General features: G+C 41.0%; 1 protein-coding gene and 1 non-coding gene across 2 annotated transcripts; one reads left to right on the top strand and one right to left on the bottom strand.

Annotated features, from left to right (window-relative positions):
- Positions 1-137,810: 137,810 nt before the first annotated feature.
- On the bottom strand, positions 137,811-255,998 carry MARCH11 (membrane associated ring-CH-type finger 11). Its single transcript, XM_027520372.1, has 4 exons — positions 255,260-255,998; positions 253,917-254,072; positions 163,038-163,230; positions 137,811-138,297 (listed from the first exon to the last, which is right to left on the bottom strand). Exons 1-4 carry the CDS (start codon positions 255,788-255,790, stop codon positions 137,975-137,977), a joined length of 1,203 nt encoding a protein of 400 aa, XP_027376173.1. The 5' UTR covers positions 255,791-255,998; the 3' UTR covers positions 137,811-137,974.
- Positions 238,249-238,320, top strand: TRNAC-ACA. The gene has a single exon. It is a non-coding gene; the product is annotated as a tRNA-Cys (tRNA).
- Positions 255,999-288,358: the final 32,360 nt, after the last annotated feature.

Genomic DNA, 288,358 nt, shown 5'->3' with positions numbered 1-288,358 from the left:
CTTGTTCTATTTCCACTGTTTTCATGTCCAAAACCAAAATGAGGAGCTGGGACTCACTATGTGCTGGGAATTTGTGAGGCCGTGGAGCAGATGGTACAGTCAAGGGCTTAAAGAACTTTTCTTCACTTTCTGTGAAGTGTTAGCTGTAAGATCTTCTGAGATCACAGGGAGAAAGAATATCTCATTCTCTGGATGGCAAAGTGAAAATCCCCTGGTGTTCACGCGACTTGGAGAGGAAGTGACTGTTGGCTTCACGACGTGGAGAAGCACGTAGGGCAGGGACACAGAGCCCTGAGCCTGCCTTCCATCACATTGCCCACAGAGAAGGGACACAGACATGCCAGAGACAGTCTCTATTGGATGCAGATGTCTCCCAAAGAGCGAGTTTATCCTGTTAAATGGCCACCGCCACAGCAACTGCTTATGAAATCAGGGGGAGAGTGAGGTGAGGAGGGTCACATGTTCAGACACATAGTGAAAATCATTTTACAAACCTCATTAGGGCTAAAGCAGAGCATGATGAAAATAGCCTGCGTATAAATCCAGACTCGCCAATTAGGCCAACCATCCCCCAACCCCTGGGACCCTATTTCGGCAAAATACAGTTACTAGGAGAATTGAAGCCATTACCCAGATGTCCAACAAAAGCACTCTTTGATTCAATCAAGGGCCTGCCTTAGCAGGCAGACATAACTGCTACAAATGGAATTGAATCTCATCCCCTTTTCACACAGGATGGGTTCAGCCTTCGTGTTTTAAGATGACATCTGGCTAACAGTTCCTGAAGAATGCTCTCCCAGCTTCCTCTAACGTTTTGCTTCACTTTCTGATTTTTCTGGCTGAAAATCCATTCATCACCAATCAAATAGTTAAGTAACAATGATGCATACAGCTCTGAAAAGAAGAACCGACAGGCAAATGTTTCCAGGATTTGAGGCATTTCCAGTGATTATAAAACTGATGGAAATGTGCATACTTTCTGCTGCTGGCTCAGAAAGATAAGGATGGTACCAGTCAGAGGATTGGACCACAGCCTCTCATCTCCATGGAAATGCCAATCGAAGCACTGCATGTGATTCTGAAAATGTGGTAGTACCTTTATGCTTAAATTCATTGGAGAATGAAATGCCCAGGAAACTTCAAACAAGAAGAATGAAGCTTGGAGGAGAATATCTTGGGAGGGGAGGTAACCCAGGTTAAATACTCTGGATGCAACCACAGAAACAGTCCCAGTCGTGCAGTGATTATTCTCCTAAGATCTGTCTCTTTAAAACACTGTAAAGCCAAGGAGAAAGACGTGGAAGGTTAGTATAAACATACAGTAGATGGATCCACTGCCCACAGTCATACCAGCTTCACACAGGCAATTCTGGTGTCCGTTAATCTTCCAATTATCCTTTCCATTCACCTGAATGGCCGTTCATAACTTCCTTCTCAACTTGGAGCTGGTTTCCCCACAGAAGCCTCCCAAAGCCCAAAATAAGGGAAAGTGCACCCCAGCCCCTCTCTGAGCCCACCATCATATTCACTATATTTTATTGCAGTTTTTAGATTTCTCAGATATCTGAAAGTTCCATGAAGGCAGGGGCCACAGTTTCTCTTTCTGATGTCGGGTGTAATAGCTAATTCAGAGGAGTACAAAAGAATTTGCTGAGAGAAGTAATGAAGGAATGGAAGCTTAGGTGTGAACTTCAGACCACTCTCATAGTTACAAAGGCCTTCACAGCGGTCAAGGTTGCCACAGAAATCAGATGCTTGTGCTCATGCTAAGTCGCTTCAGTTGTATCCCACTCTTTGTGACCCCACGGACTGTAGCCCGCCAGGGTCTTCTGTGCATGGAATTCTCCAGGCAAGAATACTGGAGTGTATTGCTATGCCCTCTTCCAGGGGATCTTCCCATCCCAGAGTTCGAACCCATATCTCTCTTTTACATCTCTCAAATTAGAATAATTTGAGTATGTATATGTCTGTCAGAGTTCTCTGTAGTAACAAAACAAGTTGGAGAGACAGATGGACAGATAGATAAAGAGATAGATCTTTTGAGAGAGAAAAAGAGAAAATGATTTTAAAGAACTGGTTGAACAAGACTGTGAGGACTTGCAAGTCTGAAACCTGTAGGGAAGTCCCATAGGCTGATAACTCAGGCAGATTATCTATGTTACCATTCTGAAACAATTTCTCCTTCTCTGGGAAATGTCCATGTTTATTCCTAAGGCTTTCAGCTGGTTAGACAAGGCCCACTGATACCATGGAAGAGAATCTGAATGTAAAAGTTAATTGATTGTAATTGTTAATCACATCTACCAAATGCCTTCACAGCAAGTTCTAAACCAGTTTGATGCCATACTAGTGGGCACCATAACCTCACCAAGTTGACACATGGAATTAATGTGTCATTGATGCATTTCAGAAAGAACTGTTCATAAATGTAAGGGAAATAAACATTGAGAGGAGAGTACCCTGGAGTTAAAAACAAGAGGGCTGTGATTACCCTCAAGCATGAAATGACAGGGGGAGGGGAAGGCGGAACAGTTGCCAGAATCTAGATATAGAGAACTTTGAGGAACGGATGCCTTAGTTGGGCCTGTAACCTTAAATCAAGTGACCAGCGACCTCAGGAAGGAGCCAGAGAAATAAATACCACCTCACTCTCTCCCTCCCTCCATTCTCCTGCTGTAGGTTCCTATTGCCTGAACACAACTGAAAACCACAGGCCAAGGGAGCCTTGTGAGCTTCAAAGCAGCCCTTTTTTTTTTTTTTTTTTTTTTGCTGTTGTTCAGTTGCTAAGTCATGTCTGACTCTTTGTGACCCCATGGACTGCAACAAGCCAGGCTTCCCTGTCCTTCACTATCTCCCAGAGTTTGCTCAAACTCATATCCCTAGAGTCAGTGATGCCACCCAACTATCCCATCCTCTGTCACCCCCTTCTCCTCCTGCCCTCAATCTTTCCCAGCATCAGGGTTTTTCCAATGTCAGTTCTTTGAATCAGGTGGCCAAAGTATTGGAGCTTCAGCATCAGTCTTCCAAAAAATATTCAGGGTTGATTTCAGTTAAGACTGACTGGTTTGATCTCCTTGTAGTTTAAGGGACCTTCAAGAGTCTTCTCCAGCAGCACAGTTCGAAAACATCAATTCTTCAGCACTCAGCCTTCTTTATGGTCCAAAGCAGCCCATGGGCAACAGAAAATATCAGCAAGGTCTTGTTCAGAAAGCACAGTGACAGAGCCAGAAAATAATCTATACCCATTGCGTAAATTAACAAGGAGTCTGATTATATCTCACATCACTGGAGCATGTGTGAACATTAAATACAACAGACTTAGGTAAAGGGAACCCCATCCTGAAGACTTAGACAGAAGAAAAAGTTCTTTAAAACCATTTCACACCAGTCAGAATGGCTGCGATCCAAAAGTCTACAAATAATAAATGCTGGAGAGGGTGTGGAGAAAAGGGAACCCTCTTACACTCTTGGTGGGAATGCAAACTAGTACAGCCACTATGGAGAACAGTGTGGAGATTCCTTAAAAAACTGGAAATAGACCTGCCTTATGATCCAGCAATCCCACTGCTGGGCATACACACTGAGGAAACCAGAAGGGAAAGAGACAGGTGTACCCCAATGGTCATCGCAGCACTGTTTATAATAGCCAGGACTTGGAAGCAACCTAGATGTCCATCAGCAGATGAATGGATAAGAAAGCTGTGGTACATATACACAATGGAGTATTACTCAGCCATTAAAAAGAATACATTTAAATCAATTCTAATGAGGTGGATGATACTGGAGCCTATTATACAGAGTGAAGTAAGCCAGAAGGAAAAACACCAATACAGTATACTAACGCATATATATGGAATTTAGAAAGATGATAACAATAACCCTGTGTACGAGACAGCAAAAGAGACACTGATGTATAGAACAGTCTTATGGACTCTGTGGGAGAGGGAGAGGGTGGGAAGATTTGGGAGAATGGCATTGAAACATGTAAAATATCATGTATGAAACTAGATGCCAGTCCAGGTTCGATGCACGATACTGGATGCTTGGGGCTGGTGCACTGGGACGACCCAGAGGGATGGTATGGGGAGGTAGGAGGGTTCAGAATCGGGAACACATGTATACCTGTGGCGGATTCATTTTGATATTTGGCAAAACTAATACAATATTGTAAAGTTTAAAAATAAAATAAAATTAATTAAAAAAAAACATATTTACTGTAAGTGCTGCAAGATAATTCTGAAAATCTGACATCAACTAATTGAAGTATGAAAATGAAGAAAAGGTCAGAAGGAGAGAGAAGACTGATGAGAAAGGAGTATGAAGACATGAAGAGCAGGTAAATGTAACAGGGAATTATTCCAAGGGAGTTTGCAATAGAATCACAAGGTTAAACTTTCTACTGGAGGCAGCAAAATACAGAATTGACGATGTTAAAGATAAAAATTTATATGTAAGAGACCTTGGGGAAGCGCTACAGAAGCAATAATCAACGGCATATTTGAGAAAAACAGCTTTCATGTTCATACACTTTGTTGAGGTTGAACTTTAAAATGTGAGGCTACAAATTTAAGTTTTACTATGTTCTAGGAAAAATCCACACCAAGAGACACCTACATCCTGACAGAAGTTGTGAATTTCAAAAGTGAAGAAAAATTTGTTAAGCCTATGGAGTAGGTCAGCAGTTGTCTGCTAACCTGAATAAATGAATAGCCGTTGTCTTTGGTAATTAATCTCTGCAACTCTAACTGCAGTTGAGAAGATCATCTATACTGTAAGAAGACAATTGAGTCCTGTGCACAAAGGAAGATATATAGCCTGTGCATGTTACCTTGTCAAGTTGTCCAAGAGAAAGATTTAAACATTCAGTTGCTCAGAAAATGACCCTGGCATTTTGAATAATTTCAGTTAGATGAGAGATGAATCAAAATGTAATTCTAACACACCCATATATATAGTCTACTTAGCATAACTTATGTTAACATAAGATACCTAAAAACAAAACTGTATTGCTTTCTCTAAAGTAACTCAGATTACGTCTGTCTCATCTTTTTATCTCATCCTTTATAGACAACTGGTGGTGGTGGTTTAGTCGCTAAGCCGTTGTCCGACTCTTACAACCTTGTGGACTGTAGCCTTCCAGTCTCCTCTGTCCATGGGATTTCCCAGGCAAGAATACTGGAGTGGGTTGCCATTTCCTTCTCCAGGTGATCTTCCTGACCCAGAGGTCAAACACGTGTCTCCTGCATTGGCAGGCAGATTCCTTACCCCTAAGCCACCAGGGAAGCCCTTATAGACAACTAAGAATGGCATAAATGATTTATTAAGGTTTCCCTTCCTCTGTGTTCATCCCAAGCCTAGAATTGAGAAGGTTCACATGTTATCAGAATGATCTGCAATTTGGGGGTAAAACTTGACCCTGGAGTGCTTCCTTTGGATTTAAGTCACTTAGTAACAGACAGTATGTTTTATAATCAGCCATAGCCCTGGTTGAAGACACCAGAAGTAAAAATTGTTTTTATTTTGTGTCTTCCCTTGCCAACTGTGGCTAAATACTGAAGTATTTGATAGGACAAAAAGTTTGTTTGGGTTTTTCCATAACATTGCATCAAAAACCCTAATGAACTTTTTGGCCAACCCAATATTTGGGACACAGAGCTATGAGTAGGATTAAAGTTTTATTTGTTTCCTTTATTCAAAAGATTAAAGGTGCCTAAACAATATAATGCCCAATTGCATTGCAAGTTACTTGAGTAATGGTTTTTGGCTTCTTTAAAATTTATGTGGAAGATAGCAGCAATTGGAGATTTTTAATTAGAAAACCTAATAAATCCACTCAGGGATTGATATTAGCTGTTACTGAATAATTCTTTACCAATGACTCATATAGGATCTATAAACGTCTCTTTGTTCATGCTTAAAATCAGTGTGCACAGTATGGTGTCCACTATGTTTCTTTAAAAGCATAGATTAAGGTTACAAGAAAATACACCCACAATACTAACTAACAAATGTACACTTTCAGAGTTTCAGGTAAGCATTCTGTAAGCATTTATAATTTTTCTACCTTGGACATCTATAATTTTTAAGTCAGAAAATGTTAACAAAAACCTCAGCATATATAATACAATATGTTATATATTTTTGGAGAAGGAAATGGCAACCCACTCCAGTATTCTTGCCAGGGAAATCCCGTGGACAAAGGATCCTGGAGGGCTACAGTCCATGGGGTCCCAAAGAGTTGGACACGACTAAGCGACTAAGCACAGCACAGCATGTTATATACTTTAGCATAACTACATAAAAAGATGGAAAGGAAATAAAATGTTAACAATATGTAGCTTTAAGATGTAGAAATACAGGAAAATTATTTTCTTCATATTTGTAATATTTTAGACATTCTGGAAATAACCATGTTTTAAATCCATAGGGACTAAAGTAATGAAACAGAGAAGCACTTGAACAATGATTTCTCTTTCTCTGGGGAATAACTGTGTGAGTTTCACCAAATAGTTTTATCACCCAGCAATAATTTTAAAAATCATCCTCAACATAAAGAAGTAATATTTATATAAAGATTATTATATGTCAATCTCTATCTAGGCATTTACATTCTTTGTCTTACTTTAGCTCTAAAACCATCTTAGGAGAAGTATTGCCATTATGATAATCATTTTACAGATGAGAACACTAAGGCTAAGAAAAGTAAAAGGGAGTTTGTCCAACAGCTAGCAAAGAATGAAGTCAGCATTAAGACTAAAATCTCTGGTCCAAAAGTGAAAAAATAAAGATGAAAATGGAATCCCTCCCACCCAGGTCAGGATACGCTCTATGCATCATGCAGAATCTTAATTCCCCAACTGGGGTTAGAACCCGGGTCCCCTCCAGTAGGAGCTCAGAGTCCAAAGTACTCACCTGCCAGGGAAGTCCCCAGGATCCTTTACTTACACCAGATTAAGTTCTAGAAGGGCCCTCTTCCAGCCTAGGCATACCCCAAATCACTAACCACTAAATTATTGCACTTTCATGTGGGCTTTACCTGCACACCGACTCCTCACATGAATGACCTGCACACTCGGCCACTCGGGCAGATCCCTTTCCTATCAGTGTAATGTTCACCTGGAAGAGAGGAGAGGGAAGGCGAGAAGGAGGAGGAGAAGGAGAGAGCACCCATGACAGCAGAGCAGTCAGCAGCCTCCTTTGACCTCTTAATGGAGCTCAGTCATCCCATGAAGAGTGATCTGCTCTGTGGACCCCTTCTTCTTAGCTGTACTCATCCTTGTAAGTTTACATGTATTTGCGAGATTATGTTTAAATTATGTCTTTCTGACTTGACTTACAACCAAGACAACCACAGTGTTTCATCTATATCCTGATTTGTTTAGCACAGCCTCAGTTTATGCTTTTTTTTTTCTGGTATATATATTTTAATATTATGCATTTAAAATGTTTTAACTTATTATTGCTGGTATTGCTATTATCATTATTGGCACTTTTATTATTTATTATTATTTTTGGCATTCTTGCACTGTGTGGCATGCAGGATCCTAGTTCCCCGACCGGGGATTGAACCCCTGCCCCTGCATTGGGAGCATGGAATCCCAACCACTAGTCAGCCAGGGAAGTCCCTGGTGTATTTGCATTGTAGGCAGATGCTTTACCGTCTGATCCACCAGAGAAGTCTGCCTATTTAATAGTCCCCTGTTCACTCTCAAACAGAGCTGGTTTGGACAAAGAATTGGGTGATATGCCTATTTTAGTTTAACTGCATCCTCACTGCAAGAATGTCTAGCACATTTTGAGAGCTTTCTAGATATGTGTTGAATGAATGAATGAACAAATACCACTACATTCTGGAAACCCAAGTTGTAATTTCTTATTTTCCCGGAGCTAAGCAAGAGCTTTCCCTTGGGAGGCTCTGTGGGGTTAGTACTCATGATGGCAAGTTGAAGAGATACATCTGGTGCCCTTGTCACTTCTCATGTCAGTCACGGCCCATCCAGGGAGCTAGAAACACTCAAGTTACATGACTCTAGGAATTTGACCTTACACAGTCGTGGGAGGACCAGGGAAGTTCAAGTCCGGGAGGGGAGATACATAGGGAAGGGAGTCACCAATGGTCATTCTTGGAGGCCAAGGGTGTTTAGTCATTAATGTGGATCTACAGAGTGGATCATGAGAAATGCTGGGCTGGATGAAGCACAAGCTGAAATCAAGAATGCTGGGATAGAAATATCAATAACAGATATGCAGATGACACCACCCTCAGTTCAGAAAGTGAAGAAAAACTAAAGAGCCTCTTGTTCAAAGTGAAAGAAAAGAGTGAAGAAGTTGGCTTAAAGCTTAACATTCAAAAAACTAAGATCATGGCATCCGGTCCCATCACTTCATGGCAAATAGATGCGTAAACAGTGGAAACAGTGGCTGACTTTATTTGGGGGGGCTCCAAAATCACTGCATATGGTGACTGCAGCCATGAAATTAAGATGCTTACTCCTTGGAAGGAAAGTTATGACCAACCTAGACAGCATATTAAAAAACAGAGACATTACTTTACCAACAAAGGTCCATTTCATCAAGGCTATGGTTTTTTTCAGTAGTCATGTATGGATGTGAGAGTTGGACTATAAAGAAAACTGAGTGCCGAAGAATTGATGCTTTTAAACTGTGGTGTTGGAGAAGACTCTTGAAGAGTCCCTTGGACAGCAAGGAGATCCAACCAATCCATCCTAAAGGAGATCAGTCCTGAATGTTCATTGGAAGGACTGATATTGAAGCTGAAACTCAAATACTTTGGCCACCTGATGGAAAGAGCTGACTCATTTGAAAAGACCCTGATGCTGGGAAGGATTGTAGGTGGGAGGAGAAGGGGACAACAGAGGATGAGATGGTTGGATGACATCACCAACTCAATGGAGATGAGTGTGAGTAAACTCCGGGAGTTGGTGATAGACAGGGAGGCCTGGAGTGCTGCAGTCCATGAGGTTGCAAAGAGTCGGGCACAACTGAGTGACTAAACTGAACTGAACAGAGTAGAAGGAAATTCTGGGATCATGACAACATCAGAGCATGATGGCTGACTATCACCGCTGCCCTCCATCACTTCCTTCATTTTTGCCTGAGTACGACTCATGATCATGTAGGGAGTGGAAATCTGGGTAAATACAGGTTTTGACTAACCAAGTTGACAAAGCCCAAACCAGCATGCTTTTCTCTGGCCCTTCTGATCACACACTTGCACTATTCTTTTTACCTGAAGCATTCACAGGCTCTATAGTATACTACAGACTTTTCCAGTGATCCTGCATTTTCTTCCTGGGAGGAAATGCCTAAGCCAACTTACCAGAATTCAGGGCTTTTTTCTAAAAATTAAAGAAATATTTCTTCCAGTCCTCTGTGTACTGATTACTGGTATTGCTTTATATTACAAGGCTTTATTGAGGAATGGACTGAAACTTAGAAGAGCAAAACTTTTCTTGGAAAAAAAAATACTGACTTATGATTTTTGTTGTTGTTCAGACATGTAGTCATGTCCGACTCTTTGGACCCATGGACTGCAGCACTCCAGGCTTCCCTATCATTCACCATCTCCCAGAGCTTGCTCAAACTCATGTCCATTGAGTTGGTGATGCCATCCAACCATCTCATCTTCTGTCATCCCCTTCTTCTCCTGTCTTCAATCTTTCCCAGCATCAGGGTCTTTCTAATGATTCAGCTCATCCAATCAGGTGGCCAAAGTATTGGAATTTCAGCTTCAATATCAGTCCTTCCAATGAACATTCAGGACTGATCTCCTTTAGGATGGATTGGTTGGATCTCTTGCAGTCCAAGGGACTCTCAAGAGTCTTCTCCAACACCACAGATCAGAGCATCAATCTTTTGGTGCTCAGCCTTCTTTATGGTCCAACTCTCACAACCATACATGACCACTGGAAAAACCATAGCCTTAACTAGACAGACCTTTGTTGGCAAAGTAATGTTTCTGCTTTTTAATATGCTGTCTAGGTTGGTCAGAACTTTTCTTCCAAGGAGCAAGTGTCTTTAAATTTCATGACTGCAGTTACCACCTGCAGTGATTTTGTAGCCCAAGAAAATAAAATCTGTCACTGTTTCCATTGTTTTTCCATCTATTTGCCATGAAGTGATGGAACCAGATGCCATGATCTTAGTTTTCTAAATGTCGAGTTTTTCACTCTCCTCTTTCACTTTCATCAAGAGGCTCTTTAGTTCTTCTTCACTTTCTGCCATAAGGATGGTGTCATCTGCATATCTGAGGTTATTGATATTTCTCCCAGCAATCTTGATTCCAGCTTGTGCTTCATCCAACCCAGCATTTCTCATGATGTACTCTGCATATAAGTTAAATAAGCACAGTGACAATATACAGCCTTGAAGTACTCCTTTCCCAATTTGAATCAGTCCATTTTTCCATATCTGGTTCTGTTACTTCTTGATCTCATGCAGGTTTCTCAGGAGGCAGGTAAAGTGGTCTAGTAGTCCCATCTCTTTCAGAATTTTCCGCAGTTTTTTGTGATCCACACAGTCAAAGCCTTTAGCATAGTCAATGAAGCAGAAGTAGATGTTTTTCTGAATTTTCTTGCTCTTTCTATGATCCAACTGTTGGAGTTTTCTCTCCGGGATTTGGAAATGGCAAACCTGAAAGAACAACACTTGGACAGTCTCTGCAAGGACTGACAATTTTATTTCTGCAGTCGAGCCTTTTTATAGGAGTGAGGAACAAAGAGCTTAGAGCATACAGCTAGCAGGGCATGTACAAGGCTAAGACATAATCAGTAAAAGATATTTCAAGGAACAGCGCGTTCTTAATGACCCATGTGTTTATCCCATGACCCATTTTCTCAAGCAACATCTTTAATATTTAATTGTTAAATCTTGGCGCCGAGCATAGCCAAAGGCAGGAGATGTTTTTCAGCTATCAGTACACAATGCCTAGGTACTTCTGGCCCTTCACCATTTCCCTGAGGACCTTCTCCTTCAAGGCTATTTTGCACTGTGCCTCCCAACACCAATGGATGTTGGCAATTTGATCTCTTGTTCCTCTGCCTTTTCTAAATGTGGCTTGAACATATATCTTGAAGTTCTCAGTTCACATACTATTGAAGCCTCACTTGGAGAATTTTGAGCATTACTTTGCTCGTGTGTGAAATGAGAGCAATTGTGTGGTAGTTGGAACATTCTTTGGCATTGCCTTTCCTTGGGATTGGAATGAAACTGACCTTTTCCAGTCCTGTGGCCACTGCTGAGTTTTCCAAATTGAGTGCAGTACTTTAACAGCATCATCTTTTAGGATTTGAGATAGCTCAGCCGGAATTCCATTACTTCAACTAGTTTTGTTCATAGTGATGCTTCTTAAGGCCCACTTGACTTTGCACTCCAAGATGCCTGGCTCCAGGTGAGTAATCACAACATCATGGTTTTCTGGGTCATTAATATCTTTTTTGTATAGTTCTTCTGTATATTCTTGCCACCTCTTCTTAATATCTTCTGCTTTTGTTAGGTCATACTGTTTCTGTCCTTTATTGTGCCCATCTTTGCATGAACTGTTCCCTTGGTATTTCTAATTTTCTTGAAGAGATCTCTAGCCTCTCCCATTCTATTGTTTTTTTCTGTTTCTTTGCATTGTTCACTTAGGAAGGCTTTCTTATCTCTCCTTGCTATTCTTTGGAACTCTGTATTCAGATGGGCATATCTTTCCTTTTCTCCATTGCCTTTCACTTCTTTTCTTTTCTCAGCTGTTTATAAGGCCTCCTCAGACATAACCTCAGATATGCAGATAACACCACCCTTATGGCAGAAAGTGTGGAAGAACTAAAGAACCTCTTGATGAAAGTGAAAAGGGAGGGTGAAAAAGTTGGCTTAAAGCTCAACATTCAGAAAACTAAGATTATGGCATCTGGTCCCATCACTTCATGGCAAATAGATGGGGAAACAGTGGAAACTCAATGGACATGAGTTTGGGTAAACTCCAGAAGTTAGTAATGAACAGGGAGGCCTGGCATGCTGCTGTCCATGGGGTCACAAAGTGTCAGACACAACTGAGCGACTGAACTGAGACAACCATTTTGCTTTTCACATTTCTTTTTCTTGGGATGATTTTTATCACCACCTCCTGTACAATGTTATGAACCTCCATCTATAATTCTTCAGGCACTCTGCCTAAAGATATTGATATTTCAGATCTAATCCCTTAAATCTATTTGTCACTTTCACTTTATAATCATAAGTGATCTGATTTAGGTCACACCAGAATGGCGTAGTGGTTTTCCATACGTTCTTCAATTTAAGTCTGAATTTTGCAATAAGGAGTTCATTATCTGAGCCATAGTCAGCACCCTGTCTTGTTTTTGCTGACTGTATAGAGCTTCTCCATCTTTGGCTCCAAAGAATATAATTAGTCTTATTTCTGACCATCTGGATGGTGGGGTTAAATATTATGCTTATACCGAGATTTCTATGTGTTTCTGTGAGCTTCCCTGGGGTGGGGGGGAGCATAATCATCTATATTGTTGTCTTTATCAATAGGAAGTAAAAAGAGTCCCTGACTTTTAAAATCAGTTTCTAAGTGAACTCAAAGCGCTTAGCTATTTTCTTTTTAAGGATGATCCAGTTCTGGTTTCCCTGGTGACTCAGACGATAAAGAATCTGTCTGCAATGCAGGAGACTTGGGTTTGATCCCTGGGTTGGGAAGGTCCCCTGGAGAAGGGAAATGCTACCCACTCCAGTATTCTTGCCTGGAGAACTCTATGGACAGAGGAAACTGGTGGGCTATAGTCCATTGGGTTGCAAAGAGTAAGACACCATTGAGAGACTAACATGTTCACACTTTCACAGTTCAGGTTGAAGCTGCCATGCCTCAGAGTATCAGATCATGAAGAATGTCCACACATGGCTGTGCTGCTAGATATCAAGCTAGAACTGGGAGAGAGACCTAGCACCTCTCATTTACTTGGCAGGCTTGAGTGAGATCCAGATAGCACAGCACTGAGGTCCATTTGATGGGCAAGTTTATTATTAAGAGTGTGTTGATGGTGACTGCAGTCATGAAATTAAAAGACGCTTCCTCCTTGGAAGAAAAGCTCTGACTAACCTAGACAGCATAGTAAAAAGCAGAGACATTACTTTGCCAGCAAATGTCCATCTAGTCAAAGCTATGATTTTTCCAGTAGTCATGTATGGATGTGAGAGTTGGACTATAAAGAAAACTGAGCACTGAAGAATTGATGCTTTTGAACTGTGGTGTTGGAGAAGACTCTTGAGAGTCCCTTGGACAGCAAGGAGATCCAATCAGTCCATCCTAAAGTAAATCAGTCCTGAATGTTTGTTGGAAGGACTGATGCTGAAGCTGAAACTCCAATACTTTGGCCACCTGATGGGAAGAACTGACTCATTTGAAAAGACCCTGATGCTGGGAAAGATTGAGGGCAGGAGGAGAAGGGGACAACAGAGGATGAGATGGTTGGATGGTACCACCGACTCAATGGACATGAGTTTGAGTAAGCTCTGGGAGTTGGTGATGGACAGAGAGGCCTGGCCTGCTGCAGTCTATGAGGTTGCAAAGAGTCAGACACGACTGAGTGACTGAACTGAACAGAACTGAGCCATGGGTTCATACTCAGAATCATAGAGGCAAGAAGACTTCAAAGATCAGTTAAGGAAGAGGGAGAATTTCCCTGGTGGTACAGTGGACAAGAATCCACCTGCCAATGTTGGGGACATGGATTTGAGCCCTGGTCTGGGAAGCAACTGGGGATGCTGGGGAGCAACTAAGCCCAAGCAGCACAACTACTGAGCCTGTGTGCTGCAACTACCGAAACCTGCACATCTAGAGCCCATGCTCTGCAACAGGAGAAACCACTGTTATGAGAAGCCTGCACACCACAGCTGGAGAGTAACCCCCACTCACCACAACTACACAAAGCCCACATGCAGCAACAAAGACCTAGCAGAGCCGAAATAAATTTTTTTTTTAATTTTAAAAGAGAAAGAGGGAGCTATCAAAAACATGGGTATAAATGAGAAAGGTGTAGGAGTCACAATCGAGGCAGAGTGGTCTGGATTTCTTTTGCACTGATACTGTCCTGAATCCCTAGAACTCATTATTGTGATCATGATCCCTCTCTGTCTCTGTCTTTCTGTTTTTGTCTCTCTCTTTTTCTCTTACATGTGCGCACACACACACACACAATCATTTGCATACTTCTGCAAAGTCTGAGAACAGAGTAAGATATTTAAAAAACACAGACCATACCAAGAATTAGCCAATCTCAATGTTGTTGTTCAGTCACTTAGTCACTAAGTCATGTCCAACCCTTTGCGACCCAAAGGACAGCAGCATGCCAGGCTTCCCTATCCTTCACTATCTCCTGCAGTTTGCTCAGACTCACGTCCATTGAGTTGGTGATGCCATCCAACCATCTCATCCTCTGTTGGGCCTTCTCCTCCTGCCTTCAATCTTTCCCAGCATCAGGGTCTAAATGCTGGCCACCTGTAAAAGCCATTTGAGAATGCTCTGCCTTTATAAGGCCACTGATGACACTTTGGTTTACTACACTGTGTCTGTGTGGACCACTGTATGCCAGCCAGTTCGATTGTCTTAACAGACTCACCCTTGGTTAACCCAAATTCGGGGTGACTATATTTCCAAATGTAGGGATTCAGTGTAGGAGGTAGACTGAGACAGTGTCAAGAACATGACTCTTGGTGAATCCGCTACACATCTCTGCCCTCTGTCTTACAGAAACCTTATCTGCTCTTCCCTTATCGTGTCCAGTCTTTGCTATTGTATGTTATAATAATCTATGTCACATCTCTCTCTACTAGGACATAAAATTCCTTTAGCTCAGAATTTGTATCAGGTTTTTTTTTTTTTTTTCAATTTCTATCATATGTGTCTCGTTGTGCATGAATGCTAGGTCGCTTCAGTCACGTCCAACTCTTTACAACCCTATGGACTCTAGCCCTCCAGGCTCCTCTGTCCATGGGATTCTCCAGGCAAGAATTCTGGAGTGGGTTGCCATGCCCTCCTCCAGGGGATCTTCCCCACCCAGGGCTCAAACCCATATCTCTTAAGTATGCCTAAATAAACAACAAGTTTTAGGACCTTGATGGGACTTGACAAAGTTCAATTTCATTGCTGTTTCTGGCCACTTGTGTCATGTTTGCCCTGTTAGTTTGTGGTTTTCTTATATTTAATGGCAATTTTCAGTAATGGAGTACTTAAGGACGAGTGTCTTTCCTGTTCAGTTGCAGGAGAATACTGTTGATGTCCAGATGTATTACTTTATCACGTGGGTAAAGTCACTGAGTTGCCCGTGAGGATTTAGGTGCACAGTAAGTCAAGGAGGATAAAGTATTGCCACTGAGTCAGACAGGCATGGCTTTAAAAAGCTGCCATTTCCTGAATGTGTGACTCTGGGCTGTGTCCTCACTTGCAAAGTGTAGATGATCATGCCCATCTTTTGGGTTGACCATGGAGGAAAAATAAGATATATGTTAAAAACTCATCACACACAGTTCACTCTCAGTGTATGGTGGCTTTAGAAAATTTTCTAAATTTCAGAGTCAAGAGAGTAACTTTCAAAATCCCAGAGCTCCATAAGTTGTAAATGTGTGTAAATGACTAAATGTGTTAATAAGCATCATGGGAGCACATTTCACTCTAAGATCTAAGACATTAAGTTGGATGGGTTCCAGAAAACAAAGGATGCTTGTGGTAGGTATATTTCTAACTTTCTAATGATGACATCAAGAAAGCACAACTGTGTCCTCTCACAGCGTGCAAAGGGCACATGTGGCCAAGAGTCAGCAGTGGCCACCTTGGAGTGGCCCCTTGAGTTTTCTAAGGCAACAGAGAGCCAAGATGGTGACTTTACATCCATCCCTCCACCCAGGGCGTACCCTCTTCAAGTGCTTGCTGCAGCTTCCTGCGAACACACCACCAGAGAGATGAGTAGAATAGATGCCATTTGTTGAGTATCCAGGAGGCCAAGAATTCAAGGAGTGTGAGTATAGATAACAGGCAGTAAAATTCCAGATGAAAACTAAAGGTCTTAGTCACATGTCCTTTGTCAGCTCTCTGGGGCTCCTGCAAATATAGGGCTGAGTCATAGCAGAGTGTGGAAAAGAGGAGAGGTCTAGAATGAGGCTTATTGTTCATGAATAAGCCTTACTGTCCGTATGTCCATCTTTTCTGTATGGGATCATGATGGCACCTAAGGATATAAAATAAAAAAGAGTCTCTCTACCATATGGCTCACTGTGCCTCACAGGGGTGGCTGTCTTCCCAAAGCCCCCTCCCATTGGCTCATGCATGAATCTTTACTTTACCCTTCACCCCTTCCTCCATGTTATAGCTTTGTGACATGTCGACTTGGCTGGGCTCAACTGCTACCTCTGGAATTCCCTTTCTAGAATGTTTGTTGGAGTTCAAGGGAGATTTCTCATAAGAATTGGAGCATGGATGAAAAGCAGTGGCCATTTTGTAGCATACACACATGTTCTTTGCAGTGTTCAACCAAACACTGCTCTAAGTGCTCTATGAAGGGATTTTTTTTTCCTGTTAATTATGTTCTCAATCAGCTGACTTTATGATAATCAAAAGGGAGATGATCCTGGGAGGGTCTGCCTTAAACAGTTTGAGGTCTTTCATGAGACCTGAGGCTGCAAACAGCAGCAGAGTCTGCAATTAATTATTCCCCTTCCACCTGGACCTTCTCTTTTAACTGTCTGCCTGTGAGCAATAAGCTCTAACCTCTGCTCTGGGGGTTCCTTCCTGCTCCTGATCTTTCCTCCCTGACTTCCTTTCCAGTGGTCCTTGGGCTCATTTAACCTAGCTGCACAGCTGCAAATGCAATCCCAAATATGAAATCCATATAGAAAAACCATACATCCTACTGGTTCTGCTTCCATGATTGAACACTGACCAGTACACTCCTTCTCAACCCTCATCATCTGGTCATTCACCAAATCTTGTCAATTCAGTTCTTCATTCTAACTTTTACTTTAATGTCACTGAAGATGACACTGCCATCTGGGGAAGCCACTTCCAAGTTTTCACTTCTTCCAGTGCTAATGGAGGGTCATTTGTTTCTGTTTTCCCACGGCCGCTACCAAGTCCAGAATATTGTCAGCTTTTATCTGAATGACTAGAACAGCTTCACGATCTGCTACTCAGCCAATCACTCTTATCCAACCTATTTTCTCCAGCAAAACCAGGGTAAACATCCATGAATACAAATATGAAAATGTCAGCCCTATTTAACACCCTCCTGTGGTTTCCCAGTGGGTGAAGTCCCAGATGCTTGACTTGTCTTTAAAGCATCTCTATGCTACCGGCTCCTTCCCACCACTCTGCTCTCCCTACATGCCACACTACATGTTCACTACCACCCAGTGGCCTGAAATGTCCTGCTAACATTCCCTACGTAGTGGGCAAACTAATAGTCTCCCCAAGATGTGACCTTCTAAGCCCCAGGACCTCAGAGTATGCCATGTCACATGGGAAAGTGGAGTTAAGGTAGCTGACCTTAGGTCAGGTGGGGTGATCATCCTGCATCATCACAAGTATTCTTATTGTTGAATGAGGGAAGCATCAGGGTCAGAGTTTGAGAGAGATTGAAGAGGTTATAGTGCTGGCTTAGAAGATGGAGGAAGGAGCCATGACGAAAGAACAAGGGTTTTCAACAAACAATAAAAAATTCTAAAATTGAATGAAATTCTGTTAATTTTTAATTTTTTAATCAAAATGATTACCATCTACTATACCTTTATTTTCATTAGTGAAAGGACTTTTTAATGTATTGTTTTGAAAACTATCAAGCTTACCAAAAACTTCCAAGAGGAATCAAGGAACTCCCATTTACACTTCATCCAATTCATCAATATTTAATAAATTTCTTATATTTTCTTCTTCAGTCATTGTGTGTGACTCCTTGTGACCCCATAGACTACAGCACATCAGGCTTCCCATCCTTCACATCTCCCAGAGTTTGCTCAAATTCATTTCCAATGGGTCAGTGATGTTATCTAACCATCTCATCCTCTGCTGTCCCCTCCTCCTTTTGTCTTCACTCTTTCCCCACATCAGGGTCTTTTCCAAAGAGTCAGCTCTTCGTAGCAGATGGCCAAAGGATTGGAGTCTGTCCAGTGAATATTCAGGGTTAATTTCCTTTATGATTAACTGGTTCGATCTCCTTTTAGTCCACAGGACTCTCAAGCATGTTCTCTAGCACCACAATTTGAAATCATCAATTCTTTGGTGCTCAGCCTTCTTTACGGTCTAACACTCACATCTGTACATGATTACTTGAAAAGCCATAGCTTTGACTATATGGACACACAAAATGCAAATAGTTATTATTTAATACTACAGATAAAAAATGTTAACACAAAAAATTAGAAGGAACACAAGCTCAGGATAAAGCAAAATCTCTTACATCCAATAACTTCACAATATCATCCTTATCTTTTCCTTGTTTTACCTTGGAAAAGTATTACGGAGCAGTACTGGTCAAGCACATGATTGTAAAATCCTACTTATACGTCTTTATGCTTACTTTTAAACGCTTAATTTTCACAGAAGCATTATATCCTGCACTAGAGTTAATTTATTAATTTTGGTTCCTCTTGAAACCTGAACTTCTTAGTGTCCCCCATAACGTTTGCGTCCATGCCCATCATACCTGCTAGACCATAAGCTCTTTGAGGACAAGAGCCATTGTCTCATCTACCACATCGTCTGCTTAGGTGATAATCTGGATAGAAGACATACTCTTCAAAAACATCTATTGATCATGTTAAAGAAATGGCAAGAAAACAGATTGAAAGATAGAATATAAAGTTCATTAAAAAAAAAAAAAAAACCTCTCTTTGTGTGAATCCTAAATACAGAAGCCAAACTCAAAAGGCAACAAATAAAGCTGCTATGAACACTCATGTACAAGTCTTCACATGCACATATCATTTCATTAAGTTCAGTTCAGTCACTCAGTCGTGTCCGACTCTTTGCGACCTCATGAATAGCAGCATGCCAGGCCTCCCTGTCCATCACCAACTCCCGGAGTTCACTCAGACTCATGTCCATCGAGTCAGTGATGCCATCCAGCCATCTCATCTTCTGTCGTCCCCTTCTCCTCCTACCCTCAATCCCGCCCAGCATCAGAGTCTTTTCCAATGAGTCAACTCTTCGCATGAGGTAGTCAAAGTACTGGAGTTTCAGCTTTAGCATCATTCCTTCCAAAGAAATCCCAGGGCTGATCTCCTTCAGAATGGACTGGTTGGATCTCCTTGCAGTCCAAGGGACTCTCAAGAGTCTTCTCCAACACCACACTTTAAAAGTTATCAATTCTTCAGCGCTCAGCCTTCTTCACAGTCCAACTCACATCCATACATGACGACAGGAAAAACCATAGCCTTGACTAGACGGACCTTTGTTGGCAAAGTAATGTCTCTGCTTTTCAATATGCTATCTAGGTTGGTCATAACTTTCCTTCCAAGGAGTAAGCGTCTTTTAATTTCATGGCTGCAGTCACCGTCTGTAGTGATTTTAGAGCCCCAAAAAATAAAGTCTGACACTGTTTCTACTGTTTCCCCATCTATTTCCCATGAAGTGTTGGGACCAGATGCCATGATCTTAGTTTTCCAAATATTGAGTGAATAAGAGCACTCTCCTCTTTCACTTTCATCAAGAGGCTTTTGAGTTCCTCTTCACTTTCTGCCATAAGGGTGGTGTCATCTGCGTGTCTGAGGTTATTGATGTTTCTCCTGGCAGTCTTGATTCCAGCTTGTGTTTCTTCCAGTCCAGCATTTCTCATGATATACTCTGCATATAAGTTAAATAAGCAGGGTGACAGTATACATCCTTGACGTACCCCTTTTCCTATTTGGAACCATTCTGTTGTTCCATGTCCAGTTCTAACTGTTGCTTCCTGACCTGCATACAGATTTCTCAAGAGGCAGGTCAGGTGGTCTGGTATTCCCATCTCTTTCAGAATTTCCCACAGTTTATTTGATCCACACAGTCAAAGGCTTTGGCATAGTCAATAAAGCAGAAATAGATGTTTTTCTGGAACTCTCTTGCTTTTTCCATGATCCAGCAGGTGTTGGCAATTTGGTCTCTGGTTCCTCTGCCTTTTCTAAAACCAGCTTGAACATCAGGAAGTTCACGGTTCACATATTGCTGAAGCCTGGCTTGGAGAATTTTGAGCATTACTTTACTAGCATGTGAGATGAGTGCAATTGTGTGGTAGTTTGAGCATTCTTTGGCATTGCCTTTCTTTGGGATTGGAATGAAAACTGACCTTTTCCAGTCCTGTGGCCACTGCTGAGTTTTCCAAATTTGCTGGCATATTGAGTGCAGCACTTTCACAGCATCATCTTTCAGGATTTGAAATAGCTCAACTGGAATTCCATCACCTCCACTAGCTTTGTTTGCAGTGATGCTTTCTAAGGCCCACTTGACTTCACATTCCAGGATGTCTGGCTCTAGGTCAGTGATCACACCATTGTGATTATCTGGGTTGTGAAGATCTTTTTTGTACAGTTCTTCTGTGTATTCTTGCCACCTCTTCTTGATATCTTCTGCTTCTGTTAGGTCCATACCATTTCTGTCCTTTATCGAGCCCATCTTTGCATGAAATTTCCCTTGGTATCTCTAATTTTCTTCAAGAAATCTCTAGTCTTTCCCATTCTGTTGTTTTCCTCTATTTCTTTGCATTGATCACTGAGGAAGGCTTTCTTATCTCTTCCTCCTGTTCTTTGGAACTCTGCATTCAGATGCTTATATCTTTCCTTTTCTCCTTTGCTTTTCACTTCTCTTCTTTTCACAGCTCTTTGTAAGGCCTCCCCAGACAGCCATTTTGCTTTTTTGCATTTCTTTTCCATGGGGATGGTCTTGATCCCTGTCTCATTACTCTTGTGTAAATGCTGAGAAATTAGAATGGCAGAATGAGTACATGTTTTCACAGTGGCTGTAACATTTTCAGTTCCCACAAACAGTACACAGAGGTTTCAGATCCTCCTCATTCTAGTGGACACTTGACATGGTCCATCTGTTTTAGCTAATTCAACATGTGTATAGCCGTAGTGTTTTCTCATTATGATTTTAATCTTTATTACTCTAATGACAAATGACAGCACACTTGTTTGCCATTCATATATATTCTTTGGTGAAATATTTGTTAAACCTTTTTACCATTTTTATTGATATTTTAAATTTACTTTTGAATTTTGAAAGTTCTTATATTTCAGACACAAGACCTTATCAGATCTATGCTTTGTAAATACCTTTTCCCAATCTATGAGCAGCAGTTGAGGCAGGAATTGATTACAAAATAAACCTTTTGGAAATGATAGGATTGTTATGTTCCAATGGCAGTGGTTCGTGACTGTATGCATTTGTGAAAATGTGTAGATCTATACACCTTAAGCGCTAAATGTTAATAATATATAAAGTTATATATATTGATATAAACTGATATATATATCTCAGTTAAAAAAATACTATCCTTGTATCAAAAACTATAAGCCAAAGAATTCTAGGAAAATAGAGTAGGAAGTACCAGCAATCTGAGTCCCCACCTAGAAATAAATTTCACTGGCAGAGACTCCTGATATAAATACTTTGGAACTGGGGAGCTATTGAAGTTTTGCAATTTAAAGGGAAAGTCTTAGATGATACACTGTGATTAATTTCAATCAATTTCAACTCTTAGCTTTGCACAACCAACCCATCCTGCACTTCCCATGTATTTCTGAATCAAATTCATACACATCTTGCAGAAGGCAGGGTGGGTGAGGATGACTCTGTCCTCTAAATATCAGGGATCTGTGTCTGATTCCTGATTCCCAGTTCTAATCATATATGTGCAGAAAAACGGAGGGCAGCCATTGCTGCAAGACCTCCCCCTGCAATTAAAATGTCTTCTGAGGGAGTTAAGGGACCAAAATCTTTACCCTACTCTTCATATTTCTCTGTTCCACCTTTGGGAATCAGACATTAAAGACAAGAACATTCAAAAGCAATATATAGGAGAAATTAGAAAGTCACTGGGCATATGCAGGAAAAGGCATAGATCCTGAGAACACCTGAACAACCTTAAGTTTCTACCTCATGACTATCCTCAGGACAGTGGCAGTCTAAAACAACTGTTTAATAGGAGAGAAACAAAACCTAGCAAATTCTAGGGGAGGAGAACTAACAAAGCAAGAGAAACTGTCAACTCCACTCCTAAGCATATATCCAAAGAAAATTCTACTTTGAAAAGATACATACACTTCAATATTCATAGCTGCACTATTTACAATAGCCAATACATAGAAGCAACCTAGAGTTTCAATGACAGATGAATAGATAAAGATGTGGTATATGTATGTACACAGTGGAATACTACTCGGCCATCAAAAAGGATGAAATAATGCCATTTGCAACAACATGAATGGACCTAGATGTTATACTAAATGAAGTAGGTCAGACAAAGAAAAATATCATATGATATCACTTACCGTAGAATCTTAAAAAATGACACAAAGGAACTTATTTATTAAACAGAAAATGGCACAGACATAGAAATCAAACTTTTGGTTACCAAAAAGGAAGTGATGGGAATAAATTAAGGTGTTTATTATTAGCAGATACAAACTACTATATATAAAATAGAGTATTAACAAGGTCCTTCTGTATTGTACAGGGAACTACATTCAGTATCTTGTAATAAACTATAACAGGAAAGAATCTAAGAAAGAATATATATGGATCACTTTGCTATATACCAGAAAGTAACACAATATTGTAAATAAGCTATACTTCAATTTAATAGATATATATACATATATATTCAATTTAATACATATACACATATGTAACAGAGAAGGCAATGGCACCCCACTCCAGTATTCTTGCCTGAAAAATCCCATGGATGGAGGAGCCTAGAAGGCTGCAGTCCATGGGGTCGCTGAGGGTCAGACATGACTGAGCGACTTCACTTTAACTTTTCACTTTCATGCATGGGAGAAGGAAATGGCAACCCACTCCAGTGTTCTTGCCTGGAGAATCCCAGGGATGGGGAAGCCTGGTGGGCTGCAGTCTATGGGGTCACACAGAGTTGGACACGAGTGAAGTGACTTAGCAATTAGCAATTAGCAATACATATGTAAATATTATATAACAGATGTATATAACATGTGTATGTAACATACATAAGTATATAAATGTATTAAATTGAATAGATGTTATAATATATATTTTTTCTAGACCAAACTGTCTAGCAGCTAAAATCAGGACATATCTACCACACCACAATATAATTTACTTCATCAGAAACTTTTCTACAAAGCCATCATGGGGAATATGGACTTCTAGAAGTGAATATATTAGTTTATCCCTTAGTAATGTTTAAGAGTTAAAATTTTCTGAGTCACCTATGCCCTTATATGACTATTTTCTAAACCACCAAAGGGACCTACTTATATTCTCCCCACCAAGCATCATTCGAACTTGTGTATGAGATGAAGTTAAAAGATGTTGGTGAACACATTAATTTTTTAAAATCTCAAAAGCAAGAACAGGTTTTAAAAGGTCATATGCTAGTCTTCCTTGGTCTCTAAACCACAGTGTACGCACTGGGAATGATTATTCCAAAGTCCCTATGATACATAAAATCCAAGGTACTTCCACAAGTAATGAATTTATGATGGAAAAATAATTTTAGTCATTTGTTTTCTTATCTTAGGTTTTTTCCATCCAAAAAAATATGTGGGGGTGGATATGAAAAAGAAAAGAAACAGGAGGCATACTTGCAATGTTTACAAAGCAAAAAAGAAACGTTATGTTTCCGTAAATGAAGAATGTTTTTACAGTATTTCAGACTTGGCAGGACATCTGGTGTGGATGTTATCAAGAGCTTTAGAAGCAAATAGATAAATTCTGCTATCAGTTCCCTTACTCTGCTACCATATGGAAATCTTTTTCTTCTTTCCTTTCTTATATTCATTATTGACTTGGGAGAGACAAAATCAAATTAAAAATTACTTTGTGAACTGTTTCCTACCCAACTTTTTGATTGCCTAACATTATGGTCTGTTTTTAGTATGGAGACTCACTTCCTGAGTGTCCTTAAATAGGTTTCCATACATTGGGCTGAATCTTGTATAGAAATCAGAGATTTAAAAGATAAGGATCTGGAAGACTCCATATTGTTGTCAAACCACTCTAATCTAATCTGTGCAAACCAAATAAAAATCTTATCAAGTTGTTTTGTAGATAACAGTACTTCTGATTCTAATATTTACATGTGAAGAAGGAACTAATAACCAAAACGAATTTGAAAATGAACAAAGTTATAACCCTCACACTACACAACGTCAAGGCTTATTATTAAGCCACATTAACCAATACAGCATGGTATTGGTAAAGGCATGAACCACTGATGGAGTCTAGAATCAGTGACATCCCAGTAATAACGAAGTCACCTGCAGCATAGATCTTTGTCTCTAAATGCTGTTTTTAAGTAGTGAAAGCCAGAACTTTTTGTAGAAGTAGCTTATTTTGAGGGTGAGGAAGGGAAAATATAAGATGAGTTTGAAGCATCTTTTGGTCCAGAAGTGAGGAAGTGCTCAAAAAATGATTGGAGCCTGTCAAAAGGTCACAAGAGCCAACCTAAAAGAGCTTCCAGTATCTATAAGTGGAAGAAGTTGAGTAACAAAGTAAATAATGATGCATTGAATTATAATCAGTAGAATACACTAAACATCCATGAGTCCAGAATAACAGAGATAAATAGCTGAATCAATAAATGAGAGAGTATAGCTCTTCCAAGTAACAAATACAGAAGAGGTAATGAGACTAGAAGAAATACACCAGAGTAAACACTGTTGAAGGCAAGATCTGAGAACAATTGTTAAAATTAATGGGCAAAAGCTTGTCGAAAAACCATTATTTTCTTAGTCTCAAATTATCTCCCCTAAAATCTTCAATAGTTACAGAAGGAAAAACAGTCATTATAAAATACAGAAACCTGGCAGACAACACCTTAGCCAGTGACCAAGCTTAGCAGCAGTGATAAGAAGACATATTTTCATCATTTACTGCCTGGTACAATACACTAAGAAGAGTGCATCTTCTTTGCTCTACTCTTGTAAAAAAATTCCCAAACTTAATCCGTTTATGAAAAGACACTAGATTAATCCAAATTGTGGGATATTCTGCAAAATGTATGTCCCATATGCTTCACAAGTGCAAGATCCTGGAAGACACAGAGAGGGGAACTCTCACAGACTATGAAAATGTGGACACATGATTACTAAATGCAGCGTGGAATCCTGGATTAAGTTATGAGCCAGCAAAGAACATGAGTGAGGAGACTGATGAAATCCAGTTAAGTCTGTAGTTCAGTTTAAAAAAAAAAAAAAAAGTAAGAGTTCAGTATGTGTGTGTGTATGTGTGTGTATCTGTGTGTGTATCTGTGTGCGTTCAATCATGTCCAATTCTTTGCAACCCTATAGACTGCCTGGAGAACCCCCATGGACAGAGGAGCCTGGTGGGCTACAGTCCATGGGGTCACAAAGAGTTGGACACAACTGAAGCAAATTAATATGCATGGACGCAGGCTGTAGCCCACCAGGCTCCTTTTTCCATGGGATTTCCCAGACAAGAATACTGGAGTGGGTTGCCATTTCCTTCTCCAGGGGAACTTCCCAGCCCAGGGATCAAATCCACATCTCTTGTGTCTCCTACACTGGCAGGAGGATTCTTCACCACTCTCCCACTTGGGAAGCCCAGCACGGGATCTTTAATAAAATTTCCCTATTTATCATAATGCAAACCTAAAAAATAGCATCCCCCACCCTTAGTGGGCTACTGTGAATATTCACTGCATTTAGGAATAAAGAATAAATAAGCATGTGTGAATAGATGCTAATAAATTAAAGCTTCAGAAAGTGTTGCTAATACACTCTCAGCCCAAAGAGGCAGCATCAAGTAACCAAAGTACTTCCACACTTCATCACCTATTGACTTGTTCTCTACTCTCACTGTCTCTAAATCTGTTGTTCTCAGTCTCCTCCTCCCATCTGCTCTGTTTTTTCCTCTTCCCTTTCCTCTCCCTGAGCCTTCTGCATTATGTTAAGGCATAGTACAAAAGTGAAGTATATTTTTAAGTAACTCATATTATCAAGTTTTATAGCTTCTCTACTTAAGCTTTTAAAAAGTTTCTCTCTTTCAAAATAAAAAGCTAAAGCTGTGTTAAGGTGATTGTTCTTCCATGTAAACCTTAAATTGATTTAGCATGTGTGAGGTTATTGGCTCTTGATAGAAAATGTTTTCCTATCTCTGGCAAAAAGCTTAGAAGTCCATTCAGAATGATGTTGTCAGAATATCTTTTTATGAGATACTTTGCATGCATGCGTACTCAGTTGTATCTGACTCACTGCAACCCCATGGACTGTGGCCTGCTAGGCTTCTCTGTCCATGGGATTATCCAGGCAAGAATACTGGAATGGGTTGCCATTTCTTCCTCCAAGGGATCTTCCCAACCCAGGAATCGAACACATGTTTCCTGTGTCTCCTGTATTGGCAGGCAGGTTCTTTACCACTAAGCCACCTGAGAAGCCCATGAGACACTTTAAGTAGACAAAAAAGAGCACACAAAGATTTTATTCTTTACCATCATGAATCAACCCAGTTTTTACCTTCTTATTCTTAAAGTATTAGTCACTGAGTTGTGTCTGACTCTTTGTGACCCCATGGACTATAGCCCACCAGGCTCCTCTGTCCATGGAATTCTCTAGGCAAGAACCCTGGAGTGGGTTGACATTTCCTTCTCCAAAGGATCTTCCTGACCCAGGGATTGAAGCTAGATCTCCTTCATTGCAGGCAGATTCTTTACTGTCTGAGCCATCAGGGAAGTCCCTCTTATTCATAATCATTCTGCAACTGAACACAGTAAATAAATGGTCAGATTAAATTTCATAAGTAATTTCAAAATGTGATGTTTCTTTTTTAAATAGAAAAGCCCTAGTTTTTACTTCCAAAAAAGAGTTAATCTAATTCTGCTACGTTTGCTTTTCTATCAATACTACATTTTTAAGTGTTTTTCTAAAAATTATATTGAGTGCTGATATGTAGAAATTAAGTAGATGAGAGGTGCTCTACATTAGCTACCCTATAATTTATACCAAAATTAATTTCAAGTGGGGCTCAAGCACTTTCAGAATCTGGCTGTCATCCTAAATGCCTTCACTGGGGGATGGAAATGTTATTACGTTTTTTTTTTTTTCCAATTTGCTGCTGATATCCTAAGTCAAATTACTTCTAATTTAGCTCTGAAAGAGTTTGATCAAAAGAGATCCCAAGATCCAGGAGGATATCAATCTATGTTCTGAAAGTGAAATCAAATATAGCATTTCTCAAATATATTAGTATTAGGTTTCCTAAATCTATTCTTTCTTCACTCTCCAATCCTGCCTACATCTGGCCCTGGTCTGAAATAAATGCCAAATACAGGAAAAGAGAATGAACTCCAGGTGTGTGTGTATAAGAATAGTGTGCTAGATCCAGGAGCTGGAGCAATAGGCGGTGGACGGCCAGGATAGTTTTCTATATTTAGAATAGCCTGCTGATTGAAATTCCCCAGCTATGTGCCCAGCTCCCAACCTTATTCTTATTGTGAGACAACCAAAATAACCAGACGTTTGGGGGAAATCTGGAACAAGAAAGAGAAGGGTCAGGATACAAAATTCTGACCCATGGATGATTCAAGTAACTAAAGGACAAATCTAAAAAAATTTCCATTATTGTTGTTCAACCTCTAAGTCATGTCCAGCTCTTTCCAACCTCAGGGACTGCATGCAGCATGCCAGTCTACGCTGTGCTTCACTGTTCCCTGAAGTTTGCTCAGGCTCATGTCCACTGAGTCAGTGATGCTACCTATCTTGTCCTCGGGTGCTGTCGTCTTCTCCTCCTGCCTTCAATCTTTTCCAGCATCAGGGTCTTTTCCAATGAGTTGGCTCTTCGCATCAGGTGGCCAAAGAATTGGAGCTTCAGCTTCAGCAATGGCTTTCCCATGAGTACTCAAGGTTGATTTCCTTTGGGATTGACTGGTTTGATCTCCTTGCTGTCCAAGGGACTCTCAAGAGTCTTCTCCAGCACCACAATTTGAAAGCATCAGTTCTTCAGTTCTTAGTTTTCTTTATGGTCCAACTCTCACATCCATACACGACTACTGAAAAAAATGAATTCAGAGTTTCTTTCCCATGCAATTTTTCTTAGAAGCTGGGTCAGAATGTACTCAAGCAAAAGAGTATTAAACTAAGGAAGAAGTCAGCATGGATGAAAATATTAATCTAACCCAGAAAAGTAGTGAATAATAGCCTGTCTGCTGCAGAGCTATCGGTTCAGGTTAAAGCACATAAATGCAAGATAATGAAAAGCTCCAGGGAGGAAGATAATTGTAGAACAAATACAAATTGGAATATAAAGCCAGTAAGTTTCAAAAAAAAATTAATGAGTATTTAGTGGAGAGTTATGACATATTAGGACCATAGTAAGGAGGGTATATATTTTTCACTCTGCAAAGAAAGAAAGGCAACCAGAACTCTGGGAAAATTTAAAAACCAAAACCTTGTATAAGAAAGAAATGAATCATATATAAAGTTGACTCAAATGCATAATTAGCAATTGTAAAGAATAAGAAACAGAATCTATTTTGACATGCTTCCTTCATTAACCGGAAGATAGTAGTATTACAACTGCAGTACTAATACACAATGATACCATAAGCAATATTAATGTCATCAAATAATATAAATATCTATTTTTTAAATTTAATTTTATTTTTAAACTTTACATAATTGTATTAGTTTTGCCAAATATCAAAATGAATCTGCCACAGGTATACATGTGTTCCCCATCCTGAACCCTCCTCCCTCCTCCCTCCCCATACCATCCCTCTGGGTCGTCCCAGTGCACTAGCCCCAAGCATCCAGTATCGTGTATTGAACCTGGACTGGCAACTCGTTTCTTACATGATATTTTACATGTTTCAATATCATTCTCCCAAATCTTCCCACCCTCTCCCTTTTAATTTTCAGATGCAACCTTTGAATTAATCATGGAATGCTTATCAATGGTTACAGAACAGAATGTAAGCCTTATCAATCTTGAGCATGGTAAGTGCAGCTGAGAGAAATGGGAAGGTAGAAGAGGGAAGAGAAAAGAATGAAAAAATAGTACAGCTGATACCCTCACTTTATAAAGCAGAGAGCTGAGAGATACTGTCTAAGGAAGCTGGTGGTGTGGGAAGGGCGTAGAACCTGGAGTCAGATTGCCAGAGTTCTGGTCCAGCTTCATCTCTACTGAAGACAGGCATCTCTGCAACCTGTCTGAATGTTGATGTTCACAAATGTTTGAGAATCAAATGAGGAATGTGGCAGATCCTCAGTAAAGATGACACCCAGTTCTTATATGACACCCAGTAAGTATGTCCACTGCAGCCTGGGACTGTCTTAAGAATGATATATCTAACTCTTACAACAAGGAACTAGAAAGAGAGATTATTAAATAGTTTGGAACAGAAAAAAGGAAATAGCTCAGGAACAAATTTCATCTTGTCCCTGGGATACAAGCCAAACCTCTCAGACTGATACCCAGCTTTGGCAGAAGCTGAGTCTCTGAGTCATCTGTGACTACAGGTTACACCTTCCTTGTAAACTGAGAAGTTGATTACCAATTAGATTAAAGCTGATCTTCCTCCCACCTCCCGCACTTACCTTGTGGAATTTCAGCCTCATGAGAACTTCAAGTAAAAAATTAAAAACTTGCTAAACTCAAGTAAATGTGTTATTTACACTAATGAAAAATTTTATGAATTTTTTTTTCAAAATGTGGACAGTCCTGGTTTGGTTGGGGGCTTCCCTGTGGCTCAAATGGTAAAGAACTTGCCTGCAATGCAGCAGATCTGGGTTTGATCCCTGGGTCAGGAAGATCTCATGGAGAAGGGAATGGTTACCCACTCCAATAGTCTTGCCTGGAGAATCCCACGGATGGAGGAGCCTGGAGAGCTACAGTCCATGGGGTCACAAAGAGTCAAACACCACTGAGCGACTAACACTTTCACTTTTCATGGTTTGGTTTAGGAGAAATCATCTGTTATGCTGCTGGTCTTTGTTTTAGAGTCTATGACAAAGCTGTAGCTGGAACTTGAAATGACCTGCTAAATACCTGTTCCCAGGAACAAGCGTGTGCAAGAGATGGGTGCTCTTGGGGGCTATTATCTTTTTGGTGATAACTGTGAAAAAGTTGGTTTTCCTTAGAAATTTCAGAGTTTACTTAGGGAAAGCATAGTTTCTTAAATCATAAATGAAATCAGGAAACAATCCACTAAGGGTATAGAGGGGAGAAACTGTTCTGAGTCTTCAGTATAAAAGAATAAAGGAAAGAAACAGAGATGCAGGAAGAGATTGTACAAGTTTACCAATGATGAGGAACCCAAAAATGAACAACGAAGCTCAGACTCTTCTCCTGCTTTCTATGGCTCAGAGCCATCTGCATGAAATGGACTAAAACCATCATGAAGTAAAGAAGACATCAAGGGAAAGAGGACTTCCAAGTGGAAACTCTCAAAGGAAACTTATGCTTGCATAGTAACCTCTGATGTTTTTACAATGCTCTGCTTTGTTTATTAGAACAATCTTTTGCATCCTTATCCACTACCAAGTTCTGGGAATGTGGCAAGGGACTTAATTTCTCAGATACCCAATCTGTGAAATTGTTTGTACCACTGAATATTTTTGTAAGGATAACACGAGGACAAAATTAAGAAATTCATGTGAAACATTTAGCAATGCAATGATCAGTTGGTAAATGTTAAAGTTAAGGAGAAGAGTGAAAAAGTTGGCTTAAAGCTCAAGATTCAGAAAACAGTGGGGCTGGTGCTCTGGGACAGCCCAGAGGGAGGGTATGGGGAGGGAGGAGGGTGGAGGGTTCAGGATGGGGAGCACGGGTATACCTGTGGCGGATTCATTTCTATGTTGGGCAAAACTAATACAATATTGTAAAGTTTAAAAATAAAATAAAATTAAAAAAAAAGAAAACAGTGTCAGACTTTACTTTTGGGGGCTCCAAAATCACTGAAGATGGTGATTGCAGCCATGAAATTAAAAGATGCTTACTCCTTGGAAGGAAAGTTATGACCAACCTAGACAGCATATATTTAAAAGTAGAGACATTACTTGGCCAACAAAGGCCCATCTTGTCAAGGCTATGGTTTCTCCAGTGGTCATGTATGGATGTGAGAGTTGGACAGTGAAGAAAGTAGAGTGCTGAAGAATTGATGCTTTTGAACTGTGGTGTTGGAGAAGACTCTTGAGAGTCCCTTGGACTGCAAGAAGATCCAACCAATCCATCCTAAAGGAGATCAGTCCTGGGTGTTCATTGGAAGGACTGATGTTGAAGCTGAAACTCCAATACTTTGGCCACCTCATGTGAAGAGTTGACTCATTGGAAAAGACCCTGATGCTGGGAAAGATTGATGGCAGAAGGAAAAGGGGACGACAGAAGGGACATGAGTTTGGGTAGACTCCGGGAGTTGGTGATGGACAGGGAGGCCTGGCATGCTGCGATTCACAAAAAGTCAGACACAACTGAGCGACTGAACCGAACTGAAAAATATTTATGTCCTTATTATTATGTCTTTATTCTGTCCTTATTATTTTTCTTCAGCTTATACCCTGGTGGCATTGTTGCCTTCTCAATTTAGATAAGTACACTGATGATAAAAAAGGTTAACTTGATCAAAATCACACAGCGTCCAAAGAGAACCCGAATGTGGGTTTCCTAATTGTGAGCTCCATGTTTGTTTATCTCTTCCTCTACTACACCAAGGCTATTTTTCAAAGAAAGAGTACGATTTTTTAAAAAAATTCAAATAAATGGATATAAACAGTTGTCAACTTTATCCAGCTGATAGTTAAAAATGTTTTCTCAATTATACATATATTATTTTGTGTCATAAATAAGATAATGAAGTAACAAAGACATCGAATTAATGTTTTTTCTACCTTTAACAGGTCTGTCAGCCATTCTTCCCCTAAATTATTAGAGGATTTTTGTTTTGGTAATAATGTTTTTAATTTAGACTTTATGTAGTATCTTAATACTGTATACATACTTAGGTACTCTTAGTACATTACTTATATGTTTCATTTTTTTCAGTAGTAAAAGGTTATTCTCTATATAGTCTTCCCTGGTGGCTCAGAAGGTAAAGCGTCTTCCTGCAATATATGAGACCTGGGTTCGATCCCTGGATAGGGAAGATCCCCTGGAAAAGGAAATGGCAACCCACTCCAGTACTCTAGCCTGGTAAATTCCATGGACAGAGGAGCCTGGTAGGCTACAGTCCATGGGGTCGCAAAGGCTAAGACATAACTGGGCGACTTCACTTTATTCTCTGTATTGTGCTAATTTTTTAGAAGGGACAGAATTTACCTCCTCATCTCAGACCACAGACTGAATAAAATAAATTCATAATGGTCAAAAAGCAAAATATGAATATAAAGGATTAAACCATTTTTTTTAAAAAAAGCAAAAATTAGTAAATAGTACCAGTCTTAGAAAAGTAAATACTTTCTAAACTTAAAGCAAAAGAAGAAATTGCAAAGCAAAGCTCATTCATCTAAAAAAAATTGTTTTTTTTCTCGATTCATTTTTATATATGAAATTTATAATATCAATGTCAAAAAGACAAAATGAATAGGTAAAACACAAACTAAGAAAAATATTGGCAATATGATGATACAATGCATTGAGTTTCTGCAAACCAATAAGCAAGTGACAAAGATTACAATAGGAAAAATGTGTAAGGGAAATCATTGGCAGGTGGATTCTTTACCATTAGCACCACCTGGGAAGCCTCACCTATATATACATGTTTACATATATAAACATATGTTATACATATAAACATATGTGCATATACATATATAACTATGTGTATATATATGTGGTGGAGAAGGCAATGGCACCCCACTCCAGTACTCTTGCCTGGAAAATCCCACGGACAGAGGAGCCTGGTGGGCTGCAGTCCATGGGGTTGCTGGGAGTCGGACACGACTGAGCGACTTCACTTTCACTTTTCACTTTCATGCATTGGAGAAGGAAATGGCAACCCACTCCAGTGTTCTTGCCTGGAGAATCCCAGGGAAGGGGGAGCCTGGTGGGCTGCAGTCTATGGGGTCGCACAGAGTTGGACACGACTGAAGCGACTTAGCAGCAGCAGCAGCATATATATGTGTGTAATTATATGATTTGCTTACCATTTCTTCCTCCATTGCCTTACTCTAGTTCCCCCATCTGGGAGTGTGTTCCCTGCCCCACTGACTCTGACTGGTCACGTAAGTAGCTTTAGTTTAGTGAACTCCTGCAAGGTGTGATGTGAGCAGACAATTTAAATAAGCTTGCATGGTTGAACTCACCTCTCTGCTTCTGCCCACTACAGAGAGAGGAAGAGACACTGGGCATTCACCCAACCCAGAATGAGATCTGAACTTACCTCCTTTCTAGAGCCAAGGCAGGTGAAACCAGCTGAGCCTAGGAAGAGAAATTCCAGCCAAATTATTAATCTATACCTTCATGATGAAGAGAAAATAAATGTCTGTTGTAGTCTGTTTTGTTAAGGAGTATTATTACTGTAACAACTGACTTGTACAACATGCCTTAAAAATACTTCAATGATAATCACCTCTAGGTAGCAGAATTACAAATGATTTTTATTATCTTCTTTTTTGACTTTTTATTCTATATTGGAACATACCTGATTAACAATGTTGTAACAATTTTCAGTGGACAGCAAAGTGACTCAGTCTTATATATATATTAATACATGTATCTATTCTCCCCGAAGGGCTTCCCAGGTAGCACTAGTGGTAAAGAATTTGCCTGACAATGCTAATACTTTGGCCACCTGATGTAAAGAGCTGAGTCATTGGAAAAGACCATGATGTGGGGAAAGATTGAAGGTGAGAGGAGAAGACAGAGGATGAGATGGTGGGATGGCATCACCTACTCAATGGACTTGAGTTTGAGCAAACTCCTGGAGATGGTGAAGGACAGTGAAGCCTGGCGTGCTGCAATATATGGGGTCACAAAGAGTCAAACACAATTTAGCAACTGAACAACAACAGCAATTCTCCCCCCAAATTCCCTCCCACTCAGGGATCTACATGTACTTACCACTATGTTTAAAATGGATAACAATCAAGGTCCTACTGTAGAGCACAGAGAACTCTGCTCAATATTACGTGGCAGCCTGCCTTTATTCTCTTCTTTATAGTTGTTAAATGACTTTAAAACTAGTGTGCTTTACTTTATTCCCATTTTTAAACATTTATTTAGATAAAGCAAATGTTTCACATTTATGTTACATGTTTGTATTTACATACATACTTGTCTTAAAATCGTTTTGATTTGGAACTTTTGATATCATATATTAATCAATGTTTACTCAGACTTAATTTTAAATTCAATATGTTCCATACCTTAAAATGTCAGAAGTTAAATAATTTTCTGGCCCAGAGAGTCACTTAGATTTTTTTGAAAAGCAAATTGAGGAAATCAGTGAATTGCAGAATACCTTCTTGAGGATGTGTGAATTTCTTCAATATGTCATAAGGCTGGCATGATAAGTTGCTCATGGAGATCCAGTTGTTAGAGCCATGGCCTTACAGAAGACTCACTCTTCTTTTATTTTAATTTATCTAGAATCCTGAACTTTAATTTATAAAGGATTGGAATATACCAGTAGATACGTTTGTTGAGCTGTGATAAATCATGGCGACCTTTGAGAACACTGGTGCAGCCTTTGATGAAGCAGCTCAAGAAAGATAGTTCATCAACAAGATAGTATTAAGCAACTGTCCAGAATCCAAATTTATTCTTCATGTTGCTTCTGAGTTACTGTCCCAAAGTCCCATGAGCAAGAAAGGCCAAGGCCAATTACCTTGACATACGGGAAGATCAAGACTTAGCTTCCTCTCTGCCATTTAGCCTTTTCCTTTCATCTTGCTTTCCTGGGTGACGTGGACCTAAGACAAACATTTAGGGTGGTCCTATAAAGAAGACTTATAAAAACATAAAATCCATCCTTCTAGCATTACAAAAGTTTTTTCATGTTGACCTCTCCAGCAAGACTCCGAGAACCACTAAAGGATCTTAGGTAAAAGGAGAAGAAAGACCCTGAGTCTTTTGAATCATTTAAGTGTTAATGATAATTCCAATTTTTTCTTATTGTCATCATTTTCCAGTGCCTTATTTCATCACAAATAACCCTGGGCTAAAATAAGGTACATAAGTCAAAATTCTGCAACACTTTGCCTGCTTTGGCTCCGCCTGGACTCAACATTCTCCCCTTAGAGGGCTGCTTAAAAGTAGATAATATTGTGAATTACAGAAGAGCTGGTAGGGTAGCAATAGTGTCTTGCTGCTCGTTGAGAGAACACTTCAATGGCTTTTCCTGAAACACAAGTAGCTCAAACTGCAGATTGCCTCATGCATATTTGAAGGCTCTGAGAGAAGGTAACGTCTCAACTAAAGAATCAAAACTGTATTCACCTTACCGATTTTAAGAAGACCATTAATTACTTAGAAATTATTTTTAAAAATATAGAGTTTAATTAACTTTCTCACTGAAAGTATTTCTTTGGCTACTGTATGTCTGATAGTTCCTTTGTACCTTTTTGCTTATCTTTTTTTCTCTTTCTGTTCATCCTTCTCTATTTCAATCTTCTTCATTAGCCTTTTCCTGACTTTCTTAGACAAGTTCCAATAACATGGTTCTCTTAAAAACTCAAATGTTGTTTTAAAAAAAGGAAGAAGAAAGGAAAGGAAAGGTAGGATAAAAGAAGGAAGGAAAAGAGGAAGGAATTTTTTCTATTATCTGCCCATATTCATTTCAATATCTAAAATACTCCTAGTATCACAAATCTCAGTTGACTCTCATATTTCGATATGCAAAGTGGAAACCCATTCTGTCGAGAGAAGAGATTTATAAGTTGCTATTTTAAGCCTCCTTTAGCAGTACCTCCTCCTCATTATTGATGTACATTAAATTGGTATGAAAGCTAAATATCATAGCCACCTCAGGCACCATTTTGTAAACTATGCTCATTTTGTCATTTATCCAGATGCTCCTATGACCTCTTTGTGGAATTAGGAGCTTATGAACAGAAGCAATTTGATGTAGGCTGATGTCTTTGAAACTCAAAGGGTGGTTCCTGTAGGACTGGTGAGCTGGTAAATATTTAACGGCTAGCTGTCTGTTTAAAAAGCGCTAATCTCGATGTTTGCCCATTTCCAAGGTAGAAGTGTCCCCACTATGGCCACTTCAAGATGCTAATATAATGTCATTGAACTCAGTGCTGGGGACAAATGCACATGGTGGGACTCATGAGCAGGTAAGAGGCAGCTCCAGCATCCTTCCTGCTTTGCTGTTGTTCGGTCATTCAATCATGTCTGACTCATGTCCAACTCTTTGCAACCCTATGGACTGCAGCATGCCCAGATCCTCCATCCATCATCTCCTGGAGTTTGCTCAAACTCATGTCCATTGAATTGATGATGCTGTCCAACCATCTCATTCTCTATATCCTCCTTCTCCTCCTTCCCTTAATGTTTCTCAGCATCAGGGTCTTTTCCAACAAGTCAGCTCTTCGAATTGAGTGGCCAAAGTATTGAAGCTCAGCTTCAGCATCAGTCCTTCCAATGAATATTCAGCATTGATTTCCTTGAGGATTGACTGGTTGGATCTCCTTGCAGTCCAAGGGACTCTCAAGAGTCTTCTCCAGCACCGAAGTTCAGAAGCATCAATTGTTTGGTGCTCAGCTTTCTTTATGGTTCAACTTTCATATCGTATATGACTACTGGAAAACCATAGCTTTGACTATATGAATGTTTGTTGGAAAGTTCTTCAGGGGATCTTCCTGACCCAGGGGTTGAACTGGGGTCTCCTGCATTGCAGACAGATTCTTTACTGTCTGAGCCACCAGGGAAGCCTGCTCTGTGCTTATTGGATGGATTTATTATTAACCCTCTACCACTTGTGGATGCCCTGGGTCAACCATCTCAAGTTGCACTTCTAATATCCACTCTCTCAGCATCCCGCAGTTCTATCTACCCTGTTACTCCCTCTGCTTTCCTTGTCTTCCTACTTCTTAGGGAATGTATTGAGGCGATCTGAAAGCATTCCATCAAACTGCTGCCCTTGCACATATATCAGCATCTACCTTCACAGTCTCTTTCCATCCTCTGAGCAGAAGGGCATTCTCCCTTTAATCTTGCATTCAGGAACCCATCTCCTCAAGTCCCTTTGCAGTTATTCTCACCTTCTTGGATGTTTAATCCCTTTTCTGTATCCTTTCTGTCTTCTCAGCATACAAATAGGCTCAAGGCTTGCTCTTGACCATGATTTTAGAAAGAATCATTTAATCCCACTTCCTTCTAGATTATTCTTCCCAGTAGTTTTCTATTCTCAGCCAAGCTTCTTGACAGTACTGTGGTAGGCAGAAATCTAAGATGGCTCCTAAATTTCCCAACTGCTGGTGTGCGCACCCTGTATGATCACCAGGATTTGTGAGTGTGACGAATCTCATTTCCAGGGTTAGGTCATCTTACACAGCACAATTGAATTTACAAATAGGAAGTATCCAGGTGGACCCTTCCTAATCACAGGAGCTCTTCAAATCTGAGTCTAGAGGCCACAGAAATTGAAGTCAGTGATTTGAAGCATAAGAAGGATTTGATATACTATTGTTAGCTCGAAAATGGAAGAGGCCACTTGGAAAGAAATGTGGTGGCCTTTAAGAGCTCAGCATGGTCTTCAGTCTGTTCAGTTCAGTTCAGTTGCTCAGTTGTGTCTGATTCTTTGGAACCCCATGGACTGCAGCACACCAGGCTTCCCTGTCCATCACCAACTCCTGGAGCTTTCTTAAAACTCATGTCCTTACAGTCAGTGATGCCATCCAACCATCTCATCCTCTGTTGTCCCCTTCTCCTCCTGCCCTCAATCTTTCCCACCATCAGGGTCTTTTCCAATGAGTCAGTTCTTTGTATCCGGTGGCCAAAGTGTTGGAGTTTCAGCTTCAGCATCAGTACTTCCAATGAATATTCAGGTCTTCAGTCAACAGCCAGCAAGGAAACAGTGGCTTCAGTCCTGTGATCCTGGGAACTGAATTCTGCCATCAATAGGAATAAGGTTGGCAGTGACCTCCAGACGAAAACTGCAGCCTCCAGACAACAATTCATCCTGGCAAACACCTTAATTTTTGCCCCAGTGAGCATGGAAGCTTCCTTGATATTGTACAAGGTCTTGCTATCGATTCCCCAAGAGCCAGTCATTTAAAATTTTATGACATTTGAACTATAGGATTAACATTTATACTCTATTATATATAAAATAAGTAACTAATAAGGACCTACCTTATGGCGCAGGAAACTATGCTCAATAATCTGTGATAGCCTATAAGGGAAAAGAATCTGAAAAAGAAGATGCATACATATAACTATGCATATGTGTATATACACACACATATATAAAACTGAATTACTTTGCTGTACACCTGAAACTAACACAACATTGCAAATCAACTATACCTCAATGAAAAATTTTAATTTAATTTAATTAAAAATTTTATGACACATGAATGAAAACTAATTCAACTAATTTTTGTATAATTTTTTTCATTATATACATGATGGATTTCTATTTTCTTATGTTATTTTAAAATATAAACATAAACCCATGCCTCCATATGGATCTGTCAATATTACAGTCCCAACATTGAGCTTAGCACTGTTTGGACAGTGGGATCTTGCCTTTAAGGAGTTTATAGTCTAGTCGGAAAAATTAGCATTTGTACCCAAATAACTACCATGTGAGGAAAAGGTGATGTGTCACTGCAAATGGAAATAAATTTCTATATTTCAGAAACAATTGTAGATACACATATCAGAGAAAGGAGTCATAATTTCTTGCTGGAATAACCACAGGAAGTCTTTCTCAACAGGGTGGTACATGATCCTTGGTCTAATGGGCAGAGTGACATAAGCAGCATTTTTGTACCACCCAAGTAGAAAAACCAGGATATCACTTTCTGTTCCTAAAATTGTAGTTCCCTCGCAGAGCACCTTGGATCAGTTCAGTCCAGAAAAGACTTCTTTGGAAATTAGTTACTATTCTCAAAGAAAAAAAAAAAAAAAATGTTCTGCGGGTTTAACCTTATTCAGTTTCTTGGATTAACCAGTCCCTGCAATGTAGAGAGGACTCACTGTTTTCTGGTGGTAGGATCTAGCCTCCTGGGGTGAGGGAACATGGGTGGAACGGCCACTCACACAGGCCAATCCCAGGAAGAACAATAACTCACTCTTGGAGGTTAGTTGAGGGGCTTCCAAGAGAAGAACACGTTTTTCCAAAACCTTTCACCCATCTCCCCTCAGGAAATATACTTTAGATATTTTGCTCCCAATCACTCCTCCTTGAAAAGTGAAAGTGAAGTCCCTCAGTTGTATCCAACTCTTTGCGACCCCATGGACTGTAGCCTACCAGGCTCCTCCATCCATGGAATTTTCCAAGCAAGTGTATTGCAGTGGGTTGCCATTTCCTCCTCCAGGGGATCTTCCTGACCCAGCGATTGAACCCGGTCTCCTACATTGCAGGCAGATGCTTTACCATCTGAGCCACCACCGGGGAAAATATGCCATTACTATGTCACCTGTAGAGCATTTCATGGCTCCTCAGCTGTCACTGCAGACTTCAAGGAACCAGAGTCTTACACAACAGGGCATAGAATAGAGCAAGTCTTGTGGAGGAGGAGAGAGGTGGACTCAGGAATAGATCAGACCCCCAGGATATGCATGAATGTGGATTGTAGGGGGCAGAGACAGCAGGCTTCTTTAGGAGAGAAGCAATTGGAGAGGAGGATACAGGAAGCAGCATCTTGCATCTGAATGGGACCTTTGACAGCTGAGCCATAGAAGCTTAGAAAGGTACTGAATTCCTCCAAGGTCCCACTGTGACAAATTTTGGGCTGTGAGTTCAAATTAGGTTCTTTCTCTCTCTCTCTTGCTTCCCTCTGACTATATGAGGTCTGCCGAAACAATATTTCTTTCTGGGGTTGTAAGCTTCCAAATCATGAGAAAGGATTCAGTCTTACCTTATGGTCCTTGACAGCCCATGGCATGTAGGAGGTGTTAATAGATGTTTGTGGTGCAGAATTTGTTTTTTCCTAATCACAAACATTCTACTCCTGTTTATGCAACTCTACAAAACCTGTCCTGCCTATGTTCACACACACTCTCTCTCTCCCAGAATCCAGAAGAAATGTTTGACTTTTGATTCCTTATGCACAAAGAACCAACCCAATTTGACCTTCTTTTTAGTGACCCTTTCTGCCTTTTTGATTGCTGGTGTAGAGTATCTCTACATGAAAGTAACAGAATTTGCATCGTATGTGTGAGTGCATGCTAAGTTGCTTCAGTCTTACTCTCAGTCTGTAAGACTCTCAGTCTGACTGTCTGCAACCCTGTAGCCCACCATGGTCCATCTGTCCATGAGATTCTCCAGGCAAGAATACTGTAGTGGATTGCCGTTTCCTCTTCCAGGGGGCCTTCCCAACCCAGGGATTGAACCCAAGTCTCCTACATCTCCTGCATTGGCAGGCGGGTTCTTTACCTCTGCACCACCTGGGGAAGCCCAGAATTTGAGTCAGTGGTCCCATATTGATCTACGCACTAGAATACATTGAGGAGCTAAAAACTATAAATGCCAGCACTCTAGCTTACAGAGTCATTTTTAATTGGTCTGCAATGGGGTTCAGACATCAAGAAACAAAAAAATTTCCCCTACTCCAGATGATTTTAATGTACAGCCAAGATGGAGAACCACTGACGTAAATTTTATTAATTTTCCAAGAAGAAATACACCTTCAAACTAATGAAAGAATCACAGGGATGGGGCCCAGGCAGCAGCATTTTTTAAACTTTCCCCCGTGATCATAACGTGCGGCCAGGGTTAAGAATCTCTGCATCAAAACAGTAGTTCTAGGCCAGTAAAACATAGAAGAAACATGCAGAGCAATTTTTAAGAATGCAGATCCAAATAGCACCCTCAGCCTACATCAGGTTCTTTGGTTTGCAGAGCTAATCACTTCTGTCACCACTCGTGACAGAGAACCAATTGAATGGGACCAGACCACGTGTGACTTGCTTTCTTGAATTCCTCACGCCCAATTAAAGGTGGAACATCCCACCACACAGAGTTACTACTACAGTAGACAACGGGAAAAAGTCTCCAGAGAGGCTCTTGAAAAGGAGACTGTGGAGTGTTGACAAGCAGACGTGGCCAGGATTGCATACTAGATGGGCTTCTGTGCTTCCTGTTGGGGCTATGCTTAGTGTTGGGGTCTGGGAGTGACATCACTGCCTTTAGCAGACCCAAGTTTATATCTGCACATAGTCAATCCTCAAAAGCACTTGTTGAATTAATAAAACCAATGAAAGTTCCCTGTGAGCCTGAATCTCTGCTTCTTGGATGTTCATCTAGCAACAGGCGTCCTTATGGAATTTGTTCAAAAGAGTTTACTGTTTCAATTTCCGTGCTTGTGATGGGTCTGTTAAGATTTTCTATTTCTTCCTGGTCCAGTTTTGGAAAGTTGTACTTTTCTAAGAATTTGTCCATTTCTTCCACTTTGTCCATTTTATTGGCATATAGTTGTTGATAGTAGTCTCTTATGATCCTTTGTATTTCTGTGTTGTCTGTTGTGATCTCTCCATTTTCATTTCTAATTTTATTGATTTGATTTTTCTCCCTTTGTTTCTTGATGAGTCTGGCTAATGGTTTGCCAATTTTATTTATCCTTTCAAAGAACCAGCTTTTGGCTTTGTTGATTTTTGCTATGGTCTCTTTTGTTTCTTTTGCATTTATTTCTGCCCTAATTTTTTCCTTCTACTAACCCTGGGGTTCTTCATTTCTTCCGTTTCTAGTTGCTTTAGGTGTAGGGTTAGGTTATTTATTTGACTTTTTTCTTGTTTCTTGAGGTATGCCTGTATTGCCATGAACTTTCCTCTTAGGACTGCTTTTAAAGTGTCCCACAGGTTTTGAGTTGTTGTGTTTTCATTTTCATTAGTTTCTATGCAAATTTTGATTTCTTTTTTGATTTCTTCTGTGATTTGTTGGTTATTCAGCAGGGTGATCAAAAATCTTCCAGCAAACAAAAGTCCAGGTCCAGACGGCTTCACAGCTGAATTCTACCAAAAATTTAGAGAAGAGCTAACACCTATCCTGCTCAAACTCTTCCAGAAAATTTCAGAGGAAGGTAAACTTCCAAACTCATTCTATGAGGCCACCATCACCCTAATACCAAAACCTGACAAAGATCCCACAAAAAAAGAAAACTACAGGCCAATATCACTGATGAACATAGATGCAAAAATCCTTAACAAAATTCTAGCAATCAGAATCCAACAACACATTAAAAAGATCATACACCGTGACCAAGTGGGGTTTATCCCAGAGATGCAAGGATTCTTCAATATCCGCAAATCAATCAATGTTATACACCACATTAACAAATTGAAAAACAAAAACCATATGATTATCTCAATAGATGCAGAGAAAGCCTTTGACAAAATTCAACATCCATTTATGATAAGAACTCTCCAGAAAGCAGGAATAGAAGGAACATACCTCAACATAATAAAAGCTATATATGACAAACCCACAGCAAACATTATCCTCAATGGGGAAAAATTGAAAGCATTTCCTCTAAAGTCAGGAACAAGACAAGGGTGCCCACTTTCACCATTACTATTCAACATAGTTTTGGAAGTTTTGGCCACAGCAATCAGAGCAGAAAAAGAAATAAAAGGAATCCAAATTGGAAAAGAAGAAGTAAAACTCTCACTGTTTGCAGATGACATGATCCTTTACATAGAAAACCCTAAAGACTCCACCAGAAAATTACTAGAACTAATCAATGATTATAGTAAAGTTGCAGGATATAAAATCAACACACAGAAATCCCTTGCATTCCTATACACTAATAATGAGAAAACTGAAAGAGAAATTAAGGAAACAATTCTATTCACCATTGCAACAGAAAGAATAAAATACTTAGGAATATATCTACCTAAAGAAACTAAAGACCTATATATAGAAAACTATAAAACACTGGTGAAAGAAATCAAAGAGGACACTAATAGATGGAGAAATATACCATGTTCGTGGATTGGAAGAATCAATATAGTGAAAATGAGTATACTACCCAAAGCAATTTATAGATTCAGTGCAATCCCTATCAAGCTACCAACGGTATTCTTCACAGAGCTAGAACAAATAATTTCACAATTTGTATGGAAATACAAAACACCTTGAATAGCCAAAGCTATCTTGAGAAAGAAGAATGGAACTGGAGGAATCAACCTACCTGACTTCAGGCTCTATTACAAAGCCACAGTTATAAAGGCAGTATGGTACTGGCACAAAGACAGAAATATTGATCAATGGAATAAAATAGAAAGCCCAGAGATAAATCCACACACATATGGACACCTTATCTTTGACAAAGGAGGCAAGAATATACAATGGATTAAAGACAATCTCTTTAACAAGTGGTGCTGGGAAATCTGGTCAACCACTTGTAAAAGAATGAAACTAGAACACTTTCTAACACCATACACAAAAATAAACTCAAAATGGATTAAAAATCTCAACTTAAGACCAGAAACTATAAAACTCCTAGAGGAGAACATAGGCAAAACACTCTCCAACATACATCACAGCAGGATCCTCTATGACCCACCTCCCAGAATATTGGAAATAAAAGCAAAAATAAACAAATGGGACCTAATTAAACTTAAAAGCTTCTGCACAACAAAGGAAACTATTAGCAAGGTGAAAAGGCAGCCTTCAGAATGGGAGAAAATAATAGCAAATGAAGCAACGGACAAACAACTAATCTCAAAAATATACAAGCAACTCCTACAGCTCAACTCCAGAAAAATAAATGACCCATTCAAAAAATGCGCCAAAGAACTAAATAGACATTTCTCCACAGAAGACATACAGATGGCTAACAAACACATGAAAAGATGCTCAACATCACTCATTATCAGAGAAATGCAAATCAAAACCACTATGAGGTACCATTTCACACCAGTCAGAATGGCTGCGATCCATAAGTCTACAAGCAATAAATGCTGGAGAGGGTGTGGAGAAAAGGGAACCCTCTTACACTCTTGGTGGGAATGCAAACTAGTACAGCCACTACGGAGAACAGTGTGGAGATTCCTTAAAAAACTGGAAATAGAACTGCCTTATGATCCAGCAATCCCACTGCTGGGCATACACACTGAGGAAACCAGAAGGGAAAGAGACACGTGTACCCCAATGTTCATCGCAGCACTGTTTATAATAGCCAGGACATGGAAGCAACCTAGATGCCCATCAGCAGATGAATGGATAAGCAAGCTGTGGTACATATACACAATGGAGTATTACTCAGCCATTAAAAAGAATACATTTGAATCAGTTCTAATGGGATGGATGAAACTGGAACCTATTATACAGAGTGAAGTAAGCCAGAAAGAAAAACACCAATACAGTATACTAACGCATATATATGGAATTTAGAAAGATGGTAACAATAACCCTGTGTACGAGACAGCAAAAGAGACACCGATGTATAGATCAGTCTTATGGACTCTGTGGGAGAGGGAGAGGGTGGGGAGATTTGGGAGAATAGCAGTGAAACATGTATAATATCATGTATGAAACGAGTCGCCAGTCCAGGTTCGATGCACGGTACTGGATGCTTGGGGCTGGTGCACTGGGACGACCCAGAGGGAGGGTAGGGGAGGGAGGAGGGAGGAGGGTTCAGGATGGGGAATGCGGGTATACCTGTGGCGGATTCATTTTGATATTTGGCAAAACTAATACAATATTTTAAAGTTTAAAAATAAAATAAAAAAAAGGAAAGATAAAAATAAATAAATAAAATATGTTAACAATAAAAAAAAAAAAAAAAGAGTTTACTGGTAATAAACAGACCCAGTCAACAGCTCCTGGCTACGATGAATCTTGATCCCGACTTTGGACAACGTCTGCTGCTAGTGACAAATGAAGAGGATGTCAGCTCTCAGTGTCTATTGTATCCTGAAACTGTAAACCCACTCATGTCACAGGTGGAAAAGAAAAGCATTAAACCTGCAACATACATCCGCTTGGAAGAAGCATCACTGTTACTTTTCAGTAGCCTGACCTTGCCCTGAGCTGGTGAATGAGAACTGCAATTTGTCTAATGCATAACTAGTTCCTGTGGGGGCTGCCAAGGTGGCTCTAGTGGTAAATAATCTGCCTGCCAATAGAGGTGATGTAAGAGACACAGGTTCAATCCCTAGGTAGGAAAGAGCCCCTGGAGGAGGGCATAGTAACCCACTCCAGTATTCTTGCCTGGACAATCCCATGGATAGAGGAGACTGGTGGGCTACAATCCATAGGGTTGCAAAGAGTTGGACATGACAGAAGTGATTTAGCACACGCGAGTAATCTCAGCAAAATGTCAAGGGGAGTTTTGAGGCTTTGTTAGCATCGTGGGTGCATGATCAGTCATGTCCAACTCTTTGCAACCCTATGGACTCTAGTGTTCCAGGCTCCTCTGTCCATGGAATTTTTCAGGCAAGAATACTGGAGTGGATTGCTTTTTCTTACTCCAGGGAATCTTCCCTATCCAGGGATCAAACCCACATCCTCTGTCTTTCCTGAATGGGCTGGCAAATTCTTTACCACTGTGCCACTTTGCATCACTTTGGTGATTAAACAATATTCTCACTTTGGGTAATAAAACATTTTATGAGGCTAGTTGCCTCTTACCTTAGGGAAATGTATTCCAACCTTCTGCCTCCTCTCCCTAACATAATGTTGACTCCTTGGATAAAAATACAAGGAACTTCTGTTGAATGAGCTAACTGCTGGAAATATTATGGCTGCAAGCTGAAAGAAATGAGGTGCGTACCACAGACCACATAAAACAATGAAAGCAATTTAAAGACAAAATGTGCAGAGTAACTAGGAACAATTTTGCAATATCAAAAGCATATGAGTGACTGCTGCTTTGGGTGACTCTCTATAAACCTTGGTGTTTGCCCAGCCTAGCCTGGGAGCCCTTCTGGATGAGGCTCAGACAGCTAGCACCTTCCATTGTCAAAATCAGCCTTCCTGGCCAGCCCATAGAGGGTCAAGGCAACCATCAGGAATGTGGTCCATTTCCTGCTGATTCAGAAGAGGGGCAAAAGCAAAGACAATTTGCAGCTGATTCAGTGGCCTGTGATCTGTACTTTTCCTTCTGGTTAGGTTCCCTGTTGTGGCTTCCCTGGTGACTCAGACAGTAAGGAATCTGCCTGCAATGTGGGAGACCTGGGTTTGATTCCTGAGTTGGGAAGATCTCCTTCCTGGAGAAGGGAATGGCTACCAATTCCTGTATTCTTGCCTGGAGAATTCCATGGACAGTGGAGCCTGGCAGGCCACAGCCCATGGGGTCGCAAAGAGTGGGACCCAACTTGAGCAAGCAACACTTTCCACTTTTCAGATTCCCTACAGCTCTTTTAATGAAACACTTTGTTGAGCAAGTGCGCCATCTATGGGAGAAAACAGTTGTACTGATTCTACCCTTAACATCGCCAAGATTATAATTTACACGAGACAGTGATCTTCATGTCGGGGTAATTTTGCTCCCCTGGGAACATTTTTGGCAAAGACTGGAGACATTTTTTGTTGTCATAACTGAGGTTGCAACTGGCATGTAATGATTAGAGAGCAGGGATACTGCTAAACTTTCTGCAATTCACAGGATACCCACCTCCATAACAAAAATTTTTGCACCTTTTCCCCTAAGGACAAGATGGAGAATTCTGCTTGAGAATAAGAGAATCTGTGAAATTTATGCTTACAGATGGGTTCCCCAGGCCAAAAAAAAAAAAAAAGATTAGTCTTTGATTTAAATCTTTTCATATTCCCCACCACTGCTTTAAGTTTTACATCTCCCCACTTTGCTATGAGCCATGATTTTTCAAACTCTTTCACACTAAGGTGTTAATGACTTAATATATTAATCTACATCTAGGCTATTTGAGAAAGGGAATTAGAGAGAGAGGACAATACTCCAGACAAAGAAATGAATTTCTAACAGTAAAGTTTTAGGGCCCACTCTTTGGGACCCCATGGACTGCGGCCCTCCAGGTTCCTCTGTCCATGGAATTCTCCACGCAAGAATACAGGGACTAATACTTTGGGTTCAACTTACCTTTGTGGCTGATTAAGTATATATAAAATTTATCAATTTGTGTTCAAACTATTGTAGTGGCATTATCACTGTAAATGTCCTCATGGTATGAACACAATGCTGAGAAAGATTTCAGCTTTCTTGGCTTCTTCCCTCAACCCATGCAATTCAGTAGGTCACCGTTCAGTTTACTAAGTGGAGCTTTGCAGAACTAAAGACTTAGAGTCAGCTTCATAGAGATTTTCCTTCTGTCCTCAGAAAAGAACATGTTCCCCTAGAGTTTAGGATAGAGCAGATTTTTATAAAAATATAGCCTTGGATCAGACTTTCCTGTCCTTTGAGGACTCTGCCTTGTGGACTATGAATAAAATTTTGCAGCTTCATGCTTCAGGATTGTCATAACCTCAAGTGCTTTGAAACACCCCTGCATCATTGGGAGGACGCTGTACCACCTGCAGATCCTTCTGCTATCCCACTCGAGGGATACCCTACTCTAGCTATATTAGCACATTAAAAGAAAGGATAAGCCCATTAGCCTAAAAAGATGAGCGCCCCTCTTCATCAGTGTGGGTTTGTCTCTATTCTCCCTTCTCAAATAACCCAGGATTAAATTCACCAACCAGTGAGCACCTGCAGCAGACAGCACGGGAATGCAGAGATGAATATGAGAGTCCCACTCAAAGAGATGTCTGAGCAAGTGCATTGTTCCTGCATTGCCTGCCTCCAGAACATTCTTCCTTTATGGCATGTGACCCTGGTTGTTGCAGTTCAAGGAAAACAGGCTTCTTTGAAAGTTACCTGCCCATCTGTTTGGTCATTAGCAACCTGTGTGTGCATGCTTAGCTGTTAAGTCGAATCCAACTCTTTATGACCCCAGGGACAGTAGCCCACCAGGCTCCTGTGTCCATGGGATTTTTCGGTCAAGAATGCTGGAATGGGTGGCCATTTCCTTTTCCAGGGGATCTTCCCCACCCAGGGATTGAACTCATTGGCAGGCAAGTTCTTTACCACTGAGCCCCCTGGGAAGCCTCATTAGCAACAGCAGACTAAGTATTAATGCCGGAAAATCACCAAGATCTTGCCTAGGTTTTTCCACTCAATATCTAGATTTCTATACTATGACCACACCAGAGTATGCAGTGAGAAATAGTAGTGCATCCTAAAAATATCTGTTAAATGAGTAATGATTTAATAACTTTCTTCTTCAAGTGCCATCAGTAAGAAATTTTACAGTTTTATGGGAAACCTTGATTTATTGGTACTGAAGATTGCCTTGGCGCAGCCAGTTTGCCTCATAATTTGTGGGAAAGAAACAAGATTAAAAAAAAATTTTGAAGGGAAAAAATGAGTTAAGAAAAATTGGCAACAGGGCTTGTGCAATATTAATCATAACTGAGCAAAGAACATCCATGCTGGATCTAGGGCACCTTTATATACTCTGTGCCCTAATAAAACTAGTGTCTTCCAAGTATCTGATGTCTGATCATTGTCTTTAGTCAAATGGATCCGATGGGTAGTGAATGTTAAAATGATATTCTCAGTAATTATAAGAAAATAAGATACAGAAAATCATGGTGCAACACCTATAAACAACATAAACTGAGAAAGGGGCCGGGTTGTTCTCTTCTCAAGTAGGACTTGGTGAGATGGTTGGAGGAGTGCGGGGTGATGCGGGGAAGTGAATATAAGTGATGCGTAAATAAAGTAAAATCCTGAAGCATTTCATCAGCTTAGTTCCAAAAACAAAGACTTTCCAGGGTATTGAACACTTATTATAGGATCTAAATACAGAGAACAGGGACTCCGCTGATGGTGCAGAGGTTACAACTCAGCGCTTCCAATGCCGGGGGCATGGATTTGATCCCTGGTGGGGAAACTAAGATCCCATATTCCAGGGACAAAAATAAATAAATATAGTGAAGAAAACAGCTGACTAGGACTCTACTCCTAAAAGATCAATTTACAGTAGTTCAACCTGGGCTTCCCTGGTGACTTAGTGGTAAAGAATCCACCTGCCAATGCAGGAGACTCGAGTTTGATCCCTGGGTCGGCAAGATCTCCTGGAGAAGGAAATGGCAGCCCACTCTAATATTCTTGCCTGGGAAATGCCATGGACCTAGGAGACTGGGGCTACAGTCCACGGGATCTCAAATGAGTCAGACACAACTTAGCGACTAAATAACAGCAGTAGTTCAACCTAGGATTATAGAGTTTCAAAAAGATGCCACCTCTAAGCTATATGCTCAATAGTAGTTATGTGTAACAATGTTATTTGCTACTTAAAATGCTCCTACATTTTGATGTGCTTGAAAAATAGTTTGCTTCTTTTTGCTGTGCAGAAAAAATGTGTCCTAACATTATTAATACTATATCTGCAGAAGGCCTATATTACTAAGAATATGTAATTGCTTTTGTTACCAATAAATCAAGGTTAATAGTTAGGCAGTTTGGGGCAATTGCTTAGATTTCTCATGTTCCATTTGAAAGCAAAGTTATTAAATCATCACACGTTTGTTATGAATTTATAAAGTCCTACAGTTTCAGTGACATACAGTGTGTACTTCAAACACAAAAGGCCAAATTTTCTACTCAGGCTCTTTCAAGAGCCATGTGTATAGTCAAGGATCTAAGAAACTGTGGGCAATATTTCTAAAGGTTTTACAATTATTTTGAGGTTAGAGAAAGGCAAAGATCATCTGGCCAGCCCTCACAAGATCAAGGCAGCCACAAGGAGCCAGACTCTCTAGAGCTGTCCATTTCCTGCAGGTCTAAGCACTGTGCCGTTTCTTAATTATGTTTACTCTAATGCACCCACTAAGAGTTTTCTGAAGATTTGAAGGCTTGCTGTTGCTCTTCAGTCACTAAACCTTGTCCAACTCTTTTGGACCCCATGGACTGCAGCATCTCCTGGAGTTTACTCAAACTCATGTCCATTGAGTTGGTGATGCCATCCAACCATCTCATCCTCTGTTACCCTTCTCCTGCCCTCTATCTTTTCCAGCATCAGGGTCTTTTCCAATGAGTTGGCTCCTCACATCAGGTGGCCAAAGTACTAGAGCTTCAGCTTCAGCATCTGTCTTTCCAATGAATATTCAGGGTTGATTTCCTTTAGGATTGATTGGTTTGATCTCCTTGCTGTCCAAGGGACTCTCAAGAATCCTCCAGCACCACAACTGTCCATTCTCTTTGGGGACAGATTTAACTGTTTAAAAACAAAAAAGTTTTTTTTTTTTTTTCGTATTTATCTCAAATGTTTCTACTCCAGTCATTATAAATATCAACACTGATCCTAAACTACAGTGTAAGGCCAAATTTTAAAATATGCATGTGGGTGGGTATGTGTGTGGCAATACTCGCTTCTTCAGAGGCAACCCTTGCAATAACTGTAGACAGTAGGGAACTGTCTTTGCACATGTCACCACTCTTTACCTTGCAGCTTTTCTCTATGAGTTAAACGATTGCATTTTTTTCCATCACATAGAATCAAATCTCTTCTGTAGCTTACAGTTAACTTTAATAACAGGTTGGTTCCTCTGTTCTCAACATAACTTCATTTTGCTCAAATGCATTCAAAGCTTGACATTCAGGATAACAGCAATAACCCAGTGGTTTCTGATTTAGTAAGTGGAGACCTCCTCTTTAATTCATATTTTTAATTAAACAAGATTTTCTTGGACAACTTCTATGTTCTGGACACTGTGCACTGTATTGAAGGTACAATAATGAGCCACAACATATAGCCTCTGCTGTGGTGAGACAACGTTAGATGAAAATGCACCAATAGACGTCAATTACTACTTGTGGTAAGTGAAGCAAAAACAAAAAAAACATTAGGTGCTTTAAATAAGAATAATAAGGAGGGATCTGATTTAAATTTTTGAAGTCAGGAAAGTTTTCTCTAAAGATAGGACATTGAATCTGAGACAAGAAAAAGGAATAAGATCATTGTTGCCATTATGTCAGTTAATAGATCATACAGGCAAATTAATTTTGAAAGCAGCTATATCAACATGTGGACTCATTTTGACCTTATATACTCATACGTCACTTATGGGTGACCTAAGTAAATGTCACCCATTTACTTATTCTTCAAAAAATATTTATTGAGTGCCATCACCTTACAATAAATAAATACAAAGATACAAAGATACATATTTTAAACATACGTGCTAAACCCATATGGGACTCCCTCTGTCTGGATGGGTATATAGGCTAATGTAATTCCTGCTCTTGACTTTTCAAAAAGTTCTTCAGAGAAGCAGGGCAGTAGAAGATAAATTATTCCCTTAATAAGCCTTTCCAGGAATCTCGCCCATGAAGGAAGTCAATCTCACTGGCTGCTAGTTGTCAAAATCTTCCTTACTCATCTTTTTGCAAATCACATTAATATTTCTCTCCTCTTAATCTCCTCACACTCATTCCTTCATTGGTTTATTTCACTTTTGATCTTGGAACTCTAGATTGAGGCAACTTTTCTCTAAGTTAGGATGTTTCCACTTCCAGACAAAAGGGCTGCAAAGGTCTGGTGGACCAGGTAGAAAAGAGCAACCCCTCCTGAGGGCTGTCACAGTCCCACTGCAGGAATGACAGCCTGCCCACCAGCATAGAGTTGGTTATATTTCAGCCCTTGCTAAACACTCTCCTTCTACTGCCCTTGTGCTTGGCTCTCACCCTGAGGAGCACGGTTCATTTTCCTCCCTGTACCACAAAGATCACAGAAAATGATTTACCATTTTCATTTGCAAGCTCTTTCTGTATAGCAGTCTGGAACACTGGCTTTGTCTTAAGTTTAATTTTTGCCCCTTGGAACAGGTCATCTGATCATTTCAAATCTGACTTCTAGTGTATGTATAATGGGGATATTAATGAATACTTACTCCAAAAGAATGTCTGTAAAGATTACATGAGATCATTCATATAAAGCACTTAGCACAATGCCTGGAACTTTGTAAGAATCCAATAAATCATAGCTGTTATTACTTCTGGTCCCTGGAAGGCAACCGTCTGAGCCAAGAAAGCAGAACAGCCAAAGTTTCACTTTCATTTATTCATACATCTTATGCTTTACTCCCAACCTACTGACGAGGGTTTTCCATGTTTAAAGTACAAATAAACTGGAAAGAAAATAGCCACTGAGGATTGTGACACGTTTGTCATGAGTGCTCAGTCATGTCCGACTCTTTGCAACCTCGTGGACTGTAGCCCACCAGGGTCCTCTGCCCATGGGATTCTCCAGACGAGAATACTAGAGTGGGTTGCCATTTCCTACTCCAGGGGATCTTCCTGACCAAGGGATTGAACCTGTGTCTCCCACATCTCCTGAATTGCAGGTGGGTTCTTTCACCACTGAGCCACTGGGAAAGTCCATATTATGTCACCCAGTAATATAATGTTATTATACCAAGAATGCTCAAACTAGAAATTCATCCCTTCTATGATTATTCTCTTCTAAAGAGAGTTAAGACAGCCACTGTTCCTTAGTGCATTCAGGCCACCATAACAAAAGTATCATAGACAGAGTGGATTACAAACAACAGAAATCTATTTCTCACAGTTCTGGAAGTGGGGAAGTCCAAGATCAAGACACCAGCAGATCTGTAGACCAAGTCCTGATTCATAGAAGTCGCCTTCTCTCTGTTCACACACGGCAGAAGGGGCAAGGGACCTCTCTGGAGACCCTTTTATAAGGGCATTAATCTCGTTCATGAGGGCTCTGCCTTCATGACTTAATCATCTTCCAAAGGATCCAACCTCCAAATACCATCATGTTTAGGATTAGATGTTAACACTTTAAGAATTTAGTGTAAGTGACATGTTCAGTCTATAGTAACAATTTTAGTCCTATTGGCACAATTTCTAATTCTTGGGAATATAACCTTACTTCCTCTGTATTTCCTTCCATCTTGGGGCTACATGCTCAAAATTTGAGTTTTAGGAGTTACCCAATCCTCTTCTGGAGAAAGAAATGGCAACCCACTCCAGTATTCTTGCCTGGAGATTTTCACGGACAGAGGAGCCTGGCAGGCTGCAGTCCATGGGGTCAAAAAGAGTCAGACACGACTGAGTGACTTTCACTCACTCACTCACTCACTCACTCAACCCTCTTGAGCCCTTTCCCATCCAATTCTTGTAACATGAATGTATCCATTTCCTTAATTCTACATCCCACACATGCCAGCCTTTCCCCCTCAATCTTTTAAAAATCTTCCAAAGCAATATAGACATGTTCTTCAATGATTCACCTGACTTCCTCCCCTGCAACTAAATCCTGCTGGTTCTTCAGAATTGAGGTGATAGCAGCAATTCTCCAACTTCTCCTCTTTGGAAAAATAAAAAAATTTTGTAAAAAAATCTGGTCAAGAATGTATCAAGATATTTTACTTGCAGCCCAATGATACTCCAGCAGATGATCATGGGACTGAATCCCAACAAAGAATCTTTCTTTGGCCCCAGTTTAGTGGCCTGTGTTTATGAAGAAACATCTTCCTTCCATCTAGTCAAGCTAATATAGTTTGCTGCAATAATAATAATTGAATTACTCTCTCCCTTTACCCACTCCCATGCATTTTTTGACATGCTTCAATTTTTGGTCTTATAGATCTCTGAAGAATTATATATTCTTAATTGTCTTAGACATGATTGTTTTAGTAGAATTTGAACTAGGTTTTTGTGCCCATCTTTGCCTAAAGATGGGTAAAATAAAGGACAGAAACAGTAGAGACCTAGTAAACACGGAAGAGATCAAGAAGAGATAGAAAGAATACACAGAAGAACTGTACAAAAAAGATCTAAATGAACCAGATTACTGTGATGGTGTTGTCAGTCACCCAGAGCCAGACATTCTGAAGCGTGAAGTGGGCCTTAGGAAGCACTGCTGTTAATAAAGCTAGTGGATGCAATGGAATTCCAGTAGAGTTATTAAAAACCCTGAAGGATGATGGCACCAAGGTGTTACATTCAATATGTCAGCAAATCTGGAAGACCCAGCAATGGCCACAGGACTGGAAAAAGTCAATCCTCACCTCACTTCTCAAGAAGAGTAATACCAAAGAAAGTGCTAACCATCGGACAATTGCATTCATCTCCCTTGCTAGTAAGATCATACTTAAAATCTTGCATGCTAGGCTTTAGCATTACATGAACCAAGAACTTCCAGATGTCCAAGATGGGTTTAGAAAGGGCAGAGGAACTAGAGATCAAATTACATGCTGGATCATAAAGATAGGGAATTCCAAAAAAACATCTACTTCTGTTTCATCAACTACGCTGAAGCCTTTGTGTGGATCATAACAAACTGTGGAAAGCTCTTAAAGAAGTGAGAATACCAGACTATTTTACCTGTCTCCTGAGAAACCTGTAGGTGGATCAAGAAACAACAATTAGAACCCTGTGTGGAACAACTGATTGGTTCAAGATTGAGAAAGGAGTTCAATAGGGCTGTCTGCTGTCACCCTGTTTGCTTAACCTATACGCTGAGCATATCATGAGAAATGTCAGGCTGATGAGTTACAAGCGGGAATCAAGATAGGTGGGAGAAACATTAACAACCTCAGATGTGCGGATGATATCACTCTAATGGCAGGAAGCTAAGAGGAACTAAAGAGCCTCTTGATAAGGGTGAAAGAGCCTGTTTAAAACTAAATGTTAAAAAAAAACAAACAAACAAAACTAAGATCATGGCATACAGCCCCATTCAGTTCAGTTCAGTTGCTCAGTCGTGTCCAGCTCTTTGCAACCCCATGAATCACAGCATGCCAGGCCTCCCTGTCCATCACCAACTCCGGGAGTTCACTCAAACTCATGTCCATCAAGTCGGTGATACCATCAAGCCATCTCATCTTCTGTTGTCCCCTTTTCCTCCTACCTCCAATTCCCATCAGGGTCTTTTCCAATGAGTCAACTCTTCACATGAGGTGGCCAAAGTACTGGAGTTTCAGCTTCAGCATCAGTCCTTCCAATGCACATCCAGGACTGGTCTCCTTTAGGATGGACTGGTTGGATCTCCTTGCAATCCAAGGGACTCTCAAGAGTCTTCTCTAACACTACAGTTCAAAAGCATCAATTCTTCAGTGCTCAGCTTTCTTTATAGTCGAACTCTCACATCCATACATGACCACTGGAAAAACCATAGCCTTGACTAGACAGACCTTTGTTGACAAAGTAATGTCTCTGCTTTTGAATATGCTATCTAGGTTGGTCATAACTTTCCTTCCAAGGAGTAAGCGTCTTTTAATTTTATGGCTACAATCACCATCTGCAGTGATTTTGAAGCCCAAAAAAATAAAGTCAGCCACTGTTTCCACTGTTTCTCCATCCATTTGCCATGAAGTGATGGGACCAGATGCCATGATCTTCGTTTTCTGAATGTTGAGCTTTAGGCCAACTTTTTCACTCTCCTCTTCCACTTTCATCAAGGAGCTCTTTAGTTCCACTTCACTTTCTGCCATAAGGTAGTGTCATCTGCATATCTGAGTTATTGATATTTCTCCCGGCAATCTTGATTCCAGCTTGTGCTTTTTCCAGCCCCATTACTTCATGGCAAATAGAAGAGGAAAAATGGAAGTAGTGACAGATTTCTTCTTCTTGGGCTCTAAATTTGCTGTGGATGGTGACTGCAGCCATGAAATCAGAACATGATTGCTTCTTAGCAGGAAAGCAATGGCAGACCTAGACAGTCTATTGAAAAGCAGAGACATTACTCTGTCAACAAAGGTCTGTATAGTCAAGGCTATGGTCTTCCCACTGGTCATGTATGGTTGTAAAGAAGGCAGAGTGCCAAAGAATTGATGTTTTTGAACTGTGCACTGGAGAAGACTCCTAAAAGTCCCTAACACAGCAAGGAGATCAAACCAGTCAATATTAAGGGAACTAAACCCTGAATACTCATTGGAAGGACTGATGCTGAAGCTGAAGCTCCAGTATTTTGGTCACCCGATGTGAACAGCCAGCTCACTGGAAAAGTCCCTGATGCTGGGAAAGATTGAGGCCCGAAGGAGAAGAGGACATCAGAGGATGAAATGGCTGGATGGCATCACTGATGCAATGGACATGAACTTGGGCAAACTTTGGAAGATGGTGAGGGACAGGGAGGCCTGGCATGCTGCAGTCCATGGTGTGTAAAGTGTCACACATAATTAGGCAACTGAATAACAAAAACAGCAATGCTAATGGTAAAGAACCCATCTGCCACTGCAGGAGACATAAGAGACAGGGGTTCAATTCCTGGGCTGGGAAGATCCCCTGGAGGAGGTCATGGCAACCCACTCCAGCATTCTTGCCTGGAGAATCCCATGGGTGGAGGAGTCTGGAGAACTACAGTCTATGGACTGGCAAAGAGTCAGATATGACTAAAACAACTTAGCATGCACAGATATGAAAAAGAGCCTAATGGGCTTTTGTAAGCAAACCATAGAAAGTACAAGAGTGCATGGAATTAAGAGTTCCACATGTCCACAGAACTCTCTGGGTTTCACCTCTTACTCTTTCAGAAGTGCTGGCATTCTGTAGTAAATTCTTTGACTTACTTCTTCTGGGACTAAAATCCTTATTTGCCAGTTGCCTTTAACTGTCAGCCATCTTCAGGAATTGCCTTGTACCTAACACAAGTTCATGCCCACTTTACAGGGAAGCCCACATCCAGTGACTGATCTGTGCAGTAGTATAAAGGCTTGATCTCTTATACTACTTCAGGATAACTTTGAAGATCAAGCCTCCTTTCAGAGCTCACCATGTGGCCCGCCAAGTCCTTCACTGAGGGTTTATTTCAGCTCAACATTCCCACTGCTCAATTCTGCTTCTTTTCTTTTTCCCCCATTATTGACCCCAAGAGTACTTCCTAAAAAAACTACAGCCAGAGAATCTCTCTCTCAGTATCCACCCTTCAATAGCTTTCCATCTTTGACATCTTTGAGGAGAAGGACTTCTATTTGCTAACTCTGTTGTAACAAATCTTGAAAAAGACTCTTGTTGACCTTTAATGTTGTTCAGTTGTGTGGCCTGGACTGCCCCCTTTGCCCCAGGCTACCATACTGGACAGCACAGCTCTGGACCATTCACTGTGGCCTGGCATCTGAGACGTGATTGGTCCAGCCTGAGGCAGGTGTCCACCCTTAACCAGTGTCTCTGGGCAGTGAGATAAAATTAGGCACCTGCCTTTTGGATCTCAAGAGTTGGAGTAGAGGAACTGGTTTCATAAAATACATGAAGAGAGTAGCACAGAAATTGCACTGGCAAGACCCATGGGAGCCTGATACTCTTCTGCCTCTCTTTGCATGCCTCTGTTTCCATTGAACAGATAGTCTCTTCCATCACCTTATTCCAATCTTGAGTCCCAACAGAGCATAGGTGATCATGTCCCTGTATTTTAAGTTCATGCTCTTTGGTATTGAGTCATATATTGCCACTGACATATATTTATTTTGTTACTCTTCAGAAGGTATGCAAATTCCACCTCATTTTGCCCTAGTAAAGCAATGTATATATTTTTAATCTTTTTGGCAATGTTCTCCAGAAGTTTGTGCTAACCCAGACTTACTACACAGACTCATGTTGGGTCAGGTCCATGTTTATTTGTAAATATATGTCCATTGGTTATGATGTGTAGCCAGCATTAGGAAGGACTATCTTACTGCCTGTTGGTCCTACCTGGGTAATTATTATTGTGAATTCTGACCAGCCGCCCAATCTTTAACTGAGTCATATCTCAAAAAATTTCCAAATAAATGTGCCCAGGACCTAGGCACAATCCCTTGACTATCACCAGGGGCATGGCTAGGAAAGTGGGCTTGAGAGTATCCTGAATACTGAAAGGGTGCTGTCCACACAAAGGAGTCAGCTGAAGGCTGAAGGCAGTTTCAGGACTGAGCCAGGCATCACATTCTCTGAACATTTAGACCTTGATATGCTGATTGCGGTTGTTGTTGTTTAGTTACTAAGTCATGTCTGACTCTTGAGACCCATGGACTATAGCTCGCCAGGCTCCTCTGTCTGTGTGATTTCTCAGGCAAGAATAGTGGAGTGAGTGGCTGTTTCCTTTTCTAGGGGATCTTCCCGACCCAGGGATTGAACACACATCTCCTGCATTGGCAAGTGGATTCTTAACCATTGAGTCACCTGGGAAGCCCCTGATATGCTAATTGTTCCTTTCTAAATTCAAAAGGATCCCCAAAGCCCAAAGAGATCAAGACTGGCCCTAAACCTAAATGCAGGGGAAATAAAGTTTTAATCTTTGTGCATTATTTCACCCAATGGATGTACTCTGCCAACTCATCCTTATTCTTTCTACCCATTTGTCAAAGTCTGCTCTTCTAAATCCCACGTACTGTACATTTTTAATAGCTGTTACATTATTTAAAAGTTAAATTTATTTTAGCTGATCTCAAAGGTATAATAAGGGGAGATGTGTATCTTATCTTAGAAATCTGGGGATTTGCTTCTGAAATTGCATTGAATGAGACTGGTTCTGAGGAAAATAAAAGAAAAAGAAAATGCCACCCAAAACTTTAAAGCCCCCAATCTGCTTCTGATAGATTAATTTTTTCAATAATAATAAAACTATTAAACAACTCACATATATAAAGCTCTTATTGTATGTTGAGGATCGTAGTAAGTATCTCCCATGTATTTTTGCATTTTCCCCTTGAAACAATTCTGTGAGGTGGGTAGATCCTTCACTTAGCTCCATTTTGCTTCTGAGAAGTCAAATAACTTTTCTAAACACTTTTGAACTCCTAGTTAGTTAATGGCAGGGACAAGAATTGAACTTGACTCCCAATACAGGAGCACTTAGCCACTGAGTTAGTTGAACTTCCTTTTGGCCTGCCCAGGGCATATGCTCGTTTACCAACCTTTGAAAAGAACTGCATTAAAGGGCTTTGTTCTGTGTTTGGAAGATTTTCAATTCTACTAATCTAATAACTTGTTCATTAAAGTGGCCAAAAGTTATTTTCCAGGCTGTGTGAAGAAGACAAGAAGAGCAAGTTTCCTTGAATGGGTAGCTGTTCACAAAGTTTATGTTATATATTTGTGTTATGCTCATTGAACTATGACAATTAAAATGAAATAAAGAAAAATTTCCTGTCAGACTCTTTTTTCTACTCTCTTTTGTTTATTGGTTTAATCTTTGAATTACAACACATACTTAAACCAATAATTTTAATATTTTAGGGTGATGGATTCCTTTGGGATGGATAAAAGATATGAAATATTTTTATATAAAAACTCTTATATTCACGTGCTTACAACTGCTATCTAAATCTCTGAAGTTTTATAGAAGCCCTAAAAAAGCCTGTCTGTGGAGTCTTGAGAGTCTAAGGGACCCATTTTAAATACTTCTAATTTGATAAAATAAGCCCAAATTTCTCTCCTGTATCCAAGGAAATACCAGAAACGAGAGACCCAGAAAGCATCCTCTTCTCTCTCCACCTCCTGAGCTTTTCAGGATGAAACTCAAGAAGCCCCAGCTCATCCTTGGGGCCACCATGCCGAGGCACACCAGCTGGGCCCTGGGCAAGTGTGGGTGGCCAAGGAGGCAAACGGAAACTGAATGTCAGTTTTGTCTTGCTTGCTGACGATGAACCCTAGCACTGGACGGCATCCACCAAGAGTAAGCACCTTTCTTGGTTTGCACAACGTTGTTTGCATATGGGCCAGCCACTGTCCTACCTGACCATCTACACCCTGGACCCTGAGGCAGCCAGAAATGCCCTGAATCTGGAGAAAGGCCCCCCAGTTGTAAAGTCAAAAAGCCCCTCACAAACAAAACTGAATCACTTTGAGTGTGTGTGTGATCAGTTGCTTCAGTCATTTCTGACTCTATTTGACCCCATGGACCGTAGCCTGCCAGGCTTCTCTGTCCATGGGATTCTCCAGGCAAGCATACTGGAGCGGTTGCTACGCCCTCCTCCAGGGAATTTTCCTGATCCAGGAACTGAATCCACGTCTCCTGTGTCTCCTGCATTGCAGGTGGATTTTTTTTTCCCACTGAGACACCTGGGAAGCTCCTGAATCACTTTGCTCTACCTGAAACTAACACAGCATTGTAAATCAACTATTCTCCAATTAAAACATTTTAAACGCACAAAAGTTAACTCAAAATGGATGAAAGACCTAAATATAAAACCTGAAACCATAAAAATCCTGGAAGAAAACACAGGAAAAATCTCTTTGACATTGCTCTTGGCAATAAGTTTATAGTTAAGACACCTAAAGGAGAAGGCAATGGCAACCCACTCCAGTACTCTTGCCTGGAAAATCCCATGGACGGAGGAGCCTGGTAGGCTTCAGTCCATGGGGTCACGAAGAGTCAGACATGACTGAGCAACTTCACTTTTACTTTTCACTTTCATGCACTAGAGAAGGAAATGGCAACCCACTCCAGTGTTCTTGCCTGGAGAATCCCAGGGACGGCAGAGCCTGGTGGGCTGCCATCTATGGGGTCGCACAGAGTCGGACATGACTGAAGTCACTTACCAGTATAACACCTAAAATACAAACAAAAGCAAAAATAAACAAGTGGAACTACATCAAACTAAAAAGCTTCTACACAGCAAAAGAAATAATCAGCAAAATGAAAAGGCAATCTATAGACTGATAAAAACAATTTGCAAACCATGTATTTAATAAGGGCTAATACCCAAATACATAAGGAACATGTACAACTCAATAGTAAAACCAAGCAAATAATCTAATTAAAAATGAGTAATGAACCTGAATAGGTAATTTTCCAAAGAAAACCCACAAATAGCCAACAGTCGCATGAAAAACTGCTCAACATCATTAATCATGAGGGAAATGCAAGCCATAATGAGTTATCACCTCAACCTATTAGAATAGCTACCATAAAAAAGATGAGAGAGAAGTCCTGGTAAGGATATGAAGAAAAGAAAACACTTGTATACTTTTGGTGGGAATGAAATGTGGTACAGCCATTATGGAAAATAGTATGGAGTTCCCTCAAATTTAAAAATAGAACTACCATTTGTTGTTGATCAGCGACTCAGTGGTGGCCAACACTTTACGACCCTATGGACTTCAGCATGCCAGGCTTCCATGTCCTTCATCATCTCCTGGAGCTTGCTCAAACTCATGTCCATGGAGTCGGTGATGACAGCCAACCATCAGGTAATCTGTCGTCCCTTTCTCCTGCCTTAAATCTTTCCCAGCCTCAGGGTCTTTTCCAATGAGTCAACTCTTCGCATTAGATAGTGAAAGTATTGGAGCTTCAACTTCAGCATCAGTCCTTTCAATGAATATTCAGGACTGATTTCCTTTAGGATTGACTGGTTTGAGCTCCTTGCTGTCCAAGGGACTCTCAAGAGTCTTCTCCAACACCACAGTTCAAAAGCATCAATTCTTCGGCACTCAGCCTTCTTTATGGTCCAGCTCACACATCTGTACATGACTACTGGAAAAATCATAGCTTTGATTATATGCTCCTTTGTAGGCAAAGTGATGTCTCTGTTTTTTAATACACTGTCTAGACTTGTGATTGCTTTTCTTCCAAGGAGCAAGCGTCTTTTAATTTCATGGATGCAGTCACTATCCTCAGTGATTTTAGAGTCCAAGAAAATAAAATATGTCACTGTTTTCATTGTTTCCCCATCTACTTGTCATGAAGTGATGGGACCAGATGCCATGATCTTTGTTTTCTGAATGATGAGTTTTAAGTCAGCTTTTTCACTCTCCTCTTTGACCCTCATCAAGAGGCTCTTTAGTTCCTCCTCAATTTCTGCCATAAGGATGGTGTCATATGCCTATTTGAAGTTACTTATATTTTTCCCTGCAATCTTGATTCCAGCTTGTGATTCATCCAGCCTGGAATTTTGCATGACATACTTTGCATACAAGTTAAATAAGCAGGGTGACAATATACAGCCTTGACATACTCCTTTCCCAATTTTGAATCAGTTCATTGTTCCATGTCTGGTTCTAACTATTGCTTCTTGACCTGCATACAGGTTTCTCATGAGGTATGTAAGGTGGTCTGGTATTCCCATCTCTTTAAAAATTTTACCCAGTTTGTTGTGATCCACACAGTAGTAAACTTTAGTGTAGTCAATGAAGCAGAAGTAGATTTTTTCTAGAATTCTCTTTTTCTATGATCCACCCATGTTGGCAATTTGATCTCTGATTCCTCTGTCTTTTCTAAATCCAGCTTGTACATCTAGAAGTTCTCAGTTCACATAATGTTGAAGCCTAGCTTGGAGGATTTTGAGCATTACCTTGCTAACATTTGAAATGAATGCAATTGTTCAGTAGCTCAAATGTTCTTTGACAATGCCCTTCTTTGGGGTTGGAATGAAAACTGATCCCTTTCAGTCCTGTGGCCACTGCTGAGTTTTCCAAATTTGCAGGCATATTGAGTGCAGCACTTTCACAGCATCATCTTTTAGGATTTGAAATAGCTCAGTTGGAATTCCATCACCTCCACTAGCTTTGTTCATAGTGATTCTTCCTAAGGCCCACTTGACTTCACATTCCAGGATGTCTGGCTCTAGGTGAGTGATCATACCATCGTGATTATATGGGTCATGAAGATCTTTTTTGTATAGTTCTTCTGTGTATTCTTGACACCTTTTCTTAATATCTTCTGCTTCTGTTAGGTCCATACAATTTCTGTCCTTTATTGTCCCCAATTTTTCATGAAATGTTCCCTTGATATCTTTAAGTTTCTTGAAGACATCTCTAGTCTTTCCCTTTCTATTGTTTCCCTCTAATTCTTTGCATTGTTCACTTAGGAAGGCTTTCTTACCTCTGCTTGCTATTCTTTGGAACTCTGTATTCAGATCGGCATATCTTTCTTTTTCTCCTTTGCCTTTCACTTCTCTTCTTTTCTCAGCTATTTGTAAAGCCTCCTCAGACAACCATTTTGCCTTTTTGCATTTCTTCTTCTTGAGGATGGTTTTGATCACTGCCTCCTGCACACTGCTATGAACCTCCATCCATAGTTCTTCAGGCACTCTGGTTATCAGATCTAATCCTTTGAATCTATTTGTCACTTCTACTGGAAAATTGAACTACCATACAAACCAGCAATTTTACATCTGGGTATATATCTGAAGGAAGTAGAATCCTTATCTTGAATAAATAGCCGCGTTTCCCCACCCCGTGTTCCTTACAGCACTATTCAGAATAGCCAAGACATGGGAATGAACTTGATGAAGAAAATATGCATATAAAGAAATGTATACATAAAGGTATATGTATATAGATATACATATATGTATACACAGAAAGATATGTATACACAAAGATGTATGTTTTGAAGGTGGTCAAAATATGCAAAGTTCGAGTAATAAGTAAGTTCTGGGAACTGTAATGTACAGCATGGTGCCTATTGGTATTTGCTAAGAGAGCAGATCTCAAATGTTCTCATCACAAGAAGAAGTTTAATGAGGTGATGGATGTTAAATAAAGTTGTGGTAATCAGTTCAATTCAGTCACTCAGTTGTGTCCAACCCTTTGTGACCCCATGGACTGCAGCACACCAGGCTTCCTGTCCGTCACCAACTCCCAGAGCTTGCTCAAACTCATGCCCATTGAGTCGGTGATGCCATCCAACCATCTCATCCTCAGTCGTCCCCTTCTCCTCCTGCCTTCAATCTTCCCCAGCATCAGGGTCTTTTCTGATGAGTCAGTTCTTCTGATCAGGTGGCCAAAGTATTGGAATTTCAGCTTCAACATCAGTCCTTCCAATGAATATTCAGGACTGATTTCCTTTAGGATTGACTGGTTGGATCTCCTTGCAGTCCAAGATACTCTCAAGAGTCTTCTTCAACACCACAGTTCAAAAGCATCAATTCTTAGGCACTCGGCTTTCTTTATGGTCATCCATACATAACTACTGGAAAAACCAGTTCCCAATATATGCAGATACCAAATTATTACATAGTAGACCTTAAACATTTACAATGCTGTATTTCAACTATATCTCAGTTAAACGCGAAAATTTTATTGGAGTACAATTGCTTTACAATATGTTAGTTTCTGCTGTACAATAAGGATGATCAGATATAAGTTCCCATGTATCCTCTCCCTCTTAAACCTCCCTCCCACCGCAACCCCCTCATCTCCCACCCCTCTAGGTCAGCACAGAGCACCAAGCTGAGCTCCCTGTGTAATACAGCAGCTTCTCAACTTGCAATCTGTTTTACACATGGTAACATGTACATGTCAATCCTACTCTCTCAGTTCATCCCACCCTCCCTTTCCCCTCGTGTCCGCATGTCCATTGTCTATGTCTGCATCACTATTCTGAAACTGGAAGGTTTTTAAATTAAAAAATTTAAAAGCCTCTGTTCAGCTTGCTTATAGCTTCCTCCCTTCCAATCTGAGACTTTAGGCCAGTTGGCATCTGAAACATTGCTCAGTCCCTAAAATCAACTTCCTGTATCCAGTATCCACTCTGCACTAGAGCAGAGTTGAGATGGTCATATAATATTCTTTTTATGAATTTGTCATCATAGACACAGTTTGCTAACAGTTATTCTTTATCATGTGTTTGCTTTGGCCCGAAGCCTTTAGACTTTTCTTTCCCACCTGCTTATTCATCACAACTTATATCCAAGCAATATATTTGTAATGCAGTTTTGTAATGTAATTCCCTTCTAGTGAGTCAGACTGGATTCCATTTTCCAGCAGTGGAACCTGCCTGGTGAAGATTTTCATATCTAGAATGGTGTTAATACAGTTCTCAACAGATTTCATCAGCTATGAGAGTGTGAAGGATCTGATCTGAGTCTTTCATTCATGTCACAAATATTTCTGAAACACCTACTATGTATCAAGCATTGGAAAACTCAATGGAGGATAGAGGTAAGAATACCTGATAATGTCCATCATGAAAAAGCTATCATATGGTCAATGTGATTACACTGGATATAAAAGATTCAGGGACTTGCTGTAAGCCCTTCTCAAGAAGACATAAGCCCTGGACCACATATCTGTTGGGACTTTAACTCCTCTGGTTTGACTTGTGTAACAGTAGCTCTATATTAACGTGAAGAGTAGTAACCTGGATGGTTTAGAGAAATCTGCATATGGGCAAAAGAAGAATCCAAATGGCCTCTGAGGTCTCTTTAAACCATAATATTTTAAAGCATTGACAGCCAAGTCAATCTTCTGCAGTTTTATCATGCATTCTGCAGAGGAAGAAGCTGAAGGAGACTTATTTTTATTAAATCTACTTCTTTAAGTTACAGAACTAAGACATGGGCTATGTTGACAGCCTGCCAATTCAAGACTTCTACTTCTGACTGAATAAGGACCCTGAACTAAGCTTCAGGGTGGTGGAACAGGAGGAGAACAGTGCCTTCCTAAAGCACCTTATTTGATATTCACATCTCATTCCATTTCTGCTTCTCCTGTCTGTCCCCTAGCCTCTGATTTGCCTTCCATGGTCTTTTAGCCTTTTGTCTGTTTGCCTGTCCCTCCAGAGTCTGACCTTCTGTGTTGTTTCATCATCTCACCTTGCACAAAGGGCTGTGATGAGAAAACAGCTTTTTTGAGTTGCTGTCTGAGCGTTTCACAGTATGACAACCCTTCTGACACCCAGAGTACTGACATTTAGATAAGGACCTGAGTTTAGTCTCCACCCCTAGTTCCCACTTTGCTTTTTCTGGGGCCTTTTTAACCTTTATTTCTGTCTCTGATGTTTATTTCTGTCTCTGATGGGTCTTTGTCGCCGTGTGAGCTTTTATCTCGTTCTGGGGAGTGGGGGATGCTCTCTAGATGCAATGATCATGCTTTTCACTGTGGTGCTGACTTCTCTTGTTGTGGAGCAGTGGCTCTAGGCACAGGCTTCAGTAGCTGTGGCGCTTGGGTTCAACCATTGTGGTTCCCAAGGTCTAGAGCACAGGCTCAATAGTTATAGTGCACGGGCTTAGTTGCTCTGAGACATGTGGGATGTTTCCAGACCAGGGATGGTTGAACCTATGTCTCCTGCATTGGCAGGTAGATTTTTCACCACTGAATCACCAGGGAATCCCTGGGATACTTTTTAAAATAACCACTTAGATCTGAACTCATGAAAAGTGAGTGAACTCTGCCCCGATCACCTTATAAGTAGTAGGTGCTTGCTACCCTGCTCTCTGTCACCTGAGGAATGCCCTTCCCCCAGCTCATTGTCCCATTCCCAGAATCTATAAGTAATAAATCTTATGACTTGACTTCTTTTGTGTAAAAGCACTGAAACCCTGCCTTCAGTCAAAATGGCCCCAGGGTTTTCACCTCCTCAAAGTGAGAGCACAGATGCTGAGGGAGCTACCTGCCAACTTCATGCTGTGTCTTATGCCCCCTCATTCAGCAGATCATCATATGCATATGCTTAATTCAATACACCAGCTATGGACCCCAGCACAGGGTTGTGTCTCTTTTTCTTGACTCGGTCGGTCCTTGGCACTAATTTCCTCCAAATGCCTCTCCAACATTTCTCACCACTTCTCCAAGGACAACACCAGTAGACAGTCCCTCTTGTTCCCAGAATGTGTCATGTCTTCCCTGGATCTTAGGCTCAAATGTTGGATATCATGTTCTGTTACAAATGATGGCCATAATGACAAAAACACACTGCAATTAACTGTGAGTGATGATCCATTAGCTGGGCGTGGCTGCAAACTCTACTCTGTTGGCCATCTCTTTTGAAAACACAATGGTACTGAGTGCCTGTTAACATTTACTCTTCATTCTATGTGAAAATATCTTCAAGGTAAGACAGTCTTTGAGAGCAGTGAGAAAACCTAATGCATGACCATCCCAGTGTCTTTTGAGTGAACTTTGAGGCTGGACCAGAGATCCTTCTTAAGACGGCTCCGTGGAGACATGTTCATTTCAGCCTTGGAGGATAGAGGAAGTTATCACAGTGCAGCAGCCCTCCTGGCAGTTCTTGGTGGGGTGCTGATGTGTCCCTGAGGCCAGTTTCTATGCCAATAATCTGTCATTTAGACTGTTGGTGAATTGTTCCAGAACAGGTCAAGCTATGCACACTTAGTATCATTTTTGACTGTTCAGGGCAGCCCAACAAAAGGAACATTTGCTGTAGTCCAGGGACATAGTACAAGGGAAAGAGAAGATGGAGAGAAGCAGGGAAGGAGACCAACAACTAAAATAGCTCAGTGAATGACCATAATGCAGCATTCCAAAAATATTCTACTGGGTTACACTTTGAATAATGACTATGTCTGGAAAAGAGAAAAATTAAGGGCCATAAGCATTTATAGAAATACTCCCATCCTGATGAATAGATGAATAGTTAGATGGGACTTTGGAGGATTAGAGCAACAAATTCAGTCAATTCCCATTATAATCTTTAACTTGGAATTTCATGTAACCCATGTGTGTTGTTGTTGGGTTTTGGTACTGAGACATATAATACATCCCCTGAGGTGCATTTTATTAGTGAAGAAAATAGGAAGATTTTCAATAGATCTAAGAAAGGTTAATCTTTTTCAATTGAAAGCTCTTATGCTTTCCTACAAGACTTAGTAAATTTGGATCTCCCTGAAGTGAATATTTTTTTTTTCCAATGAGTAAGTGTAACCACCTTTTCTTTTGGATGAAGAAAGAATGTGAAAGTGAAATTTGAAAGATGTTAATTTTTATAATGAAGCTCATGACTGACTGAAGTTTAGAAGAAAATAAGACAGGAAGTATGAAAAGGTAGTTTATGCCCTCCAAAAAAATTTAGAAGAAGAAATAGAAAAATAACACCTTGGATTTATAGACTGCTTTAGCATTTATGAGATACTTTTCTCACTGGGATGTAGACTTCTTAAAAATGAGAAACTTGTCTTAATTAATCTTTAATTTCTCAGTTTTTACCATAATGTCTAGCAGACCATAAGAATTCAGTAAGTATTTTTGAATATACTAAAAGATAGTTGAATGAAATAATTCACCACTGTATTTAATTTTTGCTACAGTTCTTTGAACTTTGACTTATATTCTGGATTTATATATGAAGAAATCAAGACATACAGAAAGCAAATGACTTGTCCAAAATGATACGAGGCAGAAGTAGAACTAAAATTCTAGATGAAGTTTTCTGTCTTTGGCCAGATTTTTTTTTTTAAACTGAAACCTGTAAATATATTATAGATAGGTTAAGTTAGTTGGTGTTAGTTGCTCAGTCATGTCTGACTCTTTGAAACCCCATGTACTGTACCCCGCCAGGCTCCTCTGTCTATGGGATTCTCCAGGTGAGAATACTGGAGTGGGTTGCCATTTCCTCCTCCAGGGCATCTTCCCAACCCAGGGATCGAATCTGTGTGTTCTGCATTGCAGGCAAATTCTTTACCACCTGAGCTACCAGGGAAACCCATGAAATATGTTATATTACATAGCAAAAGGGACTTTACATTGTAATTAAGATTATGAACCTTAAAACAAAGATATTGCCCAAGATTATCTGGATGCAGGCTAACCCGGGGTCTTAAAAGCAGAGAGCTTCCTCCAGCTGGAGTGAGGGAGATGCAACAGAAAGAAGGTGGAGAGATCTAAAGCACAAGAGGAATTCAACCCACCACTGCTGGAGATGATCACATGCAGTGCATGAGAAGCAATGCAAACAGCTCATAGGAGAAAAGAGGCCCTCAGCTGACAGCCAGCAGGGACATGAAGATTTCATCCTTATATTCACAAAGAACTGAATTTGACCAACAATTTGGGTGAGGTTGGAGGGTTTCCCAGGTGGTTCTGGTGGTAAAGAATTCATCTGACAGTGCAGGAAACGCAAGAGACTTGGGTTCAATCCCTGGGTCAGAAAGATCCCCTGGAACAGGAAATGATACTGTACTCCAGTGGTCTTGCCTGGACAATTCCATGGGCAGAGGAGCCTGGCAGGCTACAGTCCATGGAGCCAAAAGAGTCAGATACAACTGAAGTGACTTAGCACACATTTGAGTGAGGTTGGCAGTAAACCCATCCCTCGAACTTACATAGACGAGTCGAATCCTGCCATGACCTTGATTTAAGCCTTTGGAGACCCTAAGTAGAGGACTCACTGGATTTTGACTTTCAGAAACTGTGAGATAATAAATGGAAATGTTTTTGTTTTGTTTTGTTTTGTTTTTTGATACCACTGTATCTTTTTATTTTTTAATTTTTTTTAAATTTTATTTTATTTTTAAACTTTACAATATTGTATTGGTTTTGCCAAATATTGAAATGAATCTGCCACAGGTATATATGTGTTCCCCATCCTGAACCCTCCTCCCTCCTCCCTCCCCATACCATCCCTCTAGGTCATATACAGAGTGAAGTAAGCCAGAAAGAAAAACACCAATACAGTATACTAACGCATATGTATGGAATTTAGAAAGATGGTAACAATGGAAATGTTTTTAAGCCGATATCTTTGTCGCAATTTGTTCTGACAGCGATTACAACATTACAGCTAATGAAAGTCATGTGGCCAAGTCCAAAGTCAAGGTTCAAGGAAGGCCACTCTGTCTATCATTTGGCTGTGGCCAATCTTAAATGTAATACTACAGAACAGCGAAAAACTGGAACCCATATTTTAAACTTCTCCGATGGAACTGAGGAGGAAGCAGAGCATCAGTTGTCTAGAGGAAGTTTAGTTAAAATTACTGGGACGTGGGGAGGCTATTAGAAAAACATTTCTCAAGATACAACAGTCCAGAACAAAGAGGTATTTAATTAAGTTGTTAAACTAGAAAAGTTGTTGAGTGATTTTTGAATCATTGACCTGAAACCGGGGTGGGGTGGCTTTTATATTTTTCCAAGAGACAAAGGGCTTCCCTAATAGATCAGTCCGTAAAGAATCCACCTGCAATGCAGGAGACCTGGTTCAATTCCTGAGTCAGGAAGATCCACTGGAGAAGGGATAGGCTACCCACTCCAGTGTTCTTGGGCTTCCCTTGTGACTTAACTGGTAAAGAATCTGCCCGCAATGAGGGAGACCTGGGTTCGATCCCTGAGTTGGGAAGATCCCCTGGAGAAGGGAAAGGCTACCTACTCCAGTATTCTGGCCTGGAAAATTCCATGAACTATATAGTACATGGGGTTGCAAAGAGTTGGACATGACTGAGCAACTTTCACTTTTCACTTTCAAGAAACAAAGGACTGTTTAGAGTGTGGTGGGGAATAGAATTTAACACTGTGAGATTAATATGCTGGGTGGAATTCACAACAACTAAGTCTCCATCAGTTATTCATCTTTGTGTATGCTACTGCTGCAGCTAAGTCACTTCAGTCGTGTCCAACTCTGTGCGACACCATAGACGGCAGCCCACCAAGCTCCACCGTTCCTGGGATTCTCCAGGCAAGAACACTGGAGTGGGTTGCCATTTCCTTCTCCAAAGCATGATAGTGAAACGTGAAAGTGATGTCGCTCAGTGTTCGACTCTTAGAGACCCCGTGGACTGCAGCCTACCAGGCTCCTCCATCCATGGGATTTTCCAGGCAAGAGTATTGGAGTGGGTTGCAATTGCCTTCTCTGATCTTTGTGTATAGATTGTCTCTTGAGATTTTCCAAGCAATTTATTAGTGTATGTTTGTATTTCACTGGGTAAGTTTTCAATACTAATACAGAAAACCAAGGGACTGTATGTAGTACATGGTTATAGTCCTGAGATTTGCAAAAGAGAACCTTCTCTTTCTCTTGGATGGTTGTGGCATAAATTATTGTGATAGTCTCTCCCAAGAGCCCAGGGATTTTAAGGAGAGGGATATTTTTGGCCTTTTCCTATGTTCTGCCTAGCATCTATAATCCTGACTAGCCAGGACAGTGAGTCACCTAGCAGCCGATGCAAAGGATACAGGTCTGGCATCTTCCAAGGAGATGGAGTTAGTAATGCTTCTCTAGGGAAACCTCATCCAGAGACAACAGTCTGCACTGGGTATGTGGCAGACAACCTACATGGCACTCTGTGTGCTGGGCCACTTACTTTTATTGGGTTTGCAAGACCTGGGGGAATCCAAAATAAAGCCATCTATCTCAGGATGAGTTCTCTTTATGTGTTGGATAAATCCGTGTCCATTTCTGCCTCTAAGAAAATTTAGCTCCTGTATCTAAGAAGCCATATTCTCTTGTGGTGGGATCTGAAGAGCAATGGATAAGGGTGTCAGATTCTGGGTTCATGTGAATCCCAGCTTTCCTCCATCCTAACTTTGTGACTTTGGATAAATTTCTTCATTTTGCTAAACCTGATGTTATTAATCTGTGAACAGGGGTTATAATAGTACCCATCCCACAGGCAGAGATCAAATTGTAGCTGTTCTTACCATGACTCAGAGTCAAACAGAATGTAATTTCCTGAATCGCAGGAGAAGAGGTTTAATGTTGATATAAAAAGGAGCTTCTGAGAAGAAAGAGTTACAAATCTTACAGTGAAAATTTATGAAAACTCCTTCCATGAAGACCTTTGAAAATAATCCCGACTATAAAATTATGTGACAGATGTTTCTGGCCATTCAAGAATTTATATAGTCAAGTGACTGTCATCAGCTCACAGTTACCACCTTGGGAATTTATACACTGATCCCAATGATATTGCTTTTGGGAAAACTCTCTTTGGTACCTCATCACTAAAACAGCCTTCAGAGAATGTAATGTACTGCCTTGACATCTTTTATCAGGGACAGTTGTCATCTTCAGAGGCTGATGTGGCTTAGAAACAACCAAAAGTCATTCAGAGCCAGTGAAGAGAGGTGGCTGTACAATGAAAGAGAATCTTACAGGGCTCAAAGGCTGACATTTGCATATGTGGGTTTTATATCATGTGAACAGATTGGAAATGAAGATAACTTCTTGTGGCCTAATATGTGATTGCAGGTGAACTGTTACAGATGTTTGAGTTACAGACACACTGGAACTTACCTTTAATTCTCAGATGGCTGAAACACAATTGTTTACCATGGTCTTTGTCCTTTGTGGTGAATCTGAAATAATTCATAATAAAAAGTATTTTTAAAAAGACAAATTTCAGGGCTTCCCTGGTTGTCCAGTGGTTAAGAATCCACCTTGCAATGCAAGGGACAGGGGTTTGATCTCTGGTCTGGGAAGACTACATGCTGTGGAGCAACTAAGCCCGTGTACCACAACTACTGAGCCCTAGCTCTAGAGCCTACATTTCACAAGGGAAGTCACCACGATGAGAAGCCTGTGCACTGCAACAGAGAATATCCCCCACTTGCTGCAACTAGAGAAAGCCCGTGTGCAGTAGCATAGACCCACAATAGCCAAAAATTTTTTAAATAAATAATAAGTAAAAATTAAAAAAAATAAAAAGACTAATTTCAGAATTAAAAAAATAGAGGAATCTAGCTTCCACCAAAATCACCGCTTCTCAATTCTTCTTGGAACATCAGAATATATTTTTCTAACTCCCTCATCATTTCATGATTTAGTCACAGGCAGTGACTAAAGACATCCCTTTAAGTCTTCTAGTTTCTAGTTCCCCATGTAAATGAAATGGAGAAGGACTCTGTGGGGCCTTTCCAGGACAGACCCACCCACATGTCCTCCACCTTCCTCTTGTCTGTATAAACACTTTAAATATATAAAGAATAAATGTATCAAAAAATAAATGTAATTAGAGAAATGGAAAAAATGAAGAAGCAAAGAAAACAGTCAAATAGAACAAAATAATAAGAATTTAGTGATTAAGTAAAGTCAGGGACCTTTAGTTCCTCCTCAAGGGCTATAGATAATATTCTGAGTCATATCCTTTGGGCTGCTTCATAGAGACTGAAACTTCTACCAGGTGGAAGAAGTTAATTACATGATGACCAGACTGTAGCCATGACAAGCTGCTATATCTTGCACAATTCCAAGAACTGGCCTCAAGAAAATGGGAACCAACCAATCCTGGAACTGAAGACTCACTACTTAAAACAATCAACACAACTCTGATCAGACCACCACATGACTAATTTCAAGATGATTGGTAGAGTTGACTGTACTGTTCTTCATGTAGTTCCCTCCATCTGCCTACACCTCTGAAATTTCCCTTTAAAAGCTCTTGCCCTTGATCAACAGTTGGGAGTTGGTTTTTGGAGGTGAGTCTACTTTCTCTCCCAGTTGCCAGCCTCCTGATAAAAACAATCTTTCTTTTCAACCAATACTTGCCTCTCGAGTATTGGCTTTCAAGCAGAGAGCAACTGGATCTGAGTGTGATACCATAAGGACCTTGGAAGCAGCCTTTGTGTCCTAACAATGAGTGACAAGGTGAACAGACTTCTTCAACTTTTCTTGGATCCATAAGAGGGAGGAGGACACAGGGCAAACTCCCGCCCTGAGATTGGAGGGACAGACAGGTGAACATAAAGAGCCGAGGCTTACCAGAGCAGAGACTCAGGAGTGCAAAGCACCATGGGAACCAGTGCCAGGGAAGGAAAACTTAGACCACAATTAAAGAAGAGCTGGAGGCTCAGTGCAAAAAACTCTGATTAAAAACTCCAAGGGGACCAAATCATAAGGAGATCCTCATAATATTGTGAGATCTAACTCCAGAAACTCAATCAGATTCTCATACCAAATAAATCCCCATGGACTTCTGGCAGGGGAAGGTGATGGAGAACCATTTAGAAACAGCCCCAAGCACTCTATTCTTCTTCACAAGACCTGCCCTCAGAGGAAGTCAGTTAACTAGAACCTACCTACTGGACCATTATCAGAACTTAAGTGGTGTGAGGAAGGGAATTCCTAACTTCTGCTGGCTCTAGTCATCCTGTCCCAGCTAAAGGGGGAGGAAAAAAACCTGAAAAACACTTGTGAAGTTCAGAGTCCAGGCATAGACATAGGGTCAATAAAGGGTGGAGACCCAATTATGTGTGTGTGCATGTTCAGTCACTCAGTCGTATCTAACTCTTCTACAACCTCATGGACGTTAGCCCATCAGGCTCTGCTGGGCATGGGATTTCCCAGGCAAGAATATTGGAGTGGGTTTCCATTTCCTCTTCCAAGGGATCTTTCTGATCCAGGGATTGAAACTTCATCTCCTGCATTGCAGGCAGATTCTTTACCACTGAGCCACCTGGGAAGCCCGAGACCCAATTATAGACCGCAGCTATTCCTTTTATCCAAAACAACATATCCAAGTATCAGAAAATAAAAAAAAATTCTGTAAGGAAAAAGTTATAAGAAATATCAAAAAGCCAAAAAACAGACAAAAAAGTCCACCACATTTTGAAGACACAGAGAAAGCATCAGAACTAGACATGGCAAGGATGTTGGGATTATCAGACTGAGAATTTGAATCAACCATGATTAAGATGCTAAAGGACTCTAGTGTGTGAAGTAGACAACATGCAAGACCAGATGGACAATGTAAACAGAAAGATGGAAGCCCTAGGAAAGAACTGAAAAGAAATGCCAGAGGTAAAAAATACAGGAATAGAGAAGAATATCTTTGATAGGCTTTTTAGTAGACTGGACATGGCTGAGGAAAAACTCTGAGCTAGAAGATGTATCAGTAGAATCCTTAAGAAACTAAAAGCAAAGAGAACAGACTGGAAAAAACAAGACAGAATTGCCAGGGACCATGAGACCACTATAAAAGGTACAAGGTATGCATGACAGAAATACCAGAAGGAGAAAGACGGAGAGGAACAGAGTCCATTTCACTTCCTAAATAGTAATATTACTAATCTACCTTAATGGCGGATTCTGTCTATTTAAGACTCACTCTTCAGGACTTTCTGGTGGTCCAGTGTTTAAGACTGCACTCCCAATGCAAGGGACTGTGTTTCCATCCCTGATCAAGGAACTGAATCCCACATGCTGCAGCTAAGAGTTCGTTTGCATGCCTCAACTAAAGATCTCACATGCTGCAAGGAAGATTTGGTGCTGCCAAATAAATAAAAACATTTTTTAAAAACTCACACATCATTAGCAGGCAGCCCCATAAAGTGATGAGATGGTTGGATGGCATCACAACTCAATGGACATGAGTTTGAGCATACTCTGGGAGATAGTGAAGGAGAGAGAAGCCTGGCATGCTGCAGTTCATGGGATCACAAAGAGTTAGATGTGACTTAGACACTGAGCAACAACATAAAGTGAGAAGTGCAAATGACTGAGGCTTCCATTTCTTCCATGGCTAGAGTCTGACTTTTCAACTGCAAGCAAATTCTAAGGGACAAACTCACATTCCTACTGGGTATTTTGATAAGTGTGAATAAACTGTCCTCTATAACTCTAGTGTGCCTACCTTCCTGGTGAACCAAGTTAGCATAGGCAAGAGAGGGCAAACACAGGAGCGAATAAGGCAGATGAAGTGGGAGAAAATACAGAATCCACCAACAGAAAAGAATGTGCAGGAAAAATCTCCAAAATTGCTGAGCCAAAAATTTCATCCCTGTTCTTTTTCTTCTTTTCTAGCACCCCTTCACCCTAGCACAGTCATTTATGTTCTAAACCCATCATGGAGAGGCCCCAGGGGCATGTGCTCAAGGGAAGGAAGTTCGCGTATGCAGGAAGAGCTGGTCTAAACTGTTACACCCAGTTTTTTCAAAATGTTTATGGTGAGGCCACTGAACCAGAGTCTGGGCAAGTATGTACACTAGTGACTAATGATCTCGAGACCCTTGGTCATCAGACTGGCTGCAGAACTGGGGGTGGAGTAATCAGTGTCGCAGCAATGTCCTTCTGTCCTCACTTTGCCCTGTGTCTTAAGGTTCTCCTCACAAAGAAAATCAATAGGAGATAGCACCTATCTAAAGGCATCCCAGATGTGCTAGTGGTCAAGAAGCTGCCTGCCAGTGCAGGAGACATAAGAGACATGGGTTTGATCCCTGGGTCGAAAAGATCCCCTGGAGGAGGGAATAGCAACCCATTCCAGTATTCTTGCCTGGAAAATTCCATGGACAGAGAAGCCTAGTGGGCTACAGTCCATGGGGTTGCACAGTGTCAGACATGACTGAAGTGACTTAGTACATACATGTATATAAATAATACTTATTATAAGAAGTTGACTCACATGATTGTGGATGCTGAGATGCCCCAAGTTCTGCAATTGGCAAGCTGGATACCCAGGAGAGCTGGTGGTGTAGGTCTTGTCTGAGAGGAAATGCCTGAGATCCAGGACAACCAAGCTTGTAAACTTCAGTTCAAAGGCAGGAGAAAATGAATGTCCCAGATCAACAGTCAGGTAGGCCAAGTTCCCTCTTGTGTGTGTGTGTGTGTGTGTTCGCACACGCGCTCTCAGGCACTCAGTCGTGTCTGACTCTTTGTGACGCCGTGGACTGTAGCCTGCCAGGCTCCTCTGTCCATGGAAATTCTCCAGGCAAGAATACTGGAATGTGTTGCCATTTCCTACTATAGGGGATCTTCCTGATCCAGGGATTGGACCTGTGTCTCTCACATTGGCAGGCGTGTTCTTTATCAGCTGAGCCACCAGGGAAGCCCTAAGTTCCCTCTTACCCAAGCATTTTATTCTATTCAGGTCTTCAGTTGATTTCATGAGGGCGATACACATTAAGGAGGGCAATTTGCTTCACTCAAAGTCTACCAATTCAAACGCTACCAAATCCAAAAACACAGACAAGCCCAGAATGCTGTTTGGCAAAATGTCTGGATCCATTGCAGCCTAGTCAAGTTAACACATAAAATTAATCATTACATCCTGGCTGTTTTCAGCAATGACCTGAAGCTCTCCTAAGGGGCTGGCCCCCATTTGCAGCTCCCTGTTGGAGGAGAAAGGGCATTGTGCAAGCAAAGGAGAGGCTCTGAGTTAAGGTTAGCACTGGTAGACAGGAGGGACTTCCCAGGTGGGACTAGTGGTAAAGAACCCACCTGCCAGTGCAGGAGACTAAGAGATTCAAGTTCAGTCCCTGGGTTGGGAAGATCCCTTGGAGGAGGGCATGGTGACCCACTCCAGTATTCTTGCTTGAGGAGTCCCATGGACAGAGGAGCCTGGCAAGCTACAGTCCATGGGGTCACAAAGAGTTGTACAGTACTTAAGCGACTTAGCACACACACATACAGACACATACACACACAGACACACACACATGCTGATAAACAGGCCACACAGGTGCTACCCCTCCCTTCTTGCGTCCCTGTGTGTGAGTCTCTGACTTGCTTTCCTGATGACTGCAGGGTCATTCTGTGAATTTCTTTTTGCATAACAGCTTGGGAAACCACAAACAATAGAAATTAGCATACAAAATGAAGCCTCTTTGTCATCAAGACTCTCAGCCACGTCCAAGCAGCTCAGGGAGCAGATGTTTTATGTGCTGTTTCCTCCCATATTTTTTAAATGGCAATAAACATACTTATAATAGGCATAAGCATCTAGGTATTACTTCCCTAGAATCAGAACACCTGAGAAAAGCTAAAACAACATGGGAGATTATTAATTTCAACCTGCTCTATTTGCAGAAGAGCAGCTAGAGGGCTGTTTTGGATGGTCCAGTCTCTCTGTCTCTGGCTACTGGGCATCTGGAACCCTTTACAAATGGATGATTTCTCAGTTCAAGTGTCTCAAGGGGAGGCAAAGTTTGACTCTCAGTACAGATGCTGAAAACTCCAGGTTTTACTTTGCATCTTCTCTGTAGCTACAGCACGAACATGTGACCAAGGTTAGAGCCATCAGATGTCCTTGCCCCAAATTCTGAATTGGGAGCTTGAGATATAAAGAAATAGGATTCCGTTCAAGGTTTTGAGAAACTCCAGGCAGGATATTTCAAGAACAGCATGCTTGTTCAGTTCTGGAGGCAGCAATAGTGTCCTCTCCTGGCTGGTTTTGTTGCCTGGTTTGAGTGTGGTCCTAGCTCATCCAGCATCCCATAATCCTAACCAAGTGTGTTTTTATGGCCTTCCTGGTTGTTCTGAGAGCTACCCATTGTCTCCTCAATAAAAGGTTTTGTTCCTTATGTTGACTTTGTTTTGCTTTTTAGTTTCTCGCACCTGAGAGCCCTGACTGATCTGATTTGTAACCCACTGGGGACAGACAATCATCACAGTCTTTTGGCAGAACTTTGATTGGTGCCTGCCACTTCCAGCCCTTTGTGATTGACCTGGGCACCAATCTTGCTCTTATTGTGCTAAGTCACTTCCAGTTGTATTCCCCACCTTCTCCTAGCAGCACCATTCAGACTCTACATTTCTCCATCCTGAGTGAAAGAAAAAATAGAGTAAGATACCCTGGTGGTTCACTAGTAAAGAATCGGCCTACAATGCAGGACACGTGGGTTCGATCCATGAATTGGGAAGATACTCTGGAGGAGGAATGGCAACCCACTCCAGTATTCTTGCCTGAAAAAATCCCATGGACAGAGGAGCCTGGTGGGCTACAATCCATGGGGTCACAAAAGAGTTGGACGTGACTGAGTGACTGAACAACAAAGCATATAGGATCAGTTTTACTAAATAGTGTAACAGTTTATGTGTCTGCATTAGTGAGAAATAGATAAGGCAACAAGCAACCTAGAACTCATAATATTGGCAGCTTAAATAAGCTAGAAGTATATTTCTTAGCACATACTTCTTTCTCACATAAAGTAGGCTGGCACAGAAGGGAAGATATGGAGCTCCAGGCAGTTAGAGATCCAGGATCACTCCCTCTCATTTCTTCTCCCCCCCACCCCCAGCACTACAGATCCACCTGCTGGCGGGTTTGTAGTCATTATCTTGTATACAAAGACCAACATGCTTGCTAACCAGCCCCCATTTTTTTTCCCAAAGAGGTATGCATGCAGACGTTTGCTAAAGTTCTTCTTCATCTTAGTCAGTTCAGACAGTTATCACTAATACCTTCCTAAGAAACTTAAACAGCAAACTTCTTTCTCATAGTTCTGGAGGCTGGGAGGTCTAAGATGAGGCAGTGGCCAATCTGGTATCTGATGCGAGCCTGGTTCCCAGTTTGCAAATGGGATCTTCCTTCTGTGTCCTCACATGGCAGAGAAAGAGAGGGAGAGAGAGACCCCTCTAATCACACATAGTTTCTACTTCTTTTTATGAGGACATTCATCTCATTATGGGGCCTTCCCAGGTGGTGCAGTGGTAAAGAATCTGCCTGCCAATGCAGGAGATGCAGGAGACTTGAGTTTGACCCCTGGGTCCAAAAGAACAACTGGAGAAGGGAATGGGAGCCCACTATAGTCACCCTGCTTATTTAACTTCTATGCAGAGTACATCATGAGAAACGCTGGGCTGGAAGAAGCACAAGCTGGAATCAAGATTGCCAGGAAAAATATCAATAACCTCAGATATGCAGATGACACCACCCTTATGGCAGAAAGTGAAGAGGAACTCAAAAGCCTCTTGATGAAAGTGAAAGAGGAGAGTGAAAAAGTTGGCTTAAAGCTCAACATTCAGAAAACGAAGATCATGGCATCTGGTCCCATCACTTCATGGGAAATAGATGGGGAAACAGTGTCAGACTTTATTTGGGGGGCTCCAAAATCAGTGCAGATGGTGACTGCAGCCTGAAATCAAAAGACGCTTTCTTTTTGGAAGGAAAGTTATGACCAACCTAGAAAGCATATTCATAAGCAGAGACATTACTTTGCCAACAAAGGTCCATCTAGTCAAGGCTATGGTTTTTCCAGTGGTCGTGTATGGATGTGAGAGTTGGACTGTGAAGAAAGCTGAGCGCCAAAGAATTGATGCTTTTGAACTATGGTGTTGGAGAAGACTCTTGAGAGTCCCTTGGACTGCAAGGAGATCCAACCAATCCCTTCTAAAGGAGACCAGTCCTCGGTGTTCATTGGAAGGACTGATGCTGAAGCTGAAACTCCAATACTTTGGCCACCTCATGCGAAGAGTTGACTCATTGGAAAAGACCCTGATGCTGGGAGGGATTGGGGGCAGGAGGAAAAGGGAATGACAGAGGATGAGATGGCAGGATGGCATCACCTACTTGATGGACATGAGTCTGAGTGAACTCCGGGAGTTGGTGATGGACAGGGAGGCCTTGCATGCTGCGATTCATGGGGTCACAAAGAGTCGGACACGACTGAGTGACTGAACTGAACTAGTATTCTTGCTGGGAAATCCCATGGACAGAGGAGCCTGGCGGGCTACAGCCCATGGGGTCACAAAGAGTCAGACACAACAGAGCATGCATGCAACTCATTATAGGGACTCCACCCTCATGACCTCCCAAAGGCCTCACCTCCTAAAACCAACACATTGGGAGTTAGGACTTCAACATACAAATTTGGAGAGAAGAGCAACATTCAATTCATAGAATCACTTTACTGCCAAAACTTTGAGCAGACACCATTCTTGATGAGGATTTTATAGGAGACAGACCTCACGGAACATGGGGTCAGGGATGCAAAGCAGAGATCTCTGAGCTGAAGTAGCACAGACAGTGCAATTTTGACCTGCCTATCACCAACAGTGGGTGAATGACTTTGGAGATACAGGGTCAGCTCTCAGCCAAGTTATGAAGCCAAGGTGAAAGCGAAAGTCCTCTCTCTGAGTGGTGTCTGGATGTCCAAAACATCTGAAGTGTTTTGCCTCAATGTCACAATTTCATAATTCAATTCAAGTATAAGGTTTAATTTTGGTGGTTTATAGTGCTATGTCTTTGTCTCTACTATTATTATTTAATATAAATAGAGATAAGGAGAAGAAAAAATCTATGTCTCTGGGTCTAGATGGCAAACACTGGGTCCAGATGCTACAGTGCCAGGAAACGGAGGCTTTTATCTTGAACTTTTCCAGATGAATTTAATATCTGATTACACAAAATAATTGCATTGCAAATTTTAAGGACATGATGAATTCTGACTCTTGGCCTTGGTTCCTCTTGAAAACCATCAAAAATTATTCTGTAATCAATATCACAAAAACTCCCAAGAGAAAAGATCCCATGTACTAAGGAGGAGATTATTTAACATTTCTCAAAGCCAGGATGTCATCCGCTGGTAGCTTCATCGATCATCTTCAACTGTTCTGTCACTTGCCTGCTTATCACCAATTCAAATCAGCAAAGGTGATCAGTGATGGCCACATTAGTGACAACTAGTATTTTGTGATGGGATGTGTTTTCTCTCTCTCACTCTGATGTACATACAAGGTTATTACTAAAAGCCCTCTGTGAATAGGCTTATTGCTGAGGTTATCCTATAACCTGAAAGTTGTAGCTCAACTATTAATTATCTCATCTTCCTTCAGATTCTGAAAACAATTCCTTTAAGCTATGGATCTCCATTGGCATCTGTCATTTTAAGGGCCAACCCTCCTCTCTGTTTAAACACATGAAGGATATTTCTTTTCCTTCAATATGGGTCAGTCAAGGTTGGCTCCTAAGATCTAAAATCATTTCCTATGTCCGGAATTACATCGTCCTCAGTCTGTGGATGGAGTGATGAATAGCCATAATGAAAACAACAGAAATAATAACTCTTTGCTTTGACAATTACCAAATGTTTTTACATCAATTATTAAAAATAACCTAATCTTCCAACTCACCTTTGTGTTGCTTAGTGAACCCAAAATGCCAACCACAAGCAGATGATATTCACTGCATTGTTTTTCTTTTACAGCAAAAAAATACCCTACACTGGTCACAGTAAAATTTCAGCAACTCTTTTCAAAGAAAATAAGGAGAAAATAATTTTAGTTAAGCTTTATAGAACTCAGACTACCCAGAATGAGGGACTGAACACACAACAAGACACAACAGGGATGTTATGAGAATCAAAAGCATCGATACATTTTTTCAGGAAGTGCACGCTTCCCAACACTGAGTGAACATGTGATGCTGAGGGTCTCTGACTGTGAAACATGAAGCTAGTGTGGAAGCCATCGAGATCCAGGATATGGTGTCAATAGCAACACGCAGCATTCTCAAGAAGACCTCCTCTCAGGTGCTGCTCTGCATCATGTCACAGAGCACCTTGGTTTTAGAACCTGTGAAGTGTCATGAAATAATGTCTGCCCATTGCGGCACTGGGTTCCTAAGCTTGGATCAGTTCATGTCAATGAGAATAGAGGTCACCCCCTGACACTTCTCAACTCCCTGAAGAGATGGGAGACTGAGGACCAGTAAGTTGGCATGAGCTGATGCTTCCTTCTTTGCATGGTTGACATCACGTGTAGCTGTGTCCTGACCCAAGATTGTCCCTTAGCAGCTGAGCTCACCTGCTTAACAAGGAGGGCTGGTGTCTCACACTCACCCCAAGCAGTGGTGGGGAAGTGAAATCCTAAGGCTGGTAGTTTTGCTCTTTTTTTTCCCCAGTAACTTGTAATTTATTATGTTTAATTTATAAATGTTGGAAACAAACCAGAAAAGCAAATTGAGTTCATCTGAACCCATCAAACTGTCTCTAAAATAATACACTCATTGTTCCATGTAACGATTCTGAAAATACTGGTTTACCCATGACTATTATTTTACAACTCTTATTATCTATAATAAAAGTTATTTATAACTCTTGCCTCTCCTTCTCTTTACAGGTTACTGTAGCTGCAAAGAACTTCTTTTTGTTCTAAAATACTGTGCTCACCTTCATGTATCAGAGATTTTGCATGTTCTGGTTCCCTTCAATTTTGATTGCTGTCAATACAGTTTTCAGATATCAGCTTGAAGCATAATTTGCTATGAGACACTTTTCATCCCATAGATAAAATTAGATCCTCCAGTTGTGCAATTTCATAGCATCTTGCATTTCCTTTGTCTTTATCATAATAATGGCAATTACTTATACAAGACTCTAGGTGCTGTGCTCAGAATACCCATACACACACACGTGTGTGTGTGTGTGTGTGTGCATACTCAGTGGTGTCTGACTCTTTGCGACCCCATGGACTATAGCCCTCCATGCTCCTCTGTTTGTGGAATTTTCCAGGCAAGAATACTGGAGTGAGTTGCCATTTCCTTCTCCAAGGGATCTTCTTGACCCAGGGATTGAACTCAGGTCTCTTGTGTGCATTGGCAGGTGGGTTCTTTACCAGTTGAGCCACCAGGGAATCCTCCCACCCCCCATAAATAAATAAATATATGCATATATATACACACAATTATAAAAAGACGGCAGCTTTTAATCTATCCATCTGTCTAGCTATCTGTCATTCATCCACTGCAAGAATTGAATGAGTATCTGTTTAGTAGCTATAGATAGATAAATAGATAGATAGATGAAAACAGTCTACCCTTTTTGCTGTTTCCCTCTGAGAGGAATATGAAATACCAGATGGTAAACACACAGCTTACAGTTATAGGGTGCCCTACTGCTGTTTCAGACTATCAGTCCCCTCTGTGTATATTTTCTCAGAAGTGGTGCCGGCAGAGATGAGAAGAACACAAAACATAATTTTGTATGCACACCTGATATGATCAGACATTACAAGTTTCATCCTGCAAGGACCATGACTGGCTTTACCCAGGAAAGAAGAGAATAAATCTACTGATGAATGTTGAGGGTAAAAGCAACCATGTGCCAACTGTCTTAATTAGGATGACACCAGCCACTGTAATGAAATATTTAAAAAGTTTGCACAGCTTGAAAGTTAAGTTTTATTTGGGGCAAAATGAGACTGCAGCCTAGGAGACAGAATTTCTGATAGCTCTGGGAAACTGCCATGAGAAGATGAGTGGAGGAGCTAGAATATATGGGAGTTTTGCAACAAAGGGCAGGTGGGAACAAAAGATTACTGTTAATTAAAGAAACCAGATACCTCAAATTAAGACATTCACTGCTTTTCTGTGTATACAACAACAACAACAACAAGTGAAGCTGTTCAGTCATGTCCGATCTTTGTGACCCCATGGACTATAGCCCACCAGGCTCCTCCATCCATGGAATTTTCTAGGCAAGAGTACTGAAGTGGGATGCCATTTCCTTCTCCAGGGGAATTTCCCGACCCAGGGATCAAACCTGGGTCTCCTGCATTGCGGGCAGATGCTTTACCCTCTGAGCCATCTTTCTGTGTATGGGAAGATGCAAAAGTTTAGGCTCACTGAAATCATTCTTTTGATATGCACCTCAGCTGTCTGGGGCCAGTATCCTGTGTTTTCACATCCTGAGTTTCCCCAGGGCTCACGATAGGGAGTGGCTGCAGTCTGATGGCTGCTAGATGGTAGGTATTCTTTCCTTCCTGAGTTCTCCCCAGGCTCACCATCATTCACGGTGGGTGTGATGGCTGGTGTCTGTGACAACCTTATTGTTTACTGATATGGCAGGAAATATCTGATTTCTCAAAAGCAAATCCCAAAAGGAGTCACAGCTTACACACAATGGAAGCTTATTTCTTGCTGAGCAGTCCCAGATCAGCAGGGTTTGTTCTTCTACACGTGTTTTTTCAAAGGTGCAGGAAGCTCTGACACCATCAACATGGAGCTTATGGTTGCCTTGCTGTTCTCCATCCACTTATAGTGAACTTAGAGGAGAACACGTGGGCAGATATTATATCCAATCTACTTTTATTACTTTGGCTAGAACTTGGTCACATGGAGTATCAGTTTCCTATTGCTGCTGTAACAAACTTGAAAAGTTAAAAGAATATACATTTATTCTCTTCAAAGTGTAGAGGTCAGAAGTCTGAAATCAGTTTCCCTCGCTGAAGTTAAGGTGTTAGGAGGGCCACACGCCTCTGAAGTCTCCCCTGGGGAAACCTTTACCAGCATACAAGAGCTGCATTCCCCGCATTGCTTGGCTCCTAGCTTTCCTCCATCTTCAAATCCAGCAGTAGCATCTTGCTTCAATAGTCACATTGCTTTCTTCTTTTCTGTCAAACCTCTTGCTCATAAGGACACTTGTGATTGCATTTAGGGTCCATGCATCTCAGCCATAGTTCATGCTCATTTGATAGTCTTTTTCTTACAACCTGATGAAACCACAGACTTGGGGTTGGGCTTTGGAGTTAATGAGGCCACTTAGGAGTTCTCCATATGGCTCAGGTGGATTAAAAGCATTTCTCTTTGGGGTTTGGGAACAAAGTTCTAAACAGCTGCAGCATTATTTTACCTTCCATTTGTAAAATGCTCTCCTGTGCCAGTGAAGCCTTTTGGGGGACATGATGTGGCCATTATTGGATCCTCTAGAGAAATGATTCCTGAATTATCTCATGATACACTCCAATAGTCATGGATGTACTTGATGTTCTACCAAGGAGAACATCCCTGTTGGTATAAGAGGGATCAGAATCCACAGTTCTTTTTTCTTCTGATTTAGATCCATTGGAGTGTACAGTGTTTTTTAAAGGGAAAGAGAACATAGACAATGTAGAAGAAAATAAAAGCCTACAAGAAGAATGATGTCTTTAAAATAGGAATAGTAATCAGATACAGTAACAGTCAAAGCAGATGAAATAAGGACATGCAAAATATAATATATGCAGATAAGAGTTTAAAATGCTTAATAAAATTGAAAGAACAAAAGCAAAGAACTAGCAAAAATACAGGCTTGTTTCAAAAGAAGATATCATGAACTTATGATTTGGCGGTTTTAGAATTGCTTTTCATTTTGTAACACGAAACAGTGTAAGATTTAAACTAGAAAATCTTTCATACTTCTTCCAGGTCTAAGATTCTCTGTGAAATCCAAAATGGTTATGCAGTGATATAACACATCGTTTTGAACAGCAATAAAGTGTTCCACCAACATTTCATTCTTGATTCTGTAACTAAGTTGAAACACGTATGCTAATAGACTCATCAACACATGTGCACACACAGACATGTAACAAATACACACATTCATGCTCATACTTGTGCACACATTTCTGAAATATCTAGCAACTAGAGATTAAGCTCATTAGGGAAGCATAAAATAGGACTACATCAGTTAGTTACTGAGCACTGCCCTGGCACATGAACAAGATAGAATACTTACACTGGGGAAAATACTGATGCACTCACAATTGTACTTGGAGAAAAATTTTACAGATATGAGACAATCTTGCTAAGTGGTATTTGCTGAAGGGAGGCTGTTTTCAATTAGTCTAATCCCAGAGTCAGATATTTAGAGCATGATGTCACCATTGACCAATGAAATGTTAACACTCCTCTGCTTCTCTGGTCTTGTCTCCAGAGTCCTTTACCCTGGGTGGGACCTGAGAGGATCCTTCATTCAACAAGCAAAGCCAGAAATCAGGGGCGGTGAACAGAGCTCAAGGCCAGAGGTGGCAAAAGAGTAACTGCATGGTTTTCAAGTATGTTTATGGAAATGATCAGCTCTCTGGGCTTCCCTGGTGGCTCAGAGGGTAAAGAATCTGCCTGCAATGCGGGAGACCTGGATTGGATCCCTGGGTTGGGAAGATCCTCTGGAGAAGGGAATGGCAAATCACTCCAGTATTCTGGAGAATGTCATGGTCAGAGGACCCCGGAGGGCTACAGTCCATGGGGTCGCAAAGAGTCAGACATGACTGAGCAACTTTCACTTCCCTATAGTGTGTCTCTGTGTTAAGATTTGGCAAAATGTTCACTGGAAGGACGTGCTGCCCTTGTTCCTGTGTTAGAACTTTTAACGTGCTGAACACAAGCACTGAACTTCCTGTATATATGTTCTGTATATAAGTCTGGGCCTGAATATATACAAGAAATGGGAAACCCAAGCTTTTTGCATGAATTTAGGTATTTTTGTCAGAAAAATCAATGGAAAGTCTTTTAAGTGTTAGTCTCTCAGTTGTTTCTGACCCTTTGTGACCCCATGGACTGTAGCCCACCAGGCTTCTCTGTCCATGGGATTTTCTAGGCAAGAATGCTGGAGTGGGTTGCCATTTCCTTCTCCAGAGGAATCTTCCTGACTCAGGGATCGAACCTGGATCTCCTGCATTGCAGGCAGATTCTTTACTGTCTGAGCCCCAAGGAAGCCCCAGAAATTTAAACATACAGATATTGAATCCCCACCCAAAAAAACTTGGAAAAATCCCCAAGCTGGAACTTGTCAGTGGGTCAGGCTAGACCAGTTCACCTTACTTTGGATTAAAAGTTTCTCTATAGTTGAGGCAAAATTCTTAGCTGAATATTACATCTCTGACCTTTACTATCCTTCTCTCTTCTTCATCCAGGAATCTTTTCAAATATAGCAAATGCAGAGAGTCACAATTTAGAGGGATGTGAAATTTACCATGCGTTGGTCATTTTTCTCTACACCTAATTTACTTGATCTGGCTGCCCAAGGGGCCCTACCCTGCAGGTACATCCAAAGATGAGCGGTTCCTATAAGGGAAGTTGGGGGTCTGTACTTTCTCATAGAATCCCCCAAATTATAGCTTTTTAATTTGGAAGAATGTTTTTCTCCCTTGCTTATGGCACTCTGTTTGTAATGTTTGAATATGTTCTACTATCTGCACATTTCTTACAACCAACTCCTATATGAGACACAAATTTCATACATTAGAAAAATCATTATTATTAATATTAGTTAAATTTAAGGTGTTTTCCAAACTTTATTTGATGATGACACATATATACGAAATTATGATGTTTATCTATTAAGTTATGACAGGCAGCACAGAAATTAGAAGCATAGACTGTGGTCCCACAACTCCTTGCTTCAAATCCTGGTCCTACCATTTGCTAGTCTGTGACCTTGGACTTCAACTCTTGGTACTTCACTTTCCTCATCTACGAAAACCACTTCATAGTGCTGTTATGAGAGCTAAGTGAGCTAGTATCTGTAAAGTGCTTAAAACAGAGTTTGGGCAGTAATAAGGATCTAATAATAATAAGCTAATATGAGTTAGTTTATATTATTATGAATTTTATTTAAGTGTACATGAAGTGTAGCTTTTTAAGCTACTTCGTACTCTGTATCCTTTTCCTTAAAACAGAGCAACAAACAAAGAAAACTTCTCTGTCCCTAGATTAGAATCTTTGTCCATTCTTCAATTGGATTATTTGGGTTTTCTTCCTATTGAGTTGTATCAACATCAATACCTATTGTGGGTTTTAACCCCTTATTAAACATGTGGTTTGCAAATATTTTTTCTCATTATATAGATTGCTGTCTATTTTGCACATGGTTTCTCTTGATATGAGGAACTCTTTAGTTTGATGTAGCTCCATTCTTTTTTTTTTTTTTTTGCTTTTCCTGTATGTGTTTTTGGTGTCATTGCCAAGACCAATGACAAAGAGTTTTCCCTTATATTTACTTGTAGAATTTTTGTGGTTTCTAGCCTTACATTTAATTCTTTAATCCATTTTGAGTTAATTTTCATGAGTGGTGTAAGACAGAGTTCCAATTTCCTCCTTTTGCAAGCGAATTTTCTGTTTCCCTGGTACCATTTATTGAAGAGACTATGAGTACTCTTTTCATACTGTTCATGGGGTTCTCAAGGCAAGAATACTGAAAGCCTTTGACTGTGTGGATCGCAATAAACTGTGGAAAATTCTGAAAGAGATGGGAGTACCAGACCACCTGATCTGCCTCTTGAGAAATCTGTATGCAGGTCAGGAAGCAACAGTTAGAAGTGGAGATGGAACAACAGACTGGTTCCAAATAGGAAAAGGAGTTCATCAAGGCTATATATTGTCACCCTGTTTATTTAACTTATATGCAGAGTACATCATGAGAAACACTGGACTGGAAGAAGCACAAACTGGAATCAAGATTGCCGGGAGAAATATCAATAACCTCAGATATGCAGATGACACCACCCTTATGGCAGAAAGTGAAGAGGAACTCAAAAGCCTCTTGATGAAAGTGAAAGAGGAGAGTGAAAAAGTTGGCTTAAAGTTCAACATTCAGAAAACGAAGATCAGGGCATCTGGTCCCATCACTTCATGGGAAATAGATGGGGAAACAGTGGAAACAGTGTCAGACTTTATTTTTCTGGGCTCCAAAATCACTACAGATGGTGACTGCAGCCATGAAATTAAAAGATACTTACTCCTTGGAAGGAAAGTTATGACCAACCTAGATAGCATATTCAAAAGCAGAGACATTTCTTTGCCAACAAAGGTTCGTCTAGTATGGTTTTTCCTGTGGTCATGTATGGATGTGAGAGTTGGACTGTGAAGAAGGCTGAGCACCGAAGAATTGATGCTTTTGAACTGTGGTGTTGGAGAAGACTCTTGAGAGTCCCTTGGGCTGCAAGGAGATTCAACCAGTCCATTCTGAAGGAGATCAGCCCTGGGATTTCTTTGGAAGGAATGATGCTAAAGCTGAAACTCCAGTACTTTGGCCACCTCATGCGAAGAGTTGACTCATTGGAAAAGACCCTGATGCTGGAAGGGATTGGGGGCAGGAGGAGAAGGGGACGACAGAGGATGAGATGGCTAGATGGCATCACTGACTCGATGGATGTGAGTCTGAGTGAACTCTGGGAGTTGGTGATGGACAGGGAGGCCTGGTGTGCTGTGATTCATGGGGTCACAAAGAGTCGGACACGACTGAGCGATTGATCTGATCTGATGAGTATTCTTGGCTCCCTTGTTGAATATGTGTTGACTGTATACGCAAGGTTTTCTTTTGGGGCACTTGATTCTGTCTCATTAGTCCATGTGTCCATTTTTATGCCAGTATCATATTGTTTTGCTTACTATAGCTTTGTGATATAGTTTGAAATCAGTAAGTGTGATGTCTCAAGCTTTGTTCCTTCTCAAGATTGCTTCCGAGTTGCAAAGTCTTTTAACACCTGGAAATGTGGATTCCAATAATTCTAGTAGCAGTTAGTCCTCAATATGACCGAACACACACACATATACAAGATTCAAAGGCTTGTTTTCTTCTCTACTTGCATTTGGTCTATGTTCTAAGATCTTCTTTTGTTACAGGTAGAAAATATGTAAGGTACAAAAAGATAACTTTATGACATGTATAGCTCAAATTCATATATAATCTGTATATTAATATTATTAACATTATATTCTGCTTGAGCGCTGCTCCAATAAAATGGAAAAGTAAAGATATACTTACTAAAAATTGGAAGGAGACTCCTGAGAGCTTCTAATATGAGGCTGGGACATATTATAGAAATATATTTCTTTATTCAAAAAATAAATATTATCTCAGGGGATTGCACAGTGCCAAAACATCTCATCAACTCAATGATGAGAGTTTGATCATCAATCAAAACTGTCTGGAAATAGGGATGTCAAGGAGACACAGTCTCTAGGTCCCAACCGCTCATCTCAGTATGGCCATTTTCTCCCATTTCCTCGGGGATGGGAGAGGAGGTTAAGTGCTCACTTCCAGCCCAGGGGCAGTTAAGAGAAGACAGAGCTCCTTCGAGATGTGGCCAGTACTCAGCCCATCCCACACCTGTGCACAGTGCCCTCATCCCCACCTTCAGGGCACATAGGTCACCCTCATGCAGGGGCAGGTTCCACCTCTCCTCCGAGTGTTAGCCACAGGGGTTTGGGGAAAATTTCCTTGGAGGAAGGAAGGTTGAAAATTTTCATTGAATTGCTGAGATGTTTTGGCACTGTGCAATCCCCTGAGATAATATTTATTTTTTGAATAAAGAAATATATCTCTATAATGGCACCCCACTCCAGTACTCTTGCCTGGAAAATCCCATGGATGGAGGAGCTGGTAGACTGCAGTCCACGGGGTCGCTAAGAGTCGGACACGACTGAGCGACTTCACTTTCACTTTTCACTTTCATGCATTGGAGAAGGAAATGGCAACCCACTCCAGCGTTCTTGCCTGGAGAATCCCAGGGATGGGGGAGCCTGGTGGGCTGCCGTCTATGGGGTCTCACAGAGTCGGACACGACTGAAGTGATTTAGCAGCAGCAATATGTCCCCACGTCATATTAGAAGCTCTCAGGAGTCTTCTTCCAAATTTTAGTTAGTATATCTTTACTTTTCCTGCTTTATTGAGGGGGTGTCATACAGATTATAATTTTAATAATATTAATTATGCAGATTTATATATACATTTGAGCTATACATATATCATAAAATTATCTTTTTGTATCTTATATATTTTCAACCTGTAACAAAAGAAGATCTTAGAACATAGACCAAACACAAGTAGAGAGGAAAACAAGCCTTTGAATCACATGCCTGTGTGCATGCTCAGTCATAGTCAACTCTTTGGGACCCCACTGACTCTAGCCAGCCAGGCTCTTCTGTCCATGGGATTTCCCAGTCAAGAATACTGGAGTGGGTTGCCATTTCTTTCTCCAGGGAATCTTCCTGACCCAGGGATCAAATTTGCATCTTCTGCATCTCCTGCACTGGCAAGCAGATTCTTTACAACTGAGCCACCAGAGAAGTCCCTCTGAGTCACACCAGTCACATAATTTGCCCATTGGGAAGCTGCAAAGGTACAGATTAGGAATATAGTTCTGGAATGAAAGACCTGTTGCTTTTCCTATGGCCTGATGTGAACAGAAAATATGACCTTCCTCCTACACTTACAGTCAGCTATTAACTCTGTGAAGAAGATGGACATTATATAGAATAAAATTTTTTCCTCCTTAGTGTAAGGGAAAAGAATAGATTCAAAGAGCTACTGCAAACTACATAAATCAATACAAGACAAATAATATGCACTTTATAAACATTAACTCCTATTATTATTGCTATCATGATATTTTAAGGGATAGCCATTCTCTTCTCCTGAGCTGTAAGACTCAGTTTGCTGGCATAGACTTAAAGGGAAAAAAGCTGCATTATCCAAAGGGAAAAAAAGAAGGATATTATAAAACATTATTCATTGGAACTTACAGTTTTCAATATAACAGTTATATGTGTTTGTTGGCTTCTCCTGGATTCTTGGAACATAACAGAAGCAGAGCTACAACCTAAGACTGATAAGTTTTGTATTTGAGAGAAAACTGTGACTCAGCCCTGCCTCTCAGTTAGGTTTCTTAAAGTGACATAGATGGATAGACAAGCCACGGTTTTCTACCCCTTACCTTGAGAAATAGTCTCATTTAACTCAGGGCATTCATAGCCATAGGGGGTATTTTGGTAATAGATATCCCATAATTCCCTGTGTTCTTAAGAACAGATAGACTCAGGCTTCTGACCCACAAATAGATTTTGGAGCCTAATATAGGTACAGATAGAGCTATTTCTTTACAGTGGAATCAAACAAATGATGACTTCAAGGAAAATAACATTTGAAAAAGTCATCTATCTCATATCAAAGCCAAATTAGAGACACTGAAACCAAAGACCAAATAAAACTGCTGGCTTCATAGAGAGGAAAGGCTAGAGGTTTATTGAGGAATACAAGTGTAGTATTTCTTTCCAAAACAAAACAAAATCATTATCACAGAGATTTGCAAGCAGCCACAGCTGTATACAATATGTAAGTATGAGTCTCAGGCTCAAAAACCACATGAAAATAGAGTTAGAGCTTGGCTTATATCCACCGAAGTTTGGGGAATGTCAAGGTTACGCCAAGTCTCCCAGCCACAGAACACTCCACATGATGCCAAGGACCTCCTCTCCTCTGGTTGTTCATATTGGGTTACTGGATCATCAGTCACTTAGACTCCACTTTGGTTTTGTATTCTTATCCCTTGCTGCTGCTGCTTCTGCTGCTAAGTCACTTCAGTCATGTCCAACTTTGTGCGACCCCATGGACTGCAGCCTACCAGGCTTCTCCGTCCATGGGATTCTCCAGGCAAGAACACTGGAGTGGGTTGTCATTTCCTTCTCCACTTTGGTTTTGTATTCTTATCCCTTGTAGTAAGCTCCAAATCAAGGGGTGGACCCCATACTCTCTAAGCCTTTATTTTTTAAGGAATTGCACTGCTAACGAGACAGAACCTGGAGGGTGAGAAATCTGAATGAAAAATAATGTGGTCTTCATCATGGCACCTTGGTGGGAATTAAGAGGGAGAACAGGGTGACAGAGGATGAGATGGTTGGATAGCATCAACGATTCAATGAACATGAACTTGGGCAAACTCCAGGAGATGGTGAGGGACAGGGAAGCCTGGTGTGCGGCAATTCATGGGGCCACAAAGAGTCAGACATGACTTAGTGACTGAACAACAACAAGATCAAAACAAAGAAAATCCAGGGAGTGACACTATGAGCTCTTGTCCAGGAGTTATGGGCTTGGAACAAAGGGAAATGATCAGTTATAATTAAGCACATTCTATCTTTAAAGTGGACTTCGGGGTTTTTGTCTGGCTGTGATAATGAAGAGAGAAAAACATTATGCTGTGGAATTACATGTGAATGGATAGTGCAGTTGATGGAGGCTTCAGATTCAAACTAACTAATAATTACTTATTGATTATATAAATATTCTGTATCTGGATTTATCATATGCCTTTCCACATAAATGATGTATGGACAAATGGTAGGAAACATTGTCTGCTCAGATAGATCTTTTAATTGGAGGAAAGGTACTGCATGAGAAACTGAGATATTGGAGCTTAAACATCCCAGGATGAAAAATATTTAATGTATATCTACCTATGTATGTATATCTATGTTTTTCTGCCAATTACATAATGGTAATGGCTAGAAAAGTTATAAAATTATGACTATATATTCAAGCTCTTTGAGAGTCACTGATACTCCCAATCCATACTTTCTATAATAATAAGGAAAATATAACATCTCCTTATATTCACCAATAGACATTCAAAGATGTCTGTTCATCACAGTTTCCATGTCCTGATATGTATGTGGTACTTATCACCATAGACTAAACTGCTGTCTACTTAGTCCGGTCTCACGAATCTTTTCTAGAGTTTCTATATTCTTTTTCTGCCTTCAGAAACTTCTGGATCAAATTATGAAACATTGAGCTCTTGTGAATGTAAGGCACTGTAAGCAATAAGGAATCCTGATGCAGACATATGTCAAGAAAGGATAATACTTAAATTATACACATGAGCAGGAGATATTGTTATCAGAATAGCAAATGTAATAAAGCTTATTCATAGCACTTTTCAAAGAATGAAGAAATTAATTTCTATTTAAAAAATAACTGAATATGTGTATATTTGGGATCTTGGACCTCAGTTTTCTTGCCTGTAAAATAGGACAATGTTGCTGTTGTTAAGTCATTAAGTTGTGCCTGACTTTGCAGCCCCATAGACTGCAGAACTCCGGGCTTCCCTGCTTTCATTGCCTCCTGGAGTTTGCTCAGATTCATGTCCATTGAGTCAGTGATGTTTCCAACCATCTCATCCTCTGCTGCCCTCTTCTCCTTCTGCCTTGAATCTTTCCTAGCATCTGGGTCTCTTCCGATGAGTAGGCCCTTTGCATCAGGTGGCCAGAGTATTAGAGCTTCAGCTTCAGGATTGACTGGTTTGATTTCTTTGTAGTCCAAGGGACTCTCAAGAGCCTTCTGCAGCACTGCAATTCAAAAGCATCAATTCTTTGGTGCTCAGTCTTCCTCATGGTCTGGTTCTCACATCTATACATGACTACTAGAAAGATGGGGCAATAATCACACCTAATTCCTAGGGTCATTGTGAGGATTGGGTAAGATAACACACATAAACAATTTAGACGGAGAGCCCAAACCATAATGAGTGCAACTATGAATGGGACTGTACTGTGGGATCTTGGACCACAGTGAGTGGACTGGACTCTCTAGTTGGCAGCTTAGTCTACGGTGATAAACACCACATTGAGCCCCCAATACCCCCAGAATGTGATTGTATTTGGAAACAGGGCCTTTAGAGAGGTAATCAAGTTAAAATGGGGCCATTAGGATGGACTTTGGAGAAGGCAATGGCACCCCACTCCAGTACTCTTGCCTGGAAAATCCCATGGATGGAAGGGCCTGGTGGGCTGCAGTCCATGGGGTCGAGAAGAGTCGGACACAACTGAGCGACTTCACTTTCACTTTTCACTTTCATGCATTGGAGAAGGAAATGGCAACCCACTCCAGTGTTCTTGCCAGGAGAATCCCAGGGACGGGGGAGCCTGGTGGGCTGCCGTCTATGGGGTCACACAGAGTTGGACACGACTGAAGCGACTTAGCAGCAGCAGCAGCAGCAGGATGGACTTTAATCCAATCTGACTTGTGTCCTTATGAGAAAAGATTAGGAGACACCAGGGGAGAATGTGGACAAGGGATGGCTATCATAAGCCATGGAGATAGACCTGGAACAGATCCTTTCCTTATGACCAGGAGGAGAAACCAACCCTACTGGCTCCTTGATCTTAAACTTCTAGCCTCCAAGAACTGTGAGAAGATAAATGTCTGGTGTTGAAGCTGCCCAGTCTGTTCTGTATTGTTATGGCTGCTCAAGCCAACTAATGCAAGATCTCAATATATGTTTATTTTACAGAGACGAGATTGGCAGGGAGGGAAGATGAATAGGTACCCAGGACACTACAGAAGAATGGATGTGGTTACCGCTTCCACCTTGAGCTGACCTCCCTGGACCACTTCAGGCAGCTCCATCTTTCTGGCACCAGAGCTGTATCATTAGATTTTCTTCTTAAGTCAGTGAGGAAATTCTGGGAAGAATCATAGCTACTTGCAGACAGAGGAAAGCAGAGTCTCCTCATCTGTATCAATTTATAGACTCATTGTGGAAGGAGACAGCTTCAAATTGTACCAAAAAAAAAAAAAAATCAAAGGTAACAAAAGGAGCCCTCTTTCTCCTCTAGGCTGTTGTCCATTTGTAAGTATATAAATCAAGAGTGCATTTCAACATGCCTTGCTTCTTTTACAAATGTCTTGATTTCTCCAAGCCAAAGAAACTTAAAGTCCAGAGTGAAATAAAACAAGCCTGGACAATGTGTATCAACATCAGTTCATAAGGACCCCATCAGTGCAATCATTAAACTGGATGTTCTCACTCGGTAAGTCACTTACATTGTGTAATGTACGCAAATAGTCATTCCTTACTGCAGATCTAGTCTGCTGAGATACGTCATTCTCCAGTTATGTCCAGAAGGCAAGGGAAGCAGGCTCAGAGCTTTCTGCCTTAGCAATGTCATCTCAAACACAACAAAAATTCCACAGAGATCGAAGAGTGTATTGCTGCCAATATCTGGATCTTTTTACTGCTAAATGTTCTATTTCTTCTTTGCTTACGGCATAGTTTTAAAGACATGTAGTGCTTATGTTTAGAAGAAATCAGATTATATCTGTAGATTCCGAGTCAGACTCCCAAAGCCCATCAGTTAGCACTTGACTGCCCTGGGCTATGTGTGTGACGTTTTAAGTACTTCATTAGTCTGGGGCCATGTTCCCTGGAGTTTTCATCTAACAAAGCATTATGGGTGCTTTCCAAATGTTCAGTTGTTTTAAATCATTGTTATTAAATTTAGACAGGCTGTATAAGGAAGAGAAGTCTGGGATTTTAGAGCATACCCTTGAAATCTTCTGGTTCAGGAGTGGCAAATAGATTTTACTTCGGTTAACCATACGATTGAGCAACTGAACTGAACTGAACCCTTATCAATTAATTGTGGTGACCTAGAGTATGACATTCGGAGAAGGCAATGGCACCCCACTCCAGTACTCTTGCCTGGAAAATCCCATGAACAGAGGAGCCTGGTAGGCTGTAGTCCATGGGGTCGATAGGAGTTGGACACGACTGAGCAAATTCACTTTCACGCATTGGAGAAGGATAGCAACCCACTCTAGTGTTCTTGCCTGGAGAATCCCAGGGACGGGGGAGCCTGGTGGGCTGCTGTCTCTGGGGTCGCACAGAGTCGGACACAACTGAAGCGACTTAGCAGCAGCAGCAATAGAATATGACATTGCAGATGTCTCAGGTCAAGTGTGGGCTCAACAGGAAATAATACCAAGATTGATATTGATGTCTTTTGTGGGCACAAGATTGGAGACAGGTAGAGAGACATGCTGGGTATTTTCTGCCTCTAAATCTAACCCTTTCTTCTTATAGATGAGAAAACTGAGTTCCAAAAACAATAAATGATAGTCTCAAGATGCCATAATTAGTTAGCAAAAATGCCAATGCCTGCATGCTAAGTTGCTCAGTCGTGTCCAGCTTTTTGTGACCCCGTCCACTGACAGACTCCTCTGTCCATGGGATTCTCCAGGCAAGAATACTGGAGTGGGTTGCCATTTCCTCCTCCAGGGGATCTTCCCTCACCAGGGAACAAACCACATCCCTTGTGTCTCCTGCCCTGGCAGGCAGATTCTTTACCACTAGCGCCACTTTTGCCAAAGTCAGAATCAATACATCCTGGCTCCTTTTCTACTACCGCCTTGGAAAAAATCCTGGTAGCATGACTATAACTTAATAACTAGATGGTAATGCTGGCCTTCATTTGCTAATGAAACGAATCCAGAAAGCAGTGCTAAAAACTTTCACTCCCTAACACATATATATCCATTTTTTCCCTCAAGGACATGTTTAGTTTGCTTCTACATAGTCTTTTCTCCTGAGATTCTTTTCACGGTACTACTTAGTCATCTGTCAGTTGGAGACAGTGAGACCCGAAGTCTGAATTCTGCATGTGGAATTCAAGTTCTTTATAAAAGCAATCCAATAATCAAAATTCCATTTGTTATCAATACACTAACTAAAGATAAGAAAATCTTAAAGTATACGTAAGATGGTATGTACTTGAACTGGGCAGACTATGGGGGAAAATATTTTGAGGAAAGGTAAAACTGATAGAGAACATTTTCAAAAGAATAAGAGCAACGAGTTAAATTCTAATTCCTTGTAGCAATTATCTTTTTCCCCTTGGGGAAGGACATTAAGAACTTTTGTGCTGCAATGCCATCTATTTTTTATTGCACCAATGAACAAGTACATCTTTCCAAACTGCCACTATTCATCGCTCTTAAATAAGAATAGATGAGTTTGAAAAGATATGAAGATTCATTAGTTCCAGCTCTAAATATTGCAGGTGAAATTATTTCCATCCATTGCAGCCTAGAGCAGATTTAGGGAGGAGTCACAAAATACCCTTGAAAATTATATTTCCAGAGAATGTGTCCACTGGGCAAATTCAAAGTCAGCAAGGCCCAAGTCATCTTTTCATTAACCCAAGCTACTACACATCCTGCAGATAAAGAATGACATTTGATCACGTAGGAAGAAGTCCTTTCATATATTGTTGTTGTTATTCCGTCTGTAAGTTATGTACAACTCTTTGTGACCCCAAGGACTGCAGCACACCAGGCTCCTTTGTCCTTTACTACCTCCTGGAGTTTGCTCAAATCCATGTGCACTGAGTTGGTGATGCTATCTAACTATCTCATCCTGTGCTGCCCCCTTCTCCTCTTGCCCTCAATCTTTCCCAGAAGCATGAGCCGACTCTTCCCATCAGGTGCCCAAGGTATTGGAGCTTCAGCTTCAGCATCAATCCTCTGATGAATATTCAGGGTTGATTTCCTTCAGGATTGACTGGTTTGACCTCCTTGCAATCCAAGGGGCTTTCAAGAGTCTTATCCAGCACCATAATCTGAAAGCATCAGTTCTTCAGTGCTCAGCCTTCCTAATAGTCCAACTCTCATATCCATACACGACTACTGGAAAAACCTTAGCTTTGACTAGAAGAACCTTTGTCGGCAAAGTGATGTCTCTGTTTTTTAATACAGTCTAGGCTTGTCATAGCTTTCCTTCCAAGGAGCACAGCACGGTGCTCAGGTGTTTAGTCATGTCCAGCTCTTTGCAACCCCATGGAATGTAGCCCACCAGGCTCCTCTGTCCATAGAATTCTCCAGGCAAGAATACTGGAGTGCACTGCCATTTCCTACTCCAGGGATTGGACCCATGTCTCTTGCATCTCCTGCACTGGCAGGCAGATTCTTCTACCACAGAGCCACCTGGGAAATCCAAGGAGCAAGTGTCTTTTAATTTCATGGCTGCAGTCATCATCTGCAGTGATTTTGGAACCTAATAAAAGAAAATCTGCCACCACTTCCACTTTTCCCCTTTCTATTTGCCTTTCATATATGGAGAATACTTTTTTTAAAAAGACTGGGGGAGGTGGAGTTTGATGCTTATAGGATATTTTAAGTGAAGTTCTATAGTTAGTAGAAAAGTACTATTCAGACTTATATCCAGTCACTTTGTGGATGAAAATATCAATGGTCAATCTAAGAAAGAAATGAAAATTTTTATTCAATTCAAACTTAGGTTTATAACCTGGGATAGAGTTTCTCTGAGAGCTCTGAGAACTGCTGCAAAGAGGTAGGAGCATGGAAAGTGAAAGTGAAGTCACTCAGTCGTGTCCAACTCTTTGCGACCCCATGGACTGTAACCTACCAGGCTTCTCTGTCCATGGCATTCTCCAGGCAAGAGTACTGGAGTGGGCTGCTATTTCCTTAGGTCGGTATATATAGGATTTGGTGAAGAGGGAGCACGTACTCAAGCACCGTCTTGGCAGAAGGGCCCTGCTAGTCGTGAAGCGCAGACAGCTAAGGTTTTAGTGCTTTTGTTAGTCTGGAGAGACACGAGAATTGAGGTTCATAAAAAACTTCTGGAAATATCTAGCTATGAAGGCCTGTTCTGCCAGTTTTCTCAGAGCCCAGAGTATCTCATCCAGACTTTTGCCCTCAGTTCTTTTCAGGGTATACGGTCAGTCAGCAACTGCAATGGCTAATGACTTGATTCTTGTAAACTGGATGGAGGGCAACATCCTTTACTTTACAGGCCTTCCCTTTGGGTCTTAATTTTGACCAAAGTTTGGGAGGCATTTCATGACCAGTTTGTCTCACCACGTTAGGAATGCTCATTCCCAGGTCAGGGGAGGATTTCATTGCTGAGCCACCCAATGTGCTTTTATTGAACTAGGCCCTATTCACAGTAGCCGAACTGTCCTACTAGCCTACGATGGCTCAGGAAATGTTTTCCTTCTATTGCTTCTTCCCGTATCTAGAGTTACACTATTACAGTCAATGATTTTATAGAACTATACATTTCATAAATCATTTTAAGTCTCCTAATCATCATTAATTTTATTTTATCTGTGTCTTAGTCACACACTTGGTAATGCCAGAAAGAAAATATTGTAAAATAAACAGAATATAAGTAATATAGCAGTAATATTAATAAACTCAAAAGTACTTAGGCTAAAAACTCTAATTAAGTGCAGCCCAGTGTATCTTCAGGTTGTCTGATCCAGTCTGTTCCATACCAAAAGTCATCTTTAAGGGAAATGATACATTGGCATGGGCACATGATGATGTGCCCCATGAATGATGCCATGAATCAATGGCTGATTCACTGGAAAAGACCTTGATGCTGGGATTGAAGGCAGAAGGAGAAGAGGGCGACAGAGGATGAGATGGCATCACCGATTCAAAGGACATGAACTTGGGCAAACTCTGGGAAATGGTGAGGGACAGGGAAGCCTGACATGCTGTAGCCCGTGGCTTCACGAAGAGTTGGACATGACTTGGTGACTAAATGAGCAAAGTGCTGTTTATCACAAATGTCTGCAAGGACAAGGCAAATGGTGGGTCATGAGGATTTCTTAGAGGATTGAGAAAGGGATGTTATCTTCTAAGGAGTTACAGACCGGCATCAGAGGAAGAAAAATTGATCTTTCTGGTTGAGCAGGTACGTCTGCCACTGGGGGCCTGGTTAATGCATAATACAGACGCACAATGCACACTAGAGGAGACAGAGGAGGCTCAAATGAGAACAGAAAATAGTTTATGTTGAAGTTTTTCTTGTCTCACATACTGTACAGCACACGGAACTCTACTTAATGCCCTGTGGTGAACTGCATGGGAAGGAAGCCCAAAACGGGGGCACGTGTGTATGTGCGTGTCTGATTCATTTTGCTGTACAGTAGAAACCAACATAACATCGTAAAGCATCTATGCTCCAATAAACATTTCTTTAAAAAATAAAACAAAGAAATAAATAAATTTTCCTGTCTCGCCTTAAAGTGTGAATTTTTATTTCATCCTCATTAACCTCCAGAAGGCAAGAACTGAGGCAGTACACTCTTGAGGAAAAGTCAGCATGAGGAGCCGTGAGCTCTAATGAGCACCTCTCTGTTCTGCACCGTGCCAAGTGATTTACACCTGATTACCAGATTAATTGTCACAACCCTCCGCAAGGGTAGATTAAGTGGATTGAGGCAGTTTGGTGCCCTGGAAGCTTGATAGAACTTGATTCTTTCCCCCTAGGCCCCTTGACTCCTTCCCACTTGGCCAAACTGAAAGCTGTCCCATGCCACATTTGGTGACCAAGCCACATCCCTCAGCATCTTAATTCCTTTGAAGGTTTCTTTCTAAGTAGGCAAACCTCTACTACAGAAGCCATCTGGTCTACTTCTCCTATCACACGCCCAGCCCCTGAATGGGAGTATCTAACTCTACTGCACATAGGAAGGGCTAGTCTTACATAAGCTCTTGGATTTCCTAAAAAACTCACAGAGACTAGGACACAACTGGGGAGGGATGACTTGACCTTATTTACCCTATTTACTTCATTTTCCCTTCACTAGCAGAGGAGGCAATGGCACCCCGCTCCAGTAATCTTGCCTGGAGAATCCCACGGACGGAGGAGCCTGGTAGGCTGCAGTCCATGTGGTCGCTTAGAGTTGGACATGACTGACGCGACTTAGCAGCAGCAGCAGCTTCTAACAAAGCCCTTCACTAGGCTTTGTTAGTTATATGACTGGAGGCAAGAACTGTATCATGCAACCTGAATGCCCCAGGGTATCCAGCCCCCCTGCCTTGTACACAGTGTTAGTCACTCAGTCGTATCCAACTCTTTGCTACCCCATGGACTGGTCCCCTTCAGGCTCCACAGTGCATGGGATTCTCCAGGCAAGAATACAGGAGTGGGTTGCCATTTCCTTCTCCAGGGAATCTTCCACACCCAGGGATCAAACGCAGGTCTCCCGAATTGCAGGCAGATTCTTTACTGTCTGAGCCACTGGGGAAGGTGCTCAATTGTTGTAAGCAGAATGACCAACTGATTAAATGAATTAATGGGCAGATGACAGTTCCCTGATGGGGTGTCCTCAGCTGCCAAAACTTTCCTCTCTTTTCAGTCACCTTCTAGCACCTGACCCACTTCCCTTCCCTCTCCGACTGCTCCCCTGATGTGCCCTCCACTGTGTTATCCTCCACTGATTGAACTGCCATGGCGTGATGAGGGCCCAAGGAGGATTACTCAGCTCAGTATTACATCTGCCTCTCTCCTGAACTTGTTCCTTCATTATCTGCTCATTGCCAGGCTGAGTGACTCAGCACCTGACTTAATGTAAGTGATGTTTACAGTGTATATACTATATATATATGTGTGTATGTATATATATGATATGTATATATATACAAGGTATGTATAAATGGAAGATATGTATATACATAATACATAATCTTTAAAATACATTTAAGAAAAATCTCTCACAGCCTTTATCTCATTCCATTGACACCTTCTGGAGCCAGCAAGATGCATCTCGTGAGTCTTATAGGAAAATAAAGGTACTTAACAAAATAACTGTCTCATAGCTAGTTAAGCTATTTAGTGGCATGTAGCTTAGATGCCTGTCCCAATACCCATTTTACTGGATGACCAATATTTTCTTCAATTGCTGGCTGACCCTCTTTCTGCCCTCAGGACAGAGACTTACCACCAAAGATGCAATGGATGCTGATAGCTTGACTGTAGCTTCTAAAAGTGCACTCTGGTAGTTTTTTGTCGTTGTTGTTGTTTAGCTCAGTGGCTTTAAAGTACTTGTGGAAGCATATTTCTGTTGTAAACCAAAATTACCTGAAATATTGAATATTTTAAAAAATCCCACCTCTCTGATCTCATCAAAAATGAACACTCCCCATTCATTCATTTGTGAAGATTTGGAGTGATGGAGATAGCATAAGAGGTGAGTACTGTAGGAGCTTTGAAGGATCTTCTGCCCCAAGGAAGGGTCCATTGATGAAAACAGGCTAAGAGCAATTTTACAGTCAGGCTGGGGTCCCCAGACCAGGGAAGTGGCTGATGGCCAAGGCAATTTGTTTTACGAGTTGAGGAAGTTTATCCAGAAAGAAGTGGTGGGGTAAAAGGACATTTATTAGGAGAAAGAGGACAGGTGAAGTAGAGATTTAGACTAATGGATGTCAAATGGTTGGGTTCACTAGGGTACCAATATGCTATGTGCATCTGTAAGAAACACTTGGATCCCCAGAACATGCATTTAGGCATTGTTTTTTTTTTTTAGTTTATTTTTCATTGTTTTAAAATTATTTTCTTCTGAAACCATTTTCCAGTGTGACCAGGAAGTTAAACCAACAAATTTACTACTTGTTAGCTATGGGACACATGAAAAAGTTCTTAATTTCTCTGAACCTCATATTTCTACTTTTGTGAAATAGTCTTGGGCCAGCCACAGAGCATTACTGTGAGAATACCATGAGACGATCTAAGTAAGATAGCCAGGACAATGCCTGAGAGTAGCTGTTGCTTCGTAGTTTGTTGTCTGGGTGGATTTTCAGGTGTTTCCATCACTTAGACCAAATATACACATTTCCAAAAACTGTTTGATCCCCAAAGTCCAGATCTCTTGGAAACACTCTTGTAATCATTTCTTCAGTCTGTAAATGATAGATAGATAGAGAAATAACTAAGTGGATAGATGAGTACAGAAATATGGAGAGAGAAATATACACACATGCATACTTACATAGATACACTAATGGAGAGGGAGACAGAGAAAAGGGTTGGGAAGATAGAGAAATAGAGAATTTTAGTAATGTTCTTGACTCACCCACATCCCCATGAAATGTCACTATTTAATTAGCTTTGAATTCAAAGGCTAAGTGATTGCAAATGACATTTGGACTTCGGAGGTTTCACTGCAGGTCCTGGTTATTTGTACTTTTTTCTTGTTACTGAGTAATGAGACATCACAGAAAAATGGAGGTCATGGACAAAGAAAGAATAAATTTAAACCTACTCAGATACTAAAAACAGGCTCAAATAAAAATCAGAGAGCAAAGAGCATATATTTTCTTCATCTTAACTGTACATTTTCAACCCTCCTAACTCCATCATGACTTCAATAAGTGCCTCTTCCCCTCACGCCCATACCTCCTCTCCCCTGCCAGATACACCCATGACATCTGCTTTTACTCTGTAGCTAGACGGTAACTGAAATGACTGTTTATGGAGAACCCAGGAGAGCTAAGGGGTAGTACATACCTAGTGAGTGGGGGTGGTCTGTAAGGGGTAGGTTCTTGGAAGACAGATCAAGAGAGGGCAGAATCTATGGAGACGAGATGCTCTGAATGATCACACACGTCTTATACACCTTGATAGGGAAGAGTCTCAGGCAAAGGCATCACCAATGTCCAGAGGATGCGTATTACGATTCACGCACCCATCCAGTCATGCCCATGATTTGTTGTTGTTCAGTCGCTTAGTCCTGTCCGATTCTCTTTGATCCCATGGACTGCAGCACGTCAGGCTTTCCTGTCCTTCACTGTCTCCCAGAGTTTGCTCAAAATCATGTCCTTTGAGTAATGCCATGATAGATGCTCAATAAACATTTTTGGAGTGAATGAATACACAATTCTACATCTAACTTCTCCCTGAGGGGAATAGCAAGTTTAGATTATTTGGAAAAAACTAGATTAATCTGTGTAATTGATGGTAATCCTTGTCCTTTGAGAGAGGAAATTTCAAAGATCAAATCCACATCTCCTGTACATCCTGAATTTGCAGTCAGATTCTTTACTGCCTGAGTCACCTGGGAATCCAATTTCAGAGAAGGGGGACTGTAAAAGTGCTCCACCTAGAGGGACCAGGGCATCCCTGGTGGTTCAGATGGTAAAGAATCCACCTGCAATGCAGGACACCCGGATTCAATCCCTGGGCCAGGAAGATCCCTTGAAGAAGGAAATGGCAACCCACTTCAGTATTCTTGCCTGGAGAACCTCATGGATGGAGAAGCCTGATGGGCTACATCACGGGGTTGCAAAGAGTCAGATATGACTGAACAACTAATACTTTCACTTTCACTAGAGTGACCAGTATGGCACAAGGTTGGTTCCAGGACCTCTCATTAAAGCAGCTATCTGGGCATGGTAACAGTCGTTGTGGTGTTGGAGAAGACTCTTGAGAGTCCCTTGGACTGCAAGGAGATCCAACCAGTGCATTCTAAAAGAGATCAGTCCTGGGTGTTCTTTGGAAGGACTGATGCTAAAGCTGAAACTCCAGTACTTTGGCCACCTCATGCGAAGAGTTGACTCATTGGAAAAGACTCTGATGCTGGGAAGGACTGGGGGCAGGAGGAGAAGGGGACAACAAAGGATGAGATGGCTGGATGGCATCACTGACTCGATAGACATGAGTTTGAGTGGACTCCAGGAGTTGGTGATGGACATGAAGGCCTGGTGTACTGCAATTCATGGGGTTGCAAAGAGTCGGATACGACTGAGCAACTGAACTAACTAACAGTCTTCACGATCAGTGGGGGATGAAGGGTCAGTGCTAGCTGACACAGTCAGAGGAGATGGCAGGGTGATTGCCCAGGCCTGGTGTGAGGCTGTTGCAGGTCATAACTTCCATGTGGAACCTAGAACAGAGTAAGGTCCACCCTGGCTGCCAGAGGATGAAACAGAAAGACTTGAGCTGTGGTCAGGCCACCTGGGCTGCTAACGCTGCTGTGTAGCAGAGGCTTGCAACTTCAAGTTCTAGACAACCAACACGAAAACTCCCCCAGCCCCCAGGCTTTTTCCAAAGGTAAGTCCCGAGGTTGGATCCACTCATTGTTAATTAGGATGAATAAAAAGAGACCCTGAAAAATTTGAAGTTTGGCATTATGGGTATCATACTGGCTAATGGGAGCCTGGTGGGGCCTTGGTGCTCTGAGAGACTGGTGGGGCTTTCTGTTCACAGCTTTTGGGTCTGCTCCAAGAAGCAGCTAAGAAATCCTAGAGGACCCAGCCTGAGCCCTGAATGGAACAAATAAGAGTTCCCCAGAGAGAACAAGGTCTATACGATATCATAAAAAATGATCCATGAGAATTGGAAAGCAAATCACTGATGTTGAGAGGGTTTTTTGGTCCTGAACTGGACAATACATGCAGAGATCATTATCTCCACTTCATAAAAGCTTTGGTGTCCTAACTGCAAAGTGCTGATCACCAAAATGGGTTAGGGGAGGGAACAGACAGAGAAAGAGACAGAGAACATTCCCAAGTAGCGTCCCACTAAGGTGGGGTTATATCAAAGAGGACTGTGCCGAAATCCTTGCTCAGAAAGCGCATTCTGAGTCCATAACATCCTTGTCCTTCTCTGCTACATGACATTCCACTTGTCTTTGCACCACCACTTGTGACCTTAGATGGCTTTTCTTTACAAAATGAATCCCAATACCCACCCAATAAATCCAGCGAAGCAGCCATTGCATGGTCAAATTTTAAACCTCTCAAAAGTGAGGAATACATAAAAGGAGCATGAAAGAACAGAGCATTGGGTATGCACACAGAATCAACCTTTTCATTGCGGGGTAGAAATAAATTAAGCACAGACACTCTCCTTGACCCTAGATCAGGCAGTGCCTGGAGCTAAATAATGGCAGGTTGCTGAGTCTGAAGTGCATGTAAAATCCAATTGTAAGTTGGCTGACCACGGAACCACGACTGGATTCACTTATTGCTAATTAGGATGAATAAGAAGAGACACTGGGAGATGTGACGCTTGGAATTATGGGTAGTGAAAGCCACTCGGTGGGAGGAAACCAATTTCTCCTGGTATCTTGGAACACCACTTTACATAGTGTCTGGTCCATTATTTATGTCCTGATATTTGCACATAGTAAGAATCGAGGATAATTCTGATAAAACGACACTCCAGGAAACCCAATTTGAAGGGGATTTACGGGCTCAAGCTGGGAAGAGTGATTGGGTTTGACTCCCTGTAAAGAAGGGATCTTCTGTTCCTGGCTTGTTTGAAAGCATATTTTTCTTTCTGCCTCAAGTGATAAAATGCACACCATTGAGCAAGGCTCTGGATTCTGTCAGCTGAGGTTGACGTGATGGCCAGATAGGCCTCTTGATTATTGATCATTTTTTTGTACCTCCTGGTGCTAACTTCTCTTTCTGAGAGTGAGCTCACTCTTCGTTAACTATATGTAGAAAAGTAATGAACTGCTAGGCTCATGCATGCTAGGAGTGATTGTAGGGAGGTTTAGGGCCAGAAGAAACCAGCTAGACATAGTACTGGTTAAAAATACAAAGGGATCTTTTGTGGGAATTCTTGCTCTATAATGTTGGACCATCCCTTTCCCCCAACTTTCTGGCCAGGAGAGAGATAGAAGAGCTATTTTAATCTTAATTCTATTTAAGGGATTGGAGTGCTCCAAAGAGAAACAGAGTTTTGCTGAGCATTTTAAACAATTGATACCAGATGGAATTCTTTTGTATCATTTTTCAAACGGTTTTCTCTAAATGAGTTCTAAAGATAGACTGTACATAATCAGTAAAGATTGAAGGGTGCTGAAATATTAAGCAACTAGGAATGGCAAATCTCACTGTATTTGGGTGATTGGGTAGTTTTTAGTGATTGGGTAAATGGCTTCAATTCTTATTTCTTAGTGTTCCTACCATGTATCTGAGGCAAATTCTGGCAAAGGAGGGACCACGGGATGAATTTGCAGGATGAATTGTCCACAGCTCTGAGTAGGTGCATACTTTGATAATATTTTGCAATAATAAATGACTTTTATTTAAAATCAGTTTTAGGAATAATTGTAATGACAAATATATTTGTTTGCGTGTGTGTGTGTGTTTGAGAGAGAGAGATAAAGAGAGGAAAAAGAGACAGAGACAAAAAGAAAGAGAGAAACTGATTCTAATGGAGATGCCAAAATAAAAAACCAGGCGTGGATTTTCACCCGTGATCTACTGCACATTGCCTCTATCTCCTAATGGTTATCATCATATAATCACCATACAAAGATGAAAGTCAAGATACTGGCGCAGCTCCTACTCTGCTCAAACAGAATTAGCATCAGTTGTAAACTTCTAGCACGGCTGTAACTATGCATTCAACCAACGTCCAGAGGTGAATTGATATTCCAAGGACCTCTCATCCTTGCTACACATACGGCCAGAGTGAAAGCACATGTGTTCTCTTGTTCTGGGTCACTAGACACAGATATCCTGGCCATGATGGCTTGAACCAGAGATTGGCTCCTCAGCTGAAAGCCACGTGACATATGTCCTAGCCCAGTAACTTATAAGGTGGCCAAGTGCTGGATAAGCAGGCTTCTTTTTGGATGAAGACCAGCTTCCACAGGGAGAACCTTTCTCTGGAGGAGTTGAAAGAGAGAAACAAGAAGTAGAAAGAAGAAATATGGGCTGGGCAGTCATAGAGAGACATCAAGAGTAAAGAGAGGATCAGCTAGAAAAGTGGATAAGGATTGAGCAGGACAAACTCACTCTAATAGATGTTCTTGGCAGACAGGACAAGGACCAGACTCCTGAGGATCCAAAATGATGCTTCAATTCCTGTGACACCTCCTGTGGGAGAGTGGGCATGGCTTCCTGACACCCACCCGCCCCCGCCAGGCTTCCCCAGGAGCCCCTTTCCACACCCCCACCCCCTGATGTTATCTCAAGCCTCTCTCCTTCTTGTGACCCCCAAGTAGTTGTAATAATAATAACTCTAACAATCAAACTGGAGAAGGCAATGGCAACCCACTCCAGTACTCTTGCCTGGAAAGTCCCATGGACAGAGGGGCCTGGTGGGCTGCCGTCCATGGGGTCGTGAAGAGTCAGACACGACTGAGTGACTTTCCTTTCACTTTTCACTTTCATGCATTGGAGAAGGAAATGGCAACCCACTCCAGTGTTCTTGCCTGGAGAATCCCAGGGATGGGGGAGCCTGGTGGGCTGCCATCTATGGGGTTGCACAGAGTTGGACACGACTGAAGTGACTTAGCAGCAGCAGCAGCAACAATCAAATGCTTCCTATATGCTAAAGGTTCAAGTCGATTGCTGTAGTTAATTATTATATACATACTATAAAGTATGTATCATAATTATAATAGCCATATTACAGATAAGTGAACGGAGGCCAAAAGGGACCAAGTATGTGGAAGGCTTCATATTGATTGTGATAAGTACCAGTAATTAGTAAATTCAAAATGCCAACTGAAATAAGAAAATATTAAAAATGGATCCACGCAAACCTTCAATGTTCTATTTTCTTTAAAACAGCAATTGGACAAGACGGTCTCTTTAGGTAGAAAATATACATTGGAAGGCAGCCCTGTTTTCTTGGCAGAAACCACATACATTACATATGCTCAACATTTTCTAGTTTCAGTTTCTTTGATGCAAAATCAACCTGGAGACACATGTGAGGCAATATGATGTAGAATCCCTCTAGATAACATTTTTCATTTTTTCTAACTTTTTGCAGTTAGTTTTTCAAGGCCCAACCTGCATGGTTTTTCTTATCCAGTCCTTCCAAGGCATTCACCTAATTTTCACAAGGGAGTAAAAAGGCACATTTTTTCACTCTGATTCTATTATTAGTTATCATATTTAATTAAATTATGTTATAACAACTGATATGAAAACATCTAACATCTATTAATATTAGACAATTTACCTGGGAAGAGCAGAAATGAATGGGACTCTTAGAAAAATTCTATATACTGAGTGGTTGTAACTACATGTGTGCTTAGTCCTGTCTGACTCTTTGTGGCCCCATGGACTGCAGCATGCCAGGCTCCTCTGTCCTCCTTACTTGTGAGGTGTTTGCTAAAATTTATATCCATTGAGTCGGTGATGCTATATTAGCATCTCATCCTCTGCAGCCCACTTCTCCTTTTGCCTTTGATCCTTCCCAGCCATCAGGGTCTTTTCCAATGAAAAGATTGGAATTTGTAGCAGGTGGCCAAAGTATTTTAGCTTCAGCAAGAGAACATGAAGATTAAAAGATAGACCCTTGGACTTCACTGGTGGTCCAGTGGTTGAAAACTTGCCTGCCAGTGCAGGGGACACAGGTTCGATCCCTGGTTTGGGAAGATACCACATGCCATAGAGCAACCAAGACTGTTCACCAAAATTACTGAGTCCATGCTCCTAGAGTCAGTGCCCTGCAGCAAGAGACTCCACCACAGTGAGAAACCCACACACCACAACTAGAGAGCAGTCTGTGTGCAGCAACAAAGATCCACTCCTCCCAAAAATAAATAAATAAAATTTTTTAAAAGTAAAGCTTCATTTTGAACCCAGAAGTCTGACTTCAGAACTATATTACTATATCCCTGAAAATATTTTTAGAGGTCCCTGCTAAACCAAACATAACAGTCGATGATTCACAATTATTCAGTTGTTATTTGCGACCCCATGGACTATAGCACATGAGGCATCCCTGTCCTTTACTATCTCCTGAAGTTTGGGCAAACTCATGTCCATTGAGTCAATGATGCCGTCCAACCACCTCATCATCCTCTGTCACCCCCTTCTCCTGCCCTCGGTCTTTCCGCAGCATCAGGGTCTTTTCCAATGAGTCAGCTCTTCTCGTCACATGGCCAAAAGATTGGAGCTTCGGCATCAGTTCCTTCCAATGAATATTCAGGGTTGATTTCCTTTAGGATTGACTGGTTTGATCTTGCTGTCCAAGGGACCCTCAAGAGTCTTCCCCAGCACCCCAGTTTGAAAACATCAATTCTTTAGTGGTCAGCCTTCTTTATGGTCCAACTCTCCCATCCAGACATGACTACTGGAAAAACCATAGCTTTGACTAGATGGACCTTTGTCAGCAAAGTGATGTCTCTGCTTTTTAATATGCTACCTAGGTTTGTCTTAGCTTTCATTCCAAGGAGTAAGTGTATTTTAATTTCATGGCTGCAATTACTGTACGCAGTGTTTTGGGGGGCCAAGGAAACAAAATCTTTCACTGTTTCCACTTTTTCCCCTTCTACTTGCCATGAATTGATGGGATGGGATGCCATGATCTTAGTTTCTTGAATGTTGGATTTTAAACCAGCTTTTTCACTCCCCTCTTTCACCTTCATCAAGGGGCTCTTTAGTTCCTCTTCACTTTCTGCCATTAGAGTGGTATCATCTGCATATCTCAGGTTATTAATATTTCTTCCCACAATCGTTAATTCCAGCTTCATCCAGCCTGGCATTTTCCATGATGTACTCTGCATATAAGTTAAATAAGCAGAGTGACAATATACAGCCTTGACTGGATTCCTTCCTTGTTGTAATGGTTGTGGTCACATGTGTGCAACCTCCAGCCCATACATTCAAGCTTCATTGCTGTATCCTCTGCCCCATTAGCCACCTCTTGGTCAGTTCTATGTCCTAGGGATGGTCATGATGATGGTCAGTTCCAGAATAACCCAGGAAAGAGGCTCATGAAGACTTGGAAGTAGACTTGATCATTTGGGTGGAAAATTCTGGGATCCTAATACCTGGAGCACGGTCCAAATCATCCAGTAGAAGTGAGCTCTGGATAGACTCTGGTGGGCTGGTATCTTTGATCTATCATCCCTTGTGCCTTGTGGAGGAGTGCAGGTGGAGCAGACTAAAGCAGCATGAGTACAATGAGGGACACACAACAGAGACCCCTATTCTCAGGCCCTAGGACAGTACTGATTCCACTTCCCACTTGGTGGGGTCCATCTTTACTTGAACTCATGACTGGTGCTGTGGGCATAGATGTTGACAAAGAATTATATAAATTGGTGTTTCAGGCATGTACAGTCATTCAATTGTGTCCAACTCTGCTACCCTATGGACTGTAGCCCACCAGGCTTCTCTGTCCATGGGATCCTCCAGGCAAGAATATTGGAGTGGGTTGCCATTTCCTCCTCCCAGGGATCATCCTGACCCAGGGATCAAACCCTCATCTCCTATATTCTCAGATTCTTTACTGCTGAGCCACCTGGGAAGCCCAAGCACTACTTCTATTTTTAGGTATTTTGAGAGTTTCATGAGTTGCAGGGAAAAGAAAGTAAACTGTGGCGAGGTCATGTGTTAATCATTAATTGTTTTTCCCCTCTATATCCAAGCCCTCTCTCCCCTACCTTCACTCATACTGCCTGGCACATGAGGATGGATGAATATTTATCAAACAGAGTAGCCTTATTTCCAAAGGCCAGTTTTACATGTCTCCTCCTGGGTGCTGTTGGCATTAAAGTCTGTCAGCCCTGGGTGAGGTCATAAGGCTAGAATAGGAGCCAGACTTCCCCACATCTCTGAGCACAGCTAGAATTGATTCTAAGTGACATGATAAATGAGAATTAGATTTGGCTCAATGACTAGGAGCACCAAGCAAGCTCCAGACGTTTGAATCCTTGAGCACTGATGGTCCCAACATTTTGTCTTGATAATGACGTTTTCCACTGACACTGACAAACTGCTATAATCTCTGCCCAACACCTGTGCCCAGCTGAGATGCCCACCTCCTTACTCAAGTATACATTCTTCTGGTAATGACAACCAAATAAAGGACTTGGAGCTAATAGTTACTTGGTTGTTCTGTAGGATGTTGCAACTGCACATTTATGAGATTTATTTCAAAAAGAACTACTCATCCTGATCATATTTTCAAAGCAAGTTCTGCAGAACCACAGAATCTCCCAAGTCCAACACCAGTAATGATCATAGCATGCTATTATTCACCCAACCTATAAGTCACAGACCTTCCAAGCTTGTGTATATCCTGGAAGAAAACCCACTTACTTATTTTCAAAGCACATTCTCTCCTATGTCCAGAAAAATCATTACCTGTGGAAGTAGTTTTTTATTTTAGTTAATCAGAGCTAGACATCTTAATGCAATTTTAGTCCAAACATAAAAGACTTGAGCCAGAGAGTTCTATATAAAAAGTTTTCCTGTTATTTTGATTAAGCCTAGTCTTACCAGCCTCAGAAAAAAAAATCAACATAAGTAATATCCTGGTGTATTTTAAGTAAAAGTGAAAAGTAAAGGAAAAATTTCATCCTAAATTTAATTTGCTTTTATTTTGTAGGAGGTTAATGTAAATTCTTCATAAACATGGCTCCATGAAGATTTCTAATGGAACAGATTGTCGAGAAATAATTCTCTTAGGGTCTAATTCAAAAATGCACATGGAATTCTGTTTCCTGTAAAGCTATCAGAACTGAAGCAAGCAATAAGGATTAAAACCATGAGAGATGAGTGTTATACCGTCTCTCTGAACATTTTCCTGACATTACAACATACCTCAGCTATAGATGTTGACGAAGAATTGTATAAATTAATGTTTTAAATGATACTTTTATCTTTAGAGATTTTGAGGGTTTCATGAATTTGGAAGGAAAAGAAAGGAAATTGTGTCTCGTACACAGGGTTATTGTTACCATCTTTCTAAGGTTCAGGATGGGGAACATATGTATACCTGTGGTGGATTCATTTTGATATTTGGCAAAACTAATGCAATTATGTAAAGCTAAAAAATAAAATAAAAATTAAAAAAATAAATAAATAAAAAATAAAGGAAATTGTGGAAAGGTGACTTATTAATTGCTAAGCATTAATTGTTTTTTCTCCTCTATGTCCTTGGGAAATGAAAATAGAAGAGAATAATACTTCTTCCCCCATCCCCCAGGCTGTGTTGGTCTCTTTTTTTGGTTACCGACAGTTTTTTTGTTTACTGTTATTATTACTTTCCTGAGGAGAATTTCACTGGGTCCTGAAGGGATGGGACGTAGAGATGCAGGGATGATGTATTCTTGATCAAAGAATGGCCTTCCAAGTATACCCAAATTCTAATCCCAGAAACTCGTCACTATGGTATCTTACATGACAGAGGGGAGTTAAAAGGCAAAAATGCTCAGAGTGAATAAAAAGGCGGGACCCGATCATATCCTGTTTACAAGAAGCAGACTTAAGTATGCATGTGTGCTCAGTTGCTCAGCGGCGTCCAGCTCTTTGTGACCCCATGGACTGTAGCCCACCAGGAGGAGGTTGCCGTTTCCTCCTCCCGGGTATCTTCCCAACCTAGAGATCAAATCTGGGTCTCCTGTATTGGCAGGTGGATTATTTACCATTGAGCTACCTGGAAATTCAGAAATTTAAGTATAAAAATACAAAAATTAAAAGGATGAGAAAATGTATATCATTACAAATATAAGAAAGCTGTTACAGCCCAGCTAATACTGACCAGGTAAAATTTTATATCAGAGATAAAGAAGAACATTTCATAATGAAAAAGGTCAATTTATCAGGAAAACAAATGATATCTATTAAAGCTTTACAATACGTGAAATAAAAAGCTACAAGTGAAAAAAACAGACAAATCTACAATGATAGTGGAAACCAGTACAACCACACTTAAATTTTAAAAATCTGTAAGGATATAGATTTGAAAAATATTGACCAATTCGTCATAATTGGAATTTATGGAACACCACACCCAACAATGACAAGAGCACACTTTTTTCAAGAATCATGAAAACTTCATGAAGTGTAGTGCATTAACCTTGGCCACCGGTTAATTGTGTCTCCTCCTGTGAAGTGGTAGAATCTATTTTCTCACCTCCTTAATTTGATCTGATCTTGAGACCAGCTTTGACCAATAGCACAAGGCAGAAGTGATGTTCTAGTACTTAGGAGTCAAGCCCTTATATTTGAAAGGATTAAAGGTTTAAATTAATTCAAATTAAAGGTCTGAGTTTCTTCCATAAGAAGCAGACAAAGAAGAGAAAAATTAAGCTCAAATTTAGTAGAATGAAAGAAATAATATGGTCATTATTTATAGATACAGACCTGATTGTGCATGTAGAGAACATCAGGTCAGTAACAACAACAAGACACTTGAGAATAATGAAGGAATTTAGTTATATCTCAAGACACAAGGGCTACATAGAAAAACAAATTTTTTCTACATGCTTGCTCAGTCACCAGTTGTGTTTAACTCTTTGCAGTCCCATGGATTGCAGCAAACCTTGCCTTCCTGGCCCTCACCATCTCCCAAAGTTTGCCCAAGTTCATGTCCATTGTATTGGTGAATCAGCCTCTGCTGCCCTCTTCTCCTTCTGCCCTCAATCTTTCCCAGAATCAGGATGTTTTCCAATGAGGTGGCTGTTCACATCAGGTGACCAAAATACTGGAGCTTCAGCTTCAGAATCAGTCCTTCCAACGAGTGTTCAGGATTGATTTCCTTTAAGATTGACTGGTTTGATCTCCTTGCTGTCCAAGGGACTCTCAAGAGTCTTCTCTAGCACCAGAGTTTGAAGGCATCGATTCTTTTCAAAGAATATCTATTCAAATAAATATATTCCTACAAGCCAGCAAAAAATAAAAAGGATAAAATATAATACCATCTACAAAACCATAAAAATATAAACGACTTAGAAATGACTTTAAGAAAATATGCAAAGGACCTCCACACTTAAAACTATAAAATGTGAATGAGATAAATTAATGAAGCCTTAAATGAGTGTTTATGTGTTGAAAGACTCAATATTCTTACAATGTCTACTTGCTCCCAAGGTTGTCTATGACTTCAATGTAAAGCAAAACAAAGTCCTAGCAGACTTAGTTTGCTTTTGTAAAATTGATGAGATGATTTCAAAGTGTACATGGAACTGTAATGAAAAACTGACAAAACTGGAGGATTTACTTACACTAAAAGTTCTCATAACTATACTATAAGCAGAAATTCTACTCCTAGGTATTTTTATCCAAGAGAAATATCTTAAAATATTTGTTCACAGAAGACTTATGTGAGAAAGGTTGCAGCCATTTTCTTTGTAGTAATCCCAAAGTGGAAATAGTCTAAACATCCATCAAAGAAGAATAGATAAAGAGTCTGTTCATGTAGTGGAATACTATTAAAAACTGCAAAAAAAAAAAAAAAAAAAAGGCAAATAACTGATATGCACATACCATGGATAAATCTTAAAAACATTTGAAGAGCAAAAGTTGTCTGGCATGAATTGCATATACCGTAGTATAGAGAATGTATGTATTTAATTTACATGAAGTTCAGAACAGCCAATGCTCATCCATCTCAATAGAAAATATGACAGCAGCTGCTTCTGGTGGGCACAGAAACCAACTGGAAAGGGACATATAGGAACTTTCCGCAGTGATGAATATGTTCTTCATTTTCATTGGGACATTTGTTGCACAGGTATATACATTTGTCAATACTTATCAATATTCTTGCCTTGAGAACCCCATGAACAGTATGAAAAGGCAAAAAGATAGAACACTGAAAGATGAACTCCCCAGATCAGTAGGTGCCCAATATGCTACTGGAGATCAGTGGAGAAATAACTCCAGAAAGAATGAAGAGACGGAGCCAAAGCAAAAACAACACACAGTTGTGGATATGACTGGTGATGAAAGTAAAGTCTGGTGCTGTAAAGAGCAATATTTCATAGGAATCTGGAGTGTTAGGTCCATGAATCAAGGCAAATTGGAAGTGGTCAAACAGGAGATGGCAAGAGTGAACATTGACATTTTAAGAATCAGCAAACTAAAATGGACTGGAATGGGTGAATTTAACTCAGATGACCATTATATCTACTACTGTGGGAAAGAATCTCTTAGAAGAAATGGAGTAGACATCATAGTCAACAAAAGAGTCTGAAATGTAGTACTTGGATGCAATCTCAAAAACAACAGAATGATCTCTGTTCGTTTCCAAGGCAAACCATTGAATATCACAGTAATCCAAGTCTATGCCCCAACCAGTAATGCTGAAGAAGCTGAAGTTGAATGGTTTTATGAAGACCTACAAGACCTTCTAGAACTAACACCCAAAAAAGATGTCCTTTTCATTATAGGGGATTGGAATGCAAAAGTAGGAAGTCAAGAAACACCTGGAGTAACAGGCAAATTTGGCCTTGGAGTACAGAATGAAGCAGGGCAAAGGCTAATAGAGTTTTGCCAAGAGAACACACTGGTCATAGCAAAGACCCTCTTCCAACAACACAAGAGAAGACTCTACACATGGACATCACCAGATGGTCAACACCAAAATCAGACTGATTATATTCTTTGCAGCCAAAGATGGAGAAGCTCTATACAGTCGGCAAAAGCAAGACCAGGAGCTGACTGTGGGACAGATCATGAACTCTTTATTGCCAAATTCAGACTGAAATTTAAGAAAGAAGGGAAAACCATTAGACCATTCAGGTATGACCTAAATCAAATCCTTCATGATTATACAGTAGAAGTGACAAATAGATTCAGGGGATTAGATCTGACAGACAGAGTACCTGATGAACTATGGACAGAGGTTCATGATATTGTACAGGAGGCAGTGATCAAGAACATCCCCAAGGAAAAGAAATGCAAAAAGGAAAAATGGTTGTCTGAGGAGGCCTTAAAAATAGCTGTAAATAGAGAGAAGTGAAAGGTAAAGGAGAAAAGGAAAGATACACCTATTTGAATGCAGAGTTCCAACAAATAGCAAGGAGAGATAAGAAAGCCTTCCTCAGCGATCAATGCAAAGAAATAGAGGAAAACAACAGAATGGGAAAATCTAGAGCTCTCTTCAAGAAAATTAGAGATACCAAGGGAACATTTCATGCAAAGATGGGCACAATAAAGGACAGAAATGGTATGGACATAACAGAAGCAGAAGATATTAAGAAGAGGTGGCAAGAATACACAGAAGAACTATACAAAAAAGATCTTCATGATCCAGATAATCACGATGGTGTGATCACCATCCTGGAGCCAGACATACTGGAATGTGAAGTCAAATGGGCCTTAGAAAGCATCACTACGAACAAAGCTAGTGGAGCTGATGGAATTCCAGTTGCGCTATTCCAACTCCTAAAAGATGATGCTGTGAAAGTGTTGAACTTGATATGCCAGCAAATTTGGAAAACTCAGCAGTGGCCACAGGACTGGAACAGGTCGGTTTTCATTCCAATCCCAAAGAAAAGCAATGCCAAAGAATGCTCAAACTACCACACAATTCCACTCATCTCACATGCTAGTAAAGTAATACTCAAAATTCTCCAAGCCAGGCTGCAACAGAATATGAACTGTGAACTTCCAGATGTTCAAGCTGGATTTAGAAAAGGCAGAGGAACTAGATATTAAATTGCCAACATCTGCTGGATCGTCAAAAAAGCAAGAGAGTTCCAGAAAAACATCTACTTCTGCTTTATTGACTATGCCAAAGCCTTTGACTGTGTGGACCACAACAAACCATGGAAAATTCTTCAAGAGATGGGAATACCAGACCACCTGACCTGCCTCTTGAGAAATCTGTATGCAGGTCAGGAAGCATACAGATTAGAACTGGACATGGAACAGTTAGAACTGGACATGGAACAACAGACTGGTTTCCAAATAGGGAAAGGAGTATGTTAAGGCTATATATTGTCACCCTGCTTATTTAACTTATATGCAGAGTACATTATGCAAAATGCTGGGCTGGTTGAAGCACAAGCTGGACTCAAGATTTCCAGGAGAAATATCAATAACCTCAGATATGCAGATGACACCACCCTTATATCAGAAAGTGAAGAAGAGCTAAACAGCTTCTTGATGAAAGTGAAAAAGGAGAGTGGAAAAGATGGCTTAAAGCTCAACATTCAGAAAACTAAGGTCATGGTATCCGGTCCCATCACTTCACGGGAAATAGAGGGAAACAGTGGAAACAGTGACTGATTTTATTTTGAGGGGCTCCAAAATCACTGCAGATGGTGACTGCAGCCATGAAATTAAAAGACACTTGCCCCTTGGAAGAAAAGTTATGACCAACCTAGACAGCATATTAAAAAGCAGAGACATTACTTTGCCAACAAAGGCTCGTCTAGTCAAAGCTATGGTTTTTCCCAGTAATCATGTGTAGATGTGAGAATTGGACTATAAAGAAAGCTGAGTGTTGAAGAACTGATGCTTTTGAACTGTGGTGTTGGAGAAGACTCTTGAGAGTCCCTTGGACTGCAAGGAGATCCAACCAGTCCATCTTAAAGGAAATCAGTCCTGAATATTCATTGGAAGGACTGCTGCTGAAGCTGAAACTCCAGTACTTTGGCCACCTCATGTGAAGAGTTGACTCATTGGAAAAGACCCTGATGCCGGGAGGGATTGGGGGCAGGAGGAAAAGGGGACAACAGAGGATGAGATGGTTGGATGGCATTACCGATTCAATGGACATGAGTTTGAGTAAACTCTGGGAGTTGGCGATGGACAGGGAGGCCTGGCATGCTGCAGTTCATGGGATTGCAAACAGTGGGACATGACTGAGTGACTGAACTGAACTGATCAACTGTATGCTTAATGTGTGTTCATTTTGCTGCTGGGCTTTCCTGGTGGCTCTGTCAGTAAAGAATCCGCCTACAATGCAGGAGACCTGGGTTCTGTCTTTGGGTTGGGATGATCCCCTGGAGGAGGAGATGGCAACCGGCTCCAGTATTCTTGCCTGAAGAATCTCCATGGACAGAGGAGGCTGGTGGGCTACAGTTCATGAGGTTGCAAAGAGTGGGACATGACTGAGTGACTAACTAGAGCACACAGCACATTAAAACAATAGAATTAATTTATAAGAAAAAATTAACTAACATGTCTATTTATTATAATTAGTAATTAACTATAACTTGTTATAATTAATAATGTTAATTAGCAGCGAGTTTTCAACCCCTCGGACAATCAAACACCATAGGACAGGTAATCCACTGCTAGGAATTGATTGAAGGACCTGGGTAAGGCTCAGACAGTCAGCAACCTCATGAGATCCCAGGTTGGTGGGACACTCAGCCAGGAGTGATTGCCAAATTCCCTTGGAGCGATCACCATAGAAGCCACAGTGAGAGAGAAGGCATGTGGGCTACTGGAGTAGCCAGTAGGAAGTGTGCACCAAGGCTAATGCCCCTTTGGTCAACCAGCTACACCCGAGACTGAGGTCAGTCTGCAAAGTAAGATCACATGCAGACCAGACATCCTCCTCCCACCACTGGTATATAATACAAATCTTTCCACTTTCCCTTCTGCCTCCTAAATAATAGAGAAGAAAATGGAGAAGAGTTAAAAATTATTTTTTAAAAAAGACATTTGCTCACAAAATATAGCTTTTATGTAGAAACTTGTACTCTAAACCAGAAGAGATTGAATTAGCTTAACCAGCAAATTTAAACATCTCACCCCTACCCCAACTGCACTTTCAATGCAAGTAGGGACCCCAAAACTCCAGAGTCACACTCATAAAGACTAAAATCCCTTTTGTTTTGTTTTTGACATTCTGGGCTACAGTATATACATTCAATAGGCTTCCCAGGTGAGGCAGTGGTAAAGAATCTGCCACTGCCAGAAAAGAAAGAGATGTGGGCTCAGTCCCTGGGTCAGGAAGATGCCCTGGAGGAGGAAATGGCAGTCCACTCCACAGTTGCCTGGGAAATTCCATAGATGGAAGAGCCTTGGCAGGCTATTATTCATGAAGTCGCAAAGAATCAGACATGACTGAGTGACTGAACACGCATATACATTTCAATCCTGATTTATTCTGGTTTTTAGTCTTCATTCTGTTCTGGCTGGAGCAGGTGGGATCGTGGCAAGTAATGAGGCTGGATAGACAGGTACCATTTGGGTACCATTTGGTACCATTTCAGGAGTCTAGATCTTATCCTCAAGGCAAAAAGGAGGAGGCTTTGAAATGTTTTAAGTCAGTGAGTGACACAATTAGATTTGTGACTTGGAAAAATCACTCTGACAGAAGTATGGGGTTTAGTGTGAGCAAAATTAGAAACTGGGAGAACAGATAAGAGACTATTGAAGAAAGCTAGGCAAGAAGTCGTGAGGGTATTTTTTTTTTAAGAGAGTGGCAGTGGGTGTGGATAAAATGGGACTGGATGAGATCAAGGAAGTAAATCCATCGGAAGGCAGAATATAAGAATGATGCCTACATCTTGGCTTGGGCAACTGGGTGGGTCGTGATGCCATTTAATAAGAAAGGAATATGGTGCGGGGGTGGATTTGAGGAACAGAAGGGAGAAATGATGAGCTTTTAACCTGTTACTGTGAAATGTCCATGGAAGATTCAAGAGGATACCTCCAGGGTCCTCTTACATTTTAGGTCTTAAAACTCAACAAAGAATTTTGGCTTGATGTTAAAGAAAATAAAGAGATTAAGAAGAAATAAGTAAACTCCTGGCTGAAAATTCTACAATGGAGTGGTAGGAAAAATTGAAAGATTGGGTGTTCAGTTTGCAAAAGGATTGCTTTCTTTTTGCAAAAACAAAACCAAATCAGAAAATGAATGACAGAGTTTCATTCATCTCACATAGCAAAAAGCTAAGAGGTAAGTGGTTGCTGTCATTGGTTCAAATGTTCAATGATGTTAGCACCAATGTGTCTGAAGTTCTGTTATCCTAAAATTTCCAGATGGCTGTTTCAGCTCTAGCCTCCATATACATTCAAAGCAGGGAGGGGGAGGGTCACCAGTCTGACCCTTCTAATCAGGAAACCAGGAACTTCCTCCCAGTTAGCCTACCTGGCTTGTGTCTATGTATCTTTTCCCAAATAGTGGCACATTGCCATCCTTGGCCAAAAAGCTGAAACGAATGATGAAGTTATATGTGTGTATACATATATACTTCCAAGGGCTTCCCATGTGGCGCTAGTGCTAAAGAACGGGCCTGCCGATGTAGGAGACATAAGAGGCTTGGGTCAGGAAGATCCCTGCATCAGGAAGATCCCCTGGAGGGAGACATGGTAACCCACTCCAGTATTCTTGCCTGGAGAATCCCGTGGACAGAAGAGCCTAGCAGGCTATGATCCATTGGGTTGCAAAGAATCAGACACAACTGAAGTGACTTAGCACACACACATACACATACAGTTGTAAGAGACAGTTGCAAGAGAGTAGGGAGTGGGTGTTGGGTTGACTAAGAAATAGCATTTGCAGAGGCCAAAGCAATAGACAAGTGTCAGTGATAAGGAAAGTTGGGGAAGTCTATAAAGGGTATTAAGCAGAATCGTAATACCTTCACTTAATAGAAATTTTAAAATCCCTTATCTATATATTTCGGGAAATTTAAAAACATCTGATTTGGAGAGTTTTCTTTTATTTACTCATTTTTAATTTTTGGCCGCATCCTGTGGCATGTGGGATCTTAGTTCTCTGATCAAGGATCAAACCTGTACCCTCTGCACTAGAAGATGGAGTCTTAACCCCTAGACCACCAGGAAGTCCTGAGAGCTTTACCTTTATGGGATACTAAAATAACTAGATGGTAGGTGGAATATCATTGAATTGAAGACAAAGAAACTTGAGTCAGGCTCCCTGAGTCTGCATGCAGTTTCGCCACTTACCACCCGGCAGTCGTCCATGTTTCATTCACCTCTTAGGCCAGACTTCCTTCATCCATGAAATAGAAATTATAAACTTTCCAAACACTGGACAGCAAGAAGATCAGACCAGTTAATCCGAAAGGAAATCAACCATGAATATTTTTTGGAAGGGCTGATTTCATTGACTATTCATTGCACTGTTGCTGAAGCTGAAGCTCCAATACTTTGGCCATCTGATCAAAGAGCTGACTCATTGGAAAAGACCCTGATGCTGGGAAAGACTGAGGACAGGAGCAGAAGAGGACGACATGGTGTCCAAGGATGACATTGTTGGATAGCATCATCTACTCGAGTTTGAGCAAACTCCGGGAGACAGTGAAGGACGGGGAAGCCTGGGGTGCTGCAGTCCATAGGGTCACAAAGAATCAGAAAAATTGAGCAACTGAACAACAACAAAACACTGCCTAGCACAGAGTGAAGACTCATTAATGTCAGTTGCTTTTATTAAATCATACACTCTCTTCGATCAGGTTATAATATTCAATTATCATAGTGGAAAATTACATTCAAAGAAGTAATCAATTTATTTTTATTCTAAAGCTGTGCCTTCTAAAAAACATCCTCATCCATGATTTGCCAAATAAAATTGTTTTTAAAAATTCTAAAATTAAATAAGGGTAACAAATAAACAAAAACTAATGCAAGGGAAATTTGGAGAGTGACATGATTCTGCTTGCAGGTCTATCTGATTGCATTGCATTGTGCGTGAATTCCAATGGGCTTCTTAATTCAAGAGGCAGTCCCTGGGTGAAGGGGGATCTGAGCCATAAAGGGATTATGGAGAAACTGAAGCAGATTGTTCTGTGATGGCTCTTCCTGGAGTCTGAGCATGTACGCAATTTGCAACTTGAGTAGGACAGCTAAAACCTGCACTTTTAAGACTTTGCCTTCTTGGTAGTGCAGCTGCTCTGGGTCCTGGAGGTAAGAGCGGAACAGTGCTCTCCCTTTTCACCCCCTCTCTTGTTGGGCTACCTGGTGACCTAGACTCTGCATGCTGTAAAGATTTTATTGCAGATAATTTGATGACATGAATATGATGAAGGCATCTCTGGAAACATCTGCTTCTAGCAGTACCCGTGCCCAACTGGAACCCAAACTTAGAAGAGGCAGCCTAACTTAGCAAAAGTTTAGACACTGAGAATAATGAACTTGCAGGTGAGCACAAACTGAAGATCACTCTTGCCGTAGGCACACCAGGCAAATTTGTCCTAAAAAGACTTGGCAGATAATTTAATTTAATCCTTAATTAAATTAAGGATCTTGAGATGGTGATAATTATTAATAATATATAATTATAATAATACTCATTCTAGATTATCTGGGGGGACCAAGTGTAATCACAAGAGCCCTTATAAGAAGCCCTTATAAGGAACAGAGAACAGTTAAAGTAAGAGAGAGATGTGGCAGTGATGTACTTTGCTGATGGAGGAAGGGACCATAAGTCAAGGAATGTGGGCAGCCTCTGGAAGCTGGAAAAAAGAAGGAAGCAATTCTTATCTTGAGCCTCCAGAAGGAACCCTGTTGATTTCAGCTCCTGAAGATCCACTTTGGACTTGTGACCTCCAGAAATATATGATAATAAAGACGTGTTGCTTTAAGTCATTAGTGGTAAGTGGTGATTTGTTACAGCAGCAACAGGAAACTAACACCAGAGCTTATGGTTCGTCTGTTCACGATCACATATCTCAACAACCTCCTTCTCATCTTCTGAGAAGTGCCCAGGCTGAGATCCTCATGCTGGTGAAGACTGAGGGCAGGAGGAGAAGGGGACAAAAGAGGATGAGATGGACATGACTCAGTGACTAAACAACAACAATTTATCACCAATATTCCACAGAGGGCATTTAAACATTAATTGCATAGATAATTTTTGAAGCTCACAGAAGAGTCTCTAGGAAGCTGATATAATGAAAAATTGATTTTTTAATTTCAATAGCCATTAGGCCAACTCTATATGCAGTGATAAGATTAATCCTAGCCCAATCCATCCAGTCAGGACTTGTAAACAACCTAGCTTATATGTTCCCAAAACACTAATGACTTGTTCCTTTCAGGAGATTTTGCTTCAAGCACAAAGGCCCTTAAGATATTTGTGGGACTTTTCCAGAGATCCTAGCTGGCAGAGTAACTGTTGGAAAGATGATCTATTCAGGAAAGAGAACATTTTTTTTTCTTCTTCTAGGCTTAATATAAAGCATACTCCTTTTTTTTTTTTTTTCTTTTTTGAAATGGTGACAGTCAGGAAGAGCTCTGTTTTCTCAAAAAAGGAAATAAATTATGGATTTTGATAATGGTGGTGATGCTGAAGAATGATGAAGAAGGAAGAGGTGGAGAAGGAACAGAAGGAGGAGATGGAGAGGAAGGAAGAAAAGAAGAAAATTGGCAAGTGTTATGGTTAATGAAGTCTTAGAGGTTATCTAATCTGACTAGACCATGCAGTGCAATCTCCTAGCAGGTCAATGATCATGCTTTATTTTGCTTTAAAAATTGTCACATGATTTTTTAATGCAAAGGCTAGCCAGTTAATAAGGGACTTAGTGGTGAGCAGAGCCTCTTTGGCACGATTGAATCCTCTTTGTGCTTAAACCCAGGTGTGGCTCTCACTGAATTCACAGTGTCTGCTGTCAGCGGTCCCCTCAATATTCCAGCAGTCCATCTCTTTCTCAGGCCCCTTTCTTTCCCATTTTTCACCCATTTTAAGTACTTTTAACAATCTCCTCTGATTCCAGCCTCTCCCTTTTTATTCTTAGCAGATTCATTTAGTGATTTTTCTCAAAATATAATTGTTGAGGACCCGCTTAGGCATCGGGAAAGAAGCAATGAGCAGACATGGCCCCAGATTACGTGGGGCTTGTATTCTGTGGATGCAAAGAGTACTTAATAAGTAGGCATACACTGTGTTGGGCGAGGAAGTGTTTTGCCAGGGAAACAAAGTGAAGTAAGGGAACCAGGAGGAGGGTACCATTTTTAAGAGGTCCAGAAGGACCTCCTGACAAGAGGAAACTGAAGTGGTGCTGTGAAGACTGGAGGGCAAGAGTATTCTGGGCAGAAGGAAAAGCAGGTGCCAAAGTTCAGAAGCAGGAATATGCCTTATGTTCTTGGAAACCAGCTCGAGCCTGACTGAGCTGTGAGAAGGATAAGAGGAGCTGACATCAGACGGGCGGCTAGAGGCAGACCACGTGGGACCTGTGAGAATGAGGACACTGATTTCATGTTCAGAGGGAAGGGACCTCCTAAGAGAACCCTTGAGTAGAGGGAGACATGACGTGATTTATACTTGGAAACAAGGACTCAGCTGCTCCATTGAGCTCGGACAGTGGGGGGACAAAAAGAGAGGATTAGTTTCTTGGGGCAAAGCAACCAAAATTGCTATTGTTCAGTCACTCAGTCTTGTGCATGTCCAGCTCTTTGCAACCCCATGGACTATAGCACACCAGGCTTCCATGTCTGTCCTTCATCAACTGCCATAGCTTACTCAAACTCATGTCCATTGGGTTGGTGATGCCATCCAACCATCTCATCCTCTGTTGTCCCCTTCTCCTGCCTTCAATCCTTCCCAGCACCAGGGTCTTTTCTAATGAGTTGGCTCTTTGCATCAGGTGGCCAAAGTATTGGAGCTTCAGCTTCAGCATCAGTCCACTGAATATTCAATGAAATCAGCCCTTCTGATGAATATTCAGGACTGATTTCCTTTAGGATTGACTGGTTTGATCTGCTTGCTGTCCAAAGAACTTTCAAGAGTCTTGTCCAGCACCAAGGTTTGAAAAGCATCAGTTCTTCAGTGTTCAGCCTTGTTTATGGTTCAACTCTCACATCTGTACATGACTACTAGAAAAACAATAGCTTTGACTATAAAGACCTTTGTTGGCTGCTTTCTAATATGCTGATTTTGGAGCCCAAGAAAATAAAGTCTATCTGTGTTTCCATTTTTTTCCCCATCTATCTGCCATGAAGTGATGGGGTTGGATGCCAAAAACTAAAAATTTATTCTCTCACAGTTCTAGCGGTCAGAAGTCCAAAATCAAGGTGTTGGGAGGGCCGATCTCTGAAGGCTCTAGATGTGCATTCTCCTCCACTTCCTCCCGGGTCCCAGTGGCTGCCAACAGTCCCTGCTTTGCAGTTGCACCATCAAGTCTCTGCCTCCATCATCATCACATGGCATCCTCCTCGGCTGTGTCTCTGTGTTTTCACGTGGCCTTCATATGAGGACGCAACTGTTGGATTTAGAGATCTGATATCACCTTATCTTAACTAGTTATAAATGTAAAAAACCTATTTCCAAATAATGTCACATTCTTAGGGTCCATATGGACATGAATTTGGTGGGAAACAGCTTTCACCGCAGTGTCTCTGGTTAAGGGAGCTGTAACAATGATCCGCATGAGTGATGATGGTGGTTTACACCAGAAAGGGAGGGAATGACCAATGATCAGACTCAGGGAAAATGTTACAAGGTGAAATGACAGAATTCACCTGTGGCCTTACTGTAGGACACAAGAGGATTTAGGGATGACACCAAGATTTTTGGCCTGAGCAGTTAACTGAAAGAGTGCAATTATCATCTGTGATGATGGCAGGGGAGCAGGTGTTGGAGGCGAGATCACCCATTCTGGTTTGGATAGAGTTGGAGATGGTGACTGCAGCCATGAAATTAAAAGATGCTTACTCCTTGGAAGGAAAGTTATGACCAACCTAGATAGCATATTCAAAAGCAGAGACATTACTTTGCCAACAAAGGCTCGTCTAGTCAAGGCTATGGTTTTTCCTGTGGTCATGTATGGATGTGAGAGTTGGACTGTGAAGAAGGCTGAGCGCTGAAGAATTGATGCTTTTGAACTGTGGTGTTGGAGAAGACTCTTGAGAGTCCCTTGGACTGCAAGGAGATCCAACCAGTCCATTCTGAAGGAGATCAGCCCTGGGATTTCTTTGGAAGGAATGATGCTAAAGCTGAAACTCCAGTACTTTGGCCACCTCATGCAAAGGGTTGACTCATTGGAAAAGACTCTGATGCTGGGAGGGATTGGGGGCAGGAGGAGAAGGGGACGACAGAGGATGAGATGGCTGGATGGCATCACTGACTCGATGGACGTGAGTCTGAGTGAACTCTGGGAGTTGGTGATGGACAGGGAGGCCTGGCGTGCTGCAATTCATGGGGTCGCAAAGAGTCGGACACGACTGTGACTGATCTGATCTGATCTGGAGATGTCTCAGCTCCTGTTTCAAGAAGACAGGCTCCTCTAGGCGCACCTTAATTTTGTTCCCCCAAAGCCACAGACTCATCCTCACCTCTTGTTTCTCTTTCCTCCTTCCCCTCAAGTTGAGGTTAAAGTTTGAATACTTTGAATACTGTTTATGAGCTCAGAGAAGCTTGGCTACATTTCATAGTGTTTCAGAGTCTGACACAACTGAAGTGACTTAGCATGCACACACACACACATCTGAGCTCCAGATCCTTGCCCTCCCCCACGCCCTCCTCAGGGAGCTTGTAAGGATCATCTCCTTCCGTCACTTAATTAATTTATCATTATTTGGGTGCACTGAGATGCATGTGGGATCTTAGTTCCCCTACCAAGGATCCAAGAGGAGTCTTCTGCATTGCAAGAGCAGAGTCTGAAACACAGGACCACCAGAGAGGCCCCTTCCCTCATTTATTTACAATTTCAGCCTCTCAGTTGTACCCTATCCCATGTCAGCTTATTCCATGTTTGCTTGCTTCCTGGAATAAAGGAGAGAAAGAAAACCTTTTTTAAGGGAGAAAGAAAACTCTGCTCTGAGAACACAGCTGTCGTGTACTTTTCACTGCCATTATAATTGGATCACAAATTATTCCCCACCACTTGCTTTAACAAAAACCACTTATGTCGAGATTATCAAGGCCCCCTTGCTAAATATCACTGATGCTTTGTAGTCTCCACCCAACTTTTTGGTTACAATTAATACTCTTGATAGCATATTGAAAAGCAGAGATATTACTTTGCCAAAAAAGGTCCGTCTAGTCAAGGCTATGGTTTTTCCAGTGGTCATGTATGGATGTGAGAGGTGGACTGTGAAGAAAGCTGAGCACCAAAGAATTGATGCTTTTGAACTGTAGTGTTGGAGAAGACTCTTGAGAGTCCCTTGGACTGCAAGGAGATTCAACCAGTCCATCCTAAAGGAGACCAGTCCTGGGTGTTCATTGGAAGGACTGATGCTGAAGCTGAAACTCCAATACTTTGGCCAACTCATGCGAAGAGTTGACTCGTTGGGAAAGACCCTGATGCTGGGAGGGATTGGGGACAGGAGGAGAAGGGGACGACAGAGGATGAGATGGCTGGATGTCATCACTGACTTGATAGACATGACTTTGAGTGAACTCTGGGAGTTGGTGATGGACAGGGAGGCCTGGTGTGCTGCGATTCATGGGGTCACAAAGAGTCGGACACAACTGAGTGACTGAACTGAACTGAGTACTCTTGAGGGCTTCCCAAGTAGCAGTAGCGGTAAAGAACATACCTGCCAATGCAGGAGACATGAGACGTAGATTTGATCCCTGGGTTGGGAATATACCCTGGAGAAAGGCATGACAACCCACTCCAGTATTCTTCCCTGGGAAATCCCATGGACAGAGGAGCTTGGCAGGTCAGCAAAGAGTTGGACACAATTGAAGCAACTTGGCATGTCCGCACTCTTGACCTCTTTTCCCCTTTTGAAGCAAGCTTTCCCTTTGACTTCAAAACATTCATCTTCCTTGGTTTTTCTCCCCACTCGGGCTGCCCCTTTCTCTTGTCCCCCAGGTGCTGGTCCACTATGTGCTGATCACTCACACACACACACACACACACACACACACACACACACACACACACGTACTTCCAGCAGAGACCTTGCTCTTGAGCTCTGGACTCACACATCCAAATGCCTCTTAGATGCCTTCACACTGCTGTCTTACAGCCACGGAAACTCAGCTAATCCACAACAGAACTTAGGCTCATTCTGTCACGTCCTCCTCTCCAGATATTCTGGCTTCTCCTCAACTCTCTCTCTGCCTCCTGATTCTTCAGGTTCTCAGTTTTGAGGTTTTCTTTAGGAAACCTTCCCTGAGCCTTCCATCTGACTCCTTAGTCCTTCTTATGCATTCCTTTCTTAAATTCTTGTTTCTGACATCACAACACTTAAGCCACTTACAGTAAGTCCCCTACATAGGAACCTTCAAGTTGCAAACTTTTAAAGATGCGAACACACATTCTGTCAATGTCAAGCATCGGTGGAATTGCAGTTTGCTGTCATCTCCTATTGTTGACGATCCTTCAGCGCTACCATCTCCCATTTCCTTCACCTCCTTCAGCCAGTAGCTCTTCTTGCTTGTTCACTTCATGCCAGCCCGTGTGTGCCAGCTGTTGTACTGTACTATTGCATTTGTCAAGGTACCATACTATAAGAGTAAAAATGTTAATTTTTGTGTTTGTTGCTGTTTATGTGTTATTTGTGTGAAAAGTATTACAAACATACTACAGCACAGTGCTATATAGCTGATTGTGTTAGCTGGGTAACTAGGTTAACTTTGTTGGACTTACAAACAAAATTGGACTTACGAACATGCTCCGGAATGGAACTCATTCATGTATAGGTAACTTACTGTAATTGAATTGCCAATATATTTGACTTCATCCTCCCCAAGACCACAAACTTCTTGCAATCAGGCTGTCTCGTGTCCATCCCCAGGTGGCCTTCCCTCAGTGTCACCTCGTGGGCAGTCCCTTGGGCTTGTTGCCACCATGCCCTACGTCTTCCTCTCCCTTCATTTTTGCTGCTTCACCTGACCTCTTCTAGACTTCTCTAAGGAAGGGGGTGTGTCCAGCTCATCTGGGAAGCTGGTTCTTCATAGTCATCACCAGGAGCAGCCTGCTGTGTGCCTAGTCACAATGCTTTCAACCATGGCCCAACAGGCTACAGGGGCTTCCCATGTGGCTCAGTGGTAAAAAATCCGCTTGCCAATCAGGAGACACAGCAGACTTGGGTTCCATCCCTGGGTCTGGAAGATCTCCTGGAGAAGAAAATGGCAGCTCACTCCAGGGTTCTTGCCTGGAAAATCCCATGGACAGAGGAGCCTGCTGGGCCACTCCATGGGGTCACAAAGAGTTTGACATGACTGAGCTCATGCACATCACATCAAAGGATGGATCCACCTCGACTGCCGAAGGCAGGATTGATGAATAAGGAAGGGAATTTACTGAAGTAGCATCCTGAGAGCTGCAGCTAACCCAGCCAATCACACTGTGAGCAGCATAAGTTGGGTGGCACTCTTTCTTCTCCTGGTCTCTGAATCAATGCCTTGGTTCCTTCTTAATTCCGGACATTACCAAGATTGTTATGGGAAGAATGTTCCACAGAGAATCTCCAGCATCCTTCCACATTGTCCCTGTTGCCATAGCAGCCTCTAGGCAATAAGTATTCCCCTTAGAACTGTGACAAGGAGCTAAAGATGGCATTGTCAGAAGATGTTTCTCTCCTGGCTCCTCTCACCCATGGGTGATGTCCTTCTGTGGTCCAGCAGCCGGGATGAATGTTCCTGCTTTCTGACTCCATGAAGCAGGATTTAAAATGCCCAGGTTACCATTATTCGCTTATATACATTAGACTCCATTGTCTGTGCATCTGAGAGCAAATCTCTTTTTTCTTCTTGGGGCACCATGATGATTTCCCCTTAAAGCCCTGAAAAATTTCTCAAAAATACAATAAATCTTCATGAAAACTAAGAGACTGCTAACCTGTTTTGGAAAATCAATGTGAAATGCTTTGGGGTAAGGTTTTTTATTTTAATACACCATCAAAATTTTACAGATGTGGGACACCCCTGGCAGTCCAGAGGTCAGAGCTCTGCCTTCCTGCTACAGGGGGGATGGATTTGATACCTGGTCATGAAACTGGGATCCTGTATGTTGCATGATGTGACCAAAACATAAAATTTAAAAATTTTTACAGAAAATCATGCATTGTTTTCATTCCCCCACTGGATCCTAAGGGAATTTTTCTTAAAATAGCTTTGTATGTTAGTCTTTGACTAATTGGCTAAACAAATTCACTGTGTATAAAATAGCATCTTTAAGAAGACAGTGAATTATTGTGTAGATTCTATGGAGGCCTGAGCTTTGAGCTTTGTTATAAAATATGGCACCTGTTGCAATTCTGTATCACACAAACATGATGGGAACATTTTTTTCTGAACTGATAAACTGTAACTAAACTAACTGCCTAAATTATCTTCCTATGATCTTTAACCAATTATTTCTAAATATGCTGAACATAAATTTATACTGTATGTGTTACATCATTTATATGAACATATATATTAAAAATAAAAACCAAATTTTCACCACCGAAGTCTGATAAAGGATGATCTTGGAAAGAAAATTTTAGAATATCTGGTATTTGCAATCTACTATCATTAAAATTTTTAACTAAAAAAGTAAGCTTTAAAGGAAAATATGGATAAGACATGTCCGGTGTTTAAATTGAAGATAAACTGCTAGATGATAAGGAATCAAACTCTGGATAAGCAAAGAAAAATTAATTTTGTAATTTTACTCCATAGATAAAGAAGGATTGAGAATCAAAAATAATAATACAGTATGTAAATGTTGCTTATCTATGAGGGAAAAATCAAAAAGAGAAGAAGAATAGCAGTCTTAGACTGAAACAGAAGCCAACAGTGAGAGCTTGCTTTATTTTGGTATATTTTTAACCTATAGAATTAAAACATTTTTAATGACATTTAAGAAAAGTCAGATGATAAAATTTATTCACTCTGGGAAATGTTTAGAAGTACTGTCGATAAGTACTGCTCAAAATTCTCCAAGCTAGGCTTCAACAGTATGTAAACCAAGAACTTCCAGATGTTCAAGCTGGATTTAGAAAAGGCAGAGGAACCAGAGATCAAATGGCCAACATTATCCTGGATCATAGAAAAAGCAAGAGAATTCCAGAAAAACATCTACTTCCTCTTCAATGACTATGCTAAAGCCTTTGACTGTGTGGATCACAACAAACTGTGGAAGTTTCTTCAAGAGGTGGGAATACCAGACCACCTGACCTGCCTCCTGATAAATATGTATGCAGGTCAAGAAGCAACAGTTAGAACTGGACATGGAACAACGGACTGGATCCAGATTGGGAAAGGAGTACGTCAAGGCTGTATATTGTCACCCTGCTTATTTAACTTATATGCAGAGAATATCACGTGAAATTCTGGGCTGGATGAAGCAGAAGCTGGAATCAAGATTGCCGGGAGAAACATCAATAACCTCAGATATGCAGATGACATCACTCATATGGCAGAAAGAGAAGAGGAGCTAAAGAGCCTCTTGATGAAAGTGAAAGAGGAGAGTGAAAAAGCTGGATTAAAACTCAACATTCAAAAAATGAAAATCCAGTCCCATCACTTTATGGTAAATAGATGGGGAAACAGTGACAGACTATTTTCTTGGGCTCCAAAATCACTGCAGATGGTAACTTCAGCCACGAAATTAAAAGACGCTTGCTCCTTGGAAGAAAAGCTATGACAAACCTAGACAGCATATTAAAAAGCAGAGACATTACTTTGCTGACAAAGGTCCATCTAGACAAGGCTATGGTTTTTCCAGTGGTCATGTATGGATGTGAGAGTTGGACTGTGAAGAAAGCTGAGTGCCGAAGAATTGATGCTTTTGAACTGTGGTGTTGGAGAAGACTCTTGAGAGTCTTGGACTGCAAGGAGATCCAACCAGTCCATCCTAAAGGAAATCAGTCCTGAATATTCATTGGAAGGACTGATGCTAACGCTGAAGCTGAAGCTCCAATGCTTTGGCCACCTGATGCAAGGAACTGACTCCTTAGAAAAGACCCTGATGCTGGGAAAGATTGAAGGCAGCAGAAGAAGGGGTTGACAGAGAAGGAGATGGTTGGATGGCATGACCAACTCTATGGACATGAGTTTGAACAAGCTCTGGGAGTTGGTGATGTACAGGGAAGCCTGGTGTGCTGCAGTCCACGGGGTTGCAAAGAGTCAAACACAACTGAGTGATGGAACGGAACTAAATTGTCAATAATAAAGAAACTATATTCTATTTCACAAGAGCTTCAGCATGCTCTATGCTTCAGAATTAAGGGTTGTACTGTCTTCCGGGAGAGAGGAGGAAAATCCATCTGGTGCTCCAGTGTTTCTTTGGTGGTTAGCGTATAGCAATAGTGGCTGCCTGCTGCATGCTGTAGGATGTCTCCAAACTCTCTTGAGGATAGGGTTATAATTCATTACATTTTGCCCCTGATCTTGGGAACTGGGAGTGTGACCCATAGTTACAGAGTCAAGAGAGGATAGTTATTCCCCCCAAAGTTGACCTTGCCGGCTTTTAGCACCTGATGCTTGAGCACCATGTTCTCACTGCTCCCCGTGGGATTCAGTCCCAGCTACCTAGTCAAACCCAATAGGGTTTGCCAACCACAAATTGGCGCTTGCCCTGGGTTCTTGTCATCTGCCTCCACAAGGATTGAATTATGTGCCACTACAGCTGCTGACCTCCACCACCCCCAGAAGTTCAGGGTGGAGAGCAGAAATGAGGCACTCTGTGCTCCAGGAAAACCAGCAGGACAGGTCTTCAGATAGATAATCTCAAGAGCTGATTTTATGAGTTCTATGAGCCCAGTTCTTGTATCTCCTTATATAGAGAAAAGCACTGACACCCTTCACAGTGGTGACTGTTTTCTCATGACTAGCAGAAGCCTCACAAGACCAGCAGAAATTTCCACCAAAAAAAAAGTGCTTGACTGCATGTACATAGTGCATACTCAGTCATGTCTGACTTTGCAACCCCATGGACTGTAGCCCACCAGGCTCCTCGGTCCATTGGACTTTCCAGGCAAGAATACTGGTGTGGGTTGGCATTTCCTCCTCCAGAGGATCCTCCCACCTTGGGGACTGAATCCACATCTTCTGTGAATATCCCACATTTCAGATGGATTCTTGGGAAGTCCCACTTGGGAAGTCCTGATTTCATGTATTCCCCCTTCAGCAAAATCAACATATATACTGTCCTTGCCCCATACCTCTTTAGAGGAGCCTCTCAGAGCTATCTGGGTGCTATCTCCTGGGCTGCAGTCATTTTGCCCCCAAAAAGCTTAACTTGAAAGTCTCAGGTTGTGCTTTTTTTTTAAGTCAACAGATTGTATCACTTTTTCAGATGTACCCTACGCTCCTCCATGTAAGCTCTCTCACCATTATTGGGACATGCCTCTGTTTTACCCCCAAGATGTTCCCAGAATGTTCTCCACTTACCTGATTCACGAACTTCTACTCATGCCTCAATGCCCAGGTCCTGCCAGTTCCTCAGTGATGCTTTCTTCAGTTGCCCCAGGGAAACCTGACTGCTCCTGTGGACTGCCACTGCCTTTCACTCACCTGGAACCTGACCCATATCATGCAGTGTGTCTCCCTGTGAACCTGGGTCGTTTCACAGCCACGGCTCTCAGTGTCTGGCACATAGAAGGTGCCCCATCATTGTTTGTATTGCAGATTACTGGTTGAAAAGAGACAGAATGGATACAGGTCTAGATTTATATATATTGAAATATACTCTTTAAATATTTCCAACTTTTTTTTTTCTACCATGAATGGTTTAGAAATTTAAGACAGCCTTAGCTACAACTACAGCATTCAGAATTGAAAATTGTTTATATCTGCAGTGGGTTGCCATTCACTTCTCCAGGGGATCTTCCTGACTCAGGGATTGAACCCAGGTCTCCTGCAATGCAGGCGGATTCTTTACCATCTGAGTCATCATGGAAGCTCACAACTGATACAGCATATTAAAATTTTTATTTAGTTATATATTGGCCACCCCACATGGCATGCAGGCTCTTAGTTCCCTTGCAGTGGAAGCTTGGACCACCAGGGAAATCTGTAGAATATTCATTTTGAAACAGAAAACTCAGTTCTCTCAATGCACCCACCCCACCTTCCACCCAGAGAATTTGAGTTTCTATGTAATCATTTCAGGGACCACACATTTTGTTGAACGGAAATCCTGCCAGATTCTTTCCAGCATTGATTTGGGTCACGTATGGGTGTGGGAGTGTGTCAGGAATTGGGGCCTGTCAAGGTGGTGAGGGAAGATAACGGTATGGACAAAATGGGTGTCCTTAGGGCAAGGCCATGGGAAGGAGGGGAGACTGGGGTGACTCTTCCTTTCAGGTTGACAGACCCGTTGTGCCTTGTCATCTCCAGATGCCTCAGCCTTGGGCACTCATGCAGGGTTACAGAAAGAGTCTCCCACCCTCTCCTCCTCCTCGTTTTTTGGGGGAAGTTGATACGAACACAAAAGTGGGTATGAATACAAAGGGTGGAGCAGTGATAGTCTCACTTGTGTTTGCAGTCTCTTGATCCAGCATTTTTACCACCATGCTGTAAACAACAGCACCCAAAATTAAAGGTGTGCTTAATTAAACAAGAGCACACTGCATGAAGTGTGGTCATTGAAGACTCCCTTGGTGATTAAAGTGTCCAGGGCAAGTGTCCACGCTCGCAGGCACAAGTCATGGATTGCTGCTTTGCCAGGACATTTGCGTCCCTGGTTTTGCTGTTTATTAAACAAACAGTCTTCTTTTCTGTCCCAGGTGGCAAGACTGAGGGCAGAGAGCAGGTGGACAGGACTGATCGATGCCTTCTGGTGCCTCACCCAGGACTGTGTTCCTGTAACATCGGGTTCAAAAATCAACACTTCTAGATCCTCTCACTTTCTAGATCCATCCCAAAAGAGTAGTTTAATTTTCCTTCTTTCATGATTTCCTGATTCTTTCTTCACGTTTCTGCAAATGGTCACACCTTTAACTCATTTGTGATGCAGCTTTTTATTAACTGGGAAATTATTTCAACTTTTAGTAGAAGTGGCTCTGTATGAATCACAAGGCTACCTGTAAATGTTAACTGTTCTATTATGAATCATTCGAAGGTTATTTTTAGAAGATAGAATGTAAAGCATTTGATTTCATGTGCTTTAAAAATCTCACCATCAGTTACTTCAAACGACCTACCTGTTCATCTTGTTTCCAAGGAAAGCAGGGCCGCCTGCCTCCTTGTCTATTCTGCCATTACCCGTTAAAATGTGCCATTTACTTCCATGAGGAGGAGGAAAAGGTGGAAAGTCTCCAGGTATCTCTACTTAGCAACCTGTTCCTGGGGAGTCAAGAGATTAATTTTTCTTTTCCTCTTTTCTCTCAAAAAATACTTATCTAGTAAAAGAGAACCACTTCTCACTGCTGGAGAATGTATTCCCCAGGACTTCATTAAACCAAGTAACAGAATCAGTGTTTAAAACGATTAAGTAGGTATATAAGCTCTCACAAAAACAAAATCTAATTAAGATGGTACTCAACAGAAATCAAGATACTAATAATTAACAAAAATAATTGCAGCTGGTCTATGAGAGGGTTAGGAAATATGAAGCAGTGTTATTATTACATGTTCAAGATGCAACATTTCGGTGAGCTTTTATAGTTATAAGTAGGCGGGGTGCCCTGTCTATGTAACCTGCACTATAGGACAGGCATATCTCGTTTTATTGCACTTCATTTTTTTAATTGTGCCTTATGGACATTGCATGTTTTACAAATCAAAAGTTTAGGGCCACTCTGTGTGAAGCAAGTCCATTGGCACCATTTTTCCATTAATATTTTCTTACTTCATGTATCTGTGTCATATTTTGGTGATTCTTGAAATATTTCAGATTTCCCATTATTATACTTGTTATGGTGATCTGGGACCAGTGATCTTTGATATTATTATTATAGCTTGAAGGCTCAGATGATGGCTAGCACTATTTAGATTTTTAAAGTAAGTACATTGTTTTTTTTTTTTTAAGAACTAATGTTATTGCACACTTAACATACTGCAGTACAGTGTAAACATCTTTTATATGCTCGGGAAACCAAAAAATTCGAGTGATTTGCTTTGTTGTGATATCAGCTTTATTGCAGTTCTGGAGGGGAACCTGTAGTATCTTTGAAGTATGTCTGTAAGACTATTTTTATTCCAATCATCTGTATCTTTTTATAAGCTCTCTGAACTATTTCAGAAGTTAGAAAACAAGCCATAATTCCTAAGACTTGCATTCCTGGTGACAGCTTAATTGATCCCACACAAAAAAGTCACGCTTAGATTGACTACCAGCCGGACGCATGAGGACGACCAGTGTGAGCATCGCAGAGGATGTTTTGCTTTGTCCTTGATGGGCACTTTGGAAATTTCCCACAGCATTCTAAATGCTTCCCCATTCGTAGCATGCCTGAAAAATTACACATGGAGCAAAACGTTTGATAAAAATATATTTAAAACAAGCAAGAAAAAATAGTTTTGACCTTAAGTATAACTTTTATCATTCTTTTAACCAAGTAGAGTTAAATAATACATATAATGATTTCAAGTACCAACTTATAAAAGATGTGATAAATTAGAAAGCAAAGAACAGGAGGACTCTTTTTTCAGAAAAATGTATTTGCAATTCAAATGTTCATATAAAAAGCATAAATTTTAAAAAGTTCATAGATGTGTGTTTTTAGAAGTGCTATGGTTTTGCCATTCATTGCAATTACATTCCAAAATGTGCAGGGTGGTCCACACCGCACCTTCTCAGCTTTGTCACACTGAAGTCACTCTCATCACAACCTCCCCCGAGCTGTTATCTTCTGACAAATCTTCATGGGCCCTCATTCGATTGAACAGATGTAATAACACGTAGCCACACTGAAACCTTGGGGAGGTCAACTGGGTTGGGTGGACCAAGTTCCTGTTCCGCAGAGCCGTCAACGGCAACCATAAAGTCCTGCTTGTGGAAGACTCTCCCCGGCTACTTTCTTCGATGTCTGTGGCTTTGTCATAATTTAATACATCCCAGTGTAAGTTGACAGCTCGCCAGCGCTTAAACACTCTGTAAACTGCAGCTCCTTCATGGACAATGAGACCTGAAATTTGAGGGGTTGGGGAAAAGACTGGTCATCATCAAAAAGGTGAGAATGTTATTTTGCATCCAAGTAAGACATTAAGGAAATAGTCAGTTATCTGTTATTCATCATCATCTAACAAATTGGTATTCTGACTACTCAAATATTATGTCTAATGGCAAGCTACTATCTGTATTACACAGGTGTAGTCAATATTCAAAAATAAGAATCTACTGCCATGCAGACAGTAAGGTCATCTTGGGTACAAATTACTTGCTTCATTTTGGCACAGGGTATGCTTAGGTATTTATTATGCTGCCTTAGGAGAACCATCAGGGCCTCCCTGGTGGCTCAGACAATAAAGAATCTGCAATGCAGGAGACCTGGGTTTGATCCCTGGGTCAGGAAGATCCTCTGGACAAGGGAATGGCAACCCAACTCCAGTATTCTTGCCTGGAGAATTTCATGGACAGAGGAGCCTGGTGGGCTACATGGAGTCCATTGAGTTGCAAAGAGTCGGACACCACTGAGAGACTAAAACTAACCCTAGGAAACCATCAGGTTCATTTATACAACCGGCATATATTTCACGAGTGCCCACTGTGAGCCAAGCGACGTGTCAGGGGCTTGGTCTGTGTTGTCAACTTGATTTGTGAAACAGAGGGCAAGCTCACTGCCATCTCCGCAGCTGGTAAAATGATGACACAAAGGAGGTATGAGCAAACCTTCTGCTACTTTTCCTCCCCTCAACAATTCAACAAACATTTATTAAGCATCTACTTGAGAGCTTTTGGGCTTCCTTTGTGGCTCAGCTGGTAAAGAATCTGCCTGCAAAGCAGGAGACCTGGGTTCGATCCCTGGATTGGGAAGATCCCCTGGAGAAGGGAGAGGTTACCCACTCCAGTATTCTGGCCTGGAGAATTCCACAGACTGCATAGTCCACAGGGTCACAAAGAGTCGGACACAATGCAGTGACTTTTATTTTCACTTTCTTTCTTTTGAGAGCTTTACTTATATCATTTCATTCAGTTTTCACCACACCCTTATGAAGCAAGTACCAGCATGTTCTCCATTTTACAAATCAATTGCTCAAGAGCACAGTGGTGGCAACAGTGAAGCAGGGATTCAGACCCAGGCCGGCGAGCTCCAGAAGGCTCTCTGATGCTATACTGTGAACGGGTGACCACACACTTCTGAGACAGACTCTCAGGAAAGTAAACAAGATAGCACAGGAACCTCGGGGACAGCAAACTGGCCATCTGTAAAGGCAGTGCCCCGATACACGGCTCCATCTCCACCATCCACCCGAGATCCCAGCACACCCTGCATTTTTCACACATTTACATTTCACCACATAATCTAAAAGTTTTTGAATCTGTGACCCATCACAACAAGTCCCTGGTGGAGAGGTTCCTTCAGATAGAAAAGCGAGAAGGAGTATCTCTTAGAGGAATGTGAAATTCCATTGAAAGTTGGAGGTGAGGCCAATGGAGTCTTTCTGAAAAAGGAATATGGCACGTAAGGAGGATGCGTCAGTTGACACAATCATATCTAACCAAAATTTGAAAATGAGAAGATCCTACCACCTCCCAGCATTTAGAATCTTGGGTGCATGTCCTAGAAAACTCATGTCATAAATAAGAAAAAGGAAGCATGTAAAAAATGTTTTATACATGTGTGTGTATTTACAAAAAAAATCACAAACAATCTCAATGTCCATTACATTGAGGGGGATTACATTGGAGAGAGGCTTCAAAGAGGGCTTTCTATTGAACCTTTCGTATCTTTTTTTAAGCTTGGTGGTGGGGATGTGAATGTTCAATGTATTATTCTATATGCTTTTGTGTACCCAAATAATTGATAACTTCAAAAATAACGGGAAATTTATTGGGAAAATTGATCTAAGATGGGTTGAGGAACAGACAACAGAAGAAGGGGGATAAATAAGGAGTTTACCGCATTTATGTGAGGAGCAGAGTGTCAGCAGTAGGAGAACACAGAGAAACAAAGAAAGAAACTTGTCAGAGGAAAAACTGACAGAAATTGCAAATGCAAGAAGGGGAAAAATCAGTCTCCCATTTTTAAGGCTAGAAGAATGGGTGACTGAAAGAATGATAACCTCCCATACAGACAATGAGTTTAGTGTTTGGAACAAGTTTTTTGGGGGGAGATTTTTTTGGTCAAATAAGACATCTATTTCTGCTTTACTGACTATGCCAAAGCCTTTGAATGTGTGGATCACAATAAACTGTGGAAAATTCTGAAAGAGATGGGAATACCAGACCACCTGACCTGCCTCTTGAGAAACCTATATGCAGGTCAGGAAGCAACAGTTAGAACTGGACATGGAACAACAGACTGGTTCCAAATAGGAAAAGGAGTACATCAAGGCTGTATATTGTCACCCTGCTTATTTAACTTACATGCAGAGTACATCATGAGAAACGCTGGGCTGGAAGAAGCACAAGCTGGAATCAAGATTGCTGGGAGAAATATCAATAACCTCAGATATGCAGATGACACCACCCTTGTGGCAGAAAGTGAAGAGGAGCTAAAAAGCCTCTTGATGAAAGTGAAAGAGGAGAGTGAAAAAGTCGGCTTAAAGCTCAACATTCAGAAAACTAAGATCACGGCATCCGGTCCCATCACTTCATGGGAAATAGATGGGGAAACAGTGGAAACAAGTGTCAGACTTTATTTTGGGGGGCTCCAAAATCACTGCAGATGGCGACTGCAGCCATGAAATTAAAAGATGCTTACTCCTTGGAAGGAAAGTTATGCCTAACCTAGATAGCAGGTAGATATTCAAAAGCAGAGACATTACTTTGCCAACAAAGGTCCATCTAGTCAAGGCTATGGTTTTTCCAGTGGTCATGTATGGATGTGAGAGTTGGACTGTGAAGAAAGCTGAGCACTGAAGAATTGATGCTTTTGAACTGTGGTGTTGGAGAAGACTCTTGAGAGTCCCTTGGACTGCAAGGAGATCCAACCAGTCCATTCTGAGGGAGATCAGTCCTGGGATTTCTTTGGAAGGAATGATGCTAAAGCTGAAACTCCAGTACTTTGGCCACCTCATGAGAAGAGTTGACTCATTGGAAAAGACTCTGATGCTGGGAGGGACTGGGGGCAGGAGGAGAAGGGGCGACAGAGGATGAGATGGCTGGATGGCATCACTGACTCGACGGACGTGAGTTTGAGTGAACTCCGGGAGTTGGTGATGGACAGGGAGGCCAGGTGTGCTGCAATTCATGGGGTCGCAAAGAGTCGGACACGACTGAGCGACTGAACTGAACTGAAGACGCTGCTGGTAGGTGATGGAAATACCTCATCTTTGAAAAATCATACCTATCTAATATCAGACTTTAAATTTTATATCTATCCCATTCTGTTGTTGTTTAGTTGCTATGTTATGAAGGACTCTTTGCAACATCTATCCCTTACCAGGAGATAAACGTCTAACACACGTGACTTAAAGTATTCCAAAGACACCAACATAGGCCACTAAAAAATGCATATGGTCTAATAAACAAAAATATCTTGAACCCAATTATTATATACCACTAAAATAATAAGAAGAAATGTAAACTTTTGTCAATCATAGCAATTCAATTGTTTGATTCTTTTTTCCCTAAGGAACAATCAGAGTTGACCCAAATAACCAGATGTTTTGGGGAAACAGTCAGAATTATAAGTCAAGACTACCAGATTTTAACTGATAACTTTAATATTAGATTTCTGAAATCTCCACGGGTAATAATTTAACTTTTCTGATTCTGTTTTTCCTCCTTAAAAATGTGATTGGAATACCTAATCTGTATATTCCACCAGATGCTATGAAGACAGATTGAAATTAATCAACTATAAAGCACTCAGATTTCCTTGGGGGTGGTAACTATCTAAATATAAGACATTATTATTAATTACAAATCAATAGTGAATCTTTGTGGTGCAGTGAAAGTCGTTCAGTGGCATCTGACTCTTTGTGACTCTATAGTCGCATGGACTCTATAGTCCATGGAATTCTATGGACTCTATAATCCATGGAATTCTCTAGGCCAGGATACTGGAATGGATAGCCTTTTCCTTCTCCAGGGAATCTTCCCAACCTGGGGATGGAACCTAGGTCTCCCACATTGCAGGTGGATTCTTTACCAGCTAAGTCACAAGGGTGGTGAGGGGCATTCATTCACAATAATCACAAGACCATTACAGTCTGCAACAGGTTCATTCTGGATAAGGGCAGCAATGGGGAGGGGGGCTGGTTTCACCAGGGGAATCCAGTCATTTCATAGGATCCTAGTCTTTTTTGTTGATTTCCTTTGAAGGACCAGAAATCAAATCAGTTACTTGAGCATAAATCATTTTCTGGGAATATATTCCTATAGCCTTTTCCTAAATATATAAATCTACCCAACAAGCAGAAAGAAATCCCACAGTCTTTATAGTACGTTCTGAACTAAATTTAAAGAAGGAGAACTACTTGAAGTTCTCATGAAGACAAGTCCTCTTAAGTTTTCCCCTGCATGTGCTGCTTCTTAATTGCATTTAAGTTATGAGAGATGTTTCGACTTGGCTTTATTCTCCATAGTGAAAAGTAAAAGTCACTCAGTCGTGTCCAACTCTTTGTGACCCCATGGTCTATACAGTCCATGGAATTCTCCAGGCCAGAATACTGAAGTGGGTAGCCTTTCCCTTCTCCAGGGGATCTTCCCAATTCAGGGATCAAACTCAGGTCTCCTGCATTGCAGGTAGTAGATTCTTTACCAGCTGATCCACAAAGGAAGCCCAAGAATACTGGAGTGGGTATATATCCCTTCTCCAGCAGATCTTCCTGACCCAGAAATCAAACCAGGGTCTCCTGCTTTGCAGGCTGATTCTTTACCAACTGAGCTATCAGGGAAGCCCATATTCTCCATAAATGTCTGGAATTGCTCCTTGCCCTCTAGAGGCTCTCATTTTACCAAAATATGAGGTACCCCATCTCACCGCAAGACTGTCCTTTGTAATGTACACTTTCCCTCTTTCTCCTTTAGATTATTTGAAGCTGTGGCAAATACCATTTGTGTTTATGAATGTTCATGAGAAAATTTGACTACTATGACCATTGAAATCCAGAGGTAAGGATTATTTCATTCTAGTTCATGTGTTGAGAATCCTCCTGATGCTTGGTCCCCTCTTGTTTCATAACTGATCACTTCACATCATCCATAGCCACTCTCTGACTCACATCTCAAGATAACCCTTAAAATGAATTTGTCATCTTGACATTTTGGGTCATAGGAAAACAAGCTTAGATTTACTTCATCTGAGTCACTAACTCTGAAGTGAAAAGCAATGAACATTTCTAGAAAATGTAAATATTAAATATTTTATGGTCCTTGGTACATTATTAATGGCAAAGATGTCAACAAGGTGTGATTCATGGGAACTTGGGAGTTTTGAGACTTGAGGAGAATATGTGTATAGGTGTCCCTGTGTGTGTGGTTGGTTTATTTTTTATTTTATCATTTTCGTGCCAGTAGCATTTACTTACCGAGAAGGCAATGGCACCCCACTCCAGTACTTTTGCCTAGAAAATCCCATGGACGGAGGAGCCTGGTAGGCTGCAGTCCATGGGGTTGCATAGAGTCGGACACAACTGAAGTGACTTAGCAGCAGCAGCAGCATTTAATTAGAGCATCCCTTTATTGATGTACAAAGGAACATTTTTGTTATGAAATAATCTTTATCAACAGAAAAGGTTTAAATAGTTTCTGGGTTCATTGAAATAAGGGGACGGTGCTTATGAAAGTAAAATATATCCCAAATTTGGAAGTGATGTGCTGGTTGAAATTCTTATTTGGTAGTAGAAAATGAGCTAACTAACCAAGAAATAATGGGAAGACTCTCAAGGTACACAGACTAATGTGTGCATCTATGTGCACACATTGATGTATACACTATTTATCTATGTTTATTTCATTATAGACAAATATGCTTTGCTGTGCTTACTCGCTCGGTCATGTCTGACTCTCTACGATCCCATGGACTGTAGCCCGTCAGGCTCCTCTGTCCATGGGGATTCTCCAGGCAACACTACTGAAGTGGGTTGCCATGCCTTCCTCCAGGGATCTTCCCAACCCAGGGATCAAACCCAGCTCTCCCGCATTGCAGGCGGATTCTTTACTGTCCAAGCCACCAGGGAAGCCCAAGAATACTGGAGTGGGTAGCCTATCCCTTCTCCAGGGGATCTTCCTGCCACAAGAATTGAACCAGGGTCTCCTGCATTGCAGGTGGATTCTTTACCAGATGAGCTACCAGGGAAGGCCATAGACAAATGGTAAGTTACAATTAACAGAGACTTGCAAATTTTGTGGTCAACTATAAACAAATGTTGATATTAACTACCAAACCACCAGTCTAATTATTTCATTTCTTGTGTAATCTTGACTGCAACTCTACAAATAGATATATTATTCAATAGTTAGATTCCCTGTTAAGAAAACTGAGACCTAGAGAGATTTAGCCAGTTGTCCAATGTTATGATGATATAAGCTCTGAGACTGAAGCCCAAATCTGTCTAATTGCAAACCTTGAGTGCTACAAGCCTATTCAGGGTAAATTTCCAATGGATGTTTGTATCTTCTAGTCACATAATGACCAACTGAAAGAGATCACTCTATTGACTGAATGTATCTCCCAAAATTCATACATTGAAGCACTAATCTTTAACATGATGGTATTTGGAGGTGGGATCTTTGGGAGTTAATTAGAGTTATAATTCCTGAGAATGACTAATGCCCTTATACAAAGGGAAAGAGATGTGAGTTTTCTGTGTGCAAATGTGTGTGTGTGTACACCAAAGAAAGGTCTTGTGGGATAATAACAGGGAGAAGAGAGCCCTCACCAGACTGAGTAAGCCAGCAACTTGACTTTGGACTTCCCACAACCTTCAAAACTATAAGAAATAAACATTTATTGTTTAAGCCACTCAGGCTGTGGTATTTTGTTATAGCAGTTCAAACAAACCAAGACAGACCTGGTATATAAACTACAATACCCTCATTTAAAATACGAGTAAATTAAGACCCAGAAACTGTGATTTGGGCAAAGTGATATAATTAGTTGCCATTTTTAATATCCTTGGGTGTCACCAACACTATTTCATCTCTAGGAGTACCAATAAAACAGCCTTTGCATTTGCCCCCATCCCAGGAGAGAGAAGTGTGAGGCAACACTGTGAGTGGTGCGCGTGCTGTCTGGTAAGCTGTCCCATCCTGAGCTGTCCCAAGATATGCAAAATCCTAATTATGACACAACCTAAAGGCCTGTGTGTGGGTCAGTCACAGAGACCCTTGGGAAAGCTAAAGAACTCTCAGTAGATAATTGGCCATAAAAGGTTCTCTTGATTGTGAAAATGTCCAAGATTTCTCAATTAAATTTAACTATTCTCCCTGGCCAAGATTCTTTTTCTCTCCCTCTTTCTCAGTGAGTTTCCACATAACTGAACTCTGTAAATATAATCTGTGTCATTCTGAATAGTCAGTGTGTACCATCAGCAGAATGGTGACATTTGGCCCCTTTTAACTCCATTTAAGAAGAACAGATTAGAGTAAATTAGAGTCAGTCTCATAAAGTAGCCAGAGAAGGCAATGGCACCCCATTCCAGTACTCTTGCCTGGAAAATCCCACGGACAGAGGAGCCTGGTAGGCTGCAGTCCATGGGGTCGCTGAGGGTTGGACACGACTGAGAGACTTCACTTTCACTCTTCACTTTTATGCATTGGAGAAGGAAATGGCAACCCACTCCAGTGTTCTTGCCTGGAGAATCCCAGGGATGGGGGAGCCTGGTGGGCTGCCATCTATGGGGTCGCACAGAGTTGGACATGACTGACGTGACTTAGCAACAGTAACAGCATAAAGTACCCCCAGTTTTACTACTTAATTCCCCTGGAGGAACTTGGGGAAGACCAGAGTGTGGTTATAACAACGAGGGTTAACCAAATAAGACAGTGGCCCAAGATATTTTCTGTTAAGGTCATCTTTGCTAGAATGTAATAAAATGCATTAATTCTTCTTTCACATTTTCCTAAGATACTCTACAGTTAAACGCCCAACAGTTATGGAAATTTAGATGTAAGAGTAGAGGTAGTCACTTTAAAAGTCACTCTTCCATTGTTGAATCTTGTTAATATGAATCTTGAAGAAATAACCACAAGTTATTTCTATGTATGCTGAATGGGTTTTGTTGGACTCAAATATATATGAAGCTTAAAGTAAAACAAAAATCAGGAAAACAAAAGAAGTGCAAAAATACAAAACTTAAATAGAGATATAAAGATTGAAGTGAAAGTCATTCAGTCATGTCTGACTCTTTGCAACCCCATGGACTGTATAGTCCATGGAATTCTCCAGGCCACTATACTGGAGTGGGTAGCCTTTCCCTTCTCCAGGGATCTTCCCAACCCAGGAATCGAAATGGGATCTCCTGTATTGCAGGTGTATTCTTTACCAATTGAGCTATGAGGGAAGCCCATAGAGACTGAAAAACAATACATATTCAACTGCAGAAATCACTAAGTTCGCAGAAGAAAGTGATCATTCTAATACCCTAAATCTAGGCCTCTGGGAGCTATCAATACAGTGTCCTGATTACATATGGGGATTTTTAAGAATACAAATTTGCAATGTTGCCCATCAGAACAAATAATAAAAAGAGATATCTTACATAAATGCACTTTTATCTATTAGAGATGAGTTGATTTTTCTATTGTTGATTATTATATCTTGATATACCCCTACCCCAAGAACCCTGGTGGCTCAGAGGATAAAGTGTCTGCCTGCAAAGCGGGAGACCTGAGTTCGATGGGTCAGGTCAGGAAGATCCCCTGGAGAAGGAAATGGCAACCCACTCCAGTACTCTTGCCTGGAGAATCCCAGGTATGGATAAGCCTGGTAAGCTATAGTCCATGGGTCGCAAAGAGTCAGATACGAAGGAGCGACTTCACTTCACTTCACTTCACTTCACCCCCAGAACCAAGTTGAGAATGGTAGGCTGGTCATGAGAATTTAAAGCTCAGCGGTTCAAAAACAGATTCATCATGAGCACTGGCAAAAAAATCTGCGCAAGAAATGAGATAAAGACAACAAATTATTCAGAAACTTCTCACGATATGGAAACCCTTGATACTAGAGACTGGCTAATATCTAAATTTGGATGATCTAATTCTCTGCATCCTCAAAGTAGAGAATGGCACCCACGAAGAAATGATCATAGTGAAGACCCTAAGTGACTGCACCTCTGAGAGCACACAAAAGGAAGTTTGCAGCATTTGTTTTACCACATTGTCACCCTCTACACCTTCCTCTCCACTCAATGAAATCTGTGTCACCAGCCTGGATGCCAAGCGCACATTCATGCTGCCCCTTCAATGCTGATGACTACACTCCCTGGGAACAGAACAAGACACAAAGGCAAACTTTAACATGAAGTGTCACTGCTCACTACTTGGTGGTGAGGGAAGCCCTCCCTTTTCTAGAAGGTCCTGACATAATGTGGATTTGCTTCTCAACCTACCATCCTCATTTCAGCTAATGACCATCCCCTCAAATCAGTTCAGCTAAAACCCAATGATCACCTAGGTAGTCTATCCTCTTGCCCTGAATTCTGCTAATTCTGTCTTCTTAACAAATCTCAGATAAAACCACAGAACAGAGAACCTTCTATCTGTGACCCCAATCAGCCATGTACTCTCTGAGGACAGGAATCCTAATCCTACTTCAATTGCTGATACATACTAGGAACTCAATAAATCTTTGCTAAATGAGAGGGAGTGAGAAAGAGAAGAGTAACTGTCTCTGGAATCTAAAAGATGATAAGACTGACTTCATCTGGGTGCAACAGTGTTGTTAAAACACAAAATGTCTCCAGTACAGTTCTTTCAAAAGTTAGAGTAATACCTGGAGATACCAAAGACAAACTGAAACGTGTATTCCAAGACTAGAAATGAAAAGGTTTAAAAATGTGGGCCTTTATTTCATAACAGTGGGTTTTGCCCCACCCCTTTCAAAATAAACACACACACACACACACACACAGCCTGCCAGAAGTAGAAGAGGGAAAATTCTTTACAAGGGCTTGTTTTAGCCTCAGTAAATTGTAGCAGCCTCCCCCTCTATCTTGTTGGCCTGGTCATCAAATGTTTACTTGAGTTAAACAATCATGAATGATATAGTTACAAATGCCTGCACCAGACCAAAAAGCCTAAGATTCAGAAGTGGATATTCTCTTCTATTTCCAGATAAAACAGGAGAATTCAAAAAATGCTGGCCATTTTTCTGACCTCTTGCTCTGTTCAGAAATCCATCCATCAATTAATTATTTTAATGATTTTTTTCTTCCTTTGTAGAAAGGAGATTCTTCTGCTCTTTCAATCACCAGCCCTGGAGCACAAATCTACCATAGGCATATTCACAGAATATTCCTCAAAAGCTGCAAACTTGTTATACATTATAAAATACACAGTATGCAAATTTTTTTTTTTAAAAAGGATTATATTATCTAAGTTTCCACCCAACAGGGCTCGAGGAAAAAAAGATCTGTGGATATTATTATTTCAATAAAAGACATAAAGGAATGAGTCCAATACTTTTTTAAATATATAATACAGGTATCCTAGAGTTCCCCTGGGCTTCCCAGATGGTAAAGAATCCACCTAACAATGCAGGAGACCCAGGAGACTCAGGATTCAATTCCTGGGTCAGGAAGATCTCCTGGAGAAGGAAACGGCAACCCATTCCAGTATTCTTGCTGGGATAATCCCATGGACAGAGAGGCTACAGTCCACGGGGTCACAAACAGTCGAACACAACTGAGTGCCTGAGCACACAGACACACAGAGTAACTGGAAGCATGGGTTAGAATTGGTTTAATTTCAGTTGAGTGCAACTCCAATTCTGTCCTTCAAATCATGGACAGATGGAACACCCGGCGTCACAGACATATGAAGTGGACAAACATGGTAACTCAATTTAAAAATTAGGAAATACTGGGTATGATTTAACCCAACCTGTTCATATGCAGAGATGAAGTCTCTGAAGCCCAGAGAAGTGACATAGCTTGACCAATGGGCCACAGTTACATTCAAAGCCAGAATCAGAGCTAGACCCTTGAAGGCTGATTCAGTATACTCCTCTGCAAGAACTCAGATTTCAGGAGCCATCCCTGGCCAAAGCTTGTCCTCACAAGTGTGTCTTTGACCCGAGGAATATTACCTGACTATGACTAGGCAGTCAAAATCTTTCTTCAGTAACACAAGAGGCCGCGATGGTCAGCTCTCCTCTGACCTTTATCCTAAAGTGTGCATGGCCGCATCTGGGTAGGGGATGGGAGGACTGTAGTGACCTTCACAATATATAAAATATTAATAAATAACTCTGCAAACCTCAATGTTACAGCATCTGGTTTAAAGATAGATGTCTATCTTCTGTGAATTAATTCTTTAAGGATTCAGGATCTACCTTGGTAGATTTCCATTTGTTTCCCACACTCTGGACCAAAGCCAGTACTGAGAAGGAGGCTTAGTGGACTTTTCTTAGTGGCAAGCTGAAATATGTATATGCAAATTTCCCTTCCATCTCCAATGGATAAACTGTCTACTGCAAACTTGCAGATTATGATTTTATTTACCTTAAGGGTAAGCAACACATGTATTGATTGTTTCATTTCATGGGGTAAGAACAATATTTTAGAAGTTTTAATTGAAATATCTAATTAAAACCTGTTTATCTTTGGACCTGACATAGGCTAGTTCAGTTTTGTTGACTTTGCTTTTCATTCCTCTTAAATCACACAGACTGTGGGTAAATATTCCAAACAGAAGCTGTCGTCTCAGCATAAGTAAAATGTATAACTCTTTGACTTCATCCTCATAACATCAGTAGTATTTTGTAGTTGAGAATATCAATTAAATTTGATATATTTGAATTGATGTTAATTAGAATTTTTAACCTGAATATAAAAATGCTTAGATCTTGCTGTTGCTGCTGCTAAGTCGCTTCAGTCATGTCCGACTCTGTGCAACCCCATAGACAGCAGCCCACCAGGCTCCCCCGTCCCTGGGATTCTCCAGGCAAGAATTCTGGAGTGGGTTGCCATTTCCTTCTCCAATGCATGAAAGTGAAAAGTGAAAGTGAAGTCACTCAGTCGTGTCCAACTCATAGCAACCCCATGGACTGCAGCCCACCAGGCTCCTCCATCCATGGGATTTTCCAGGCAAGAGTACTGGAGTGGGGTGCCATTGCCTTCTCCGGCTCAGACCTTAGGCTTCCTTAATATACTATCCTGTGATCTAGCAAGAAAATTCAAGGTTGAGATGTGATTCTTTACATAAATAATTCTTATCAAGAAATTGCTTCACTTAAAACAATGGAGAGAGAAATGGATTTTGGTATGGTAATATTAAATTTTATCTTTAATATGTTTCTGTATATTTTTTGTTCTATTAATTAACAATAAATAAAAGAGTCACAAAATAGCTAATTACTTTGGAATTTTTAGGGAAGTTTTTTTCTCCATTTCCAATCTAAAACTAGTGTTAAAAGAAATATTTATTTCTGGTATCATACCTTAGGTGTTTGAGACAGTAACTAAAGAAGTAGTTTCAGTTTATTGAATAGACAGGAACATTTTATAAATTACCAAGTCAAGCTCAGCCTGTAACAGGCTCTGGAGCCACAATCTTGGGTCCCTCTTCTAATCTGTATGGCCTCTGGAAACTAGTTAATGGTGCCTTAGTTTTCTCACCTCTGAGATGAAAAGAGTACCTGCACCCCATAGGACTGTTATGAAGATTGAGTGTGAAAAACGAGGGTAAGTGCTTAGAATGCTGCTTGGATCAGAGTAAACATAATCTTAGCCATCACTGGAGATTTGTTTTGAAAACCTCCTTTCAACATGTTTGGAAATGCGCTCATCTCTGTGGTTCTTCCTGACCCCAGAGGAACCCTGTCAGGACACCTACTTGTGTTCCAAGTAGGAACATCGTTTAGAAGAATCACATTCACACTCTCCTTGATGAGAAAGTTCTTTGTTGCAAAATAGTCTGAAGTCAGGAGGTCCCCAAAGACTGGGTGCCAGTTCTGATGAACCATCTCTAGGTTCTGAAATTAAGGGAGCTGCTTCTCGTCATCGTTCCCATTACCACAGGCGCCTTTGCTTTCTCTTCCAAGGAAAACTTCCAGTGTCCAAGTTCAGTTGGCCTCTTTAATAACCTCATTTTAGAATAGCCTAGGGATATATTCAGCTCTCTCCAAAGTTGCTGTAATTGTTCCAAGCCTCATGTGTTTAGAAATCACACAACCGCTCTTGTGGACAACAGTCAAGTTGGAGAGAGAGTGACGTTGCACAACACACACACACACACACACACGTGTGCATGCTCACATACAGAATGAAACCACAAGGGATGTCCCCTCCTGACCCCTCAGCTGCTCCCAATAATCTCGGATGACTCGTTCCCTGGCTCCTGGATCTCTGCAGCCCCACACAGCCACCCCCTTCTTGTCCATGTGGATGACTTGACCGTGACCTGACTTGTGTAACTCTTACCCTCTGCTGTCCCTCCTTCACTTCAGCTCAGGCCTCTCCCTTCCAGAAACTGGTCCAACCACAAGCCCTGACACTCTCCCAGCTTTGCTGGCAACTACCACCTCCAGGGCTTCTCACTCATCCACTTTCTTCATTTTAAAGGTGGTGGTGGTTTAGTCACTAAGTCATGTCCGACTCTTGCGATCTCATGGACTGCAGCCTGCCAAGTTTCTCTGTGCATGGGATCCTCCAGGCAAGAATACTGGAGTGGGTTGCCATTTCCTTCTCCAGGGGATCTTCCTGACCCAGAAATCGAACCTGAGTCTTCTGCATTGCAGGAAGATTCTTTATCAACTGAGCTACTTCATTTCAATGAATGCACCCTATTCTGCTTCCTTATGACTTCAAGCCCCTCTATTGGGCAATCTTCCTCCAATTGGTCAGCTCCTTTCTGGCTTTGGTTCCTTCCCCAGTCTCTGAGAAAGCAACCCCATCCTGTAATTACTCTCCACCTCTCAAGGTGAAGGACAAGGTTGATCTTTGTCCTTGCTGGTATTCCAGCAACTCTGGATATAAAGCCTCATCCTAGCCTAGCCTCACTATTTCACCCCTCTGCACTCACTCCTCAGCCCTAATGGGTAAAAACATGCAGCCTCCTGGCCCTGTAGACTGGGGCACCCCTGGCCCAGCCTCAGGAGGGCAGTCAGCCATGTCCTGTGGTTCCTCTTGTCTCCTGGCTCAGCCTCCTCTCCCCAGAGCTCTCTGCAGCTGACCATCACTTATAATGCTCTCGACAGACTCCTCTCCCCACACAGTGCCTTCTCCACCTCAGCAGAGGACCACATGACCTACTACCAAGCAGAGATGCAGGAGAGGCAGATTCAATCCCTGGGTTGGGAAGATCCCCTGGAGGAGGAAACGGCAACCCACTCCAGTATTCTTGCCTGGAGAATTCCATGGACAGGGGAGCCTGGAGGGCTACAGTCCATGGGGTCGCAAAGAGTTGGACATGACTGAGAGACTGAACACATATCCACCTACTGCCTGAGCAACAGATCTTTTGCAAGGAGGTCCCTCTGTTTACTCTCCCAGAGCAGCGCATGAGGCATCTACAGCCATGTCCACCCTCTCCTCCCCCGCCTGCCCATCTCAGGGTTGGGAGGACCCTTCCTGTGCAAGACAGACCCCTCTCCTGAGTGCTGAGTTCCATCTCTGCACCTCAAGGGCATCCAGCTGTCCCACCCCCCTGGATCTTCAATCTGCCTTCTGATTCCTTCTAAGTCTGTCTTCTCAACATTTGCTCAAACCTCACTCCGCCATGAAAACAAGCGTAACTTTTCTCAATTCTACACCCCCATCTCTAGATTCTACCCTCATTTGACTGTGCTCTTTTTCAAACATGATTTATAAACTTGCATCCTGAGCCCCTTCTGCCTATCCCAGCCATTCTCTGCAATCCGTTTCTATCCAGCCAACCCCCACACTGCCAAACCCAGTGATGCATTTTGGCTTGATTTCACCTACTCTTGATAAAGCATCTGGCACTGTCAGCCGCTTGCTCCTCCGCCCCCAAGTCCCTTCCTCACCTCAGCCGACCCCACTCTCTCCTTCTCTGGCCATGCTCAGCTCTCTGCTTGCTCTGTGTCGTCTTCTTCAAAATGCTGCTCATCTCTCCTGAATCACTTCCCTTGCAGACGCTGGTTTCAACTACCAGATATAAACCCCCAGCTCAAATTTCCAACCCTAAGGATGATTACCTTTCCCCCATCTGCTCTCACATATATTTCTCTCCTGGCACTTTCCATGTTGTATCTTAACTGCTCATTTCTCTGACTGTCTCTCGCCAGTAGCTGGAGAGCAGAGAGGATGCTATAGCCCAAAAGCTCTTCTGCAAAGGGCCAGACTGTAAGTACTATAGGTTACATAGATATCACAGTCCCTCTTCGTTGAGGCTGCAACCACTCATTGATAACACATCAATGAATGGATAGGACCGGGTTCCAACAAAACATTTTTTATGGCCATGGAAATTTATATTTGACATAACTTCCATATGTGAAGAAATAATATTCTTTTAATGTTTATTCAACCATTTCAAAACGTAAAAATCATTCTTAGATCTTGGATGGTAAAAACAGGCAGCAGACTCTGAACTAATTGTATCTCTAGCCTGTGCTCCAGGCTTGGGACACGATAAATACCCAATTAATGTTGGCCCAATAGATGACTAATACTTGTTTGGCTAAACCGCCCCCAATTTCATGCGTGCCTAGTGGCACAGTTGTGTCTGACTCTTTGCGACTTTGTGTCTGATTGCAGCCCTCCAGGCTCCTCTGTCCATGGGCTTCTCCAGGCAAGAATATTGGAGTGGGTTGCCATTTCCTTCTCCAGGGGATCCTCCTGACCCAGGGATCAAAACAGCATCTCCTGCACTGTGGGCAGATTCTTTACCATCTGAGCCACCAATTGAAAGAAGTTGAAAGATTCACACTTTTTCCTAAGGAGGAAACAAAGTCACCAACAACAATATATTTGGTCTGCTGCTCAGCTAATCATGTCCATGTTTCGCCAAAAAAAAACTTGAACTGTACCCAGTCACAGGAGGGGAAGGTTTGGGGTTGGGTTTTCTCTGCCAGGAGGAGGGCTGAAGAGTGAATTTACTTTGAGAGACCGTTTCAGCACAGCCCTGAGGGTAAAAGGAGCAAAAGCAAGATCCCTTCTGCTTTCTTCCCTGGGGTTTTAAAGGCAGCAGTACCACTAATAACCAACTATGATAGTAATCTTTGGAAAAACTGGTAAACATCAGTATGATTAAGGCATAGACAAGCCTATAATTTGTACCTCCAGAGTAAAGAGATAATAACAGCTTTCTTCTCACAGCATATAAAGGGTAAAGAGCTGTTCTTTCCCTAATGATGTTGAATTACAAGAGGCCACTCTGCCTCTCCTTCCAAGGGGTCTGGCTAGATTCTAAGTGAAGTTGGGGCATTTCCTGGGGGCATGAAGCACACCAAGATATTCTGAAATCAGGAAAAATTGTCTCTGGGGCAGTTCTTCTGGGCTTGTAAAGGAATTCTGCTCTAAGAAATAATTCTAAACGAACCAGGAGAGCATTCAAATCTGGTTAACAGCCCTGGCTGCAAGGGTAACGGACCAGCCAGCGTGGCCAACCTCCCAGCCCAGTCTGTCCCTGGGGAGATGTTTGAAGAGAAATCCAGAGGAGCTCCGGGCTGGAGAAGAAGGCTTCTGTCTGTCCTAAGTCAGCAGCTGGGCCGAGGTCTCCCAGGTAGCCAAACTGAGATGCTGGAGGGATGTTGGTCCGCAGCCCAATTATAGACCAGGAAACAGAAGAAGGAAACGGAGCCGAGGTGGCTGACTGGTCCTCTCCTGTCTAGAGGGAAAACTGTAATAGGAAGACTCAAAAAGGAAGCACTGGGCTAATTGACTTTTCTAGTTATTTTGCCAAACACTTTTTAAGCTGAGCTTCTTTCCTTTTCACATCTTATGATTCACGCAGATGCACCCACATCCGTGCTTCCTATGAAAATAGGCATGACACAAAGGCAACCACAACCCCCACCATCCACTGCAACCCAGAGCGCCAAGCAGGGCACACAAGTAGCTTTCACATCCCCGTCCTCTCCCCAAGGCTCCGTGTGGACCTACTGGCAGTCTAAGCTCTGTTTTCCCAGGTGATTCCAGTGATTCAGATCCCAGATTTTGTGGTGATGGTAGTGGTGGTGACTGGGGTGGGACAGGGTGGACTGTCTCCCCCCGAAAAAATCTACTTCACGTGCATCTGAAATCTCATGATCAAAGTCACTGGCAAGTTTGAATGAGTCGGGGCTGTCGTTTGGGCAGAAGAGAAGAAGAGAAGTGGTCCCCATGTCCCACAGAGAAAGCCTCTTCGGGTGGAGATGCCCCACTTCAGGTCAAACTGGGCTCTGTGGTCCAGGCTCTCGGCTGAGAGGACCGGGCAAGAGGTGATCCTGGCGGACATCCACACCTGCTCTGTGCAGGACCTCACTGGCCCTAGGAGTGTGGTGAAACTGAGTGTTTGACAAATTCTATATTTACCCATACATATTCTACAGCTTAAGAAAATGCTGTCTCTCAGCATGTACACACTGCTATATATAAAATAGATCAGTAACAAGGACCTACTGTATAGCACGGGGAACTCAAATCAATACTCTGTAATGACCAAATGGGAAAAAAAGCTAAAGAAAGGGGGACATATGTATCTGTATAACTGATTCACTTTGGTGTATACCTGAAACTAACACAACATTGTAAATCAACTGTACTCAATCAACTCAAATCAACTCAAATACATTTTTTTTTTTAAAGAAGAAAATTCTGTCTCTCTATCACAACCCAGGGGCTGCACATTTTACAAACCTCACCAACAGTTGCACCTCTGTTTCGTGATGATCACATGTGACAAGGTAAGAACGGGGAAGGGGGTGCTCTTCAGTAAACCCATTTTTTTTCTGCTGTAAATTATTGTGGCATGTTTCAATTCCAATACCAATTTCCTCCAGTAAATGTGTTTTTCACCTAAAATACTCTAAGAAATATTGTCAACTTCTGAATCATGCTGGGAAGTGCCAGAAAGCATGGAAAATTTTAAATGGGATGGTTTCAACGTCACTTATATTTTGTTCAGAGATATAAATATGCATTAGGATTTTCTTCCCTTAGTTGATTCACTTTCTCAATTATGCTTCACTTATGTAATTAGGTTGTATGTGTTGAAATCCAGCTACAGGAAGGAAGATGACCTAGAAGCATCATTTTACGGGAAAACAACCCTGCCATGAAATATACACTGGTCATCCTCCAGGGCAAGGATTCATTCCTTGTAACCAAGACTCTGAATATCCTGAAAGTTTCTGTCAAACTTCTACATCTTTCCTCATATAATATAAAAAAATTGAAAATTTGCATTTTACACTTCCCATCAATCAAATGTTAAATCCTGTGTTACTTTTAGCTGTTCCGCCTGAAGGAAAAAAAAATAGAGAAGTGAAGCAATGTCAAAAGCAAGAGAATTTGTGCCTTTTAAAGAGAATTACTGTGCCTTTTAAACAGTAAATACAGGTCAATCCAAGACCACAGGAATCTGTTGTATTTATTTGTTCTTCCAAAGTTCTAGAATGAAATGTGAATAAAAGTTATCAACTGGTAACTCTAAATAGTTTTCTTGCATTTTCCTGAGTAGCTTTAGCTAGATATATTGTCAACTATGAAAAACAGATTTTCAAAAGGGCCATGATAGATACAAAAATTTATATAGATCAAAAAAAATGGACTTGAAACTTAGGAAAACCTTATATGGACAGCATGAAATTTCTGCAGAAGAAGCACTGTTCAGTATTGACTATAATTGATACAGAAAGAAGAAGGCACCTTGATCTGATCCTTATTCTAGTGTGTCTGGGGTTATTTTTGAATACAATACTGAAATACTGGATCTGCTCTGAAGATCTTGGAAAGCAAAATCCAGCAGGGGTGATCCAAATCACTGCCTCCCAAGACCCCCACCTTCTCCAGCACATCCAGGAGCTCTGGGGTCACTTTCTTCTACACCTATTACACTGTTAATACTGAAAGGCTTTCACTTCTCAATCTCTTTTTCTCACCTAGTAAACACTCCCAGAAATTGCTTTAAGAAAAATTGCTTCCCTTTGTCGCATGGCTCTGTGGCTAACGTCCCGATTCTGTTATTGCTGACTCTCCTGATTATTCTATTTCTCAAACTCAAGTACAAGCATACAGAACAGAGGACGTACTCACACACACACACACACACACACACACACACGCACGCAGAGATGTAATGAGCAGGAACCAGAACTACCTCGCAGGATGCTTTTGAAATAATGAGATAAATTATAGGATGGAATTTACACTGTCCTGCTCTTGAAAGCTGCACATGGCAATCCTGATGTCCCTGAGAGACTCCAGACAGGACAAGCCGCATAGGAGCAAGGTCCGGAGTGGCCACTCCCACTTTCTTAGACAAACTTGTCCCACAAACCTAGATAGTCATGCGCTCAGTTACTCAGTCGTGTCTGACTCTTTGCGACCCCATGGAGAGAAGAGCCTGGTGGGCTACAGTCCATGGGATTCTCCAGGCAAGAACTGGAGTGGGCTGCCATTTCCTTCTCCAGGGAGATGGTCATAGAATGGATTTTAAGAAAACCACTCTAATGGCGTTAAATACAATCCAAACTACTGATCACCATGTCAAAAAAAGGAAACGGTGAAAAAGATCTCGAAGATATACATCAGCATTGGAGAGGGGACGTTTCTGCACAGGAAGTGAAATGAAAAAGGGCACTGGGAGGGAAAGGTCTTTTTTATAAACTTTATATAATTTCTCAATTGTAAACATGAAAGGTGTTTTAGTCGGAATATGTATGTGTTTATATTATGTGGATGACTAACAAAACCTTTTAAAAGAACAACAGTGATCCAAATTTCTAAATTTTGGAGCCACAACCCTCATCACCCTTCCCTTATCATTCCAAGGAAGATACAGATCTTCCAGATGTGGTTTTGGCACTAACCTTGCGCGTGCATGAGACTAGGTAGGTGTAAGCACTGCTGCCTGTTTCGGGAATCCCACAGAACAGGGACCATGATGAGGCTTTTGTTCTAGTTTACAGCTTCTATGAGAGGCTGAACTCACCTCCTCAGGGTCACCAGACCCTGAGGGGACCTGGTAAGGGCCCTCACTTTCCAGATGCAAGTTCATCAGATGATTCCCCATCCTATGGTCGCGTCTCAATCCCTCATTTCTTCAAGTCACTCAGAAACATATTCCTTTTGTGGTCCAAGCATCCTTAGAGGGACACGGCCGATATAAGCAGGAGTCTTGTTTTTTCCATGTGCCATGTATGGAGCTGAGAACCGGGTCCTGTGCCCAGAGCCTTGTGCCAAGCACTTGCTTTTAATTTCTGAATTGGCTCATCTTTCTGTGTCCACTGTGCAAAACTTCTTAGGAGGGAGCCACTGTGAGCCTGCTGTGACTATTACTTCTCCCTAAACTGCTGCCCCTGGGCTACAGCATCTCAGTGATTTAGATCCTTTATATTAGTTTTCCTAGTACACAGTCATAGTCTGAATGCCATCTACTTAAATATTTGAAAGAGCTCCCCAAATATAATCTAAAGTTACATCTCTCTGTACTCCCATTTCCTTAAGACAGCTCCCTCTGACAGCTCTCTGTCTAGCTCTGGACCACCACCCTCTCACTGTTAATACCCTTCTCCCAATCCTCTTGCACTCATTTTCACTTTATTCGTCTCATGAAACAGAATTACTTCATCATTTAGGAACTATAACCTGTTATAAAGGTGAAACTTGTCGATCAAACCCTTACACATTTACCATCCCATCATCTAGAAATCTGTCCAATATGGTAGCCATGAGCCACAGGTGGTGATTTATGTGAAGGTTCAGCAAAATTAAATTTAAGATTGAGTTTCTCATTCACACTAAGTACGTTTCAAGTGCTCAAGAGACAAATGGAGCTAGTGTCTACGGTACTGGGCAACACAGATACACAACATTTTACTCATTGCAGAAAGTTCTGGAGAACTTTGGACAGCCCTGATCTAAGTATTTAAACTATCATGGTACCCAGACCCTTGGGAGAATTCAAAGCTTTAACAGCAAGAAGAAATTGAATCTTGGGAAAGCAGATGTATTACATGATAATAAATGAAAGTAACAAATTAACTTCGGGAATAAGTAAATTTCCCCACGTTATCTTCCTAAACATTATGTGGGCTTCCTGGATGGCACCAATGCAGGAGATGCCAGAGATGTGGGTTCCATCCCTTGGTCTGGAAGATCCTCTGGAGGAGGAAATGCCGACCCATTCCAGTATTCTTGCCTGGAGAATGCCGTGGACAGAGGGGCCTGGAGGGCTATAGTTCATGGGCTCACAAAGGTCCCAAAGAGTCGGACGTGACTGAGTGACTGACTGAGCACAACGCATTACTTACCCTGACCGGACTAGAACACTGTTTAGATTCTGGAATAATCTTCTATGAATTCACAGAAATATTTTTTAAGAAGAACATTTATGAAGCTGTCAATCTGCTCCTTTTCCGTTTAGGTATAAATAAGTTTGAAAAGCTTAGATGAACAGGAATACGGGAATGTTTCCAGCCGCCTTAAAGCCTTCCAAATGGGGAGCCAATCTTACAGCCTCCGGTGGTGACAAGGGGGCCATCTCCCCATGTGCCAAGCATCTCTTCATCCATCAGCCTGCTCAGCTATTACTTCCCCATGAAATCTGCCTGAAACAGTTCCCTTCCCACATAGAACAACCAGTGTCAATCTCCCCCCGCTTTGTTCAACTACCATCTCCTGTGCTTAAGTCCATCCCTGCACATCCTGCTGAATTCTAGTTACTTACATCTGTTCTCCCTGTGTGGCTGGGAGCTCCTAGAGGGCAGGAAAGTGACCGGCTCTCATTTGCATTCCCAGCACTTGGCACTGTGTCTGACACCTAGAAAGCTGATTGGACTGAACAAGCTGGACACAAAGATGTACGCTTTTCACTCCACTCTGGTCTTGCAGTCATGGGTATTTGAGGCATAATCAATGTAAGCTACTATGTTACTGTCTACATTTAGTTAGCTGACATTTTAATTAATTTGAAATGTTAGCAGGAATAATTACCTGCCACGATCCAGCCGGCTGTTGGTAGCCTACATGTATTTGCTTTCTAAATCTAATAGGTTTCCAATTTCTTGGGGGAAAAATAAGCTTTTCTCTGGGTCCAAAATGGAGAAGGAAATGGCAACCCATTCCAGTATTTTGGCCTGGAAAATTCCATGGACAGAGGGGCCTGACGGGCTACAGTCCGTAGGGTGGCAAAGAGTCAGACACCACTGAGCAACTCTCAGTTCACTTCTGGGTCCAAAAAGACTAACTAATGACATTGCAAAGTGAAATAAATACTGCTGTTCAATCTGAATTCTTTAATATTTTTTAAAATATACAAATAAGTCATTGAGTGATGGGATTTTGATTCGATGAGCCAAAAGACAATGAAAAGCATTGTCAATATTTAAAACCTAGATAAAAACTCACTCTCCAAAGCTTCTCCAGGAAAATGTCCACTGGTTTTTTTTCCCTAAGAAACTTAACTTTATAAAATGGGCAAACACCCACATTTCAAAAGGGAGGCCCAAATACGTCTTACATTGTCAAAAAGATCATTAGTTCCTATGTATGTGCTCTTAAAACCAGAATCCTAATAATCTTGATTAAAAGACTGGCATCAGCAATCAAAATTTAAGATATAATAACTCAGTACTAAATGCAAGCTATGAAATTCAAGAAGATGATTTCCTAAGCAAGAAAGGCCTGGCCCTTTCAGTGCTGTAATAAAGTCAACTGTTTCCCTTCAGGTCAGATTGGGAGCCCAATGGTTCTTTCATTTCTCATCTCTCCTTTAAATATCAATGGAATACCACATTTTATAACTTTTATATTGAAAGATAGAAAACACTATTTCTGAATTTGTTGAGGAATTTGTAGAACAATTCTGTAATCCATCTCAATTTAGAGCCATACCCCAGAGATTTATTTGAATAGAGTTGGAATTTCCAAATGCCTACATATGTATTATCACATTTAATGCAAATTGTTCATATACATGATTAGCCCAATTATTCAGGCCACATCTGCTCAGTTTACATATTTTTCATGACATCTCCCTCCATTCATTTTTCCTTCTTGACTTGAAATTTTATACTTTTCTTTCTTACTAGTCTTGAGTTAGTAAAATGGCGATAAAAAGAAAAAGAGGTGAAATTCCAGCTGATCATAGTTTTTAAACATACGAAGTTCTCTTAGAAAAACTGACTGAGAATATTGAAATTGCTGCTAATTGAAAGGCTTTTGTGAGTAGAGGCAGTACTCTAAGTGATTTCAAGTCTTTCAGTGTTTGTGTCTTATTCAAACACACTTAATCTACAACTCCCAGTTACAAACAATTATTTTATAATAGTCTTTTCCTTTATTTAAGTTTGTGTGCTATGGAGGCTTATTCCCATTTTTATAGGTGAGGGAAAAAAAAGAAATAGAGAGAGACAAGGTTGACCTGTCCAAGCAGAGGCCAGGGTTAGAAACCAAGGCACTCGATGGGAGGTCGAGTCCATTCCCTGAAGTCAGTGGCTCTCACATTATCTGCCTGTCGGTGAGCTTGTGAACACAGATGGTGGCTGGAGAGGGAGTACCCTGAAGTGTTGGATTTGGCAGGTCTGGGGCGGGTCTTGAGAACGTGCATTTCTTTATAAGACGCTGCAGATGCTGCTGCAGCCAAGGGTGGTCCTCGGACCATACTTTCCTCCCTGGGCTCGTTTTACATCCTGTAAGTTGTCAGCCACATCTGAGCAGGGCCTCTCCTGGGTAAGGTACGGTTGCTCTCCATGCCTGTCCCCCGGTGCCAACTGGTCACCATCGCAATGCCTGTGGCATCTCATACACAAGTAGATGCTGCCTGAATCGGCTTCTGTTTTCCATGGTACAAGGGAAATGAGATTGGGCCAGTGAAACACGTAAAGAACCCTTTCTGTAGCATCTATTTTGGCTAAAGCATCCCATCCTTTTCCTCTTCTGAACCACTAAATGTAATAAGTGAAACTAAGCGGCACAGAATGGCAAGGAAAACTGTCCCCAAGTCCTTACCCTTCCAAGGAGCCCTTTATGTCCTGGGCAGGGAGTCTGAGGTTGCCAGGCCACGACGTAAGACCTCCAGGTATCCGTGTTCTCCCCAGACGCACACTATGGCCGTTGACATTAGTCAATACCTTCCCAGCTTCGTGAGGGGGATTTAGTTGCTGTTCATTCTTAGAAATTAAATGACTATCCTTCCATCGCCCATCCCCAAATAATTTCTTCAACTCCTCCTTATTTATGATGCAAAATAAACCACTTTAAAGGGGCATTATCCTGTTCATTTTTTTTTTTTTCAGATTACTTGAGAACAGAGATGCTACGCTTTTTGAGAAAAGTGGTGGATTGTGGTGCCCCAGGCAGTTAATGAGCTAGAGAACCAAGATCATGTGAACCGCCACATTCTAGGTTAGACCCGACTGATGGAAACGAAAGAGCTGGAAGAAACGGATTACTGACAGTTTGTTAGCGTTGAACGTCATGGTCTTACCTATGCACACTAGATCCATAAAACCATACATTCCATAGCAGATCTGAAAAAGGATGTCCTTCCTCTGCCACACTGCATAGGGGCTGAAGGCTGACCAGAGGAGCCAGGTCACACTCGCTATTAAGAACAGGGATCCTAGAATTACAGCGATCATCTGAACTTTCTCAACCAGTGTTATAGAAATGCTTTGCCACTAAAAGAAAAACAGAGGCATGTAAGAAAAAGTGCTGTGGATAATTTAAAAAGAAAAAAAAAAAAACATTTTTAGCCCCATGTTTCTCTTCACGTTAGACCCTTTTCAATTTGATCGGTCCCCAAATGAATTTTTTTTTTCCCATTTCATTCAGTGTATAAAAAATAGACCAGTAGATAAAGATTAATGAATTGCCTCAACTTCATTATTTTCCATAATTCACCACTCTGCAAATTTAATCTAGTTTTATTCCGGATAACCATACTGAGTGCGAATGGCTGAGGAATATTTAGTACTGAGGAATCACATTGTCATCTTTCACACATGCATGAAATTAAATGCACTCTGAAGACACATGATGAGGACTCCTCTGCCTGGAAACTTATTTTGCTATTAATACATCTGGCTACTGCAAAAAAGGGAAGTATCTCCTTTTGTGAAAAAATGTAAAAAGTAAATAAAGAAGCTATATAAGAACATCTGTGAAAAAGTCATTTAACACACTGAAATAATTATAAGGAAACTATAAAACTGTGTGTTATCTGTTATTGCTACATTTCATATGCTCAGATATTACTGGCTATTTATTAACTAATGAGCAATCCATGAAGCCATTCTTGTCAAGATTTAGAATTTGTACTTGAAGGAGTATCTTTGAAACTCACAAACTGTATAAGGGACCACCATTCAATGGAGACAATAATTTGATGTCCAAAGTATCAACATTTGAGAGGATTTATTGTACAAATGATGAAAAATCTTTCAAGGGTGTTACCAACTTGAGAGAATTAATTAATCATGTTCTCACTTTTCATCACTGAGACAGAAACACAACTAGAATCGCTATTATGGTCTGCCAGTAAGTCAAGCAATGAAACTCAAAACAACCCGCACAGTCTCCTTGTGTGTGAGAGTTGTAGCTGTTACAACATATGGCTTGTCAGAAGAATTGCTAAACAGTTTAAATAACCTTTAAAAAACAAATGAGCTTCAACAGTCAGAATCCATTGGGTGAATCTGACAACCTCCTTAAACTCTTTACTTACCTGGAGTGTGAATATGTGAATCCCCAGAAAGAAGTCTATCACTACTCATAACTTCCCTCTTTTCCTCATTGCCTCGGTCTCTCACCACAAATAAGTTACATATAATGATTTTAAGCATGATTTGAACCTTGCGTATTCTTAAGACACATAAGGCTACATTTGTTAAAGATTAAATATCAAAATGAATTCAAAATACTTCATTCTCTCAAGTCACTTACTGGCTTCTCTTAAAAAAAAAAAACACAAAAAAACCCAGAACCAAATGACAAAGTTTGTGGATTCTATAATGAAGACATTTTAAATCATTTTAATATGAAGATTAATTTATTGAAAAGTGGTCCTTATTTTTATAAATTTGCATGAATAATAACTGAACTAGTCAATATCATCACATTATTATATCATTACAAATAAATCAGTATTATATTTTGAGCATGTATCTGAAGCTTTATTTTTTTTTCACTATCTTCCTGACATAACATTAAGCACATTAATTTCAAATGACTAGGCATTTGAATTTTAAACCATTTAAAATTTGGTGTTGCCAGCCAAGTGTGAAGTGTCAGTGTCTGTGGTCTTGTTTAGTTTTGATGCCCATTAAAGTCTGCATTAAATACAACAACATGGTAAGCAACATAGAAAACTGCTTCCAACTAATCTCCAACTTAGATGGATGCTAACAGGTCTGTATACACTATGTTAGTCTTTATCAATTTATTAATCACATCACACAGATGAAAACAAAGCATCATTTTAAACCCATGAGGCAAAGATGTCCAATTTGTGTGTGTATGTATGTGTGTTTGATTTTCACAGGATGGGCTACAAGTTTCAAAATATATACGCCTGCATCACAGGAGTCAGAAAGTCAAAAGTGTGTGAAGAGGGTTCACCAGGAATGCACTTTATATACTGATATCTATTTTCCTTCTGCCAGATTCATTATGTAATTTCACTGGCGTTAAATTTGAACAGCTCAATATTGTATAATTAATTATATTTCACTCCAGTTAAGCTTATTAATTAATTAGTTGATCCAGGCTGCCTGCATGACAATTGAGTAACAGCATGGTGGCCACAGACACCCTCGTAGGCACTTGGATTTGGGAGAACTCGTGGGGATGGTCTTATGGTGCTGTGGTGTGTCCTGGGACAAGGAAGCTGGTGACCCTGGGTCTCAGAGTCAGCTGACTGCCAGGACAGGGAGGCCATGCTCAGGCGGCAGGCTTCCCAAACATGAGGCTCAGCCATTCCTTGACGAGAAAGGCGAATGAACAACAAGACAGACTTACTAGAAATAAGAAGCATATGGTATCACTTATATTTGGAATCTTAAGAAAAAAAAACCCTGATACAAATGAATTTATACAAAATAGAAATAGGCCCACAATCATAGAAAACAAATTTATGGTTACCAAAGGGGAAGGGTGGGGGAGGGAAGGGATAAATTAAGAGGTTGGGATTAAAATATACACACTATTATACTTAAAATAGATAACCAGCAAGGGCCTACTGTATAACACAGAGAAGTGTACTCAATATTTTGCAATGAACTATAAGCAAAGAGAGTCTGAAAAGACAGATATATGCATATGTATAACTGAATCACTTTACTGTACAAATGAAACTAACACAACATTGTAAGTCAACCCAACAAGAAAAAAAGGAAATATTGATGCCTCACACTTGTTTGGTGTTACCAAATTTAAAATGGTTTAAATTCAAATGCCTGGCTGTTTGCAATCAATGCATTTAAAATTATATCAGGAAGCTAGAATAAAAAAGAACAACTCTTGATTACAATACACCTGGAGGCTCAATTATTTACTATCATAGAAATGATTTTTTTGTGGTGGATATAAGAAGTACTTTGAGATTTTTGAAATTTACTTTTAAAGAAGGACAAACTGTTCAAAATCTGTAATGAACTCCCTGCAATTTTGGTTTTCTGTTACTTCGCTAATAGTGCAAATGTGCATGCAAGTGTGTCTGAAAGTGCATGTATATTCTTCACATGCTGATGAACCTTAAAATTAGTACTATTTCACTGAAGCTAATGAGGACAAACCGTTACTGAATAAAATTTATTAAACCAATTATGAACTTAGAGATTGCCCTTTGAACACTGACACCATCTTGATAATTTCTTCACCCACTGTATACCGCTCTCTTATTTTTACCACTATGTACAAAAAGTGGGATTTTTCACATTCTTCCCCTAGGAAAAATACTACTTCCCACCACAAGGAAACACGCCTGGAAGACACTCATTTTCTACCAGGCTCAGCCTAAAGGAACTGTGTTAATGGACCATTAGCTTGGACAATAAAAACAGTAGATGAGTGTCTTGGGGCTTCTCTCTCTACCACAATAATACTGAAGACCTGGACTGCAGTTTGTAAGGCACTTCTGAATCTTGAACAAAATTTGTCAACTGCTGAGCACACTTTTTTCTCCTCTAAAACTTCATACATAAGTATGTACATATATATTTTTTTTTCACTTAAATGTCTTCCCAACTTTGGAAAGGAAAGTAACAATAATCAGATTGGTTTAAAGCCAATAATTGCTGTTATTTTCTTTCAGTCTATAATATGTGAATATGTATGACTCTTATATTTCCGAAAAGCTGTTCACCTCTACACAACTATTGAACCTATTGTTTCTACAAAAATTGGGACCAATTGGTTCCTCATTGGGAAGTTCATTCTAATTTAGTGTACAAGAAGAAGTAATGTAATATTCATGGCCTGTATTTATCCAGGACTAATATGTGCCAGGCATTTTTCTAAGAAGTTATACATATTAACTCATCTAATTTCCCTGGCTACCTTAGGAGGGAGGTACTATTACAATCCCCATTTTACAGATAAGGAAACAGGTAGAGAGAGGCTTAACAATTGCTCCAAATTAAAACATCTTGTAAGGACTGGAGTTGAGATATAAACCCAGATAGTCTGGCCTCTAGGTCATGCTCTTAACCCTGTTACTATTCTGTGTAATAATTTCATTGAGCTCTGATAACAGTTAATTGCATGTATTCATGCTAAGTTGCTTCAGTCGTGTCCGACTCTGTGCGACCTCATGGACAGCAGCCCACCAGGCTCCTCTGTCCACGGGATTCTCTAGGCAAGAATGCTGGAGTGGGTTGCCATGTCTTTCTCCTATACCCCATCATTTCAGTGCCATGGCAGTTTTTTGATAAAAGCTTCAAGACTGTCTTTTCTGATCTACTATGACAGCTTTCTAGCTGCATAGCCAGCTGTGAGTCACTTGCTGATCCTCTATTTAAACACTCAAATCTATATTCCTAATGAAAGAAAACCTGCCCCCACTGGGCTGGACTCTAAGCTCCATTAAGGAGGCTAAATATTTTTTTCAGCACATATTCCCAGTGCCTGGCACATAACTGTTGCAGGAAGGATGGAAGAAAGGGATGGAAGAATATTACAAGGAAGACAGGGAAGAAGGAAAGAAAGAGGAAGAAGGAAAGAAGGAAGGTAGGGAAGGAGGGATGAAAGGAGGAAGGGAGGGAGAGAGGCGAGAGAGGCATACTCCTCAATTCAGCTTCATCTGATTCTCTGTATTCTCTCAAAGGCTGTGTACCTTTTACTTCGGTCCCGTCTCTGCTTTTGAGCACATTCTCACTTGATGAAATCTCTCATCTATCCATAACTTGCTGTAATGCCAACTCCTCTTAAAAGGCAGCCCCCTCCTGCCCCTTCTCTTCTAAGCAGAATTCCTCCTTATGGACCCCACAAGCCACTCTGTATAGCTCTGATTAGCATGGATTTCTTTCACTGGACTCCCATGTTGTCTTGGAATCCTATCATCCACACATTGCATGACATGATAGCAGAAGCTGCGTCTCACCTCCCGTTGTATTCACCAAAGAGCAGAAAACACTTAGTCAATGCTTTAAATACACCATACCTGACTTTAGTTTTCATCACCTATCTGATTGCCAGATTAACATTCTCTCCACATCTATTCCATCACTGCCGACAGGATAAAGTTCAGTTCTGGAGAAGCCACCAGTGAGTAAAGAAGTGAGAATTTAAACTCAGATTTGTTTCCAAAGCCTGACTTCTTTCTTAAGTGTCTTCCTCTGCATAGTGTCTGCTTTTCACATCTTCTGTCTGTTTAAACTGACACATCCTTCATCTAAAAGCAAAACCAAAGAGGACATAGCTATATCTATCTAAAGGTAACTCTAGGGATGAAAAAGGTCAACAAATGCAAAAGGCAGCTCAGCAGAATACCAGCTAAACCTGACCAATAGCTTTTCAAATGGGATCCTCACATACTTCTTCAGTATGAAAGCTGCAGTTTGTTCAATGAATATTGCACTTTCCTTGTAGCTCAGATGGCAAAGAATCCACCTGCAGTACGAAACCCGAGTTCAACTCCTGGGTCAGGAAGATTCCCCTGGAGAAGGAAATGGCAACCCACACCAGGATTCTTGCCTGGTGGGCCACACGACTGAGGGACTAAGCACATATACATACACATAAATGAATATTAACATAATGATGACATGCTAGTGGAATTATATTTCTTTAATTTTTAACAAAGTTTGGAAAGAATTAAATAAACTCATACTGAAAACTTTTTAATATTCTCTTTATGTATGACTGTTCAGAGATGCACCATGTAAGGCCCATCAGTGCCGGAAAGACACAGACAAGCGTGTGTGGCCCCAAACGGGGTACGATGTTGTGTGAGGGTCCGTATAGGTTTGGCATCCCCTTCATGGGAAACTCGACAAGTACCCCAATAATTTCTATAGACTGCTCTGAAACCATGGCACTAACTGTTGCCATTACCAATGAAATCATACTGCAGCCATGAAATTAAAAGACGCTTGCTCCTTGGAAGAAAAGCTATGACCAACCTAGAAAGCATATTAAAGAGGAGGGACATTATTTTGCTGACAAAGGTCCTTATTAGTCAAAGCTATGGTTTTTCCAGTAGTCATGTACAGATGTGAGAGTTGGACCATAAAGAAAGTTCAGTGCCAAAGAATTGATGCTTTTGAACTGTGGTGTTGGAGAAAACTCTTGAGAGTCCCTTGGACTACAAGGATATCAAACTAGTTAATCTTAAAGGAAATCAATTCCGAATATTCATTGGAAGGACTGATGCTGAAGCTCTAATACTTTGGCTACCTGATGAGAAGAGCTGACTCATTGGAAAAGACCCTGATGCTGGGAAAGACTGAAGGCAGAAAGAGAAGGGGTTGACAGAGGATGAGATGGTTGGATGGCATCACTGACTCAATGGACATGAGTTTGAACAAGCTCTGGGATATGGTGAAAGTCAGGGGAGCCTGGCATGCTGCAGTCCATGGGGTCACAAAGAGTCGGACACGACTGAGCGACTGAACAACAATACAATCACAGGTATATTACTGTCTTCAGACAAAAAAGGATGGAATAAAAAGCCAGGAATTTTCTTTAAAGAAATGATGGGCGCCCAAGCCATGATGAGATCGAGTCCCCTCCTTGTAAAAATCACTTCTAGCCAGTAAGATGAGAACCAGAGAAAGGTGTGCACTCCATCAGGCCTCCAGGAAGCTGTTTAGAAAGATGTGTTCCTGTCATTCTGTTGTCTGAAAGAGTTAATGCAGCCTCTCAATTTAGAACCAATTTCCTCCCTGAAAATAACACATGCTCAGAGGGACTGAGGCTAAACTCAGAGAAAGTAGATTGTTTCAGTGTGCATTAAGTCATTCAGTCTGAAGCACGGCTTCATCTTTGTTTTTACAAGGCAGGTCAGATATGAATCACAGCTAATAGATTTGCAGAACAGTGGTTTATAGCATGCAGTGTGACAGGTGGTATTACTTACCAGTGTCACAGGAGAAAACACCTGTTCTCAAGAAGGGTCCTCTACAGAAAAATGAATTCAGCGAAAACCCATTTTCAATCATCTTTAGATGGTGTTTAAATTGAACCACTAAAGTTGGAATTTGAAACGCTGGCAGAAAACATCTCAATGTGTAATCAATTTGACGGGTGGATAAAACATTCAGTTAATTATATGCCTATTCTTTGAAGACTCTCATTTATAGGTTGCATATTAAAAATGATTTCATGGCTTAATATGAGTCTTCTCTGTGAGAAAAGCATTTTCATAAATGTGTCAGACCTGAGATAAAAGTCATGCAAGAGAAATTTGCTTTGTGTGAGAAAGGTGAAATCCAAACGACCTAGGAAAAATAATTAGGGGGACACAAAACTGCTTCTCTTAAATGTTAATAAAATCGATAAAACCAAGAAATGAAAGAGGAGATGTGATGACTGATGTTACAGAGGAAAAGAACACTAGAACAACACTGTAGACGACTTTATGCCAATGGATTCAATTACAAATATGAAATAGACAAATTCTCTGAAAAAAATAAACTTACCAAAACTGACTCAAGATGAAATAGAATGTATAGAAATAGAATAATGCTATATAAAATACATTGAAGTTTTAATCCAAAGCCTTCCACAAACAAATGAACAAACATCTCCAGGACCAGATAGTTTGACTGGAGAAGTTTATCAAACATTTAGAAAATAAAATGTCAATTTTACACATATTCTTTCAGAAAATAAAGGAGGACAGAATATTTCCCAACTCATTTTATGAGGTCAGCATCAACCAGGTACCAAAACCTGACAAAAACATTACAATAAAAAAAAAAAAAAAAACCTTTCAGACCATACTCCTTATGAGCATAGATGAAAAAAAAAATCCTCTATAAAATATTAGCAAATCAAATCCATCAATATATAAATATAATAATGCAGCATGAGTGACATTCACTACTTCTGGTCTTTGTACCCTTTTCTTTAATAATTAAAGCAGTTGTAAAATGTATGTTTTGTTGTTGTTCAGTTGCTAAGTTCTATAAGACACATTAAGACTAGCCCGCCATGCTCCTCTGTCCATGGCGTTTTTCCAGGCAAGAAATATTAGAGTGGTTGCTCTTTCCTTCTCCAGGGGGTCTTCCGGGATCAGGGACTGAACCCAACTCCACTGCACTGGAGGTCGATTCTTTACCACTGAGCCACCAGGGAAGCCAGCACAAAATGTGTTTAATGGACCACAAACAAGATGTTTTAGCATTCCCTGTACCTCAAAACGTGCACACTTCCTGGGATGAGTGTCCAGAACTATGTGCCTGGGTCCTTGGATTATGAAGTAGGAGAGAAATATTCTTCTCCCAGGAAGGAAACCTCTGAGAGAAGGTGGACCCTAAGAAGATTTCCCTCCAGTGTTGAGAGTCATCCCAGGTTTCCTCATGACAACTGGGGTCACATGGAATTGACACATGAATAGGCAAAGTTATGGTTTTTCCAGTAGTCATGTATGGATGTGAGAGTTGGACTATAAAGAAAGCTGAGCGCCAAAGAATTGATGCTTTTGAACTGTGGTATTGGAGAAGACTCTTGAGAGTCCCTTGGACTACAAGGAGATCCAACCAGTCAATCCTAAAGGAAATCAGTCCTGAATATTCATTGGAAGGACTGATGCTGAAGCTGAAACTCCAATACTTTGGCCACCAGATGTGAAGAACTCTCATTTGAAAAGACCCTGATGCTGGGAAAGATTGAAGGCAGTAGGAGAAGGGGACGACAGAGGATGAGATGGTTGGATGGCATCACTGTCGCAATGGACATGAGTTTGGGTGAACTCCGGGAGTTGGTGATGAACAGGGAGGCCTGGCATGCTGCAGTCCATAGGTTCGCAAAGAATCGGACACGACTGAGCAACTGAACTGAACTGAACTGAACTGAGGCAAGGCTGCCCTTTGACTTTAACTCCAGGAGAATAGTCTTGGATGAATCAGGAAAAAAAATGTTAAACTGGCCTGAGGCCATGTGGAACAGCAAAGGGATCAAAAATTCAGGGCTGGGCCAGAGTGATCAGATAAGCCTAGCAAGTTTGAAAATTCAACTCCAGGTTGAGAGGAACAAAGAGAAAGCTTCATCACTAAGTAAGAAGCAGGACTAGCAGAGCCCACGGACATGGAGTAGGGAGGGAAGCTGAACAGGAGTGTCTGTGAATGGCCAGAGACATGGACACTAACTCCATATGTCAGATGAGCCTTTCCAAAATATCTGCCCAGAAAAACCCTTCTAACCAAAGCTGTCCTCTATTCAGATCCCAAGTCGTTGTAAATGGAGGCTGAACCTATCTAGCTGTCTCCAGAGTCATAGGAAGATGGCAGATCAAAGGAGCAGAAAGTGTGAAGATTTTTCATAAAAGATGAGTATCGTTAGATGTAAGGTTTCACCTCACTGAGAAAAATCTCTCAAGTGACTTGGTATTAACAGGAGCAACAGCTTTTTGAAGTAATTCATGCTAGGTCACTTCAGTCGTGTCTGACTCTTTGCGACCCTATGGACTGTAGTAGCCCTCCAGGCTCCTCTGTCCATGGGATTCTCCAGGCAAGAATACTGGAGTGGGCTGCCATGCCCTCCTCCAGGGGATCTTCCTGACCCAGGGATTGAACCCACATCACTTTATATTTCCTGCACTGGCAGGCAGGTTCTTTACCACTAGGGCCACAAGCTAGTATTTTTTTTTAGCAACTGTAGGGTATGGAGTCTACATGAAGATACCAAAGATTCTGTATCTCACTTAAGAAAATGCATATTTACTCCTGCATTTTATTTGCCTAATTCTTTCTGAACCATCCATATCTCATCCCTCAAGGTAATCTCTTGTTCAACTGTTTTGATTGTTGTAGATGTCCATACTTGTCAAAGGCATGTTGATCCAGATTTAACGTTCCAAGTGTTCAAATAAAAATACACTTCAGCTCTTCAGTGTTCAAGACCTTATACTGCCCTTTCCCTCTCTGTGTTAATTCTTTCTTGCAACAAAAGCAAGTGCTATCCATTATTTCAAATCAGGGAAATTTGCCTCAAGTGTCAACTGTCTAATATAGTTAATCTCAATAACTAGATTTTATCCCATAGGAACTAAAAGTGTATGCCTGCATATAAAGCACTTTTGTTTCAATACTCTTCTCAATATTTGGTACTAATGATGTTTGAACGGGCTTCCCAGGTGGCGCAGCAGTAAGAACCCACCTGCCAATGCAGGAGACCCAAGAGATGCAAATTTGATACCTGGATTGGGAAGATCCCCTGGAATAGGCAATGGCAACCCACTCCAGTATCCTTGCCTGGAAAATCCCATGGACAGAGGAACCAGCTTCGTTGCAGGTTGCAGTCCATGAAGGTCATGACTGAGCGACTGAGCATGCATGTATTAGCACAATGTTTGAACGCACACTCCCCAGGGCATCTCTAAGTAATTAGTAGGTGGTCACAATCGTATTTACTTGTTCTCTCCACGAATTGAAAGCTACCTTTGTTAATGGAACTTACTAAAACTCTCAATGGGCTGTTACTTTTTTCAGCATTGCTTTTGGAACAGGATTTGCATGGAAAGCAACTACCTTCTCATTTGAAACACTCAGTTCATGCAGACTGATGAAAGTAACGTTCACATCCTGAGGTACAGGGAAGTCGTTCGGCTTATACTTGAGTTGACATGAATTTTACGCTAACTAAAACATCCTGTTTGTGGCCCATCACACACACGTTGCACACCTGCTTTAATTATTAAAGAAAATGGTGCACCGAGGAGCAGAAGAGAATGTCCATGCTAAAAATAAGGATTAAGTGCGTCCCTTCCTGAGGTGCCAGTGGTGGCCCTCCCTTGATGATAAGACTGTCTTCCCAGGTGCCAGAGCCATACTGACTGGCTGTGGACATCCTGAGCTGTTTTTCTTGAAACCTTCCAGGAATGTATCCCTGACTTGTTTCATGCTCTTTGTTCTGACAAGCAGGAAAACCGTGCTTCTCTGGAGCAGTTCCTTGGAGTTAGATGAGAGGGTCTCTCCTGAGATACAGTCTTCAATTTATCTCAGATAAAGCTCTTTTCTATTCTTACCATAGATGGTTTATTGGTTATTTTCATTGAGAAGACTGAACACCGTATACTCTCCTGGGGGTCAGAACAGTACCCCTGATCGTTAAGGACCAGAGCATGAATCAAAACCACCTCTTCTGTGTAACTGATGCAGTCTTTACACAGTGGCTTTCCTTGGCTATAGGGGGACTGGTTCAAAAAGAGAACTGGAATTGGCTGTTCTACCATGTGAGTTACTCTTCTCCTAAGGACCTCAGTGTTCTTCACTGTAAAATGACATCTGACATAGTTGTCTCAGAATAACGTGTACGGACATCTTCACACCTAGCACTCCTTCCTTAGTTGGGTTCTAGAGACCGAGGCAGCGGCTCACCCCAGGGGATTCCCCAGCAACCACATCTGTGCACACAGCACTCTCAAAGTGCAGAGCAGAGACGCGCTTCACAATCTGGAGCCACAAAAGCATAACGAGGAAGGTAATGTGCTCAGGGGTTTTGACTCATCAGCAGAGGTTCATTAGGCAGAAAAGAATGTACCAGGCAGAAGACCAAGCACCTCTCTCTCTTTGGCTACAGGTTTTGCTTTCATTTCATCATTCTTTTACTTGTCTTTTATAATAGATTTGAGTTCAATTCTAACACTTAGTTGCAAGCCAACAGCAGTCAAATAGTGACTTCTTAGGCCATTAATGCAAACATTTGAGTATAATACCGAGCTTCACCTCAAATAGCCCATAATCTACTTGAGGGATGAGACCAATGCATGAGAAACAGGGGAATCAAGCAATACAGCATGCAATTTAGCCATCAACTGTGCAGAAGAGACTGTGAGTTTCATAATGGGAATTAGGTGGGCAGACATCAATGCAAATTAAAGCGATCCAGAATGGCTCCCTGGCCTGCCTGTGAGTGACAGGGGAAATCTGGAGATGTAAAAGTCTGACATAAGATCTTACAGGAGGAACAACCTGAGCAAGGCTCCAAGGTGAAGGAAAGAACAAGGGATGCTTCTAGGGTGCCCAATTTAAAGGCAGGCTGTATTCGCAGGACCCCAGAAGAATCGTTTGAGAAGTGATGTTGGTCCACAATCTGATAGACACAGAACATCCAGCAATATGACTAACTTTCTCCCTATTAAGTCCCATCAATACATGATGATCGGTTTACACGTCTGCTTCCCTGACTTCGCTGGGAGCTCTGTGCAGGCAGGGACAAAACCTCATCAGTGTCTGACTGAATCCTTGTCACTTGGCACTGTGCCTGGCACATCATCAGAACTCACACTGAGTCAGTGAAGGAGACTTAGTTCTGCTTTATCTCTTTATGTGAGTGATTTGTTTTGACAGCATGAAAGGACCCCAAAGTCACTGTAACTTTCTGGTCTAGTTCTCAACCAAGGATGATTTTTGCCCACCTTCTCCCCTGGGGACATTTGACAGAATTTGGAGACATTTTTGGTTATCGTCACTGGAAATGGTGCCCCTGGCATTTACGAAGTAAAAGCCAGGGAAGCTGCTTACATCGTACAGTGTACAAGTCAGCCCCACAAAATTATCAGTCCCAAAATGTCGATAGTGCCAAGGTCGAGAAACTAGTCTATCACACTTAAGACCAAAATAGACACTGTGTGTAGATCGTGGGTATTTTAGCTGTACTCTCTTCTGAACTTAAAGTATGCTTATCTTAAAAAAAAAAAAAGAAAGAAAATGAGAGGGGAAAAGCCTGATTCTTTTCAAGATAATTCAATGTAGTTTCCTGAGAAACCTAAGAGCGGTGATGTCCAAATGTGTCAGGGGTCATCTCATCAGCCAGCCAACTGCATTACATGGTGACTCAGCTGGAAAATGCGTGAGAAACAGTGCGGGGAGGACAATATCAGATGGTGACTAATGTGCTAATTCAAAAAAAAAAAATTCCAATTCCTTGTGATTCTGCATGAAATAAGCTACAGGCATCTATTAACCCAGCATGCTAATTTTTGAAATGAATGACAGATGATTCAGTGAAGCATTGATAAAGGAAGGAAAAGCATGTTGCTAAAGGAAAGATTTCTTTATAACTCCAGATACAGAGGGAGGGATGGAAAGAAGGAAGGAAGGGTGGGAGTTATGGAAACAAGGAAGAGGGAGGCAGGAAAGGACAGAGGAAGGAAGGGAGGGAGGGACAGAGGGAGGGAGAGAGAGGGGAAGGATAGATGGGTGGATGGATGTGTGATAGGTAGACAAATGGATGATGAATGAATGGATAGATTGAAAGACAGACTGACTTACCCCCATCCAAGGCCACAGCCAAGGTCACTAAAGCATCCATAATGCTGTATTATCATCCTGCACAGAGTCTCCATAAACTGAAGAAACCCAAATTAGCCTTTTATGGTTTTTGATTAGGAACTAGAAGAAAGTTACTCAACAACTTTAGGGTAATTCTAACATTCTGATACCAAACAGCTTCTGGATTAGGCACATCAGAGAGGGAACCTACCCTAGAAACTAAATAATCCTGTGGTCCTGGAGAGAGGGGAGCTCTTCAGATAAGAGAAAAACAAAGATAATCTGGTTTATAGAGAAATGATGGGTGCAGATGAAAACCATGTCTACTGAGCACAGAGATCAACCTGTTTCAGATCTGAACATGCACAACCAAGAACCCGTCCTCGTAGAAACACATGTGGAAGGAGGCAGAAAGCTGCTCAGAGGCCCTTTGTTTTAAGGAAGAGAAAAGAGAGGTCCCAGCAGAGAAGTAAACTGCTAGTCAAGGCCACCAAGCTGGCCGCTGGGACATGAAGGTGACCATTGATGTTGGTCCAGCCACTCTGCTGTGACGCCTCTGAACTTACCCTGAAACCTCTCCTGTCTCAACTTGGGCCATCTTCTCACTCCTATGGGCTAATGTACTAGTCACTCTTAACTCTTCCTCGTCTAGCCCACGGATCCAGCCCATAACTCATGATAGTTGTAGAAACCCCCTGCCCCACGACCCACAATGTCAGAGGCAACTCAGGGAGGATCCTCAACACTGGCCAGGGACCTGCCTACAGGTCAGGTGTTCACTAAGCTGCTCCTCTACTTCTTAGGAAATCTCTGTCTATCCTGAGAAATGTTCCAAAATAATGCACATTACAGAAGGGATGAATATTAAATTATTCACATGACAGCTGACCTAGCTTTTAAGCCACTTCATTTATGAACAGGATTTATCTAAGAGGAGATGTGAAGGCAACTTTTCCAGAGCTTTCCCTTCCCCAAGAAATGCTTAGAGTGAAAAAAGTAAGCAGTTTAGAGAAAAGAGAAGGGCTTGAGGGAAGCACTATTGATTTTTTTTTTTTTTAGAAATTAGATTACCATGTTATTGCTTTTTAGAAGGCTGTATGTGTGCGTGCATCATGTCTGACTCTTTGCAACCCATGGACTATAGACCACCAGGCTCCTCTGTCCATGGGATTTTCTAGGTAAGGATACTTGAGCGGGTTGTCATTTCCTTCTCTAGGGGATCTTCCCAACCCAGGGCTTGAACCTGCATCTCTTGCATCTCCTGCATTGGCAGGAGGGTTCTTTACCAGCTGAGCCACCAGGGAAGTCCTTTTAGGAGGTTATATCCCTATTAAATAAAATTCTATTCTTCAAAAAACTTCTCTGACAAAAGTTTTATAGTTGGAAGCAGGAAGAATGAATGACTGAAACTAAGCATGCTTTGCAGACAGTGAAATAAGGCCTCCTGTGCTCCCAAGTAATTAATAAATTATTAAATAGCTACAATATTAAATGTGCTCCTGCTAAAGAAATAAAGCCTAAATCTCTGGCTAAGAGATGGGAGAGGAGGGAAGGTACAGGGCTCCAGTGATGGGCATGGAACTTGGAAGGTCCTGTCTTAACATCTGTCAGGGAAGAGAAAGGGGCCCTGCTGGTGGCAGAACCATCCCCAGGAAGGACGAGCTCTGGAGAAAAGGGGGAGCAGAGAGGATCATTTCCAGAAGGCTTAGCGACCTGGGGCAGAGGAAGAGGTCTGCAAACTGAGAGATTCGAGCTGCAGTGGCCCGAGAAAGCAGGCAACGGAACACACTGCCAGTGTCTTTCCAGGTAGCTGAGGGGCACGAGAAAGGCATGCTCTGGTCTGAGTTGCTCCTGCAGCTGCGGGATCAGAGCTCTGTGCAGACAGCATTTGTGTAGTGTGTGCGGCGTCTGTGTGTGTGTTTCTGTGCGCGTGCACGCCTATGGAAAAGGAACATTGCCAGCCATTCCAGTAAACTACGAATGCTGCCCACCAGCAAGCCACCAGCCCTGGCAGCGGTACCCAGCGGTGTGCCCTGAGGAGCATTCATTTTTTTTTTTTTTTCATAAGCTAAACCTTGGGAGGCATTCTCTACCGTTCCAGCCCTACTCTTTCCTACTGTCCACAAACCCTGTCTATTCCTAAATGCCTCTTCAGTGAATTCTGGCCTCTTTGTATTCTTAGACTCTTTCTTAGCTCTGTCCAGCATGATTCTCAACTGTTATTATGTTAATAGTCTTACAGCTAATGTTTCTGCCTCTCATTTAGCTTCTTTTTTTTTTTTTCCACAATATAATGTTGATAGTTTACCATGAAGAAATTAAGAAAAAAGAATAGTTTCTAATGTTTATCCATATATTGACTGTTCGTAGTGCTCTTTACTCCTTCCTGTATTTCCCAGTTTTGTTTTGATATTATCATCATTCATAAAGGACTTTATCATTTTTTATAGCTCGTGCATGCTTCCTTAGCTTTCATTTCTCTGAAGGTGTTTTCACCCCCATTTCAAAAGATACTTTCAATGAATATCTATTACAGAATTGACAGCTTTAATTTTTCAGCACTTTATTATTTTTTTTTATTTGATAAATTTAACGCCTTTTATTGCCATACCTCATTTTACTGTGCTTTGCTTTAGTGAGCTTTATAGATACATTTTTTTTTTCCTTGTTAATTTTCTGTTTAGTTGATCTATCCATAAGTGTGAGTGGGGTATTAAAGTCTCCCACTATTATTGTGTTATTGTTAATTTCTCCTTTCATACTTGTTAGGATTTGTCTTACATACTGCGGTGCTCCCATGTTGGGTGGATATATATTTATAATTGTTATATCTTGTTCTTGGATTGATCCTTTGATCATTATGTAGTGACCTTCTTTGTCTCTTTTCACAGCCTTTGTTTTAAAGTCTAATTTATCTGATACGAGTATTGTGACTCCTGCTTTCTTTTGGTCCCAATTTGCATGGAAAATCTTTTTCCAGCCCTTCACTTTCAGTCTGTATGTGTCCCCTGTTTTGAGGTGGGTCTCTTGTAGACAACATATGTAGGGGTCTTGTTTTTGTATCCATTCAGCCAGTCTTTGTCTTTTGGTTGGGGCATTCAACCCATTTACGTTTAAGGTAATTACTAATAAGTATGATCCCGTTGCCATTTACTTTATTCTGAGGGGCATTCAGAATGAAGAAAAACAGGAAATGTTCTGTACTCTGGACACTGGCCCTGGATAGTTCAGATGCGTATCTGTGAAATCATTTCAATGAGCCCAGACTCTTGCACTTTCCTATACATGGAAAAGCACGATAATCATTTTTTGTGTGATTAGCAGTAATCTTTTGGTGTTTGACTACATGTTTCTTTTTTCAGCAAAAATTCCTATATATCCTGGCTTCTCCCTTACCTTTTTGGAACTGTTCCTCAGAGGTGAGTGGCTGGCTCCCAGGCTATAATCCTCAGTAAGGAAGCCTGGCGTGCTGTAGTATGTGGTGTTGTAGAGTCAGACACAACTGAGTGACTGAACTGAACTGAAGGTTTCCAAATAAAAATTTACAACTTGTATGTTGTATTTTTTTCTTCAGTCAACACACACATGTATACATGAGTATGTGTGTTTATGACCACATACCTGTGTCTCCTGCCTGGCATTGATGATAGTTAATATCACAAGCCTCAGTGTGAAGTGTGAACTTCCAGATGTTCAAGGTGGATTTAGAAAAGGCAGAGGAACCAGAGATCAAATTGCCAACATTTGTTGGATCACAGAAAAAGCAAGAAGAGTTCTAGAAAAACATCTATTTCTGCATTATTGACTATGTCAAAGCCTTTGACTGTGTGGATCACAACAAACTGTGGAAAATTCTGAAAGACCTGGGAATACCAGACCATCTGACCTGCCTCCTGAGAAATCTGTATGCAGATCAAGAAGCAACAGTTAGAACTGGACACGGAACAACAGACTGGTTCCAAATTGGGAAAGGAGTATGTCAAGGCTGTATATTGTCACCCTGCTTATTTAACTTATATGCAGAGTACATCATGAGAAATGCTGGACTGGATGAAGCACAAGCTGGAATCAAGATTGCCAGGAGAAATATCAATAACCTCAGATATGCAGATGATACCACCCTTATGGCAGAAAGTGAAGAAGAACTAAAGAGCCTCTTGATGAAAGTGAAAGAGGAGAGTGAAAAAGTTGGCTTAAAGCTCAACATTCAGAAAACTAAGATCATGGCATCCAGTCCCATCACTTCATGACAAATAGGTGGGGAAATGATGAAAACAGTGACAGACTTTATCACTATAGATGCTGCTTGCATCCATGAAATTGAAAGATGCTTGCTCCTTGGAAGAAAAGTTATGACCAACCTAGACAGCTTATTAAAAAGCAGATATATTACTTTGCCAACAAAGGTCCAGCTAGTCAAGGCTATGGTTTTTCCAGTGGTCATATATGGATCTGACAGTTGGACTATAAAGAAAGCTGAGCACCAAAGAATTGATGCTTTTGAACTGTGGTGTTGGAGAACGCTCTTAAGAGCTCCTTGAACAGCAAGGAGATCCAACCAGTCCATCCTAAAGGAAATCAGTCCTGAATATTCATTGGAAGGACTGATGCTGAAACTGAAACTCCAATACTTTGGCCACCTGATGCAAAGAACTCACTCTTTAAAAGACCCTGATGCTGCGAAAGATTGAAGGCAGGAGGAGAATGGGATGACAGAGGATGAAATGGTTGGATGGCATCACCAACTCAATGGACATGAGTTTGAGTAAGCTATGGCAGTTGGTGTTGGACAGGGAGGCCTGGCGTGCTGCAGTCCATGGGTTCACAAAGAGTCGGACACGACTGAGTGACTGAATTGAACTGAACTGAACAAGCCCCAATGTGGTCCAGTCTCAGTGAGAGTCCTAATTCTGCTATTTCCTACATAAGCTTGGAAATCTGCTTGACCTTTCAGAGCCTCAGTTTCCTCATTTTCAGAACAGGATAATCACGCCTACCTTATAGGATTGCTGTGAGCATCACAGGAGATGATTTTATTAAGCACTTAGTGGCATTCTTGGAACAGAAGGGTTCAAAGGACTGCATCTAGCTATTAGCTGTAAAGAGGTCAAAGTTTCCAGAAATTCACCAGCTGAGCCGTGAGAGAAGGCACGCCCAGGCATGTTTAATCCAAAAGGCAAAAACAGCAACTGTCACTTTTTTTCCACCAGGACCATTGATGCAACATATTGATAACATAGAAAATATATTTTCTTCCTAGATCTCTAGATATTTTCTTCCTAGATGTCTAGACAAATTATATTTGTAAGTTTTTATTAATTTCGAAAATTTCTAATACATGTAATTTTAAAGGCCTCCTTTAGGAAACAAGAACAAGACAAAGACTATTGTTTAGGACACTAACTGAGATCAGGATCACATAATTCAGTTTCTGTACCTGTAAGACTGTTTTGCACAAATGAATCATTAAATTGTGTCACTGGACTCAAAGGAAACCAGATATAAAGAAGAAAATCACACAACTCAAAGAAAAAAATCATTGCATTTTCACTGCTTATATGTGGGTTACTAGTTGTGGGTGATCCAGAGAAGGCGATGGCATCCCACTCCAGTACTCTTGCCTGGAAAATCCCATGGACGGAGAAGCCTAGAAGGCTGCAGTCCATGGGGTCGCTGAGAGTCAGACACGACTGAGCGACTTCACTTTCACTTTTCACTTTCATGCATTGGAGAAGGAAATGGCAACCCACTCCAGTGTTCTTGTCTGGAGAATCCCAGGGACGGAGGAGCCTAGTGGGCTGCCATCTATGGGGTCGCACAGAGTTGGACACGACTGAAACGACTTAGCAGCAGCAGCAGCAGTTGTGGGTGAAGAGCAGCATTTTCATATCTGAATGCACAATTAGAACACAATACAATTATATAATATTAAATACATATTTATTTGAGGCCAACCTTGTGGTACAACTGTAGCACATCTGACTCCAGATCAAAAGATTGTGTGTTCAAATCACATTGGGGTTAGTGTTCACTTTTACGGGCTTCCCAGGCGGCGCTAGTGGTAAAGAACCTGCCTATCAATGCAGGAGATATGGCTTTGATCCCTGGATTGGGGAGATCCCCCAAAGGCATGGTAACCCAAGCCAATATTCTTACCTGGAGAATCCCATGGACAGAAGAGCCTGCCAGGCTATAGTCTATGGGGTTGCACAGATTTGGACACAGCTGAAGCGACTTAGCATGCAGGCATTTATTTGAACTAAACATTAGAGGTTTAAAAAAAGCATTTAGAAGGCCTACCTCAAGAAACAAGAAAAATCTCAAATATACAACCTAACTTGGTGTATAAAAGAATTAGAAAAAGAAGAACAAAGCCCAAAGTCAGTTGAAGGAAAAAATAATAAAGATCAGAGAGGAAATAAATAAAATAGAGATCCCCTCCAGTAAAATAGAGAAGATCAATAAAACCAAGAGCTGGTTTTTTGAAAGTGATAATCTATGAGTCAGGCTCATCAAGAAGAAAGGAGAGAAGACAGATATAAACAAAAAAAGAAATGAAAATGGAGAAATAACAATAGCAAACCAAATCAAACAACATATAAAAAGGATCACAAACCATGATCAACTGATTTATTACAGGGATACAAGGACACTTTGATATTTACAAATCAATTAATGTTGTATATCACACTAATGCAAAGAAGGAAAAAAAGCACATGATCTCAGTAGACACAGAAAAACATTTGGTAGACTTCATCATTCATTCATTCATGATAAAAATTTTCATCAAAGTTAGTACAGAGGGACCATGTTGTCATAAGACAACCTCATAGTTAACATACTCAACAGTGAAAAACTGAAAGCCTTTCCTCTAAAATCCAGAATAAGAATTTAGAAAGATGCTAACAATAACCCTGTGTACAAGACAGCAAAAGAGACACTGATGTATAGAACAGTCTTATGGACTCTGTTGCAGAGGGAGAGGGTGGGAAGATTTGAGGGAGTGGCACTGAAACATGTATAATATCATGTACGAAACGAGTTGCCAGTCCAGGTTCGATGCACGATACTGGATGCTTGGGGCTAGTGCACTGGGACAACCCAGAGGGATGGTATGGGGAGGGAGGAGGGAGGAGGGTTCAGGATGGGGAACACATGTATACCTGTGGCGGATTCATTTTGATATTTGGCAAAACTAATACAACTTGTAAAGTTTTAAAATAAAATAAAATTTAAAAAAAAAGAATAAGACAAGAATTTCAACTCTCTTCATTTCTACATAATAGAGTATTGGAGTCCTAGCCTCAACAATCAGACTAGATAAAGAATAAATGGCATCCAAACTGGAAGAGAAGATGAAACCTACCACTATTTTCAGATGACATAATATTTAATATATAAAGCCCTGAAGTCTCTATCCATTAAAACTAATAAATGGATTTAGTAAACTTATAGGATACAAGATTGATATATAGAAATTGACTCTTTTTCTATACACTAATAATGAACTATCAGAAAGAGAAAGCGAGAAAATAATTATGTCTAAAATCTCACCAAAAAGAATAACGTATCCAGGATAAACTTAACCACAGAAGTAAAAGACCTATACTAGGAAAACCATAAAACACTGATGAAGGAATCTGAATATGAAACAAAGAAATGGAAAGATATAATGTGTTTTGGATTGGAGGATTAATATTGTTAAAATGTTGATACTACCCAAAGAAATCTACAGATTTAACACAATCCTTATCAAAATACCCATGACATTTTTCACAGAAACAGAACAAATTATCTTTTTTTTAAATTTTATTTTATTTTTAAACTTTACATAATTGTATTAGTTTTGCCAAATATCAAAATGAATCCATCACAGGTATACATGTGCTCCCCATCCTGAACCCTCCTCCCTCCTCCCTCCCCATACCATCCCTCTGGGTCGTCCCAGTGCACTAGCCCCAAGCATCCAGTACCGTGCCAGTCCAGAACAAATAATCTTAAAATTTATATTGAACCACACAAAAAAACCCTGAATTCCCAAAGCAATCTTGAGAAAAAAGAACAAAGCTGTAGGTATCATGCTCCCTGACTTCACACTATACTACAAAGCTACAGTAATCAAAACAGCATGGATTGGCCCAGGTCAATGAAGCAAATAGAGAGCTTGAAAAATACACTCATGTATTTATGGTCAGTTAATCTACAACAAATGAACCAAGAATATGCAATGGAGAAAACAGAGTTTCTTTAATAAGTGGTGCTGGGAAAACTGGACAGCTACCACAAAAAGAATGGAATTAGAACATTTTCTCACACCACATAAAAAGATAAAATCAAAATGGATTAAAGACCTAAATGTAAGACCAGAGACCATAAAACTCTTAGAGGAAAATATAGGCAGAACCCTCTTTGACACAAATCTCAGCAATATTTTTTTGGATCCCACTCCTAAAGCAAAAGAAATAAAAGCAAAAATAAACAAGGGGTACTTTGTTTATTAAATTTAAAAGTTTTGCATGGCAAAGGAAATCACTGAAAATACCAAAAAAAAAAAAAAATTAAAAAACACACACAACCTATTGAATGGAAGAAAATATTTGCAAGTGATATGACCAATAAAGAGTTCATATCTAATAGGTATAAACAGTTCATACAACGAAACATCGAAAAAAAAATTGATTAAAAAATGAGCAGAAGACCTGAATAGACATTTTCCCAGAGAGGACAGACAAATGGCCAATAGGCACATGAAAAAATGCTCAACATCACTAATCATCAGGGAGATACAAATTAAAACCACAGTGAGATAGCATCTCATACCTATCAGAATGGCTATGATCAAAAAGAACACAGATGACAAACATTGGTGAGGATGTGGAGAAAAGAGAATCCTGGTACACAGTTGGTGGTGATGAAAATTTGTGCAGCCACTGTAGAAAACATAGGAAGCTTCCTCAAAAAACTAACAACAGAGCTACCATATGACCCAGCAATTCCACTCCTGGGTATATACCTTTAGAAAAATGAAAACACTATTTCAAAAAGATACATGCTCCCCAATGTCTATAGAAGCATTATTTACAATTGCCAATATATGACTGCAACCTTAAGTGTCTATTCACAGATGCACGAATAAAGAAGATGTGAATATATATACATACAAAGCAGATTTTTTACTATCTAAGCCACCATATACATATACACATAAAATGGAATATTAGTACAGTTCACTTGCACAGTGATGTCCAACTCTTTGTGACCCCATGGACTGCAGCACCCCAGGCTTTCCTGTCCATCACCAACTCACTCAAACTCATGTCCATTGAGACAGTGATGACATGCAACCACCTCCTCCTCTGTCATCCCCTTTTCCTCCCATTCTCAATCTTTCCCAGCATCAGGGTCTTTTCCAATGAGTCAGTTCTTTGCATCAGGTGGCCAAAGTATTGGAGTTTCAACTTAAACTTCAGTCCTCCCAGTGAATATTCCAGACTGATATCCTTTAGGATGGACTGGTTGGATCTCCTTGTTGTCCGAGGGACTCTCAAGAGTCTTCTCCAACACCACACTTCAAAAGCATCAATTCTTTGGCACTCAGCTTTCTTTATAATCCAACTCTCACATCCATACATGACCATAGGAAAAATCACAGGTTTGACTATTCAGACCTTTGTTGGCAAAGTAATGTCCCTGCTTTTTAATATGCTGTCTAGGTGGGTCACAGCTTTCTTCCAAGAAGCAAGCATCTTTTAATTTCATGGCTGGCTGCATTCACCATCTGCAGCGATTTTGGAGCCCCCAAAAATAGTTTCTCACTGTTTCCATTGTTTCCTCATCTGTTTGCCATGCAGTGATAGGACCGGATGCCATGATCTTAGTTTTCTGAATGCTGAGTTTTAAGACAACTTTTTCACTGCCCTCTTTCACTTTCATCAAGAGGCTCTTCAGTTTCTTCTTTACTTTCCGCCATAAGGGTAATGTCATCTGCATATCTGAGGTTATTGATATTTCTCCTGGCAATCTTGATTCCAACTTGTGCTTCATCCAGCCCACCATTTGCATGATGTACTCTGCATATAAGTTAAATAAGCAGGATGACAATATACACCCTTGATGTACTCCTTTTCCTATTTGGAACCAGTCTGTTGTTCCATGTCCAGTTCTAACTGTTGCTTCTTGATCTGCATACAGATTTCTCAGGAGGCAGGTCAGGTGATCTGGTATTCCCATGTCTTTCAGAATTTTCCACAGTTGTTGTGATCCACCCAAGAAGGCTTTGGCATAGTCAATACAGAATAAGCAGATGTTTTTCTGGAACTCTCTTGCTTTTTCGATGAGCCAATGGATGTTGGCAATTTGATCTCTGGTTCCTCTGTTTTTTCTAAATCCAGCTCGAACATCTGGACATTCACAGTTCACGTACTATTGAAGCCTGGCTTGGAGAATTTTGAGCATTACTTTACTAGCATGTGAGATGAATGCAATTGTGCAGTAGTTTGAACATTTTTTGGCATTTCCTTTCTTTGGGATTGGAATGAAAACTGACCTTTTCCAGTCCTGTGGCCACTGCTGAGTTTTCCAAATTTGCTGGCAGATTGAGTGCAGCACTTTCACAGCATCATCTTTTAGGACTTGGAATAGCTCAACTGGAATTCCATCACCTCCACTAGCTTTGTTCATAGAGATGCTTCCTAAGGCCCACTTGACTTTGTATTCCAGGATGTCTGGCTCTAGGTGAATTATCACACCACGGTGATTGTCTGGTCGTGAAGATCTTTTTTGTACAGTTCTATGTATTCTTGCCACCTCTTCTTAATATCTTCTGCTTCTGTTAGGTCCATACCACTTCTGTGGTTTGTTGTGCCTATCTTAACTCAGCCATAAAGAGAGAATGAAATTGTGCCATTTGAAACAACATGGATGGACTTTAAAGAGTATTATGCTAAGTGCAATGAGTCAGACAGAGAAAGATAAATACCGTATGATAACAGTTATATGTGAACTATAAAACACACAATAAAATAGTGAATATAACAAAATAGAACCAGCTCACAGATATAGATAACAAACAAGTAGTGGCCAATGGGGAGCAAGAAGGTGACTAGGGGCAGTGAAGGGGTAGGGAATTAAAATGCAAAAACTATCATGTATAAAATAAATAAGATACAGGATGTAATGTATAGCACAAGGAATATATCCAATATTTTATAGTAACTATAAATGGAGCATAACCTTTAAAACACTATAGCGTACACCTGAAACGTATACAATATTGTACATCAACTGTACAATTTAAACAAATCTCAACAGCACAATGTCTTTGAAAAAATTTTAACAATACAATCCTCCCTCCTAATACCAATACTTTATATCAATACTTTATATTTTTTTTTTCAAAGGAAGCTATTATCTTAGTTTTTCACAGAGCTGGTTTATAGTATAAGAATTAACAAAATTAATATAAACTTTGGTTATAATATACAAACTGAGATTTATGCAACTCAAGAAAAGAAACAGAAGGAAGCCAAAATCTGAAAAAGATTTCTGGTGTTTCATTTGTGAACTGATTAGGCTTGCAGGTCAGTTGCCAGCATGCCCTTTTTTCTTATCTCCAACTTGTCTGTTTCCCAGGAAGCATCATTATTCTTGAGTGGCAATCTCCCTTTTGGTCCAGAAGTGTCACACTGTGGAACCAGTAGGTAAGGAGGAGCTTGTGGTACATATACAGGGCAGACATTACTGGAACTCTTTTGTTATCAGGAAGACATGGCTGCCTTAATTAATGATATGAAAAAGAAACGCAATGGGGTCTCATATTTTCCCTTAATTAAATCTACTTTGATTACTGGGCTTGTTCTTTTAAGAATTAAAAAAAGATAAAAAAAAAAAAAGAACAAAACTGTGTTGTGGAATCAAAAGCCATTAGTCTAAGCTCTTCTAGTTGACGGTATTTACAGTACTTAGCTGCACACCATGGCTCACCCTCTTGCGATTACTTTATCCTTCTGCAGTGAATAAATTCCTGTCGTCGGTGAAGGTCATGAATAAGATTATGAGTCTTGACTCTGCAGTAACATTTTTAATGGAGGCTAAGGTGGGACTCTGTAAAGGGCATCTTGCAGTGAGCATAACTTGAAATGAAATATTTCGTCAGTTGGCTTCTTAAGATAAAATCTGTGAATCCAATTTAAGCCATTATTTTGTAATGAGTGCCCTCTCATTCCTTAATTCATCCATTTCCTTCATAACACTTACATTCGATATGCACTCAGGTCCTCTTCCTGTGCTTCCCTGAAGTGTGTGTTTTGAGTTTCTGGCTTTCTCCTCGGCTGAGGAAAATTGTCAAGTGCAGCTTGATGCCACAGCCTCATGAGTTTAGGAGAGAAGAATGAACTCATCACTAAATCCATTTTTTTTTAATTTTTATACTGGAGTATAGTTGATTAACAATGTTATGTTGGTTTCAGATGTACAGTAAAGTGATTCAATTATACATATACATGTAACCTTTTTCAAATCTTTTGCCATTTAGGTTGTTATATAATATTGAGCAGGGTTCCCTGTGCTATACAGTAGGTCCTTGTTGATTATCCATTTTAAATATAGCAGTGTGTACATGTCAGTCCCAAACTCCTTAACTCTCCCTCCCTCCACCACCCTGCCCCTTTGGTAAGGATAAGTTTGTTCTCTAAGTCTGTGAGTCTGTTTCTATTTTGTAAATAAGTTCATTTGTATCGCATTTTTTTTTTAAGATTCTGCATGTAAGTGATATATGATACTTGACTTTTTCTGCCTGACTTACTTCACTCAGTATGACAATCTCCAGGTCCATCCATATTCCTGAAAATGGCATTATTTCATTCTTTTCAATGGCTGAGTAATATTTCCCACATCTTCTTTATTCATTCATCAATGGGCATTTAGGCTGCTTCCATGCCTTGGTTATTGCAAACAGTGCTGCAATCAACACTGGGGTGCATGCATCCTTTTGGACCATATTTTTCTCCAAATATATGCCCAGGAGTAGGATTACAGGATCATATCACTAAATTTGAATCAAGACCCTTGGAAGGTAGAAGAGAAGATAGAAGCAATGACATGCAAAGAGAATATTTTTTTCTTAAAAAAAGCATTTACAAAATGCTTTAAATGCTTTAAAAAATTTTTAAACAGCATTTACAGGAAGCATGTAAGTTAGGAGTCATCTACAATTTTTTAAAAATTGGGTAAGCAGGATAGAATAAAAAGACTGATATGAAAATTTTATCAGTTAAACTGAAAACTTGGAGCTTGCTTACTTTTCTAAAACTCATCTTTTTTCCAGGAACATCTCAGTATGAACACTTGTGTTGAGATTGGCTTTGTGGATTTCTCTGTGGGGACTAGATACTCTTGGAAGCCCATGTTGCCTTGCATTTTGTGAGGCTGAGCATCACTGAGAGAGAGATGGGAAGTTTAGTGGCATGATTCTTGCCTTTGAAATATGTGTGTACTTCTTAATGACCATCAAAAGAGACCCTGCAGACGACAAAGAAAACCATTCTCGTTATGCTTGAGTATTTCAAAGTCAGTGAACAGCATTCTTGATGTTACTGTCCTCAGTCTCTTCTGTCTGTCTGTCAACAACCACAAAATTGAATATCACACTAAGAAATCAAACTGACCACACTTCAATGCCGGGAGCCAGGAACTGAATCCCTCTCACCAGAAAATATACTTCACCCACTACGCTACCTTCATGATGTGTGCCCTGCCTAGCAGGGAGCTGGGATTGCCTGCTTCTCCATGCTCATGATGGAGAAGGGAATGGCAATCCACTCCAGTATTCTTGCCTGAAGAGTCCCATGGACAGAGGAGCCCGGCAGGCTGCAGTCCAGGGGTCGCAAAGAGTCAGACACGACTGAGCACACAGACACACTCATGCATCTAAATAAAGAGCTATCTAAATCGAGGGACAAATGTTTAAGCAATCAAATTTGGGTAAAATTCCCCCAAAGCACCCTTATAACAGAAGTTGCTTTCTCAGAGTCCTATCACCTCATGAAGGGTCAGGCACTAGGAAGTGCTAAGACTTTCTTGGGCACAGGAATAAAAGCTCAAGGAGAAGATCTGACATTGTCCAGCTAGGACGTTTAGGGAAGACATGGATAAAGGAGAAGAACTAAACTCTAACATAAATGTCATTCTGACTATTAGAATCCCAGAGCCATCATTTAAATTACAAGTCAGAAGTGCACTGAGAAGAACAAATGCACGAAAACTGCGGTGGTGTTGAATACCTGCAGTGGAGATCTTACCAGAGAGGTAGAAAGAGCAGGAGAAAGTTTTGCAGCTGTTTCACTTGAAAAGAAGCATCTAACTTAACACATCTGGTATCCTGGTGCTTACCCACTCATCCACAGCAGGTAAGTACCAGGATACCGGGATCGCCCTGCAAATCTCCTCAAATTGATTTTCTTCAGTCCAGAGATAAATAAAATATGACTGAATCAGCTGTGCTGTAATAGGGCTCATTTGGGATGCTGTGAATTATTTATTCCTGACTGTGGACCCATTCAGCATGTTGACTCACTAACCTTTTAAAACCATCTGATAAAAATTGACTTTATCAGATTTTCTTTGCTTAAATTGATTCATTTGCATAAACACATTTCAGGGCCAGCTTCTTTCTTCGCAGTCCTGAACTCACATCCGTTTATACATCCGGGAAAAAATAACGTGTACGTAGGAAGAACTCTACACAAAGCAACAGAGCCCAGCCACACCCATTGGTGGACCTGGTGCCTCAGTAAGGCTACAGGCCCAAGGAAATTGATGACTGCTTTCTTCCCCAATAAACTCAGACATAAAACTCACTCATTCATCCTATAACAGTGCTTACCACGTGCCTGATGTAGGACATGTGTTGGTGAAAAGACAGGCAAGTTCCTGCTCACATGATGCTTACCAGCCAGCAGAAGACACAGAAATTAGACCCAAAATGGCACAAAGGAAGCTGGCAAGTAACTATAAATTGTGACAACTGCTATTAGACAGCACAGGCTGCTCTGAAGGAGGAAAGGAGGATATGGGTTTAGGGGTTCAGGAAAGCCCCCTCAACCAAAAGACTCTTTTATCCTGAGACCTGAGGGATGGGCAAGAGTTCGTCAGGAGAAGAGCTTGGGGACAGGTGTGCACAGCAAGGGGAAGAGCATTGAACACCTAGGGGGACTTTGAGGAACACATAGAACTAGAGATGGAAAGTGGCAGGTGAACATGCAAGCAACATGAAAGGAACTTGAAGATGTAGGCATGGCCCGGGTCAGGCAGAACCTGTGAGTCATTTTAGGGACTGAAATTTTTTTCCAAGCTCACAGGGAAACAAACCACTGAAGGATTTTAACACAAGAAGTGATGTTTCCTTCACTGCTGTATAGATAGAGAATGGATCTGAGTAGAAGAGAAGTAGAAAATTCATTTAAATGGACATTCAAATGGTCCAAATAAGAGGTGGCCATGACTCGAGACAGATAGATGGTGGTTAGAGAAGGCAAGTGAATGGGAGTACAGCACTCAGAGATGGGGAGACTGGAGGAGGACGAGGTTTAAGGGAAAAGACCAACAGTTCTGCTATAGACATTTAGTTTGAAATTCCCACTAAACATTCAGGTGGAGATATTAGCATGGTAGTTGGATTTATGAGCATGAAAGAATTACCACACTACATAGAGAAGGAAGAACCAGGATAAAAATTCAAACAAACAAACAAAAAAGCCAGAGCAGTCAGAGAGAACATAAGAACCCAGGTCAGGGAAATCAAGAGCAATAGAAGAAAGGAGGAGGGCATCACCCACTATATCATATTCTGGAATGTCTGAAGACCCCTCTTCCAGGCCATGAATGGTTTTACCAGAACAGTTTCAGGAACATAACAGAAGAATCCTTCTTAGAGTGAGTTGAAGAATGGCTGGGAAGCAAAGAGGTAGAAACAGTTAATCACGGGCAATACTTTTAAGGAGTGTGGCTGGGAAAGAAAAAGGAAATAGTAGCTGAGTAGGTCAAAGGTAGGTTTATTTGTTAGCTTTTTGCTTTTTCAGTCCTGTTCTTAGAATTGGGGGAGGAGACTTTAGACCTCTGTACCACCACTCTTGGAAATAATCCAATTAAAGAGGAGACATTGAAGAGTCAAGAAAGAGAAGAAACAACCAAGGAACAAAAGACTTGAGCTGTTGGTAGTGGGGAGAGAGGGCTGAGGTCTGGAGCAAGAGAAGAGTTATGAGCTCTGAAGAGGCTGCTCTTCCCTCTCTGGCCCAAGCTGGGGAGAGATCACGCCAGAAGCATCACTGACATTATACACACGGCTTGAGGAAAATTTGATTTTAATCCAAATTCCCAGAACCATGAAGATTGGAAGCTCTGGGATTTTAAAACATTAAAAGATGCCTGCCCATGAAGACTCTCTGTTTGGTGATGCTGAAGTCCAATCAGCCAACAGAACAATTATGTTTACTGACTTGCTGACAATACCTTTTAAGAATCCTCCAATTTTGAGTTTATTCCACCAATTATTCCTCTAAGGCAAAAAAACTCAAGGCTCAGTGTTTTATTACTTCTATTTATGGTAATAAAAACTCAACCCACAGATTCAAATAAACATGCAGAATGAAATGAAGTAAAATGAACTAGCTTAAAATGCACTGTGTACTAAATAACCCTTCACAAATGGATTTCCCCTAGGCTTTATGCCCATACTTACTTACACTGCTAAGTGCTTAACTCAAGGACACTCCCCTCCCAGCAGATGGTCCAAGGACAGCAAGCAGGGCCTGCACCTGCTGTTCTGCAGCATCCATGAGCAGCCCAGAGCCACTGGAATCCCGGGAGGAGTTTCTGAGAATGGGGGCTCTATCTCTTTCCACAAGTTCACCTTGGAAATCTAAAGTCCAGCAGATTCATTTACTCATTCACTCATTCAACATATATGCTTTGAACATCTACCACGTGGCAGCCATGGTCCTAGGAGCTGAAAAAATTGTGGGAATAAAATATTCCTTGCCCACAAGAAGTTTTCATTCAAAATGACAAAGTGAGAATAAGCCAGGGATGACTTTCAACGTATATGGAGAATGTGGTCAATTCTCACCTCTTTCACTGCTTCCACCCCAGTTTAAGTTGCCACCAAGCCTCACTTAAGATTACTGCAACAGCCTCCTAACTGGATATTCAACTTCCACTTTGTCCCTTTATGGTCTCTTCTCCACGGAGGAGCCAAAGAAACGCTTTTCAATTATTAATTCAGACCATGTCAAAGCTCTGCTCCAAAACTTTGGATGGCTTTCCAGCTTACATTTGCGACTTACATTATGAATAAAATATCAACTCACATTTACAACTTGCAAGGCTGAAATCCTCTCTGACCTCATGCCCTGCCATTCTCCTTAGGGCACACTGCAAAAAAATGGACACAGTGTTTGGCCATTTGTCCTGTCAACAGTCAAATTCTCCAGGCCTTGAACCTGGGATTGACCATGAGACTTGCTTTGACCAATAGAATGTGGGAGAAGTGACCTGCCATATGAACAAGCCTCCAATAACTTGTTAGAGGATGCGGACCAGAGATAAACCATCCCGTCTGTGGTCCCCAAGGCCAATCAGCGCTCAACTTCTGATAGCTGCCAGAGATATGTGACAGCTTCATCAAGACCAACAGAAGACTGTCCAGCTAAACTAGCCACAAATAAGTTACTAAGCTAAATGAATGGTCACTGTTTTAAACCCCTAGGCTTTGAGGTGGCTTATTACACAACAAAAGCCAACTGATGCATCTCCCCTCACTCATTTCATCCCCACCACACCCACTTCCTTACTGTGACATGAATACAACTAAGCTGTGTACCCCCCACCCTTTGCAGTTGCTATTCCCTTTAGAGCACTCCTCAACCAGATATCCACATATATCACACTCTTCAGATCTCAGCCCAGCTGTGAGCCTTTAGTGAGACATTCCTTGCACACAGTATTGTTGTTCAGTCATGTGTCTGACACTTCATGACCCCATGGACTGCAGAATGCCAGGCTTCCCTGTCCTTCACCATCTCCCAGAGCTTGCTCAAACTCATGTCCATTGAGTTGGTGATGAGTGAAATTGTGCAGTAGTTTGAACATTCTTGGCATTGTCCTTCTTTGGGATTGGTTCTTCTTTCAGCATTCTTGCCTTGAGAACCCCATGAACAGTATGAAAAGGCAAAAAGATCTGACACTGAAAGGTGAACTCCCCAGGTCTGTAGGTACCCAATGTACTACTAGAGAAGAGCAGAGAAATAGCTCTGGAAGGAATGAAGAGGCTGACCCAACGTAGTAAACAGCACCCTGTTGTGAATGAGTCTGGTGGTGAAAGTAAAGTCTGATGCTGTAAAGAACAATATTGCACAGGAATCTGGAATGTTAGGTCCATGAATCAAGGTGAATTGGAAGTGGTCAAACAGGACATGGCAAGAGTGAACATCAACATTTTAGGAATCAGTGAACTAAAATGGACCGGAATGGGTGAATTCAATTCAGATGACCATTATATTTACTTCTATGGGCAAGAATCCCTTAGAAGAAAGGGAGTAGCCCTCATAGTCAACAAGAGTCTGAAATGCACACAGTATATAGTACTGCAAACTTACCTACCTACTGCAGCCCAGCACTGTTTTTGTGTTTCTTCATGAGGTTTCTCTTCATCTAATATATGATATTTACCATACATTTATATATTTATTTTGAATCTACCTTGTCCATTAGAATATAAGTCCCATGAGGACCAGGACTTTTTCTTGTTTCATCCTCCTTATGTTTCCTGTAACTGACACAATGCCTAGCACATGGTAGGAAAGGAGTAAGCCAATGAGTGAGTGAAACAAACCAGGAAACATAAGATACTAATAACCAGTATAAAAAAATTTAAAATAGGATGATGAGATAGTAAGTGTACTGGTGTCTTCTTTAGATTTGGTGGTGACAGAAGGAATTACTGAGGTAGTGACATTTGTGTGAACACCTGAATAAATTCTTCAGTTTGCATGTAAGTGTCACACCAATGATGCCATTGTTTCCGATCATGGCTGAATCCACTATAACCACTGAGGGTCAGTGTCCACCTACAGATCCAAAAAGGAAGGCTACAGCTTTGTACCCGTCCTGACGTAGGTAGTCTTTCATGACCTCTCCTATCAAGTATGCCATCAATATCATTATAGCTACCCTATCACAGGTAACAATAATCACAATATGAATCTTTTCAAGTGACTGTACTGCTCCAGGTACTGTCTATGGTACACTATGCATTTTAACTCATTGGTAAAATTATTATCTTCATTGTACAGACAGAAACTAGGGGACAGAGAATTTAGGTATGTGCTAAGCAGTAGCTGGATGGCATCACCGACTCGATGGACAAGATTTTGAGTAAGCTTTGGGAGCTGGTGATGGACAACAAAGCCTGGTGTGCTGCTGCAGTCCATGGGGTTGCAAAGAGTCATACACAACTGAGCGACTGAACTGAACTGAATCAGTAGTACTGGATTTAAACACAAGCAATTGGGGCAATCCTACTCCCGGGCATATATCCAGAGAAAACCATGGTTTGGAAGGATACATGTACTCCAGTGTTCATTGCAGTACTGTTTAAAATAGCCAGGACATGGAAGCAACCTAAATGTCCATCAGCAGATGAATGGATAAAGATGTGGTACATATATAAAAAGGAATATTACTCAGCCACAAAAATAAGAAAACAATGCCTTTTGCAGCAAAATGGATGTACCTGGTGATGATCATTCTGAGTGTAGTAAGTTAGACAAAGATAAGTATCATATAATATCACTTATATGTAGAATCTAAAACAAAAATGATGCAAAGGAACTTATTTACAAACAGAAACTAACTCACAGACTTAGAAAACAAATTTATGGTGATCAAGAGATAAGGGTACCAACATAATTGGTTAGTGTAGGGGAAAGATTGGGAGTTTTGGATGAACATGTACACATGAATATGTTTAAAATAGATAACAAACAAGACCCTACTGTGTAGCACAGGAACTCTGCTCAATATTCTGCAAAAAGAATTTGTAAAGAATAGAGACAGGGATATAACTGAATCACTTGGCTGTACACCCAAAACTAACACAACATTGTTAATCAACTATGTTCCAATGTAACATAAAATATTTTTGCTGCTATGCTGCAGCAACAAGGACGGACCTAGAGATTTCATACTAAGTGAAGTCAGAGAAAGAGAAACATCATATGATAGCACTTATATGCGGAATCTATCAAATGATATGTGTGTGTGCTAGTCAGTCAGTCGTGTCTGACTCTTTGCAACCCAAAAATACTAGCATGAGTTGCCATTCCCTTCTCCAGGGATCTTCCTGATCCAGGGATTGAACCCATGTCCCTTATGTATCCTGCAGTTCATGCAGAATCCTTACTACTGAGCCACTGGGGAAGCCCACAGATCTGCCAGCATAATTGGTTCAGTGAAGATGCCTCCTTGAGTCTGCCCAGGGATACCATAAGACTGCCTTCTTATATCCTTACATGGAAGAAAGACAGCTAGGCATCTCTCTGGCCTTCTTCTTATAAGGGCACTAATCCCATCACTGGGCTCCACCCTCATGACCTAATCACTTCCCAAAAGTCCCACCTCCTAATATAATCACACTGGAGACTGGATTTTAATATATGAATTTGAGAGAGATACTTACATTTGATTCATAACACCAGGTACCTGAGATAAAATAAGGTCATTAGGGTGGTCCCTGATCCAGTATAATAGGTGTGTTTGTAAGAAGCAGGAACTTAAACACAAAGACACATATACAGGGAAGACCACATGAACACACAGGAGAAAACAGCCATCTCCAAGACATGGACAGAGGCCAGGAACAGACCTTTCCCTCACGGCTCTCAGAAGGAACCACTCTGCTGACACCTCGATCCGGACTTTCAGCCTGAGAACTGTAAGACTAGAAATCTCTGTGGTTCATGACGGCCAGTGTGCAGCAGCACTCCTCATACACAGTAAAAGGCCTTAGGATATGTCCTGTGCTGCCTTATCACTGTACACTGAGGGTTTTATTTTGAGGCTGAGTTGGTTGCCTGGTATTGTTAGGATGTGGCAGGGATAACAAGGACTCTAATTCAACCTGGTATTCAAAAGTAAGACTCAGTAATTCAGAAATTATAACCTCTCTTATTAATCCAGGAGAGGACAGAAACATGAGTCGGACACCATACTTCTACACAAGATGGATAGCTAGGGCTGGAGGTCAACAAAATGGACGGAAAAGAGATGTGCAGGGAGTACAAAAGCATGATCCCTAGAAGCGAAGACAAAACGAGGGCATGGCCTCCTTCCCTATATGTTCTATTAATACTGATCACTACTTCCCATAGGGAAGGCTGAAACACTCTCCCCTGCTAAGGAACCTCATATCCATTCATGTCAGTGACAGCTATAGGGAATTTGGTGTTTGGGCTGCATCCTCAGCCTGCATCATCACAGCTGCATAATGAAATGAAAATCCAAGGTAAGCCATGGTTCTTGGAAATTCAGTCACCAATTCAGGGTGAACAATGCCTCAAGATAAGAGCTGAGATCAGCCTAATAAAAATTTGCAGACATGGTGAGAACTAGCAGGTTTCATAAGACATTCATAAAGGTTCTAGGCACATGAGTAAAAATGGTCTGCTTTGTTAAAATGTGATTTGAAACTATCTTTAGAGAAATTATGTAATAGATTTGTTCCTTTTTGCCTATTAATTTTTGAAAAGGTCTTGGTAATGATGGATTTACAGGCAAGAATCCTAAATGTTTCACAGGGCCCCTACCATCACAATAAATTTTCTCACATTGCCCCTAAGCCAAACAAAATAGCTTAAAGTCCTCTTTATGAAGTAGTCAGATCCAGACAATTAAATAAGTACCTTTCTAAACAACTTAGTAGCCACTTGAAGAAATAATAATAAATTTTCATTATTCAATGACCACAATTACTTGTAACATAACACGGTTCCCTGCTGCACCCTGATCGGCTTCTCAAGTTTTCAACTGAGAGAAGACACTGCCTCTTCCATTCCCTGCTTCAGCTCTATCTTCACGGAGCACTTTCATCATATCCCAGCAATCCTGAAAATCTGACTTTACAAACTTAGGCTATCAAAAGGAAGCTGGAACCTGAAACCATGAACTACCCTGAGCTAGCAATTCACCCATTTCCAGACAGATGGTGCCATATTTTCCTTGAAAATTGACAGTATCCAGTGGTGCCCCTGGAAGTTTCCAGGCATGAATTTCCAAGCCAGAGACTTATAAAATCATTAGTTTATATCTCAAACACAACATTACACTTATGGGCAAGACTCATAATTAAGAATAGAAGATGCAAATCTACATCTTTCGATTTCTACTAATCTGTTAATCATTTCTAAGTTGTGGGCTAACTGTTTTGTCAGATGTGCTAGATTTGCACTGGTACGAGGAACACCAGCTGAACCGTATTCTTATTGTTTGATTAGGTGTGCATTGTTATAATTGCCTTTCAGCCAAGCTTTCTTTACCAGAAAGTTTTTTAGCCTCTTGTCAGTTGTGTGATGGTAAAGTGGAGTTTAAACCAAGTACTGTAATTTGCAATATCTATCCCATGGGGTCCTGATAACGGGATATGTCACATTAAGCTGAAATGCAACCCCAGTGAGGATGACACTGCCAAGGTTCCTTCTTTGGAACATTGCTGATAGCATATTCATGACCATCTGACGTTTGAACTGAATACTGGCACAAAAGCCAACTCGTATATTAAATATCAGTAAGGCTGTCCTGGGTGTTCTTTGGAAGGAATGATGGTAAAGCTGAAACTCCAGTTCTTTGCCCACCTCAAGTGAAAAGCTAACTCATTGGAAAAGACTCTGATGCTGGGAGGGATTGGGGGCAGAAAAAGAAGGGGACAACAGAGGATGAGATGGCTGGATGGCATCACCAACTCGATGGACATGAGTTTGAGTGAACTCCGGGAGTTGGTGATGGACAGGGAGGCCTGGCGTGCTGCAATCCATGGGGTCGCAAAGAGTCGGATACGACGGAGCGACTGAACTGAACTGAACTGAAGGCCGCTCCTGTGTCGACTAAGGATGCTGCTGTTGCTGTTTAGTTGCTAAGTTGTGTCCAACTCTGCAGCCCCAGGGACTACAGCCTACCAGGCTCCTCTGTCCATGGGATTTCTCAGGCAAGAATACTGGAGTGGGTTGCCATTTCCTCCTCCAGGGGCTCCTTCCAACCCAGGGGTCCAAACTGTGTCTCTTGCATTGGCAAGTGGATTCTTTACTACTGCTGCTGCTGCTAAGTCATGTCAGTCGTGTCTGACTCTGTGCGACCCCATAGACGGCAGCCCACAAAGCTCCGCCAACCCTGGGATTCTCCAGGCAAGAACACTGGAGTGGGTTGCCATTTCTTTCTCCAATGCATGAAAGTGAAAAGTGAAAGTGAAGTCGCTGTCATGTCTGACTCAGCGACCCCATGGACTGCAGCCCACCAGGCTCCTCCGTCCATGGGATTTTCCAGGCTAGAGTACTGGAGTGGGGTGCCATTGCCTTCCTCTTTACTACTGAGTCACCTGGAAACCCAGATTGAGTAAAATACATGTAACTATCCTATGACTGGGATGGCATGTGGTTCAAGTTCAATAAATCCTATTATCTTCGAGCTCTCAGTGCTGTTTGGTCTCCAAAATGGCCACTTGCCATGTGGCTTTTAAAGTGTGGAATAACTTCCCAGCAATACCTGGCCTGCCATGAAGAATCTAGCCCCAAGGTGGGCATCTCAGGATGGATTTGGAGCTTGTGAAAGTAGTCAGGACCTTAGGACTGCTTCATCCATGGACTTCTCTCAGCAGGGGAACCCTGGCAGTCTGTAAGTTCTTGTTGATTTCTGCTTCATTATACTATCAAAGGGATCCTTGCAAGAAATCCAGAATGTGTGAGAACAAAGACACGTGGGTCCTAAAACCCCTTATATATTAATACCAAGTCAGTGTGATGAGAATTTCCTCATTCTGATTTGTGAACATAACTTCTTGCTGGCAAGTCTTTAGAAAGTGTTCACCGTAAAGAATTCAGATGAATCCCTTAACTGCTTCAGTTGAGTTTGGGTTTCTTAAATAACATCACTCCGGCTAACAGTTATTGTGCAAATTAAGCATTGCAACCTGGTGCAGTCAAGGAGAAATTGTTAACGAAGGGAAAAAGCAGCCATCATTTTAACATAAACCATGGATGGTTTAAAGTTGTGGTGGTGGGTGTAAGGGGCTCATACGGATCACTTGACATCTAAACAAAGGAGAATCGGGAATTAAGATGAATCCGTTTCTCATCTGCACGGTGCTCACCAATTCCATGAAGTCGCATGCCAAGAATGTGCCATATAAACGCCTCTAATTAACAACTAAATCTTTTACAAAAAAACGTTGGCAGATAGACCAATTTTTAACACATGAATTATTTCGTACTCTATTTCAAGTCATAACACTTTGCAGCTGGAATTCAACTTAAGTCTTTAATTGCAAGGGCTTTCTATATTGTTCTTATTGTTACAACAGCTACTTTTTTAATGCCCTGCAGAGACATTTTACAAGAAGTGCTTCTAAGAATGAAAAATATTAGTGTTATATGATGGTCCTGTATTTCTTAAGGCAAGAAAAGCTCAATGACATATTCTCCCTTTGGACCTCTCTTTAGTCCTAAATATTTGGTTTCAAATATTTCAAGGTGTTTATGTAATGGGACATATTGAATTAAGATTCCAGTTGTAGATTTAAAATTCTAATAAGTACTGACATTAAATCAATTCACCATAGTAACTGCCCACCATAATACTGTTTTTTCTAACCTTAAGATATGACATCTCTAAAAGTCTTGCTTTGATAAGCATCTACTTTTAATGGGCATGGATGCTTTATAAGGAGACAAATTAATAACTTGATTAAGGTACTAAAAATTGAGGAAATATATTTGAAGGGCTGTAAATCTCTAATAACAACATAAATCTACTTACTTACATCATCTCAACTCAATCAAAAAATCAATAAGTAAAAAGCACCCCCCTAATGGTTCTTCCAAACATAAATGGTGGAGATAATTAAAGTTACATAAAATTAATTAATTGGATAATTAAAGATCTAGAGTAACTAGTAAAACATTCAGGTTTCACAGGCTACAGTGGAAATCCCCAGGATAACAAGAATTAATGGATCTGTACAATTGTGGAGGCTTCCCCTATGACTCAGTGGTAAAGGATCCCCTGTGATGCAGGAGACTCGGGAGAAGTCGAGTTCGATCCCTGGGTTCAGGAAGATCCCCTGCAAGAGGACAATACCAGTACTCTTGTTGCCTGAAAAAAAATTCCATGGGTTTTCTCCCAGAGCCTGGTGGGCTTCAGTCCCTGGGGTCGTGAAGAACTGGATACGACTGAGTGACTGAGAACCCATACAGCGGGGGCTGAGTATTCAATGAACATGTCCTAAGGAACTCCACTCTGTCTAAGTTACATTCATTGCTGGGCTTCAGGCACACAATAGAGGCTGGCAAAACTCTTCAAAGTCCTGCCTTTCTTTGCATGCAATGTGGAACCGTGTAACTAAGAGGTCAAGAGATTGTGAGTTGGCTGGATGTCAGCCCCATCAGGCCTGGCCATAAAATTATCTTTTGTAAGCCTCCCTTTCTCTTCCTTCTCTGAATTCTGGAGACTCTGTGTTGTAGATGGTTTATCTCCAAGACAGAAAGCACTTGACCCATCCTGGATTAGAACATGAGCGATCAGCTCTCTTTGGGTTAAGGGGGTAAACTCTCTGGGATTTTGCAGTCTGATCCACAGTGCAGCCTGACCTCCCCTGACTAATACGAGGCATGTCTGGGCAGGTCTGGAGAATTGCCTGGGTCAACACAGCAGTGCATCTGCCTGAGTAGCCAGCCTTCTGCATGTGAACTCAAGCACCACAGTTACGATCTGTCACTGCTCTGCGAAGAGGGACTCTTCTGAGTGTGACAAGCCACCTGCTTTGCAGATTTCTACTCAGACCCAGCTCCCCGGACCCAGTCTACTGCAGCACAGGAGAGGCAAGGGTGGGGGGAGGGGAAGTCGGTGTGCCAAGCACTGTTAGTTTGGCACTGTTAGTGCGAAGCATCTCCGTTCTGTCTGCTCTCTTCTTTATGAAACCCTCACATCAGCTCCCCAACCCTCGGGATTCTTGGATGGGAAGAGCCTGCAGGAGGTCAAGGGGAAGGAGCAGAGTGAAGGTGGGGTGTCTGCTTCCCCTGCTCCCTCCTAACCTGACATGAACATGGCAGTGGCTACATTCTTCTAACCTCAGCTCATCTCCTCTTCCACAGCACAGTTCTGAACAATCTCCAAGAACCCTCCCCCAATCCCTTCACATCCTAGCTGTCCACTGTCTCTTGTCGGTTCTCTTTACCCCGCTCACAAGTGGTCCTAGCAGTAAAAGTGGTAAAGAACCTGCCTGCCAATGCAGGAGATGTAAGAGACACAGGTTCAGTCCCTGGGTTGGGAAGATCCCCTGGAGCAGGGCATGGCAACCCACTCCAGTATTCTTGCCCGGAGAATCCCCCTGGACAGAAGAGCCTGGTGGGCTACAGTCCAAGGGGTCGCAAAGAGTTAGACATGACTGAAGTGACTGAGCATGCACACATCCTGCTCACAGCATCCACAAGACACATCTAGAGATCTTTGTGTTTCCTATCAGGGCTGGATTCAGGCTGCATGTAATTTAAAAGGCTAAAACTATGTTTCCTGAGATAATGGTAAGACACTAAGACACAAAGTGGCCTCATCGGGTGAAATACAGCTGAACAGAGAAAGTGAGGTGTTCTCCCTGTCCTGACTCGAGGCCTGGTGCAGCTGGGCTATATGCAGACTCCCAGAGACCCACGGGCACCTCAGGGCCCTAGTGAGTGAGTCGCATCCTCACACCTGTTGGGTGGAGGGACCCGCAAGGACTGTGACAGTCTGCAGACAGCTCGAGTACGGGCTCAAGAGGTCATGGCTGGCTCTTTCCACGCAGCTTTGAACACTGCGGAACAACTACTAACTGCCAAGGTGTATTCAAGCCCACTGCAATGGCCCCTGGGTAAGCCCAGGTGTATTTGGAAATGGTCTGAAGCTGTTCAGGGTTCCTCCCTAGAAAGGAGAGGCAAGAACCAGAGAACCAGAGAACCAGAATTTAATGCTCTTGCTGTCAGCCCCTGTGTAATTCCAGACTGAGGTGTCAGAAAAGTCTCTGAGTAATAGCATGTGCCCTAGCAAAAGAAATGACTTCCTTGGAATGAATTTACCAGTCATATACTAAACTTTAGTGTGTGTGTGAAAACACCACTTCAAATGAGTCTTTCAAAGTTCATAGGAAAACTGATCCAATATTCCAAAATTCAGGGGAAAAAATGTAAGCAAGCTTGGCCATCTGTTCATCAAGTAACTTATAAAACACTAATTCCAGATGGATATTTAAACCTTAGACTTTCACTTACTCTGCCCTTCTGTGCCTAGCTGCTTTCATTTTCCAAAATGCCTTTTTAATTTTGTATACAAGGACACTCCCTTCCAACATTATGTTTATGCAGACAAGTCCCATGAACCCTTGATTAGTGAAGGTTGACTAAAAGGTGATCTTACAGATGAATTTCTCTATTTCTAATATCGGAGAAGGCGATGGCACCCCACTCCAGTACTCTTGCCTGGAAAATCCTATGGAATCATCATTCAGTCCTTCATGTGGCAACCCTGAATCTCTCAACTGTTAATCATAGTTCATGCAATTGATGCAACTGACATACAATTGACATGAGCTGCTATGCTGCTGTTTACCCTGGCACAATACTTTCTTTCATTTCGGAAAACCCAGATGTTGTACAAATAAAACAGTATTATGTCAAACCATCCAAAGACATTTGTAGGTATTTAAAGTTGTGGAATGCCTGGAAATGTTATCTATCATCTTCATACTATTTATCAGTGTATATTGAGTATATTTTCTTGGCATTGTTCAAGAAACATTTTTCTAGCATAGTTGGTGCCCTTCATATTTTTCTATGAAGCAATAGACTATAACAATTTTTTAAAATCACAATTTAAAATGGAAATATTTCCTTATTTTTAAGGCAACTATTTTATATGAAACAGCTATGTCAAATTTAATTTTATTTAATGTGTGCTCCAGTCATGTCAGTTGTGTCCAACTCTTGGCAATCCTATGGACTGTAGTCCACCAGGCTCCTCTGTCCATGGGATTTTCCAGCAAGAATACTGGAGTGGGTTGTCATCTCCTCCTCCAGGGTATCTCCTCAACCCAGGGATTGAACCTGCATTTCCTGTGACTCCTGTATTGGCAGATGGATTCTTTACCACTAGCCACCTGGAAAGCCCTTTATAAAGATGTCCAAATAGAGATATTTATAATACTTATTTTTGGATTATTTTACATTCCCATTATACCTTAAGTAAATTACTTTTCCAGCAACTTGCTGGCTGAGCAATACTTTATTTCTATACTGACTTTCAGTGCTCCAAAAAAGACTTTATAAAAATTAGCTGTAGAATTGAGTAAGATATCACTAATATCATTTTTGAGTTTGTTTTCAGAGAGAAACAATAGAGAAAGAGTAATTTCCAGTCGACATTCATCCCAATAAATTACACAGTTCTTTCATTTGAGGTCATTTTATGCCACTTATCCCAACTTATTTTTGTCCTTACATGGCACTGGGGCTGTTATCAGAGTGAAATCCTATCAGTGATAAAGGACCAAAACAAAAATAGATCAAAATTTTAAAAAGAGAATGCAATGCTATGCATTTGTGCTATGAAATTAAAAATGTGTGCAAAAAAATGCAAAGAGGATGAAATTTCCATGTCTTCCCTTTCTTAGCATTTCAAGATGCGAAAATTTCCTAGTAAATCAATAAAGACAAAATATTACATCAGTTACAGAGAAAATGAGATAGTTATTTGTTGCCCTTAAGATTCTGTCTAACTGAATTATGTAAATACAAGTAAAATCTCACTTTAATAAATTCAATAATTAAATCCAGATTTAATTTTGGAAATTTGGTCCACCTCTCAGCTAACAGTTCATATTAATTGCTATGCTGATGGAAGTACCATTAATTCTAGGTGATAAACACACATACATAATAGGTGCATTCATATTTTTACTAACCATTTGTTAAACATTGGTCAGTGTTTCCAATCAATGAAGATCATGAGCTATTTGAAAAGATCGAGTGTTTACAAACCTTGAACTTGAAGACTTCTGTTATGCAAAACACACTCAAAATTAGGATATTGTGACACAAAATGTGCCCATGATATTTAGGCATTATAAAGATAGTTTTACTGTCTTTCAGACTTCTGTAGAGTTGTAGGATATTACAGAACAAAATCTGTGCAGGGTGCTACTCAATAAAGGAAAATAAAACATCCTTGGTTCTGGTAAAAAAAAAAAAAAAAGTCTGATGGTGATATACAGAAAGGGATAGACACAAAATGGCAAAAGGCAGTAACAATTTTATAGGTGAATACAACTGAGACAGCATTATTAAACAAAGTCAGAGTGCTCAAAATATACTCTAATTTGTCATTATTGAGGCAGAAGACAATCGTGTCACCAACAAATCAACCCAGTAACACTGCCAGAGATCCAACTGTAAGCTGACAGTCTTACTCCACATATGTTTCTATAGTAGACAACACTTTCCATTCTTACTGAAATTAGTTCACTTCTTACATCTTTTTCCACCTGACAAAATTTATTGTGGCCTATAGATCATGGCTTCCAGTACCATCACTTCATGGTAAATAGATGTGGAAACAGTAACAGATTTTATTTTCTTGGGCTCAAAAATCATTGCAGACGGTGACTGCAGCCACAAAATTAAAAGATACTTGCTCCCTGGAAGGAAAGCTATGACAAACCTAGACAGCATATTAAAAAGGAGAGACATTACTTTGTCAACAAAGGTCTGAATAGTCAAACCTATGGTTTTTCCAGTAGTCATGTACAGATGTGAGAGTTGGACCATAAAGAAGGCTGAGCACTGAAGAACTGATGTTTTTGAACTGTGGAGCTGGAGAAGACTCTTGAGAGTCCCTTTGACTATAAAGAGATTAAACCAGTCAATCCTAAAGGAAATAGACCCTGAATATTCATTGGAAGGACTGATGCTAAAGCTGAAGCTCCAATCCTTTAGTCTCCTGATGGGAAGAGCCAACTTATCAGAAAAGACCCTGATGCTGGGAAAGAATTGAAGGCAGGAGGAGAAGGGAGCACAGGGGATGAGATGGTTGGATGGCATCACTGACTCAATAGACATGAGTTTCAGCAAACTCCAGGAGACAGTGAAGGACAGGGAAGCCTGATGTGCTTCAGTCCATGGGGTCTCAAAGAGTCGGACATGACTTAGTGACTAAACAACATGTCTGAAGGCTCATGTTAAGTTACCAGGCAAATGAGATCTGATGGGATTTATATTTCATTTTAAATAGATGAAATAATGGTGAATACTTACAAATGCCTTTAGACACACACTTTAAAGCCAGCAGTGGCTTGACTGTTCCATTTAATAGGGGACAGCCTGGGGAATTCGGACAGAAGGACAGGCTCAGCTAACCAGGACGCACACGCAACTTAAGGCAACGCTTGTTAATAAAACAGTTCAACATAATTCTTTTTTTAAAAAGTTCAACATTCTAATCCTAATTGCAGTAACTCCTCATTAATTTGTAAGGAAGAAACCAAACAATCATTATGAAAGAAATAGCAGGCAGTAATGTACTCTAGTTCATAAGCAGTAACATAATGCCATCAGAATTACCTACTATGGAGAAAGGAAAGCAGAAAATAGTAAGTTACAATTTCTTACTTATGATTTTCTATTAGATTCTGGATATATTTTCAGTTTTGAAATATAGAAAGTATACAAAATAGAACAAAGGTGAAAAAGATTTGAACCCTGGTAGCTCAGCTGGTAAAGAATCCACCTATAATGCAGGATTTCCCGGTTTAATTCCTGGGTCAGGAATATCCCCTGGAGATGGGACAGGCTACCCACTCCATATTCTTGGGCTTCCCTGATGGCTCAAGCAGTAAAGAATCCTCCTATAATGCAGGAGACCTGGGCTCGATCCCTGGGTTGGGAAGATCCCCTGGAGGAAGGGATGGCAACCCACTCCAGTATACTTGCTTGGAGAATTCCCACGGACAGAGGAACCTGGTGGGCTGCAGTCCATGGGGGTTGCAAAGAGTCAGACACAACTGGGAGACTAAGTACAGTAGAGAGAAAAGAAAAAAAAAACCACAATCTAAAATAAAATATGTTACCAGCAAAGTAGTGTGAAGAACCAGAGGGAAAGTTAAGAATAAAAAAAGCAATGGATTGATGGGACCTGGATCTGAATTCCCATTTTGGAATCATGAATGAATCATCCTTACCCCTCCGGGGCTCAGCTTCTTCCAGGTACACCTGATGATCTCTTAGATCCTTTTCAGGTCAAATAACCTGGGAACATTGCCATTTCACAAAGAACAGCTTAAATAGAAAGATCATTTTACTTTGTGCTTGGAACTGGAATATACATCCTTTTGTATCTAAATTCTATTCAGTTCCACCTTCTGACAACTTCTGAAGCAAAATATTTAATAGTAGTGAAGTGATAGCATTTAAAAAGGAGACGCAATAATAAAGTCACAGATGCTCTGAGGTGGGGTAGGGTTCACCCACAAAGAAAGAACAGAAAGGAAAAGCAGAGACAAGGTCAAGGACTTAGGCCCCAGAGTGTAGCCCAGAGCTGGCTACAGAGGATTCCTTTCATTCCTGATCCATGCCCTCAGGACAAGAGCTCAGAGCTCAAAGCTCAAAGCATCCCCAGCTGGAGAGGCTGCCCAAGTGATGCAGAATGAGGCAGGAGCTGTTGCCATGGTCAGAACCAAGCATAATGTGACTTATTCTCAAGTTGTCTGAATGGCTTAAAAGCAAAAAGGAACTAATATGTCTGGAAAGGTGATGATAAAGAGAATAATGGGCCCCGTTTTGAATACGTTCCTTTTGGTCTGATCTTATCAGCCTCAGGCCAGTCCTGTGTATCCTACCAGTCCAACTTAGTACCCATCTCAGGGCTCTATTCCTTGCTGGTCTAGGAGCTTACACTTTGCATCCATCTTTGGCTTCTTCTTCCCTAACATGACCTTCATAAACCCCCTAGAGTGTCTGGACTGCAAGAACCAAGGATGCTTAATGGTGAAAAGTGTGTACAGCTGTCCCTGGTACCTGCAAGGGATGGGTTCAAGGACCAAAATCTGTGAACCGTCGAGTCCCACAGGCAGCCCTTTGTACCTGAGGTTCTGTATCTGTTCACTCAACCAACAGATGTGTAGTACTGTAATGTTTATGAAAAAATCCATGTGTAAGTGGATGTATGCAGTTCAATTCCATGTTGTTCAAGGGTCAACAGGACATGGAAATTTAGCTGTATAAGGACAGCTCTTTATAAGCAAGGTACTAAAATATGGAAAAAGGTTCAGAAACAGGCAAATCAAAGGTTGCATTTGGATATGGATGATTTATATTTAAAGTGTCAGAGAACAAGACAGGGTGGAGTGTTGGTCTGGAGACCAAAAATAAGAGAGCTGATGTTTTATTAAAAAACCCAAAGAACATCTTAAAGACTTCTTGGAAGTCTCAAGAATAAAAGAAGCAATGCCTTATAAGAGCTAGAAGCAGAAAATAACAACGACAGAAAACCCTCAGATGAAAAGTTAACAGGAACAGATAGAAACACAACTTGCCACAACAGAGACAAAGAATTCCAAGGAAATAATAAAACATAACAGGTAAGACAAAATTCACACTGGAGTAAGCAACTGACATTAACACAGGCAATAGGAATACATGGAGGCTTCCCCAGTGGTGTTAGTGGTAAAGAACCTGCCTGCCAATGTAGAAGATGTAAGAGAGACGTAGGTTTGAACGCTGAGTCAGGAAGATCCCCTGGAAGAGAGCATGGCAACCCACCCAGTATTCTTGCCTGGAGAATTCCATGGACAGAGGAGCCTGGCAGGCTACGATCCATAGCGTCGCAAAGAGTCAGACACAACTGAAGCGACTTAGCATGCACATAAGCAGGAATAGATGCAATAATCAAAGACATACTTGAGAAAATCTTGCACTTAAAGAAAAGTAAAATTAATTTTTAAAATGTCTTTTAGATATCTCCTAGAAAAATCTTTGAAACAAAAGAGTGAGGAAATATCCTAAAATGATTCAGTGAAAAACAAAAACCAAACTAGTTAGCTACTGTGGGAAATTTAAAGAGTGTTCACAACTATCCCCTCCTCCCTTTATCTGTGTCTTTGCAATGCATTTTGCAGTTCCTCCCACTGAGAGGTGGAGTCTGTTTCTCCATTTCTTGAATCTGGGTTGGTTCTGTGACTTTGGTTCTGGTTTTTGCCAATAAATGTACCAAAAATAGCTGTGTACCAGTTCCAAGCTTTTTTGAAATCCTACCATTTGAACAAGCCATCTAGCCTCCTGAAGAAGAGAGAACTCAGTTGCCCCAGCTTAGGTCCTCAGGATTCAGCCAGCCTGTCATTGCCTAAAATGCAAGAAATCTTGACTAAGGTCAGCAGAAACATCTCCCTACCCCGTAGCTGACAGCAGAGACATTAGACACTGCAGTCATGATCAAAAACCCAGAGAAAGACTGCCCAAAGACTAACGAACAAAGATAAAGGATAACTGTAAGACACTGAGTTTCGTAATTTTTTGTTACTAACTAATTAGTTACTAATTTACTAATTAGCTAACTAATTTACCTAAATAAGAACAAAAATATTATAACATGCATACACATGTACCCAAATATGCATACGTATAAGTATATGAAAAATATTGAAATATTTGAAATGCCTTTGAAGGAAATAAGCAAAACTCTACACACCAACAGACAATTGTGCAAAGAACTTCTTTAGACAATTTACAGAAAAAAATACAAATGGATAGTAAATATCATAGTCAGTCCACACAACTCCATAGATGAAAGAAACAAAAATTAAACCCCCCAAAAATGCCATTTTTCCATGCTAAATTGACAATAAAATTTAAAGCCCACAGGCTAAATGTTGAGTGTGGCATGGGAAGGCAACCACTCAAACACATTCTTGGTGAGAAGGTAAAAGTGACATGCCATTCCTATGACTAGTCTCATATTTTGAGTCTGAAAAAGGCTCATGCTTATGTTACATTTCTATACATGTAATATTTCACAATGAAACAGCAAACAAATAAATTGGCACTGAAAAAAAAATCATGATCTTTCACTTATTAATTCTACACTTGGACATTATCTTAATAAAACAGATATAAATATGGACAAAATCTGATAATACAAGAGGTTTAATAATAAGGGAGTGACCAAAATTTGGTATAGCCTTATTTAAAATTATGTAGCCATTACAGAAACCATAAATAAAGAATATTTACCAAAATGAAATAACATAGCAGTACAAAGAGAAAAACAATGCTAAATTTTAGATATTTAAGCAGGACTAAAATTTAATAAAAGTATGCTGCTGCTGCCACTGCTGCTAACTCACTTCAGTCGTGCCCAACTCTGCACCACCCCATAGACAGCAGCCCACCAGGCTCCCCGTCCCCGGGATTCTCCACGCAAGAACACTGGAGTGGGTTGCCATTTCCTTCTCCAATGCATGAAAGTGAAAAGTGAAAGTGAAGTCGCTCAGTCGTGTCTGACTCTAGCGACCCCATGGACTGCAGCCTACCAGGCTCCTCCGCCCATGAGATTTTCCAGGCAAGAGTACTGGAGTAGTATGTGTGTATATAAAGACCAGAAGGAAACACAAAGCATACTAAGTAATCATTGTGCCTGCAGGAGTACGCTTGTGTAACATTACACACACACACAGTTTTCAAATGCCCTACCATAAGCATACATTAATGTTATAAATACAATCAGTAAATTCACTTTTTAAGGAATAAGTTATATAGCAACCTTAGTGTCAGTCAATAAATGAATGGCTAAAGAGACGGGGTGAGAGGAGGGAGAATTAGAAGAAGACAGTCAAAAGATACAAACTTCCAATCATAAGATAAGTACTAGAGATATGATGTATAATACAACATGATAAATATAATTAACATGGCTGCATGTTATGTAGGAAAGGTGTTAAGCCTAAGAGTTCCTATCACAAGGTGAAAATATTTTTTCTATTTTTCAAATTTTGTATCGATGTGAGATGACAGACGCTCACTAGCCTCTCTGCAGTCATCAGTTCATGATGTATGTAAGTCAAATCATGATGCTCTACACCTTAAACTCCTACAATGCTGTATGTCAATATATTTCAGTAAAACTGGAGGAAAAAACAATTAGTATAGCTTTGGATGAATTTTTGAAGTCAATTCCTGGCTCAGTACATTTTATAATCTTTCCATTGGTCACTACACAGTGGTGCAGTGTATAAACATAAGAGCTTTGGATCTTTTACCAAACCAGAAGACTTTATGAATTCAGAATGACATTGTTACATGCTGAAGTGATCAGAAATAAATAGGATGAGATCCAAAAGAGATGTCTGCTGGGTCATTTACAGAACATGCATATTGTATCTCATCCTCTGTAAATACATGCATTAACTACACTAGGCAATACAGAGAGGGAGTGCAGGTGTGTCTAAAATGGATCTAGGAGTTAGCAGACCAGGAACTGAATGAACATGAATTAAAAAGCTGTGTATAAAATCAAGTACATTATGGAAACCTACATTGACTAATAAAAACATGAGATGAATTCCTTCCCATTCCATTGGCCATGTTCCGTCTGTAAAGAATATCACCTATAGTTTTTGATCCAAAGTTTAAAAAGAAAGGCTTAAAGGAAAACATCATATGTCACAGTACCTTTTCAGAAACAAGATCACATAGCCCAAAGAGGACACAATTGAAAAGCTTAGAAGTCTTAGGGTACATGAAAAGTAACTGAGGTCTCCATGTCTACCGAAGGAAATGCCTCCAAAACAGTATGAGTCAGTAATGTGACCTTCATGCCAGCTCCCTCTCTTCCACCACTGCTTCCAATGACACACATTGTTACAGCCACATTTTTATTTAGAACATGTTCCTCAGTGAAAAGATGTGTGGAAAGATGTCAAAGACAATAAGAAGGAATGAAAGTGAGGAGGGAAGGGCAGAGAGAGAGGTATGGGGGAAGGTAAGAAAAAAAGGAGAGAAAGAGGAGGAACAAGCTTAGAAAGATCTTCAGTAGGAAGACAGGTGCCCCTCTACAAAGACACAGAAAAAGTAGACCTGTGTTTGAATCCTTGCCAGTCCTGTCTCTTACTATGCCTCAGTTTCTCATCTATAAATTAAGGAGTAAATGTAATCCGATATTTAAAAATTCAGGGAGAAAGTGATAGCAATTAAACAAAGAGATGCTGTATTTGTAAAATGCTGTAGAAAAAAGGAAAAACAAGTAAGATAGATAAATATTTATATACATACATATGTACATACAACAGGTAAGCAATACAAGAAAATATTAGAAAGAAAAGATTCAAAGCAGACTGAAAGTGCACATTGGATGCCAAGGGGAAAAACTGCTAAGTAACAACCAACATGAAGCTGCTGCTGCTGCTAAGTCGCTTCAGTCGTGTCCCACTCTGTGTGACCCCATAGACGGCAGCCCACCAGGCTCCCCCGTCCCTGGGATTCTCCAGGCAAGAACACTGGAGTGGGTTGCCATTTCCTCCTCCAATGCATGAAAGTGAAAAGTGAAAGTGAAGTCACTCAGTCGTGTCCGACTCTTCGAGACCCCATGGACTGCAGCCCATCAGGCTCCTCCATCCATGGGATTTTCCAGACAAGAGTACTGGTGGACTTCAAATAATAAAGAAAATTCCTTGGGCATCCAGATAAGATAAAGAGATGACTTTATCTTGAAAGAAAAGACATGAGCTAACCTTGGTTTCTCCCCCAGAAACATTCAATATTAAGACATGGTAGAAGACCTCAGGCAAGGTAAACCAAGAGATGATGAGAAAACAGAAAAAAAACCTTCAGCAAAATGCCTAGTACTGAGCACCGACTACATTTAATGAAGGAATGAGGATTAAAGCCACCATGGGAACTGTGGTTATAGAATAGAACAAAAATGGTGTTGAAATGAGGTAGCCCACAAAACTCGGGGCATGCAGAAAGAGAAGTCAAGAAGCATGGAATGCACTGCTTGACTCATCTTTTATTGCCAGGATAAAAACATAAAATTCAAATCTGGTAAAGGAAAGGAAATGTAAGTGAAGTAAAAATATAAAAGGAAATAGAATAACTAAAAATATATGGTATAATCAACTAAAACTAGATGGTAGAAGGAAGGAATGGAATGTAGAAATAAGTAGAATTATACTCATTTCTTCATGAGTCTTAGGAGGCATAGATAGAAACTGGTTAACAGATTATAATTAACTATGAAGCTATTGTTGTAAAGGTTATCACTAAAACAGTTATGGCATGATGGGCAAGAACTTTCCAAATAACAGGAGAAAAACATACAATTAAACTGAGACCATATAATAAAAAGTGAAGTAATAAAGCAAAGAATATCATAAAGTATAATTATAGAATTAAGGCTGAACATATCTATCATAAAGAAACATTTGTGCATTATATTCCAAAATCAAAACAAAAAGACCCTAAACTGGTTCTCAAAGGAAAAAAAAAAAATTGTATGCTCTATGTCAGAAACACCTAAAATAAAATGAGTCAGAAAATTTGAAAATAAAAGTTTGGGTAAAGGCATGCCAGGCAAGTACCAACAAAAAACCAGAAATCTTAATCTTAGTATCAAGCACATTGAATTCAAAGCAAAGAGTATCCAATAAGAAGTTTTGGTTTAGATGCTAAGTCATGTCCGACTTTGCGACCCCATGGACTGTAGCCTGTCAGGCTCTTCTGTCCATGGGATTCTCCACGCAGGAATACTGGAGTGGGTTGCCATTTGCTTCTCCAGAGGCTCTTCCTGACCTAGGGATCAAACCCAGGTCTCCTGCATTGGAGGCAGTTTCTTTACCAACTTAGCTACAAGGGAAGAGGCTACTTTAAACCTGCAGAGAGTATAATCCACAATAAGCATTTATAGATATGCCAGCATCATTTACATAACAAAAATTATCTGAAGCACAGAAGAAATACAGATGACAATTTATTCCTGCTGAAGAATGATCACATGAACAAGAAATAATAAGACACAAAACTGTTCTAATTGATATATAAATGGAATTCCATATCTTAGAACAGAGAATACAGCTTCTTTACAAATACTCCATTTTGAGTATTTATTAGGTCAAAAATAAAGCCTCAATCAATTACAAAAGTTAACATGAGATAAAAATAATTTATGTTCACAGTAAAATAATAATCTATAACAAAACCAGAAGATCAACCATCTGAAAAACTTTTTAAATTTTTAAAATTAAAAAAAATTTTCAGATCCTACCATCTGAAAAATTTTTAATTCTCCAAGATAAACTTTGTGTCAAAAATGAAATCAAAACCAAGAATATAGAATATGCAGAATATAATAAAATGGCCAAGAATACAGAATATGCAGAATATAATAAAACAGAATGCTCTTTACTGAAATCTCTGGGATGTGCTCAAAGGAAAATTCACAGTCTAAACTACATATATATATATATATGTATATAGACTCTGATGCTGGGAGGGATTGGGGGCAGGAGGAGAAGGGGACAACAGAGGATGAGATGGCTGCATGGCATCACTGACTCGATGGACGTGAGTCTAAGTGAACTCTGGGAGTTGGTGATGGACAGGGAGGCATGGCGTACTGTGATTCATGGGGTCGCAAAGAGTCGGACACAACTGAGTGACTGAACTGAACTGAATTGATATATATATATATATATATATATATATATATATATATAAAGTCTTCCTTTTAAGTTAAGAACTCTAAGGCCAATAAATAAGGTAAACCTTTGACTAACCAAAATAAAGAAAAAGAAACAGAAGTGAGACTATAGAAATAACCACAAATTGTTCATAGAATATGTGCATCATAAAAACTACTTGGCTGAAAAATATTATAATAAATGTAACATCCTAAATGAATAGATGATTTTTGTACATTACCAATTACCACAAATGAAACTGTAGTACATTTTTAAAAGAATAAACCCTCCCAAAATGCACCAGACTTAATCAATTTCACACTTGTGAATTCTACAAATCCTTGAAGTATCAGATTTCACCGCTACTTACAATGCACATGGAAAAGGAAGAGAAGTTTTCGACTCTTTTGACAAAACCAGCATAAAATCAACACCAACATCTGCAGATGGCACATCCACGGGAAACAAAACTACAGACAAATTTCACTTATGTTCTCAATGCAAAAGTCCTAAATTAATGTAAGCCAAATTATGCAGCTCACTGGGGCCCACAAGAGGCGTTCAATAACTGTTCAATATTAGGGGCTTCCCTGGCAGTCCAGCGTTAGGACCTGCACTTCCACTGCAGGGGGAATGGGTTTGATCCCTGGCTAGGGAACTAAGATACTGCAGGTCACGTGGTATGGCCAAAAAATAGTAAATAAATAAAAACTAGGACCTGCAGTATAGCACAGGCAACTCTACTCCATACTCTACAAGGACCTATAAGGGAAAAGAATCTAAAAATAAAGAGTGTTTATATGTATAATTGACTCATTTTGATGTATACCTGAAACTAATATAATGTTGTAAATCAACCATACACGCATGTGCAGTCGCTCAGTCGTGGCCAACTCTTTGCAACCCCTGTAGCCCGCCAGGCTCCTCTGTACCTGGGATTTTCCAGGCAAGACATACTGGAGTGGGTTGCCGTTTCCTATTCCAGGGGCTCATCCAAACCCAGGCATTGAATCCATATCTACTGCCTTGGCAGGCAGATTCTTTGAATCCATATCTACTGCCTTGGCAGGCAGATTCTTTATCACTAAGCCATAGCAGCAATGGCACCCCACTCCAGTACTTTTGCCTAGAAAATCCCATGGACGGAGGAGCCTGGTGGGCTGCAGTCCATGGGGTCGCTAGAGTCAGACACGACTGAGCGACTTCACTTTCACTTTTCACTTTCATGCATTGGAGAAGGAAATGGCAACCCACTCCAGTGTTCTTGCCTGGAGAATCCCAGGGACGGGAAACCTGGTGGGCTGCCATCTATGGGGTCGCACAGAGTTGGACACGACTGAAGCGACGCAGCGGCGGCAGCAGCGAGCCATCTGGGAAGCCCATAAATCAACTATAATCCAATAAAAATTTGGACTGTTTAACATTAGAGAATAATGTTGACATAACTTTTCGTTGTAATAATAAGTAAAAAGAGAAATGTTATGTTTTTCATTAAAAATTAATTGGACAAAATTTGATAAAATTTAAAATTTATTCACTTGATTTTTTAAAAACTCAATAAAATAGAAGAACATGGTGACTTCAGTAACATCATAATAACAACTAATATTTATAAAGTGTTTACTACGTGGTGTTTTAGGTGGATGTGTGCTTATTCAAACTCTTCCTTTTTTCTTTTCTGAAAGTAAGGCAAGGGCAGTGGGAACAGAGGAAGCAGGGAGGCAGGGCCCACCTGGTTAAGACCCTTGATTTAGTCTGAAAGTTGCAGGAATCATCTGGTTGCCAAACCAGAAGAAGACACATCTAAAGCCTACCTCCGAGAGTCCGTTGGACCCTCTAGACAGGGACTGTGCAGCAAGTGCTCTGCTTTACCCAACAGCCGATGCATATCTCATCAGATGGAACATGCAAATATTTATTGAGTGCCTGCAGGCTGCCGGATACGGTTCTAGGTGCTGGAGATTTACCAGGAGAATAAACTGTCTTAATCTGTCTCGTATTCTGGTCCTAAATCTAAATACAGGAAGCACTTAATAGTGAGAAGCCTCTTTATTATTAGCAAACACTCCCCAAACCTCAGGCACTGGATTAAATGAATACAAAACTGTGGTCCTTCTCAAGGCGCCCATGAGATGTGCAGGCCAAGTGTCACCAGGAACCATGACTACCCTGTCATATCCTATTGGCAAAATAAAAGAAAGGGGTGTCTTTGGAAATTCAGAAACAGAAATAGGAAAGAAACACACCCATCAGAAGTTAAACGGTGGCCTAGGACACCGTCATCTGCACATCAGGATCACTTTAATATTTTGAAGGAAAAGGACATTTTTTAAAAACCAATAAAATTTTCCTTCCATTCATCTTGAAAATGTGGATTGAAGCTCAAGAGCCAAGAAGCACATGAGAACAATATACTGTGATCCTGAGCAAGTAAGAGTGGTGTTGCCTACAAACCCTCTGCCTTGTCAAGGGTACTTTCCAGGATCTGGGCACTTTATGGTCATTACCTCGCAGTACAGGAAGCCCCTGAAGGCCCTCCGCTATCAGGATGTTGCTGGATTTTTAAGAAACTTCTTTCCCTTTTTCCTGGCAAATCACTTTTAACACAGAGATTTTTAAAAGGCAAGTCAGAGCCTCCCCGTGGTTTCCACATGAGTCACTGCCAGAAATTTAGGAGCCCAGTCTTGTGACCATTTTTCAAAGGAAAAAACAGCAGATTCTATCTTATTCACAGAGTATCAACTCAGGCCAACATGACTAAAACCCTCACTGAAGAGTTGGCATTGCGGTTTCCAAAACCAAAACAGTTCCCGACAAGTAGTTAAAATGAAGGGGAAACTATTAAATGGTGTTCTGTTTGACAAAGGCAAGTCAGTTCTGAGGTGAGATGTTTAAGAGGCAACAGCATCCAAGAACCTGACAACCAGAACACAGTCTTCCGGGCGGATCTGGTACCTTCATCATCTCTTCTGCTCACACACACTTTCCTCGTTAAAATAACAACAGGAAGAGTAATTCCGCTCCAGGACCACTGGGACAGACTTCAAATATTCCTCTTCTGAGTCCAACAGTGTCTTCTGCCAAGTGGATGGCTCTTAAGGCAACCAGATTAAAAATATATATACCCTAGAGGAAGTACGGTAAAACGCAGCCTAGCTTTGCCCTGAGGATTCAAACTGCCGACAAGTTCCGGAAGCCGCCATGTTGGTGGCGCACAGGATGCTGTGCCCTCTGGTGGACCAGGTGGCGGTCATCACACCACAGCTTCCATTACCCCTGCCTTCCTCTCCTCTGTTAGTCCGCTCAGAGGGAAAGCCCTGTTTGTACTCTGTGCATTTTACCTTCTTTCAAAAATACTTAAAAATGTTCATTTTTAATTTTTTTAAAAATTTTAAATTGTGGCATCATTACTTCACAATGTTGTGTTAGTTTCTGCTGTTCAACAACATGAATCGCCTCCCTCCTGCTCCACCATTCCACCGCTCCCTGTGCTATACAGCAGCTTGCCACTAACCAGCTATTTTACACATGGTAGTATACATATCAGTGCTACCTTCCCAATTCGTCCCCCTCTCCCATTCGCCTCCCATTCCCCTACCATGTCCGTCCTAACAGAACACCAAATATCATATATATTAACACACATATGATGGAATCTAGAAAAATGGTACAGATGAATCTATTTGCAGGGCAGGCATAGGGACGCAGGCGTATCATTCTGATGTATAAATGCAAATCGTATCAGACCTTAAAAGAGACAAACCCCCCTAAGCCCATATCTCCTCCCTCTGCTTTCTCTGTTTCTCAGTTTCACCTGTCCTTGGCTCACCACTCTATTTGAAGCTCTTCTAGCTGATAGCTTTGTTCCATTCTGATTTCTGGGGCTTCCCAGGTGGGTGGCTCAGACTGGGGAAGAATCTGCCTGCCAAGTAGGAGACCCGAGTTCGATTCCTGGGTTGGAAAGAGCCACTGGAGAAAGAAATGGTGACCCACTCAGGTATTCTTGCCTGGGAAATTCCATGGACAGAGGAGCCTGAGTCACAAAAGAATGGGACACAATGTAGCGACTCAACAGGAGCAGCATCCTATTTCTAAGGCAGCACAGGGAGGTGGGGAGTAAGAGAGCGCTGTGAACTTGCTGGAGCTGGGGAGGTAGACAGGGGGCTGGCGAGGACAGTTGGTGGGACACACTGCTCCTCTTGTGGAGTCATTCCCTGTCCCCCTAACACCCTGATGCCAGGTCTCCTGGGCCCCCCTGGCCAGTCTGCTCTTCCTCGCTGACTCCCCAGAGGGGGTCACTGTGCCACTGAATGTGGACCTTCTCCCTTTCTGAGGTGAGCCTGTCTTGGAGCTAACCTGAACATCACTCAACAAGAATGTGTTCAAGAAAAAGAACTGTCCTAAGTAAGAGCCAAGCCTCAGGAAATGTTGCAAGAAAAAGGGGATTTTTCCTCTAACCCTAATCCACCCTTTTTGCCTAAACCAGGGTGACTAGAGCAAGGTCAGAGAGAGGGAGGCAGGCATTGCAGAGAATCTTGCCTGAGTCTAGTGCAGTGTGGGCACGGAGTAGGAGGTGTAGTCATAATCAAGCCTGAGTCTGGGTGTCTGCGTGTGTGAGTGTGCATGTGCGTGTGTGTGTGTGTTAGTCGCTCAGTCATGTATGACTCTTTGCGACCCCATGGACTGTAGCCTGCCAGGTTCCTCTGGGTGACACCTCCCAAAACAGAAACTTTCCCTAGACATCCTGATAGTAAAATCTCCTCCAGCACTGGCAGGACTTCAGAATTTTCTGATTTAAATAGACTGCAGCGGACTCCAGTGTAGAGAGCAGCTGTATGGAGACCCAGGTGTACAACTCACTCTCATTCAGTCAAGGTTGCTCACTTATGTTCACTGAAGCCAATCAACTGAAATTAATAGAAATTCCTGCTTATCTCTGAGCAGGTGAGCCAGAATAAGTTGGTTAATCTCCTCAAGCCTCGAAAGACCCATCTGTAAAATGGGACTGAGAAAAAAATTAACATCATATATTTTCATATGGGATTATTCAGTGAATGAATGTAAAGCACTTTATGCATGGAAAAACAAGAAGAAAATGTTAATTTACTGTTTTTCAGAGAAACTCAGAATTAACGCTGTAAAATGAGTTTAGTAAAGAAAAAAGTCAAGAATGCGTTCTTGAAAGAAAGATAGCACTAAGTCATGTCTGACTCTTGGGATCCCGTGAACTGTAGCCTGCCAGGCTCTTCTGTCCATGGGATTCTCCAGGCAAGAATACTGGAATAGGTTGTCATTTCTTTCTCTAGAGGAACTTTCTGACCCAGGAATTGAACCCAGGTCTCACCCGCATTGCAGGCAGATGCCTTACCGACTACAAGGGAAGCCCATAGCTGCATTCTTGAATACTCTTTAAATATTCACTGAGATGACTTGTGCCCTTTAAAATAAAACTTATCAAATTGCTCCGAGTTGCCTAGACCATACATGCTCTCCCAGTGCGTTATCGTCTCCATCACCTGCCATCATCAGCAGGTCCTCTACATAATGGAACACTTCCTAACAGCATCACTTACAGTCCTATTCCCTCTCTTTGTTCGCCAGCACTAACTATTAAATGTGTGCTCACTGACCTTCTCCTCTCTATCCCCTAACCTTACTTGTTTTTCCACCAGCCCATATGATTGATTCAGGGGTTTTCACTTTTAGTTAAAGCATGCAGCCCACTGATTCTTAATCAAAGCAACATATTGCAATCTGTTTATCAAGCCCACAGAGGAATGCTCAAATATGAGTCATGTGACTCCACATCCCTTGAAATTATATATAATTTAATAACAAAGTGAGAAATTCACAGTGCCAAAGTGAGTATATCACCATACAATGCCAAAATCTGTAATTAAAAAACAATTTGGTTTGTTATCTGAATTTTTAGGCTATTAGGCAAACATTTAAATTAAGTGGAAACAGGAGGATAGCTGACTAAAATTTTCAATCTTAATCTGGATTTTAAATGCCATGTACACACAACAGAAAAAAAAAAGGGCAAAGTTAAGAATGACAGCTGACAGAAATGACAAAAGAGAATACATGGAGCTTACAGGCAAATCACAAGAGAAAATTCCACCCCAGCGTTCACAGCAGCACTATTTACAATAGCCAGGACATGGAAGCAACCTAGGTGTCCATCAACAGAGGAATGAATAAAGACGATGTGGTACATATAAACACAGTGGAAAATTGGCCATAAAGAAGAATGAAACAATGTCATTTGCAGCAACATGGATGGACCTAGAGATTATTATACTAAATGAAGTCAGACAGAGAAAGACAGATATTACATGATATTGCTTATACGTGGAATCTTTTTAAAAATTATATGAATGAACTTATTTAAAAAACAGAAATAGACTCACAGACATAGAAAATAAGCATATGGTTACCAGAGACAGAAAGAGGAGAGGGATGAATTAGGTGTTTGGAATTAAAATATATACATTATTATATATAAAGTAGACAATCAATGGGGACTTGCTGTGTACCACAGGCAGCTAAACTCAGTGTCTTTTAATAACCTATAATGGAAAAGAATCTAAACAAAAATACGTTAAGCCCTCAGTTGTGTCCAACTCTTTGTGACCCCATGGACTGTAGCCCACCAGGCTCCTCTGTCCATGGGATTCTCCAGGCAAGAATACTGGAGTGGGTTGCCATTTCTTTTTCCAGGTATATATATGTATAACTAAGTCTCTTTGCTATACACCTGAAACTAACATTGTAAATCAACTGTATTTCAGTAATGTTTTTTTTTAAAACTTCCCATTAGATAAGGATAAGAATTGGGACTCACTGCAACAGTTTAGGGTAATAGAAAAGAGTTCAACACATTTGTTTAATAAAGTCAAAGATCTTCTACCCTTTGAGTACTGGACATGTTAGTCTCTCAGTCTTATCTGACTCTTTTGTGATCTCATGGACTGTAGCCCGCCAGGTTCCTCTGTCCATGGAATTCTTCAGACAAGAATATTGGAGTGGGTGGCCATTCCCTTCTCCAGGGGATCTTCCTGACCCAGGGATCAAACATGAGTCTCCTGCATTGCAAGCAGATTCTTTACCATCTGAAACACCAAGGAAGCCTGTGCTTACTAACTTGTTTTCAAAAGAGTAAATTATGAAATTACGGGAGGAAGTGGGAAGAGGAACATTACAGTAGAGAAACCTGATGAATGTTATCTCAAACTGTGTGATCTAGGTTAACATCAGTGGTTACAATTCCTAGTGGTAGCAGGCATCCTTAATACAATGTGTTAAGAATGACACTTCACCTCTCCCTGAAAACCATAATCCTAATCCCAGTCTACCTAAGAGAGAAAAACATCAGAAAACCCACACTGAGGAACATTCTAGAAGACACCTGAGCAATTCTCCTCAAATTTGTCAAAGTCATCAAAAACAAAGAAGTTTCGGAAATGTCACAGCCCGGAGGAGCCTAAGGAGACACAACAACTGAACATCATGTGCTGCCCTGGAGAGGATTCTGAGCCAGACAAAATTTATTGGGGGTGGGGAGAATAGCAAAATTTTAATGAAGCTTGGTCAATCATAATGTGCCAGTATTTCTTCCTTAGCTGTGACAAGGGCACCATCAAATCCGATCAGATCAGTCGCTCAGTCGTGTCCGACTCTTTGCGACCCCATGAATTGCAGCACGCCAGGCCTCCCTGTCCATCACCAACTCCCAGAGTTCACTCAGACTCACGTCCATCGAGTCAGTGATGCCATCCAGCCATCTCATCCTCTGTCGCCCCCTTTTCCTCCTGCCCCCAATCCCTCCCAGTATCAGAGTCTTTTCTAATGAGTCAACTCTTCGCATGAGGTGGCCAAAGTACTGGAGTTTCAGCTTTAGCATCATTCCTTCCAAAGAAATCCCAGGGCTGATCTCCTTCAGAATGGACTGGTTGGATCTCCTTGCTGTCCAAGGGACTCTCAAGAGTCTTCTCCAACACCACAGTTCAAAAGCATCAATTCTTCAGCGCTCAGCCTTCTTCACATTCCAACTCTCACATCCATACATGACCACAGGAAAAACCATAGCCTTGACTAGACGAACCTTTGTTGGCAAAGTAATGTCTCTGCTTTTGGATATGCTATCTAGGTTGGTCATAACTTTCCTTCCAAGGAGTAAGCGTCTTTTAATTTCATGGCTGCAGTCACCATCTGTAGTGATTTTGGAGCCCAAAAAGATAAAGTCTGACACTGTTTCCACTGTTTCCCCATCTATTTCCCACAAAGTGGTGGGACCAGATGCCATGATCTTCGTTTTCTGAATGTTGAGCTTTAAGCCAACTTTTTCACTCTCCACTTTCACCTTCATCAAGAGGCTTTTGAGTTCCTCTTCACTTTCTGCCATAATGGTGGTGTCATCTGCATATCTGAGGTTATTGATATTTCTCCCGGCAATCTTGATTCCAGCTTGTGTTTCTTCCAGCCCAGGGTTTCTCATGATGTACTCTGCATATAAGTTAAATAAGCAGGGTGACAATATATAGCCTTGATGTACTCCCTTTCCTATTTGGAACCAGTCTGTTGTTTCATGTCCAGTTCTAACTGTTGCTTCCTGACCTGCATACAAATTTCTCAAGAGGCAGATCAGGTGGTCTGGTATTCCCATCTCTTTCAGAATTTTCCACAGTTTACTGTGATCCACACAGTCAAAGGCTTTGGCGTAGTCAATAAAGCAGAAATCGATGTTTTTCTGGAACTCTCTTGCTTTTTCTATGATCCAGCGGATGTTGGCAATTTGATCTCTGGTTCCTCTGCCTTTTCTAAAACCAGCTTAAACATCAGGAATTTTACGGTTCACATATTGCTGAAGCCTAACTTGGAGAATTTTGAGCATTACCTTACTAGCGTGTGAGATGAGTGCAATTGTGTGGTAGTTTGAGCATTCTTTGGCATTGCCTTTCTTTGGGATTGGAATGAAAACTGACCTTTTCCAGTCCTGTGGCCACTGCTGAGTTTTCCAAATTTGCTGGCATATTGAGTGCAGCACTTTCACAGCATCATCTTTCAGGATTTGGAATAGCTCAACTGGAATTCCATCAGCTCCACTAGCTTTGTTCGTAGTGATGCTTTCTAAGGCCCACTTGACTTCACATTCCAGGATGTCTGGCTCTAGGTCCACCATAGTAACTAATATAAGATGTTAATCATGAGGAAGACTGGATGTGGGTATACCAGTATGCTCTCTACTAGGTGATAGAGCTGGAGATGGTCAAGTAAGCAGATGCTGAGCTCACCTCCCACCATGAACATGTCAAAAATACAACCACATGAGGAGCACCTCTTACTGAAGATGACCAGGAGGCTGGCGAAAGGACTTTTCTACAAGCAAAGCAATAAAAAAAGATCCACAAAGAGTCTGGTATGAAAGGAGGAGACACAATCCTGTAAGTACCTGTACTCCTAGCAGGGGACAGAGAAGAGGAGGTATCATACCCACACAAGACCAGTTCAGTTCAGTTGCTCAGTCATGTCCAACTCCTTGTGACCCCATGGACTGCAGCACGCCAGGCCTCCCTGTCCATCACCAACTCCCAGAATTTACTCAAACTCATGTCCATTGAGTCGGCGATGCCATCCAACCATCTCATACTCTGTTGTCCGCTTCTCTTCCTACCTTCAATTTTTCCAGCCTTGGGATCTTTTCAAATGAGTCAGTTCTTCCCATCAGGTAGCCAAAGGATTGGAGTTTCAGCTTCAGCATCAGTCCTTCCAATGAATATTCAGGACTAATTTCCTTTAGGATGGACTTGTTGGATCTCCTTGCAGTCCAAGGGACTCTCAAGAGTCTTCTCCAACACCATAGTTCAAAATCATCAATTCTTAGGTGCTCAGCTTTCTTTATAGCCCAACTCTCACATCCATACGTGACTACTGGAAAAACCATAGCTTTGACTAGATGAACTTTTGTTGGCAAAGTAATGTCTCTGCTTTTTTTTTTTTTTTTTTTTAATTTTATTTTATTTTTAAACTTTACATAATTGTATTAGTTTTGCCAAATATCAAAATGAATCCACCACAGGTATACATGTGTTCCCCATCCTGAACCCTCCTCCCTCCTCCCTCCCCATACCATCCCTCTGGGTCGTCCCAGTGCACTAGCCCCAAGCATCCAGTATCGTGCATCAAACCTGGACTGGCAACTCATTTCTTACATGATATTTTACATGTTACAATGTCATTCTCCCAAATCTTCCCACCCTCTCCCTCTCCCACAGAGTCCATAAGACTGTTCTATACATCAGTGTCTCTTTTGCTGTCTCGTACACAGGGTTATTGTTACCATCTTTCTAAATTCCATATATATGCATTAGAATACTGTATTTATGTTTTTCCTTCTGGCTTACTTCACTCTGTATAATAGGCTCCAGTTTCATCCACCTCATTAGAACTGATTCAAATGTATTCTTTTTAATGGCTGAGTAATACTCCATTGTGTATATGTACCACTGCTTTCTTATCCATTCATCTGCTGATGGACATCTAGGTTGCTTCCATGTCTTGGCTATTATAAACAGTGCTGCGATGAACATTGGGGTACACGTGTCTCTTTCCCTTCTGGTTTCCTCAGTGTGTATGCCCAGCAGTGGGATTGCTGGGTCATAAGGCAGTTCTCTTTCCAGTTTTTTAAGGAATCTCCACACTGTTCTCCATAGTGGCTGTACTAGTTTGCATTCCCACCAACAGTGTAAGAGGGTTCCCTTTTCTCCACACCCTCTCCAGCATTTATTATTTGTAGACTTTTGGATCGCAGCCATTCTGACTGGTGTGAAATGGTACCTCATAGTGGTCTTGATTTGCATTTCTCTGATAATGAGTGATGTTGAGCATCTTTTCATGTGTCTCTGCTTTTTAATATGCTGTCTAGGTTGGTCATAACTTTTCTTCCAAGGAGCAAGTGTCTTTGAATTTCATGGCTGCAGTCACCATCTGCAGTGATTTTGGAGCCCCCCAAAATAAAGTCTGTCACTGATTCCATTGTTTCCCCATCTATTTGCCATGAAGTGATGGGACCAGATGCCATGATCTTAGTTTTCTGAATGTTGAGTTTTTAAGCCAACTTTTTCTCTCTCCTCTTTCATTTTCATCAATGTATTCATTTCCTGTTGGTAGGTTGGAGGCAGCCTCTTCTATACATGTAACCATCAAAACTGAGGTAAACACTCACATTTATTTCTAGCATTATTCACTCCCCACATAGCTAACTCACCCTCTGAGTTTCCGCTCACACTCGCCACTCCTGGAAACTTCCCCCATGGAGCCCCTCCCCGTCCCCCCTCCCCCTCATTCACCACCCTCTAGACTTAGGTAAGTACCCATCTTCAGTATTCTCACAGTGCCCTGGGCACAGTTTTATAGATGCATGTTCCACACTGGATTGTAACTTAGGTGCTTTTATTCTCCACTAGACTATAAGCTCCTTCAGTCTGCAGGCCATAACTTATACGTGATTCTTGGTGTGTGACCTCACTGCTTCATATCAATGAGGCAGATGAATGCTTTACTCCCACCTAAGATGCTGTTCCCACCTCTTTACCCACTCAAACCCTACCTTGGGTAAATGAATCAATCCAAGTGCTTCCTACTATGTGAGCCCCTCTGACCTTTCTTGCTACACAAAGCTTCCCCTTCTCTGAAACCCTGAGACCTTAAGAATTCACTGTATCTCTCATTGCTCCCCATAAGCTTTGAATTTGCATGTATCTGCCCAGTTGAACGGAGAAGGCAATGGCAACCCACTCCAGTACTCTTGCCTGGAAAATCCCATGGATGGAGGAGCCTGGTAGGCTGCAGTCCATGGGGTCACAAAAAGTTGGACACTTACTGAGCGACTTCACTTCCACTTTTCACTTTCATGCATTGGAGAAGGAAATGGCAACCCACTCCAGTGTTCTTGCCTGGAGAATCCCAGGGATGGCGGAGCCTGGTGGGCTGAGTCGGACACGACTGAAGCAACTTAGCAGCAGCAGCAGCCCAATTGAAAGTGAAAGTTGCTCAGTTGTTTCTGTTTGCAACCCCATGGATTATATACAGTCCAAGGCATTCTCCAGGCCAGTAAACTGGAGATGGTAGCCATTCCCTTCTCCAGGGGATCTTCCCAACCCAGGGATTGAATCCAGGTCTCCTGCACTGCAGGTGGAATCTTTACCAGCTCATCTTCCCAGTTAGATTTTTAATTATCAATGTCAATATTTTAGCAAATGTTTTTTCTAACTATCTCTTTACATTCATAGATATGTTTAGATATATAGATATGAATCTACCTATCTATTCAACCACAAAGTAGAATTAGAACATACATGTGCTCTGGAACCTTCATTTTGTTTTCAAAGTAACAATGCAGAAATTCTCCCAAGTCCATACATTTCATTGGTTTCATACTACTATATGGTGTACAATACCCTGATGGATGAGCATTTAAATCTTTTCCAATATTTTTCTATCACAAACAAGACAGAAGTCAATATCGTAGTATATACACCATTTCAGACTTGTATAATTATATCCTTAGAGTAAATCTCAAGGTGTGATTGCCAAGTCAAAGAGTTGAAGATTTTATATTTGTATAAACATTCCTAGATTACTTTCCTAAAACAGAGTATCAGTTTATAGGACCCAAATCTGTTTCCCAGAACCACTCCCCCACACATCTCACTCTTGGAGATTGATTAATTACTTTGTCTGCTGCTGCTGCTAAGTCGCTTCAGTCGTGTCCGACTCTGTGCAACCCCATAGATGGCAGCCCACCAGGCTCCCCCATCCCTGGGATCCTCCAGGCAAGAACACTGGAGTGGGTTGCCATTTCCTTCTCCAATGCATGAAAGTGAAAAGTGAAAGTGAAGTCGCTCAGTTGTGTCTGACTTTTATCGACCCCATGGACTACAGCCCACCAGGCCTTCCGTCCATGGGATTTTCCAGGCAAGAAAACTGGAGTGGGGTGCCATTTCCTTCTCCTAGCAAGACAAACCTGGCAGCTTAGTTATTTACTTCGCCTTATGAGCACACGTGCTTGTGTGTGTGTGTGTGCGTGTGTGTGTGTGTGTGTGAGAGAGAGAGAGAGAGATGGGAGCTATCGAAAAGTGATGTCAATCAGAATTCTCCCTTCCATGTCTCTAGTTATTGCCATAAGTAAACATTTCAACACTCACTCTTAACTTCGCCAATAAACATATGAAAAGATATCCAAACTCCCACTAACCAAAAGAATGCAAATAAAATAATAATGACTATTTGGGTTTTGTTTTTTTGTTGCTATCATTTGGAGGCGAAGGCAAACAGTAATATTCTCTCTTGAGGCAAGTGTCAGGGAAAGAAACATATGTCCATTTTTTTGGATCTCTTTCCGAATTGCGTTAACTTGCACTTTCAGAAATTTTTCAAACAGCTGTGATGACAGCGATACTTGTGTTCTGACCTGACATTAGTAGTTATATTTCCAGCATCTCAGTTATCAAGCACAAGACACTTTTTAGTTGAGTTTTATATTTTTATTTCTCTCACAGTTCCATTATGATTAAATGACTTTTTCCAAATGAAGCTTTTGTGTATCTATCAAGATGAATACACACTGATTGAGATACTCATGGTGAGTGTGATATGAACCAGACAGTTTCTACCTGCCTACCCATCTGTCTAACAAAGACCTTTTTCAGTTTCTGTCCAAACATGAGATTTGTCCCAAGTTTCTGCACCAACTTGCAAAAATAGAGTTAAAGCACATGTTCTGAGTATATGTACAATGTAAGAGTAATAACAGTATGATCAAGATCCGTGTCACAAAGCATAGCAAGCCTTTTTTATTCATTCATCTTAGAGACACTAAACCAAATTTTGGCAAGATCCAGTCTGATGTAAAGAAATCCTGTTTGAGACAAGATAGATATAAAACCATAGGATAAGATTACCTACAAACAGCTTTCACAGCAAAACCAGACATCCATTTCTTACTCTCCATCAGAGACACAAATGGAACCCGAGATGTTTCATCACTCTTTCCCAAAGTTTGTGAAATAATGTGCCCCCTGATGAATCCAATTTCAGGAACTGGCATTGTTTCTAAATTCTGCTTCCTCTGTTTGGCTAAGAATAAAACTGTTAAAATATTAAGATATGCCAGTAAGTAGGATCATGTTTCTCTCACCACCTGCAGCTGGTCATGTTATCTTTGAACTGAAAGCATCTCTGCTTATTACTGTGATCAAGAACCAACCATATCATTTGGACCACACAGAAAAAGAATTACATGAATGTAATTTAATACTATAGATTTGTATAAAATAAATATTATGGCACTAAATACACACATTTTATAAGCAATCAATCATTCACTTTATTTACCCCTTTATTGATATATTATTGCCCAATATTATACACATGACTGAAGCGACTTAGCAGCAGCAGCAGGCAGAGAGGATGGAAAGTAACTCAGGCACTAGATCTGCCCTCACAAGTCTCCCGGTGTAGCAGAGAGACAAAATGTGTACACAATTACAGAAAAGATAAAGTGTCAATGTGGTTCCAATGGGAAGATAATGCACATTCTGGAGTGATCAGAGACAGCTCAATGGACAAGTGGCTTTCGAATTAGACTTGGAAAGCAAGAGATTTCTCCATGTAGAAAATAGAGAAAGCACACTTCCTAGATGATAAAGGAGCATCACCGGCATAGGAACTACGGCAGGGTTCATGTTGGGAAAATAAGAATAACTCTTTACCAGGATTGCAAGAAGAAGCCCAGGAAGCAGGCATACCTTGGTAACTTAAGCTATGACAAGGTTAATTAAGACCTTGACCACTGTGCTAGAAAGCAAGAATATGACTCAGTAGGCAACCTGTAGTTGCTGAAAAAGCTCTTAAGAAGGGATACAGATGCTCAGAGTTATGTTTAGGATGTAGAAAAGGTGGAGTTCTAAGTATTTTAACAAAGATGGCACACAAAATTAAAGCGGTATTCTTTACATTTCAAGATATTTGCATTCAATACAGTATCAATTGATATATGTACATATTGATGGAAACTGGTTATGGCAGAGACAGTTAATTGCTACTCAATACCTATTCATCCCTTTTGTTAAAGAACTCCCCAGATTAGTCAGGTCACAGAATAAAGACTTTACTTAACTTGCCCTTTAGCTGGATAAAGTCATAAGACTAAATTACGGACCATGGGACATAGTCTGAAGCACTGTGCACCACTTCTGGGAAGCAGCCTCAAGACATTTCCACACATCTCTTGAGAAAGATTCTTTCCCTTCTTTTTCCCTTCATCATGGAAAGTAGGTGTAATGTCTGGAGCTGAAGCAGCCAACATTGGCAAGGAGACCATGAGATGAGGGTCTCATATATCAGGACAATACGAGGAAGAACTTGGGCTCTGACACATGGAGTACTTGCACAGGACCAGAGCACCTTACCTGACATTTTTATGAAAGAGAGAAAGAAATTCTTATCTTTTCTGAGCTCTGGGTATTTTGGATATTCACCACTGGCATCTAAACCAAATCCTATCTGACACGGTTGAGAAAGTGATGCAAGAGGCTTTTTGTAGTCACACATCCAGCAAATCTGTTAACTTCACCTTAGGAACTCAAGAATTCTAAAAGCGGTGAGGCAAGCCATACTGGACAATCCAATCAGACCTGAGAAACTGCATCCAATAACTGAAGAAAACACATTCTTTTCAAGCACACATTACGTAGCTGCAGAAATTACCCATACCGTTGGCCAAAATTGAAGTCTCAGCAAATGTTGAAACACTGAATTCTTATCAAGTATGTTTTCTAATCACAAGGCTATTCAATTAAAAATCAGTAACACAAAGATAATCCTTATACATTTAAAAACTAACTGCATGATGACTTGTTAATGTCTATAACCCAATAGATTCTAAGTTATAGAAGAGAAACTGACGGACCAAGCTGGTCAAGAAAAGGGCAAAATCTGTAAAGACATGAACATAAATTTTTAAAATAAACTTGGTCTCAATCAAAAACAAACCAAGGGTATGAGCATGTAATCTGCACACACAGAGAAATGCCAATGGTCAGTAAACACAAAAAGCAGTGCTCCAGCTCACTGATTATTAAGGAAATGCAATTTCAAATAACAAAGTATCGTTTTTATAAAACATTAATAATTTAGTTTACTATCAATAATTGATGATTGCCAGTGTTGGTGAAGATACGGAAAATGCTCACCTACACTGCTGATGGAGCGTCATATTAAGACAGTGGAGATGGTGGTCAACTGGGAAGTGACTTTGTCTTTCCAAAGTGTACGGTACATACCCTAAACCCCAACATTTCCATGTCTGCCTCCACCCTACTGTTATGTTCCCAACATGTATGTAGAGTTATCTGCAGCACTTTTATAACAGTGAAAAATTATAACCTAAGTGTCTTTTAACAGAAAAACTGTTAATTAACTGTTAGATTCAGTCTGAAGAATATAATTAATGTATTAATTAAAAAAATAATAGTCATGTGTAATACATACTATCAAGTAAAAGAAACTAAAGAATCAAGCATGAAGTGAGGAAAAAATACTATAATTGCACAAACATATATGTATATACATGTAAATGCATTCTTCAAAAAGGACTTGAAGTATACAGACCAATGTTTTAATTTTAACAGTGATTACTTGGATTAGGGTGGGGCCTTGAGGGTCAATAAAGAGAGATTATTCATTTTTTACTGGTCTCTATATTACCTCAATTATTACAATTATAACATGCTTTTTGACAATATTATGTTTTCCTGAGTTATCTGTGTAAAAACAGTTCAGTAAATTATTAAATTTATCCCAAATCTCAGAGTGACATGTTGTTGCTGTAGTTGTTCAGTCACTAAATTGTGTCTGAAACTCTGTGACCCCGTGCACTGTAGCCCGCCAGGCTCCTCTGTCCATGGGGTTCTCCAGGCAAGAATACCGGAGTGGGTTGCCATTTCCTTCTCCAGGGGGTCTTCTTGGACCAGGGACCAACCCTGTGTCTCCCACACTACCGGCAGATTCTTCACCATTGAGCCACTATATGCGGTGACTCATAAACTAGCATTCAGTCTCCTTAACTGATTGGAAAGGGTTTTCCCATTTTCCCCAACTGATTTAAATTCACTGAACTCCAGAGAGTTTGGCTGATCCTGTGAATGTGGACACACTTAAACTGAAGCACCTCCACGTAAGATACAGTTTTCCAGATGTTCATTCTTACAGTATTTTTGAGAATTAAATGAGGCAATGCCTCTTAAGCACCTAAGATCTCAATAAACAACAGCTATTATTATTATCAGTAAGAATCTCCATAGGTGTCTTGTAGTACGACACAAACTTTACAATAAACACGCTTATTTTCCGAGCTCTTCAAAGGCTCTGCCGCAGAGAAAGCGTGTCCAAGGGGAGATGCTCAAACGTACTCTAATCCTCCTATAGCAGATAGCTCTCAACCATACTTCAGAAATATTTTCAGTCCTGGAAATGACATATTGGGATTTGCTTAAAGTAAACGCTTGTCTAATCTACGTCACTTTGCACTGCTGCTCACTGTGCAATCAAGTTCATTTTAATCCATAAATATCTCTAAGTAGATAAAGCAATATAATTTTGTACTGAGTTCTGAGTGGATTTATTAGATACTTAAAAGATAGTAATTGTATAATTTAATCATTGTAAGGTCACTTTGCTGGCACTGTCTAGTTTTGACCAGATATCTAAAAGAAATTCCATCACTGGATTCTGATACCATATGAGAAATGAGCTTCTCTTTACTTCTAATGTGCTGGCCAAATTCTGACTCACAGTTGATAAGGAGTTCTGTGTTTTCTTTACATATCGCAGAACTGTCATCTATATATAATTAGCACCTTATTTGAAGTTAGGGCCTTGTCTTCAAACTATAAACTAAAACTGCCTTCAACCATGGCCATTATTCTCGTAGTTCTTTATGGAAATACTAGTCTTATATCTATGTGAAGCTGCTGGGAAATGGTTAAACGAATATGTTTTCACACAGAACGAGTAATGCATATACACGATTAATATAAGAATTCCTCTCCTTACTCTTAATGAAACGTTATGCTTTTCATTGAAAATTGTCGCAATTTGCTATTAACTCTCCATTGCAATAACACCTTAAAAATGAATATGCTTTCATTTTGCTATAAGATTTAACCACTGAAAGCATGTTATCACCCTTGCAAAATAATTTTAATTTATTCTGTGTTTATTTCATTTAGCACCTATGGTTTGCTACTCAGAGAGAAAAGGGCATTTACCAAGCAATGTAAGCCATTTTTCTCACCGTATGAAAATCTGATGAGGAACATTTTTCCAGCTGTCGAAACTAAAACTTATACACGACCAAGATACTCAACTGTAAATTTATCATGCTAATTTATGCAATTATTATCATGTTCAGCTTTTTAAAATCTTGTCTGGTCTCAAAATACTTTTCAATTTTTGATAAGGCAAAAGAACTAAATGTGCATCTTTATGGAAGAGACAGTGTATTTCTTTTAAATGTTTATCTGTTCACTTAAAATCCCCCTCACATTATCCCTATTTAAAATATATTTAATGACCCAGAGGGATGGTATGGGGAGGGAGGAGGGAGGAGGGTTCAGGATGGGTTCTTAAAAATTTAAGATAATAAAAATAATAAAAAAAAATAATAAAAATAAAAATTTCTTCCCCCCCCCAAAAAAATATATATATATTTAATGAATGTTATGCCTACATAATTGTCTCTCAGAAGCTTTCTACAAGCCCCCTGCCCCAGCTATGAGGCTGGACACCACAGTGCTGAAATCATTTTCCCCAACAGAGCGTAACATTCCTTCCACCTTTACCATGCTTTCTGGTACTTCTTGATAATTGAGTTACTCAGCCAAGAAGGCAGGGACAGTATCACAAACTGAGCTCTTTGACCTATTGATAGTTACGTATTATTCATTTTCAATAACTAACAGGTCCTACTATACAGCACAGGGAACTCTGCTCAATGCTAATGTGGCAGCCTGGTTGGGAGGGGAGTATGGGATAGAATGAATATTTGTGTATGTGTGGCTATAGAGTCACTCTACCGAAAACCTGAAACTATCACAACATTGTTAACGGCTATACTCCAATGTAAAATATAAAGTTTAAAAACATCTGAGTTTTCTAACCACAGGCAATTTTGTATAATCACATTACCAAGACTACTTAGAAAATAAACCACAAGTTTAACACACACGCACACACACAAAATAACTAATAGGTCTTAGTTTCTGAGCATGGAACCAAGACTACCTATGGCCTCATTGACTTGGAAAGGATATTAACACCCTTCAAGACAAGTAAGTTTGTCTAATACCCCTATTAATATTCTTGGAAACCTTTCTATCTCTAAAATAAAATTATGTTCCCCACTTGTAAAAAGAAAACTCTACTTATCATTCCTTTTACTTCTGCTATTTCTTTTTATTTACTCTAGTTATTTTGAGGGTACTCAAACCAGACAGAAACACTGTCTCTCCACCATCCCTCCCCACAGTGATAAACCTCAGGAGGTGGCTGGGGCCTCAATAGTAACTGCTTAATTAAGGTTCCTCTGGTTATTAACTAAGAACTTAAGCCTCCTGGAAAAATTTTCTCCCTCAAGCAAGATGGCTCACCATTAGTAAAACAATCATCAGTAGTTAAAAACCTCATTTTCACATATAGTTCATAAGTTTTACATCATGAAAATTGCTTCTCATCTAATTCTCTGTTTAAAAATGTTGCCTGCAGCAAAATAAAAGGGCCTCTTTGAAAAATCTGAAGCTGAACAAAAGAAGCTGAAATGTGATCAGTTTCTCTTTCAAGTAATAAAACCGCCCCAATATTTGATCAATAGTTTCTCTTAAGAATTGATGCTTTAGAATTGTGGTGCTGGAAAAGACTCTTGAGAGTCCCTTGGACAGCAAGGAAATCAAACCAGTCAATCCTAAAGGAAATCAACCCTGAATATTCATTGGAAGGACTGATGCTGAAGCTGAAGCTCCAGTTGTTTGGCCACCTGATGCAAAGAACTGACTTATGGAAAAGACCCTGATGCTGGGGAAAATTGAGGACAAGAGGAGAAGCGTGAGGCAGAGGATGAGATGAGGCAGCATCACTGACTCAATGGACATGAGTTTGAATAAACTCTGGGAGATGGTCAAGGACAAGGAAAATTGACTTGCTGCAGTTCACGAGGTTGCGAAGAGTTGGACACGACTTAGTGACTGAATAACAACAGGGGCAGTTTCTCTTAAATACATTAATCCAAATACTAAGGATATTTTTATCTTTTTTCCAAAATATATAAAATACTTGATCATCAATATATTGCAAATATTTTGACAAAGATTCTCATTTCAGTTCAATTGCTCAGTCATGCTTAACCCATGGACTGCAGCACACCAGGCTTCCCTGTCCATCACCAACTCCCAGAGCTTGCTCAAACTCATGTCCATCAAGTCGGTGATGCCATCCAACCATCTCATTCTCTGCCATCCCCTTCTCCTGCCTTCAATCTTTCCCAGCATCAGGGTCTTTTCCAATGAGTCAGTTCTTCATATCAGGTGGCCAAAATATTGGAGCTTCAGCTTCAGCATCAGCCCTTACAATGAATATTCAGGATTGATTACCTTTAGGAGAGACTGGTTTGACCTCCTTGCTGTCCAAGGGACTCAAGAGTCTTCTCCAACACCACAGTTCAAAAGCATCAATTCTTCAGCACTTAGCTTTCTTTATGGTCCAGCTCTCACATCCATACATGACTACAAGGAAAACCACAGCTTTGACAGGGATGCAAGATGTCATAATCGTCTTCTATGTAAACTTGTTGCACCTAGATATTCAGTGCGGAATCACATGTGAATGTGCTTCCTAAAATAACTTTAAATGGATTTAATATTCTTCTTGAGCTCACATGATTTATATTCTTAAACTATTTAAGACATAGTTATTCCAAAGTCTCTCAATGGACTAAAATTTAATCCTCCATATTTGCAAAGTGGAATAAAGAAAACAAGTTTGATTTAATCAAAATCTAATCAAATGGGGGTAGCACCTTTTCTGAAACAAATTAGGTAAACAAAAACAGATGTCAAAGCCTTTTATACAAATGGAACCTGGGCCAAATTTATTTTCAAACAAGATGTGAAATATAGTGCACTGGGACGACCCAGAGGGATGGCATGGGGAGGGAGGAGGGAGGAGGGTTCAGGATGGGGAACACATGTATACCTGTGGTGGATTCATTTTGATATTTGGCAAAACTAATACAATTATGTAAAGTTTAAAAATAAAATAAAATTTAAAAAAAGATAGTAAAAAATTTTAAAAAATGAAAAAAAAAAAAAAAGAAATATCTCTAACCTAGTGAAATTCTGGGTACCATGGGTCAAATTTTGAGACCATGACTGTAGTTATCAGGAAACACTAGAGGGCGGAGTTGCATGGTGAAGTTTTTCTGACATCTCACTGATGAAGGGGATACCAGTCATCAGATGCTTGCCCTTTATACAAACTCTCAGGATACTGAGTTATCTTGAAAGGCTTTAGATTTTTAACAGAAGATCTAAACTAGTTCACTACAAACACAGGACACCCAGACTGGAGTTCCATGGAGAGTATTTGCTGTAAGGACATCTATCTTCCTTCCTGCACATGTTTATAACATGTCACTCCCTGTGAAGTAACCATCACTTTTCTCCTGAATAAAAGATTGTCAATAACCCACTTATGCTCCTGCCTTCGAAACCCAGGGATTTTAAGTTACAGATGACATTTCCCGTCAAATCTGAGGAACTGATTATCCCATTTTGGTGAGCTAAGTACCATAAGCTGAGATAAAATGTCTCCATATGATTAAAAGTTTTCTGAGGAGGAAGAAGAAGTGTTCAACCTTCAGAGCTCCTTTGTGCTCATTCTCTGTCAATGGCTGAGATTCAAAAAAGATGGGTACCCTGCATTCCACTGCACTGACAAATGGAAGCCGTTTATGTCAAGTGGATTTTGGAAACCCAAATATCAATTTCTGCAGTTCCAGGAGCAACATAAAAAGCCACTTCTCCACTTTCAGCCCCTGCAAGACTTTCAGAGTGGCCATGTACATGTACATTACAAGTCATGTACATGCCATGTCAAAAGCTCCTAATTACAGTACATTGAAAATTACAGCCTCACACATTCATTCTCCAGTTAATCAAGTTTCTTGGATGGCATTCCATGAGATGATGGAGCTTCCCTTCAAAATAATCCATCTCAGAAAATGTGTGTTTCTCAACAGAAAAAAAAAAATGTGTTTCTCCTAGAAGAGTGTTTTATTATCACTATATTTATAAAATACATTGTATTTATAAAAATCAGTGTTAAAAAGAATTATAATCCAAACAGGCTGAATTTCTCATGTTTCTCATATATGATAGTTTGTATTTAAGATCCTAATCACTTGATAATTCTATAGATTGAACAGTGAATGTGGCAACATAAATGATTTAAATAATTCAAGAAGTACAAATTGAGCATCTGTGATTCTTAAAATCCAAAATACACTTTTCACTATTCTTTTTCTCTTAATATATATATGACTGTGTAGCCTTTTTCCTTGCTTTTAAAACCAATGTCTGAACATTCACCATAATATCCAAGATATACAACAGGTCAAGGAAATAGGGCCACTACCAAGTATTTCCCTGGTGGCTCAGATGGTAAAGCCTCTGCCTACAATGCGGGAGACCCGGGTTCGATCCCCGGGTAGGGAACATCTCCTGGAGAGGGAAATGGCAACCCACTCCAGTACTCTTGCCTGGAGAATCCCATGGATGGAGGAGCCTGGCGGGCTACAGGCCATGGGGTCGCAAAGAGTCGGACACGACTGAGTGACTTAACTTTCACTTTCAACTTTCACCAAGGTTTTTAATATATGTATGTAAACTTGAAAACTATAGGCTGTAAAATATTGACCTCGTCGGTCTACTCATGGAAAACTAAAGCCCAGAATGGAATGTACTTTACTAGGAAAACTAACCATGGTAAACATCACTGCCATGCTTTCATGTCTGACTCTTTGCAACCCTTTGGACTGTAGCCTGCCAGGTTCCTCTGTCCCTGGGATTCTCCTGGCAAGAATACCAGAGTGGATTGCCACTTCCTACTCCAGGGGATCTTCTCAAACCAGGGATCTTCCTAGCCCAGGGATTGAACCCATGGCTCCTGTGTCTCCTTCATTGCACGTGGATTTTTTACCCACTGAGCTATTGGGGAAGCCCCTAAACATTCATGAATATATCCTACTTCGTATCTCTAGAAAGCCACATATGGAAAATTTCTGTCAATCAGTGTCAAATCTCATGCATGGGTAGACTTTTCTAACCATTTCATCTAAAATTTTAACCACCTCTCTCAGCTTTTCATACCCCTCTTTTTGGCCAAAGTTTTTCCCTTAGCACTTACAATGAATTAATTTACTAATTTTTTTTACTTGGAATTTTTATTTGTTTACTATCCGTCTCCCTCTCTGGAGTATATGCCCTCTGAGGGCAGGAATTTTATTTCTTTTGCTTACTCTTCTGTTTATCTCCAACCCTTAGAACAGTGCCTGGCCTAGTAAGTAATTAATAAATATTTGCTGGATTAAATGGATGAATGTAAATGAATAAACAACAAATCCAAAACCTAGCAGAATTTTATGTGTTCAAACTCTTGTTCTAACAGAACTATTAAAACAGTTACACCCCAAGAACTTTGAAAATGTTACCTGATTTAACTTTGAATGAATACATACGGTATCACTGTGGGTCACACAACTTAGTGTGTAGCTGAGCTAAAATTTAGACCCTGGTCTGCATGTTGCTAAAGTCTATGTTTTGTCCATTATATCACACTGACCTACATATAATCTCAGCTCCTCTAGAAGATGTATAACAAGTGTATAAAAAGATCTAAAATTACAAAGGTTAATTGTGTCAAAATGCTCATACTCAGGGGGCTTTGGAGACTTAGAAGAAATAGTTAAGTATTTATGAATGGCTAGAAGAATATCCTATTTATTAGAAAAGCCTAGGGTTCCACAAATTCTCAATTACTCACATCAAGCCTCAGGTGATATAGTTCCTTTCAAGCAATGCTAACAACACACAATGGAGTATTACTCAGCCATTAAAAAGAATATATTTGAATCAGTTCTAATGAGATGGATGAAACTGGAACCTATTATACAGAGTGAAGTAAGCCAGAAAAAAAAAAACCACCAATACAGTATACTAATGCATATATATGGAATTTAGAAAGATGGTAACAATAACCCTGTGTACGAGACAGCAAAAGAGACACTGATGTATCGATCAGTCTTATGGACTCTGTGGGAGAGGGAGAGGGTGGGGAGATTTGGGAGAATGGCATTGAAACATGTATAATATCATGTATGAAACAAGTCGCCAGTCCAGGTTCGATGCACGATACTGGATGCTTGGGGCTGGTGCACTGGGACGACCCAGAGGGAGGGAATGGGGAGGGAGGAGGGAGGAGGGTTCAGGATGGGGAACACAGGTATACCTGTGGCGGATTCATTTCGATATTTGGCAAAACTAATACAATATTGTAAAGTTTAAAAATAAAATAAAATTAAAAAAAAAAAAAAACATTTGTTGATTTTCGTTAGACACTATTACAGGAATAACTACATACAGGTCCAAACGCTTTTACCCAATAATCCAATGATGTGTTGTCTGCAAGAGACACGATTTAGATTCAAGAAACAAATAGGTTGAAAATAAAAAGAATGAAGATAAATCATACAGACATATCCAAAAGACAGCTGGGATAACTATACTAGTATCTTACAGATAAAATTGTTACTAGGGACCAAGAACATTTTGTCATTAAAAAAAAAAAAAGTCAGTCCATCAAGACGTAACACTTATGAATGTATCTGCACTTAATAACAGAGCCCCAAAATACATAAAGAAAAAACTGGGAGAATTGAAGAGAGAAATAGACAATTTAACAATAACATTTGGAGACTTCAATACCTCACTTTTAACTAGACAGAAGGCCAACAAGGAAATAAACTAACGACACCAAACAGACCTTTATAGAATACATCACTCAACAAGAGCAGAATATATACTCTTCTTAAGAGCACAGGGAATACTCTCCAGAATAGACCATATGTTAGAGCAAAATCCCTTACCCAAAACACTTCAGACCATATGTGTTTCAGAATTTCAAATTGTCCATATTTTTAAAGTATGTTGCATTTTTATTGTATTATATAAGATCCTTCATGCTCAGCAGGGTCTAGGTCAATATCCTGTAATCGATCACAATATTTCTACAGCAAAATATATGAAAACTGACACTGCCTTAGAAAAAGACTATAAACAGCTTCAACTCAGTTCAGGTGTTTTGTCATGAAATAAATTACAAAAAAAAATTGTTAACTCTTGCTTCTACTTTCAAAGCATTTTGGATACACTTCTCTTCATCTCTGCTGCCATCATCTGAATAGGAACCCCTGTTACCTCCTTCCTATCCATCAGGGAGCATTCTAGCAGCATCCCTCCTCTCAGCCCAGGTTCCTTCCAATCCAGGCGTTACAAAGCAACCGAAGGTATTTGTTACTTTTATTATTTTACTCCTCTGCCTGAAACTCTACAATGATGTCCCATGGCTCTTAGAATGAAACACAAATCTATCACAGTGTGCTGCGCGGTAAGGTGCATCCCTACCTCCCCAACATCTCCTACTCTTCCTCACTCATGGATCTCCTTTTATTCCATCCAATACAACAAGCTCTTCATTATTTCGAGTCTTTAAGCTAGCTGCTCCTCCTTTCAGGGTGATTAGCATCAATCTTTAGGTCTAAGCTCGACTATCATCACCTCAGAAAGACTTTCCTTACTTACCCCTTCTATCTGGATACACTTAGTGTTTCCCATACCTTTAAAAAAAAATGACTTTTAGAGTGGCTTTAGATGTACATAAAAGTTGCAAAGATAGCACAAAGAGTTCCCATATACGCCACACACAGTTTCTCCTACGGTCAGCACCTAACATCACTAAGGTACGTTTGTCACAATTTAGTAGATCAACCCTGGTACATTACTATTGACTAAGCTCCACATTTTACTAAGCTTTACTAAGCTTCTCTGGTAGCTTAGTTGGTAAAGAATCTGCCTGCAGTGCAGGAGACCTGGGTTTGATCCCTGGGTTGGGAAGATCCCTGAAAAAGGAAATGGCAACCCACTCCAGTATTTTTGCCTGGAGAATTCCATGGAAAGAGGAGCCTGGCAGGCTATAGTCCATGGGTTGCAAGAGTCAGACACGACTTAGAAACTACACCACCAGCACACTTCACTAGGATTTCACTAGTTCTTCTCTAATGTCCTTTTTCTATTTCCAGAATTCCATCCTGGACACATTACATTTTGTTACTGCATCTCCTGGCGGCTTCCCTGGTAGCTCAGATGGTAAAGAATCCGCCTGCAATACGAGAGACCTGGGTTTGATTCCTGGGTTGGGAAGGTCCCCTAGAGGAGGGCATGGCAATCCACTCCAGTATTCTTGCCTGGAGAACCCCATGGACAGAGGGGCATGCACGCCACATAGCCTTAGCTTTCTCGGCTTGTGACAGCTTCTTGGACTTTTCTTGTTTTTTCTTCACAGTGTTGAAGAGCACTGGCCAGGTATTTTGTAGGCTGTGCCCCAGTTTGGTTTGGTCTGCTGTTTTTCTCATGGTTCAATGAGGGTTATGGATTTTAGAAGGAAGACTACAAAGGTAAGGAAGGTAGTCTCATCACATCATATCAAGGGCACATATTAGCAACATGGCTTATCACTGATAATGTTAAACTTGGCCACAAGGCTTAGGCAGCATTTGCCAGACTTCTCTACTGTTAAGTTAATTCCTCTCCCCTCATTCTGTCCTGGAACCAGTCTACTCTTCGAAAAAAGCCACTAAGTACAAAGGGCCAAGGGGAGCCGGGCTCCACCTCCTGGAGAGGACAGTATATAAATATATAATTTAGAATTCATCTGTGGGAGATTTGTCTCTTTTCCTCCATTTGCTTATTCATGCAGTCATTTATTTATAATAAATGCATACATGGAAGTTCATATTACAGTTTACACTATAATCCAATACTACATTATTTACTTTATTGCTCAAATTGTTCCAAATTTAGCCACTGGGGTTGGCTCTTCCAGGTTGGCTCTTGTGTCCTTTTGCTGAGTCCCATCATTGTGTTTTTTTGAGCATTTTCTTCTCTGGAACAACATATTCCAGCCTCATAGAATAACATCTTGTATAAGACTGGTTCCTTTTATTGGAGGATGATATTGGACACCAAGATCTGGTGCTAGATAAACTGTAACCGGGGTTTTACTATTAGGCCTTCTCAGGAGACAGAGAGAAGAAATGGGTTTGTGTATACTAACCCATGCACAAGCACATATCTATAAATATTTCCATATGTAACCATTTGTACCTATATTAAGCAAAACATGAGTTTACACTGTTTCCAACTCTAACCCAGTATCACATGGTTCACTGCATTTTTTAAATCATTTTTTAATCATTTTTTTAATCATCCAGATTTTTCCTACTGAAATTATTAACTTAATCTAAAATTACCTAGTTTGCTTACTTATTGTTTATTGTTTGTCCTTCATCATCAAGAATTTAAATTTAGAAGCAGAGGCCTGTTTCAACAAATTCCATAGCTCTAGAACCAAGAACAGTGCCTGCAACGTGGGAGTGGTTAATATACTAATGAGTGAAAAAATAGTCAATAAAAATCATCAATTAATTCATAGTAGAAAAAAAGATGAAATATTTTGAGGCTAACCCTAGACATGAGTAAGATCATCTTCTAAATGAAAAATAAACAGATATTTATCCAACTCTATGCCCTGTTATATCAATAATCACTGTGCATTCACCATCACTAGGAGTTGAAAGTTTCCCCAAAAGCATTTCAAGGAATGCTTGAGAATTTCCCCCTAAAGTCTACTATAGTGGAGCTTAATTATGCCCAAAATGAAAGTAACACATTTCTATCTCAGATTTCCTTCTATGCAACGTATACTACTTCAGTCTTAGTAAGGTGTAGGTCAGACAGAAGAGGCAGACAGGAGGTAAGGACATTCCTCACCCATCCTTATGCTTCACCAAACTGCTCAAGGAGGTCTTTTCCCCCAAATCTAGGGACCACGTGTCACTCAAAGCTACCTGACAAATTTTGGTACAATTAGTTCTAATTTTGTTGACTTAGCATTTTTCTTCTTTCTACTATTTCTCAAACTATTGAAAAGCCTTGTCTAGCTCTGAAAATGTCTTTCATAGAAGCTTTTGTAGTATGAAAGGTAAAAGGAAGACAGTTTGAGAGGGGACTGAAAGGGATTCTACATTCAAGATTTTCTTTCCACTTCCAGGTTTGCCCTAAGGCATGCCTGTTGACTCTAGAGAACACATCGTGGACAAGGGCTGTCACCCTGTTCACTGGGTCTTTTCTCTCTGAAGAACTGGAGGCTGCCCTGGAAACCTCCCATCTAGTTATCTTCAGTACAAAGAGAAGGATAAGATGTTGTCATGAAAAGGAAGAAAAAGATGGAAGGAGGATAAGAGAAATATTTACAGAATGCTCAGTATATGCCTGGACAATCCTGTGCTCTTTATTATTACTCTACTCTTAAGATTACAACTAATTTTACCAAAATTTGGTAAAGTTTTTAATTTCTTTGTGCTCAGTTGCTCAGTCATGTCTGACTCTTTGCAGCCCCATGGACTGTAGCCCTCCAGGCTCCTCTGTTCATGGAATTCTCCAGCAAGAAAACTGGAGTGGGTTGCCACTTCCTACTCCAGGGGATCTTCCCAACCCATGGACTGAACTTGAGTCTCTTGCATCTCTTGCATTGGCAGGTGGATTCTTTACCATTAGTACTGCCTGGGAAGCCCTTGATTTTATTTTCTTTTAAAAACTGATAGTGAGGACACTTACATACATACTTACATTAAAATCTGCAAATGTAACACAGAAAAGAAGTTAACACTGGTGTGGGAAGAAAAGAGAAGTATTTCCTGTGGCTTCTGGAATATTCTGTCACAGGAATATAAATAAAATCCACTAATATTTGTGAGAGATATTACCCTTCTTAAAGACTTTTTTTTAAAACAGGCTGAACAAACCAAGGCAAGCCTGTATACATTTCTTGAAATAGTTCCTTGTTTATCTGAACTATTTTGTACCCTGGAGTTATGACATGTAAGTGTCAGGGCACAACTGCAGGTCCATATATAACAAAGGAGTGCCCAGAGGGTTCCTGAAATAAGAGCTGGATGCTCCATTCATACCAGGAGGGCCCCTGTGCCTAGATTAAGCCTTGGCCACTTGCACATAATTAGCATACCAAAATGAGAAAGAAAGCTGAAAAACGTATCAGGGCAACGGAACCCTGTTACCATGTAAAGGACACATGCATTGCCCAGGTGTCATTATTCAAAATCAACTTTGTTGAAGAGATGAAAACGGGGGGGAAAACAGGGTTTTAGACAGTCGCTTTCAGAGCATAGATACCTAAAAGGAGGGACTGAATAGGAAATATCTCCCCAATAAGTTCTCATTGACTTTACACAGCAACGTTTTTGTCACGTCTTCCCACAGGACTGCTTCCAGACCACCTCTACTTATGTGGGACTTCATTTGGCTAAATCATAAGAACAGTTGTTGAATTATAAGTTATGGGCACAGGGAAGACGCTGTTAAATATCCAAGGATACAGAAAGTACAAGCCAGGGTGCAGTTTTTCCAGGCCGTGTCCTCAGTGTCCGCTATCCATTTACTTGTAATTGTAGGTGATTATCTTGTCCATTCCCCGCTGCTCTGAAGGGTTGGAAGCACTGTAGCTTCACCCTCAGAGTCATCCCATCCTACTCTTAGAATGTCCAAAAATAGAAGGAAGCTGCGTTTCCTTTGTTCCAGTCCCTTCAGCAAACATCATCACATCACGGCAAAGCCACACGCCAAGACAAAGCAGGAAATGAGTAAGGGAGACATGGTCTGTTCCCTTGCCGCATCGCCCTGTGTTGGGGCATTGTACTCAGCAGTGGAAAATCATTTTTGAAGTTATGTTACAACTGTACAACTGCTCATTAAAAAAAAAAAAAAAATCCATCACCTAGTTTTCAGCCAGGTGGCAGATTTCACACCAAGAAAACTACCCAGCAGACATTCTTAGCAGTTCGTTTATACCCGCGATCATACAGTAAAATTTCCAACAAATTATTCAATTTCTCTGAACAAAATGCTAGATGAAATCCTTCAACCAGTGACAACCTCAAGAAACCAAGTGTGTCACACATGGGTAATTTCACATTCACAGAGTCTTTTTCATGACATTTTAGTTTTTGAAAAGAGCAGATCTGTCTCACTGGAAACCTTTTTTTTTTTTATTCTAGGTTTTTAAAAATAGACCCTACTTTTAAGATTTTTTATTTCCTGTGGTCTGAAGAACCAAACATATTTTCCCACACAGATTCAGAATAGGAGTATGAGGTCAATTTAAGAAGGAGTTGAAAATTGACTGTAGGTGGCTAATGGGTAAGCAGTAAATGCAACTTAATTTCCTTAAATCACATTCTCACCACAGAAATATGAACATGACCCCCATGATCTTCTCTATTTTTCTAAAACACTTGCTCAAGTGTTCATTCACTCATGCCTACTACAAATATTCACCGAATGCCCACAAAGTGACCAAGAAAGTGACTGCCAAGCTACACTCATCTGTGTTACCTCATTTTTTTTTATAAAATCTGTCCCACAGATTTTTAGGGACAGATTCTTCTTCTACAAGCAGCTGAGTGGAGAGGCCAAGAGACCAAAGAAGAGAAAGGTGTCAAAAGGAAGATATACTTGAAAAAAGCTAGAATGAATGTAGAAAAGCAGACACATGTGGGAAAGAAAGTTCTGGAGAGTGTCATCCATCAGGACCACATCATCCCTGGTCCTCTCTCCATAAAGGATAAAAGCAAGCACCAGTCCACGATACCCTGAAGGGTCTCCATCTTTTTTTTACTACCGTCTTGGAACCATCTGGCTTTGAAACAGATTGTAAAATTATTGTACACACAGCCCATACAGTAACTAAGATGGCTATAGTAGTAGATGCAGTATAATTTACATGTTTTATTCACTAGAGGATTATTAATCTGTTCTAGTGCAGATATAACTGTTCAGTGTTTAACTGCAGTAAAATGCAGATCTAAGTGCTTTGAGAATTAGTAAGCAAATGAAACAAAAATCACTTCAAAGGCCAGGGAGATGCCTCATGATGTGTTCTTTGTGTATTTTGATATTTTTAATTACCTATTACATACATCAGTACATGTATTTAAATTTTAACATTTCAGCACTGTTTCTCAGATATTCAGGCATGGTAATGAAAAGCTTCCCCTCGACGTGTCATTTGCTGTGAAACCTACAGAGATGCTAACAAGAGCAACAGAGAAACAGTAAAAGTGGTGTCTTCACGACTTCAGCCATGTTGAATGTATGCAGACATTCTTCATCCATTAAATGCAAATGCCTTGAGTATTTCAACAGACAGCAACGCCGAAGTTCATGCTCCGATGTTTTCCTAATACATTTCCAAAATCACAGTCAATTTTCAATGATAGTTTGTCAGCTTCTCCTACTGCATCAGCTACACCATGAGAACAACTTAAATCACCTCTGAAGGAGGAAATACCCCTTTCACGACAGAGCCCTATTTAGCAAAATAATGATCACGGGGCCCTCAAGAAGTTCATGAAAGGTCTATAAACGCTTTGCACGTAGTCCAGAAGCTGTACCTTAGAACAGTAGCCAACGTGAAGCTGCCTCGTGTCAACTTCATCTCTAATTCAAAACTATCACAATGAATCCCATCAGGAAAAGAACATAGATAAAAATGAAAAATACTCTCAGTCCAAGGAGTCGCTCCAATCAGTCTCACTGCTGGAAGAAGACTTGTCGCTGACAGCCCATTATAAGAGCTTCAGGGAGAAGCAGCAGGGGCAGAATAACAAAAATGTTATTGGCTGGTAAAGATGGCTGGGGCCCTGTTATCTGTAAAGGCAGGCGGCCCACATGGCAGTCTCCGACCTACCGCGCAAGCCCTCTGCCAGACGTTGGTGCCCCGAGTAACAGAGGAGGAAGGAAAGCTGATGGATACCAGATTCATGGTGACTGATGCCGGACCACCTGCCTGTGCCCTCTGTGACTGCCCCCACCCCAGGATCTCTGGAGCTTCTTCGACCTCCTGCTTATCACACACACCCCAAACTCAAGGCCCTTTCCAGAGCATAAACACGCAATGCCACTCAGTGACACTGGAGGGTACTGCCCTGTGCTTGACCACGAAAAGCATCTCTCCAATTACAAGCAGACTCCAATAAAGACTCATGGGGAGGGACAGCTGGAGAGTAAATATGCACCCACGGGCTGAGATCATTTTATATCTCACTACATCTGATTTTTTTTATTTATGATTCCTTCTTTATTTATAATAACCAATCTGGTCAGAAACCTAGGTGGGCTCTGCTAGAAAAAGCAGAGAGTAAACATGCAGGCATAAAGAATGATATGGAAAGAAGAGTCAATAACTTTATTTTGGTGACAAGAGACTGAAGGAAACAACAGGAACTGTTGGTGGGAGCAAGCGAAGGTCCCCATCTCTTAGCCGACTGAACAAGTAAATGTCATCAGAGTCGACATTAAAATGGCACCTATTACTTGCTGGCACTATTCTAAGCATTTTACAGGCATATACATATTTAATCCTCAAAAAATGTATAAAATAGGTGCCATTATTATCTTTTAAAGATGAGTTAACTGAGGCACAAATAGTTAACCAACTCAGCCAAGGTAACATAGCTACTGCCTTCCATTAACATTTTATTTTTCTATCTTTAGGCATTATAGTCCATGTTTTATAGCATGTCTCAAGTTTGCCATACAACTCTGCATCTAGTAAATGTTCTCTCTTCAAACATCTCTAGTTCTTGAAAAAGTACTGAAAGCATTCATAAAGCTAAATATACTTGCTTAATTAATTTAAAATATCACCAACATCTCAAAATAAATTTGATCTTATATGTTCTTAGATTGCACTAATTTTATACCACAGTACGAGATTCAAAACAGAATTAGCTTTTACTCTTAAAATTATCATTAATGCATCATCTTGAATATGGTAATCAATAAAAGAGATTCTGCAAGGAGGTAGTAGGAACGTAAATGCATGTTAATTACTTCTAATGTCTTAATTAGCTCCTACTGCTAATGATACAGTAATTAAGATTTAAATATATTCTACAGGCTACATCAGATTTCTGTTGGGTCATGTTGATGAGCATCACTAAAAGCTCACAAAATGGGGAGGTTTACACCCAAATTCTCAAAGAATTCTAATCTCAATGAGAAAAACAAGTAGAACTAAGGTTTTAGACTCACTGCAACATGTTTCCTGCATACACATGTGCTTCCTGGTTAGCTGCTCCTTTCCTTCTCTGTCCCCACATCTCTCTGGGCACCAAGAGGAGCATCATGGCAACAGTCACTTCTGAAAGTGCTTTAGTGGATACATCGAGCACTGCCGATAGAATCCAACTCCCATCCATTTTTAAACTTTCTTTATTTCTCATCCCTGAAAGGGGAGTTATGGTGGTACACGTTGACCGATCTGGACCTGATGAGGACCAAATGCAAACACCAGTGTAGGTAGATGGCACCATTTTAGAAGCTATCTCACACAGGGAATTAAAGATGTCCACTCTTTTTAAAGAAGGGCAGGCTCCAGAGATGAAGTCTATTTTTCCTTCTCTTGAATCTGGTTGGTCCTCTGATTTGCTTCAATCAAGGGAATGCAGCAGACATAAAACGATGTCACTTCCAAAGCTGGGTCATAACAGACCTGTAACTTTTATGCTCCTGGAATCCAATCATCACACCCAAATGACACACAGAAAGGAGTGAAGCACCAGCTGACACCCCCAACTGAGCTTCCAACCAACAACCAGCACAAGTCAATTCAGTTCGGTTCAGTCACGCAGTCCTGTCCGACTCTTTGTGACCCCACGGACTGCAGCATGCCAGGCCTCCTTGTCCATCACCAACTCCCGGAGTTTACTCAAACTCATGTCCATTGAGTCAATCAAGTCAAATAAAGATACCCCTCTTGGATGTTCCCATCCAGTCAAACCTCACGGCTCCAGAATGATGCCATATATCAAGAGGAACCTCCCAACTGATCTCAGTCAACCCACAGACTCTTAAGAGATAATAAATGATGGATGTTGTTTAAACCACTAAGTGTGTGAGGTAGTTTGTTAAACAGCAATAGATGAAGCCTTTCTAGACCATCATCAAGACTCAGGCTGAAACCAGTGCCTGCTTGACTGAGCATAACACAGGATAAGTCGTGATGAACCCAGAAACATCAGGATGGCTATGATGAAGTTGAGAACACTTTCCAACCAGGGCACAGTGGCTAAGGCCATGGACCTCAGAGCCTCAGACTGTTTGAATCTTGGCTTTGTCTTTTACTATATATGAGTGTAGTAAAAGGTACTCAACTATGCTGTACCTCAGTTTCCTTTTATATAAAATAGAGATAATATTATCTAACTCATAAGTTTATTTTGAAGATTAAACATCAGTAATAGTATATGTAAAGCACTTAGAACAGTGCCTGACACAAAGTAAGTGTTCAGTAAATGCTTTCTCTTACTAGTACTACTTAATGTTTTTCCCTTCTACATCCAAGTAACTACGCACTCACAGCTATGGGAGGGCTTACTATTTAAAATGAAGGGGTTCAGAAAGTGCAAGGGAAGGACATGATATGGTTCCTGTTTGATCCTATACCATGAGGAGATGGATCTCTGCCATGTCATAAAAATATGAGTGCGACAAATGCTAAATTTGATTAGCTTCACACCAGAGGAAACCAAAACTCAGAGTAAATTCTCAGTGTGTGGGTCATCAATAACAGATATGTCAGTCAATCATTCAAATTTTATCTGAGGATAATCTGCTCCTAAGTATGGCAATCTATGCTATGGGAACCTTATAACTGAGTTCTGTTCATCAAGAGTACTGAGCTTTATAAGCATATACTCCAGTCCTGGAAAGTTGTGTTTTCAGGCATGATCTGAACTATCATCATCATACTCGTACCAATTTTGTTTCTAAATATTATTTTGTAGTTCACTGGAACAAACAGGTCAGGCCACCAGATCAGTTCAGATCAGATCAGTCGCTCAGCCATGTCTGACTCTTTGCGACCCCATGAATCGCAGCACGCCAGGCCTCCCTGTCCAGCACCAACTCCCAGAGGTCACTCAGACTCACATCCATCAAGTCAGTGATGCCATCCAGCCATCTCATCCTCTGTCATCCCCTTCTCCTCCTGCCCCCAATCCCTCCCAGCATCAGAGTCTTTTCCAATGAGTCAACTCTTCACATGAGGTGGCCAAAGTATTGGAGTTTCAGCTTTAGCATCATTCCTTCCAAAGAAATCCCAGGGCTGATCTCCTTCAGAATGGACTGGTTGGATCTCCTTGCAGTCCAAGGGACTCTCAAGAGTCTTCTCCAACACCACACTTCAGAAGCATCAATTCTTCAGTGCTCAGCCTTCTTCACAGTCCAACTCTCACATCCATACATGACCACAGGAAAAACCATAGCCTTGACTAGCCAGACCTTTGTTGGCAAAGTAATGTCTCTGCTTCTGAATATGCTATCTAGGTTGGTCATAACTTTCCTTCCAAGGAGTAAGCGTCTTTTAATTTCATGGCTGCAGTCACCATCTGTAGTGATTTTGGAACCCAGAAAAATAAAGTCTGACACTGTTTCCACTGTTTCCCCATCTATTTCCCATGAAGTGGTGGGACCGGATGCCATGATCTTCGTTTTCTGAATGTTGAGCTTTAAGCCAACTTTTTCCTCTCCACTTTCACTTTCATCAGATTATGACAATATTTGCACATATAATAAAATTAATCCTAAATGTATTAATTAGTAATACCAGGTTAGCTTTTGGTTTTTGGTTGTTTTTTGTTCCCCTTGATTTTTCAGTCATATTACATACACACTTTGGGGACTTGTTTTTGTTAAAATAACCATCGATTTTTAAAATGAAGCAAAACTACTGATTTTTTAAATGAAGCAAAACACAGTAATAATCTATACTGCTATAGGTTTAGAATTAGTAAATATCATTTTGCCCCAACTTTCTGTCTCTTCTCTATTTTAAAATTACATCAAGTACCTATTTATATTTACTTTAGAATTAACCACACCAAGCGAATTAATATATAGTGGCATAAGTTGAAGTTTTTTAAATACTTAGCAATCTATATCAGCTCTGGAACATCTGACCATTGCACTTCTCATGGGACTTTTCACTGGAGCCTCAAAGCTCTCCATTCCTCATCTCCACACATTCTATTCATAAAATTATTATAGATTCAATTATACTACTCATATCCTGTTATTTGGGCATGGTTCCCTCTGCTTTTCAAGACAATTATGACAGATCTATAAATTGATACCCAAGTAGGTCAATCAGTTAGTGGTTCTGAGAAAATATGTCAGGTTTGTGCCTATCTTTACCATCGTCGTCATTCATTCACATTAGTTATTCATCTTCTTTCCAAATTATTTACCAGCCTTAGGTCAGCTTGAGAAAATTCATAGTTTTATTTCATGCCAGCTAATCATGCCTTAAATGGTGAGTAACAGAAATGCAAATTAAAAGACACTTACTCCTTGGAAGGAAAGTTATGACCAACCTAGATAGCATATTCATAAGCAGAGACATTACTTTGCCAAGAAAGGTCCATCTAGTCAAGGCTATGGTTTTTCCAGTGGTCATGTATGGATGTGAGAGTTGGACTGTGAAGAAAGCTGAGTGCCAAAGAATTGATGCTTCTGAAGTGTGGTGTTGGAGAAGACACTTGAGAGTCCCTTGGACTGCAAGGAGATCCAACCAGTCCATTCTAAAGGAGATCAGTCCTGGGTGTTCATTGGAAGGACTGATGCTGAAGCTGAAACTCCAATACTTTGGCCACCTCATGTGAAGAGTTGACTCATTGGAAAAGACCCTGATGCTGGGAGGGATTGGGGGCAGGAGGGGAAGGGGATGACAGAGGATGAGATGGCTGGATGGCATCACCGACTCGATGCACGTGAGTTTGGGTAAACTCTGGGAGTTGGTGCTGGACAGGGAGGCCTGGCATGCTGCAATTCATGGGGATGCAAAGAGTCAGACACGACTGAGCAACTGAACTGAACTGAATTCAGCTTCCATATTCCTACTGCCATCACTAACAATTCCATCTATTTTATATTGCTCAATGCAAACTAAATTTGGTAATTTAAAGTGAAACAGGGAACATGGGACTTTATTACTTTCTCACCCTCTTAACTTTCAGTTCCTCTTCCTTTTCCTTCCATTATGTCCTTCATTTTTATGTTTTGAACCTACTCTTTTATATCGGCTAAACTTCAATCCCATGTCACTATAAGATCTTATCAATTACACACTATTCTGCTTTAGTCTAAGATGTCTTTCTTAGTATTATTTTACATCTCACAAGTCTATTCCAAGAACCTGAATCTGTTCTACCATAAAAAAAAAAAAAAAAGCTTATCTCTCCAGGAATTTTTGTCTGGTTATGAGCATTATGTGATCATGTGATTATACACTAAAAGTTCTAAGAATATCTAAAATTTCAGTAATATTATTGAGAGCAAATATTGGGAATACTTCTGCATCCACTGTGTAGTTGAACAGAGCAATGAATGAAAGTAGCCAAAATAAAACTGTGGAAAAATACTCATGAAAAAACAAGGCTGGTTAAGTGAAAAAATGGCTCAGATTAGAAATAATGGGTTCCACCAAAGTTTCCAGATTAGTAAAGTTTTGCTTTACTTGCATCTATCTCCTGTAAATGGAGCCCATTTAGAGTTTCAATGCTTAAATTTACAAAATACTACTAAAATAATTTGTGTAACATTTCTAATTAATAAAATTGAATTAACTGGAGTATTTTTTTACCAACTTGCCCATTTATAAACTAGGATGAGTATAATTTCATCCATAAACAACCAATTAATAAAGTAAGCCATTTGAATAAAAATGGCTTTGGAGTTTCTCAGATAAAAATGTCACAGACTTCTCAAAGAACATCTCTACAAATTCTAAATCTTGGTTTTAGTGTGATTTGCATAGAATATGTTAAGTAGCATATGCAGATATCCTCATGCTTAGTAGCAAAATGACTTCGAGGGAAGGAAATGTCACAACAGTTTACCTGGCAGGGTTGCTTCATTTTAATGGCTGTGACATGGTATCTGTAACAGCAGAGTTCGCAGGTCCAGGAACCCCTCTCACTGATCCATTTTAGCAAGCACAGCTGATGTGTATACCGAACGGACCCATCACATCGGCAGGGGTTCAACAGCTCCCCCTGAAAAGAAAACAACTCAGCATGAATCTTTATGTTTGTGTTTCTGTTTTAAAAACCCAACACTTGCTTTCTTTTCTTGCAAAGCCATTTACTCAGAAGGATACAAGCATCAAACACTATCTTAGAAAATGAAATTAAATTTTTATATCTCTGGTGGGAATGAAACTAAAGTCTTAAAACTATTTCAAAGATATTACTTAGAGTCATGACATAAATGTTCTACCAACATACAAAATGTCTGCAAGATATAGCTCTCAATACCCTTGGGGGAAAGCTGTACTATTAAATCTCTTTAATAACTTTTAAGTGGATGGTCAGATGCATTTCCTCTGCAGTTATTCTTAATCATTGCTAAAGAAGAAATGCATGCCATCCCAGAAAGCAGCTTGCAATAGCATTATGCTTTTTTTTTTCTAAATGTAGCATCATAAATATTGACTTAGGGCACTATATTCCTGAAAGCCTACATGTTCTTATGCAATTTCCTTACTTATAAAAATACTAAACCTAATGTTTTCTGAGACCACACATTTCATAAGAGAGACGTATATCCTGTTTCCCCAGCGATTACTTGCTTATAAGTTTGCATGCACTTCTAACGGAGTTAATAATTTTAGAATTGTGTTTCTAATCAAGTACATTGTTAGCTAAATAGGCTTTCTTTCAGAAGATCAAAGTCCATTTTTATTTGTCCTATTAAAAACTCTAACATGCCTTTCACATCAGTGAGACTGAGTCACCAAAATTTGCAATAAGGAAAGACTCTGCCCTTTTTGGTTTTGAAATGACTCACTCCCTGTTTGTGCTCTAAGGCTATCTGCCTCACGACACACTTGTAGATAAAGGAATATAGGTTGGTTTCTATGTATAAACCAAATCCATTTAGTAATTCACAAAAGAGATACTTATAGCATTACCACTAAAACACCTGAGGAGTGTGTAACTGCAAAACCAAGTAGAAAAAAAAAAAAAAAAGTGTAGACCAAATCAAGCACTATTCGCCAGCGGGACAAGGTTATTTGCCTTTGCAGGAAAGGGACATTAGGTAGCCGCCACGCAACCGCTCAGCCCCGGAATCCAGAAGCGGACGCTGTCCGTGGTGCTGAAAGCCGGCCATCCGGACCGGGAGCCAGCCCAGCCCTTCCCGAGCCCACCTCCCTCTGCCCCAGCGTCCCCCCGGGCCTCACCTGCTCGGCGCCCTGGAAGCAGATCTTGCAGATGGGCTGGTGGTGCTGATGCTGGTGCCCGGCGCGATGGTCGCCGCCGCCGCCGCTGCTGCTGCTGCGGCTGCTACACACCGAGCGCGTCTCGGGCTGGTCGCCTGCGCCCCGCCGCTCGCCCTCCCCACCCGCGCCGGCCTCGGGCTCCCCGGGGCCGCCCTTCCCTGCCGCCGCCTCGGGGACCGTTGCCTCCGGAAGGTGCCTCGGACCTTCGCCAGAGTCGCCGGCCGCCGCCACCTCCTGCCCTGCCGGCGGCGGCGGCAGCTCCTCGGCGCCCCGGTGCCGCGGAACCACCTCCGCGGGCGGCTCGTCGGGCCCCGCGCGGCGCTCAGGGGACGCGGGCGGCGCTGGCAGGTAGCGAGGGGGCGCGGGGCCCGAAGCCGGCTCTCCTGGCGGCGGCGGCGGGGGAGGCGGCGGGGGAGGCGACGGGGGTGGCTCGGAGTCCCCGCTCTCCGCCTCACGGCGCCGGCCGCCGCTGTGGCCGCCCTCAAAGCTCATGGTGGTGCCGCCGCCGCCCTCCTGCCAGCCCGGCGAGCGGGCCCGGCTCGGGCTGCGGGCTAAGGGAGAACGGAGCAGGAAGGGAAGGAAGAGGGGGCGGGCGGAGGGTGGTGACGGGGGCCCGGGCGCCTGGGACTGAGGGGCGGGACGGGGAGGGGACGCGGAGGGTCCGGCGGCGGCGGAGGCTGCTGCTCCGCGGAGCCGCGGGCTCGGCTCTGATGGAGGCGGTGCCCGATTCGGCAGCGCGAGAGAGCGGCGCGGCCCGGGGGGGTGTCGGGGGGGATCGAGGGCGGGGGACCCGGGAACCAGGGGAGGGGGAGGAGCCGCGCCGCGGAGGGGATGGGCCCAGGAGGAGGTATTCGGCGGGAGCCGGCGCCGGGCGGTATGTGGGGAGGAGCCGGGGGTCGTTCCGGGGGATGGGGAAGGGGCCGGGGTGGGGGGCGAGCGCAAACCCCCGGTGAGGTGCGGAGACGGCGGGCCGGCTGGAATTGGGGGGAGGCGGGTGGGGGAATCCCTGGGCCGCCTCCCGCGACCCCGCCCCGGGGCCGCTCACGTCTGTTCCGGGGCGGATTACCCCTCTCGGAACCGCGCAGCACTGCGGCTCCGGTGGGTGGCGGGAGGCGGGGTTGGGGGGGAGGGTCGGGGGCCACCAGGTCCAGAAACCGTTACCGGACGGCCAGGGGGATGCCCGCGGGACGGGGCAGGGGCGATCGAACCCAAGACCGGCGTGGGAATGGAGGGGGGGCGGGGGGCTCGCGACACTGCTGCCCTTAGCGCGCCCCAGCTGCCCCCTAAGCAGGGGACGAAGAAAGGGCGCGCGGGGCCCTGGGGACTAACGGATGCTCCCCCTAGATCGCTTCCAGCCCCCTGAGCCCTCTCCCTCAAGGGAAGGGCACACTCACTGACCCTCCGGAGCCTCCAAAACAGAAGTCACTGAAACCTGCATCTTCCTTCTCTGCCCCCCTCGCCCTCTCCCTCCTGCAGTGAGTATCCTGGTTTATTTGAAAATATTCTGGTGACATTGTAAATATCATGTCCTACAGTGGTTCCTCCTAGTGAACCCTGATACCACGTTTCTGTGGCGGGTGGTCTCTTTCACCCTTGCCACAGAAAGGACTCAAATGACACCTCTCTTGCAGAAGTTGCTGCAGCAGTGGATTTCGATTTTATGCACCCCGAAGCCAGCCAGTTTCTGTGGAACTCCCCTCCGAAAAACCTCCTCTTCCTGCAGGGCAACAAACTCAGTTCTTTTCTGAAAATAAACTACCTCACCTGCAGGGAACTAGACTGGGGGTGGGGGGGGGGTGGGGGGGGGGAACCGGTGCACATGCCGAAGCTTCCAAATTTGTACAGTGTAAAATCACAAAGCCATAGATTTATATACTGCAATGTGTCTATTCAGAGCATCGGTTCTTTTCACTAGTGTAACACTTTGATGTCTTTGACACAACTGACTTGCTCTCCAGTCGGTCGTTTTTGGCTGCATTTCATAGCTGTAGAGCCAGGATCAGACAGGCAAAGTTACTTGTTCAAGGTCACAGAACTATTAACAAAGAACTTTTGAGCTCCCTGACTCCACAGATTTTCTGACTCAAACACTGAATGATTTTTCCCCCAATTCTGTTTCCTGCCTCCTAAAACAATATTGTATTAATAATACATGGCATGTTTGGTGGCACTGACTTCCATTAATAGCTAGATGTTCTTGAATGATTAAGATAAATTACCAGCCTAATTTAATTTTTCCACTATACATTTGGCAGTAAGAAGTATATCTGGTTTGAAAAAAATAGTCCAGCTCTTTCAACAGAAATTGGTTTGGTTGGAAAGCAGAGAAGGAAGTAGTAAAAAAGAAGTCAAGAATGCTTTGTCACAAGTGATTCCAAATGAGAGTTCCCAGAGATGTCCTCTAACATTTAGCCTCCTCTGACTAGCTTGTTTTCGGTAGCAGAATGGCAAGCGGCAAGCACATTTAAAAAATAGTAATAATCCTTGAATGCCCTAGGAACTTATCACACTGAAGAAATATGGTTGTAGATAATGCTTTCATTTTCTGTCTTCACCTGTCAAAATGACATTGCACAAAACTGTACACTGCCACAAGTCATAATATGATCATAAGCCTTAATCCTAAATTCTTCAATTAAAAGTTGTCTAAATTGTTTTTTAACCCCCTAAATAATTCAGTTTACAACTAATACATTTCTCCCAAATATGACACAGTCCATCATTATTTGCAGAACAGCATATAAAAGCTGTGAGTTCTGGATAAACAATGTGCAATGACTCAGGCAGCAAAGTAACATGGATAAAAGAGTAAACTGGCCACAATGCTAGATGTGTTCTTTCATTTGATTGTTGAAAAATAACTCTGGTAAGAGAAAAATAACTTTCATTATGATGATGAGTAGCTATGCAAAAATATTATTTGCTAGCATCTGCCTGGTGGGCTGCCGTCTATGGGGTCGCACAGAGTCAGACATGACTGAAGTGACTTAGCAGTAGCAGCAGCAGCGACCTCCAAAGCTGACCTGAACAAAGGGAAACTTGTTTGTAATATTCAGTTAACTCGGTGAGTCTTCAATGGATCAAGGAAAAAAATACCTTTGTAAAAAAATACCTTTGTAACCTTGGCTGCATCCTCTGCCATGAATATATAAAAACAATGGAGTGTACTGAAAGGATAAACCACTCTCAGCTGCTGGCACCCAAGTAGGAGAGCTGACGGAGAGACACAGACATCACATAAAGAACCACAGGGCACCCACAGCCACCAACAGCCATCCAATGGCTGATGTGCATCCACCAACTAAGAAATGGATGAAGAGAGAGGCAATTCTACCAATCTGAGCAAACAGAGAAAGGCACATCCAACCTATACAAAGGAAGAGAAAGATCTAAGTAGTACAGGTAATGCTTGAAAAGTCTCCATCCTTATGTTTTTCCCCACCCCACCCACCCATATGTGCAGAGTTACACTTACCTTTACCAAAAGAGGTCTTTCATTATGAACATGCAAACTCTTTAGCCACCAGGAGTCTCTTGAGCTGAATCCAAGGATGGAAGAGAGATGGAAGAGCCCCAAGCAAGTATGTCCCAAAAATTTCTTTGGTGATATTAATGGATATCTGTACGATTTTCTCCTTGAACTTCCCTGTGACCACATCTTGAAGCTGTTCCCCGAAGTCACCTTGGGATATTAGGTAGAAAACAATTCAAGCTACACTAGGTCAGAGTTGTTTTTCAGGAATGACTTTGAAGCTACACTAGATGTGATGACCTTGATCTGTCCTCCAATAGAGTTAGCCTGAAGAGCTCTTTAAAACTGCCTTTCAGATGGACCTAGAGATTATCATGCTAAGTGAAGTCAGACAGAGATAAATACATGACACCACTTACATGTGGAATCTAAAAAAGATACAAATGAACTTATTTACAAAACAGAATATAGGCTCACAGACATAGAAAACAAACTTATGGTTACCACAGGGGAAGTTGATGGGGGGCGGGGAAGGAACAAATTAAGAATCCAGGGTTAACAGATGCAAAGGACTGTATATAAATGCGTAAACAACAAAGACTTACTTTATATCACAGGGAACTATTAATATATTCAGTATCTTGTAATAGTAGAAAAGAATCTGAAAAAGAATATATATGTATGTATATGCATATATACATATAGGAACATGCCTCTATATATGTATATAAATACATAATATATCTGAATCACTTTGCTGTACACCTGAAACATTGTAAATCAAGTATACTGCAATGAAAAATATTTAAAAGTTGCCTTTCAATTAAGTTTAACTTTTAGAGATGTTCCAAAATTGTTGACTTGGCATCTTTGGGGTGTATTTATTAATCTCTGTGGTCATTGAGTACAGTACAGAGAATTCTCAATTGTCTTCAAATATCTGAGAGAAAAGTAGTTAAGAACTCAGTATATTATAGAGCAACGAGGTTATGTTGTGTGAGTGGGAGGGTAATTTTAAAGAGGAGAGTCAAGTGCAATCTGTAGGTTGCAAGTTGGAGAAGGAAATGGCAATCCACTCCTGTGTTCTTGCCTGGAGAACCCCAAGGACAGGGGAGCCTGGTGGGCTGTCGTCCATGGGGTCGCATAGAGTCGGACACGACTGAAGCGACTTAGCAGCAGCAGCAGCAGTAGGTTGCAAGTCCTTGGGGCAGAGAACAGCTTCATTGTATGCTAGAAACGAAGCAGAGTCAGCACCATACCACACAATGCCATGTACAGAAAAGTCGACAACTTATATCCCATATTCTAATCTCTTTACTGAATTCCAAACTTCTGTGTCAAATTGCCACTATGACTGCTCTACATAGATACCTAAGAGTATTCCAAACTAACCCAGTCCAAAAGCAAACAACCCCAAACCTGCCCATCTCCTGATCTTCATCATAACCAGTAAACCAATTCTTCACTCATCCAGGTACTTAAGCCAAAATCCTTGGAGTCATCCTTTGACTTTAATTGTTCAGCTCATACAGTCAGTGTGGCAAAAAATTCTCTCACATGTGCATTTTTTATACTTCAAAGTTCACTGCTTTTCACCTCTGTTCCCACCATCCCAGTTCAAACCACCATGATAAGCCAGGTTTATCAAAATAGTCTCCTGTCACCTGCTTCTCATTCTTGAGTCTGTCGCCTACAGCAGCCTGGATGATCCAATTCAAATGAAAGTCCAATCACGTTATCGCCCTGCTCGGTACCCACCAATGGCTTCCCATCACTCTTGGTGCAAATGTCAAAAATCTTAGCATGCCCTACAAATCCTTAGTGTAGCTCCTGGCTACATCTCTAAAGACATCTATCTCTATATCCTCTCCACCACCCTCTCCTGGTCCTTATTATTCATTCCTGCCATGCTGGCCTCCTTGCTACACCCCAAGTAGACTCCCTTCTCACTCTTCATCCAGTTATAATGGCTCACTCCCTCACTCAGATCTGTGCTCTGAGACACTTCAACAGAAAGACTTTCCTCAACCTTCTGAACTGAAATAGAACCCTTCACCCCCATTTTAACTCTAACCTTTGCCCAGTTTTATACTTTCCTAAGTTGACTTACTGCTATGTATATATTTACATAATGTGCACTTATTTCGCTTGCTTTTTGTTTCTTATCTAATATGTGGATCACTGGAATGCTGCTGCTGCTGCTGCTAAGTCACTTCAGTCGTGTCCGACCCTGTGCGACCCCATAGACGGCAGCCCACCAGGCTCCCCCGTCCCTGGGATTCTCCAGGCAAGAACACTGGAGTGGGTTGCCATTGCCTTCTCCAATCACTGGAATAGTTTCCCACTATTGAATTCCAGACTTCTGTGTCACTGTCCCACTGGAACACTTGCTCTGTTGAAGACTGTCCTTGTTTGCTGCTCTATCCTCAGTGCCTAGAACAGTGCCTGGACAGAGGAGTGTTCAGTCAATCTTATAGAACAAATATATGAATAATTTGGGGCTTCTGTGGTGGCTCAGACAGTAGAGAATCTGCCTGCAATGCAGGAGATCCAGGTTTGGTCGGGAATATCCCCTGGAGGAGGTCATGGCAACCCACTCCAGTATTCTTGTTGGGAAAATTCCACAGACAGAGGAACCTGGTAGGCTACAGTCCATGGGGTCACAAAGAGTGAGACAAGATAGCGACTTTCACTTACTCGCAGTTTCACTCACAGGCAGTTGAGCAGGTGACTATTAATCAGCTTTCTTGTTTAAGGTACTGTGCAGCTGGCTAAACCACAGTTTCCAGGTGGGAATGAAATCTGTAGGACAAGGAAGGACACAGTCAAAGAATTTTGGTGCATTCAATGTGATGCCATTTTTTCCCATTTCTTAGCCAAATTACCTAAAATTATTATTTTCCTTAGAAATTTTTTATTTGCTGCCTAATTTGTCATTTGCTACTAGGCATATTACGTCAAACTCTTGATTGACCCAATATGAAGATATAAGAAATTTAAAAACACACACAATTGGTCTTAAGGGAAAGTGAAAGCATATGGATGGATGGTATCCATGTCTGAGCAATTTCATTGACCATCCATCATGCTCCTCTTTTGATTTTATACTACACTGCATTCCAGTGTGTGTTGATTCAACCTGTAGGTTTCCTACCATACTTTCTTTCAATCCTTCTGTCTTTGTCTCTTGCATCTCTCCCCTGTTCTCTGTCCCTGCTGGCTCTTCCACTCATAAAGGCTTCCATATCCAAGCTGACCGGCCAGTCCCCTCTCTACCCTTACTAGATGCCTTAATCTTCACCAGCTTCCTTTGACCTGGCATTTCTCCAAGAAGTTGGCATCTTCTCTGAAAGCTCACTGATATTTAAACTCTGTATAAAGAGCTCTCAAAGCTATATTAGCTTCCTGTGCTTTGGTTGGTCACTCAGTCGTGTCCTACTCTTTGCGACCCCATGGACTGCAGCACACCAGGTTTACCTGTCCATCACCAACTCCCAGAGCTTGCTCAAACTCATGTCCATCAAGTCAATGATGCCATCCAAACATCTCATTCTCTGTCATCCCCTTCTCCTCCTGCCTTCAATCTTTCTCAGCATCAGGGTCTTTTCTAAGCAGTCAGTTCTTCCATCAGGTGGCCAAAGGATTGGAGTTTCAGCATCAGTCCTTGGACTGGTGGATCTCCTTGCAGTCCAAGGGACTCTCAAGAGTCTTCTCCAACACCACAGTACAAAAGCACCAATTCTTCGGCACTCAGCTTTTTTTATGGTCCAACTCTCACATCCATACATGACTACTAGAAAAACCATAGCTTTGACTAGAGAACTTAGCTTTGAAAAAGCATAGCTTTGAGAACTTCAAAACAATAAAATAACACCTTAAAGGCATTTTTGATTTGTAAAGGATCATATTGAATTTTTTACAATTTCAAAAATAACCAAGCATTATTTTCTTCCTTGGTCTCCTTACCTTTAACTTGGAAATACAGAAGGGCTTTTTACCTGACAGGTTGAAGACATATAAATATGTTCCATCACTGTGTACACTGGAAATTCTAAACCTGACTGACATCTGGAATGCAACTGAATCAGCATGACCTGACAGAGCTACCCAAGCTTTACAAGGATTTTGAATAAAATCAGCTCTGATTCCCCTCTGCTGAAAATCATCTGTTTTTCAACCAAACTCACATATTAAATATGATTTTTATGACCTCTATTATATTATACCTTGCCTTGAGACTAGGCATGCAACTTATCTGCATCTATTTTTTCTTATGCTAGATTGTAACCTACTTGTAGTTTGAGCCTATTTAAATGAATCTTTTATCTGCATATACTATGACCGCTGACACTTAAAAGTGAAAGTGAAAGTTGCTCAGTCTGGAATTCTCCAGACCAGAATACTGGAGTGGGTAGCCTTTCCCTTCTCTAGGGGAATCTTCCCAATCCGGGGATCGAACCCAGGTCTCTTGCATTGCAGGCGGATTCTTTACCAGCTGAGCCACAGTAGGAGTTCAATAAATGTGTACTAAATAAGTAAATGGGCTTCCCTGGTGGCTCAGCTGTAAAGAATCCACCTTCGATGCAGAAGACACATATTTGATCCCTGGGTCAGGAAGATCTCCTGGAGAAGGAAATGGCAACCCACTCCAGTATTCTTGCCTGGGAAATCCCATGGGCAGAGGAGCCTGGCAGGCTATAGTCCATGGGGTTGCAAAAGAGTCAGATACAACTTAGCGACTAAACAACAACAAATTAGTAAATATTAACAGAAACTTTGGGTCAAAAAAATGACCATTTACTTGTTAAAAGTTATTGATAGGGAGACTTCCCTGGTGGCCTAGTGGGTAAGATTCCACTCTCCCCATGCAGGGGACCAGGTTCAACACGTGGTCTGGGAACTGCATCCCACATGCAACAACAGGAAACATGCAAGGATGCTGTGCCGCAGCTTGGCTTCAGTCTTTCCTGCTGAAGCATTCCTGACTTGAATCCTGGTTTCTCTGCTCATGGAATCCTAGGGTCTCTACTTTTCCCACAGGGCCTCTTCCTAGAATGGGATCACTGGTCTGTTTCCCTGTATCTTAGAAAAGTACATGTTCTGACAAGAAGGGCAGGCAGCTCCATGTTTATACCAGGTCACCAATTTCATCCCCAATTCAACTTCAATCCAGCCCTTTTCCAGACACTAAGGTTTTCAGGAAAGGACCATGACTGACTGTCTTGACGAGGAGCTTTTGACTAGTCACTGAAGCACCTTCAACAGAATTAGGTGGTTATGGGTAAACAGCAACTCCCCAAAAGAAGAACAATGTTGCTCTCAGGGGAATGGCTGCTTGGCAGACACTACCAGATGCCAACTCCCCCCACACTGGAATTTGACGTCTAGCCCATACAGTTACAGTACTTGTGAGATCCTTCCTCCTGTCCAGCTGAGCTCTGGAACTTAGACCCTCCACAGCTAAGCCAACACCACCAGACTACAAGCCAAATGATACAGAAACGCACAACTGAGAGTGATAAACTGCAGCTATAAGCAAGGGTTCTTAAATGCAGGCAGTTTTAAATAAGTGGAAACTCAATACAGTTAAAGAAAAATAACTTTTGATATCATGAGCATGAGTTCAGCATGCTGGGGTGTGTGTGTGTGTGTGTGTGCGCCCACATGTCTGTGTGGTGAGGGGATAAGTGGATGACTGGGTAGGGGATCTCACAAGTGATGGGTATCATCAGAAAGAGAGTGTGTGCAAACCATAAAACACTATCTTTTTGTGCAATCAATAACCAGCAAGTGACAATTTTTGGTAATGCATTTTGAGAGGTAGATGGACCCAACCTCAAAAAAGCCCTAATCCAACTAAGAAGATAGGCATGTATGTATAAAGATGTTACATAGATTAAAAGTCATATAGGAGGATTAAAAGTGTTATGGAAGTACAGATATAAACAAGTCTGCATGCAAAAGATTATTCATCCTAAGAAAAAGTTTCTCAGAGTGGGTCATTTGAGCTGGGCTTTGAAGGCTAGATAGGAGTGTGCCAAATGTGCTCCATATCAGCAGCTAACTCAAGAGGTTAGAGAAACTGATGTGAATCTTAGACTCAAGTGTGAGGACTATAGAAACAAGGAAAGATAAGGGAGGATATGATTCAAGTTCATAAAAATTAAGATGGTGATGAGAAGGATAAAAGTAGACCTACTACATACTGAAATACATCTTCTTTTAGGAAAAATGTCACTATATCTAGAATTTAGATCATTTGGTAGTTTAGTCACTAAGTCGTGTCTGACTCTTGAGACCCCATGGACTGTAGCCCACCAGGCTCCTTGTCCATGGGATTTCCCAGACAAGAATACTGGAGTGGGTTGCCATTTCCTTCTGCAGGGGATCTTCCTGACCCAAGGATCAAACCCAGGTCTCCTTCACTGTAGGTGGATTCTTTACCAACAGAGCCACTAGGGAAGTCCCTTAAATCATTTAATTACCAGGAAGTCACTATTCCATCAAATGCAATCAGAATCACAAGAACGGGGAAATTAGCAAATCAGCCTCCAAAAACCAGTGCAATCCACCCCACACACAACCACATGAAAACCCATTTATAAATGCTTCCACTTTCCTGTCAGGTGAGACTACTAGATCTGTTATATCTAATTTTGAATATAGTCCTAAAAAACATGCTTACCTACTTTCTCTGTCCACAGCAAATCACAGATAACAATCTTGGAAGCGTCAGCAGAAGAGCACTTTCAGGAAACAACAGCTAATCATCTTCATGAAGAAGCAGACCCAGTAATTTTTAAATTAATTTAATTTTTAAATCTCTGGAGTAAGAGTTTATTTCAAAGCAAACAGCTTGGGACTTCCCTGGTGGTACAGTGGATTAGAATCTGCCTGCCAATGCAGGGGACACAGGTTCGATCCCTGGCCAGGGAAGGTCCCACCTGCTGCAGAGCAGCTAAGCCCTGTGCCACAACTTTTGAGCCTGTGCTCTAGAGTCTGTGCTCCCCAACAAGAGAAGCCAGTGCAATGTGAAGCCCATTCTCTGCAACTAGAGAAAGCCAGTGTGCAGCCACAAAGACCCAGTGTAATCAAAAAATAATTTAAAATAAATAAAAGCACACAGCTGTATAGGCAATGTAGTAACCCCCTAGAGGTCTTTCTACTCTTTCTGTGCTCAGTTGCTCAATCATGCCCAGCTCTTTTCGATATAGCCTGCCATGCTCCTTTGTCCATGGGGATTGACTCATGCAATCACTGGTAATATTAATGAAGGTTGTGACTATCCAAGAACAGTTTACAGCCTGGGCCATGTATGTTGATTAATCTGCAAGGCATGATGAGACGTGTTCTTAAGACTCCCTTTCAATAGAGTGAATTACAAACGTTCACCACTTGAAATAACCAGATTAAAAAGTTTCCTTATCCTCTTCTGTGCAGCCCCCTGTGCCTCCCTCCACCCTCAAAGCCAGGCTGTGCTGTGTCACCCCAATCGCACTGTGCCCTCGTGAGCCAGTACCACCCATGCCCACTTACTCTCCCTACTGGAAGATCACAAGTTGCTTGAGGCCAGATCATTTATATACATATACATATAAAGTTTATAGATAGTTCCCAGGGCTTCGTACAAACGTATTCATACATAATGGTTATTCAAAAAAGTTTTATATGAGGAATAAGAGAAAAATGAGGCTTCTGTAACATGTTTAAAGAAGATTTATGTTAAAAATGAATGAGCTTCCAATTACATGAACAATTCTTTTGCACTTACCAGTGATAAGTAAAACTGATTGATCATTTACCAGGTCAGGCATTGGTCCAAGCACTTCACACGTGTTCATTTGTTTAATCCTCAGCACAGTCTGTGAAGCAGGTACTATTACCTGAGTTACATTGATGAGGAAAGGGAGGCCAAGGAAATCTACCTGTAACCATTTAGGCAGTTAGTGAGAAACAGAAACAGAAGTTGCCTTCACACCCTGGCAGTCTGGTTCCTACGCCTATGCCCTTCAAAGCTCAGGTACTTGCCTCCTGTGTTATCTAATTTATTGCAGACCCAAAAGAAACTTGCAGCTGCTAGAGGTGGATAAGATCATTGATGTAGATTCATCAGTTTGAAAAAAAAAAAATACAACTCTGTTTTTAAGTTACTCTTCTACCTCTGTTTTTGTAAGTTCACCTTTTTTAGATTCTATATATAAGTAAGATCATACATAATTCATCTTTCTCTTTCTTTTTTCATTTAACAAATGCTCTCAAGGTACATCCATGTTTTTGCAAATGGCAGGATTTCTTTTTCTTAAGGCTAAATAATATTCCACTGTATATTTAGATGACATTTTCTTTATCCATTTTTCCACTGATGGGCACTTCAATGGTTTCCATATTTGGGCTATTGTGAATAATGTTGCAATGGACATGAGACTACAGAGTTATAAGATAAACTGAGGCATATTAAAATTTTTAAGAGTTGGAGTGAAAATTGATTTAACATCCAATCTGGCATATAGAAAGGAAGGATCTGTACAAAATTAAAGACTTTTATAAGCAGAAGGAAATAGGAACAAGGAAGTTATATCAGGTTAAAAGGGGGGAGGAGGGTTATTGCAAGATTACTTTTCTATAGGGAATGGCAGGAGGCTATCAGGCAGATTACCCAACTATTACTGATCAGATCACTTCTGATTGCCTGGTTTAAATTTTCATTTTTGGAAGAGCTGAAGCTGTAATGAAGTCTCAACTTGGTGACACTGAGTTAAGCCTCCATTTGGTGATGCTGGACTTTAGCATAAGTAACTTCATCTTGTTCCTGCTGTCTTGTTTTTTGAACAGAGGTACACTTGACTGTCATCTACATTTTCACATTTTTGCTCCTGAGTAGCAAGGAAAGTGGAAAAGGCAATGGCAACCCACTCCAGTACTATTGCCTTGAAAAACCCATGGACGGAGGAGCCTGGTAGGCTGCAGTCCATGAGGTCGCTAAGAGTTGGACACGACTGAGCGACTTCACTTTCACTTTTCACTTTCATGCATTGGAGAAGGCAATGGCAACCCACTCCAGTGTTCTTGCCTGGAGAATCCCAGGGACGGGGGAGCCTCGTGGGCTGCCGTCTCTGGGGTAGCACAGAGTCGGACACGACTGAAGCGACTTAGCAGCAGCAAGGAAAGTTATATGCCAGACCTTTTGAGATTGATAGCATGAAGTATCATAACTATACTCTTAAAATTGTTTCTTGATACTACTGGCAGAGAGAAAATAACAGCAGTGGAGGGGCACTGAGTTGAGTAAGAACGGCATTTCCTGCTGTAACGCTGACCTTAAGCAATAAAAAACAGACAGTTATCTCACCAAACAGATAATTATCTCACCAGCCTTTACTCCAGGGGCAGCAAAGAAACGTCATTCAGAAGGTGCAACAATGGCCAACCACTTACAAGACTGGTAGAGCAAAGGAGAGGAAGCTTTTTATACAGGAAAAAGGGAATTTGGGCGGGGCTGTTTAAAGGAAAAGTGCATTGGAGGAAACTGGGATTTTGAAACATGGTGGGTTTTCATTGGCTGAGCTGAGATAGCCTCTGATTGGCTAAGCTGTTGCCAGGCAAGGAGAAAATCTTTATTCCTCTTGATGGCAGTAGTAAAGTAGTGTCACTTCTTGCCAGAGATGCAAGAGATGTATGTCTCTTCCTGTTGGCATCTATACTGATGTCTAGTGGTACCTGCATGATGGGCTTCACAGGTGGCGCCAGTGGTAAAAAAAAAAAATGAAAAGAAAAACCCGCCTGTCAATGCAGGAGACATAAGAGATGCTGGGTTGGGAAGATCCTCTGGAGTAGTAAGTGGCAACCGACTCCAGTATTCTTGCCTGGAGAATCCCGTGGACAGAGGAGCTTGTCAGGTTACAGTCCTTAAGGCCTCAAAACAGTCAGACACGACTGAAGTGACTTACCGCACTAGCACCTACCTGCAGGGCAGTTCTCCCTTCTGGGTCTCCTGACTTCATTTTAAGGAGATTTCCCTTTATTGATTTTCACAAACTTTCTCTGTGTACTTTCTGGAAAAAATAAAAATTCTGCTGTAAAAGATCTATTCATTATAATGTTTCAGAGAATTTATGAAATCTGTAAATCATGATTTACAGAGACAGAAGCCTAAAACTTAACCCCATCTCTGTTTCCTCAACAGGGAGAAACTTTGCCCCCACCTCCAGGTGAGATACTTGTTCATGACTGAAGGTATTTTTGCTTGTCACAACTCGTGGGGTACTGCTGTTGGCAGGGGCCAGAGATGCAGCTGAATATACTACAGTACACTGTAGTGTTGGAGAAGACTCTTGAGAGTCCCTTGGACTGCAAGGAGATCCAACCAGTCCATCCTAAAGGAGATCAGTCCTGGGTGTTCATTGGAAGGACTGATGCTGAGGCTGAAACTCCAATACTTTGGCCACCTGATGCGAAGAACTGACTCCTTAGAAAAGACCCTGATGCTGGGAAAGATGGAAGGCAGGGGAAGAAGGGGAAGACAGAGGATAAGATGGTTAGATGACATCACCGACTCGATGGACATGAGTTTGAATAAGCCCTGGGAGTTGGTGATGGACAGGGAAGCCTGGTGTGCTGCAGTCCATGGGGTCGCAGAGAGTCAGACATGACCGAGTGACTGAACTGAAATGAACGCAGAACAGCCCCTGCAACAAAGAATTATCTGGCCCCGAATTTTAATAGTACCAAGACAGAGAATCCCCACCCTAAAAATACCCCAAGATCTGAGTAAAAAACAGTTATAATTGTTAAAGTAACTCTAAAAAGGAAATGATAAATTATACAAAAGAGGATATTCTAAAAAAATTTTAGAATTAAAAAAAGATTAAAATTAGAGTTTTTTAAATATTGAAAGACGTAGAGACAATTAGGGGAAAAGGACAATGTCCAAAGACTAATTGAACAGGCCATGCATAATACAAGAGCATATGCTTAAAATAAAATGCTAATTTAAAATAGATTAAAGAAATGCGTGTGCATGAGGTAACTCAGAAGAAACTGGTGAGAGTTACTTCCTTTCAACTTATTTTCATCTTTTCCAATGCTCAGTGAACAGACTTCCCACTGATTTCAAAGAATATTTTGGTTTTGAGATTAGCTTTATGGAAGCTAAAAATTGGTCTTTAAAAACCATTAACTCCTGGTCCTGTAGATTTTGAAATTCTTTAAATAAAAGAACATGCTACTAAACAGCACGTGCAGTGCAGTGCTCATTCACTAAGTCATGTCTGACTCTTTGTGACCCCCATGGATTTTAGCCTGCCAGGCTCCTCAGCCCACAGGGTTTTCCAGGCAAGAAAACTGGAGCGGCCTGCCATTTTCTCCTCCAGGGGATCTTCCCGACCCAGTGATCAAACCCCCATCTCCTACACTGGCAGGTGGATTCTTTACCGCTGAGCCGCCTGGTAGACAACAGTGATAGTTAGGGGAATGATGGGGCTTCTGTGGGTACTCAAATGGTAAAGAATCTGCCTGCAATGCAGGAGACCCAAGTTCCATCCCTGGTCAAGGAAATGGCTACCCACTCCAGTATTATTGCCTCGGAAATCCCACGGTCAGAGGAGCCTAGGCAGGCTACAGTCCATGGTGTTGCAAAAGAGTCGGACACAGCTTAACAACTAAACTACAAGAACAACAAATAAGTAAAGATTAATAGAAACTTTAGCTCAAAAAAACAACCTTTCATTTGTTAAAAGTTATTGATAGGGAGACTTCCCTGGTGGCCTCGTGGGTAAGACTCCACTCTCACCATGCAGGGGGTCACAAAGAGTTGGACATGGCAGAGCAACTTTTACTTCACTTCATGGGAATGATACCTATTCCCATATTTTTAGGAGAGGTGTTTGTGATGATTAAAAAAAAAAAATCTGACTAGTATAGGAAAGTGTTATCCTAATACAATTAGTTTAAAACCAGAAACAAAAGGAAAAAAAAAAAACCTCAGTCATTAAAAAGGTCATATTAGTAATTCTTAGACAAAAAGAAAATATTTAATATGATATAAGTTGCTTTTTTCAAATCCTATCATTTGTGTGTGAAGAGGATCAAAATATGCCACCCCAAAATATGTTTCTTTGGCATACGGATGATCTTGAGCTGGTTATTTTTAAGAAACAGCAGACGCAGGAAAAACTCTGAAAACCAAGTTGTTCTTTGTAAGGTACATTTACATTTATAAGGGAAATCATATTTAAACATGTTTCCCTCTCTGTGGGCTTCCCTGGTGGCTCCTCTTCCCTGGTGGCTTCCCTGGTAAGAATCTGCCTACAATGCAGGAGACCCAGGTTTGATCCCTAGGTTGGGAAGATGCCCTGAAGAAGGGAATGGCAACCCTCTCCAGTATTCTTGCCTGGAGAATTCCATGGACAGAGGAGCCTGACGGGCTACAATTCATGGGGTTGTGAAGAATCAGCCACGACTGAGCAACTAACACTTTCACTTTTCCTTCTCTGTAGTAGGAAGAGAAGAAGGATTCTAAATCTCTAGAAACTCTTGTCAATGAAGAAGGTGATGATCGGAATCTGTAAAACAAATTTACCCTGTTCACTATGCTTTCCCCATAACTGTACTCTCCCCTACCCACACACATCTCTCTTTTGTCTTTAGTTGAAGATGGTACTTAAGGTGGTGGATTGGGCCATTTCAAGAAGTTACTCAGTTTTCTTGGATATCTTAAATGTACACGAGAGGTATTTTGTTGTTATTTGTTAGTCGCTCTGTCGTGTCCAACTCTTTGTGACCCTATGGACTGTAGCCCGCCAGGCTCCTCTGTCCATGGGATTTTCCAGGCAAGAGTACTGGAATGGGTTGTCGTTTACTCCTCCAGGGGATCTTCCCAACTCAGGGATCAAATCTGACTGTCTTAAGTCTCTTGCATTGGCAGGCAGATTCTTGACCACTAGAATGACATGGGAAGCCCTCTAGTCCTTCCAAATATTATGGCTCAGCTAAGGGTCTACTCTACAGAGAGTATTTTGATCCTTTATATCATATCCTTCTAAAATATACTTTTTATTGGAGAGGTGATATCATATATTTCATGGATGTCTCATTTACTTGTTTTCTCCTAGGGTATTCTTTTCTCTTTTTTCTGTGTTTGTTTGTTTGTTTGTTTTTGGGTTTTGTCTTTTGTTTTTTATGGGAGAAGGGGAGGCAAGGGTTATTATCAATAATGTTTGTATTGGCATCAATGAAGAAAAATTTTTTTTGTATTTTCTGATTATATCCTGAAGAAAAATCACTAAAGTAGAATCCATGAACCAAGCAGTATAAAATTGAGGCCATAATGGTATTACCAATGGAAATAGTTCAAATGTAAAACCAAGCTACAATTACTCTTTAGAAATGCCAAAATAACTGAGTCCTCATTTTCAGATGGTTACCTTGTTAATTCCATAGTAGCATTTATGATGTCATTATTGCTATCCTGGAGGATAGCAGACTGCCTTGGCTCTTAAAGCATTTTCTTGTGACATGACCAGGTCCATTATGTCCTTTATGTTCACATCTGTTTCATTAACTTCCTCCTCTTCTCTCTCCTCGTGTGCAAGAAGAGACCGTATTTTTCTTGAATGTCCCAGATGGTTCTGCTGTGAACTTTGAGATTCTCAACAGTTGCTGGCTGTGCTTGTTGAGATAGGTCCTTGACCTTGGCTTCCTCCCAAGCTTTGTAGGTATCGAAAGTTGGATCCATGTGGGCAGCTTGGTTCATCAACAGTGAAAATTAAAGAACCAGAGAGAGAGAATCTAGCCAGGGAGGAAGTCAATCTTTTTAAACCTACTCTTTGAAATGATATCCCATCACTTTGGTTGTATTCTGTTTGTTAAAAGCAAGTGTGAATCCAGCCTACCCTTTAGGCTTTTTCTTTCTTTTTGTTGAAGTAGAATTGATTTACAATATTAATTTCAGGTACACAACATAGTGATTCAATATTTTTCAGATTATACTCCATTTAAAGTTATTATAAAAATATGGTCTATATTCCATGTTTGTGGGTGTGAGATCCCACATCCCTTGTCATGCCCTCAGGGACCTGGCATATTAGGAACCTTGCATCTTGGAATCATCTCCAGTCCAGGGCTCATTCCCAAGACCTCCCATGTCAGAGCCCTTCCTTCACAGTTTCAGAGGCAGTGACCTGAGAATTGATTTCAGAAGCAGCCTCTCTCTAGGGATGGAATTGGAGGGGGGGGGGGGGGGTGGGTTGCGGGGAGAGAACAACAATTCTTTCTCAACTGTTGCCTTTTCAATATCTGGCATAACAGCAGTACCCATATTTTCTCCCAGTTCTGCTCTTTTTTTTTTTTTTTTTTGTGGCTCTGTAAACTCAAGTTACAATGTGGTCGGGTTGTAATTTCTCAGTGCTGTTAGCATTTACTATTAATTGATCACCAACTGCTTTGTATGTTACAGAATTTTTGGTTTTATGAAGCCACTGACACCCCCACTGGCTTTTCAATATCTCATGGATTTACTTAGATATTTCTTATTTTAATAGAATTTGAGAAAGGCAAGTAATAACTCTGCCTCTCATTATGTAAACTGGACCAGAATTCAGAAGTTCTTTATGGACTAAAATTGAAAGAAAGTGAAAGTTAGTCACTCAGTCGTATCCAACTCTTTGAGACCCCATGGACTGTAGCCCACCAGGCTCCTCTGTCTATGGAACTCTCCAGGCAAGAATTCTGGAGTGGGTTGCCGTTTCCTTCTCCTGTGTTCAAAATGAGGCTCCATCGCTTACCTGCTGTATGACCTAGACAAATCACCGTGCCTGTTTTCTCATTTTCAAAATGTGGATAGTAGGGCATGGTGTTGCCACATAGAGACCTTATTCAGGACACTCCATAAAAGCTACTGTTGTTATTATTATGTCTGTCATATATGTTGTAAAAGTTGTCTTTTACTTGTAATACTGTATGTTTGTGTGTACATAGATATAGGAGCATGTACATATCTTTATGTGTTTCCATAATAAAAATTAGCACTTATATATGCTTACTATGTACCTTTTAGGTGCTTCACATATATTAATCTATGTTTCAGAAAAAGAAGCCACACTGGAAATTAGAAAATATTTTAAACTGATAATGAAAACAGAACCTAATACAACTTATGGGGAGCTTATACCATTATGTCTCCTCATTAGCCATCGCTGGTGTCTTAAAAGTGTTTTAGTTTCTGTTCATTTCTTTTGAATGTAGTTTCAATACGCTGAATAAGCCTCAGGCAGAGGGTTTATGAGCTATTACTTTATTAGGAATTACCATTCCCAGGAGCAGGAATGAGGCTCGGGGGAGTGAAGCTGGAGAGATGGGAGAGTCCTTGTGAGCATGTGCTTTATAGATGGATGCCTGTAGGTGTGTTCACTCCAAGCCCAGGGTCCACCCTAAGGAGCTGTGTGAACTGCAGCTCCTATGGACACTCTTTGGCAGGGGGAGCGGTGGGAGGAGAAGAGAATAGCACATTCTTTGGTGAAGAAGGGAAGATACCAGTTTCTATCTTCTTTTTTATTTATTTAATTTTTATTTTTTTTAACATCTAAAACATTTTGTATTGGGGTACAGCTGATAAACTACATTGTGATAATTTCAGGTGAACAGTGAAGGGACTCAGCCATACATATACATGGATCCATTCTCCCCCAAACCCGGCTCCCATCCAGGCTGCCATGTAACACTGAGCAGAGTTCCATACGGTATACAAGAGATTTTTGTTGATGATCCACTTTAAATATAGCAGCGTGTACATGACCTTCCCAAAGTCCTGAACTATCGCTTCCCTCCCTGACCTCCAGCAACCATGAGTTCCTTTTCTAAGTCTGTGAGTGAGTCTCTTTCTGTTTTTGTAAGTAAGTTCATTTGTATCATTTCTTTTGAGGTTCCAGATATAACTTCTTTTTCTCTCTGTGATATTAGTTCCTCGGTTCCCAGCCTTGGCACAAATCTAACCCAATAAGCTCCTTTCTATGCAGGAACTTGGTCCCTCAAGTCCAAGCTGCTTCAGCTGTCTCGGAGGCCTTCAAACAGAATCCCTTTTTCAATTTATTCATCTTTTCTTGTTCTCAAAGAAGCATGTGGCACAGATGATGTTTTATGTTAGTCCCTCAGTTGTGTCTGACTCTTTGCAACCCCATGGACTCTAGCCCTCCAGGCTCCTCTGTCCTTGGGATTCTCCAGGCAAGAATACTGGAGTAGGTGGCCATTCCCTTCTCCAGGGGATCTTCCTGACCAGGAACAGAAGCCGGGTCTCCAGCACTGCAGGTAGATTCTTTACCATCTGAGCCACCAGAGAAGCCCGCATAGAGGCATGGGTCTACGCAAACCATACCATTGGGGTCAGATGTGAACATTTACCTGTTTGTTTTGATTTGTGAAGGTTTTTCATTGCTATTTCCCATATATAATGAAGAGTTTTAGTTTTGATTAACTCTTGAGCTAAGAATCTTTAGAAAGTATGTTGGGTTTTGTTTTTGCTAGTTTTCATTGCTGGTGCTCTGACACTTAGGGGGTTAAACCTACAACATAAATTATCTCAGCATTTCTGTGGTTCAGGATCTTGGGTAGGACCCAGCTGAGTGCCTCTGGCTAAGGACTGTCCCACACTGCAAGGAAGGTGTCATCCAGGACCAATTTACCTCTAGATTCCATGGGAAAAGGACTTGCCTACAAGCTCACTCGTGGGAGTGTTGGTAGAATTCCATTTTCCCAAAGGATATTGAAATGAGGGCTTCAGTTCTTCCTGCTGCTGCTCTGAGGGGTCTTCAGTTCCTTGCTGGGTGGCAGCTCAACAAGGCACCTTGCTGCATCAACCAAGCCAGTGAGAAGAGCCAGAGAGAGATAATTCAGCAAGAGGGAAGTCAGTCTTTTGTAGCATACTCTGGAAAGTAATATCCAATCCATTTTATTGTCTTCTGTTTGTTACAAGCAAATCCCTGGGTCCAGCCCACACTCTGGGTTTTTTTCTTTCTTTCTTTTTATTGAAGTATGATTGATTTACTCTACTATATTAGTTTTGGGTGTACAACAGTGATTTGATATTTTTATGGATTATATGCCATTTAAAGTTATAAAATATTGACTCTGTTCCCTGTGCCTTACAGTAGATCCTTGTAACTTATTTACTTTACACATAGAAGTTTGTACCTCTTAATAAAGGCTTTTTCTATGTTTGAAGAATCTGTCATTGTATTTGGAAAACACTGCAAACTGACTGAAGCGACTGAGCACTTGCACACACACAAAAACCTCTACAGAAAGTGAAAATGTCAGATGGCACGTATTCACTACCTTCCTGGTGGATGGCATACAGGTACGTGAGTGAGTGCTTGCTCAGTCGTGTCCAACTCTGTGTGACCCCGTGGACTGTAGCCCACCAGGCTCCTCTGTCCATGGGATTTCCCAGACAAGAATACTGGAGTGGATGCCATTCCCTCTTTCAGGTGATCTGCCCAGATCAGGGATCAAACCTGAATCTCTTTCGTCTTGTGCATTGGCAGATAGATTCTTTACTACTGCGCCACCTGGGAATCTCCTACAGGTACATGATCTACACTAATTCACTGCAAGGTAACCCTGCAGATGCTGAAATTAAGGCATCTTACAGGAAGAAACAGGGTGGCATAGGAGGGGCAGCTGCATTCAAGTGCCCAACACAGCAGTGAGGTGGAAGTGTTTCAGATCCAACATTCAATACTTCTGCTGTCCAAGCTGTACTATCTTTGCCTGATTACCTGCCTACTGCCTGGTTACCTAGACTCCAAGCCTGATTCTGGAACCATCTTGGAGATACTGTAAGCTAAGCAATATTTTTAAGTAAATTTCTTTTTTGTTAAATTAGCCAGAATAATTTTCTTTAGCTTCCAGCAAAGAAAGCTGAGTGCTCAAATGCCTTCATTATCATGGTATTCCATTCCATCTAGCATCTTTGTCAAAATCAGCAGCTCTCCATCTCTGCTCTTCATCTTCCATTTTCATTCCTTTTTTTCTTTGTTTTTGGGGCTCATCCTGTATTTTTGTCCTTTCCCCAGTTTATTCTAAGATATATGTGTGTGTGTGTCTTTCATCTGTTGATTTGTTTTTTAGCAGTATCCATTGGTCTTTAAAGGACAACTTCTATAATTTTATCTTTGTGTTGTTTTCAGTCCTCCCCTTCACAATCAGTTACTTCTTGTTTCCAACTGCCTCTCAGGTGTAATCCAATTCATGTTAGACTAGGATTTCCATCCCAGCAATATCCTATTTCCAGAATTTATCTACACTTAAATTTTATGGAGCATGAAGCAAATGTTTCCCCAAATTAATCTTTGTTTTCCATGAAATTGAAAGTGTTAGTTGCTCAGCCATGTCTGGCTCTTTGCAACCCTATGGTCTATAGTCTGCCAGTCTCCTCTGTCCATGAAATTCTGCAGGCAAAAATAGTGGAGTGGGTAGCCATTTCCTTCTCCAAGGGATCTTTCTGATCCAGGGATTGAACCCAGGTCTCATGCACTGCAGGCGGATTCTTTGCCATCTGAGCCACCAGGGAAGCCCTTGTTTTTCATAGTAAATTTTAAAATGCAGACTCTTTTCCTGTATATCCTAAGTGCTGTGTTCCTGACATCTAAAGTGCAGAATTTTTTCATAGATCTATTCTTGTAAGAATAAATTCTACTTCAGGGAACTAACTGTCCACCTGGTTGCTGCTAGAATCTTCTCAGATTTCTCCTAGAAAGCATGATGATCTGTATGGCCCTAGCAAACTCTTCTTTAAAAAAAAAAATTAGATTAAATCTAAGGGCACAGAACAAATACAGTATATTCTTTATAGTGTTGACTCCCAGATAGGAAACTTCAAACATAGGATATGTTGCTTATAAAATAGGTTAACATATTTTTAAAAATTATACCACAAAATGATCAATGTAAGCTGACAAATAGCAAACTGCAAGACATATAGCAATATTCATGTAGAGATTGTTTTTAATGCCAGAAACATATACACAATGACTACTATAAATATTATGGATTTATTACACTGATAAGAAAGAAATCAATAATCTTATAGACATGGAAAATGTCATAAATAGATAATTCACAGAAAAGGAAATGTAAATATATTACACTTAGAAAAAATATATTTACCTCAAAATAAGAGAATTTCAAATGAAATACAATATGGATTTCTTATCTATTGTTGCTATTATTGTTATTCAATCACTGCTGCTTGTTCCAACTCTACAAGCCCATGGACTGCAAAACACCAGACTCCTCATTCCTCTAGTATCTCCCAGAGTTTCCTCAAATTCATGTCCACTGAATCAGTGATGCTACCTAACCATCTCATTCTTTGTTCCCTCCTTTCCTTTTTGCCTTCAGTCTTTACCAGCATCAAAGTCTTTTCCAATGAGTTCGCTCTTCACATCAGGTGGAGCTTCAGCTTCAGCAACAGTCCTTTCAATAAATATTCAGCACTGATTTCCTTTAAGATTGACTAGTTTGATCTCCTTGCAGTCCAAAGGGCTCTTAAGAGTCTTCTCCAGTACCACAATTCAAAAGTATCAATTATTTGATGATAAGCCTTCTTTATGGTCCACTCTCACATCTGCTCATGGTTACTGCAAAAAATGTAGCTTTGACTATATGAACCTTTGTTGGCAAAATGATGTTTCTGCTTTTTAATATGCTGTCTAGCTTTGTCATAGCTTCCTTCCAAGGAGCAATCATCTTTTAATATCTTGGCTATAGTCACTGTTCACAGTGATTTTGGAGTCCAGGAAAATAAAACCTGTCACTGTTTCCACTTTTTCCCATTTTATTTGCTATGGAGTGATGGGACCAGATGCAATGATCTTCGTTATTTGAATGTTGAGTTTTAAGCCAGCTTCTTCACTCTCCTCCTTCACCCTCATCAAGAGACTGTTTAGTTCCTCTTCGCTTTCTGCCACTAGAGTGATATCATCTGCATATATGAGATTGTTGATATTTCTCCACACATTCTTGATTCCAGCTTGTGATTCACCCAGGCTGGCTTACTCTGCATAGAAGTTAAATCAGCAAGGTGATCATATACAGCCTTGTTGTACTCCTTTCCCAATTTTGAAACAGTCTGTGGTTTCAGTTCTAACTGTTGCTTCTTGACTTGCATACAAGTTTCTCAGAAGGCAGGTAAGGTGGTCTGTTACTCCCATCTCCTTAAGGACTTTCCACAGTTGTTGTGATTCACATGGTCAAGGGCTTTCATGTAGTCAGGCAGAAATAGATATTTTTCTGGAACTCTGTTTTCTCCATGATCCAAGGAATGTTGGCAATTTGATCTCTGGTTCTTCTGCCTCTTTGATACCCAGCGTGTACATCAAAAGATTAAAACAACTTAAATTTGCACCAATAGGAGCATGATAAAATAAAATAAATCATACATTATATGATGGAATATCAACACTGAAAACACTGACATAACTCTGGTCATTCAAACATAGAATAATTGTTAAGATGTATTGGAGATAGTAGAAAAGAAAACGGTGTCCTGGAGAGTTTTTATATCTGTTATCACCTCCGAGAAATAAAAAGGAAATGCCCACCTGGATGCTGGTGTGTTGATTAATTAGGATACAAGAAACAAGTCATATTGTTGACCCTTAGCAAAAGCACTGTGAGGCAGGTGGGCAAGGGTGGTAGATAAGAGTTCTTTTTACTCTGCGCCCTCTATAACATTTGATATTTGATATTTGTCCATAAACATGATTTCAAAAATACAGCAATCAAAGTCTTAATGAAAGTGCATAATACAGTCGTCCAGGTTGTTTTTTATATACAAGTATTTCAACTGTTTTGCTTGTGTATTTTAATGGTAAAAATAAGAGGCAGAGGGTAGCACTAACATATACACACTGCTGCTGCTGCTAAGTCGCTTCAGTCGTGTCCAACTCTGTGCGGCCCCGTGGACTGCAGCCCACCAGGCTCCTCCGTCCCTGGGATTCTCCAGGCAAGAACACTGGAGTGGGTTGCCATTTCCTTCTTCAATGCATGAAAGTGAAAAGTGAAAGTGAAGTCACTCAGTCGTGTCCGACCCTCAGTGACCCCATGGACTGCAGCCCACCAGGCTCCTCTGTCCATGGGATTTTTTAAGGCAGGAGTACTGGAGTGGGTGCCCCTGCCTTCTCTGGACATATGCACACTACCATGTGTAAAACAGACAGGGGGAAGCTGTCATGTAGCACAGGGAGTTCGGCTTGGTGCTCTGTGATGCTCTACAGAGGTGGGATAGGGGGTGGGTGCGAGGCTCAAGAGGACAGAGATACAGGTACACTTGCAGCTAACTTACTTTGTTGTACAGTGGAGACTAAGACAACATTGTAAAGCAACTAATTCAATTTTTTTTATTAAAAAAATTAAGGCAGGAATAATCATGACCTTTACATTTGATCCTATGATTCTCAAGTAATTTTATAAACCATATAGAGGTCAACTTAAAAAAAAAATAACAAAGCCAAAATTATTTTCAGAGGTATCTTGGCAGTAAATTCATTAGAAAGGAAAATAGCTTTTAAGAATAAGAGCCAATACTCAAATGTTGGTCTTTTGACACTAGCATTAATTTAGAACTTGAGAAAATGATATTTTAAAAACCTGTCCAATCCAGTGTGTACATGGTAGATTCTTTAGCTTCTTTGCAAACTATCAAGTCTTTGATCTTTGCTCTGAAATAATTTCACTTGTGTTGATTTCATATATTAAAAAAAACTTGATCTTAATCTCTCATTTTCTTTCATTTCTTCCTTTTTAACCAGTTGAATTTATTGCATTTTTTCATCAAGTGGAAATGTCTCTTTATTAAGACTGCTGGACTGAGTTCATAATGTGCAGTTAATCTATAGCAGTCTTTAAAATAATATGCCAAGATTTTAAAAAGATTGGAGTTTTATGAGTAAAATTGGCTGCTTCATTTGCAATGTTGTATTAAAAGGCCTTCAGGTAATTTTCCTAAGAGGCTAAGAATCAATTGAGTTAAAAAGACACAACACTTTGTATTTAATGGTGCTGGCTTGTTCACATAGTTCAGAAATATTTTTGCTCAAATAAATGAACAATAATTGAACAATAATGAACAATAATTCCCACTGCAGTGGGAATTCAAAAGGAGTTTATTAAATCAGTTTCTCTAATTTTTGTATAGGTTTTGTTCCAGTCTTAAAATTTCTAGCATTGTTGACTCCAGTCACCTAAGTTTATAATCCCCTCACTTCTCTTAACTTCGCCTCCTCTTCTCTGTCCTCCCTGATCTTCCCTCAAAAGGAGGAGCATCTCCATAAGAGATGGTTCATTCATTCAACAAGTATTTCTTGCATGTTTCTGTGAGTAGGCTTCCCTGATAGCTCAGTTGGTAAAGAATCTGCCTGCAATGCAGGAGATCCCAGTTCGATTCCTAGGTTGGGACGATGCCCTGGAGAAAGGGATAGGCTACCCGCTCCAGTATTCTTGGGCTTCCCATGTGACTCAGCTGGTAAATAATCCACCTGCAATGCAGGAGATCCCAGTTCGATCCCTGGGTTGGGAAGATCCTATGGAGAAGAGAAAGACTATCCACTTGAAAGGTTGTTGTTGAATCACATGAAGACACCGGGATTCTTGGCCCCCTGAGGAGAATTCAATCCGGGGCCAGAGACGAGGCTTGATCGCTCAGAGCTTTTGTGTAATAAAGTTTTATTAAAGTATAAAGGAGATAGAGAATGCTCCTGACATAGGCATCAGAAGGGGGCAGAAAGAGTACCCCCTTGCTAGCGTTAGCAATGAAGTTATATACTCTCCAATCCAAAGAATGTCTGGAGGTTGTAAAAACCTCACCAGACCTACTCCCATCATTTACATTTTAAGATAACAGAATTAGCCAGAAGGTTTAATCCAGAGACTGTCCTTAATCCACAGACTGTCCTCAGGCAAGATACATTATTGTTATATAATCCTAAGGAATGTAGAGAAGGAAAAAGTTTGTCCTTTCTTCCTCCTTGAGAATTCCAGACCCCTCTCTCCTTGGGGACCCCTAGATTCCTTATTGACCTGCCTAGGAAATGACTCTTTCACACTCCAGTATTCTAGCCTGGAGAATTCCATGGACTGTATAGTCCATGGGGTCGCAAAGTGTTGGACATGACTGAGTGACTTTCACACTTCTGTGGGTGGCTCTCAGACTCAATGACCACAGTGTAAACAAAACTAATTTGTTGGCTTGTATTACAAGGCTTAGATCCTAGAAGGAAGAGCAACAAATACACAAGGGTACTGATTTTAGATAGTGATGCGTATCTGTCTTCCATTAGTGAACAATCCCCAAATTTAGTAACTTAAAATGACACCCACTTATTGGTTCATGATTCTGTGCATCAGCTGTTAGGGCAGAACTCAGCTGGGAAGACTTATGTGCACCAGGAATTATCAGCTGGTTCAGGTATATATTTGTAGTTAGATGGAAATTGCCTGTATGCTCACAGTTGGCTTGGGTTGCCAGGACATGTCACTTCTCCACCACGTGGTCCCTCCAGAAGACTAACTCTGGCTTATTCCTGTGATGCTTTCAGAATTCTAAGCCCAGCAAGGGAAGGCAAGACCTAATACACAAGGAATTTGCTCTATTAGCCAAAGAGATAACTAGACCAAGGCCATGGTTATTATGGAGAGTGACTAAACAAGGGCATAGACTAAGAGAGGGAAATTATTGCAACCATTTTTGCCTCCCCAGCCCCCCCCCCAAAATATATATATATATATATATATTTATATTGCTTGTATGTCATGTACCAAGGATCTCAGATTCAGGCATTTGTATGCAGGTCTGGAACACTGGCTACCATGAGGTCCTCCTTACATTTTGCTTCTAAGTATATATATATATATGTATATGTATGTATATGTATATATATGTATATGTATGTATATGTATATAAATTTTCTTGCCCATTGGAAAATCCTGCCTTAAATAACTTTAAGAAGTTATTATTATCATTATTCTTAATATCAGCATTATTCAGGGATTCTCAGGGAGTTAGACACGCTACCAGGCACTGGGAATCCCCAAAATAGGAAAATTACCTTGAAATATTTCACAGGCTTTTTTTTACCACAAAGTAGATGCTACCCACATCTAGAGAGTTGTTGCATCAAGATTGTGGCTTCAATATTTCCAGATCTTCTAGGGATTCAAAACAAGCAGAAGGGTTATTTTTTTTAATGTGAAATTTCCTAGTTTTTGGATGTTGACAACTTGTTCAAATATTTTTTAAAATACACTATAAATACATTTTAAAAAATAAAGTGAAATACAACTACAAATCCAACATGGCTAGTTGGTGACCTTAAGGGATCATGGAAACTCTTGGAAAAGAACTTATACTGATGGAGGGCAGACTGAAGGCTCAGAGATTTGGTGAAAGGACAAAAGGCCCAGGTAGAAGGGCTGGTTCTGAGCACAGCACTGAGTCTTTCTCTCAGATTGGTCTCAGCCCAACACAAAAGGCCTCACAGGAGTCCTCCTAAGGGAAGGACAATACAAGATTCAATACAAGCAAACAAACTGTTCTCCATAACCTCCATGGGCACCAAGAGCTCAGGGAGTGAGTATCTCTAATGAGGACATTGGTGGCCCCAGCTCAGTGCTCTTAGCATCAATAAAGACTCTTGGCCTTGGTGTTCCAAGGAATTAGCAGGAGCAAAATCTAACTCTTTCTGACGGGTCCACATTTCACTGATTGGTTGCTTGTCAGTTGGAACAGAGATGGAAGAAGTGACCTTCTCAGGCTTCCTGTTGGGAGGAAGCTTTTCCCCTGAAGTATGTTCACTGAGTCCATTCCTTTCCCCCATCTGATCTGATGTATATTCAGGACTCTGACCTTTAAAAGCATGAACTGCTAAACACCCTCCTCTGCTGTACCCCCAACCCCAGATATCTGTTTATGCTTCCATTTCTGTTGCAATAAATTATAATTTTCAAAGCTGTGCCATCCACATGCTCTAACACTATGTGACTTTGCCAGCCCCCTATCATTGAGCAGAGTCTGTTCCCTTCCCTTTTGCATCTAGACTGGGCTTTTTCAGTCTCTTGTCGCAAATGCGATGGAGAGAAGTGACTGTGCTGGACTTAAGAAAGGCCTTGAAGCTGCTGTCTGTATCTCTTGCTTCCCTGGGTCTACTGGAAATTTCTCAACATCAGCACTGTTGGCATCCTGGGCTGAATAGTTATTTGTTGGGAGGAGTGGGTGAGAGCTGTCCTGCGCACTGAGGATGCTCAGCACCTTCCCGGTCTCACCCATTAGATGACAGCAGTACCGTCTCCCCACTTGTGACAACCACTATCAGCTCCAGAACACACTGTCAACTCTCCCCTGGGAAAGGCAAGCTCACCTCCTGCTGAGAAACTCTGTTCTAGGGGAAGCTAGCCGACACTGAAGAAGCTCGACTACTCCAGACCACCGTGCTGGAGACATCACGTGTAGGTGCTCCAGTACACAGTCCCAGTGGGAGCTCAGCTGTGCCAGCCACCATCACCAAGGTGCTAGGTTTGTGAGTGGAGCCATTCTAGACCCTCAGAGTGCTCCAGCTGCCGGCTGAGTACCACCGAGCATCTCAGTCAACATCACTAGGAGCAGAAGAAGGACCCAGCCGAGCGCTGCCTGAATTCCTTGCTTACAGAGTCTGTGACACTAAATTTTTAAAAAGACTCCTTTTTTTAATCCACTAAGTTTCAGGATAGTTTGTTATGTAGTGCTAATATGTTATGGAGCACCCACGGGCTTCCCTGGTAGCTCAGACAGTAAATAATCTGCCTGCAGTGCAGGAGATCAGAATTTGATCCCTGGGTGAGGGAAGACCCTCTGGAGAAGAAAATGGCAACCCTCTCCAGTATTCTTGCCTGGAAAATCCCAGGCAAGAGGAACCTGGTGGGCTACAGTCCTTGGGGTTGCAAACAGTCAACGTGACTGAGCACTTAAGAGTATGATATGAAGCACCTAGGTAGATAAAAATGAGAAGTAATGATGTTTTGCTGTGTTTTTTTTTTTAAGGAAATTAGTATTTAGGCTTGTCTTTGGATGTTTATTTTCATTTTCATAATTTTCTGTGGAGCAAATGAAGTTGGTCTTGCTCATGTAACACAAATCCATTGAGGGCCCATGTTGGTACCAGGAGTCATGCTGGATCTCAGAGACACTAGACAAATATGATAGCATTCAGTCATTGTGTGTGTGTAATTCCTTTTGTGTAACCTCTTATCTCACCAACATTCTCACTTTTGTGAGTTGGTGACCTTGACGTGACCTTCAATCTTCTAGGGTTTTTTGTTTGTTTGTTTGTTTGGCTTTCATTCATGCCAGTCTTCTCCCTGGAACTTACTTCTCCTTCTCCATCTTCCTAAATCTTGTCCACATTAGGGCCAAATCCAATACTACCTTCTTCACAAAACTTTATCCTGTCCATTAGATAATTACTTTCACCCCTTCTTTTGACTTTCACTTTTTTCTCCTCCTCTCTTAAGCTTAACGTTGCATATTATCATCCTAACTCAGCATCTGGCCTTTCCATCTACTTCATAGAGAAATGGAACCCATGAGCATTGAGTTCTGTTGGCTTGCAGCTTCCCAATCCACACATTCTCATCTGTGATACAAGCAACCTTGACTAAGGGTTCCCCAGAGAAACAGAACCAGTTGGAGAGAGGTGATGGATAGATAGATAGGGATTCATTGCTGGAATTGATTCACACAGTAATGGAGGGTGAGATAGCCCCTGACCTGCCCTGGAGAATCAGGAAAACCAATGATATAATTCAATCCCCATCTGAACCTCCGAGAACAGGGCAGGTTTAAGCCCTAGTCCTACTCAGAAGGCCTGAGAACAAGCAGAATCAATGTCTGAGGGCAGAAGAAGATGGATGTTTCAGTTCAAAGAGAAGGGATTCTTTTTTCGGTCTTTTTGTTCTAGTAGGAGCTTCAACAATTAGGCAATGCCAACCTGCCTTGCTGAGGACCATCTTTCAGTCCTCAGTCTGATAAACACCCAGCTCTTCCTGAGACACTCTCATAGCCACACCCACTCTACTAGCTCTCTGGGCATCCCTGAGCCCCATCAGGTTGACACATAAAATTAACCATCACATCTCTTTAATTCCATTTTTGTAGAACAACTTGCTGTCTTCAACTGAAAGTCACACCATCTCTGCTATGGATCCACAACCCCTGATCTTTGGAAGCCAGAGTCCCTTTTCCTCCAAAATTTCCACTCCCATTCTTTCCCTCTCATCAACTTTGGCTTAAAATAACCTGGGACTTCCCTGATGATCCAGTGGCTAAGACTCTGCACTCCCAATGCAGGGGGACTGGCTTCAATCCTATCACGAGAGTTCTTTCCAATTACTCTCTCCACTTTGAATCCCTCATTTACCCTTTAATCTTATATATAAATTTCCTACTTCCTCCCAGGTGGCGCTAGTGGTAAAGTACCCACCTGCCAATGCAGGAGACGTAAGAGACCTGGGTTGGATCCCTGGGTGGGGAATGATCCACTGGAGCAGGGCATGGCAACCCACTCCAGTATTCTTGCCTGGAGAATCCCACGGACAGAGGAGCCTGATGGGCTACAGTCCCTAGGGTTGCAAACATTTGGACACAACTGAAGCCACTTAGCACACACACACATTCCAATACACAGCCCTTAGCCCCATCTCCCATCCCACACTCATTCTATTAAAACTTCTTTAGAGGAAGATGGTCACTCACTTCATTGTCACCAAACAGCAGACAGTCTTCAGTCTCCATATCACAGTCTCTTGTGATCATTGACAGTTGCCCACCTCCTCCTGCTCACAGGAGGACACCATTCTCTCTTCACCTTTGCAAATCCCTCTCAGTCTTTGGGTGTTTTACTTCTCAGTGGGGAGAAGGTGGTCTCTTTTCTCTCTCTGCACATGTGTAAACCTTTTCTCACAAGAGAAGAGAATATTCTTGCTTCACTCCTCATGGGGTCACCTCAGTGTTCTCACTCTCATAGCTTCAATAACCCAAACAGCTCCCAATTCAATGCTTCCCAGTCCCAATCATGCTTCTGCGCTCTAAACTCCTAGGTTCAGTAGTCTGTTACAGAAACATACTTACTTGTCCCTGAGATATCTCAAAGGCTCCAAGTTCAAGATCAAACTCATGATCTGCCTGTTCAAATGTCCCTCCTAAGATCTCCAGGCTTCCCAGGAGGCTCAGTGATAAAGAAGTGAAAGGCATTCAGTCATGTCCAACTCTTTGCAACCCCATGGACTTTATATAGTCCATGGAATTCTCCAGGTCAGAATACTGGAGTGGGTAGCCTTTCCTTTCTCCAGGGGATCTTCCCAACCCAGAGACTGAACCCAGGTCTCCCACATTACAGGCATATTCTTTACCAGCTGAGCCACAAGGGAAGCCCTAGTGGTAAAGAATCCACCTGCAATGCAGGAGTCTTGGATTCTATCCCTGGGTTTGGAAGATCCCCTGGAGAAGGAAATGGCAACCCACTCCAGTAATCTTGCCTGGACAGAGTTGCCTAGCAGGCTACAGTCCATGGGGTCACAAAGAGCTGGACAGGACTGAGTGACTAAACAACAATAACAACAACAAAAGATCTCCACCCTGGGGACTAGCACTATTCTCATGAAAGTATCTGACAGAACCTCCATATCCTATCAATTACCAGATCCTAAGGATTCTGCCTCCCTTCGTTTAGTTCAGGTCCATCTACACTGACTCAGCCTTAGCTCAGACCCTCATCATCTCTCCCCTGGATTATTGCAGCAGCCTTTTTAATGAACCCCCATCTCCACCTTTGTCCTACCTCCAAATGTTCTCCACTCCACTGCAACATTTATCTTTCTAAAATAAACATTTGGTGATCTTGGTGACATGATTAGAAAATCTTTCTGGAGAAAGCAGTCCAAGTCCTCAGTCTGGCAGGTGGGCCTTCATGATCTGGTCCCTCTTCACCTTTCCAACTCCACCACTTGCTGCATCATACCCTGTATGCTGGTCACATATGCTGGTCACACTAAGGGTGTCTGCATTTCCCCAGAATGCATCATACTCTGGCATGTCTAAGACTTGCTAATGTGACTTTTTGCTCTATTATTTTTTTCTTCATATTTCTGGTATATCCTTCTGCCATCTCACCCCTTTCTTCATTGGTTAATCTAATTCAATGAATTAGACAAGCCAACAATTAATAGATCTTTACTGTATGGAGAAGATGTGTTTATAAGTCAGCATAGCAATGAAACTCTCAGGATTTATAGGGTTGCACAGAGTCGGACACGACTGATGCAACTTAGCAGCAGCAGCAGCAGCAGTTTTTCAGCTATTAAGATGATTCAGTATTAAAATACTTTCTCAGTTTTGTCCCCATAGAACTTAACATTTCAAAGTAGTTTTAGCAGCTGACATTATCTTGTTTATCTACTCACTTATTCTCTATACACCTCTCCCACCCTGTCCTGGAAAATACACTCGGTGAAGCCAGGGCCCTCAGCTGTCTTGTTGCACTAGATCCCATACGCCCAGAAGAGAGTA

This window comes from Bos indicus x Bos taurus, chromosome 20 (genome assembly GCF_003369695.1).
Source record: "Bos indicus x Bos taurus breed Angus x Brahman F1 hybrid chromosome 20, Bos_hybrid_MaternalHap_v2.0, whole genome shotgun sequence".
NCBI lineage: Eukaryota > Metazoa > Chordata > Mammalia > Artiodactyla > Bovidae > Bos > Bos indicus x Bos taurus.
This window is presented reverse-complemented; position numbering and strand designations above follow the sequence as displayed.

Bases quoted from the DNA above. Each gene is read 5' to 3' on its own strand.
- MARCH11 (XM_027520372.1), bottom strand. From the start codon at position 255,790: ATGAGCTTTGAGGGCGGCCACAGCGGCGGCCGGCGCCGTGAGGCGGAG. The intron at 254,073-255,259 runs GTGAGGCCCGGG...TTTTCTTTTCAG, and splicing joins GCTTCCAGGGCGCCGAGCAG to GGGGAGCTGTTGAACCCCTG. The intron at 138,298-163,037 runs GTAAGACCATGA...CTCAAATTTCAG, and splicing joins TATGGATCTAGTGTGCATAG to GTCTCATTGTCCATGAAGGA.